At 40.4% G+C, this 288,358-nt stretch overlaps 6 protein-coding genes and 1 long non-coding RNA gene across 11 annotated transcripts; 1 reads left to right on the top strand and 6 right to left on the bottom strand.

Moving 5' to 3' along the window:
* Nucleotides 1-12,664: 12,664 nt before the first annotated feature.
* LOC113036962 (uncharacterized) lies at nt 12,665-13,298 on the bottom strand. Its single transcript, XR_003274530.1, has 3 exons — nt 13,164-13,298; nt 12,937-13,086; nt 12,665-12,855 (listed from the first exon to the last, which is right to left on the bottom strand). It is a non-coding gene; the product is annotated as an uncharacterized LOC113036962 (long non-coding RNA).
* A 98,300-nt stretch (nt 13,299-111,598) lies between these two features.
* Nucleotides 111,599-118,838, bottom strand: treh (trehalase (brush-border membrane glycoprotein)). Its single transcript, XM_026191930.1, has 15 exons — nt 118,544-118,838; nt 117,669-117,769; nt 117,435-117,582; nt 117,270-117,357; nt 116,937-117,037; nt 116,680-116,772; nt 116,378-116,494; nt 116,010-116,132; nt 115,856-115,905; nt 115,230-115,430; nt 114,922-115,139; nt 114,299-114,410; nt 112,704-112,816; nt 112,558-112,611; nt 111,599-112,228 (listed from the first exon to the last, which is right to left on the bottom strand). The coding sequence occupies exons 1-15, from the start codon at nt 118,624-118,626 to the stop codon at nt 112,142-112,144; spliced, it is 1,689 nt and encodes a 562-aa protein (XP_026047715.1). The 5' UTR covers nt 118,627-118,838; the 3' UTR covers nt 111,599-112,141.
* Nucleotides 118,839-118,890: 52 nt separating this feature from the next.
* Nucleotides 118,891-131,044, bottom strand: ddx6 (DEAD (Asp-Glu-Ala-Asp) box helicase 6). Its single transcript, XM_026191931.1, has 14 exons — nt 130,899-131,044; nt 129,614-130,180; nt 129,445-129,508; nt 129,137-129,241; nt 128,035-128,164; nt 126,968-127,114; nt 125,747-125,841; nt 125,505-125,627; nt 125,271-125,399; nt 125,046-125,162; nt 124,561-124,624; nt 124,212-124,313; nt 123,898-124,077; nt 118,891-122,007 (listed from the first exon to the last, which is right to left on the bottom strand). Exons 2-13 carry the CDS (start codon nt 129,805-129,807, stop codon nt 123,902-123,904), a joined length of 1,446 nt encoding a protein of 481 aa, XP_026047716.1. The 5' UTR covers nt 129,808-130,180; nt 130,899-131,044; the 3' UTR covers nt 118,891-122,007; nt 123,898-123,901.
* Nucleotides 131,045-139,426: 8,382 nt separating this feature from the next.
* cxcr5 (chemokine (C-X-C motif) receptor 5) lies at nt 139,427-144,430 on the top strand. 2 transcript variants are annotated; one of them, XM_026191839.1, is made up of 3 exons: nt 139,427-139,438; nt 141,753-141,929; nt 143,205-144,430. In XM_026191839.1, exons 2-3 carry the CDS (start codon nt 141,897-141,899, stop codon nt 144,312-144,314), a joined length of 1,143 nt encoding a protein of 380 aa, XP_026047624.1. In that variant the 5' UTR covers nt 139,427-139,438; nt 141,753-141,896; the 3' UTR covers nt 144,315-144,430. The 2 variants fall into 2 exon arrangements, with proteins under 2 accessions (XP_026047624.1, XP_026047623.1); XM_026191838.1 differs by lacking the exon at nt 139,427-139,438 and adding an exon at nt 141,058-141,352.
* Nucleotides 144,431-144,968: 538 nt separating this feature from the next.
* Nucleotides 144,969-173,234, bottom strand: bcl9l (bcl9 like). 3 transcript variants are annotated; one of them, XM_026191835.1, is made up of 9 exons: nt 173,124-173,234; nt 156,496-156,569; nt 155,981-156,394; nt 150,590-150,712; nt 150,004-150,178; nt 149,837-149,921; nt 146,926-149,308; nt 146,551-146,805; nt 144,969-146,269 (listed from the first exon to the last, which is right to left on the bottom strand). In XM_026191835.1, exons 3-9 carry the CDS (start codon nt 156,306-156,308, stop codon nt 145,107-145,109), a joined length of 4,512 nt encoding a protein of 1,503 aa, XP_026047620.1. In that variant the 5' UTR covers nt 156,309-156,394; nt 156,496-156,569; nt 173,124-173,234; the 3' UTR covers nt 144,969-145,106. The 3 variants fall into 3 exon arrangements, with proteins under 3 accessions (XP_026047620.1, XP_026047619.1, XP_026047622.1); XM_026191834.1 differs by lacking the exon at nt 173,124-173,234 and adding an exon at nt 171,816-172,250; XM_026191837.1 differs by lacking the exons at nt 155,981-156,394; nt 156,496-156,569; nt 173,124-173,234 and adding an exon at nt 153,068-153,149.
* Nucleotides 173,235-192,889: 19,655 nt separating this feature from the next.
* Nucleotides 192,890-224,922, bottom strand: cdon (cell adhesion associated, oncogene regulated). Of its 2 annotated transcripts, none has more exons than XM_026192176.1 (19): nt 224,415-224,922; nt 211,316-211,454; nt 210,458-210,736; nt 209,795-209,941; nt 208,940-209,083; nt 208,555-208,842; nt 208,204-208,473; nt 205,139-205,413; nt 204,632-204,806; nt 203,246-203,362; nt 202,443-202,646; nt 201,650-201,831; nt 200,303-200,408; nt 197,889-198,011; nt 197,428-197,619; nt 195,649-195,959; nt 195,452-195,531; nt 194,243-194,505; nt 192,890-193,402 (listed from the first exon to the last, which is right to left on the bottom strand). In XM_026192176.1, the coding sequence occupies exons 2-19, from the start codon at nt 211,386-211,388 to the stop codon at nt 193,248-193,250; spliced, it is 3,384 nt and encodes a 1,127-aa protein (XP_026047961.1). In that variant the 5' UTR covers nt 211,389-211,454; nt 224,415-224,922; the 3' UTR covers nt 192,890-193,247. The 2 variants fall into 2 exon arrangements, with proteins under 2 accessions (XP_026047961.1, XP_026047962.1); XM_026192177.1 differs by having other exon boundaries at nt 195,649-195,944; nt 224,415-224,921.
* Nucleotides 224,923-281,807: 56,885 nt separating this feature from the next.
* LOC113036597 (uncharacterized) lies at nt 281,808-285,256 on the bottom strand. The gene is made up of 9 exons (XM_026193010.1): nt 285,121-285,256; nt 284,332-284,584; nt 284,195-284,256; nt 283,916-284,054; nt 283,325-283,443; nt 283,060-283,240; nt 282,829-282,912; nt 282,649-282,744; nt 281,808-282,571 (listed from the first exon to the last, which is right to left on the bottom strand). The coding sequence occupies exons 1-9, from the start codon at nt 285,180-285,182 to the stop codon at nt 282,227-282,229; spliced, it is 1,341 nt and encodes a 446-aa protein (XP_026048795.1). The 5' UTR covers nt 285,183-285,256; the 3' UTR covers nt 281,808-282,226.
* Nucleotides 285,257-288,358: the final 3,102 nt, after the last annotated feature.

Below are 288,358 nucleotides of genomic sequence, written 5' to 3'. Positions count from 1 at the left end.
TTTCTTTGAACCTTCATATTATAATCATCCACATTCACATCTAGGACATTTGATTATTCTGCCTTGAAACCAACCACCTAGCATTTAGGTGGCCCTCTTTCAGATTCACATGTGCTTGTTCTGACTAATAGTAAATGAGTCGGCATGCTTACTTGTCTTGCTCAAGGGCATTTCAGCACTTTTTGCTAGTGGAATGTTGGATGCTGTGAATAGACACAAAAATGACTTGGAAAACTTTTCAGTCATAAATGCTGAGGTATACAGAAGAGGTGATTAAATTTATTTTTACGTTACATAACCATAATTACATTTTCTTATTTCTTATCCAAGCACATGCACACACTTTAAAAGTATATGCATTAATCTCGGTATCGTCACAGCAGTGGGATTCAAGTCTTATTGTAAGCATATATTTTAAGGTTGATCAGTCAGATTTTTGGTGATGTAGAGAGTTACAGAGAAATGTACTGTCATAGTCCCACATCTATTAACACTGTTCTTAGTCCATTGCATTTAATTAAGCAACATTTATTCCACGGCTGTGCTGCTGGCAATGAAATTTTGATATAGTTCTTTTCAAGGCTTTACACAAAGTGCTGGTATATACATTATATTACTGTATTTCTTTTTTTGTAAAAAGAAAAAAAAGAACACATATAGTAAAATATATTAAGAAAAAAAATCAGAAAACAAACATTCAATAATGATGTAAAGGTTTAGCCAAAAAAGAACATTAATTCCATAAATAATATTAGGTTTTTTTCTCCTCAGGAGCCAGGCACAAGCAGCAACTTAACTTGATCTATGGATTTCATTTAGCGTTATCTAATATAAGGCTTTGAAACTCATTTGCTCAGGCACAGAACACAGAGGCTTATTACTGTGAAAGACAGTGTAAATTGCTTTACAATTGAACATGGTATGAATCTTTGGTGAAAACTTCAGATCACAAATTTCTGTTTGAAACCATAAAGCCCAACGCTGAAACTGAAAAAAAAATGGAAATATGTGTCCATGTAAAAGCTTTATATTGATAGAAGTAAATTAACTCATTAAAGTTTATGCTAGCGATCTATATTGGTGTCCAAACGTTTATGATGACTTACAGATATTTGGATGGTGTGAAAAATGGTAAAGTAATAAAAAAAAAAAGGCATACGGGTTGGTGGTGGATTCGTACATCGTACAGCTTAAAAATGACCCAAGACATTAGAAAAAAAGAACTAGAGAGAACTTCAAAAGATGGAAAACCAGCACAGCTTTTAGTCTGCAACCCCATCAAATTGATGTGGGTTAAACTGGACAGAAGTTTGAAAGCAAAGCAACATGCGAGTGCAATGCATTTGTGGGAGCTCTGTTGGGTTGAACTTAATAAAATTACTTGTACTTTTGACCACTTGTGTACTTGGTGCACTTGGAGGTGGGGCCTCATTTCCAAAAGCTGTGTAAACAGTTACAGTATTGTCAGAAATGTAATTACACAGGGAACCTTTATGCCTATTGACCAAAACAAGACATGAAAAAGATCAAAAATAACTACAAAGACACCAAACTGAATACAAACAGTTGCAAAACAGATACAGTGTGTCAGAATGAGGAATTCTCTTCTATATGTTTGCGTACAGGAGCCCTTTTGTCTTATAATGCATGTTTTACTTGAGTTTTAAAAATAGGAAGTTATTTATAAAACCATGAAGTAAAAACCTTAACATGACATATTAATGTCTCTTTTGAATCTAAGGGTCCTAAGAGACACTTAGTGAGAGTGGTTGAATGCTGCTGAAGGCTTCACATGTTTGCTATTGCCATTCTGGTTTGATCAAAGTTAAACCAACAATGTCATTTACTTTTTCTGCTGTATAAAAGAGAGAGCTGTAACATGTGATTGATCAAATTATATACTATGTATATCTGGGGAATATGAACCCTTCACAAGAAGTGCTGCATATCATTCTGTTAAAGAGAAAACATAATGTAGTGACTTTGATCTGGTTCCTGAAGGCTTCCCTGCTGCATTCATCTAAGAGTCATGACATTTGTTCACATCTGTATTATGGCTGACACAATTGCACACAAACTTAAATGATGATGTCACGCTGTGCTTCACAAAGCCACTGAATGCTCAGAGCAAAACTGTTCTTTCTTTTCTCACTTGAATAGGCTTTTGCAGGCGCTTGGGTTTCGAGAATCGTGCCAAATCTTGCCAAACATTTTCTCCTTCCCATTGGCAAGAACAATGTGGAATTCTTGCCATGGAAGGAAAGCATTTTTCACACCTATACAAACCTACACATCAAGTGTGATAGATTAGAGATGAGAGGCTAAGGGCATGAAAAGCACAAATGCGATTTCTTGGAGCATTTTCATACTGTGACATGGTCTCACTTCCGAGGTTCCTTCATTGCCAGGCTCATGCATTTGCCTGCTGCGCTTTGTGTTAGTCAAAAGTATAATGCATATGCACTGCAGGATGTTCACAGAGGAAAAAAACATTAAAAACATTGGGCTTGGATAATTGAGGAGACCTATACAATTTTAACATGTTGATGTGAAGTGTTTGTGTGCAGTGAAGAATAAATGTATTATTTATGTTTAACCTACCTTTTTTTAAACCTTTTTTTAAAACATGAGCAGCATTTGGGTTTTCGGAGTTCCTCAGACTCAGCCATCCATCAGCAATCCATCTTTAACTTCATAATTTCAATAAATCAAATTTAATCAAGTTAAAGGACAACAGTGTTATAAAGGCATGCTCCCTGCAGAGCCTTCACATCCTCTAATAGACATTAAATTAATTCTAATAGGTCCTTGTGCAACCCACTGTTCAAGATAAAGGGTAATTATCAAGTCCGAGAATGCAGAAGGTGATACCTGTGTCCTTGTGGAGAACGTGCCTGTTAAGTTGTGTTAGAGAGAACAAACTTCAGGATAGTGATAGGAGCAAGCAAAAATGGATGTAAGGGGGGCAGCAAACAAGACCACCATATGCAACAGAGCAAGCATCAGTGACAAGACACAATATGGAGTTGTAATGGGATCCAAAGCAAGTCCCAGATGCGCCTTATTTAAGGTTTTTACTAATTTAGGTGCATCTTTAATACATTTTGTATACTTACAAGAAATATAGTCCTGAATCATCACGTTTGTTTTCATATTACATTATATTATTATGTATATGTCGTTATATTTTGCATCCATGGACCTCCAAGACTTTCTTGTAATGTTTTAAAGTGGTTTTGAGCAACAGTTCTCCAGGCTTTTTGAAGACATTAACTGCCTTTTACTCATTTTCAGCCCAGTCCTGTACCTGAAGATTTCCATAGGAATACTTAATGGCTGGTAAGCCACTTAAAGGCTGATCTATAAATCAATTAAACATAGAATGGCACATAACTTAAAATGCCCTCTTGTAGTTTTTTAAAGTGATCTTCAGCTATTGTTCCAGAGTCTATCTAAAGTTTTTATGTGGACATTTGCTGCTTTTTCACTTGTTTTCTTTGTTACTAGCTTTATGCCACAAAACCACGATTTGTTCCAATTTCTTTAAGTGGATCTAAGACAAATGCCAAAGTTAACACAATTTTATCAGCATAAAATAGTATTTTTGCTCCAACAATGTAATTCCCAAAGTGCTATTTGTCAAAAACTTGGCGTATCTCAGCATTATGTCCAGTATGACCTTAAAAACTCCTTGAGGTATTTATTTTGTATTTGCAGATATATAAATTCAATTGAACTGAACTGAAAAAAAATTAAGAAACTGGACAAGTAGCATGCAAATGTAGTAGTGGCAAGCCTAAAAACTTATAGCAGATGAGCAGCATTTGAAAGTTATTTCCAGCAGTGTAGCATCATCTTGACAGAGAATGTAACAAAAGCCAGCCAACATCCAAAGAGCTTTGGTATGTCCTTCAGGAAGCCTGAAGCTCTATTTCTGAAGACTCTTTAAAGCAATTACAGGAAATCTTGCCAAAGAGAGTTGAGACAGTGTTGAAGAAAAAAGGTGCTCCAGGATTTGATCAGTTCCAAATATGGCTTTTATACCCTACTTCCATAAATCTGTACATGTTTTTAAAAAAAAACCTCTTTGCACCCATTTATTCTAGCAAAATGTAAATAACTGAGGGGTGGCTCAGGACTTTTACACAGTATTGTACTTCTGTTGGTTGCATTAGAATCAAACATATGAAGTTAGACTATGTGAAAAAGTTTGCCTGATAACTCTTTCAAAATGACTTTTAAAGTGTTCGACCTAAATCTAATGAATCATGAGTATTATCTAGTGTGTATGCAGGGAGGCGAATAATAATAAATAAGTGGAGCTCAAAGGACTGACCAGGCCCATTGCTTCAGTAGGGGTGCCTTCAAAGGGTTTGTGGGTGCAGTAAATCACTACACTCAGCATCACTGATGATCAAAGGACTGAGCCGCAGGTTGTTTTCTCTCTCTGTCTCCCTCTTTCTCTCTTTTTCCCTCGCCCCCTCCTGATCTAAAAACACCACTGGACCATATTAATACATCCGCCACATCATTTGTTTTTAGAGCATAATCACAGAGCACACAGTGTAATACTTCAACTATCTTAATGATTACCCCTGTGATTTACGCAACCTGACACGAGGCAGTATATATTAGCTCAGCATGGAGTCAGTATTTTCTTCTTTTAGCTTGGCCTGCCAAAATAGTGTAAGGTCTAGTATGTGAAAATGAAAACAACTTCTTTTCCGAAAACTTTGGACTCTGGTGTAAACAAAGATTTAACTGAAGCTCTATATTTGACTGAATATTGTTTAAAAAACATTTATATATCTTTTATTAAATCACATAAATTATCATATATTAATTATTAATATGTTATTTTTATGCATTTTCAATTTGACGAATTTAAGTTTAAAAACAAATGTGTGAAACCCATTTTTTTCGTAATTATAAAATAATTTTTTTTTTTTTGCCTGTCCCGTTTGGCTCTTTTGCCATCAGAATTATTGTCTAAAGGCGAAGAAAGATGCCCAATGGATTTACTTTACCAAATGGACCATCCCAGCCTTGCCGTAATGGTCTAATTGATTCACCTTTTATTGTTTGTTTTATTTTATTTTCACTTGCTAGATACGGGACAGACGTGACTGAGGAAAAGAAAGGGGAGAAAGAAAGAGGGAAAGAAAAACAGCGGGGAAGAGGGATGGGGATAAAGGGCAAAAAAACAAAAACCAACAAAATAAGCAGACAAAAAAATACATATATCAATCACCAGATCGACAGCGCACAGTGTGCTTTGAGGTAGGAGCCAAAAAGGGTGTCGTTTGTGTGTGTGATCACCCGTGTGTACACCTGTGAGCATGAGCGCGCTTGTATTTAAAAGGTTCCTTCATGTAATGATCTGCTAGAGGGTGTGGGGGGGCCACAGCCCCGTCCTCCAGGGCATGAAGCAGGTATGGAGGAGATCAAAACTCCAGACATCCAGAGGCCCCCAGAGCACAAGAGACCAAGGAAGACCAACAGAGGGGCAGCCGCGCCATTATCCCAAGAAGAGCTGAGGAGAGTCCCAGATGAAGGGTCACTCATCAGCCACGGAGCAGAAGCCAGGGGGGGTTGCAGTGACGTGTCCGTGAGCTCCGCCGGCAGCCAGCTGCGCCAGAGTGACCGAGCCCCAGGCCGAGGGCACCCCATTATAAAATAATACTAAACATAAGTGATCATCTACAAATAAATCAGTTGTTATGTACTTTGTGTAAAATAAATTACTGAATATCACAGTGAGGCCAATCCTTCATATACATAAAAATTTGAGACTGTTTATTTCTTTTTGTGGGTTATTATTCCTTTTGGGTTTGAGGATCATTGGTGAGTTCCATACAAATTACAGGTGATATGGCCAAACTGTTAATGACCACAGCAATTGCAAGTTGGCTTTCAGGCCAGTACTGTATCCCTGTTTGCAATGTATTTCACCAAGTGACCACAAGTAACCTCAAGTGATTGAGGAATATACATTTTTCCCCAGAGACCAGTCAGTCTCTAACCCTGTGTGACAAGTGTAGTCAAGGTGTATTGCAAGCCTCCCATGTGTGCAACAACAAGCCGATTCCTGAGGGACAGTTCTGCAGAATATCTCCTCTGAATATTCATTAGACACTGTTGCTAGCACACACACATACACTATACAGAAAATTATATATAAATAATTATATATTCAATCACATACAGAAGATGCAAAAAGTCTAAAAATTAAACAGTGTAATAGTCTGAGTGTTGCATCTGCTTCCAATTATAGACCAGTTATTATAGAGGCTAGGCAATGAGTGCACTTCTCATATGTGCAGCAAAATAACAAAGAACAATGCAAACCCGGGGGATTTGAAAAAACAAAATGTATACATACATATTCCTTTGCTCTTGAATCTCTACAGCTTTATGGTTCTGTTTACAAATAATTTCCAGGAAGAATCTTGTGGGCACTGAAGGCTTAAATTAGCATCAGCCCAAGGTTAATTGTGTAGGAAATAAGGGTATAGTTTTATAATAGAGTAAGTGCCATCACTGTGCACTGCAGTTTATTGAAATTAGAATCTACATAAAATGGTGTTTGTTCAAAAGGAAATGCCAAGCTGTTAAAATGCTCTAACAGGATGAAAACAGAAGAAAAGAACATTACAATTGGTATGCAGTTTACAAGCCAGTGGCATGAAAGTAATGAGCCTTTCTATTTCAACTCAGACGTTGTTAGACATTTATGATAACAGCTGTGAATAACTGCTGAGCACATGACATTTCTGTGAGACTTGTTTGAATTTTGATTTGAAAAGTTTTCCAAGTATGTTCCTGCAATTTTAAATAAAATGTGTCTTTAGTCATTGAATCAACAACTCTGATAGGTGGCAGAGAAGCAAAAAATGGAAATGTTGATTTCATTTCTATCATATTATTCTCTTTGGGATCCAATTTAAGTTCTGTCAAGCAATAGATGAGATGAAATTGATGTTCATTTTAAAGACCCGTGATATACAGATAGCCAATCAAAAATAAATGCTTCAGGGGTTTTTTTTTTCTCCTTACCTTCTCATTTATACTGTGGCTCCTCAGAGCACTGGAAGACAAATTAAACTCCCACTCAGGTTTTTAACCTGATATGGAGGTTTGGAGGTCCTTTTTGCCCTTCACCTTAACACTTTACTTTAAATCACATCGGTGTCATAAATATTATTCTGAAACTTATCTCTTCAGATATATACAAAAAGTGGGAAATCAAAGGAAAAATGAATACAGTACCTTAGCCTTTTTTAGAAAAAATAAATAGTGCCTTAGCAAGTGTTAGGTCATCGTGTGGCATGCTGCTCTCCTTAGTTATCTTGACTGATGTTTGGATAATGTTGGTGGAGAGTTCATTCAGTCACTAACATATCAATCAAAATTCTCACATTAGATTTCAAACCTATTGACTGCAAAGGTTAAATCTTATAGTCCCCTTGTTGAATCGGTACTCCTGTTCAGAAGTGGGAAGTAATGAAGTACAGTAACAAAGTAGAATTTTCAGCTAAGTGTACTTTACTTGAGTATTTATTTTTCAGACTCCTCTTTACTTTTACTCCCTACATTTTAACCCTTTCACGCACAGTGGTCACTACAGTGGACAGCTGTTCAAAGGCTCTTTTCTTGTATTTGTGTCAGTGTTGATGGTATACTTACGGCGGCCCTGAGAAGCCAAACGGACTACAACTTAAGAAAATACCAGCAATAAGAAAAACACAGCAAAAGCACACAAAAAACTATGGAAATTTGAAAAACGAAAACAGAAATAGGAAAAAACACAAGTTAAGTTTTTCTGAGGAGACAATAACCCGACGGACCAGTTGCAGGAACCCAAAACATAGTAGGCATGTTTTATCATGATTCATATATTACTGATGATAATAGTTAGGCTAACACTCTTACCTCTCATTTTTTCTTTCCTCACAAAACCGATAGATCCTCCACTTCTTTAAAGTGTCTCCCAGCACAATTCTTAGCATATTTTGATTCCTGCAACTGGTCCGTCGGGTTATTGTCTCCCCAGAAACACTTAACTTGTGTTTTTTCCTATTTCTGTTTTCGTTTTTCCTATTCCCGTTGTCATCTTTCCTATTTCTGTTGTGTTTTGTGTGCGTTTGCAGTGTTTTGTGGGGGCGATCGTGGCTCAAGAGTTGGCAGTTCGCCTTGTAATCGGAAGGTTGCCGGTTCGAGCCCCGGCTTGGACAGTCTCGGTCGTTGTGTCCTTGGGCAAGACACTTCACCCGTTGCCTACTGGTGGTGGTCAGAGGGCCTGGTGGCGCCAGTGTTCGGCAGCCTCGCCTCTGTCAGCTACAATGTAGCTTACCATCACCTGTGTGTGAATGGGTGGATGACTGAATATGTAAAGCACTTTGGGGTCCTTAGGGACTAGTAAAGCGCTATATAAATACAGGCCATTTTTTTCTTATTGCTGGTGTTTTCTTAATTTGCAGTCCGTTTGGCCTCTCAGGGCCACCGTATACTTGCACATAAACCACCACTGATGTGTCACTCCATACCCTGCCACCCACTGTTCGTTTAATGTTAATATAGATGTATGACGTGTTTCATTAGAATTATTGTTATTTAACCTTGTCATGCATGAATTATGACAACCATAATCAGTCATTTTATTCATCTTTTCATGCCTGAAGATGAATAAAAATACTTAAGAAAAAAATCCTAATTGAGGTTGTCATAATTCATGCATGAAAGAAAAGAGTTAAAAAAATATCTGTATTTTCCGCATTGTTGTCATCAGAAAAGTAACAGGTTTGTTACTTTTGGTTTAACACATCTGAGGGGAGTTATTATTTCATTAAACTGCCAGCCTTCAAACATCAATCCAATTTGAGGCTAAACAATAACACATGAAATTCAGTCCTGTCCATGTATTAATCTCCAGGGGATGTCCGTAAGTACTTCAGCATATCTACAGAAGACAATTGAGCATAAAGGGAGTTACGTTTTTTAGGTGGCAGGTAATTTCAAATGTAGTGTTTATATCGGTTTAACAAATATCAGCAAACACAAATTGTGTGCAGTATGTTGCACGGTGTGTTTCTAGCTAAACACACTGTTAGATTTAAAGGTGAAGACTGCTCAGTGGTGTTTGATAAACTGGAAATGTAAAGCTTACATGTAAGTCGTTATGTTTCTAAATCAGATTTTGGGCCTGTAAGTTTTTTCAGATTGTGAAAAGTGCTGCAAAAGAAACTGAGTTAGACTAACTGTGTTATTTAAAGGTTGAATAAAAACAGGTTAGTGCAGGATAAACAGGTTAGTTTGCTGTACTGTGATGGGTTTAAAGTGAAGAACAGTGTGTTGGACTGCTGCTTTCACAGTCAGGGAAAGGTTACATAAAGGATAGCAAATATAAATTAGCATTTAAGCTGATGCTTAAATTCAGTCACTGAATTCCACCTTCAGACCAACTTTATTGCATCTAGAATATGAGAGCATAAACAGTGTACTGTCAGTGTAGAGGATAGAAATCAGTCAGCACAACTCATGAAATATCTGCTGACATCGTGTAGAGCAGGGGTAGGCAACCTTTCTGATGACGAGTGCCATCTAAAATTTCCTCAGAAGTCACGTTACACACTATATAGAACCACTTTATAGAATTATATTTTCTCGCAGATGTTGGCAGCTATCAGCGAAGTTATCAGCTATTTTGAAACAAAAAAAATATACTTTTTATCCATAAAAAGAACTCCATAACAGCAAATGAACTGTACAACAGAAAATGCAAATGCTATTTATGGTCTCCTCACAACAATGATAAGAAAAATAAACTGAGCCAATATGGCATGTCTGTTAATACTGTTGTGGAAGTTTTCCATTAAATAAAGCCTGCAGACGAGCGGTGAGCGGTAGCTAACTTTCTTTAATCAAAACACACAAAGAACAGACAACCAAGCTTGTGGAGAGCCTACATGACCGCGGGGCAGATGGTCAGCAGAGTCTCCTGAGCCTAACATGGCTCTCAGTTAAATACCTTCTTCAGGAACAAAAGGCAGTACACAGCTGTTTCACACCTTAAGGTTCACACTCCCTTGCTACCTCCCAGAGTCCTCACAGAGACAAAAGATCCTTCCTGTGGAGTTGTCTGCTTCCCCCAACTTCCTTACTACACCCCCATCATTTATCTTACTGTATGAGTGTCAGACATGTTAAAATCCAGTGGCACCAAGGCATTATACAACAAAATAATGTGATTAATACATAAGTAAAAGAAATTCCTATACAATACACATGTTAATCTGATTTCTGGTCTCCCACTCAGAGACACAGGTCTCCGAGTGTCCAGCATTCAGACGGCTACCTGAGGACACTCATGTGAGAGAAAATCTGCTCACACAGACATGTAGAACCGAATATGTCAATAAGGCCTCTGCAATGTTCTGAAGACAGTTAAACTTGTCAGGTAGTGATGTCCAGCAGGTGAAAATGCAAGCTCTGTGAACACGCACAGCTATGGATTCCAGCTGCTTCGATGTTGCATTAATTTGGTTATTATGTTGCATTAACTTGCATTAATTGGTCCAAACACCTGAAAGTCCCAAAAACGCATTGTGAATTCTGTCTCGATTCTACGTATGTATCCGTGTATTTCTTCCTTCCCTTATAACTTCCCTTCAACTCATCCATGTCACCTAAAAGGTAAACCTGTTTCTCCATCACCTGTCCAGCTCTGATGATTCAGTAAGGACATCTCCTGGTTTCATCTTCATGTTTCCCCTCTCACCACATATCCAAACCGATATCATAACCAGCAGCTTCTACAGCTGTGGCTCCAGCAAACATCAGCTGATACTAGAAATTAATATTAAATAAATTCTAACAACTGCTTATCAAGCTTAAACATGCTGCTGTTGTTTAACGCGACATCCGGTGGTTTCCTCTTTCTGGCGCAAAGTGAGCGATAAAAAAACAAGAGAGAACAGCTGATCATTGATCAGTTTCATGATTGAAGTAGCAACAGGGTAAGGAGGGGGAGAGAATGAGAAGAAGAAACAGCTGTGCAGCGTAACGACAGAATAACTCCAGCTTTGTGTCTTTTTCCATTCTAGCTGAATACAAAACGCGTGATATTTTCTCTGAATACGGGACGATTACATCTTTTTATGGGACAGTGGCAACTCTACTAACTAACCTTAGAAATAAATAAAGTTCACTATCAGTAACAGCATAGCACCCACCCAGCTGTATAGAAACTCCGTCATGCTAGCTAGTACGCAGTTTCGTTGTTCTGTAAAAACTCAGAACAACGAAAATAAACTGACCCAGATAGACTGCAGGTCATAACTTCTTACCTGAAGTTCAGTTCACCTGACACTTGGACCGCCCCACCTCGGGTCTCTCCTTTTGCCTCCCCTTTCTCTCATCCACCTGCTGGCCTCCACCACTTGCTAATGTTACTGAATCTGTGGAAGCTCCGCCATAGCCACCACCAAACAACTGAGTTATTTTTACACACCGGCCAGCATCTGGCCAATCCACCACCTTTCATTATTTATACTGTTACAAAAAAAAACTCATCGGCCCATAAAAACAGAAAATCACCATCGGCCCACTTTTCAAATGCCCGGTATGCCCGATGGCCAGTCCAGCTATGGTCGTGCCATCAGTTAACCCTTTGTGTGCCACGGCTGGCACGTGTGCCTAGGGTTGCCAACCCCTGGTGTAGAGTTTAGTTGTGTACATCCACAAAGAGCTGCAGAATCAGCTGATCATGAAATCTACTGCAGCTCTCACCAGAAATTATTGTGAGTTGTGATTCTTTTCCCAACACTGAGCCATTAAATTACTGGGCCAGTACCCCCACCTGCTGAATTCCACTTTGACCTCTGACTGTGCTCATTTTCCTGTTTAGAGGCAAAGTCACCCTCTACAATGTAGGCAACAGAAAATAGAGATAACTTTTTATTTTCCTGCTTTTTTATGATTCAAGCTGAGTACAATTTTAAAATTTTGAAGAAAATTTAAATGTGGCATGGTTGTTGGTGTGTAAGGACAAGAAAGACATTGTGGACAAAACAGGACACCCCCCATAATCTCTAGTTACAATATTATAGTTAGTTAAATGGTCTGATTGTTCAAATCTGTATTTTCTTTGATTGTGGTAAAATAATGTGTGCCCCAGTCTCCAAAAATGACATAGTGCAGGAAGCATAGTTATTCCTCTGTTACACCACAAGAGGGAGTATCCCCGAAAATGAGCAGCTCTAGCGGGAGTAAATAAGCCCAGCCACTACCCATAAGGCAGTGCGCCTATAAGAGTTGTGTGAGACTGCAAAAGTGTGTAACGTTGTGCTATGTCCATGTATATATTTGCAGGTAAGCAGATACAAGATGGTAAATAACTTAAAATGTAAGATGAGTCCACGGGGTTGCAGAGAATGTGGGAAAGTTGGTCGTTAATCCCCACTATGTGTCATTAGTGTATAAGTTATTGGTAGCGATGTGAATTAGCCGTGATGCTAACGATTAGCAGCTAGATCTAATTCATTAGTTTGTGCGGAAAACTTGTGGCACTTTTGTGGATTTATACCTGTACCGGGCTGTAATCACAGCAGATATAGACTGGTGGATCACACTATCTTTTGTTTGTTTATTTCATTGTTACTGTCAAGAACCGAAGTTCAACACACAAGCTGGACCCAGGAGCAGAACACACACACAGCGGTACGAGAGAAAAAATAAACTTTATTATAACTGAGAGTGTCCCGGGAGAGTAGAAGGGAGAAAACGCACGGAACCAGAGAAACCGAGGGACCGGGAGAAGAATCGCGCGGGAAACGCCGAGAGCGGGACCGTGGGAGGCTGAAACAGAAAAAGAAAAAAGGATTATTGGGGTGCGGGTAAACCGGCAGCATACGAGGGGAGGTAGTGTATGCGTCTTACGATGATAGCGGGGCCAAGGGAACCGGAGGGAGGGGTGAGGGTCCGTGGGGAGAAGCTCCAGAAAGGGCGAGGCGGCTGGGGTTGATCGTGATCCAAATTCTGGACAGGCAGGTGGACAGGCTGGTGACTCAAAACACGCCGAGCAGTGATCTGGGTATACAAGGCAGAGTTAGTACTAGTTCACACGGATAGGATTGCCTAAGGACTTTCCCGTAGGTGTGCGTTACCGCTGAAGGACGATTACGGACTGGCGTGGAGCAGCAGGCTGGGCAGGATTAAATGGTCCACCTGGTGATCGCCTGGGATGGGATGCAGGTGTGGAGTCAGCGGCCACGCCCACGGGAGTGGGCATCCCATCAGCACCTCAGATGCCGGGCCGCGGACCATGACAGTTACCCTGTAAGAAATATTAGTTATTTGAGTTTAAAGACTACCCATAAGGCAGTGCGCCTATAAGAGTTGTGTGAGACTGCAAAAGTGTGTAACGTTGTGCTATGTCCATGTATATATTTGCAGATGCAGTAAAGGCGAACTCACAAAGCCACACTGGTTTCAATTCATTTTAATCCAAGTGTGCAACAGGTGCTACAGAGGCCTGAGTGTGTGAGAAATTGAGTTCAGTTCAATTTTAATTCATAGAGCCAATTCATGATGGCTTAATTCAACCTACCTTGTATCCATGAATCAGGTAGTAGTGGCATAATAGTGTGGGGGAAGCAAGAAACACTTTGGGCCCTCTAGCACCAACTAAGTATGATTTACATGCACAGCCTACCTGATTAGTTTTGCTGACCATGCCCATCCATTGTTTACAACAGTGGACCCATCTTTTTATGGCTGCGTCCAATAGGATAGAATCTCAAACTGGTTCCTTGAACGTGACAGTTGATTTACAATACCTAAGTGGCCTCCACAGTCACCAGATCTTAATCCAAGAGTGCCTTGCCATGTGGTGAAATGGAAAACTGACAGTGTGGATGTACAACAAATCTGCAGCAGCTGTGTGCTACCATCTCAGTATGAACAAAATCTTTGACAAATGTTTCCGGCACCTCATTGAATCTATGCCACAAAGGGGCAAGGCTGTTCTGAGGCCAAGGGTGTACAAGCACAGTACTAGCAAGCAACAAGGTGGCCAGTTGGTGTATACTCATTATTTCCATCAAAGTACTGACACCTTATGTTGCATCAGAAGCAGAGATGGGCAGTAACGCATTACTGTAATCCGATTACTTTTTTCAAGTAACGAGTAAAATAAGGGATTACTATTGCTAAAACGGTAATTAGATTACCGTTACTTTCCCGTAGGAACGCTGCGTTACTTGTCACTACCCGATCCCTACCGGAAACCCGATTGGTACCACGCATGTGCGAAAGGCTTCTACTTCCGGTCGAAGCATTTTACGATAGTTACGGGTCAGAGTATCTGTTAAGATGTTAAGAATAATAAGTACTTCTTAAAATTTTTGCAATAATGAAACATTTCAATATAATGAAGACAAAAACGAAAAATAAAAAGATAGTTACGGATCAGGACTCCCCGATCCTTACTGCGCATGTACACAGTCCGCCCGTACAAATCGGGTCAACCCCATCCATACCGTGCATGTGCACATGTTTTCTTCTTCTTCTGTTTCGTTTAATGGCAATTTACTCCCCACCTGCTGACCGAGCGAATGAACCCTATTGTAAACTGAATTAGCGTCATTACTAACGTGTGTTAAATTTGATTTAGTGATAGTCGAGTGGTTTTATGCTTGTCTGTGTGGAGAGGATTGACTGGAATAGTGATGATGATGTCCATTATCACTGTCAATTGTCAGTAAACACTTCATCTGGCTGATGAATCTTCATGTGACATATTACAAAGTCTGTTGTTCAATCGGGGGACGCTCTCTGTTGAGGAGAAAAGCATGAATTTGTTTGTATACAGATTATCCATTGTTTAAATGTCCCGGTAGTCGAAAAGGAGGCAAAGCTGTTGAGAAATGCTAGGAGCTAACTGGGTGCTAACTGTATCATTTAAAAATATTGAACGTCGCAATGTTGGCAAAGAGAGGAAGTGACGTGAGATTTGCGCATGCGGGGTACGGATCGGGTTTCCGGTACGGATTGGGTAGCGACATTACTGCGTTACTAAAACCGTGATTTTTTTTTTTGCGAGAATGTCTCATGACAGTGACGTAAGCGAGTGCGATGTTCGTGACAACAGCTGTGTGTAGATCAACAGTGGATCATATATATCGAGTGCAGGAGAGAGTATGAGCGTGGAGCGTTTAAAGCCTGGAAGTACTGACCTTACTTTGAGTTTGATTTCATAAAAACTGACAAAAACATTAGTGTCCGTTGTGCGTGGGAGGAAAACATCTTTTTACGGCAAACCCCCCCCCTAAACGTCCGAGCAAACACCCAGTGCGCTACGACGTAATGGGAAATTCACAGAGAAACTTGCGGATTCTTCAACTGACCACTGCGGCACACCTGCACCAGGAAACGCCTACCCCACTCCTGCTTTACAGGTGAAAATAGAGCAACAGGACCGCTAGTCTTTGATTATATTTATTTTCTGCTGTGTTTTACTTGCATTTATTTGAAAGACTGAGTGTAAACACAAAAAATATTTTATTTTATGTGCTGGAATGTGCAGAAAATAGGTTTAAATATTAAACAAATTTCTTCCAGTCAGAAAATGTTGCATATAATTAAATTTTTGCTTGATGCATAAAGTTAAAAGATTAAAACTAATAAAACAAGTCTTAAAAAGAGACTTTTCCATTTGATTACATTTTGTATGATGGATTATGCAGAAAAAGTAGAATTGGGCTGAAAGATCTATCGCTTTATCACCTATTCAGGTTGTAAATCGTGTTTTTAAGAAGTAACTAAGTAATTAATTACTTTTGAAAATAAGTAATCAGTAAAGTAATGGGATTACCTTTTTGGGGAAGTAATCAGTAATTAGTTACTGATTACCTTTTTCAAGTAACTTGACCAACACTGATGAGAAGTGTTGATTAAATTAAGGTGAACATTGCAGTGATTTTGTTAGGATGCCTGGGTCGTTGACCCAGGGTTTTTGAGTTTATTATATTATTTATCATTTCTAGTCTTTGGTTTCTTTGTTAGAGTTCTTTCTTATGGTTTATGTCTCTGTGTAATCCTTAGTTGCTGTCTCCCCTGTCTGCTATATCCCCGTGTCCAGTCAGTGTCTGTGTCTGCCCTGGTCCAACGTCTCTGTTCCCTCTGTTGTAGTGCCTGCCTGTGAGTCTGTGTCTGTAAGTTCAGTCTGTGTTATGTTTCCTCTTTTATTTTGAAGGTCCTTGTCTTTTGTTGATGTATCGGGTTTTGCTTCCCCAGTTTCGTTAGGCCTGATTTGCCCCAGCTGTTTCCCTCCTGTTGCCCGTTCCCTGATTGCTCCCTCTATGTATTTAAGCCCTGTGTTTCAGTTTGTCGGTGTCGCGATCTACCCTTATTTTGCTGTGTGCTCTGTCTGTGTAGGTGTATTTTGTATTCTCAGTTTTGTTACCCTTTTGAGTTCAGCATTAAAGCTTTTTAAGTTCACGTTTGTCTCCAGAGTCTGCACTTTGGGTCCTTTTCCTGCCTGCAAACAGCCGTTCCATAACAGATTTAGAGTGACTTGGCCTGAACCATTATACCAAAGTCCCACCCTCAACCTCTAGATCTGGTGCACCGGTGTACGGCTCTTCATTTCAGCCCTTATATACACCATTCTCTTGGTGAATAAAAACATTCGCCACTTGTGGAGAATATGGTGAAGGGTGACTATATGACCATCTTCTTTTCCCCAAGTCCCTGCACACAAGTGCCTACAGTTTTGCATTATTGTACTCTCAAATGTGCATTCATCATTGTAATAAAATGTTTATGCACTGAAATCCTACTATAAAATTCCTCTAAATCTTTTGATGGACTGTTCCTGCATGCATATTCTTATTCTTATTGCATCCTGTTTGACATTCTCTGCCTGAAAAGGAATTGTCAAATTTCAACCCTCTTTACTTTATTTCCCATAGATCTAAATGCAGATGTCTCTTTAGTTACCAATCATATGACAGCAGTTCCAACTGTTGAGTCTTTGTGCCTGTATCGACTCTCACCCGTGCTTGAAAAGTCAGTCACATAGATCTTTTATTCGTGATTTCTTGATACAAATCAGAATCAGCTGAGCCTGTTCAGCAATTTATTTATGCCGCAGAGCATAATTGGATGTTAATTTTATTGTTAATTGTAGCATGCAGTGCATCTGTGGAAGCATCTGCATTTGTTGTGTTTCTCCAATCATTTATTCATGTCTTTAAATCCTTATTATGTGTATTTCAGACATGCAACCTCTGTAGTTCGGCACGTAGGCAAATTGAATATATTTTTGAGCCCGCAAGCTGTGTGAATTTAAATAATACAAGCCTCCATGCACAATCGAACTCAGAGCAGTTTGTTGCTGTGACTCGATTGTCCATCAGCGGGTTAACTGTCAAATCACAGCATCAGAATAAAATGCATTGATAAAATGTGCATATAGAAAGAGACCAGGTGTACAAGGCATGGGAAGATGTTAACACGAGTCAATTAAGTGTGCCTCCCACCTGTGAAGGAGAGCAAATTCATTTCTATTTAACAACAGACGAAATGAAAGTTCATTGGGAAATATTGTTGTGAAGAACGGCCAGATGGGACAGCATTCAAAAATAGTAACAGGGGAGGATAAAAAGAATCAGAGGGAGAAAATTAGTCCATCATCCTCTGACAGCCTAAGTGGACATTGTAAATGGAGTGCCGCTCTGGTGAAACAATAATAAATTTGTTAGACCTCTTTTGTTTAACCTGTACTTAACCTTTATTTATGAAAAGAACTCAATTAAAAGTAACAATCTTTTTTATTTTAGCTTTTTTGTTTTTGGATATAAAACTAGATCAGTTGATAAAATCAGTCAGTCAACACCCTAAGAATGAACAGTTTTTTGGGGGACTCAAGTAATTCTTATAATTGTCAGTATATTTAATGGTTCTGGCCCTATTCAATACAATGTAATGTCTGACTTTATTGCTGATGCTGAATTTAGGTTTGGGACGAATAGTCATGTAAAGCTGTCATTGTGGTTTGTGGGGAATTTCAGCATAAATGTCATTTTAATAGTTAGTTTGGTTAGACATTGAAATTACCCCAATCAATTAAAATGTAATATATAAGCTGAAATAAATGGGTGATAAATATTAATTTTAATATTCTCTTTGAGTAATAAAGATGTACTATAAATGTAAATTCAAAGATTTACATTTAAAATAGGTCCTCATTACAGCATTCTTTTAAACAAAGCAAACTAAGCCAATTTGAAGCTACAAAGTAAACAATAGAAGGACAGGGGCACTGTGATTGTCTTTCATATAGCAACAAATCATTGCGCAAATATACTATGGTGTCAGACACCGCACTAATAATGGCTCGGCTCATGTTTATTTCATTCTCCAAAGGAAAGTTTTGCATTGTTTTGCTTGACTGAGCTCACAGTATGGTGAATGGTGTGTTTGCTATAAATGTGATATGCAAATGTGTATTTATACAGAAAACACATAAATAAGCAGTTGGGTTGGTTAAAGGCTTAATAAAAGCACTATTGTTCTAAATGGGAAAACTATTTGTTCAGCAAGATGCAGAGCAGACAGTATAAGATGTGAGAATGAAATTAGGAAATGCAAGTCACTTGAAATAAAGCAATGAAAAAAGCTCAGAAGGTGGAGACCAGTTGTACAGTTGGTTTGTTACAGCTGACAGAAAATGAATGATTACTGTTAATTACAGCCTCAGCAGAGGTAGATTCAGCTAAAATCTAAGATGGAGAGTGGAGACCTAAAAATAATGGCATAATGTTCAGTGTCAGTTTTGTTTTGAAAATCATTAGAAATGATTTGCTTTCCCCTGCATAATGAGCCGTAGTCAATCCCTGCAGTGATCTAAAAAAGCAGTGGTGCGCTGGCTTTCACTCTTCCTCCTGCTGTGAACAAACCACAGCAATTAGGGAAGGCAAGATAAATAATGTACTAAAGTCATTTATGATGGGATATATTTAGAGCATCAAAACTTCGTATACAGAGATAAAGGTAATGATGTTCTCTTTTGCTTCCTACGGAGAAAACAAATAAGTCACGTTTGCATTTCCAGTAATGTGTAAAATTCGAAACCAGACTCCCTTGCAGTCCTTTGAAGGAAGGTTTATGTGCTTTTTGCCTAATTCAGAGGATGTTTATCAATGACAACAGAACCTTTTTACACAAATTTATTTACTCTGGCGTATCCACACAGCAGGATTAAAGTAATTTATAATTTGATTTGAGCAACTGCCTAAGAATATACAGCCAATGGAAAGTAGTTCTTTTTATAACGTAGTTTAAATGTTGGAATATTCCATTGAAATTCTAATTTATATTCAGCAGATTAAACCGTAATCAAACCTTTTAGTCCCACGGTGCCCCTTTGCTCTAGCCTCTGGGCTCAGTCATTCTGTGTCACAGTGCGCACACTAACATCTCACTGCTGAAGCATGAAGTGAACTGACAGAAAAACTCCACCCAAACATTATAATCTTTCTATTAATTACTCAATCTGCTTGTATGTTTCACAGATTCAAGGCTTGAAGACAAGGAATCGTGAAATGATGAATGAATAAAGCAGAAGGCAGCTACAAAGATAAAGGAATAAGAGTGATAAAACTGAAAAATAGAAGTTTTAGTACAAATTATTGGTAAATACTTAGGAGTCCACTGTCTAAAATCCTGCTTTTAAAGAAAAGAGAGGTGGAGCAGATCAAGTTTCCAGAGTTTTTTTGATTTCCAAAAAACTGTAAACTGCCTCCATGTCTATCATGTGCCTATTTTTACAATGTAAGGCAGCGGTCCCCAACCTTTTTGGCGCCACGGACCGGTTTATGCCCGACATTATTTTCACGGACTGGCCTTTAAGGTGTCGCGGATAAATACAACAAAATAAAACTAGTACCGGTACCGAAAAAAAGAAGATTTATTCATAACACATGTGAAAAGACCCAGGAAAACCGAGTTAACGATAAAAACGATAACAAAATAACGCTGAAAACCGATAAAAACCCTGAAAACCATACATTTCACACGTGAGCCTCAACTCTCGCAGCCCGGTACCAAACGACTCACGGACCGGTACAGGTCCGAGGCCCAGGGGTTGGGGACTGCTAATGTAAGGAGTAAAATACTATTAAGTTATTAAGAATAAACAGTAGACTTTACATATTGTTTTTGTGCATGAATATTTGGCCTTTCACCTGATGTTTCTTTGATTTATATTTATTACAGCCTATATGATACGGACCTAACTTCAAAATTACTCATCTCTGTAGAGCTTCTCCAAATACCTTTCTGTATGCTTCTGTACTAATTAAGAGCAAATTTAAAACATCAAATGGCTGTATTCCTCATGCACATTAGTGATATCCAAGTTGTGATGGCATATATTTCCACCTTTCAAAATATATATCCTAATGTGGGGCAGGGATAGCTCAGTAGGTAGAGTGGTGGCCCCATGATTGGAAGGTCGGGGGTTCGACTCCACTGAACGGCTACCCTGAGGTACCCCTGAGCAAGGTACCGTCCCTACACACTGCTCCCCGGGTGCTGCACTGGTGGCTGCCCACTGCTTCACTGGGTGAATGGGTTAAATGCAGAGGAACTATTTCCCTATGGGGACTAACACGCACACTTTACTTTTACTTTACACTTTAAATACTAAACCAAATGCTTAAAATTGAATACTTTACTAAAACCATATCTGAATAGTCTAACTAAAGCCATGAATCTTATAAACTGGTACTCCAAATTTCATATTATAATGATTATTTGTTGTTGTAAACAAAACATCTCTGCTACATTGCCAAACATACATCATGGTGAGTAAAACCTTTGTTTTTTAAATTACTTTAGGTACTGTTTGTGGCATATGAATAGAGCATCCAAGGTGACCCGAAATAGACTGACTCCTCTAATGTGCTTTTTTTTTTTGTTATTATTATTATTATCATCATTATTATTAAGCCTGTTGTCAGCGCTCTGCTAGCATTTGCCAATCCCTCTTCTCATACATATCCTTGTTTCCGCTTGAATCATTAGCCTCTGATATAATTATTGTATGATGAATTGCCAATGAAACCAGCATTGCATTTCCAATATAAGTAAACGAAATTAATTAAAGTCCTGGCAAACCTGTTTCTAATGGTAATCCATTGCTCAGTAAAATCCAGCACCTGGTTGTCTGTGTGCTCTTGCGTGAGTGCCTAAGAACCAGGAAAACATTGCCTCTCTTTCTTTTGTAACCTTCATTCAATCTTGTCTTTTCTGTCATATAACAATGTCAAACACACTTTTATGATATTTTGTGGCACATGACAGAGAATTTATTTCACATGTGAACTTGGGATTTCATGCGTGGGGTTCCATTATCACAAACACATTATTATAAAGAAATCTGAGTTGGGAGACACAAAAAGAAAAGATTATTCCCTGATGGTGCAAAACTGCTAACCTATCTCATCAGGGTTACATTGTAGAAACCCAGCAATCTTTTGCTGTTACAGAAAATGAATTGGGATGGCTTTGGAGTCAGAGTGGGAAATCAGACAGGCTGGGTATATCTGACATTTTGTAAAGAAGCGGCAGAAGAAATCACGAAGGTCTCTGAGACTCGGAGCTTGGGAGAGACAAAGCCGGGGCACGTGATTGCAATCAGGATGAACACTGTTGGGTATAAGGTCTGCAAGATACTCCAGTCACTGACAGAGCATCCACCACAGAGCTTGATTAGCAGTGTCCGGGTGATCGGCAAAGGGGGTGGGTAACCTCATTTCTCTCTAACTGCATCCTAAACTGCAATGATTCATGACTGTTTTGCTGTCCTGCATGTAAACAGTGAAACTTGCAGAGATTGATGGTTGTTGTGGAGTTGGGTGGTGGTAATAGCAGGCTATCTCAGGGCTTGTCCACATTCTATTCAAACAGATCCCTCCCTCAGGCCTCAAGATAAAAATCCCATCATGGGCGAAGGTGAAGACTGATAGAAATAAAGCTCAGGCTTGAGTCTTCAGGAGGCCTTTTGTCTCCTCAACGGGGATCTATGTAAAACAAATTCAGTTTTAAGTATTGCACATTTCCAATCATCTGCATGTAGTGCAGGGGTCCATTATGTCTGCATGGTTCAAATGATTTTGATGATAATGGCTTATATATCATTTCTCTTGCATTCATCCCAGCATAATTAATGTGTGTAATTAAGATTTTCATTACAACAGAGCAGCTGTTGTTAGCTTCATGCTGATAATGGACTTAGATCGGACTAAGATAAATTTGCTTTGTTGATTAGGTTAGGAATTGCTCAGCTGTTTAGTTTTAACTTTGAGCTTCTTGTTTTATATTATGTAAGCAAGCCAAGCAATTGACGGTTCTTGTCTTAGAAGCGTTGGGCTGCCTCAGATGTGATTGAGAAGATATAACGTGGATAAAGCATAATTCATGCTCAAGCAAAACTGATTGAATACACAGTAAGCTCTGTACGTCATGTTGTTTTGTTCGAGTGAGATTTGGCTGCTGGATTAATGGCTATTTGACTGTTGTGGAAACTGCGGGGACCGAGTTTAAAGAGGTCATGGAAGGTGACTGACACTGCCCAGACCTGTCTGGCTCCTGTAATTACTGTGAATAAAATAACAACACTGTGCTTTTTTTTTTTTTTTTTTTTAAACCACTCAAAAAGGTTGACGGTGTAACCAAATGAAACTTGTTTTATCAAAAGGAAGCAAGGACACATTCAGTACTCAGCAAATGTTTAAGGGAATAAAGGTAAAGCAAGGGAGTTTTCAAAACAATACAGTGTGCAGTAAATGGATTTAAACATATACACATAGGATCATCTCATATAGGTACACTTTTTACAGTACTCAGAAGGTATTTTTTTTTATCATGAAAGATTGCATAAAATAAATAATGTTTTTAAACAGCGAGCAGTGAGAACGTCTTGTGGTTGCAAAAGCTGTGCAGAAATCTAAGAAAAACTTTTCTGCTTCTCACTTGATTTTTGACCTTTCTTTCAGTTGATGGTCTCATTTGCAGTTTTCAAGTCTTCTTTAAATGCTGCACATGTTTGTTGGTGTATATCCCGACCTTATGTACAGTTAAACTAAATGATAAAGGTGTGCGTGATATAGAATGTGGCTGCATTGTGATTGACAAGTCACTTTTCTAAAAGTATGCATTATCACAGTTTCACATTCTGATCCAAGCTCATCGCATTCCGTTTCTGTGGCCAAAATGCTCAGCTCGAGCTCAAAATGGGAATCCAAGCACCAGTGTTGGCTTTGTCTTTTGTATACAGTCTAAGGCCCTTGCCAAAGTTCTTCTGTGGATTTAGGCCGTCTCAGTTGCTTCTGCCTCTTCATATAATCTCAAAGTGACTGAATAAAGTCGTGGTTCTTCTGCTTCTTGTTTTTTTGTTTGTTTGTTTTGAGGTTTTTTTCTGCTGGTTATTTGTTGCCATGCCTTCTGGTGGTGTTGTGTGATGTATAAAGTGCCTAACACGTTAAGTATGTGGGCTTTGATATCATTACGACGCACCAGATATTACAAGTTTATTTAAGGTTAATAATAACTGATTTTTAAGATGGGATATACACTGTGAAGTTTGGTTATAAACCTAGAAGAAACATACTTCCAGGATTCACTTCAAAATTTTTGCCCTACATGGTGAAGCTTCCCAGTAGGGCTGGGCGATATGACCCAAAATTCATATCTCGATATTCTTTAGCTGGATGGCGATATAAGATATATATCTCGATATATTTTTTTTAAAGCCATAAAGTAAGAACAAAACGAGAGTTCTTAGTCAAAGCTGTGTCCCAGATGTCACACAGACACTTTTATTAACATAGAGCAGATGTACATAAAATTTACTCAAAAATAAATTATGAGCATTTATTAAATAATAATGCTCCATAAATAAAAGAAAACAATGTTGTTTTTGTGCATAACAAAAAGCTCACAAATGTGCAGTCAAAATGTAAACTAAAAGACGAGCACTATAACAAGGACAGATTTCACAGCTGCTCTGTTCCCAACTTGTACTGCGTGACTGACAACCTGGAGTTTGAAATCCGCTTCGCAACCACGTCTCTTAACAGGTGCCATTTATGGTCCTTATACACAGTAAGGTAATATTACGTTGAAGCACAGTACGTATCACTCCGCGAGGCTCAGCCGTAATGCTCCGACAATCCATCAAGCGCTGCAGCTCCGTAGCTTACCAAAGTCGTACTAAAACATTTTTTGACAGATTGCTGAGCGCCGTGTTCCACATAAAATCGGTTCGCGGCCATCAAGCACAACCAGAATTCATACATAAGGCGCGCTGTCAACTTTTGAGAAAATGAAAGGATTTTAGTCCGTGCAGCACCTCTGGGCTGCATGGCGTTAGCGTGGTTAGCTCGTTAGCGTGGTTAGCTAGCTAACACGTTGACGCCGTCCAGCCCCACGCACGGGGCGATGCGCAGTAACTCGTTAACGGATTTGCCGTTTCCATCTTGTCGCTTCCTGCAGGTGAAGCGATGGGGGAGGAGGGGGAGTTGTGTTCAGTGAAGGAGAGGCGAGGCCGAGTAACGTTGCGTAAAGACGAAAGTGGACGAAAGAGAGGCAAACTTGCGGCTCCGCAAGTATAATTATAACGTAACATAGACTATATCGATATAAAGGATATTGTCACATCTTATATCTCGTATAAAAATATATCGATATTTTTTAAAAACTCGATATATCGCCCAGCTCTACTTCCCAGTATATCTCTGACCTGCTGAAACCTCAACCTTCTTTCCGAACTTTTAGGTCTTCAGGTCAGAGGTTGGTGCTGCCCCCACGTACTCCATTCAAAACTCGTGGGGATTTTGAGGCAGTGGCAGCTAAGTTGTGGAATTGTCTTTCACTGTCTTTACACTGTACCGACTCCACCGATACTTTTAAAATGCAGCTGAACACAATGTTACACAGAAAATCTTTAATATTTTTGTTTTATGTTTTCATTGTTTTATATTTGATTGTTTTATATTGTTATCATATGTTGTATTTCTGGTTTTGTTGTGAAGCGCTTTGTGATTTTTTTTCTGTGAAAAGTGCTAAATGAATAAATTTTACTTATTTACACTGAACCATATCAACATATTAAAGCAAAATAGAGTTAATTATATGTACTCAGAATCAGAGAGACTTTTTTCATCCCAGAGGGAAACGGAGCTGTCATAGCAGCAAATATACAACAAACATCAAGAACTCATATAAAATGAGTATAGAAACAGTGTTAAAGAAATATTAAGATAAATATATAGATATACTGTATTTTTCGGACCATATGGTGCACCAGATTCCAAAGCCGTACTGTTGATGAACGGGTCTATTTAAGTTACTTTTTTCCACTTGATAAAAGTTAAGTGTTCATGCTCCAGCTTCACTGTATTCATGTTATGCTAACATAGCTGTGTCGCTAGCGATCACATAGCAAATCATTATATACCAGCTAGCCCAACTTCAGTAACCCTGCAAATGTCACTGCTGTTTAGTTTTCTGTCTTTATTTATGTTGGAAGTGGTAGTAGAGCTGTACGTCTTAATTTTTTCAGAAATCTCTCAATCAGAACATGCTATATAATGTTAAGGTGGAAACTAGCAAGCGAACTTCCTGCTAACTTCTAACTCTGTTAAATTTGATAAATTCTGTTTTCATGGATGCCTGGATGTTAAACTTAATTGTTACACCAGGTACAGTTTTTAAATCTCAGTGATGCTGCATTGTTCGTTTGACTTTGGGACAGAGTTTTGGACCCAGATTACTCCGAGTCCTCGAGGCTCCTGACTACAGTAGCTGTAATTATCCGACAATCCATCAAGCGGTGTGGCTTCGTAGCTTACTAAAGTCGTACTAAAACATTTTTTGGCGCATCAGATTATAAGGCGCGCTGTCCATTTTTGAGAAAATTAAAGGATTTTAAGAGCACATTATAATGTGGAAAATACATACAGGTATAAATATACATATAAATATAAAAGGACAAGTATCTGTGCAAATACACTCAACAAAAATATAAATGCAACACCTTTGTTACTGCTCCCATTCCCCATGGGATGGACGTAGAGACCTAAAATTCATTCCAGATACACAATATAACCATCCCTCCCAAACAGTGGTCACAAATCAGTCCAAATGTATGGTAGTGGGCACATCTGCCATATTGAGATAATCCATCCCACCTCACAGGTGTGCCACATCAGGATGCTGATCTGACATCATGAGTAGTGCACAGGTGTACCTCAGACTGCCCACAACAAAAGGCCACCCTGGAATGTGCAGTTTTGTCTCACAGCAAAATGCCACAGATGCCACAAGCAATGAGGGAGCGTGCAATTGGCATGCTGACAGCAGGAATGTCAACCAGATCTGTCGCCCGTGCATTGAATGTTCATTTCTCAACCATAAGCCGTCTCCACAGGCGTTTCAGAGAATATGGCAGCACATCCAACCGGCCTCACAACCGCAGACCTCGTGTAACCACACCAGCCCAGGACCTCCACATCCAGCAGGTTCACCTCCAAGATCGTCTGAGACCAGCCACCCAGACAGCTGCTGGAACAATTGGTTTGCACAACCAAACAATTTCTGCAAAAACTGTCAGAAACCGTCTCAGGGACGCTCAACTGCATGCCCGTCGTCCTCATCGGGGTCTTGACCTGACTCCAGCTCGTCGCCGTAACAGACTTGTGTGGGCAAATGCTCACATTCGATGGCGTCTGGCACGTTGGAGAGGTGTGCGCTTCACGGATGAATCATGGTTCACATTGTTCAGGGCAGATGGCAGCTGAGAATGTCCCAGTTCTTGCATGGCCAGCATACTCACCGGACATGTCACCCATTGAGCATGTTCGGGATGTGCTTGACCGGCGTATATGACAGCGTGTACCAGTTCCCACGAATATCCAATAACCTCGCACAGCCATTGAAGTGGAGTGGACCAACATTCCACAGGCCACAATTGACAATCTGATAGACTCCATGCGACGATGTGTTGCACTGCATGAGGCAAATGGTGGTCACACCAGATACTGACCGGTTCTGGGTCCCCAGACCCCCAATAGCGCAAAAAAACTGCACATTCCAGGGTGGCCTTTTGTTGTGGGCAGTCTGAGGTACACCTGTGCACTACTCATGATGTCAGATCAGCATCCTGATGTGGCACACCTGTGAGGTGGGATGGATTATCTCAATATGGCAGATGTGCCCACTACCACACATTTGGACTGATTTGTGACCACTGTTTGGGAGGGATGGTTATATTGTGTATCTGGAATGAATTTTAGGTCTCTACGTCCATCCCATGGGGAATGGGAGCAGTAACAAAGGTGTTGCGTTTATATTTTTGTTGAGTGTATATGTCTTGGTTTAAATCCACCCCGGCCACTTGCTGTGTGGTCTCCCACTGCACTTTCTCCCACCTTTCCAAACCTATTCTTGCTTCACTGGCTTCCAGTGAAATTCAAAAAGCTCTGCATGGACAGGCCCCTGCTAGCAGAGCTTCTGAAACTTTATCACAGCAGCCGGCCTTTCCAATGCTCTCACCAGGGTCTCCTAAGTTCCTAACTGTCCCTCACTCTGATTTTTAAACCAGGGTTGATCGTGCTTTTGAGGTTATTGCACACAAACTGTGGAATAGCCTTCCTGAGTCAGTCGGGTCTGCTGACTCTGTTATTTGTTTTAAACGTGTACTGAAAACTAGCTTTTGTAGCTTAGCTTTCCCTTTATCTTTTTCCCTTTTTCCTCAGACATAGTTTGCAACTATTTGCGCATATGTGTGTATGTTTAAACAAATGTCTGACTGTATGGTTGATTATGTACTTTATGTAATTTGGTCCTTATAACTCAAGATAGTGTTTCACAAAAAGGTTTTTCTTTTATTCTTTCAGTCAGGGTTGATCCAAAGGTTTATCGTGTGGCCACCAGTCCAGGATAGTAAAATGATTACCATGTCCCAACATGGCCTTTGCTGGGATATCTAGTTATCTGGACTGTGTCTATGTTAACAGATTTGAGGTTGGCTGATAGGTTGCTCTTAGGCATTGTTATCCTTTGGAGTGTGGTGTTTTTCTGTATCGGGTTATTATCTACCTTCATTATCCCTGTGCCTCACAAGGGCAGCAGTAACATTAATGTTGGGGCTTCTGTTGTATTTATCAACCTTGTGAATAAGAAGGAACTTAATCGGGGCATGAAGAAAAACCAATGAAACAATTAACCTGATCTCAGAAGATTAACTATTAATTTGCAGGACTCTAATAAATAATTAAAATCATCAAAATCACCTGGAAATCAATATAAGTTATTAGTTTAATCAGTCCCATAAAACACATTAGACTATTGATTTAAAACTGGTTAATAATTAAATTAATCCAATCATTGTTACATCTCAATGGCCAGTGAGGCTGAAGGATTTGACAGTTTGGCAGCATTCACTCCTATACAACATTAATCTAACCAGTATGTATCAGAGGTAATTATTTACAAAAGGAATGAGCATAAACACAAAAATCTAAATGAAGACTAAGACCAAACAGAGTATGCATGTGTGTGGGGTAAACAGAGAGATTGTGTGCCTGTAGGAGTGTGTGTGTGTGTTTTTTTTTCTCTGTAACATGTGGTTGAACATGTGTTCACTAAGAACAAAGGACATTTGTGGCAGGATCCCTGAATTACCTCAAATTTCTTCCCATGTATGAATAACGATGCCAAGTTAATAACGATTGTTATAAGTTAGGGGTTAGCATAGCAACCAGAAGACTTTGTTCCAGACTAACACTCTGGAACAAAAGCATTACAGCTGTAAAATAAATGAAACAACTTGTTGCATATACGTTGATTTCTTCTAAATTTCTTAGTCATCTGTATTAAAAGCTATGCTGTGCCCTGGTAGCTTACTACTATGTGGTTCAAGGAAGCACTGTGATTCACTTCAGCTGCTGTCCTTTCAGATCCAGGTCCACAGGAAAGCAGGGTTGCCCTTCAGCTCTTTTTAGCCAAGTTAGCGCTCTGCACAAACATGCTCTGCTGTTGTTTATTCTGATAAATTTAGCAGCTATAGCTAACTTCAACCTTTTAACGTGGTTAGTAGTGGGTACCACCCAACCACAAAATATTTTTTGCTCTTGTCACAAGACTGTTTTGTTGTGTCTATTTGCAGATCACACGGTAGAGAGCTTGGAGGGGAGAGTTCAGAAGGGGCATCTTTTAGAGCAGTGAAGAACAGCCTTTTCGCCTCAGAGGTGAGAATGGAAAAGAGCCTGAAAAGAATGCCAGCTGTGGTTTTGTGTAGCTGGTAAAAGGTGTGGTGTTACAGATGCAGGAGATGACCTTTCACCTGAGATGGAGAAGTTGTGTTTAAAGTACATAAATGAATGGATCTATTGCCTTCCTCAAGACTCCTACATCTCTTAGATGAAAAATATTTAATTGTTCTACATTGTTCTGACCTATGCAAACTGGAAACTAAAGGTTCCTGAAAAAGTCTTGACATTCTTCTGGGTTTCCTACATATCAATGTGGGTCAGCAGCATGTCAGCTTTATTTTTATAAAAGCATTTTTGGTCTTTTAACTTAGACTCTATTAAACTATGTTGCTCTGGGTGTCTCATAAGGGAAGTCAGCAGTTTGTCATCTTGAAGTATTTAATGTCTGCCTTCTTGCATATATGTAAGATTTTTCAGGTGTAATTTTAAATTTAAATTCTGATATTTTCTAATTCAAAATTTGTTCAAATCCAAATGGGTTCTCAGTAAGCTCATTGAAAGACACACTTGCTTTTAGTTTTTCAACCACATCCAAATATATGTCTGTCACAAACTGAGCCATTCACCTTACTACATGGAAAACTTATATTTAGCTGTCACCTGCTATTGCACGGTTTTAGCTGTGTACAAACACAAAGATAAACATGAAACTGTACGTGCAGTGCAAATAATGAAGGGTTTGCAGTAACTGTCAGTCTTCTCAGATCCCAGCACGCATACAGGAGATTATTCCTGGGGAAGTGACATGCCAATGACATTCAAATCCGTACACAATTACTATTATACAGACTTCAAGGACACACTGGGAGTCATAAATCTCCAAGAATACAGTCACATTCGTGAAAGCATATTGTGCTCAATAGCATTTAATCTATTTCAAAAGACAGACAGCAATTGGTACAAGACAAAAACTTATCACTCTAATACAATAATTCAATCCCCTTTTCTATAATTCTTCATAGCAAAAATTTAAGATGCTCTGTTGCATTGAGTTGTGGAAACAGTGGCGATCATAAATTTACTGTCACGTTCAAGAAACCAGGTTCAGACGATTTGAGCTTTGAAAGCGATATAGGGGTGGACATAGTAAGCAACAACACTCTGGTCAGACTGTGTTGTTTAAATGATGTTTAGTTAATGCTAAGGGAATTAACTTATTCATTTGAAATGCGTTGTGTTAATGTCTTACCTTACCATCCAATTGTTGCATCAGAAACTAAGACTCATCAGGCCAAGAAAACATTTTCCAACCTTCTGCTGTAGCCCATCTGCTTTCAGGTTTGATGTGCTCTGTGTTCAGAGTAGTTCTTCTGCATCAGTCATTCTTCTGCATACACTGAATAAAACAAGTGGCTATTTAAGTTACTGTTACCTTCTCATTAGCTCGAGGCAGTGTGGCCATTCTCCTCTGACCTCTTGCATCAACGAGATATTTTTGCCCAAAGAACTGCAGATCACTGAGTATTTTTGTCTTTTTTGGACCGGCTTTTGTATCCTCTGATTGTGCAGAAACCATGTCCAGTGTTTACAGATCAGAAGATTAAGATATACTCAGACTACTCTGTGGGGCACAAGCAACCATATCAAAGTCAAATATGTCACCTTTCTTCACTCAGTAGACCGCTCAGTTTGAACTTTAGCATGTAATCATCTACATAACTACATGTACTGAGTTTCTGCCATCTGATATTCCCATCAAATATTTGCATTAACAAGCAGTAAATGCATGAACATAATAATGAACAGTTGTACCTAACAAAGTGGACAGTGAATGTATGTGATACAATATTACAGTCACTGTATGCTGAGTGTTAAATGACAGAAAGAGTTTACTGTAAAAATTAGATGTTCTGTTGGGATGCTTCAATGAATGTAGGATCCAAGAATGTGCATTTGGGAATCTTAGAGTTTTCAGAGCTCATTACATTTCCTGTAATAAATCATTTAAGAACCTGTCTAATTAAATGTGCATAGAGTTGAGATAAGCAGTTTATTTCAATTCATGCCTTATGTGCAGATGTTACCATGTAGGTGGAGTGAATGCAATGGATAGCACATTTCACCTTACATGGACCCAACTCTTACTTACTGCTTAAGAGGCTATATTCAGGTATAATTACAACATCCCAAACTGTATAATGATAGCCTTAACCAACCATAACCATCGCATGACAGAACTAGCTCTGATTAAACAGGGCTGGATTACATAATATGTGCTCAAGGACTATGAAATTAAATTTCACAAAATGAATCATATGTTTAAACTAACACCTAGCACTTTAACACAATGATACCACTGTTGTTCTAAACAAAACATATGTGCATCATCGCACAGAAAACGTGGTTAGCAAGTACTCACAAGTATAAATCATTTCTGTCCCATGCTGCTGTGATCAGCACAGCTGTGGCATAAGACGAACAATGCCACTGATATTGATTTGTCACAACACCCTCCAATTTACATGCATTTCCCTTCTCTCTTGCACAGTTCACTATGCATATGATTAAAACCTGCAACAGCAGGTTAGGATGCTGTCATTATCCTTACACACCTGAACATCTGCTTTGTGCAGTTGTATTTTTGTACTTTTAAAATAACAACCTCCTCTTTGTTAGCTAGGCACTCGGGGACCCTGGCTGACACAGCTGCAACTTGCTGTTTGCTTTGTTCACACATTTTTTAACCAAGTTTGAGACCAATTTGCAGTTCAAATATAAACTAGAATGCTACCAGACTTCTGACTTATTTCTGTTACTGCCGATTATTTACTTGAGTTTCAGTTGTGATACAACAAAAGAGTTCATTTAGACTTAACCTTTAAATGCACGCATACAACCAACACTTCATTATAATATATTTCCTTTTTTATAAAAAAAAGAAACTCTGTGGTACTATATGTCTTTAATAATGAAGTGGTGAAATGTCAAATATAATAAGATCGTTGTTTTTAAATGTTACCAACAAAGTATTAAAATGTGCAAGTAACCAGTAGCATTGAGCTCACTGTTAGGTTGCCTATACCCAGTCAGAATGACAGAGGGGAGTATTTGTTTGGATAGTCATCACAGTAAGAAGATGGAGCTGCAGATGATTACGGGTTTAGTTTAGAGCTGCGTTTCCCATGATGCTGGAGGGCTTTGATGACAACAGCACTGCTAGTAAAGATTTATTTATGAATCAGTTTCTTTAACATTTATAAATAAAAAGCAAAACTGGTACATGGCTGTTGTGGACATCTACAGGAGGCGATGTCTGAAAAGGGCTGGGAAAATCATCAAAGACCCCAGTCACCCATCACATGGACTCTTCACCCTCCTGTCCTCTGGGAGGCGCTACAGGAGCCTCCGGACTAAGACCACCAGGTACCGGAACAGCTGTCAGACTCCTGAACTCTGCCTCCTGACATCTGACCCACGTTAACACATGGACTGGACATACACACACCCACAACCACCTACACACACAATGGACAACTGTACCCTCATACACACAATAATAACATAGACTGAACCACCACTCACAACCACTAGCACTTTATATAGCCTCTGTAGAAATTATCCACATATGTCACTTATCTTAACTGCACTACTGTATAATTCTGTGTAAACAATCATTCTGTACAATATGATCATTTTTAATTCTACAACTGTTTATAACCTACATAGTTCAAATTTCTGTACAGCTGTATATCTCATATTTCTGTATAGTTTTTCATATATATGTCCTGTTCATAGCCTGTACATAGCTTGTACTCACTACAGCCTGTACATAGTTATAGTTATAGCATATTCATAACATACTTCATACCGTGTACATTATAACATACCATAATAGACCCATTTCTGTAATATACTTACATATCTATATTATTGCTAATATATATTGTAATATATCTATATCATGGCTAAAGCACTTCTGGATAGATGCAAACTGCATTTCATTGCCTTGTACCTGTGACATGTGCAATGACAATAAAGTTGAATTCTATTCTATTCTATTCAATATAGACTAATAAGGAAGCTGTATTTTATTAACTGACTCGACTTTTAAAGATATATAGTTTTTTCAGGCCTTATTTCTAATATGTGGACCCAGAAGATCTCAAAAGTACACTCTCTTTTACTGATCCCATCTACACTGATTTTGGTTAGCAGATTTATTCCAAGTCACAATTGCCTGTAAGCAGGAAAAGTACATCATACAAATCTACCTCTACACTTAATATTAACAAACCTTTAAAAAATTATGCAAATTTCTAACAACCACAACATATTTCAAGCAATGTGATTTTAATTTATGCTCTAATCTAGCAAATCTAATTGCAGATGTGATGAAATTCTAATAATGTCAGAAAACATCCCATGCGTTTAAGGGTTAACTGAACATTTTATGGTGCTTTCTAAATCCATTATCTTCCTACATGTGCAAGGTGAAATCTTTAATTTTCCAAGCGCACCTGCTCTTAATAATCTGGCATCTCTGCAGTTCAATTCCTGGCTAGAATTATTATTCCGGTGACATTTTTGCACTTCTTATGAAAGTAAATACTGGGGGAAATAAAGAGAGAGTAAGTGCAAAATTGAAACATGCTTGAATGAAAACTGAATGAAGCTGGAACAGTGTCCTGGTGACCTTTTCTAATTGAGTGGCATGAAACTTTTGGATGGGGGTCACGCTGTATGACAGTAGATGGCATTTAAATACACATGAGGCATTAGATTGATATTCGGATTTTAAATGAAATCCATACAGTATTAAAAGTAGCTGAAATGCAAAGTCAGCACATGGTCCCTGTGGCACTTCCACAAGGTGGAAATCAAGACCACTGTCATAAACCACTAAAAGGAAAAATAAGACACTTCATGATTTTTGTGAATTGCAACAGACCAGGAGCTTAAATTCCAAGTACCCTTAAGCTACAGTGTACCATTGTGCCAGTCCTGTCCTCTATGAATTGCATTTGTAATAAAAATAAATAGAAAAAGAAATTACTCGGAAGGAAATATAACACAGTGATTATACTTCCTATCAGCATAATGAGGAAACACGGATAATTTACACTTTTAGATCCATCCATTTTCTTACATGTACTCTGCTAACACAGAGAAACACAAAACCATTAGCACTCACATTAACACCTGTTTAGAATTTAGAATCACAGAACAACCTAAGAATCAGGTTTTTGGACTGTAGGAGGATGCTGGAGTACCTGTAACAGGAAAAACTTGCAAACACCAAACAGAAAAGCCCCAGGTGGCCGGTGGAGTCAAACAAGATTCAAGCTCTTCTTGCTCTGTGACTAACTGTTTGGCCACATTTAAGATTAGTTATTAATAACTAATCAACTGCCATACGTTTTGCCTCACGTGTATACTCGTGTATATCAGTGATATATGCTCTTCAACTCTCAAAGACTCTAACATTAATAAACTTTTCTTTTTTTCTTCCTGCTGGTGTTTATGAACTCATAGCACTTAATTAAGCTCAGAAATTATGGTGTGGTTTAATAAGAAGCTGAAGTGCCTCGAGGCTATGAGCAGTTATTTAAGATCAAAATTAAAATGTTTTACTCCAACTGCAAACCTGCCCAGCCAGTCACTCTACTCATTTTATTTACCTCGTTTATCTCTAGCGGCACCAGTTCATCTGTACCAATGAAAAAAAGTTACTTTAAGCTTGGCCTGTTCCAAATTTAACTACCTAATGTGGACTACAGTAAAATATAGGGGTTTGTGTGTCCCAGTGATCCCAGTGGCTATGCTGTCACAGGGCCTTTGCCCCCTGGCAGGGTTACCCATGACAAACTGCTCCTGGGTGAGGGACCAGACAAAGAGCGATTCAAAAGACCCCTATGAGTAGAACATTGAGGGAACAGGATAGGGTGAACTAGAGCCAGGCCCGGGGAGGGTGCCCAAAGGGTAGCATCTAGTGGCCGGGTCACTAGGCCGAGCCCAGCTCAAAAAAGGGACATGGGCCCATTCTCCAGTAGGCCCACCACAGTTATGCGGAGGCGCCGTAGGTCATGGGGTGCAATGTGAGCAGAGGCCCTGGCGGACCAATCCCTGACTACCAAAACTAGTGATTGGGACATGGAATGTCACCTGCCTGATAGGGAAGGAACCCACTGCACTGAGCTGCAGCCTCAAGGTAGTTGGTGCCTGTTATGGTGGTAACCCCCAAACCAAATGGTGGACACCAGTGGTGAAGGGAGTGACCAGGCTGAAGAAGTAGTCCTATCGGGCTTGGTTAGCCTGTGCGACTTTGGAAGCCCGCTGATAATACCGACAGGCCAAGTGGAACGCGATTTAGGCAGTCACTGAAAAACTCAGGTGTGGGAGGAGTTTGAGGAAGCAGAGTCTGGGAACGAGGGGGACAACTCGTCTATCTCTGGGGATGAGATCACTGAGGCAGTTAAACTCTGTCCCTGGTGGCAGGGCCCCTAGGGTGGATGAGTTTCTTCGGGAGTATGGAGTGTCTAGCCCTTTGCTACAGGCCATTTGATCCTTATACAACAGGAGGTTTGGTCCGCATAGCCGGCAATTAGTCAGACTGATTTGCGGAGGGTGGTGGACTCTGCCAGGCTGTCACAGTGGCGCTCTCAGAATCTCATCTCTGCTTTTCACAGATGATGTGATTCTGTTGGCTTCATTGGGTGATGGCCTCCAGTTTGCACTGGAACGGTTCGCGGCCAAGTGTGAAGCGGCGGGAATGAGAACCAGCACCTCCAAATCTTAGGCAATGGCCCTCAGCCTGAAAAGGGTTGGAGTGCCCATTCGTCAGGGACAAGTTCCTGATCAAGTCTTGTTAACGAGTGACGGAAAAAGGGAGTGGGAGATAAACAGACAGATTGATGCTGCCGCTGCAGTTATGCGGAGGCTGTACTGGTTCATCATGGTGAAGAGAAAGCTGAGTGTAAAAGCTCGTCACCTATGGTCACAAGCTGTGGTGTCATGGTTCTCAGGATCTGGAGAGGGTGTGGTGTGTTTTTGCCTTTGCCTCTCCCACCAGGGCGGAACTGAACTTTGCTTCCCCACCTCTGAACCCGCCCTAAACGCACACCTAAGGCTTGTTCACGCTGATTCTGCTCATCAGGAGTATTATTCCTGGCAGACTACATAAGACGGCAGGAGATGTTGCTTCCTCACTGGATCGTCGCACTACCTAGCGTCAGTGTAGCCTAGCCTCTTGAGTATCATTTTTGATTTCCCAGAGTTTACTCCTAACGTCGTTTTCCTTTGTATACAGGCCTCTCGGATTCCCTGCCTGTCTCTCCTGCAGCCTGCATTCCTGTGCATGTGTGTGAGTGAGCAAGAGCGCTCTGGGAGCAACCTTCCCTCACCCTCTGACCTCCCCGACGACAACACCCCCCACCCCACGGAGTACCATGTTACCTGTTCCACTGTACATATATACAGTGAGTATATGTATATCACAGACTGTGACATGTGGGTAGTGACGAAAAGAACGAGATCGCGGATACAAGTGGCAGGAATGGGCTTCCTCTGAAGGGTGGTTCGGCTTGTCCCTTGGATATAGGGTGAGGAGTTCGGCCATACAGGAGGGACTCAGAGTAGAGCCGCTGCTCCTCCACATCCAGACGAGCCATTTGAGGTGGTTCAGGCATCTGACAAGGATGCCTCCTGGGTCCCTCCTGGATGAGGTGTTCTGGGCATGTCCCACCAGGAGGAGGCCCAGACTCAAGACACACTGGAGGGATTATCTCTCAGCTGGCCTGGGAATGCCTTGGTGTTCTCCTGGACCAGCTAGAGGAGGTGGCCAGGGACCCGGCCTCTGACTGACACTTTATGCACGTACTAATAGAGCAATTGGACCCTGTTTTAAACACTGTGTATCGTAGCAATCTATGCGAATCCATGAAGACCATTTTGTTAACACACTAACTCCTAAACAAAGTTTTATACTCAAATATAAAGGGTTTTATTTTCAAATGTAAGCGTATGCATACTGAACAATGCAAACTGAAAAATTATGCATGATGCAGATTTCTTGTTATTCCATTATTTCATTCTTGGGGAGAGCACAGCTGTTTCAGCAGGCAGCCATCATCAGTGCCACCAGATTTGGGATAGGCTTTTTGTTGTTTGCAAACAATAACTGTCTGAGAGCAGCAACTTAAAATTCATTATTTGTTTTCTCCAGGATTGTTTTTGTATTTGCATGTGCTATCAACCCCTTGAGGAAAAAAAAGAGGAAATGTTTTGGTGTTGACTGAGCATCTGGTTTTGGTATTTAAGGATGTGGTTGCAATCCTAACCCCTCAGTAAAAATAGCTTTGCTTTCTTTTAATCAGGGTGCAGAGGAAGATGTCATGTTTTAATTTCCTATTTGTTTTCACTCATTTCCTCCCTCTTCCCTGCTTCAAATGCTGTTATCTGCGACACCCGCCTCCCTCTACTGTGGTCTTTTCATTTCTCCATAGACAGCCTTGTAAGTGTGCACATGCTGACATTTTGGGGACAGGATTACACAGGCAGACTGACGCTTTCAGTGATGGCCTTGAGTAATGTTGTCACAAATTGAGACAAGTGTCAACCTGTATAAATTCATCACAAAATTAACACTCTGAGAAAAACAACATTCCCGTTAGTGTGTACGTGCGTATATATTCTGTAAGTAAAAAGGATAAATGAGGCATCTCTTCACTATTGACTTCCCATGACCCTCAAGTGCAGTGTGACGCTTCAGCACTTGCAGTTGACTGAAATAAATGTCTTCTCTGGTAAGAGCTTGAGATCAGTTATGCTGCCTTCAGCGCTCGAGAGGAGAAAAGCACTCTTCGCTTTAAAGGACACTGACATGAATGATTCACTCCATCATTCATTATTTCACCGTGTCCTGATAATAAACATCCAATATGGTTCTCTACAGTGAGCAGTAAATTTTAGACAATACTCAATCAAACTCTCTTTGCATCAGCATTGACATGTGTTAGAGCTACATCACAGCAATTTACTTTGTTGTATCACAAAACAAAAGAGCAGCTGAACAAAAGCTTTTTGTTTGCCATATTAAGTGGGATCATGAACTAAAACTCAAACAACTTCCTGTTTTAAATTTGTCTATTTTCCCCTTGATGATCACATGTTTGTGCACTTTTGAACTACTTCCCGTTTCTGCTTTTACATTATTCAGTGAAAGTCCCATTCTGATCGGTTACCACGGACTCAAACAGTGAGCAAACCTCAACTTCTGTGTCAAACTAACCCAACTTTTCATGTCAAGGATCATTGCTGTTGATAAGAGCTGGGTCCCCAGTTACAATCCAGAGGCTTAGCAGCAGTCTTCAGTCTATATTGTCCAATCCCAAAGGCAACAGGAGTGTTTTCTCCTTCTTTTTTTCCAACATTTGAGGGGTTGTGAACCTTGAATTCATCCCCCAGGTTCAAACTGTCAGTTCAGAGTTCTAACTTCTGTTGTGTCTCCTCTGTGTTGTCGTAGTGCACACAGTACATGAAAATGTGTTTGGCCTCAAGAACTCAATTGTAGCTTGCTCACCAGATTTGCCTCCCTCTGAATTTGTCCTCTTTTCCAAAATGGAATCCAAATTATAAAACTGCCATTTGGAACAATCTAGAAATAACATCAATGCTCAGTCTTACATTGCTACCCAAAGAGACCACCTTGAAGTGGTTATCAGTCAAATCTAAACCCGTTTTTGTAAGGCAGAGAATTTATCGAGCCTGTTGTCTTTTCTAAAATTTGATATTTTTTTTTAACCTAAATTGCAACATGAGTTTTTTTAAACAATATTTAATATCATATTTGTTAAGTGGATGTATACACACTTGTAATTGATTGAATCCAACAACAACAAAAAAGCATAGGATCATGTAGGCATGCCATTAGTTAAAAGACGGTTTGTTGTTTCTGCTCCTGTGATTAAAAGGAAATGTAACTTTTTTTATGCATAACCTTTTTACTCTTCATGAATTTTTAAAGTTTAAAAAAAAATTTTTTTTTAATATAAACAAATCTCAAAACAGGAGACGTCTTCAGATTTCTCCTTTTTTCAAAGACCCCCAAATATTCAGTTAGCAGAACATAATGCAAACATTATAGCTGATACAACTCCACAAAGTAGAAACACACTGATATTAAAAGAACCTGCTAAATTTCATTTTTTTAACTTTGTCTTGTCTTGTAATGTAATATCTATTTGCTCTACTAGAAAGACATGTTGCTAGGAAACAAAATTCCCTTAAACCTTAATAGTAATAATAAGTCAGTGCTACAGAAAGTTCCTTTCTAGCAGGTAATGCGAAGTGATTTCTGAATTGTAAGAGTTAAACAAACTGATTATTAGGACATTTCAATAAAAAAAGACACCTTCATATATTTGGACTGAGCTAGAGACTTAAAAAGGAATAGATTTTTATAATGTATATCAAATGGAAAGGCTGATGACAGTCAAAATCACAAAAAGCACAGGGGAAACAACCAAATTGCATCATGGGTGGAGGTAAAAAAAAAAATAAAAGAAAGAAAAACATTCATCAAATGCAGGTGTTTGTTTGGATGCTGCAGTTTGGATTTGCAAAAGACAAACCTGAACCGAAAAGACAAGAGAACAAACAGTCGGAGCAACTGGAATGTGAAAAAGTACATCACGCCAGCCATTGCAAACAAGTAAACATGTTGCCCCACAAATGATGTGGAATGGTAATGGGGCAAGAAGTTGAAAATGTGTTACCTCATGTTTCTCACACACCAGGGTAAGGAGGGAGACGATGCAGTTTGGTGCAGGTAACAAAATGTGATGATTCACTTCTGTGGCCAATCAGCGCAGTTTGAATAGAGCAGAAAAGATGAATGAGACGTGTCGTTCCCCAAAAGCAGTGATAAAATCTGATTGGTGGTGTCCTGCAGATTGTGTTTCAGTGAGTGACAAAAAGATGAGCTGCCAGTGCCCTCGCCTGATTTTATCATAGAGGACAAACAAAAAAAACCTAGACTGTGTCACTGGTCTGATGTTGGTCTGATGCTGCTGTCTATCCATCACGGTCAGCTCTGAACCAAGAATCAGAGCATCCTATGTTGTTTCCTGGAAATAGATGACAAAATAGTTTGTGGACACCTGCAGTGGAAGACAGTCTGAAAAAATGACACCGGAGCGGATATATTAGTCTCCTACTGATCTCATTTACAAAGTGATTGGTTTTGTGTGATGCTTACGTGTCCTGCTGAGATTCACAGACTGTGGCACACCCAAGAGTGAATTCCTCTTTGTCACATCCTCCTCACTCAGGCATGCTTTGTGAATAGCAATCATACAATAACAAGAATCTTGTTATTGCTCAAAGACTGGGCAGAGATTCAAGCTCGGCACAAGTCAGCAAGTGCACAGAGTTTATGTGGTAAAGTCTGCAGTGAGGGGGTTCTACTTTGAAAACTTTAGACATACACCTTCTTAAAACGATGAATTAATATCTGCTGCCGGTGATGCTATTTGTTAAATAACATTCATCAACACGAGACTTTTTTAAAAGAAGCATAACCAAGATTTTTATGGTTATGCAATATGGAGACCATCCCTGCCGAGAAGGATAGGTGTTGATTTCATTTTACTAAATACTAAATATGCAGATGGATGAATACGGTACAGAAATATTTGGCTGGAAGTCTGGTCATGATTGGCTTCTGTTGCATACATTTTTCTTCAAAAGACTTCTTTAAGATACCACAAATAAAATTGTTTCCTTCCTTTAAACAATTAAAAAGTAACATGACCATTCTGAAACATGCGCTACTTATATTCAAGTTTTCACTGGACCTGCCGTCCCTGCAGCAAGGATAACAATTAAAGATGCATGAAAGATTCTCACTGTTGACACAGCAAAGACTTTGATAAGAGTAATAATGCAGCGCTTGACACCGCATAAATCGCATTGCATTTCTACCCGTTTCTTTTGTACTGTTTTTGTACTTGCAGAATTGCAGTTAGATTTAGGTAGCATCTGCCTGACCTTGTTTTACTAATGAACCGTGCAGTCACTGTGTTTTTGTTCTTTCATCCACCGTAGAAAGGCCTAATTGTGTAGAGGTGAATGTTTGCAGAGGAAGTGTCTTAAATGTGTGTTCCTGAAAAGGAAAAGACGTGTTAACCCTTTTCCCACTTACCTTGTGTCATCTTCACTTTAGCTTATCACCGTTAGACTCTGACTGTAGTTATTGTGTTGACATAGAACATCTTTGTACCCTAAATGAAGGTTCAAGGGGTGCAGCAGAGTTCTAGAGTCAATCCAAATAACTTCTTTAGCTTCATTCCCTATTGCCGAGTAGTGCTGGGCTACTGGATGTGTCATTCTTTTGATTCTTTTTCTTTCTTTAACTCTGTTCAGCATAACTGCTGAGTAGCTTAACATAGTTTGTAACTCATTGTTTTTTGTCGTGTTGGGCTAAAGCAGTCGGACGAGATTTTCCGTTATGAATGGTGAAGGCGAAAGTGCCACTGTGACCTAGCGTTGCACGGTCAGTGTTAAGTACTGCGCAGCAAAGCTTCAGAGTGGAAGTTTCCTTTCCATATCTGTCAAATTTCTGAAATAACAAGCTATCCTGGAGCCAATGGTCTGCTGCACCAACACCACCACACATTACAGGTGTACCATGATCACAGCACATATGACCAGCATGGGTTACACAAACCTGTTTGTTCACTTAGAGGCTTCCGAGCATCCTTCATCTGATGAACTCATTCACATCCTTTGGCTTGTGGGATTTGTTCAGTTTAAAACTAATTTTGGTGATTATTCTTTGGTTGTTGCTGTTGGATTCCAAACGAATCCATGCCTATAAAGCTGTTGTTTTTTCCTCACACCAAATGGTGTGTGAAAAAAAATGGTACGCTTTAAATATAAAACCGTTTACATTATTAAATCCCACATTTGGCAGTCTGGCAGAACACGAGATTCAAACACGCATTTGCTCGTGGCCAAAAACGCCACACGACACTTTAAACATTGCATAATGCTTCCAGATTTTTTTTATTCTTATCACCCTCTGCAATTACAGTACTTGATTAAAACATTTCTGCTGCACATTCTTGGTAGCTGTGTTTTTGGATGCAGATCTGAATTCACATCCAGGTTTTATGTTTCTGTGCTTTTAGTATTAATACATTTTGTGTCTTGTTCACCTTTGAATGGGGTGAATGTACCTCTTAAGTGCTTACAAGTAGCACAAAAACAAATTAAAGAGGAACCACAGTTGCTTTTTAATTTACCTGCATGCTCCCCACTGTTTGCATCGCCGTTCTGACATCAATCAACCGGCATCTTGTTTACCTTCTCTTAGTTCTTGTTGATATTTTGATTGCTTTTTATTTTTAACTTCCTCCGTTTATCATAAGTATTCATAATCTATGCCCTTCCAGACAAAAAGAAAAATGTATTTCATCTTGTCATTTTCAGATAAATCATTATAGCAGAAACAAAAAGGCAAAACTACAAGGTGTTTGTATTTATTTTCCTTTGTTTCATAGTTACTTTGTTTATCAGAGTGTATTGGCTTTTTCCCTCAAATCAATTTACAGAAAAAAAGTGTTTGAAGCAGAGGTAGCACCGCTACACTGCCACTCACCATGTGTCATCTGAGTGCCGGGTCTTATCTGTGACCTTTTCTCAAGGCCCCTGCTCTGAGATTCTATCTGCTTCATGAAAAAGGGACAAGTGGGCAGTTTAAATTTGATCTGAAATTGCTTTGATATTGTCTTAGTCTTTGAATGGTTATGCCGTCAGGGAGTGTCGTTGTTTTCTCTTTACCCATTTCTCTCTCTCTCTCTCTCTTTTTCTTTCTGTATAGGCGATTTTTCATTTTTCTATCACTAGCTCGGCAACTTTTTGTTTTTCGCTGTCCTTCACATTCTTTTGTACCTATGTGACTTTGTATTTCATTGCCCGGTTTGTAACATGTTCACAATAAACAGAGTGGTGACAAACAAGATTTTCAGGCTATGTAAATACTTGCCAATAGTATTGTATCTGCACAACTAATAATAATTTGGCACCAATTTTCTGTAGGAGAAGAGATTTTCTCATGTATTTATGAATTATGAGAGTTTTCTAATGTCTGTACTGCCGTTTGTTTTTTTTAAAGGAAACAAAAAAGAAAGCTAGAGAAGAAAGACAGCAGGCAGATGAAGGACTGTGAAGAATGAACAGGGAAATGGCAAATGAAAGCTTGAAGATGGTGAGGGATTTTCTGGAAGTGATTGGCTTGGCTGTCTTTGTGGTCTGTGGTCTCAGGTTTTTATAATCCCATCCTGTGATGCTCTAATCTCCCTTTTCTTTTGTACACAGTAAATAGCCTCATTACATGGGGCAGAGCTGACGATTTGTTATAAAAATGGAAATGAAGAGCCAAGAAAAACCCTTTATTAAATACTTGCCTTCCTATACGTACCCTGTCAGGCCACTGGCACCCACACGATTACCATAAAAGATCATCTCAGAACAGCGCGTGGGAACCGATGGGCTCACTGAGCAACTTTGAGGCACTTGTGAAACAGCGAAGCAAACAATGGTGGTTCTGGATTTTCACACCCCACCTTCCTGTCAAGATGCTTTTTGTGGGCTATAATTAAATGGGAGAATTAACAGTTATTGTACATTTGATCCTCTGGGGAATTAGGTCGCTGATTTTCTTCTTCTTTTTTTATCTGCTCCATTTTTAACTTACAGTGAACCACAATTGCTCTTATTTCTTGAAAAAAATCTTTATAATAAACCATTTCCTGGTCAAAGTGAAGTGCGAGTGTGAGCGGTTTCTGCGGGATGAAGGTCAGAGGACCTTGCTAAAGGGAAAGATAGACTCATTTGCATAATGTTTCATCTCACATCTCTCGGCTTATAATATGAATTGTGAGTGTTAAAGCTCAGCACCTGTGGCGGGAAATGCTGATGAGAGTGTGTATTAACATGATTATTGATTCTGGCTTTTTACAGTCTTGCTAGATTGAACCGCAGCACATGTGTTTGAGGTCATCTATTCATAGATACTGTATGTAGCACATATATTTGCATTAATCATAATGAAACACAGCTGAGGTAAATCAATAGAAGATTGGCACACAAGTATATGATGAAATGCGTAATCATAATATCAGTCTACACTCAGCTGCCAATTAATGAGGTCACTCTTATTATAGAATCGAAGCATCCTTGTAGCTAACCTTTATGAAGAAGTTTTAGCAGAGCGGCACTGATTCCACTTTGTCGACTGAAAAATCTCTGTATTATGGTGTTTTGTGTTTTTGAGGTTATATGGATAAATCTGAGTGTCTTGGCTGGACCTAGTGATTTCTGTGCTTCCAATATCACGATTGCCAGATAATCAGATTCGACTCACTATAAGAAAGCAGACACTAAAAAAACTTTCCTCTTCGACTAATTTAAGTTGGTGCTTATTATTGTAGAATTATCTAGATCGGGGGTTCTCAAACTTTCACAGTGAGTACCGCCTCATAAAATATATGGCTTTTTAAGTACCGCCCTTATGACTGACATTAAAGTACAGTAGTATACGCCTATTTAACACCATATACAGTTTACACGAGACAATTTTATTTCTTTGGTCCGTTTATAGCAGCGGCCCCCAACCTTTTTTTCGCCACAAACTGGTTTAATGTCAGACAATATTTTCACGGACCGGCCTTTAAGGTGTCGCAGATAAATACAATAAAATAAAATGATACAACCAAGAAAAAAACTGTTGTATTTTGTAAATATAATAATAAATGCGAATTCACTGTGTTATTGTGTAACTTTATTAGCAGCATCCTCCTGAAATGCGCCAACAATATTGAGGGTAACATCTTCCTCCTTGCCCCTTAATGCTCTCTGGTCACTATGGGCACGCATAAATATTTCTTTCAAAATAAGACACACAACTTCAACACGGGAAAAGACCCAGGGAAACCGAGTTAACAATAAAAACCCTAAAACCCCTAAATTTCAGACCCGAGCCTCAACTCTCGAGGCCTGGTACAAAACAACCCCCGAGCCAGTCTGTGGCCCGGGGGTTGGGGATCACTGGTTTATCGCATCCTGCTATGCGACTGGTCCCTAACCATCAGGAACCCTCATGTCATTTTTTATCGAATGGAAAAAAGTTAGCGTTCATCCTCCAGCTTCACTGTGTTTATGCTATGCTAACATAGCCATGTCACTAGCAATCACGTAGCGCATCATTATATACCAGCTAGCCCAACTTCAGCAACCCTACAAACGTCACTGCTGTTTAGTTTTCTGTCTTCATCTATCTCGGAAGTGATAGCAGAGCTGTACGTTTTAATTTTTCAGAAATCCCTCAATCAGAACATGGTATATTATTTAATCTTAACCTTTTTTGGGAGACTCCCCGCGTACCACAAGAGGGAGCAAACATACCAGCAGTACGTAGGCTCCCTCTTGATCTCGATCTCACCAGATATTCTTTATATAACCTACTTAACCTCTATTTAACATATACATTTTCAAGTAATTTCAGCTTGACTTTAGTATTTCTCTGTTTTCTTTAACAGTTTTAAGTGTTAATCTTTAATTGACAACTTATACATTTTTTGAAATTTCTATATTTGTTTAAATGGTGTCCAGTGTTGGGAGAAATATCACTCAGGTGGGATCATTTCTAATTCCTTTAATTCTTGGGTGGAATGGATATCACTGTTATCTCACAGAAAGATGGTGCCGGGTTTAAACCGTGGTGAGGGTTTCCTCTGGATTCCCTGGCTGCCTCCCACAGTCCTTAATTGTACTCAACCAAAGTGAACTGAGAAAAATATGGCTTTTTTGCTGAGATTACATGAATATACCTTATTAAGGAAAAAACAAACAATGTCTTGTGTTTGACCAAACACAGATAAAGATAAAAGATTTACATTTATTATTATATATCGTTGTGTAGTTGATTTAATTTCTCTAAAATGTGTTGTGATAAGGTTGATTTATGTTTTAGTTCATATATTCTATGCTCACTTGAGTGTTGTTAATCTGTCTGCTTCATCAGATTGTTGTTATTAACGTTAAGATTTTGCTAAACGGAGCTTAAACTGAATGTCAGAGAGGACAGTGTTTACATAAACAACTACTGATTAATAAATTGGATTTATCATCTCTGATATTATGCCAGCGTTGTTAGGCAATGTGATTTTGTCACCCTAAAATAGCTTGAAAATGGATACTGTCTCTTTAATTACTGGAAAGGTTTTTCATGCTAGTTGTTATTATGTCTCCCCTAATGGTAGTGGGATGGAGCCTGCCCCAGCTGTAATAGGGGAAAAGATAGGTCACCAGTCTGTCTATTGTGATAATTCAGTTTTAAAGTAAAGTCACCTCCGCTGGCTCCGTGAGGAAGTTGAAACCATACTGAGGCTGAAAAAGGAAGTGCCAAAAACTGCAATTTCTCTAGGTGCCACTTGAGGCTGGATCTCATAGGTTTCCATGTAGAAATAACTAATTTTATAGCATTAAATTCATATTTGCAGGCTTGTAAAAAAAAAAAAAAGTTTAGGGGTCTATGGATAGCTTTCCCCAACTCTGAGTGGGGTGAATTTTTTTATAACTCATTCACCTGGATACTGGAGATAGGCGCATGGCTGCCTTAATTGGCAGTTATCCCGACACAGCCAGTTAGAGCCCACTGTTGTCTACAAAGTGTCATTCACTGCTCTAAAGACCTCTCTGCTGTGTTTGTGCTGTTGGTGCCATTTGGAGCATTTTATCTGGCTTTTAATATGCCTTATTGTTTGGCATTGACCGTCCAATATGTTTGTATTTCATTTTCGGTGAGTGAAATTCTATTATTTCCTGCACTGCAGTCATTAGCCGATATCTATGTCTGATGTGTTTGTGCACATATAGAGTGTTGTTGACAGTAACCACAATAACCAACTTGGTGGCAGCCAAAATATCGAGTCCAAAACCAACGAGTGACATCTTGTCCATTTTTCATGATGTCTGTGCTTAAAATTGATTTTTAAAAACAGTATATTAACCCAAGTTGTTTTGCAATCTAAGCATAACCAAACAACAACAAACAAAACCAAAAAAGAGTGAAAGCAAAACATAAAAGAGGTCCCAGACAATATTCAAACTCCAGTCTACTGTGTTTCTGTTGCATCCATCAGATATGAGTGTATACGCTCATGAATGTTTACCTAGTCCTTATCAGGAAACGGTAATAAATAAGTGCTGTTACTATTAAGGTTTAAGGATTCAAGAGACAAAAGTAATCATAGGTTTAACCACATTTCCTTGTATGTCTAGTATCTTAATTATCCCTTAGGTAAAGTTAGATTTTGAAGTGGAAAAAATGAAATATCATTATGTTCAGAGCATTTCTTAAAGTTGGTAGTATTCTATGAATAAGTTTGTGATACAGAGGTATTTTATTCCAGTAGTAAAGTGTATATCTAGCAAGTCTCCTTATTTTAAATTGTAAAATAAAATCGCAATGTTAAAATTCAGTGTACCGAATAAAAAAATGATTTACCAACATTATCTACTTGAATACCTATGACCCACTTTATTATTATTATTTTTTGCGTGTAACTTATTCCTGTAACATACAACACATGTTCTGTGACTGTGATGGTGATTTCTTAAAGTGTATTCTTCCAAATGATTTTTTTTGCATAAAGCTGTCTTGTATTAGCTCTCTTTATTCAGGATCTGAATGGCAAATTGTATTCATGGAGATACTGCTCCCCAAGAGAGAGAGAAAAAAAACGATTTAAGGGGATGCGATAGCTGCTGCAGTCCATTACTGCAGCAGAAATGGAAGAGATGCACTGACTCCTCCAAAGGCTTTTTCATTTATGTGCAGGAGGCTTATTCATTTACACAAACTTATCAAGTGGGTTTTGTCTTACACTGTTTATGTGCACACAATCATTTATGCCCCAGTGTGGATTATGAGAAGAATTTCAGTAAGCTGTTTAAATGCATTGCAGTGGAAGTTAATATTTTCACTCAATCATCCACACTGCAGTTTTTAATTCAATAGATTTGTCGCATAATGTCTGCCTTATAGCACACAAGCCCTGTCAGTCATTTCCCCCCTCATATTCCGTTGCATCACTTCTTTCTGTGCAACTTTTTTCTCTCCCAGAATTATTTATTGCTCAGGCTCCAGACTAGAAGTGTGGATGTAAATACAGATAGTGGCTATAAAAATTAACAGCCCGGTGAATGCTGGGCAAGTGTCGCAACTTGCATGATCGGTGTGAGTCAGAGTGAAACATCAACATCTGTACAAACTGTTCAGCACTTGATGTCTTAATGCTTGAGCTAATGCTCTGAATATCGCCTTAATTGAAGCTACATAATTAGATTAACATGTTCACGTGACATAAAGCGAGTCTACCTCATCATTCTCATAATCACATTAACATCAAAGCGTTAGTGTGCGTGGAAAAAAAAAAGAAGCTCGGATTTCTTTATCGAATGCCTGCTTCTGTTGAATTTAATATCTTAAAATGCCAAGCTTTACCTCCCACCGCCAGGTTTTCCCTCAGGCAAGTTATTATGCAACAGAAAGTGGACCGGCTATGTGAGGCACAGTGCGCTTTATATATATCATGTGCACTTTAATTTGAAGCTTTAGAGACTGCAAGAGAAAGACAAGGCCACTTAAAGACCCTTTCACCCTCTTCTAACAGCATTCTGTTTTCCCTCCACTACTCTGAGCTGTGCATTCAGAGGCTGCATTGGTGACCCCACTCAAAATTGTGAGAGAGAACTGAAAACATGAAAAAAAAGCTTCTCGAAAATTCCTTCATCCACGGGGAATATTCTGCTGTTTTTTAAAGTTTTCTTTAAGCGAACGGAGTAACAACAGCCTCAAACTTTCTAGTGTTTCAGTTTCTCTTCTCTGTAAATTTCATGTATTTCTGTTTGAAACTTTTGTGTGGAAAAAAACAAGACACTGAAGTCGCCACCATCACTTTCTGCAAGCTCATGTAGGCATCCTGCTCTCCTCGAGTCTGCACCTTCACACTTCATTAAATTTTGTGCTGTTTTTTTTATTCTTTATTGGAATGTTTGAGGAAGTTGTAAAATACACTCACTGACCACTTTGCTAGGGACACCTATTCAGCTGTCTATTAATGCAAATATCTAATCAGCCAATCACATGCCAGTAGCTCAGTGCATTTATGGATGTGGACATGGATAGAAACAGGAAGAAAGGTGATAAGTGACTTTCAACTTGACATGATTGTTGTCAAGTTGAAAGTTACACACGAAATTGGACAATAGATTGGAAAAAGGATCAAACTCTGCTGCGGTGTTCAGATGTTAGGGTCAGAATTTGGCTTAAACAACATAAAAGCCTGGATGAATTCTCCCTCCTATCAACAGTTCAGGTAGTTCAGTGGGGTGGTGGATGGCTCCCTGGTCCACTTTGAGCCACTTAATACCTACTTTGCGTGTTTAAATGCCACAGCCTACCCTAGTATAATTGCTGACTATGCCCACCCCTTTATGACCACAGTAAATGGCCTGTATTTGTATAGTGCTTTACTCGTCCCTAAGGACCCCAAAGCGCTTTACACAACCAGTCATCCACCCATTCACACACACATTCACACACTGGTAATGGCAAGCTACATTGTAGCCACAGCCACCCTGGGGCGCACTGACAGTATACCCATCTTGAGGACACGTGCACAATAACATGCATGTGTACTCCTCAGTTTAATCATCTCAGAATGCTTGCTCGAACATGACAGTGTTCATGATACTCAAGTGGCCTCTAAAGTTCCCTGATCTCAATCCAACAGCACACTTTTGGGATGTGGTGGAATGGAAGATTGCAGGCAATCTGCAGAAACTGTGTTATGATACAAAGTTGTCTTATGCTTAGGAATGTTTGCAGTGTTCTTACAAACCATCGTACTTTTGTAAATTGTCCTACTGTACGTAGTTTATGCACATTTCTGCTGTCACACAATAATTCCAGCATAAATCTAAGTAGGTAGGACGGTTTGCCACTTAATTTTACCCATCAGGTTATGCTTCCAGCTCATATTCACAAAAGTAGGACAGTTTGCCACTTAATTGTGCGTTGTGCGCATGCAGGCAGAAACAATGGGTAGGGTGGTTTGTGAGGTAGGTTTGTGTGTTGTCTATATCACATACACATAAGGCACTTCTGAAGGCAACAGGAGGGTCCAACCCAATACTAGCTATGTGTGAGTGTAGTGAGTGTAAAACATCCCACAGTTTGAAAATGGTAGCATTTGGGGACTGTTCTAGCTTCTGCTAATATTCATTTAATCCAATATAACTGTATGTAACTGCTCTTTCAGTGGTTACGCACAACAATCATGACTAGAAAATGCCTCAATTTGCAGCTTGTAAAGAAAGGTTTCTTTTTTACATCTATTCTGTGCGACTCTGTGAACTTCTTCCAGAAGCAAGTGTCACTTGAGATAAGCAATTTAATTCCACTAGAACTTAGCTAGCCTGCAGTACAATCTTTGCAGATGCAGAATTCTCCCATGCATTTTAATTCAGGATTCTTTTAAAGCCATGTCCCTCTCTTATAAGTCTGTGTTTATATCTTAAGTCTTACCCAGAATGAACAGTTCCATGTTCATTCTGCATTACAACAACAAGTCCAAACATATAGCCTTGTCATAATGAGTCACAAATCGTCTTCAGAGAAATGAAAAACAAGAAACATTACAACAGGTGGTTTGCCCCACACAGAGCCTAATCTCAACATCATGCAGTTACTGTAGGATTACATGAAGAAGTAAATGAAGACTTAATTCATTACTTTTAAAACCTTTAAAGTGGATAACTGATTTCTGTACCCCCACAAAATTAGTAGGAAATCGCACTAATAATGATGAAATTCTTGCTTTTTTCTATTTACAATACTTTGTGCGGTGTTTAGATATACATTCTGTTGTGTTCTACTCTATTCTACAATCTCTCTTGTACAGATTTAATCCAGGCTCAAATATTGGCTGTGGTGCAGCACTCAGTTACCTCTGTGTAGAGTGTTTGTATGTGTGGGTGTTTGGTTAGTGGCATTAGAAGAGGATATGAGAGAAGCTGACATTGTAAACCTGGATGTTGTTTTTACCAGACATGGTGGTATTAATCATGCGTATTTTGCCAGCCTGAGCTCTGCTACGTCATATATTTTTTGCTCCTTATTTTGTGAAGCTGGTCTTGGCCTTTGCTGTAAGTGCACCGATTTCTTGAATGTCAAATCCAACTTGCTTATTTGCTCATCGCAGGATGTAGTTTCAGTTTCATCAAAGCTTGTTCTATGAGACAACAACACCTGTTGCTAATATGTATTCTTATCATTCTATCTAATAACTTATAAGTGCTTTTATTGATGAGGCTGTTGGGTTTCAGCTTACACTCAAAGAAATCTTAGTTTTTTAATTAGCAATTCTCACTCATAAAATAATCCTTTGAAAAAAAAAGTTTACAGCCTACAGCAGATTCTTTTTTGATATCTACACTGAAAAGTCAGCTTTATCTTCAAAACAATTCCTCAAATATACTACCTAAACAAAAATAATAATAATAAAATTATAATCATAATGTATTAGATAAAATATATAGCATTTTCTAATACGTATGTGTCTTCCTTAAGCTCAGGTCCCTTACCACAGCTGTTCCTATGACTGCAATCTTCTGAATAGGTCTGGAATATGCCGGAGCACCAGCAGACCTAGTTTTAGTGATACAGCTCCTCTTTCCTATTTTCTCATGCTCTTTCTTTCTGGTGTTGCTGGGGAATTGAAACATCTATCACAACTGCAGTCTTCTGCTCCTTGTCAACCATCACTATGTCTGGTTGATTGGCCAGCAGTTGCTTGTCTGTCTAGAGCTTGAAGTCTCATGGGACCTTAGCCCTCATCTTTTTCAACCACCTTGATGTTTCCCATTGGGAGCTGGGACTTCTAATCCATATGCAGCACAGATGTTCCTGTATCTACTATCCCAGCCACTTGGTTGTGCCCCAGTGTACACTTTCACAGTTCGCATATTACATCCTGCTTCTATGCGGTGGACTGTTTCCGGAGTACTTTTGCACAGCCTGCAATTTGAGTCCTGTCAGTCCTATTTGAGTTCTACTGCCTCTTTGGATCTGGTGCTTAAGGCATGTTCTTGTGCTGCCATGAGTGCTACCAGAGCCTTTAGGCCAAACATTTCAAGCAACTGATGTCAATCACTTCCTCTATCTGTCATTGGTACTGTCAGTGGGAGTTTGAGGGTCTTGCACAGTATCTTTGATGTTCATAGGACTGCGCTCTTCAGGACAGAGATCTTAGGTGTCATTCCTGGGATTTGTTGGAGCCACTCACCCAATTCGGAGGTCACTGCCCCGGTTGCTCACATTACCACAAAGACTACTGTTGCTTCAGCCAGCAAATCTTCTCAAGCTCCTCTCTGAGCCCTTAGTATTCCTCAAGCTTCTCGTGTATCTTATTCCTGATGTTGCTATCACTTGGCATAGCTACATCTATCACTTTGGTCGTCTTCCTTTGCTTCTCCACCACTAATATGTCAGGTTGGTTAGCCATCACCAGTTTGTCTGTCTGTATCTGGAAGTCCACCAGGATCTTAGCTCATAGCCCAGGATTCTCAACCACCCAAAGAGGTGTGTCCCATTTTGACCTGTGGACTTCCAGGCCATACTCAGCACAGATGTTCCATATATATGCCACTTGGTTATATCCTGCCTGCTAGCATTCTGCACCTGGATTCTTGCCTGGTGTGATAGACCCCAGTCTCTATGGATCTTGTGCTTAGGGCTTGTTCCTGTGCTGCCATGATTAGTGCCTAGATAGATAACACCCCACTCACACAATGTACATTCTCAGATTTCAACTGTAAATTTCCAGATTGTTTTATTTTATTTTATTTATATAATGTATATAACTCACTTACTGCAGACAATGTCCTCTTTGTACATATTCACTCACTGTATATAATGTTCTCTCTCTTGTTTTCTTGTTTTTTTACACAATCAAGGAGCGTATCAGGTCACATTTCACTGCGTGTTATACTTGTATAAACAATTTTGAATCTTGAATCTTGAATCTTGAATCTTGCCTCTGCACTGTCTTTCAAGCCAGCTTTGCCTAGCCACTAATAGGATTTTCCAGTATCAGCCACTTCTTCCATCTATGCCAAATGTTTGGACACACCTTCTCATTTAATGTTTTTTCTTTATTTTCATGACTATTTACATTGTAGATAAATAATAGTCGAACTTAATGCAAAATGGATGGGATGGCAAGTCGCTGCACAATGCTGTGGTATCCATGATGGTTCAGTCTACCTTCAATTTTGAATGAATCCCCAACAGTGTCACCAGCAAAGCACACCCACACCCTCACACCTCCTGCTCCATCCTTCACGGGGGAACCATGCATTTAGAGACCATCCCTTCACCTTTTCTGCGTCGCACAAAGACAGGTGGAACCAAAGATCTCAAATTTGAACTCATCAGACAAAAGCACAGATTTTTACTGGTCTAATGTCCATTCCTTGTGCTTCTTGGCCCAAACAATTGTCTTCTGCTTGTTGCTTTTCCTTAGTAGTGTTTTCTTATCAGCTATTGGATGGATAGATTGATTTCATAAGGGGAATTATTGTGTTACAATAAAACTGCTACAGGTGCACAGTTTTAAATCACATTTAAAACACTTTGCAAATTTAGTTTTATTCAAAGTTTGCATGAAAATACTTTGCAGTTTCATAATTGCACTGGTCAGTTTTCAGTACTCTGCTTTACTAAGCTTTACAGTGATGCTCTGATGTTGTACTAGACACATCTAACGTGCTATTCTTTCGCTACATCAAGGGTAAAGACATCAGTTTATATCTAGGGTACTGATGCTGATTAGAGTCAGTTATTGAGTTCTACCTTTTACATTAGCTTTATATTATCTAGTGGTTGAAAAAAAAAACTAAAGCTCATGTAACATAATGTTGAATTCAGCAGGATAAATCAGCAAAGAGCAGTGAAAATCAGAGCAGCAGCCCAGGTCAACTGATCACAGTCTATATACTAAGAAAAATCAAATGGAGCTCACAAAACAAATTATTATGTGCCTTATTTCTAAGTAGTTTGTTTCCCTATGCTGCACTGCTTTGCCCATCTGCCGAATCTCACTATCTAACCCCTGCTTGTAGAGTCATGGAATAAAAATAGGGAGCTTGAAAAGGGCATAATAGGTCCATGTTAAGTGATACTCCTGAAAAAAAAAAAAGGTGTTCGTTAAGTGTTTTTCTAAGAAAAAAAAATCTTGGCTGAATGTACTTTAATTCCCTGGGTTCACAGGTTTTAATATTTAAGATTGTTGATGGATGTTGGATTTAGACTTGAAACTGGAAGCTGTTTTTTTGCTGTTTAAAAGCAAAGAATAGAACAGACACAGGAGTCGACTTCATGAATCACTAATTTGGACTGTATCTTTTCGAACAACAAGAACACAGTGTAAAAATGTTGTGACTTTACTGAAGGTAATGTAGTCTATTTCAGCAGATGGGTCATGGCGTGCCCTCTTCAAACATGTTTCACTGTGATTTTAAAGTCGGCATCAAAATAAATTCAAGTGCCTGGATCTAGATCAAATCTCCTTGGCTGATGATCTGACCCTGCCCCAACATCTTTTTAAAATGTTAAACATTTCTGTTAGATATGATAAAAGACAGGAAAAAAAGATCCAGAACAACTCCTTCCAAGAGCTTTATTTTCTCAGTGGTAGATGTAATAAATTAAACCATCTGATGGATGGATGGACGGATGAGTCGTGACTAAAGAATGCCAGGGCCACATTTTGTGCCCAGTCTGGTGTTCCTATAGTAACTCTTTTACAGGGCTCTTATTGCCACACAGTTTCTGCTTTTTCTGTCTGGTTTCCCTCCAGTTCACTCTGTGTGAGGGGCTCTTACTCCTTATTTGGCAGTGCTGTAAATTGTTTCTGTCAGCTTAGATAAACGGACCCCTGGGTTTGTCCATCTCCCTTCAACACATACACCTTTACACACACATCCAAGCACAAACATTCACACAGCAACCCTCTCCCACACAGAGACACACACACACACGTATATAGATTATGCAGTAATCAACGAGCAAGGGTTTATTCTTTACACGCTTGTTTTCAATGCTTGTTTACTTGTTTTCCACATTATTAATATTCCACCCTTCTGCAAGGTATCTAAAGGTTCACCTTCCTGAAGCAGATAAGGATGTTATTTATTCAAGCATTGGCAATGTTGGCATTGGCAAATCTTTTAAAATACTCTCAAATGGCCATGAATTTACCTCCAAAATATGAAAGGAGGTTGTAGATAATTATCTTGAAATCTTCTTCCATCATGATCAGAAATGTCTTTATTGCAAATCGGGTGAGATCAAAAAGGAGAAAAGGCATAAGTCTTAAAGTAAGATATCATGGCAGCTTACTCTGACATTGGCAGAAAGAGAAACTGAAACAGAAAGTATTTGGGACGCAGAGTTTCCCAACTCAAAGTATCCTTCAGTTCTGTCATTTTCAACCGAAATTGATTTTCTGTGAACAAGGATATCATCTTGCTTCATGGTTTGTTGCCGTAAACCATTGTGCAAACTGATTTACCTCTTCTCTGGCGCAGTGCGATGGCAGTGATAATTTCTTTCCTCGCTTGTTTTTTTCTATTTCTTTAGGGACTTTATTATGTCATTTCTGCTGAGATGCAATTTAGGCAGACAGTTTTGTTCCCTGTTGATCTGATATAATGAGATGAGGTGGCATTTCTCTTGTTTGTTGAAGCATTCGGCTTTTATCCCAGATGTCTCCAAAAAAAGAAACATTTAAACAATAAAAGCACCGATGCAGATTAAATTTCATATGGAGAAAGTGAGACGACATAAATTAAGGTATGGCATGCCGTGTAAAATGCTTATAGATGACAAATATATTTTAAATGGTCTTATGAAGATCTCTTTTTCACGTATTGAGATTTTTCAGTTACATTTCCTTTCTGCAGAGTGTTTTCTTGAATGTAAGATAGAGATGTGGATGAATAGATAAAAACAGATGGAAGGGAGATGAATAAATGAACTAAAAGCTTTAGTAGCTGCGTTACATTATACAGTACTCAGCTGTTCTGGGAACAAGAGGAAATGACTTTTTATTTCCTTTTTCTCTCTATGATTTGGCTTTCAAAGAATGAATGCAGCATGCAGCTTATTAATTAATGCCCAATTTGAAAACATTGCTGGAAGAAGAAAAGGGTCAGCCGTAACATAATGATCGCCAGAGGCCACGAGTTTTCTTAATCATCAAGTCCCTCGTCAGCGTTGGTCATAGGAAGTAAATCCTTCATTAAGCTCGAGTTTCTCGCAGAGGTAGCATATTAGCACTTGTTTACCGCAAGCCTCAAAGCATTGTGTAGGAGAGGTCTTCTTCAAACAGGAAGTGCTCGTAGGATTGCAGGGCGCTCCGTTTCTGAGGGACTGAATTGGAAGGGATGAAAGTGCTGTTTGTTGTCTTTTGACTCAGTGCGGCTCGGTGTATGCAGTTCAGTGTCTGTCACTGTCTTTGTGTTTCTCACTTTGCTTCTCTCTCATACATACTTAGCCACATAAACACTGACACTATGATCTACTATTATATTATACACAAGCGTACAGGCTCGTGTCCTCACACGCGCAGCTGTTAGATACAGTGAAGATGAAGCAGAATGAGGGAGTGGTTTCTCCTGTAGAGCTTAGCTGGGCCAAGTGTAATTGCATAGGTGGAAAAAAGCCTAATAACGGCCTTATTGAACCAAATCGGTGCTGTTCTGCCCGCAGAGATACTTCTGAGCAGTCTTTTTCATGTAGTTGTTATGTTTTGTCTTGAGGGTGTACAAGTCACCATTTTCTACCTCTCTCTTTGCCGCGGTTTTGGCTGTGCTGTCCTCCACCCCCTCAGACAGGCACTCTGTTAGAGCTGAGATGAGGAATGAATTGAAAGAGGTGTGAATACTACAGCGTGGGATCATTACAGTGATGACTTCAAGGTTTTGTGCCACCATTCCCTTGGATCCCTTGTAATATGAACTGTCCTATTACAATAGCCCGGATTTATTTATTTTCATCGTGTGTGTGTGTGTGTGTGTGTGTGTGTGTGTGTGTGTGTGTGTGTGTGTGTGTGTGTGTGTGTGTGTGTGTGTGTGTGTGTGTGTGTGTGTGTGTGTGTGTGTGTAGGTCAGTGATTGCAAACAAATCCTCTTACATTTTTTTTTCCAGAAGCCAATGCAGCTTCTGTGCAGGGGTGTTGGTTTGACAAAAGAACCAAACTGTGGACTAGATTATGCATTCTAATGGATCATCAAGGAATCGGGATTGTCAGTATTTGAAGATATCAGCATGTCCTTGCGTGGGGAGAAAAAAAAAGGCATATATTAAAAATATATATATATTGATGATAGTTTTCAACTCTTGAATAAATGTTTCTATTAGCATAATCAGGTATTATAGTATGACAAAGTAACAGCTTCCAAAAGTTGAACATTTTCATTAGTTATAAGCACAGCACAGCACTTTATATATCTGATATTGTGCACTTCAACTGACACTAAAGATTCTTTGGTACACCCACAAACTGGTCAATAATGAACAAATCAGGACATTGTTTCTGAATTACCTCAGATATTCAATTTATGACCAGCATACACACTCACGCCAATATCTCTTCATTATTATCATCTGATATATTGAGCTGACCAATTTATCATAGCTTTATGATAACAAAGAATTAAATGAGCAGCAGGAGAACCACATGAAAGATGTGTTGTATAGCTTTGCTTATAATAATGCCAGTCTTTCAGTACAGCAGGTTATTAAATAAAGGTCTAGTCTAGTCAAGTCAAATCGTTTCAAATAGGCCAATGATAGGTTCAATAAACAGACTAAAAAGACAATATTTCATCATTAAATTTTCTTACTTGCTTCTATGATGTAAGATTCATCCGGTCTGTCCAGCAGAGACAGGCCAAAACCCGTTTTAAATGCAGCCCCATTTCAAATGGGGAAACACTAGAGGTTTTTCAGATGAGTGAATTGAGTCAGAGGTATCGACTGGTAAACGGGAGAGTGGAGGAGACCTAGGGGGCCACTTCTAATCCACGGTGACCTACTCTTATCACGCACAGCCAAGGTCAAGAGTCTAATGAGGATGGAACGCCATTAGAGCAATTAGACCAAACTACCTTGTTTCTGGGGCATGCAGAGCCATGGGAGAAGAGGGAGAGGACGAGAAGGAGGGAGAGAACTACAGGAACGACAGACTGATGATCTGCCCAGCAGCTGCCTGCTTTCTGTCTCTCTCCCCCCACCTTTCTGCAGACAAACAACGGGTAAGCACTCAGCGGCACAGCGTTGCAACAGTGACACATGGTGGCAAAGGCACTCCCTGACAGAAGTGTCAAAAGAGTGGCTGCAGGGATGTTTTACATGAACAGAGCACTTTGGAGTTTATGGAAAGATGATAGTCGAGAGTCACAATGTTACTGGTACATTTTGGTGATAACAATTCAAACTAAGGTGTCTGTATTATTGTCATTTACTGCAGGAAATCGCTGTGTAGAAGAAGGAAAGTGAGTAGTTTCAGATTTTTTAGACCATTTATTTTATACTTCATATGCAGAGTGGGAATAAACACTCTGCTGTATATCCAGCAGACATTTTCACTTCTTCCAGCTGTGTATCATCTCATTTCAAACTGAATATGCTATGATTTTGGATCCTTAGTCATGTAAAAGAAGGTTTTTGAAGAGGACATTTGTTCTGAGAGACTTCAGTTCATCCATCCGCTTCCCTAACTGGCAATTAAGGATCGCGGGTTGGCTGGAGACTACTTCGACCGTTAAAGGGCAAGAGGTGGGATACACTCCGGACAGGTTGCTAGTCCTTTGCAGGGATATAGAAAACGTACTAAGAAATATCTAAACTGTTATTGTAATACTCTAATGATATATGGACAAACAAAATCATCCTATCATTATCCCACAATTAAAAGCTAAATTATAATTATGTATTTTCTAAAAATTTACACCCACCTCTGAAAAAAAGCCCAATTTTCAGAATCTTCCCAAATATTGTCTATATGCTAATGTATGGCAAATGAATATTTGTACTATTATGCTTTATAACAAATCATTTTTTTAGAATTTCAGAGTGCATGAATTTCTTCATTAGCTACTTTTATTTTAAAAAAACATGTTTTTTTTTCTCAGTCATTTAGCCTCAAATAATTCCAGAAAAACTATGAGCGGTTTGTTTGCTGTGAAGCATAGTTGTGAAGCACCCTTTTTTGCTTCTGACCATGTAATCAAAAAAAAAAAAAAAAGCTTACAGGCACAGACAAAAGTATCCCGGGGTCATGGGAATACATTTGCAAGATTGAACTGAATAGAACACAGTAATTTTCACCTTGGGAGGTAGATCTCTGAGGGGACATGGAGACCCCAATTCCAGGCATCATGTGGAAGAAGGCCAGCACTCTGAAAACTTCAAGAGTGACTTTGATAGAAAACTGGATTACTGACAGTGCATGAAATGTTATATGTAAAAGGTTATTTAAATACTACTTAGGGTTCAACACATGCCTATTGCTTTATTTTACACAAAAACACCAGTAGGTCACAGTTTTGTGTTGGATAATATAAGTTTTAATTTGGATGACAATGCATCAGGTCATAGTGAAGGTGATTGTAGACTAACCACAAAAATAATGTGAGTAGTTTAAGCATAAAGTTCTAACTGAATAAATAAGGTAATGTATTACTTTTCTTAAAAAGACAGGTCATGTGTAATACATGACCTTTTTGAGTCAGAGAAATACTTTTAGTATAAATATTTTATTACTAAATTCTAGAAGGATCGACTAATACGCTATATTCAGCTTTAAACCTCTACCTGACCAGCTATTGTGAAAGAAGTCCATAATCTTTCTGACAGGACGGAGGGTGTTTGTTAGTGAGGTGCACTGTCACTTCAGGGGACACACACATTTCTGAACAAGTTGGTAAGAATTGAGAAAAGCCAGTGCTGCTTGAGGGATGAACCAGAATCACTCGGGGTAGTGGTGGAGAAAACGATGTTTGCGGTCTGCTATTATGGACAATGTCCTCCACCCTCTCGATGACAAAATGTCAATGCAATGGAGCACTTTCAGTCGGCAGCTTTTTCCACTGAGGCGTGCCAAGAAGCACTTCAGGAGTCCGACTGACTGCCTTCCACTACAATGCCCCCTCCCTAGCATCAGCTGCTAGCCTTTCGTTCCCCCTTATCTACTTGCCTGCAGTCTGTCATTTACTTATTTCTCAAGTGAGCTGCAATGACATTTCATCCCCTCACACGTATATGGAAGGCCAAAACTGCCAAAAAAAAGAAATGTTGAGAAAACTAAAAAAAATTCAAGGCAGCATCATCAGTAGCTTTTTTAATTTTCTCAACTTTTAACTGTTGTTGTCAACTTTACTGTGATTTACACAATTAGACAAGTTTCTCAATTACTTACTTTAATGCAAAAAAATTTAAAACTAAAGATAAAGATGAAAAAGCTGTAAGTTGGTTGAAGGATGCTAATTCTGTGAAACATCCCATGGCTCTGAATAGGTCAGGTTTACAGCCTCAAATATAATCTACCTAAATTAAAGACTGCTTCAACTGCTCCAAACTAAACATAAAGTAATTGTTGCATTTTTGCACAGTGCTGTTGACTTGTAACAGCCAGAACAGGTTTCTTTGGGTAAAAGGTAAACGGGAAATACATGCAAAAAAGTGATCAAGCTGTGATTAAAAAAATATTTTCTTCCATTTTTTTTTAAATTTGTTACTACTCAATGTCAGTGTTGGACAAAATGTAACAATTAATAGTGCTGCGAATTAGTTTTTCAAAGGCATAAAATTAAAGTGTGTCCATATATTTTTGTATGAACACTGAACATGCTAGCGCATACATCCACTTACGTTTTACTAGAAATCAGATGGGCTCCCACTGTAAACATAAAGTGCATCCTCGTACACTGACAAGAACTCGAAGGAAAATTATTCTGCAAGTTTAAAATTCTTGTTATGCAGCTTTGAAAAAACGTGTTAGGGCAACTGACAAGCTTTTATTTGTTGCCCTTGGGAAATCTTTCAGTCAGTGTCTGAATGAACTGAAGGAGCAATTTTGCCTCAAATTGCATCAAAATGGCAAAAAAGACACACTATTTCCAAACACAGAATGAGGAATAGACCAAAGTTACTGTTTTTGTCAACAGAGTCTGACACAGTAGCTTTAAAAAAGGTGACATAAAAGTTTGAGTTTGCTGATGGAAAAGGGCGAGAGATGTTTTTAGACTGCTCTGCCTGTCACAATTTATAAATCAATGAATAACAACATTTTTATGTTGTTTATTTCTTTATGCATCTTTATTTCTTTAGTCATTGATTTATATTTTGATTGTTTTTTGGCAGTTTCGGTCCTCCATACTGATGTAAGTATCCATATAAAGCTTCTCCACTTCATACAGAAGCTCAGCTTCATCTGTTGGATTTAATCCTGCTCTTGTTTTTGCCCCCTTTTTATTTGTCTTTGTTTTTTGATACAAAGCTCCATGGATCTATAAAGTAATTCGCTCACATAGTAATTTATTTATTCACTATTTCACAAAAAGAGGATTAGTTAATCTGCCCCCTAGTGCCCATTAGAAGGGATATGGTACATCTACAGAGAGCACACTGAACCATCAGTCACTCTGTGTGTCTCATCTGTGACGCTGTGTCCTTGTTTTTTATCTGTGTTTACTGTCTGTGAAGCTCTTTGTCACAGATGTTTTCCTGGAAATTGATTTAGAAATAAACTTGACTTGATCAATCCCACCATTTTTCTTAACCATCTGGAAGCAGTTGAGGACTCTTACACTGCGCACACTGCCCACCTCCTTCTGTCTGTCTTTCTCTGGAGAGAAACAGATCAGCTGATCAATAAGGATAATGCTAATGATTATTCATCAATTCTGTCAGTCCGTTCTTTCTACCTTCTATCTAATCTACAAAGTCAAACAGGACTCATTCCAGTGTTAAGAGGGATATTAATACTTATATAATAGTAATAATGCATCAATAAAAACAGAGGAAAAATCAATTTGTCAATTTGTGTGACATTTTACTCAAAACAACATATTTCTAGCTGTGCCATAGAAAGAGTCGGGGGATGTGTTGCATTCACAGCCTGGGAACCATTAACGTCTGTACAAACTTTCATCAAGAACATTTTATTTACTTGAGCTGACCGAAAGTAAACACAGAAATTGGCCACCCGGAATGACCACTTGGCTTACTGAATTAGGGATCTCCATCTGGGACTCATTGCTGTATGACTTAATCACAGGCATTAATCTGCTCAGGTTGGTTTGTTTACATGTGTAATGCGAACTTTGTTGAAACTCCATAGTTAAGTGGTCTTTTACGCCATGGTCACACGCCATTTCATTTTGATGGTCAGCCATAGTCATCGGCATTGGAGTCAATAAACCAAGAGAAGAGAAGGCACAGAGATGAAGACTGAGGCCCAGAGACAATGGGACTGTCCTGAAAAACAACATACAGGTGGCATTTCTCTGTTTACTGCACAGCTAATCTCAAAGAGGGGAAGAACCTCTGCTGACTAGTGCTGAATACCAATAATCTACAACAAGAAATGATCCGACTAGCTCAGTTAACTGGCAGTTTTGTTTTGTTTTTTTTAAGTATAAGGCTTCAACAGTGACGCCGTTACAAGTAAAAACTAACTTTATATGTTGGACAGCTCGTTTGCTTTAAGCTTTCGGCATGAACGCATAAACAAACCACCTTAAGTGAAGAAATGTGTGGACTGACCTAAAACAAGGGGTAAGTCAATAGGTTACTCCTGATGCACAAAATTGCTATTTCAACAGCTAGCTTCCATTTATCCTGCCGGTTACACTCAAAAACATCTTTAAAAAATGATCCATGTTATTTTGAAAAAGCCAGAGGAAACTCCAGCTACCTGTCACACATACACTTTTACCTGCTTTTCTGAAATGTCCCCAAGGCGGTGAGCGTGACCTATAAAGCCACACTAGTCATATTATTATATCAGAGTGAATTAAACACACATTAAAGCAGCTGGATTTATCCCCTCAAGACCATTAATATTTGTAAATCTTGACAATCCATCCAACAGTCTACAGTGGACCACAGTCGTGGGTTAAATGATCACCAAACAGAATGACTAACATTTGCCTGAAGCAAAGCCAAAGTGTAGCAAAGAAAAATGAAGACAAATGGACAAAAGCTACTTGATTATGAATGTTTGATCAATTTTGTGGAAAAAGAAAAGTCAGTCATACTTCTTTTAATTCATCAGGGGGTATTATTTTATAGTCTAATATTTCTTTATAAACAGCTTTCAATTGGTTTGCCTATCATTGTAAAAGATTGCTTTTTATGATTTTTCTGTTTCAGTCTGCTATGCACCTGATCTGCATCATCAATTCATGCTTAGTGGCAACATGTAGGGCAATCATATGAGATAGTCAGTGAGGAAGATGATGTTTTCACAGTAAAGGCTCAGGGGTCAATGCTTACATTGTCACTGATGACATTTAATATAATTAAACTGTGACTATTTTTGATAATTGTTATTTATTTATTTATTTATTTGTTTTGTCCTGTATGATTTTTAATGACTTAATTCTAGCCTAGACTTACAGCTAGATATGTTTTTGCATATGAATGTTTAAATTAACCTAGGGTTGTATTTCTTTAGCCCTTTTCAGATTTGCAAGAAAACATCTTTTAACATTTTAAACAAACTTTCCAGCTGCTTTTATAAATTTGCTGTATTTTTGAATGATACTGGTTATATTTAGTAAAAGCAAAAAACCTCCACATGACATTGTGAATGGTCAGCCATACAAACTTTCTCCTCCGTGGACCCATAATCAGTGCTCTTTTTCCCGTCCACGTGATTTTGAAATCCTCTTCCTGTAACACATTTGCAAGGGAGAAGAATCCAGATCGTGGGTGGTGCCAGATGTTCCCTGCGGCAAACAGTGCTGAAGCTAGACAGTCTCTGAACATCTGTGGAGGTGTGCTGACTGAAAAGAGAAAATGTTCCACAAAGTTCGAACGTCAGCTTCACATTAGCTATTGTTACATCTGATTTGTGAGTGAGGCTTTTTAGCCGCTGGTAAAAACAGCAAGTGTGGCTTACTTCTGTACCAAGCAGCGTGCTGTAGGTTAATTACAATACTGCTGTCCACCCAGGAAAGTGTGCGTGTTCAGAGTTGCATGCCTGGAAAATATGCAGAGAAGAAATAAGAGTTGATACCTGTCTGTCAAAGAGACTGAGAAATATCCCTCTGTGTTCAGAGTGTGTTCTGTCGTGGGCAGCTGGCCACAGGCAGTTGAACTAGCAGCAGCATATCTCTCCAGTTCATTGGTGTTGGCCTTTGCCTTCCTGGCTCTGCATATTCTGGCAGCGATTCAGCCCTTGTCCCACAACATTAGACTTCTCAAATTAACATTTCATGTGATGGCATCGTGGTGTGGGTGTGTGACAAAGCTTGCCAGCACAGAAATGAAGCAAGCTGGCACCAAATGCTCTGCTAGCTCTCTCCTTCTCTCTTTCCGTCCCACTGCAACAACCTTGAACCAGTTTGTTAGCATCCCAAATGAACAGCATTGGTGTTGAGATTTGAATAGCATAAATAAATGAATGAGCAAACAAACCAGCACAAGCCCGACGTTGCTCTAGTGGCAATCTAGGGCTTGCACTCCCTGTGTAATGATCTGCAAATAGCTGGCTGCTGAGATAAAATTCAATTGAAACTACAAACTGCCACTGTCGACCACATGGCAAATAGGCTGTTATAATTTCAACCAAGAGATTTGCCATGCACCTGTTAAAATCCAAACACTTTAAGTCAATAGGACTGCTGGGTAATATCATAACAAGGCCACATGTTGCCTTGTATTTTGCATCCCTGTAAGGGTCTCATCTCATCACCAGTGACACAAAAGCTGAAAACATTAAACGGTAAGAAGTGCAAAGTGGATGGATTCTCTAGTGGGTGCATTCAAAACTGACAGGGAGATATAATATCGTCTTTGTTAGTTAATGTCATGGAAATTGCCATAAATCTACATGGCATGTAATCTCCATTACTTTCTGTGCTTTGCAGTTTGTGTTTTTTCTGTCTTTGTAATCATTAGGCAAGATCTTGAAGGTGAATACCTTTAAAATGAAGAAAGAATAGGCCAAACCCGAGGCACAAACAGTTATGTCTGAGTAGTTCCTGTTCTGCTCAATTAGATTAAAAAAAAAAAACTTAACCTAAGGTAAACTATCAATCCTGTCTCTGGAGCTGTACTTGTTGGTTGTTGAAGTTATCTTAGACACCACTGAGATGGATTCAATGCCATACATTACACTAAAAGTCAAATTTTAAGCTTTCCACTTGGCTAAATTAATTTACCGCGTGGACATTCATCCACACTAAACACTGATAATACTCTTACATCTAATAGTAACATGTTGTTCATGGACATCTGCTACACACAGTAGGTGAAGCCAGCCTGATGCTGAAGAAGAGCTCAGTTATCTCAAAAAAAGCAAAGCTCTCTTTACTGCAAACCTTCTGCTTCACCATGACCTCAGCTCTCTGTCACAGTGCAATAACATAAACACATTTCGTGTTATATTTAATCGTGAAATGAGGTCAACCTTCCCATCGCTATTTCAAAGTAACTGAGAAAGAATGTAAACACCATTACTGTGAAGTATATACTTAAAGAAGGTTTGATGCTGATTGGCCAGTGTTTTAGGTCAAAAATCAAATGGTTAATGTTCGGTTAAGGAGGGCATGTCAACGTGAAGTGACCGAAAACAAGCAGGTTGCATTTCCTTTGAATACCAGCTATTGTATATTACATTATTACAGTGACTCTCACCGCACTGTCCGCTTAAATGGCCATTTCTACCTCTGACAGGCTCTTTAAAATACACAGTTCTGGCTGACCTTGTGACTCACTTGGAGAACGACACAGAGATCAAGAATGTGAATGAATGTTTATCCCAGGAACACTAAAGTAAAGGGTCTCTCAAAGGGTGATGCTGAATGCAGCTAGCTTTTTTTGTGTATCAGGCGGATTGAGGGTAGATGTGTGTTGGAACAAACAAAACTACTCTTTCAGCAGTGGTCAAAGCTTTTGGTTGTAGCAGTACTGCCTTTCCATTAGACACAGCATATATAAGTGCAGTCCTCTTGCATTGCTTTGGCTGCTGCTTTTGCTTTTTATTCCAAAGCAAATATTATGTCTCATCTATTTTTTCTAATCCCATTTATTTATTTATTTTTATTTGGGTAATTTTTTCTCACCCTATTTGTGTTTACACAGCTACAGAGAAAGTAAATTGGATTTCACTTCCTTCACAGTGAAAAACCAAAGACCACACAGTACAAAATGGTGATTGAATATCTGGTAATAGGAATCTCTATAAATTTGAATGTGTAAATTTCAGCCTCTCGCTCTGATGACAGATTTAGAATTTATCCTTCGAAATGGGCTCCGTCATTATCTGTTGTTTGTAACTCATCACTTTTCCCATGACAGCACTGTGAAAAGGACTTCGCTTTTACAGCTGAGCACTCAGGAGAGGACTGATACAGAAAAGTATGTAAGCTTCAATTCTAGGTTGACATGCATACAATTTCTGGAGTGCTTTAAATGGGTTTCTTTGTAGGGAATGTTTTCTAGGGTTACAATAATTATTCACAGATGGAAAAAAATAAAAAGTGGTGAAAACCTCTGACAAAAGTAGCAAAAATGATTAGGTTTTATTATAAAATGAGGACATCCTGTTAATTATTGCCTATAATGTGTGAACAGAACTTCTCGTTTATTTAAAATTAGAGGTGAGGCTACTCAGTCAACACCTTGTATTTGCACAGGGCTGCAATGTGAAGTTTAAATTAAAAAGTGTTGCTGACAAGAGATCTCTTCCTAATAAGGCGCAGGTGATTGTTTTTAACAAAACATTGGGAAATTAAAAGGCACTCAGAGAGTGCATCCACCTGGCAAAGCTAAAACCTGCCTCGCACTTTTAAAGTGATCTGCACCTAATTTAGTGAGTTCTCTTTCCTGTCAGTGCTCCAAGTTTCCAAGTCTGCTTCATTGCTTTGGCTTAATCTTTCTGATAGACATATGGCACTGAAAATGTACCTCGATCCCAACTTCAGCCTCGGTTTAAGAGAAAAAAGCTTTAGCTTTCCTAAATCAGCTAAACCGTTTGTCCGACTTTAAAGCAGTTTGAAGCAAACGTGAAGTCCCGAACTCACAATGAATACTTTTAGTCTATGTTTAATCCTCAAGAACTTCAAGAATTACCAAATCTAATTATATGTAAAAAGGGAAATGATGTGTCAGCAAAATTTGAATGTTGGCTTGCTCTTAATTAGGCGAGCATCTTGCAGGGTGGCGTGTAGTCTCCTTAATTATCTCTGCGCGCGCTAAGTGTACTGTGAGACTAAATCTTAATAAGATGGGATGAGATTAAATTTTATTGATCTCTGTGGGGAAGTTGCAGTGAAAAATAAGAGGATGGTGTGCTCATATATGTGATATGTTAAAATAAATAAGCTTAAAGGATCATTCAGATTTGTGCCAAACTGGAATTATAATAGCTCTGGTGGCTGATATTACTAATTATGTGGCATTCACTGTTTTCATTTCTGAGAGTGTCTCCGCAGGTTGGTCGAGGCTACTCCAAAGAAAAAACATTCACATGGTGGAAAATGGAAAATGTGGATGTGGTACTTTAATTATTTGATGGATTACAGGGAAATTTGCTCTGTTTTCTTCATGTATTTTGTTTTATTGTCATATTTCTCACTGTCCATTAGCTTGATTCTGCCAGAGGTTTTGTCCCGTTATATGCAAGGCTTTCTTCCCACTCCCCCAAATGCTCAGTAATCTATAATTATCTGTGGTCTTTACCCTAATACGTAAAAAGTGCTGAAATTCTGAGATAACTTATTATATCATTTTTATAACATTAGCAGCCTCAGACACCAAACAGCTAGACAACATCAGTGTCAAGAAAATGTGCCAGCTGCTATAAAACTGTCTGCCTGTAGTTTAAAAAGGTCTGAAAAGAAATATAGAATACCCAAAGACATTAGCTTTTTATGCCACATCAAACCTATATTACCTGCATTACCTTCAGTGCAACTCAACCTCTAAATGTTAAAAGTCAGAGATTTGAGTGTTTTATGCAAAGAAGCCTTAATGTAGCCTTAGCCTGCTAGCTTGCAGCTTAGGGGAGTGTGTTGCTGAGTTTTTCTTTCTCTTAACCAACAGCTTCTTTCTTCTTTTCTAACCTATGCAGCAGCGTAAGACCTGATGGCAGGTGTTTAAATCAACATACTTTCCCTTTGACATAGCTGCTGAAAGTGGCTGTAGACTTTTAATCTTGTTAAATGGATTATGTAGCTTAAGAACTAGGAATTTTCTCAACTGGTGAAGAAACTTGATATAATATATGGAAATATCTAAAGGAAATACAATTCAGGACTGTAAACATAACTGATCAGTAATGAAAAAAGCACCCAGACAGTTTAGCACATAATTTGGGCGTAGCCTTCTAATTGAAAACACCACTCATATCACTCTATGTCAGACATTGAAATCAGTTTTTTTCTGTCCTACTTAATCTTAATCAACATAAAGCTGCCTGTCATTAATCCTCTTTTTCTTCATTCACTCAGATCAATGTTTCCTTTTCCTGAGCAAAGATGGTAATTAATCCCCAGTCCAACAGAGCCTTCAGGCATGACTATTTGACAAAGACCCTAATCAATGCTTCTGCCTATTCTTCTACCTTTAGTAAATGAATAGCTTTTCTTTTTTTTATCATGTTTTACATTCCATCGAGGGAATCGATGATTCATATAACAGCCAAATAATTAATGTTTGAGCACAATCCCTGAAGAAAATCTGAACTGTTGCAGAACAGTTTTAGAACTTCGACCTGGGAGCTCATAAATGTGGTTGGAAGGGGTTTGAATTGATATGCTTCCTATTATGCTTATTAGAATTATTTCAGTAATAAATGGTCTATACGGGTGTCTTTTCACTTCATTGCCCCCCCACCCATTGACTCACCATTAATGACATTTCTGAAGAACGATGAATAATTGATGTTATTACTGAAGAAACTTATATGGGAGAAGTGGAACTCGGAGGAATCAAGCAGGCTGAAGACTGGCAAGGCTAGAGTAGCCTGGGCACAACAGATAGGGAAAGGGCTAAAGGAGTGAATGGGCTACTGCCTATTTATCAAGAGTAAGGTGCATGAAATTGGCTCTTAACCTCCCAGTTAGAAGGTTTAATTAGAAATCATGCTTTTGCTACAGGAGGGGGAAGAGCGGGGGTGAGTTGTCCAAACAGGGTGATAAATGACTTGTGGGACAGGAGGCTTTGGAGAGATGGGAGGAAACAGCTTGGTGAGAGTGAAATGTGGGTGACAGCTCTGGTCGAGGTAGGTGGTGAGACAACGGGTCGAGGCAAGCAGGAGATTGCAGCTGAAGTGCAAACGGCACCTCAAGAGCTGTAAGGGGTGTTATCGACACAAACAACCCGCAGGGCTCCCAACTAAAGAAGCTGAAATAGTGGCACACAATTTGGATGTAAGAGCAAAAATATTTATACATGAAATATGCTTTCAGTTCGTAAGAAAAGGCTTTGAAAATGAACTGAAAGGTCTGCTACCAAATATTTTGTTGACGCTGGAATTTATTTTATGGGTATGTTTTGCCTCAACTATCTGAACCACAGATATGCTTTAAAATGATAATATTCAAGAGCTGTGACAATTATTGCTTCCTATAAACCTATACCAGTGCATGAGTAAGGCTCTTATTCAGACCCAGTGATAATAATGTGTTACAAGGTTACCTAACCAGGTGTTGGTGTGAGCATGGATTGCAAAAACATATGACTCATCCCTTGTACTGTGGCATTAAAACAGGCAAGGTGGCAGACAGCAGTGTAGCTGAATGCACACGTCTGACCCAGGGACACAGATGCTCAATAAAATTAAAGCAAGGCAGACTGCAAATGTTTTATTCAGTCTTTACAGGGCCACCTCCCCATCAAGTAGCCATGTACAGTTGTGCAGTGTGTTTCTTTTTCGCTTTTTAAGCCTTAAGGGTCATAAAATTTCTGCTGGCAACACTCAACAGTTATTTCTGCTGATTGATTTGGCGTGACATTTAGACACACCCTTTAAAGGACTGGAGCTGTGTGAGCTAAAATAGGTCACAGCCTTTATGCCAGCACAGTGAGACTTTCTGCTGAGAGCGAAGAGAATGAGCGCACTGCTTAAACCAACATCCTGTTCAAAACCTGCTCTGTGTTTAAATCTTGCCTAGGGCTTAAAATCCTACTAATGGAGCAGGCTCATGTCAAATAGATGGAGAAGACAGTATGAGGGATTAGAGGGTCTGATGGGAAAAATGTGGTGCGCTTCTAGATACTTTGTCTACACGTTGGAGAAAACTTTTTTTTTCACTTCTTGGAAACACGTCCCAAATCGAGCCTCTCCAGCACTCAGCGAGAGACGCCTCTGATCTTGCCACAGTGCGCATCGTGTGAAAAGGTCGGTGACTGCAAAAGGGCAGACTGGTTTCAAAATACAGTGAGAATGGGAATGACTTTTTGTGCCTCAAGAAGTAAAGCTCCAGCATTTCTGTGTAAATCTACATTCAATACTAAAGTATTTATCAGATAATAATTCCATCTTTCTTTCTTTTGTTTTAGCCAGTTTCAAGCCATATGTACAATCTGCCTGATGATTGCATCTGCAAATCCAAGCTGATATTCTCTCATTTCGGGTAGGGATTATACTCCCTTGAGGATGTCCTTATGAACAGCTGCAGACACTGCTAACCCCTTGTTGTTTTTTGCTTTGCTACTTTCTATAGTGTGCATGGAAAGTGTAGTAGCCACAAGTCCCCTCGGACGCCTGTGCGCTCAGAAAATAAAGATTTCATTCAAAACTGGAAGCTCCTAACTGATTCTACTTGGGCTGTTTTTCTACCTCATTTGTTATCATTTGATATGCAGACGTGCCTGAAGTAATTTTTTTGTAATTATAAATGGACAAACCTGACAGTGCTTATTTTTAATGTGAGGACCACGTCATGGTTCATCAGTTAATCTCTGCAGTGTGAGCTTAAAAGTCAGAGGCTGTGCAAAAAGGCTGATAGTAAACTTGCAGTGCAAGCCTTCACAACATAGAAGGTTAATAAAAAATGCACAGGGGCTCCCGAGCTTTAATAACAGGAAGCAAATGATGTAAATTACATAAATAGCACAGCTGGTTTGGCATCCCACTAATTCTCCTCCAACCTTGTTCCGCCCGTACTTAACTCTACCTTCACCAAAAAATAAATAAATAAAAATAACTTAATGTACTTCATCATTTAACGGCAGACATATCCTTGAATCAATGCCAAACAATAATCTGTGAGTCTCATATCAAACAAAACCTCCAGCGGTTAACTCTGGGGCAGCGATGACTAGGAGGAAAGCTGATATACAGTAAATATCTAACTCCCTGAACTTCACCACTTTCTAATTATATTAGGATTAATTGGCATGGTTCTGAGGGACTCCGGTTAGTGGTGTTAGGGTATTAATGTACAGCACACCTTGTTGGATGGACCCTGGACTCTGTTGAAAAGCCTGTTAATTAGGCCTGTGGTTAGGTGTGATAAAAAACGGAGCAGTACATAAACAGGACCCAGCAGAGGAGAGATGCATAGGTCACCTGCTACTGGACCCCCGACAGCCTCTGCCTGTATCACACAGGGCCACATGCTGCTCCTCCGTCTCCAGGAAAGGCTGACAGGGAAACTTCACACAGAAGAGCTACAGCTACACCTAATCTTCTACCTGTCCGACTGATTTAGTTAAAGGCGTATTTCCCCGCCAACTTCTTCAGTATGTATCTGCACCGTGCAGAGATCTAATGTCTGTCATAAAGTTAAACATCGGCAAGCCACATGGAGATTTTTAATGAGACTTTTGTGCTCATTTCACGCACAATATCTGTCCTTTTTCCTTTTTTTCCCTGCTGGTCTCTGGTCTTTTCCTCTATCCTTCAACAGGGAGAGAAGCTCTTACCATCAATCAGCCTTTAGCTCCTGTGGACTGAGACAGTGTCACGCTGGGCTCTGTGTGTTGCCAGATAGGACCACTGTGCCCTCAGGTTACCCTTACACTTCCAGTTTGACACCCCTGATATTTACTCGCTACAGAGAAAATTGAAAAATACATGGAAGTTTGAAGTGGGCACACAGGAGTCAAACTTTTGAACCGTGTTTTCTATCAGGGTTAGGAGCCAAAGAGGCTGTTTCTGTCAATCATTAATTGCAGTCCTTTACAGCCAGAACTTTTCAGATGCAGTCAGCGAGAAACTGTTTTATCGAGAACAGTCATCTGGTCCGTAGAGGCTGTCATGATGCATCATTTAAAGTGAAAAAAAAATTGGATTTTAGTTGTTGTCACAATGAAAAGCAGTCAGTGGGATAAAGTGAAATTGCCTTATTGTGAACAAGAACATGAATGTCTCACGCTTAGAGCGCAGGGACAGAAATCTGAGGATGGAAAAATGTATGTCTATAATGTCAGTAAGATGAGTTTATTTTTGCGTATGTAACATATTTCCTTCGCATATGGCCAAGCAAATGCTGTTTAGTTGAGTTTGGATTCAGAATGATTAGCAGATTAGTGCCAGATGGTCTAAGAGGCCAAGTGAGTTTCAAAGGTAAAAGAGAGTAAAACATGCACATTATTAACCAACACTGATGCAAATGCACTTTGACACTGGACACAATCTCCTTGTGATTAGTTGCCTCAGAATGCAGTCCAAACAGTTATTGCATCTCAGTCCACTGATTATCCCGGCTAATGTCTCTGTCCCTCAACTTGTGGAGGAAACTATCCAAAACTAGACATCACCATCATCGATCTGGGAAGTACATCAAGCTGTAGTCAAGCTGTTTTGGTTTGAGTAATGCTTCTAGTACATATACAGCTGGATGCCCAGAGAAGTCAATACAGGGGGCAGTGGTATCAGAATTTACTTGCTCAGCTACTTAACTTCTCAGCCTCTGCTGAACCCTGTAATGTTCCCATCAATACATACAAAAGCTGTGCAGCCAGACCAAGAGATTCTTATTTTAACCCATGTATTTGAAATTCCATACATTCATTTTTTAAATTGCAAATATATCAGGTTGACATTTGAGGAACAGAATGCAGGTTATGAATAAAAATAGTAAAGAGGATGTAAAATCTTTCCCTGTTCAGTCTTCTGGTTCAAATCTTGCTTTGTTTGTTTTTCCTTTTTTCCACTTAGTTGGCCCACTTTACATTACAAGGTATACATGAATCTTGGATTTACTAAAAACATAAGCTTCCCCTTTTTTGCTCATTTGATTTGGTTTTTGTTTGATTAATTTGGCTTCATTTTGCAATATAACTAAGGTAAAATATCCGACCTTGGGTTTATACATGACAAATCTCACAAATGCACGATTCTGAGGATGTGCAAACACAGCTGCCAACCTTTCAAATTATTAGAATGAATTCAGTGCCAGAACTCATCCACTGTGGAACAGCTCCATGAATGCTTTCCAATGGTAAAACCTTTGCAGCATGTTTGTCCAAGGTGCAACTTGAAAAACTGATTTGGCATCAGTTTTCCAGGGCAAACCAACTGGAGGTAATCAGCCCCCCACTTGTCTTCACACAACATGCAGCCCACTGATTGCTCCTCCTGATCCGCAGTTATTTTCAGCCTGTAGAATCTCTCTGTGGCGCTGTTGATGGGCCTCCTCGAATGCACATTCCTGATTCTGGATGGACTATCTGTGGTGCTTATGTGTCATCAGAGAGGGCCGTGGATTTTCTGTCCTTCCATTTACGGATGCTGAGTTCTAATTGAAATTGTTTGTCACACTCAGGAAACTTTGGATTTTGTTTTTTCTCAGTGTTTTACACAGTGTGAGTGTGAGCTTTTATGGTTGAATAATTATATATGGGGGGGGGGGGGGGGGGGGGCTCACTGAATAGTTTCAGTAGTGCCCACCCAACACTGTGGCTGTTAAAGCCCTTTGTTTTTTCCAAAACATCCATCCGTTCTCTTCCGCTTATCCTTTTCATGGTCACGGGGGAGCTGGAGCCTATCCCAGCTGTCTTTGGGCGAGAGGCAGGGTACACCCTGGACAGGTCGCCAGTCTGTCGCAGGGCTAACACAGAGAGATAGCCTGCCCATGGGCAGTTTAGAGTTACCAATTAACCTATCCCCACTAACTGCATGTCTTTGGACTGTGGGAGGAAGCCAGAGTACCAGGAGAGAACCCACACAAACACAGGGAGAACATGGAAACTCCACACAGAAAGACCCCAGCCTGATGGTGGAATTGAACTCCGGACCTTCTTGCTATGAGGCAACTGTGCTAACCACTGTGCTGCCCCAAATTTTGTATGCATATTTTGTACTGCACAGTTTATCATAGGTCATTATTTACATTTGCAATTAACAATAACTTACCTGAAATTAGCACAAAGTACGTGTCTGTCTCTGTGCAGTTTCTTAGTTCTCTGAGACATAGTTAAGAGCTCTAAACTGCATTTGAGTGAATCTCTGGCAGTGGAGACTATTGTAAAGTGCACTGCGACAACATTCTGGCTGACAGGCTTTATTCTTGCTATAGCACCACTCCTGCGACCTGTCTTACCCACCTACACAGTGACACACATTCTTCACAGCTCAGTCTGGCTTCTGTTTTGACTGAATTCAGCAGGCTTGAGTAATTCCTCGCCCAATGTTCATTCACACACACACACACACACACACACGCACACGCACACATTTGTATGCAGGCAAGAAGTGATCATTAGCTACATCTGGTGATCCTTCCAGCTGAACAGAACGTTGTTTATGGGAATACAATATCCCAAAGCACAGACACCAAAAGATCTTGAAATGTCTTCCTTACTGTGTAATTTGAAAAAAGACACTGTTTTAAACGTATGTGTCTGCCCCAAATATAACCTCAAACTATTCAATAGTTCTTCTCCAACTGTGTTTTCTTGCTTTTTACAATCCTCTGAGCTAGAAGTCTTTTAAGGTCAACTATTTCTTTCTTCTGACCGCTCTTTTCATCCTTCTGTCAGAAAAATTTTTTTTTTCCTGCTCTCTGGATGTATTTCAGAGCAGCTGAAGAGATATTACTTTGCAGTCTCCCTATAATACAGTATATCATCACATTTTCTTGGTTGGCTTAATTGTACTTTTACTTGGTGACCACTGTGTCATTTGGATTTTTTCTATTCTATGCCTCGGCAGGTTGTGTGTAACAAACCAGCAATCTAAGTTACATGCACATTATAAATACCAAACTGAAAGTGTGAGGGCATAAAAAAAAAAAGATTTGTGTTCTACTCATGCACCTCTACTGGGCAGTCTTTACACCGACGGCTGCAGGAATCAAAATAAGCAGAGACACATCTGGTGATAAAGGTCATGGAGGAAGGAAAAGCACATGAGGGATGTTACTTACCAAAAAAAGAAAACAGCTTTCAAAAAAACTTCATACAGGGCTGTCCATAAACAGAAAATATAAGAAGTGGCTGATCAGTAGATACAAATTTTGACACTCTAGTATTTAAAGGATTAAAAAGACAATTAAAAAAAACCTAGCTGTATTCAAACAGCTCTACCTTATCCATTTCATGCAAGCAGTTTAGACTTTCTCAGGGGTACCGTGGTTTGGAAATCTAATTATAGAACAACACAGCTAGTTGCTGCAGGGAAAGGGAGCTGCAATGTCCAGCAGACATACTACACTAATATGTTCATAATCCTCACTGACTTCCCAAATGGTAATGGTACAAACAAATTCAGATACACTGAAGGTGTCTGTTTTTTTCATGTCTCATAAAACATGTTCAGCAGATCGACTGTGTTGTTCTGCTTGCTCAGTTGTTTTCAGCTTCATGTTCATGTAATGTGTTAATGGGTTTTATACGTCTTTTGTGTTCTTCCATTACTGTGAGCTTGCACAGTACCACCAGTAAGACTTGTTATTTCCAGGGTACATGCAGTTTAGTGTACATGGGGAAATATTTCATGTGAAGAAATAGCCAGTGGTTCAGACGTCGGTAGCATTCAAACTAATTTAACTCTGCTCCATTCTGCACACACTTGTTTTTTGGGAAGGAGTGGGGAAGTTCTGCACAAACGCACACTTTTTCTTTATATTTGTGAACAGTGTTTTGTGGGGCTTTGTCTTTATTGAACCATCTTTTATGTTTCTTCCAGGCAACACGTGTTGCAAAAGCAGTACTTCACGTTTGATCCTGTCACTTGATTACATTTCCTGCTTTAGTGCACATTTTAAATTTCCATTTAAAAAAAAGAAAAAAAAACAGTCAATGCTGTCGGGGAAAGTGGTGTAATTTTTCTGCCCTTGTCAATAAAGAAGCGATGCAATAAAAGCTGATGGAAGTAGTTCTTTTGAATGGACTGCTTCTTCTTGTACAATAAACTTTACCACAGAGCCATTGCAAGACTCTGCTTTACCTGAAAGACACATTCTCACACACACGTATATATATATATATATATATACACACATATAAAAAGAAAAATAACACAGACTTAATGGATGACGCAGGCCTGTAATCATCTCCCCCTGATGACCTTCTGTTCGTCAGCCTTCTCTCTTTACAAAAACCTTATAGAGTGCACAAGAATACAGAAGCCATATAAAATACTTTCAAATCCCTTAATGTCATTTTAGCCAGTACACCAGACAGTGATAGAAGGTTTTCCCAATGTATTAAATTCACCATTTAGAACTTCCGCAGCCACTCATAATTCACTCCTGTGTTGTCCATCTGTGTGCTCACTATGTTCCAAATTCTCATCATTTTGCCAAAATATGACAAAATGTTGCTGCTTACATGTCAAGCTATTGCTTTGATCAAAGCTCAAAAGCTCAGCCAGAAATGGGATATTTAGCCATATTTGAACAAATCTATGAGTATCTGCAACATACTGAGATGGAAAGCTGACAGGTTCTGCATCTGATAACAGCTTGAGCTTGGTTTTAATTTCAGAAATGGATTTCCCATCATTTTAATGCTAATGTCACAGCTATGCAGACTTTACTTGCATTGCACCGATAAAGTCTTAATAAAGGCAAATCAAGATAAACCTGCTGTGCAGACATATAAGCATGCAGTGAGAGTGAAAATGGAAAGCCTTACAGACACTATAGCAGCCAGTCCTATAGCTTTACTGAATTTTAATTCAACAGCTCAGACTCATTCTTGCTTTAAGCCATGTGGGATACCACGGGGTACCACACTGGCTTTGATCAAACAGAGCAGGAATTAGCCTGAGTTAGCACTACTTGGCCTCAAGTGAAAACACATAACAGTGATTACACTTTATTTAAACAACTGAAGGGATTGGAGATGTTACTTTACTTGGACCTGGACTGATTTCTTTATCTTCTCAACTTCAATCTCTTGCTTTGCTGTCATGTTTGGAGCCAGAAGGCTTGATCTGCCTCAGTGGTGGTGAGAAATATTCTCTTTGAACAGGTTCTACCTAGTGTCAGCAGCTACATTGCATGGATTTGCTTATGGCTTGACTTTTTATGCTTAAACTTGAGCTGTGATCACTAACTTATTAGACAAAAAACAGCATGCATATTAGTCAGACCATTTTAACCAACCTGAATAAATTTTGCGTTGGCGATAAGATTCTTGTGTGTGTGCACTGCCAAGTCGATTAAGCTGAAACTTCAGTATAATGAATGCAATGGGGAAAAAACGACTTATGACATTAACTGAGGCTAATCCAGGAGACTAAGAATAATTAATTTGTACAGAAAATCCATAACGTCAGTTGTGGAGAAGATTACTAAGACTTCCCATTTATTGGTTGTCACTCTTATTTGGTGTCTGTTTGATGACACTAGATTGGCACATCAGCTGTTTACAGATGCATGTGTTTTATGGGGTCATGTGGCTTACAGTTGCTGTTCTTATTGCAACGAGAAATCCTTAAGAATTCAGAGCTAGCCATATCAAGCTTTCCATCTTTACTCTTACAATACAAAAATAAAGTCAAACTAACAAAGACTGTAAATCATGTTTAATTCCAGGCCCACACCAATATTTGTTTATCTGTTGTGTCAAATGAATATAATGCTGGCTAAATGCTCATATTTACTGTGATGGAGTGCTGAAAAGAATGAGAGAATAATGAAAAACAATCCGAGAATTTCTTTGATTCTCTGGTACAAAGACGAACATGAATAACAAATACAATTAAATAGCAAACCAAAAAACATTAGCGTGGGTTAGAGTTAGGTAACTGTTGTTTTAAACATGAATAGTGACGCATCATTTCATCGGTACATCCCTAAGATGTTCCATTTACCCACATAGTGCCTTCACTTTTACCATTGTTCATCAGATTTTCACTGCTGCTACATTTTCACACCTCTCCTCTCAGTTGTTTGTATCATTGTATTAATTTGCATTAACTTGCATGCAATAATAATATTCTGTTTTTGCTTCTTCTTTTCTTCCTCATTAGAGGGACAAAAATTTTGTGAACATAAAGACTCCTTAGAATATCCTCACTTAAGTAAATCACGTTTGGTCTTCAAAATGCTCTGAAGCTGTGTACAGTAAGCATGTCAATGTTTTTTATAAATACAGGTTTGGCAACTGTGTACTAGTTTTCAGCTAAACACAAAAATGGATGACTTTAAATATAATAAAAAAATATGCACATAAAATCAGCACATTTTTAACTGTACATGTTGTTGTTTGGCTTATTTTTGGCTTATTCTTTTAGTTTTGATTTAGCTTGCAGTCAAGCAGATTAATTGTTTGCAGTCCCATCACAAATAGGTTGCCAGGAGGGTTTGTGTATTGACCCATCAAGAAAGCATCTCTCAAATGTAAGCAGTGAAATATCAGAGTTCACTGTGCAGATGAAAAATTGGGGGATTTCTTCCATCAGTCAACTAAAGCTAGAGAGAGGTGCTCTGGTAAATGAGAGGTAAATAAAAGAAGGATATTTGCTCAGGCTGTTATTTTTTCCTCCTTAGTAAATTACCAACTAGAGGTTTTTGGGTAAAGTCAAACCTTAGCTTGGTTATTAAAAATCGTTTTTGCTCTCTGTTTTATCTGTTTTGCTTCATAAAATTATTTTAAAACATTATTGGCTTCAGGAAAACATGGACCTGTCAGCAGCACTTTTCTTCAATATGATACGGTCCTTTCTCTTTCCTGTCTCCTGCTGCTCCTTCCTACACCTACATCACCTTTTCTTGACACTAGATAATACACTGACAGCCCATTACTGCTTATCACATTCTGTCCTCCTTAATCAGTGATGCCACAGCCACATCAGAATATCTTATAATGAAATTTCAGCCCTTTTCTGATAGAAGCTTGGTCACATCATTAAAGCACAATCAGAAGTTTTGCCTAACCCTTTGATAAAAGTGTGTCACTGACTTACCTGATTTTTGCTGAATACAAATACAAGCAGCAACTTGGATAACATAGCAGTGCAGAGAAATACATAATGGAGGCTCGGTATGGTGTTGCACATGCAATAAAGTTTATTATCCAGTGCATGGAGGTAATAAAATGGACAAGCACTGCACAGCATCCCTAAAATAAATAAAAGAGCTGCCTCACAGCTGACTAATGCCTACTGCTACAATTACATGAATAGGCCCCATAGCAGCTGCTAAACTCTACAAGTGGTCAGAACGGTTGCTAAGCAAACACCAACTAAAGTAAGGCATAGATATTATTTTTGCGCAGTAGACTAATATGAGCAAGTCAATTTGCAAAGTGTAAAAAGGAAAAAGGCTGAAGAAGGCAACCCGTAGGTCTGTTTCTATCTATGAAACACAGGCTCTCTTCTTTGTGACCATCTCTGCATGTATGCTGTGACACATACTAGCAGTAATTTCCAAAGAAAGTGCCAATGAATAAAACTGTGCCAAGAATCTTAGATCTTTTCTTTTTAGGACTTGTAAAGACTAAAACATATGTTGCATTCAGGAAAGGTTTTCGTTCAGTCACGTGACCTATTGCGCCAGTCCGCCAGCCCTATCGCTACCTGGTCTTTATGCTGAGCTGTCTCCTTTATGTGTTATTTTAAGGATCCCTCACTGTGAGCATGAGACACGGCATTGCGAAGTAAAAATGTAACAATGTTTCATATAATTTGTGAAAACATATATAAAAGGAAAAGTACAGTGAGAAAATGAATAATCTTGTGGTGGTTTTCTAAATGGTGTTGACAGAGGTGGGACCAAGTCATTGTTTTGCAAGTCTCAAGTAAGTCTCAAGTCTTTATCCTCAAGTCTCAAGTCAAGTCTCAAGTAATGTCAGGCAAGTCAGAGTCGAGTCTCAAGTCACTGGTGTAAAAGTCCGAGTCAAGTCACAAGTCTGAAACTTTGAATTTCAAGTCCTTTCGAGTCTTTAAAAAAAAAAAAAAGAAAAAAGTATGTTGCAGTTATGCTAAATGTAAATATTAGACCATGTAATTTTTAAATCTGTGTTTTTCTCAACACATGACAAAATAGTGAACTTAGAAAATATACACAAATTGTGAAATTGCACCTCTTTAAAATGCAGCTCAATTAAACCTAGCTCCAAGAATAATTTTCACCGACAGTTCTGAGATAAGCTGCATGTTATTCACCGGCTTTAAAATCGCATGACAAAAATATCATATACATTAAAAAAACTGCATCACCAACGTAGCCTGGACAACATTTGCTAGTTAGATGAAGTCAGCTATCTCATTGTAGCATATTTATATGCATATTTATAATTATACGGTTCTTGTGAGTGCATACACTCGTGAAGTTTAGTAACTTCCGGTCACTGCAACAAGCCCAGGTACAGTTTACCGACGGATGGGTACAGGACCTTGAAATGCACCGTGTAGAAAGTAAAGACCATCGTACGTATCATAAGTTTACCAGTCTCACAAATCGTCGTCATAAATACACAATCGTTAACCGTTTATTAATATAACCTTTGAGCTTAACGGTAATTAATTAGTAGTGGAAATAATTTCTGGTACCCATCACAGAAATGTAGCAGTGACAATAATACTGTATGCTGTAATCGTACTGGGCAATTAGTGATACAAAACAACTGTTTTATTCTGTGAATAAAAGTATATGTTTTTGTCAATGTACCATAATAACAGAAGCGAAACGCAATATTGTGTCAGGACAATTCACTATTTATGCACAATAAATAAAGGAGCATAGCGCGACAATTTCTGTTCAGCGCCAGACTTGCTTGTAACCTATATCACCAATTATGTTATGAAAATGACTCATTAACTACAACAGCAGACTGACCTTTGTGTAAATGCTTGGAGCAGACTAACCTGTGAGCTGGAGTGTTCTGGGACGTTATATTTGATCTTTGAATGGCTGCAATCCAGTCGCCTCTTTGTTACTTCGGAAACATGGCTCGAACAATTTCTCTTCAACGACGTAATCCGATAACAACCGATCTCTTTACCCGTCGGCTTCCCGTGGCTGTCATGCGACCGGCTATTGTAGTTAATAATACAACAGCTTCTTGACATTTTTGTGTTTCTTTTTATCGCTGTGTGACTGATTTCAATTGAAAGCCTGCGTGCGCTAGTACCGCTTGCCACGAGTTCCCAGAATCCTTTGCGGTTCTACCCGTGAATGACGTCACATTTTCAATCTCTATTGTGTTGATATTGAAAGAGTCAGTGAAAATAAATTTCTGGGGGTAATAATAGATGAAAAACTTAACTGGAGAGCTCACGTAAGATATATTCATTCCAAAGTATCACGAAGCATTGCAGTACTAAACAAGGCAAAACAGGTATTCGACAGAACATCACTTCATATTCTCTACTGTTCACTGGTTTCACCATACTTAAGCTATTGTGCAGAGGTCTGGGGCAATAACTATAAAACCACATTACATTCACTTTTTACTCTTCAAAAGAAAGCAATTCGAATCATCCACAATGCAGGTTATAGGGAACATACAAACTCACTATTTTTGCAGTCTGAAATATTGAAAATTGACGATATAGTGAAATTCCAAACAGCACAAATTCTATTCAAAGCAAAAAATAAAGAACTGCCAGGTAATATTCAGAGTATGTTTTTTTTGAAAGAAGGAAGTTATAATTTAAGGGGTTTTTGTAACTTCAAAACAATGAAGGTACGTACTACAAGAAAAGGCTTTTGTGTTTCTGTTCAAGGAGTGAAACTATGGAACAAACTGAATATGGAATTAAAGCAATGTCCAAACATAAAACTGTTCAAAAAGAGTTATAAAAATATGATCTTCTCGATCTATAAAGAAAAGGAAAATATTTAAATTAAGTGAATGTCTCTATTTAAAAACAAACAAACAAAAAATTCATGATGTGATATTATAGTATATCAGAAATCTGTTCACTATTTTTATTACAAATTATATCAGTAAGGAAGCTGACTAAATATTCACTGATAATTTATGGGACAGGGGTGGGATTAAATAAGTGTATACTTCTTCCCACTCCCTTTCAACATGTAAATTAATCAGAATGTTTTTTGTATGTAATTTGTATAGTATATTTTTTTTCTCTCATTTCTTTTCTAAATGTACTTGTATATTGTTCACATGTTGAAATAAATTACCAATCAATCAATCAATAATTTATTAGCACTTGTCTGATATCAGTCATTAGGCTGCCAACTGCTGTCATTTAGAGTCACAGTAGTTTCTCCTTTTTCTCCCTTACACACAGGTGTGACGCTGACAGGAGACAGCTGAAGTGACAATAGTAGTGAAATAGTATTTAGCTGTGTTGACAACAGCAGCTTACGTTACATTACTGTGTGAAATGAAAGCTTAACAACAACTGTTACACCGAGCCCGCATCTACCTCGCTTCTCAGTTGAGGTCTCTGACCAAAAATGGGGAGACTGCAAGTAAACGAGCGAGCGACCTAGTGAGACAGAGAAAGCATGTTGCTGTTGGACCCTTTCAGTTGTGTCAGCTCTCTTTGTCCACAGTTTGCACCTAAGTAAAAGCTTTTGTAAACATACAAACAGAAGCTGCTAGTGTGAAAAGCCTCTAAAATGTTGTCATTCTACCACTGGCTTCCTCCATGATACGTTAGCTCTACTGCTAGCTGCTGCTGTTGAATGGAGCTATAATTACAGATCTGAATGGATCACCTCATTGTCCCTTGAGTCAATGTCCATCCATCCACCCATCCTTCCATCTATCCATCCACCCATCCATCCTAACTCCTCCTAGAGGGACTATGTGAAAGAAAGGGAGCTGCAAGAAAAGTTTTCAGTTCAGTTCAAACAGTTGATTCAAGTTGATTTAAGATCCTACAGTAACAGAGGAAAAAACTCAAATAATCAGACGACCTCCTTTGAACAAACACTTGATGACAGAAGAAAAGGAAAATCTCCCTTTTAGCAGGAAGAGATCTCTTATGTATCCACTACCCTGTCAATCACAGTATATCCTGCACTCACATTGGTAATCACTCAACTCAAAGCTACGGAACATTTATCCCAAGACCTGTCCGATATAAACACTAGTAGTTCTAATACTACTTTTAATTAGTATTAAAAATTGGTTTCTCACCAGTAGTCAATTAAAGTAGTCTCTAGTCACTATGTCACAGATCTATAGCCATACTTCCTGTGTGGAAGTAGGTTAAGCTAACTGGCAACTCTCCTTGCTCCTCTTCTCCCTATTGTCCATTTGAGGCATTGAGAGATAGATTGTAATGACAAAGGAGGGCTGTTTTCTGGGTCATAGTAGAAGAGAAGAGGTGAGGAAGCAAGGCAAGATAGTCAAATGAATTACACAACAAGCTTTTTTTGTCCACCAGGAGGCAGACAAACAGCAAAAACATAATTGTTAGTGACTTGTTATGTTCTTGTCTCATCATAGATCGAAGAAAAGGTTTGGAGTACTGCCATGATGTAACCAAGTATGCAAATTTGTGCTGTGGAAAGTAAAGTGCTAAAAGAGCTGAATGCAGATTTTGTAGTAGTATGACTAGTAACTCTCCATTCAATACCAAGATTGTTAAGAGAATTATTAAGTATTTTACAAGCACAGACATTTCAAATAAAAGTAAATCGCTAATGTCATTTTTTTACCTCGACTTCTTTGTCACAGCTGTTCTTGTTATGCTTTTTAGAGCAGTATGAATTGCACTGCATTTTCTAACCCTTTCTAAACCCAGCATTGATCATTTTACAAAGAAAATGAATAAATGTAATGAAATTACTGTATTTTGTGGTGTATTGAAGGCACCGCAGTTACACAGGCATAAAGGAAGAAAACAAGGAGCTGACCTCAAGGCAATTTCTACTGGGGCAGAATTGGCAAATCAGTGAATGCGGAGAGAGTAGGTTGTCCTTTTTTTGAAGGCTTGCAGAGAGTAAAGTGAACAATTTCAATCTAAATCCTCAGTTTTGCTGTTGGTCCACTTTCTTTGTCTATCTCACGCTTTGTATCTTCCATTATATGAGATTTTGGATGTGACTCACTGCATGTGTGTAGCCTGTAATCATGTATGAAGGGTGTTTTAACATCAATCAATCTGCTATGAAATTGTCCGTTGTGATATCGGCAATAGCTTGTAATCTACAATAGCTTCAGAATTTGGGTTATTTATTGTTATATTTAAAAGCAAAGATAGTAAGTAATTCTTTTTTGCAATGTGTCTGTTCATTTATAAACCATGTAATTTTTTTTTGTTTTGTTTTACAAAATTACAATTACAATTACAAATTACAACAACAGTTATTTACCTATACATTGTATAAGTAAAGACCTATACAATGTATAGGTCTTTAACTATACATTGTAAGGTAAAGACTAAACAATAATACCAAGAAAACCACAACAATCAAACAACGCCTTTTTAGCAAGCATGTGGTTACAGTGGGAAGGAAAAACTCCCTTTTAACAGGAAGAAAAAACAGGCTCAATGAGAGAAGCCATCAGCTGCAACCAGTTGGGAGTGAGGGGAGGAAGACGGGACAAAAGAGATGCTGTGGAAGAGAGCCAGAGATTAATAATAATAACTAATGATTAAATGCAGAGTGGTAAATAAACAAAGTGAGTGGTGAAGAAACATTCAGTGCATCATCTTCCCTGCAGCCAACGCCTATTGCAGCGTAACTACAGGAAAAACACCAAAATGTAAAAACAAGTCATGGCTAACACATTTAAAGAATGTATACATACATTTCCCATTTGGAAGTGTATTTTTAATGAGGAAAAAAATGTGACAAAACTGGCCCAACAAAGAGCAAAGAGTGCTTGAAAGAGCAGGTCTAAAGAAATGTGGCTCTTTTTAGCTTCAAAGTCACAGTCTTAAGCCTGTGGGTCTTAAGTCACACCTTTGTCAGCCAGAAAGCAGCAGTTCGTGTCTCATTTGGGAACTTTACGTTTCCACTTTACTTTTTACTTTCTCTTGTTGGTTAGGTTTATGCATTTAAAACCCCTTGGTGAGGTTTTGGCACTTAGATGTATTTGGCAAGGATTTGGCACTAAAATCCTGCCAAGATTTTTAGCACTGAGGTTTATGCAACAACAACTTCTTAAGGTTCAGGAAAAGATTGTGGTTTGGGTTAAAATATGCCCCTTCACAACTTTAACCCACATCAGTTGCATGTTGAAAAATGAGACGCATTTCACTGCTGTCTAAACAGTACAGTGCTACAGTACAGTCACCAAAGGACAAGTCCCCCTTATCAGCGAGGTGCCAAATGTTTTGACAAAGCAGCTGTACATGATGCCCTGGGAATGAGAATGGGCTGGAATATGGGATGTTCCACTGGGTTTTCCCTTCAAACTGTCTGCTGTTGTTTTGCATGAGCGCCTTTGTTGACCTGGTGTTGCTATCAATAATGGAAATGAATTCAGTCATACAGATGTAATTTAAATGAATGACCAAAACACAGAGGACATGGGGGAGAACAATAGAGAGAGAAAGAGTACGTGTGATTTATTCCTGAACCGCAAATGAGTGATTTATATGCCTAACTGTAATGAGCTCACAACCATGGAGGCAGGCAGACAAAACTTATTCTTGAAGCATTAATTTGAGTGTTTGGGAAAGCAATGACACTTTAATGAAAAGTACTTGCAGAGCAAAGTTTGGCAAGCTCCTGTGTTAATAAGCAACGTTTAGTGGGTGCAGTTGCAAATTTGCTTAGGTTAAGTATATTTTTGGAATATGGGAAACAAAGACTGTTCAACTTAGAAGTCATTGTACTTGAAGCAATTATAACTACTGAATAGATCAAGTGATATTGCATCTTCATTTGAAAGGCCCTCATGCCTGGATGAATAAGTGGCCTTCATACTGAATACAGAGGACGGTATATCATTTTCAAAGGAAGACTTTTTCAGTAAATCCTCCACTTTCTTCCCCGATAGGCGGTCCATCTGTAGAACCTGGGTGTCTATCAGCACTGCCTCCTCCAGGACTCAGATGGGTCTGAAACTCTCCGTGAACCCTCATGAATTATTCATCATCACATATAATGTTGGCAAATTATTTTATGTAGTGGGGAAAGATTCATCTTAGGAGCAGGAATTGGGTAGGGAGAAGCTAATGTGTTTATTATGCCAAGATAATGGCATGAAATAGAGGCCAGGGGTGGAGAATTTGGAGGAGTGTTTATACTTTATATTCATTGGAGGGTAGCATCTGAATGCCTCATGGTCACATGATGGCAGATGTCTTTTGAATGCAGCGGGCGAGAGTGTATTTGCGTGCATGTGCGCACGTATTCACTCATAGTCAAACCTTTGCAGACGCTTTAGATGTTCGGATGTGTGTGTGCAAGTTTTTGTGTGCGCGCACGTGCAGTGTATGTTTATGTAACGTATAGATTTGCCTAATCGAGGTTTCATTCCACAGCCAGCGCTGTCTGCTTTTATGGCTGTTGTTGAGAAAAGAGTTCAATAAGCATTACCCAGGCTCTGCTCTCCAAGTGGCAGAGAGCACCATTACAGGGAGAAAGAAGGTTGCTCTGTAACTGGTGTTTGCCTTGCTTAGCTGAAAGGAGCTGAGATCTATCCATACAGAGCTAATATCTGTGCCATAATGACATTGCACTATCAAGAAGATAGGCTGCTTTTGAACTCAAGGCTGCCTGCTGTGTTGAAAGAGAGAGACAGAAACCCCATACAGATGTCAGGAGTGTCAGGAAGGAGATGGTATCTTGCCGTTTCGTTGTCTGGAAATAAAAGCTTAATGAATTTATCTTTAGATGCACATTTTGTCCTGTCTTTTTGATCCAGGCTACAGTACAGTTTCTCTGACCAGGTGCACAGACAACTGTTTGTCCACCGTTTTGCATCCATATAGACTACTTTTGTCTTATTTAAGTGAAGGCTGTTTGGATTTCCGACACATCCTTCAAATATAATTCTCAAATCCCGAACACAGGGCAATGTGGGATGATAATATATTCATATTGTGCTGCAGGAATGTGTCTCTTCTGTGCCTTTCATAAATTGGGGTCAGGTGATATCTGTCACAGCAGAGAATGTGCTTAGTGCTGACAAAGTCATGTTGACATTTTTTGGAGAGGAAAGCGCATATATATATATATATATATATATATATATATATATATATATATATATATATATATATATATATATATATATAGTGTCTCCCAGGAGGCAGGAAGAAGAAGAAATTAAATTGCCTCTCCACAGCCCTTGTTAAAAATGAAAACCAATCAGCCAGCCCTCAATTCACACTCACAGCTCCACAAAGATTATGGGGAATATTGATATTAATATTAACAAATGCACTGTCCTTTTCGAGTCTGGCGCTATGGGTCCAGTTGCAACTTCACTGATAAGAATTTTTTTCCCCTCATTGAAAAAGCTGTTTAAACTTGATGGATTCATGGCTTTTCTACAAATATGACCATTAACTATGCCTGAATAGGCTGATATGTATTGTGAGGCAGAAGAGAAATGGCTGTACCGATGCAAAAAAGGTTCGTCAGTGTTATTTAAATTTGCGGATGTCATGTTGAAAGGATCCAGATCGTCTGTAAACCAAGAAATACCCTAATTGCAAAGCTTTGTTTGGGCATTTTTGTTTGAAACCACTATGATGAGTCTCATTTAAGAAAGAAGGAAACTGTCAGCACTTTTAACTGTATCCCCAGCAGAGAGCTTTGTGCTTTTGTTTGGCCTAATTTGGGGGGTTCTCGGGCTTATTTCCCCATGAAATCCCTTCTAGTAACATGAGCACACATTCAAAGCAGTGGGAATGGGGAATAATGAAGTGTACGGACAGAAAGACAGTCACGTGGCCTTCGGAAAGGAGCATTAGCAGGAGTTATCACAGTTAATTTCACAGTGATCAGTTCAGAAAGAATTCTGTACGACTGAAACTGTATGACCGTCAATAGAGAGTATGGCGCTATATGGCATGTTGATAGAGGCCCTGGAGTTTGTTTACAGTCAGGACCACTGAGGAACACTAAGCTAACCAGTGATAGTTAGGAAAGCATAGCAATGAGAGGATCTGTCATTTAAGTTTAAAAATAGTCACAACATGCCAAAGCCTTGAGCTTCTGACCAGTAACCATGTTGGTATTTAAAAATAATACACAAAGAGTGGATTTGACTGAGAAACCCAGACTGCACATGCTCATACAGTGGCAAATTGTCAATCAAGTTAGATAATTTCCCTTTAAGTCTTGCCATGCCTTTTTTTTTGGTTTTTGCAATCAAGTGTGAACAGGCACATAGTGTTTGCATGCTGTGTGCTGTTTTATTTGCTAACAACTGAAAATCTTAAACTTTATTTAAAGCACTGTAGTTGTCACTATCACTTTTTAACCAGTAAGGACAAAGAATAGTAGACTGACTGTGACATGTATGAGTGTTGAATGAGTGTCTTCATATACAACCAGATTAATATGAGAAAATAATCCATTTGTCTTTGGTCGACCATTCAAGCAGCAGTCAGCTAGAGTCAGATAATTGCAGACTGCATTACCTCTCAGATATTCTGTATCATAGCAACCAAAGCATATTAGCAAAAAAATAAAAATAATAATAATAATATGCACCTTCAAGCACCGCAGCTCTCTAAGGCCCTCTCAGCTGTGCATTTCCAGAAGATCGCCTGCTATTTTTACTGTCAAAAAAGGTTCCTGTTTTCGTCGTAGCCTGCTTTCTCCTACTTTTTGGCTCTAATGGAGAATAAACCTCATGCTGTATTCAGTAATATATGACACTGAGACCAAGAACCAATCAGAAAAGAGTATGAGGTGAAGGGAGCTGAAAAGCATTTTTTCCATAGACAACTGGACTTTTTTATTTTATTTATTTTTTTACCCCCTGCTTGCTACTATAAAGAATAGAGGTGTACAGCACTTCCACGGGGGCTTCACTTTTCAGCTGTAGCTGAAGGCTGTGTCCATCTTTCACATCTTTGGTGAAGATACAAACATCTTGCTTTTAATTTTTAGTCTTAACATGTAAATTAGATAAAAATGTAATTATCAGCACGAAGCACAAAACACAGTTATCACCAATGGATAATTCGTTTGTGTGGGTTGCTTGTCAGAAATTGAACTGTTGCAAAAGTTCTCAAGAAACTATAGCAAATTTCATGACAAACCACTGAATAGCTGTCAAAACATGTTCCTGAAAAACAAAGTTCTTTTGCTGAAGTATATCACATAAGTTGATTACTTCAAATATGCAATTACTTACTCCTCAGTCTTTCTCTCAGAAAAGTTAAACTGGAAATTAAACACATGCATTATACTAATATCTTGATGAAACTTCAAAGAAAAGAATCATTTGAAAGAAAATTGTCTTATACATGCAAGACTAAAATGCTTGCTTTGTTTAAAACTGATGCCATGAAAACACAAGCTATCATATTAAGATGCTTGTTACTAGTCATAATATGTTTATTTTTATATTAATGTTAATATAAGTTAATTAAATCTTAGACTTTCAACAAACAGATAACCTGTCTTCAGTATGAAGTATTATAAACATGCCTCGCTTATAAATTCATACACATTTATATAAGCACTTTTTTCTATGCCTACATGCTTTCTATCAAAAATTCACACTCCAGTGGATGTATCAGAGAGCAACTTGGGTTCAGCATCTTGCCCAAGGATATTTGGGCATGCAGACTGGAGCAGCCAACCAGATCAAACCACTAAACCTTCCGATTAGTACATGATGTGTTCTTCCTCCTGGGCTACAGCGACACCATTGTGGCTGTAGCCACAGGATCCATTGTCTTAAAAATGTTTTTCTGAATGCAGTTACTTCAGTTAGTTAAGAGGTTAAGAAAACGTACTATATACCAGCTAAGTAATGTATTTGTATATATTAATAAGATGATAACCCCAACCTTTTTTTTTTCTTTAAATGCATTCATTTCTTTATTCACACTGTGTTTGTGCTTTAGTATACCATCCATAATACCCCGGGGAATCCTCAGGAGTGGGCAGGATGTGGGAGGAAGGCCAGGTCACTATTTCCATCTTCTCAGCTGTACAGATCATTAATGTCAGTAGCATGCTAGCCCACTAATAAACAGGTTACCTCCTCAGAGTACAGATGCGATCATGTTCTTGAGATCAGGTCTAACGCTGATCTCAACAAGCAAAATAAATTCCAGTCAAGCACATTAAAATTAACCAAACCTGAGAAAATGTCTTAATTTAAAATGTATCCAAACTAGGCAGGGAAAGTTTTTAGCTCTGGGTTAGCAGCATTTAGCAAGCATGGTTTACTTTAAGGCAAGAGAAACCCAAACCTCATGGAGACTATCGATACAAACTCCACACAGCAGGACCCTCTTGTTGTGAGGCAACAATGCCAGCTACTTCACATCATGTGAATTACCTATTTTGGGGGGGGAGCAAATCTTAAACTCACATGACATTTTCTCTCGTGATACTAGTCTTTATTCTCTGAGGAGCATGAATGACTCTATAAAATGATTAGTCTGGACCAACATGATAAAAACATCAGTTGTCAATAAGAATGACCCCATGCCTGGATAAGGACCACGGCCATACATGTTACAGAGCTGAGCAGGCTTCTCAAATGTTGTCCTCAGCGAGAGTCGATGCCTCTGCTGCTGATCTTGATTTAATGTTTTATTTCAAATTAAGCTATTTAATTTGGTGCCGATTTCTGAGTCTCAGGAGAACCAGCTGCCTGTGATTCGATGAAAATCCAGCTTAGTTGTTGTGTTAGACCTGATGGTGTGCACATTACTTTGTACACAGATCTCATCATCGTGCTCATTTGGGATAGCTTAGGCAAATTCCAAGCACAGACGGCTGTTTGAGGCTGAATAATAACTGCGATGTTGTGTTGTGTTATCTGCTACAGCAACTAAAAAGAGATGGCAGGGATAATCCATTTTCTGGTATGTTTCTGAAAACAACAAATGGATACGCCTGAAGAAGTTCTTTAAGATTACATTTATCAGTTTACAGCTCTGCATCAAGTACCTTGGAGAACAAGATTGCATTGTGAAAAATGTCTTTGTTTTTTTTCCTCACCTGGAGCAAAAATAGCACCCTCACTTGAACTGGGTAACAAAAGCACAAGTCACTGAAAGTCCTCTTGATATTAGACTACAAAATATGCAGCAAGGACTCGAGTGAAAGCACCCACCCTTCAGGTACTCTACATGGTACCAGACTGGGCTAACAATGGGATATAGGAATAATAAGGAAGATGGGAGGTGAGGTTTATTACGGAGGGTGGTTGAGAGGTGAGTGTGCTGATATCTACATCAAGCAATTTAAACAAGTTCTGAACCAGAGCACTTGTCAATCATAATTGATCTCGAGTTGTGGGGGTGGTGAGAGATGAGGATGAAGACACGCAGAGAGCGAGAGAAAAAAGGGAGGGAGAGAGCAAGCATCTTCCCTGGAGGCTACAAGCACCTTTTTAAGAAGGAGAGGCCCTGAGGGCCCCTACACCCTTTCCCCACTTCAAGATCAAACCCATTCGTTCCCCATCTTGCTCGCCTCTCCTCATCTTCCTGATCAAAATTCGTCTTCATTAGAATCAGTGAAAAAGAGCCTCTTAACAGCTGGATATAAGAGCCCTGCATTAGGAAGCATACATACGGACAAACATCTATTCAGAATTTATTCTGAAGTCGCGGGGGGGGGGGGGGGGGGGGGAGGAGGAGCATGGTGGAATACACACTGGCCGGCAGTGATTCACTTTTATCTGCACATTGAAATTCTTCTTATTTTCCACCAAGAGAATTTCTTGTACAAAATGCATTAGCAACTGCTTTTGTTAAGCTTTACTTTGGTAAAAGGGCTTATTATCCGAGATCTTACACTGCCACTGTAATTATCTTTAAGAGAAACTCTGTCAAAAGCTTTTACCCCCTGTGTAGTCACATCTGAATATGAATCCAGCAGGGCAAGAATGCACTAAAACATCATTTTAATGCATTTAGTTACTGTGCAATTCTAGAACATTTCTTTTGTCGGAGACCTCATAGTGTTATAGTCTCATCATATGCAGAGTAAAAGTGACACTATATGGCCCAAAGAATGTTGGTGTGTGTGTGTGTGTGTGTGTGTGTGTGTGTGTGTGTGTCTGTGTGTGTGTGTGTGTGTGTGTTTCCTAACCTTTAATTATTTTATCCCTTGCAGAATTTGTAAGTTTGCTCACTTAGAAAGAAATGAACAGTCTAATTGTTATGGTAGTTTCTTTTTAATGAAGAGAAAGAATATCGCCCACAAATCGTGAAAAAACACATTACATATAATTTATAAACTGATATCCATGTCATTAAGTGAAAGCAGTATTTGATTCCCTACAACTCAGTAAGAATTTTGGCTCACACAGACTGGCTGGCTGCCCATGTGGGACATAGCTAACAATCAGCATTGCTCCTGATTTCATCTCATTAAAGCACACAGAAGCAATTTCTTCTTTTCTGACCTCTCTACCGCCATGGGCAAGACCGAGAAGCTGCCAAAGGACATCACTGATAAAATTGTAGACCTGCTCAATCCACACTGGCTTAAATGGGGGTAGAAGATCCTCAATAAGAAGCTTAGTGAGAAGACAACTGCTGGAGCAATAGAAGAAAATGCAAGAAATATAAGATGACCATCCTCAATCCCCACAGTCAAGCACAGAGGTGTAAATATTATGCTTTGGGGCTGTTTTCCTGCTAAGAGTATGTGATTTCACCACACTGAGGGGTCATGTACTGTGAAACCTTGGATGAGAAACTCCTTCCCTCAGCCAGAACACCAAGCATGGGTCATGAAAGGGTCTTCCAGTGTGGCAGTGACGCAAAACATACCACCAAGGAAAACATAACACCAAGAATGGGGTAAAGAAGAAACACATTAAGGGTCACGAAGTGGCTTAGTCCTATATTCCTGAACTCAGTCCTATAGAGAATCTGTGCAGAGAGCTGAAGCTTCAAGTTGCAGCTATGAAGCTAGAAGAGTGGGACAAAATCCCTCCTCAGATGTGAGATATGTGCAAACCTGGTGACTAACCACCAAGTACTAAACCATGTTTTTCAAATACTTAATTCACTCAATGACATGCAAATCAATTTAATTTATTTCCTGGATTTTTGGTTGATATTCAGTTTCTCTTCAATAAAAAAAAAAAAGAAACTGCCATAACAAATAGACTGTTCATTTCTTTGTAAGTGAGCAAACTTACAAATTAAACACTGGGTCAAATGATTATTTCTCCCACTGTATCTTAACAGCTAGTTTCTCATGCCATTAGATATTCATTCTCCCAACAAGACTGATTGTAGCTGATTGTTGACATTGATATTAACAGTTGTGTTCAGTTCTGGCATCAAGTGAAACATTTCGACTGCAAACGGATGTCTCACCATCTACATTTGCTGCAGAGACCATTGTTGACTCCTGGGGTTTAATTGCAATTTAATTAGTTTAACGTTAGACATTCAATGTATCCAGTACACTGGTTTATTATCAAATATATTATAAAGGCATAGCTGCTAACAAGCAACAGCTCATATGAAATTAAAGCACATTATCATGCTAAATGGCTAAACTAAAATCCAGAAACTACAAACATTATGACTATTGCTTATTTGTAGGCTGCACTATAGTATCGCCTTCTTTGGGATTTCTTAGCAGTTCTCTGAAAAGCCTTCAGTGGAGTGTACTAACAGCAACTTCAAAGATTATATACATCTCATATTTTCATCATTCGCTCCCTTTAAAGTCCTCCTTAAAGTCCTCAGTGATCACTCTCTATCATGTCTTATAGACCTTTATAGTACATTATTATCCTGAAGGAGCACTTTGCTGTAAGAGTGTAGGCTTACTTGTGGTGAAGTATAATGGGAGACCGAGCCCTTAGCAGGTAATCTCCTGACCTGTGGAACTAGCTCACAGTTTGTGACAGACAGTTTTGCTGCTGTTTTGATAGTTTTATAGAAAGTGTATCATGAACCTGCAGCAGCAAAATTAGGGACAGGTCAAGGTCACTGTAACCCTGAGACTACAGCTGTTTCTCTGTTCATGTATTTCTATGCCATTTTTACATGCCATTAACTTTATGTCAATCATCGTCCTTAGTTTTTTCATCGGTTGTTTTTTTCCTCTCATTTTATTCCTCCTTTTTCCACCTCGCGTTCCACTAATTGTTACAGATGGCCACTCGCCCCAAGCCTATTATATGTGATGTTTGTGCTCTTAAAATAGTTTTTTCCCCTTCACATAGTGGTTAAAGGGGGAATTGTCGATTTCCATGTACAATGCAATGTTGTGGTCTTACAATATAAAGTGCTTTGAGATGTCAACTTAATCTGATTTATGGCTAAAAATTGCACTAAACAACCATTTAGTCCCAAATAACAGCTATACCTAAAAAATAAATAAATAAAAGCAAGAACACAGAATACAGTGCATCAGTGCCAGATATCCAGAAGCATAGGCAAGAGGTGAAAAGCATCATCGCTATTTTCAGACGCAATCCTGAAGGTTTGATGAATCAGTGCAGCGCCTTGTGTCTTTTACTGAACATGCACACAAAAACAAGGATCCTTGTGAACAATCGAATGCTGCAACAATAAACTAGCTCTTTGTCTGTGCCATAGTTTGGGCTGTAAAACGTCCAGACCTTCATATGGATAGAATCTGTTGTAATGGACAGCATTACTGTTTAGCTAATAAACTGACATTTTACTGTAAAGTCATTTATAAGCTGAGAAACTGCTTACAGACAGAAAATGTCTAAAAATAACTATCTGATGTTATTAGCGCATATAATTTGATTTTGCCAAATGTTCTTTCACTGCCACGTTGCCTCTACTGACCTATGAAAAATTTAAAAAGCACAACCACATACCATGAGCTGTTTGTTTTTGACACTCAGGAGAAAGAGGGTGCTTGTTTTTAGCCACAGTTTGTATTCTTCTGAGCAGGTATGCTATGAGTCATAGTTTGTAGCTTTTACAATGCTGCTGTCTTTGGAAGTGATGCTGTGCACTTTTTTTTTGCATTTGCTTTATTTTAGAATTTTTTCTTAAATAACAGCCGTGTCACAACTCCTCTGTGGCTGCACTGAGTCAACATTTGCAATTCAGCAGCACATTAAAACAAAGTATGTGAGCCAAATTTGAAAACTGTATTTTCTTTCATCTTTACGAGATTTGTTTAAAGTCACAGACGGCAGGTTGCTTTCTTTAATCAGAGTGTGCGATAAACTCAAAGGAACTGCTAGTGAAGTTGCTGGCTGAATTTTATTTACCTCTCAGCCACTTTGGCTGGTATCCAGCACGGGTTTGGAGGTTATTTTTAATCCAAAAGGTCAAACTTTGCTCTTCAATTTGTGATTCTGAAAGCTGTTTCGGCCTGTGAGCAAAAAAAAACAAAAAACAAGGTAATTCTTTTTCTTGCCTGTTGTGAATGTTCATGTAAGGTTCAAGTCCAGTTACTCTGAGAAAACTACACCAGGAAAAAGACTAAGAAGTAAAGAGAGCCACAGAGAGACCTAAATTTCACTCCTCAGCTACCCTTCACATTCCCCACATAAAATGACCACAAGCAAAGATCACAGAGTAAGTCTTTTACCAACAGGAATACTGTTAGAGCACAAAGAGTATCGCCCCTCCCCAGTCTCTTCTCCTGGTTAATTTCCTTGGAGCCTGCAGGGCCAGCCGGTAGGGGGATTTGACAGAGGACTTCTGACAATCCTGAGGAGAGCTGACACTGAGAGCACCAGTCTCTCCAACACTTGAGGCCAGATTGGAAGATGCTCAGCATGTAGAGAGCAGATGAGACAACCAGAGGAGCCAGGAGGGCTATCCATGCAGAGCTGGCTAAACTTGAAATGCCCGAGTGTGATACAATGAGCAAACAGTGCCACACAGAGGCTGGAACTAATACTTCAGCCACAGTCTGCAACTATGTGGCCAAAACGGTTTTTAGCTCTGTGTTATTCAGAAATTAGATAGTGATGGTGAATGGATCACCACATATCCAGAATGTGCAGCAGATCTGATTTTTTTCCCCTGCATCCGTTTATTAAAATGGAGCTCTGCAGAAGTGTCTTTATCACCCTAATCCAACATCCACGGCGATATATGAGCTCAGTAAGTGTGTTACTTTGCCTAGAAAGGAAGCCCATTTGAAATGCAATAACCAAATGTCAGCCTTGAGCTTACATATTTCAGTCACTTATTGTGACCTTTCTAAGAAAAAATTACATTTAAATTTATATAAAAAGCAACTTCAAACATCCGAAGTGAAATTCAAAGGCAAAAAGGCTCTTTACCCCTGTCGTAATTCTCCTCATTGCAATATAAATGGAACGAAGGAATATGCATCCAGCCATTTGCTGCTATCAAATCACAGATTCATGGGAATACAAGCCACTGTTTGGTACAGATAAATGTGTAGCACTCAAAGAACAGAGCGAGGCAACCTCAAACAACAGCGCCAGGAGATGCTGAGGGTCTCTGGGCAGAAAGAGGAAAATATGTCACTCAAGTTGTTGAGTGTGATGAATTTTTAGTGCGTTATTGAAGGCTGCCAGATCAGAATCTACATGTAACAGAAAGAGCTGTTTTGATACTTGTGAAGGAAGAATGGAGAAAAATCCTGGAACGTTTTTATTATGTGTGTCGCTAAGCTGTGTTCAGGATAAAAATTTATCCAAATAAACAAAGTGAGACCTTCATCAGTCCACCAGCTGTGACACTTCAATTATTACAATTATTGCCAAGACAAGGCCAACTCTATTAAAAATCACCCCAGTATCTAAAAGCACTCAGAATGAGAGACATGTGAATGAGCTTTCTATGAGCACAGCAAACAACAGTCGCCTTTCAGGACAGCACTGTCTGTTATAAGCAAAAAAAGAAAAAGATTTCAATGATATTTTATTTTTGCCGCAGTGGTCAAAGACACCGTAGGGTCACTGGGAGGCCTGTAGGTGTAATTAAGTGGGATCATGCATGTTTAAGCTTAATCACTAGATAAATACTTTATAATAGAACAAACCACTTTGCAGGTCAGGGTTCAGATATAATTGTCTTTTTATAATATTTCATTGTTTCTCATTTCCATAGGACTCAAAACCCGCTTTAGCTGTATTATCCATCAAGTCTGCATTTCTTTCTCATATTGTCATACACTCCTTATATTCAACTGCTCATTAATGAAAATATCAGCCAATCACATGGCAACATCCCAAAACAATTAGGCATGCAGACATGCTCAACACAACCTGCTGAATTTCAAACTGTGCATCCAAACTACTACTACTGGGATCTTTCCACACACCCATTTATTGGTTTAACAGAGGGAATAATATGAATTTAGCAGAGATTCCTTGGTGTTCATACCTTGAGTTTGATGTCAGAGATCTGAGGAGAATAGCCAGATGTTTTGAGTTGATAGGAAGGGAACAGTAACTCAGATAGCCACTCATTACAATCATGGTATGCAGGACAGCATCTATGAACACTCAACATGTTGAACCTTGTAGCAGATGGGCTACAGTAGTAAACGATCACATGACACCACTCCTGTCAGCTAAAGCCAGGAAGCCGAGGCTGTGATTCGAATGGGCTCACCAAAACTGGACAATAGACGATGGGAACAGGTTGGCTGCTGTGAAGAACAACATGAAAGCCTTGCATGGATCTTGCCTCAGATCAACAGTTCAGTAACACTTTGGGCTCCCTAGTATAAACTGAGCATAATTTAGTATCCAAAGCCTACTCAAGTGCTGATGACCACACCACACCCTTTATAACCACAGTGTCTTCTGATGGCTGCTTCAAACAGGATAATGCACCATGTCACGAGCCTCAGATCATGTTAAACTAGTTTTGTTTGTTTTTGGTTTTTTTTTTAAACATGACAATGAGTTCACTGCGCTGTACCGGCCTCCGCAGTTACCAGAACTTATTCCAACATAGCATGTTTGGGATGTAGATGGGAGAGACCCGTCATGGATGTGCAGCCAACAAATCTGCAACTTTCTGATGCTCAATTATCTCAATAAGGACAAAAGTGTTGAAGGCAGAAGTCAGATCAAGTATTAACAAAACATTAAAATGAAGCCAAAGGATAAATGCACTGTTTCTGCCCAAAGTAGCAGCCAGGGATCCAACCACCAACCTTCTAATTAGCAGATGACTTGCTCTGCCTCCTGAGCTACAGCCACTTTACTATTTGAAGTATTCTTTCAAGTCATTTTCTGCACATACATGTAGAATTCATGATAAAAACAAACTCCACACATAGGGATTACAAAGCCGAGACGCCAAAAGTTTCAAAATGGGTATAGTTTTTAAAATTGCTCTAACATTTCTGAACTTTTTGGCAGAAATCTTTTCTAATAATAGAGAAAATTTGCAATAGATTAAAAGCAATGGTTTGTAATTGTCTATTATAAAACTTCTTTTGTCCTGACCTACAGGAGAATTGCGCAGCTTTGTGCTGAAATGAGCAGCTGATTAAATGATCAGTCACCCAACTGAAGTCGGCTAAATTGGTACTGATGCCAGCTTCTCTGTTTAGATTGAAAGTCTTGAGTGCTGGTTGGACAAAACTAGCCAAGCTTTGTAAGCTAGCTTTTGCATTAAATTAAAGTTTACTGACATCTTTAAGACTGAAACGGTTAAAACAACTGATATGTAAGAAAAGGGGGGAAAAAACAAACTGGGGAAAAAAAAACAAAAAAAACCAAAAAAAAAAAAAACCATACCTTGGACCTATTTGGATTATGAACAATGAAAATAATGAACAATGATGCAGTAAAGTAACTGTTGTGCTGAAAGAAAACCTGCATTGGGAAACTGCATTAAACACGTGTTTGCTCACTTTTGGCTACTTATCTGTAAATGTGTTGTTACTTTACCGCTAAATTACTGTCATCACCATTAATGGGGAAATAACAGGCGTGATAATGAAACCGCATTAGAATAGTCTAATACATTTTGCTCTAATTGTGATGATTTCCAGTGAATCGAATTTAATTCCTAATTTAGCCAGAAACCTCCTGGATTCCCCTCCAGGATCCCTCATGGGGCTCTCTGGATCCCACTCAGGGAGCAGCTGCTCTACCTGTGTAGCAACGCTTTCTCTGCACCCCCTCCTCCCTGCTAATCTGTGACACTCACTTATTCATATTCTAACCTGATTAAAAGCTGAGCTTGTTTCACATTCGGGTAGCAGTTAGTCTTGCTATAAACCCCCTTGAGGTTGTGTCCCTCCTCCTCTTTCCTTCTCTCTTCGGATTCTGTACATTCACACCTGGCTTGAAGGTGAAGTAGCTGAAAAGATAGCCAAATAACGATGTGTGGGAGTGAGAATGTGTCCAGGGCAGCCCTGGCTGCTGTTCCTTCGACTAATGGTGGCCATGTCCAGCCACTGATTAATTAAACATCCCTTGGGGTCATGGAGTCATGGAAGGCGATGTAATTTATCATCTGGCCCATGTGTAATGGAGTGTGGCCTACTGCAGAGTCTCTCATTAAGAGTGATAAACTCAGTAGCTGCATCCAAGGCCTCTTCGCAATTCAGCGAGGCCAGAAAGGAACAATACGGGGACGTGTCTTCTCTAAGAGCTGCCTCTATTTTGTCCTGGAAACCAAACGGGTGCGATTGTAATCGCCTGACTTTCACCTTGAACTGAGTGCTCTGCCCACTTGAGGAGGATTTAGAATATGCTGCAGATGGTTTGGGGAAATGTTTTGCCTTCAGTCTCCATTGTCAGTCAATGTAAGAGATCATTTGAGCCCTAAATCCCCCATTAGAAACAATCCTACCATGGGAGCAATATCTGTAAATCCCAACTTGTCAGTACCCATGTTCTTTGATGCAATTTGAGTTTGGCTTTCATGATGCGTGGATAGACAGTGTACCGCCCGCAGATTTTGAGTAGCCCAGAGGTGTCATATATATTTAAGAGGGGGGAAATATTTGTGTAAAGCCATTTGTCCTGCAACACAATAAAACTCCAAGTAATTTGTTAATTATCAGTAGTCTATAGTCTGTGTTCACAAAAATAACATTTGCATGTAGTCATTGCTGCTGTTTTTAGTAAACGACACATGATGCATCTAAATACTGTGTACAAATAATATATACCTATTTTAGTTATTTATATTAATCACTGTGTATTTTATACCCGAGTGCTTTGGCAGTGCATTTATAGTGCAATGCTAGTTATGGCAACTTTATTTAAACAGTAACAAGGTCACAGCAGATGATAGTTTGCATGCATGATTCATGTGAACTATAATGATACAGTAATCATTACACATATACAGACTAATCTTTTCTAATAGTGAAATAAACATTGTTCTATCTGCTGTTTACTAATATTTTAGTTTTTAAACTTAGTTTTAGTTGATTTTGGATTTCTGTTCCTGACTGATCCTCTTTGTATCAAAGTTGTGAATCATACATGGATCCTATGAAGTTGCAGTGTAATAAACTGAAACAGCTAGAAGCAGGAAACAACAACTTCAGCTCCTGTTATCATTTTGATAGATCAGGATTAGGAAACATTCATTGTCTCTTACTGACAGGTGTGTGTGCGCCTCTGGAAACTCGCACACCTAAACTTTAGTTTTTGCTCTTCACTGTTCATAGACCAGTGTTGGTGCTGACACATGGACAGAGGGCTCATGCTCAGAATTTGCCCTGCTTGGGAAAAATAAAGCATGCTCTTTTTCTGGCCACTCTTTGAGACAGGCCTGATTACAGACTTGTTTTGGGGTTTTTTTACTTTGAATTCATCAAAACTGAAGCACAGACTTCTTGGACCAGTTATCGGCGTGGAGTTTAATTCAATAAATGCTCTAAAAAGTAAATTTTAATGACTCAAATTAGCCGAGGTGAAGCCAAGCAGACAGTCAGCAGCTACATATATCAGCACAGCTGTTACATCCCTTAATTTTTCAACACTGGAGATTTCTGCTTCATACACAGCAGACAATATGAACAAATCCTGAATCCACATGTGTCCCATCTGCACAAATATGCACCAGTTTAATGCCTCCCAAGACCAACCTGCTTCTAATACCAAAAAAAGCTAAACACTGCCAAGAATCAACAAGTTGTAATGCAGTCCTTCCAATATGCATAAAAAAAATAAATTTAAAAAAAAAAAAAAACTGTCCTGACTGCCCCTGTCACACTTTTTCTGTAGCTAATACATTTTGCTAATTGGCGTTCAACCTAACCTTGGTGCCCATTTCTAAGGCGCTCACATTATTCTGTTGACAACCTGTATTTAGGTGCTGTCTCAAAAAAAAAAAAAAGGTCTCTCTCACTGCAGCTCGTCTTCTGCCTAAGCGGCCGCGTGCATTTCCATAACCACAATCGGTCCGTTTTTCCCCGAGACTGAGATTTACGGGCCCCGAGAAGCTGTCTAACTCGATTAGCGACAGCTGATTCTGAAAATCCGTCAGCTGATTAAACTTGCGCGCACTGATCTGATGCTAGTCATAGACATTTTTCCTTCACTTTTCAAATCCTGGCTCATTTATTGTAACATAATGAAAATTAAACTTGATACTTCAAAAGAGATGAACTGGGACCAATATTGTGAAACTATTACAAGAAACGAGACTTTGAACTCTGTATAATTATGTGATGTGAGGGAAAAGCTCACTCTGGATGGGCGGTTTTCCCAGGTTGGACTTGTGTGGTTTAGTAAAATATGAACTACTGAGAATATCTATTCCACTGAGAATTTTACTTTGTTAAGCAATTAAGAGATTCACAGTGTCAGCAGTGGTAAACTAATTAATAAGCTTGAGTTTCCACTCCGCCTCTTCATGTCTCCTCAGATCTAACTGGCCTCTAATGAAACTAATTACTTTGTTGTCGTTTTGAAGGGTCAAAAGCCAAAAACCATTTGCGTTTATTGTACATTTGAAAGTACTGAGCAACACACACATCCTCCCTAACATTGTCTGAATTATGTAGTACAGGCTGTGATCAGTTCTTCCCGTTTTGCTCTCATTGGTAAATTCAGCAACGTGACCCGAGAGGCATGCCACTGCTCACCGCCTGCCATTTTCCCCGGCTTCTCCCGCTGAGCAGCGTAGGCGTGACTCAAACGATCTTCCCCCTGCTAGGCAGAGAACAACCATGAGGCCCCGCAGCTACACTCCTGCTGGAATATCAGAGCATCTGTCCCCCCTGCGGCTTGCCTTTCAAACAGCATAAGGCCATCTTCTCCCAGCACCAGCATTTTTCAAAGCCAGAGCCAACGCTTGGGGAATATATTATCATTGCATCCTAAGCCCATCTGGTAGAACAACACCTGGGACAACGTTTGCACCGATTCTCGAGCCCACACCCACCGAGAAATGCTTGCCTCAAACACTAACACAGAATCTTTGCCATCGCATGCTATTAATTATTAAAAGTCATTTTTGCTCACCTCCTTTCTGCTGACTTTTTAAATTGACAAGATGACATCTGATAAGAATATAGCTTTTTTTTCTAAATCTGCATCAGCATATCAGATATTAAAGTAGATGAAATGAACCGAGGGCTATTTCCTTGTGGACAAGACAAAAAGAGAAAAAAAAAAAATCACCAAGATGCAGCAGTGAATGGCACGCTGGGGTATAATATATCATAAGACCCAGCAAATTTTCCATTTAGAATAGATGACAGTCAAACACAATAAAAGCTGTGAAGCTCCAATATTTCCTTAAAATGAAATCCTCTTTTCTTTCCCTCCTGAAGGCTGTTCTGGAAGGATTTGCTGATTACATGGTTCACACGGCTTTGACAAAAGAGGAAATTGGTTTCTTTTTATTATTCCTTTCCAATGGGACGTAACAGGTCTCCAGTGGACAAATATGGTCTTGACCTGACCTTCGTGAATATTCAGATGGTGCGCATTCCTAATAAGGGGATAGGAAAGGGAGAGAGTGGCAAAAAGAGCCTCCTTTGTTTTGTTTATGCAGAGAGAATGAATTGGCTTCATCATCAAATACAGAATTTGCCAATGTGTGCATGTTAATCACAGGATGACACAGCTTGCACTCGACTACAGATATCTAGTTTGTTCATAAACAGGTACAATAGAAAGAGAGAAGCAACTGCATACTGATTAACACGACTGGAACGGGTATTACAATGTGCAGCCTAAGACAAAAATAAGGGGATGTGTACACCGGTATGCTGTATGCTCATGTGTTGGAATCATAAATCAGATGGTAGCAATCCAGACTAAATCAGAAGGACCACTTTTGATTTGCATGTTTAGACATAAAAATCTGTGCAAATAATTGGTCCTGTTTGCTCTCCCCGTTCCTGCTATTTACTCTCAACCAATGAGATTTTGTCAAACCTGCTGCCAACCAGCTCCGATTTTTCTCTGACAGATCTACGCTGCAGTTCTGTGACTCACATCCACCACCTCCTGTGCTCATAATGAGCCAAAGTGGAATTGAGCTCCAGGAGCTGCTCAGCATGCCTCTCAGGAGGTTTTGCTCTGGGTCCATCCGACCCTCGTGAAAAGAACACCACCACTACGAGGATCGTCTTAGGTCACCAAAGGGTCATTTCAGTTATCCCACACCACACTCGCACATGAGTTTTAATTTAATAGGAAATTCTACACACACGATTGTTTTTAGTATTTTTCTGCATGTTTTAAAATGAATATTCCTTCAGTGCATGTGACTGCAAACTTAAAGCTTTCTTAATAATCCGTATTCAACTTTGGCACAAGTTTCATACTTTCAAAATGGTTCCATTTGACTTCCAAAAAAAACAACAACAACATAGTAACCTAAAACTGACATTTGCATATTTGACTTATCAGCGACAAAATACTTGCTGCTGCACAGGAAGACATGCTGAGTTTCTGAATTTGTTCTGACACTTATTTTTTCTTCCTTTTCCACTCTTCCTGCTGTTTTTATCCACTGTTGTCTCATTAAAGGTGTACTTTTTCAGTTCAACAGACTATAAAAACTTTAGTTCTTGGTTCCGTAGTGTGTTGATGGTGCATCTCACCCTACTCCAGCTTTTGGGAAATTTTCAGTTTTTTGGTAAGTGATGAAAATGACAAGGAGGCTCCTTCCTACAACATAAATTCAATGGAAGGCCAATTAATGGTATACTATTGTTATTATCAATGATGAAGTTCCAGATTAGAGAACTTCCAAGTGAAAAAGTCAGTCATCAATTAGGTGAATAGTAATGACCATGTTTGGGAGAACCTGGCAGAACCTCTGATCCCATTATCTCACTTTCACAATCTCCAAGAAACTGTTTTTATGTAACGTAGAAATAATGTGCGTGTCATGTATCAGTAAATAAAAATGAATCACTTAGTTGTGAGTCAGGACCTGTAGAAACTAGATTTGAACATATGCTGTGTCAGAATGTGAAGATTACTATTATTCATGGTGTAAATTGACGTGTTTAATCAACATTGTCAGCATGATTTCAGATGAATTAATTTCAACAGAATGTTATTTTCAGGTTGTAGCTTGAAAGTGTAAACATCAGTCAGTCAGTCAAAACTGTCTCTCTTCAAAGTTCAGCTGCAAATTTGAAGTATTTGCTGTTCTATCAACTTTATTTACTGAATCTAAACATCTCAGTTCAAACGTTTTAAAAGGATCCAGACTATTACTGCAGACTGCTAAAAATGGAATAACAATGCATTAAGTATAATCTATCCCTGACTATCATCAAGCCCTAAATCTTATGTTTGAAAATGATTCTAGTTAACAGAGCCTTCGCCCATGTGTGCTGCTGTATGTTTAATGCTTATTTATTTGAGAGTATAATCAAATGGTCAGGGGCAGAGTGCAGACTCAGACTCCTGCTGTGACCTGTAGGTCACGTGCTCAACCAGGTGAGCTACAGCAGCGTCTCACAGATGCTTATGCTTTTAAAAGAAATGCATTAATGTCATTCCCTAAAAGAAACAGTGATTCCTTTTGTTTTCCCATTTAAGAGCATCAATTCCACATACAGAACTTGACACAAAATGGTCAAAAAAAAAAAATTGCCTGGGGCACTGAGTGGGAATATCTCATCTAATAACCCATATGTTATATAGTTTAATAATAAACCTCTTCATTTGGTAACTTTATGAAGTGTGCATTAGTGTTCAAATGATTTCCCAGGATGTGCAAGTCTTATGAAGGTGCATCTTACTTTAATTAATCCATTTTGGTGGTAATTAGTTATAAACTGTACAGTGGTTTCACTTTTATTAGCAAGGGCTTTGATAATAACTCAACTGCATGTGATAATTAATAACAGGCAATTGAAGAAAAACCACTGCTTAAACCCTGACGATAATGTCTAACTGGTAGCTCAGGTGCAGTGGGCTTTGTAAATTTTGTTGATATTTTTTAAGTAGGACCAGTTCACCTCAATAATCATAACATACTTTGTGCTTAAAATATACATGTAGTATTCTAATTTTGCCACACAGATTCATTTGGAAGTGTCATGTTTGTAGTTTAATTACTGGAGTGTCTACTGTGAATTTATGCATGCTTGCAAGTGCTATATACCAGATATACGTTCAGTAATACTCCAGTGAGCATATGTATGCTGAAGGAACACTTGGTGCTAAGAAAAAACATAAGGGAATCGGAAGTAACACAGTAGGTGCCAGAAGCTCAGTTTTTCCTCCACTTCCACTGAGCTGAGATCATGAATTGTGAGCATTCTCTGATTACTGAAACGCATACTGTATATGCTTTAAAAGAAGCACAATCACTTATCATTATTCATTGCTGATTGACATATAATTTAGAATCAAATCTTCTTTAATAACACTTATCCAGACTGTGCTCGGTCTAAATTTCAATGTATAAAATCAATCAAAAACGGGAAAGTAGAGTAGTGTGAAGCTTTATTGCTGGTTTAATACGTCTTTTTAAATACACGTGTGAAATGTCTTTTTGCTCTTATTACTTTGGCATTTATCTCTGGGAGACAGACAGGGTGAATATTGACTGCGTGTGGAATAATAGCTTGCAAAGCACAAAATCTGGGCTATTCAAATATGTCTCCCCTGCAGTTGCAGACTCATGGGCTTCACTAAATCCTCCTCCCAATAATTTAATTTCCTTCCTTCTCTTCCTCCACTGCCCATGTGTCCGCACTACTTCGACCCTTCCTCGTCTGTGGAGTTTGAACCCTGGCATCCCCCTCCCCCTCAGGATGTTACACCGTATGCCACTCTATACCTTCTACCTTTAGTGCTGCAATGAAATTAATATTTCACCGGCGTTTCCTCAGCCATTTTTCTTGCTGACGAATTGGAGGTAGAAAGAAAGTTTCCAACTGGCCACAGCACAATAAATATTTAAGTATTTCCCTTGGAAGTCTTCCAATTGGGAGCTCCTTATGTACACTGTCAAGCACGAGCTTTGCTGCCATTTCTCCCTTTCCCTGTCTTACTTTCATTCCTCATCTATCCCTCCCATCTCATCTGCTGCACCATCTGTGCAGCTGTAATAAGCAGAGCTCCTCATGTGCTCTCTTTCACTCCCTTGATTTCCATTCCCTCCTGATTCTGGCTCACCCCCCTCTCCAGGCATGGCTCCCCTGCTTGGCTGTTTGACTGACTTGTTTGCATCCCGCGATGGCGCTACCATGCAGTCAAACCCACTGTGTACAAAAAAAAGACTCAGCTTGTGTTGTCACACAGTACCTTCTGCAGTCACGCAGCCCCAGTTAGCGCAACACTGCTTTCATCTCCGGGTGAAAGTATTCTGAAAGCAGAAATGTGATGACCTTACACCCTTACCACGTACAAAATGCACGATCACTCTCAACTCCATCAAAACAAAAGCGTCTCCCTCTCAGAGTGAAGAGCATGCAGTCCAAATCGAACAATTCAAGTCCTCAACGACAGCAGACTATTGATCTGAGCCAGTAATCACACTGACACCTCACTCAGCTGGGTGATGGAAAAATGAGCATGATGGAAAAAGATTCTATATGCTTATGGAGTGTGGGATTAGATATTTTTTTCCTACTATAAGTTCCGGATAAAAATGGTCAGTTAGGAGGTAAGGACTCTGTGCCACTCTACAAATACTGAGAAGCTATTGTGGGGTCCATATTGATTGTATGGCTACCAGAATCAAAGGGCATAGCTGAGTAAACAAGGCATCCACTACAGCAAAGAGCTCTACTACCTCACAGTGGCACATTGGGACAAAGGTCCTAAGTGTTTTGGATAGGAGAGAAGGAGGGAGGGAGGGAGGGAGGGAGGGAGGGGGTATCCAACAGAAAAGAAATTCATTTATCCTTCTGAGATGTCTAGAAAGTTACTGGAAAAAGGAAGCATTTAAAGCACAAACACAAGCTGTGCTTTAAGAGTTCACCAAGTCCTTCCACGAATTTATCAAAAATCTGTTTGTGTACAGTTCTATTTTATAACCAAATTTTCCAAATTCATAAGATTTTTTTTACTGACTTCGCTTTAAATTCAAGCAGGATTTTCTTACCCATTTTAAATATGCGAAACTCAGTTACGTGCTTCTGTACGCCCATCTCTTTAGCTACATCTGGATCAACATGCAGTGACAGATGTGGAGCTGTTTGCTTGTGTTGCCAGCTTTGCTGATTAAATCCATTCTAACCACACCCACACAACACTGGAGACATCGCTGAATATTTTTTTTATACCAGTAAGTTATTTGGGCATATTTAGTTTAGATATTAATTCGACACTTTAAAATAACGTTTTTAAACAGCCTATAAAATGTTGGCCAGTTGGCTGTAGTTAGATGTGGCTGTAAACGTAACCGGTTGTAAGTAAACCAGAATATATCTGCAGCTGCACTAACAACAAATGTGTGTGAGAGCCAACAAGAAGCCTTTTATTAAAAATTTATGGAATTCACAAGGAAGGTCAAATTATTTTGAGCTCTCACTTGTTGAAAGATTTCTCACTAGATTGAACGCTGCAGATGAGCCAAGACGTTAAAGTCTCCCACTAGAAGCTCTTCGACTGTTAGACTGAATTTTAAAATCTCATGTAGGAGAAATTCTATAGAAACGATTCTTCAAGAGTTATTGATTATAAAGAGTCAGATAGCCGGACAGTACAGAATCAATATTACTAAGCTGTCCCTTCTCTATCTGTATAATGCCTCCAATTTAGCCAATCTTTCCAGTTTAGAGGTCAAGGAGTTGCTTTCTTCTATAAACAGTTTAGCTACCAAGCTGGAGACAACATTTCTTGTGGAGGCCGCAGTCATAATTAAGGTAATATTACACAGAAAGACAGGCGTGATCCCTCAAATTAGTGATTGATTAGAGCATGTTGAATAGGAGTCAGTGGTGGCCAAGGAACCACGTCTGGCTCTTTGATTCACCATCAGAGGACAGACAGCCTCCCTCCCAGCACATCTCCACTGTGGGTCTTCACAGATTGCAGGGATGTAAGTAGGTAGGGTGGGGATTATCCTGGCAGAGCAAAGCAGGGTTCTGCAGCACAGAGTGGCACCATGAGGACTCTGTGGATAACGTGCAGTCTGTGATGTGTGCTGTAGAGGCTAGTGAAAGCTGAGCCAGGAGGCAGCACTGAAGCATGGGCTTCCATTCAAAGCCACGCAGACACATCTACCTCTATTGTCTGCCATGCCTACCTATTTTATCCCCCCCACCTTCGCTGCCATTTGATAAGATTTCACACATTTTTGCATATCACCCTGCATCTTATTCTCATTATGGAAATCGGGGGCTGCTTCTGTGCCACTAGTACTATTAACATATCCAAGGCCAGAGGTGCACACAGTAGAGAAGATTAATGGGATTACATGTGGAATTTAAAATAAAATAAAAAAAATAATCCCCAAATCCATCACATGGCTTTAAGTGCACCTTTTCTGCATCAGGTAAAAACATCACAAAAATGTATCAGATTGATAAAAAAATAATAGAAAAATGTGAACTTTAAGCAAAGTTAGTATGCTGCTTTTGTACACAGGGGTTGTTACTGGATGACTGCTGACAAGAAGACACTCTGACCTTTGCTTCCAAAACAACATGTAATCCAGTTGTCACCAGTACTTTACAATTCATGCACCACCCAACGAGTGGGCTTCTTAAAATAATGTCCTCAGGTACTTGTAATTAAATGCACATGCTTGTGTGCACACAAACGCACCGCCTTGTCACCTCATTGCCGCTTAACTGCCGGACGACTTTTTTCACACTTTAGAGCTCGATCTCATTAACTGAGCACAACCCATTTCTGCTAAAACAGCATGATAATGTGGGAGTTGTCAAATAGAGCAGGTTCTACTTGAGTTACTGCTGTCAGCAAGGGCTGAAAACACAATGACTGCTGCCTGCTGCTTAAACATCTCTAAACACAGCACACAAGGCTGCCACTGTATGAGTTATATGTATATAAAAAATAAAATAAAAAAAGAAGCTGCCAGCTATATGCCTTGTAGATTGAGACTCACAATAGGACATTACTACAGTGTGATCTTTGGGGTTGCACGGACTACTGCACCTATTGGCCTTTTGCCTATTTAAATTGCAGTCAATCTGTTGTGTTCACTCATGCTAAAGAGAGGGATGCAGTGAAATCCCTGCTTAGGGCTCACATCTTCACACCAAAGGAGGATGCAATTTCTTCTTTAAAAAGGCAAATTTCTCATTACTTTTTTGACAACCATTTGAATATCTATATAGACTTAATTTCATGCTTGACCAGGATATCACCATAGATGTAGGCATAAATGGCAAAAACAGAAAGAGTTCCTTTGTACAATCAGACCTAGGAAAAAAGGGTTGATTTGTCTTTGTTTCATCTTCAATTATTGACAGTTTTTGTTTGAAGTTATATTCAGCAGAGTACAATGCCTCTGCAGGGTTTAAGATTTTTTTATTGTCTAAACGAGGCCAAATTTAAAGCCTCATAACCCATGATGACTAAATGATTTTAATGTAAAATATTTAACAGTACTGTGGTTCTTCTGGCAAAATACAGCAAAACAGTTCCGAAAACAAAGGAAAAGTGCATTCTTTTAGATTGTCATATTAAAGAAACAATTAACAGACCATTGGGTTTTTTCCCCACTGCAAGAGACATTTAATTAGTTCTCTAAATAGTAGCTCGCATTGTTAGCGATGCATTCTCGTGTTCCCATGGTGGATTTAAATAGCCTTTTAAATGCACCAGGGATACACTGAATACAATGCATGTATGTAATTCCACTGCTTTCTGTTTTGTTGTCTTGCTTTGTTGGCATATTCACTTTTACTGTGCATATTCAAAAAGGAGCAAAGGTCATTCTAACATTCAGTTATTTTTCTAATGCACAGCTGGTAGATGTGTAGGAAAATGTATTCCCCCACACTTTAATAACACATCTATTAAAACAAAAAAAACCCAACATTTAGCCCCCCAATCATGCATTTATAATTTCATATATTAAAACTGTCATCTAACATTTATCGGGTGCCTTGTATATAAAAAAAAAAAAAAAATGAATTAAAGCATTGTGATGGTAAAAATATTTAGTGCAAGCAGACCACATTTTATTTCTCACATGGACTCATTTCCATTCCAACTTCAGTTTACATGCAAATAAAGGGGCTCTGTGGGAGTTGAGCTACAGTACAGCAATAAACTCTATAACTGAATTAGGTGAAAAAGCCGTTTGTAATGTCAGTTCAATATCTAGGACAAGTTAATGTTGTAATCTAAGCAGCAGCGAGCAACAGCCTGCATCGCTGGAGAGAGGCCAGAAATGCCAAAATGTTCTGCGGCTTCTGATAACACCATGCATCACTTAGCTCTGAGGTTACATACTAAAATATTCAGCAACGTAATCCTTAGTTACAATAAATCATAGCTGGTTCCTTGCAAGTTATCAGGATTGTAAAATGTCTAGAAGGCGTGCAATATGCGCTTAAGTCTCATTGTCAATTTGCGTTTAAAGTCTGTCAGTAGCAGGAGTGAAACCAGGAATAATAAAAATCCAACGGGTCCTTCTGACACCTCCGACTCACTCAAGCATGATCCTAGCTAAGATGACCAGGGGCAGCAGGAGGCCAGATCAGACACGTCTCCCTCCTGAGGTGAGAGTCGCCCCATATTGGTCTAGGAGCTGCAGCGCCACGCCATTGGTCCAACCAAACCCCAGCTGCAGAACAGGGCAACACAGCACAGCATGAGGGGTATTTATATATTCACTAAACCAGCAAACTACAACAGAATAAATACAGGAAATGCAGCCATTGGTTTTCTTAGTATTCCCATCTCATAAACTAAAGTAAAACTGGATGACAACGATTTTCTATCAAAACAATGTTACAAAGAAGAGGAGGAGTGAGAGTGTGTGCATGAGCATGTAAATGTGTTCAAGTTAAACAGGAGAGAAGAGGAATTTTCTGGGCTTTGCATGGAATTAGAAAGACTTGCGTGACTATAAGCACATTAGTTTTACACTGTCAACACATGAAAGGGAAATACCTGAACTTCATATTCTCCTCCACCACCAGGTTTTCCATCTCCGTTCACATCGTACTGTCAGGAGGAAGAAAATTGCACATTCTGAGCCAGCTGTGTTATCACACTGCAACACGAGCTCCAAAGTGCTGAAGCCTTCAAAAACTCACCTTTTCAAACATGGCTTCATACTTAATGTATGCCAGCCAGTTTGTCTTGATCCAGCGCTGGGCCAAATCGAATGCGAGTTTTTTAGCATCCTCTGACGGTAGCTTGGAAAAACCTGGGTTTTTAAAACATTTAAAAACTATTTAAGCTGCTCAAAGCAGAAATCTGTTAAATGTTTGTAATGTTTCATCTTTATGTTGCCAGCTAATGTCGAATTAAACGATAGCTACATTTACATGCACACTAATATTCTGGAGGTAAACAGCATATTCAGATTCGATACTATGAATCAGGCCTCACTTCTAAATGAGCCTTTTTATGATTAAGCCACATGGGATGTGTTGACTTTAGTACCATCTTTTGGACATTGTTTGCATCTCAGGTGGGATTTTTACTAGAATTAGCAGGGGAAAGTAAAATACAGTGTCACTTTTATACCATTATCCCCCTTGATGATTGGTTATACATGGCTTTGTTTTTGTTTAATTAATGCACTGAGGTAATTCAACAGTAATGCCAACAATTAAAGGGAGTAGACAAACCAAGGAAAGGTTTATAACCCAGTAGTGCAGCTGTCTTTACCGGTCCCATCAGACACCTGATTTCAATGCTGCCGAGAAAGCATTTCAGGTGATGAAGACGTATATATACACATATAAATACATATATGAATGACAGAGAGAGACCCAAAGGAAGGACATTTTGCACACCGTGTCTGATGTGCATAAAAACACTCAATTATAACCAAACGTTTATTGCACTGAATTTAGTCAACAGGCTACAAGCAGCCATTATTATTTCTATTACCAACACCGTTTGTTCTCAAGGAGGCTCGATCACTAAAGCCACTGCACAATAAGTCATAAAAAAAACAAACACCTCAATTTTTTTCCTCCTTGTCTAAGAAATACTAGTACATTATGAAACTGGTCTTAAGAAAAATAGGTGTAATTTTAACAACAGATCTCAGTTTTTCCAAATTCAGTCTTCACAAAGAAACGCCGCTATCATAAATCAGACACGGGTCAGGCTTCTCAGTTCAGCCATCTCGCTTCAGTGTGGTATGGAAGGCAAGAAGACGGTAAAACTAAGGATGACTCAGACCTCTAGCTTGGATGATTTTAACAGCACAGACACCTCTAATGACATGAATCATTTTTAACCACTTTTAGCACAATGTGTCTTCCTCCCCATCCCCTCCAAAAAACAGGGAAAAAAAAAAAAAAACCCAAGCCACCCTATACTGCAGTTTGCACACTTTCCAAGGTCATCCTCCAGGTCTAATTGGACCATTTGGATGGCACACCTTTGCCATGTGTTCAACTGTTTACTGAAAATTGCCTAAATCAGCTGAGGACACTTATAATCCAAAGCTACAGATGAGCTGCTGAGCAGACCTGATGAGAATGTTTTATCGGTTACAGATAATCAATAGTCCTAGAAACTGTATTGTAGAAATCCACTGTGCAGAGCTGAGCCTATGTTTAGAATTTGCTGTTCATTTTAAGAAAGAATTACCCACTGACAATAGAACAGGATGTTCTGTTAAGTGCTGAATCATCACTGTGGGTTGGCAGGTGAAGTTCATGGTACCTACCATCGATAAGCATGTGCTGCAGAGGTGGCCACGCATTAGGATAGTCCCACTGCTGCCCAGACTCTTTCAGTGATGTTGGAACTCCATTGGGAAACTGGAGAGCTCCACTCCCCTGCACAGACATTACAAAGCAAGAGTGTGCATAGATGAAAGCTCTGTAGTGCGTTTGTGCCATCTGCTGGTGTGGCTGAGCATGATTTATAAAAGCACGTTGCATCCTGCTGGGAGTTGGCTTCTGAAAAAGAGTTCATGGCTAAAAATCTAAATGTCTCTGCTCCCTCAGCGACTGTCAAGAAGCTCATGAGCCGAGTATTTAAATGCTCAGTTTGCCATCAGAGGAGGGGACTAGTCATGTTGGACATCTGCTTGACATTTTTACAAATGTAATGGGATAAATATATTTTAAAGGGGTCTTTCACACAAATGGCATGATGGGGTCATATAAAAACAATTCTTTCTGGTTTTATATGTCAGTTCTTTGATAACAGCAACAACAAAATTATTCAAGGGCTAATAGTTTCAGTTTCTTGTGGAAACTAATTTGAGGTAAATGTGTATCTTTTCTAGTTTTGATGAACAAAACAGGCAAAATGATCTATTCTTCCAGGAAAATATCAACCAACCTTCAGATACTGTACCGCCTTCTCTCCCATCTCAGGCTGAGAATAGCACTGTGCCCAAATTGGTCCCAGGTTGGAGGGATAAAACTCAAAGTTTTTGGAGCGCGTCATCAGGTTGTAGTCAAACCAGGCTCCCCTCTCAGCATCCCAAAGCACAGACTCTATCGCCTCCAGCCTCCTCGCTGCAGCCTGGTCGTATACTGCAGCTGAGTCACTATCACCTGTCAGGAAGTAACACATCACCGTTATGTAACACCAGTTAGGAATTAAAAAGCCACGCACAAGTTAGTTTCAAGGTTAAAAAGGCTCACCGAGCAGCCGATGAAACGACGCAAGAGTTTTCTCATTGCGGCACAGCAAAGCGTTGAGGTCAGCGGGCAGGATCTGACTGGTGCGCGTGTCTCTCAGGGTGCCACTGTTGTCGCTGCCATCAGCTATATACCAGCGGGAAGTAAAGTCCCAACCAGACTCTGCACCCGTTTTCAGATCCATCCACAGCTGCTCTTTCTTGCCTGAGGGAAAGAAAAAGAAAACACTAGTAGAGCCACAACAAATCAGCATCTAAACTGTGGTACTTAGTCGTTAAATATGCAGCCTCATGTTGAGCCATGTTTGTTTTCTAGCACTTTTGTCAGAAGCTTTGGTGATTAAAAAAAAAAAAAAAAACTTGTCAAAGGAGGAGAAAGCAACTTAAATATACAGCTCCAGTATTTTCCCTTCAAACAGGTTCTCTTTTAAGTGTGGTAAAGTTGTTCAGTGAATGAATGGGTTTTAACATTAAATATTCATTACTCGGGTACTTTCAGAGCAAATTTGTTTTGCACAGATGATCCTCGAGTCTCTGAGAATATAATATTATCCCTTTTCCCACTTTCTCAACTGGAATAAAATGACCATCAGAGTGCAATACATCCCATGAACACTAATAGGCCATTACCATCAGTGAGTCCCTCAGCTAATTCCAGATCGTCCAGATAAGATTCAGGCCTAGAAAGACAGACATGGTTGTTGTAGGTGAGGACATGGAGTATAGTCCCACAACCTAAATATCCATTTGTTATTTATACCAGGTAAACTTCCTTTAAACATACCTGGGCAAGCCCACCTCTACATAATACCGGTTCAGTACATGCTGCTTCCCATTTAATTCTAGATCCACAGAACGGTTCTCCATCCAGAATTGGTACTCCACCTCCAGAACTGGTAAAGCCGCTCTAAACCGATTGTAAAGACAGCAGGAGGTGCTTTTTAATTCACAGTACTTTCACATTGCTTAATATCCTTAAACACAAAACTTAAAGTGTCACATTCTAATTAAGTATGGTAGGAACAACAAAACACCGGAGGCACAGAGAGGCACGAGCACGGAGGTGCTGATGTTTAATATGCTGAAAGAGGCAGAAGGCAGCTAAAGAATGATAATGTGTCTGGCAGGACGTCAGCTGGGGCTAAATATCACCTGAGGAACTCTTTATCCTTGGTTGCTTGATAGTAGCTCTCCACCATTAGAGTGAGGAATGGAGGCTGACTGCGCCTTTCATAGTAAATCCGCCCACCATTTGGAACAAAGCCATATCTGTAGGAGGGAAAAAAATCTTTTATTCCACAAATCTTGAATATCCCCTGAGAGCTCCATTTCCAAAGTGCACAACTTGGGTTACTAAATGACTTATTATTGAAAATTTGCACGGTACACTACCTGCAGCGAGGTGGACATGTTTTTAAGTGCTCTGAATGATGAAAGACGTTTTAAAGGCTTACCTGTTGACAAGGTAGAGGAAGTTTTGGATCATTCCATGGGCTGTATCTGTCATCTCTGACAGCAGGAGCCCGTTGATGACCCAGTAGGAGTCCCTGTTGAACACAGAGACTCGCATCACTTTCTGGGTATGGCACGTAGGTGGGCTATCAGCATAGACCCCTGTCTGGGACTTCCTGTGATCTCTTTTCTCTCTGACCTTGTGATACTCTACCACAGCTGTCAGACAGCTTGGTGAAAGGCTTCATTGTTCACTCACCAATAGTAGAGCTCCCTGAAGCGCCCCCCTGGCACAACAACGGGATGTGGGGTGTAAATCTGAGAGTAGAGCTCTGGGTGATCTTTAACATCAGAATGGATCTGGATGGGAAATCATATTTAATTTAAAATGTTTGGACTGAAGCGTAGGTTAGTGGTGGATCCAACAGCAAAACAAAACTAGAGGAAATAGTGCATCAATATTTCCTAAAACTCAAGAAGAAACTGAAAAGAAAAAAAACAAAAAAAAACAAAACACGGATAAAACAAAAGCATAAAATTTGTGAGGAAGGTTGGTTGGATATTAAAGTTGTGTTAGTTTGCTACTCATCACCTTTCTGCCAAGAGATTTCCACAGACCATGGATCTTTTCTGCCCACTCGCGTAGTTTATCATCTGCTATCCCACTCAGGAAGTTTGGCCTGCAAATCAGTCATGTCATGTGGGTACAGTTAAAAACACAGTATAATCTCAGCAGCAAACAAACACTGGATCTCACTTCTCATGCCAGTCCGGCGGAGCCCATGACTCAAACTCTGTCCCTGGTTGATCAAAGCTTGTATTGAGAAACTCCTCCAGTTTCACAGGCGGGATGGTTGTATTTGGAAACTTGCTTGAAAGATTGCGAAAGGCCGACAAAACATCATCTGCAGGGAGAGAGAAGCAACGCAGGAAAGCACATGATTCAGAGCCTTGAATTTCTTTTATTTATTTTAAAACCAGACCGACTTACCAGGAGCCGACCTCAGCTTCATGTCAACAAAATGCTTATCATCGTCAAACAGTTTTGCTTCTTGGACCTGGTGCAAGATGGGCCCGGTGCAGTATATTTCACTGAAATAAAAGGGGTATAAATTATTAACTGTATCATGAAGGTCATGTCTGTATTAGAGCAATACACTCAGTTGCTATCAAAGTCCTGCGGGGAAGCAGTAAATCAATAAAATATAAATATATCATGGAGAGGGGAAAGGTAAGCCTACAGCTTAGTGTGGTTGCACCCCCCCCCCCCCCTTCCAAAAAACAAACACAAAAAAAAAACCCAACACTTTAAACCTGTCAAACAGCCATCTGTAGCAAGTTAAAAAGTTGGCAACCTATCAAATAAGCGACGTTCTGGCGGAAGGACAATGCACAACCGACTGGGCATAGCGTAAAGATGCACCGTATGCAACATTGCAGGTAATAGTCAATATATGTAACGCTTAAGGTAGAGTAACGGGCCAAACCAATTTTTTTTTTTTTTTTTTTTTTTTTTTTTAATTACAGAGGACACGTCGGCTAAAACGGGACAGTTTGCAACCCTAGTCTGTAGTCGTGTCATCACTGCCCAGATGAAATGCAGCAAGCCATTAAGCAGAGACCTTTCAGTAGTTTAGATTTCAATCACTGCAGTAATTTGGCATCATTTTAAATCAAATTTGTCGATTTAGGATTGACCCAAGGTTCCTCTAGTTCTTTTCCTAGACCAGGAAATGACAAATCTCTTGTATCATGGAGACTTTCATGTCCCCTTACACACAAGACCCCCCACCCCCCCACCCCAAAAAACAAACAAACACCACCACAGAAGTTGTATTTAAAAGTATATATTAATATAATCCATACCTGTCACATGGTGGAGGAACATCTCCCTTTACGCTAGCAAAGAGAGCCAAAGACAAGAAGCACAACGCTTTCAAGTTGCTCATGTTCAGCTGTAAAGTCAAGTGACGCCAAAGTACAAGCAAGAGTGCTATAAGAGAACTGTCATAAGAGAAATGCCTCCAGGTCAAAGTTTATATAAAGACACAAGATCTGAAGAGGACAGCTGCCTGCTACATTAGTGGCGCCAAGCTTTGAAAGACTCATTAGTCAGGCGAGCAGCAGTGTCCAAGTTCAATTTGCAATATATTTGGAGGAAAAAAAACAAAGAATATATATTTAAAAAAAAAAAAAAAAAACACTTCAGACAATAAATTTCAGTGAGCTTTATTGAACACAACTTTTAATCCAATCCAGTAATATTTATGACATCTTGCATCACTGAAAAATCTGCCAATTAAGCAACCAAATTCAAAATAAAGAAAATTTCACTTAAATTTGGAGCCTTTTTCATGAAACGTGTACTCCATTGAACATTTCATTTTGAAAAGAAAAAAGCGGGGTAACTCAAACCTTTTCGTACCCATTACCTAAACTTTGGATCTTTAGATATCCTGTTTCTGAAGTACCCACAGGCCCCACCCCACATATTTTACTGATGCATAAATTCAGAAAGAAATCCTAAAAAGGACTCCTATCGTCTCTTGACAGTTGAGAGATGGGACAGCCAAATTGTACACAAAAGTTGTGTTATTAATGTGTCACAACAATCAAGAGGACGAACTTATGCATCAGGGCAGCAGGCGCACCAATTCAACCTCCTCCCAAATTTAAAAAAGAAAAAAAAAAAAGACCTTAACAAAAGAGACAATTTTATTAACCAATTAGATGCCCAATCTGGGGAAAGATGCTCTTGTCTCAGTCGTTAAGGTTCTCCATGACAGCCACTAGCAGTAAAACTAGCTCCCACATGAAGGCAGCCATACGCTGAACCTCGAAGGGTCGTCAATTTTAGCCTCAAAGCATTTTGCTGCGTCAATTACTGCCAGTGGGCTGATAAGAAACAGACAGCTGCCAAGTGCCTGCACAAACAGATCCCTGTCGACTCCACTAATGCTCAAATTTAATTTTGACTTTAAACGAGAAAAATTCCCCCCACCCCCCCAAAAAACAAACAGCCTAATTATCAGTTTAGATGTGCAAGTATTTCTGGGACAACAGCAGAAGTGTGAGAACAGGGATCAGAGTCTAACCAATGAGAAATACACGGGTAACTAATCATCTCTGCTACACTTGTCTTTTGAAATGAGCTTAAATTAAATGAGCAATACTTCCCATTGGTTAAAACAGTTAAGAGAGCATCTCGCCATATTAAAGGGAACACCTCAGTTACAAAAAGGTTTCAGCTGAACAAAGTGATCAGAGGACCTCAATGCAAATGTAAGGTTGTCACATTGCATATAAAATGCAGAGGTAAAGCCCCAAAACCCAAAACATAAAGCAATAAAGGGCAGAGAAATTAGCCATGAACTCAGCAGGCTGGGATGCCCAAGTTATGTCTTAAACAAGCAGTCTGACATAAAGTAATTTTCTAACCCATCTTGTTCATTCCCCCTCCCTGCACTAGCATGCACTTTACTCCCAAGTGGGTATCTAGTGTGTAAAAAGTAGTGCAGTAAGTGTAGCTGCATGAACCATCTGTGTTTTAAGTGCTGATCAACTTGCTCATGTTTGTTTTTAAAGTATCTTTTGTTAGCTGGTTTCACAAAAGCCAGCCAACTTGCAAAGCACAGAATTTGTTCCTGCTACATTTTAGATGGATTTCAGATGGTTCGTTTTGATGCAGTCGGCCAACATTCTGCAGAAGGAGGGGGACTTCCTGCCCCTCCCTCAATATTAGGAAGTAATGTAGCTGTGCTTAAACAGGGCATAAATCAACGTAACAGCTAATACCGTCGCCACAAAACAAATTATCTGCCAATTCAGCTGCACTGCAGCGAGTAGTAAGTAATAGAATATTTTCTTTTCCAACACCAGCACTCAGTATAAGAGATCTTAAGAGTGTTTCAAGAGTTTCACAAGTCAAGGCTGGTGACAAAGACTTCATTACTCAAATGCACAAGCTTCAGAAAGCCATCTGTCAAGACTCGCACTTGTTAACACTGGAAGCAAAAGAACAAGGGCAACAATTTAAACAGTTAAGTGCATCTTTGAAGAAACATTCCAACAAATATGCATGGGCTAAAAAGATTTTCAGCAATAACTGTCTCTAAAAACATTTCATGAACTACGCCATTTAAATGTTTTAGATTCCGGTAAATTCTGCAATTTCTAAAATTATAAATAAATTCACAGGCCAATATTGCAGATCAAACAAACTGGCAGTTCGGGAAACCATCTCCAGTGCTAACAAGAGGGAAGGGGCGGATGGCTTTTCAGTTTGTCAGGCAGCCTTTTTAACTTGTTTAAAACAATCTTAAAATGAAGGTATATACACAAAGTGTAAGGTGCACCCCAAACGCTGGCTGCACGTCTCACAGAATTAAGTATGGCCACCCACAGGAAGGTGAAACACAGGACGACAAAAGACAGACCGAAGAAGAAATGAGGGAGAAAAAATAAAAATACGCGTCAGGCATTCGCTCCAAATAAACTCCACCAAAATAGGAATCCTCATGACTCATGGCGTTGCAAGGCTGCTTAATTATTTTTAGTGTTCTGATGCTGAAGACAGAGGAAAGAGTTTGGGTCTCTCAGAAGCACAAGTTTTTTTTCACCAATGACTGACAGTCTGGCTGCATCTTGGAGAAAGGGAAAAAACAAAAACAAAAAAAATCCAGCATCTCTGTCCATGGAAATCCAAGTTTGTCCTCATTTATCAGCCAGACTCAAGTTCAGCTTAGCCAGCAAGAAGATAATTCAGACCAGTCTGCCTCCAATCATCTCCAGTTGCTGTGAATGGATGACCCAACCAAAGACGGGTATGAATTCACCTATTTTGTCAGACATTAAATTAGTGTAACAAATTTTCAATTAGGTGAACAGAAATATGTAGCGTGGAGTGGAGAGAGATGACCGATAATGAGGGGTTATTACTTTAGAACAAGCTGAACTGTTTAAGGCACTTGATATTAATTGGATAAAACTTCCGAACTTAAAAGTGGAGAATGGAGGGTGTCCTATCGCTCTCTGTTGGTGCTGGCTTTGTGTCAGTGGTGGATATGAATCATCACAATGTGCACTGATAACTTTTCTGACTTGGTCCCATTCTTTCCTCGTGGTGCCCATGTCTTCAGGGTGTGGTGGTGCAGCAAAGAGCCTTGAAAAGGCAGATGAGTTCTTCCAATAACACATCCATCAAAGCACGCATTCCTAATGGTGGCATCCAAAAAAGGAAGACATACAGCAACTGTACATTTAAAAAAAAAAAATCCAAAGATGTGGGGGATGAAGTAGAATACAGAGGGGAGTGGAGGATGGACTGGTCTCTAGAAAAAGGAGAAGGGAAAAAAAAAAAAATCACATTAGACCAGACTGTTCAACAAAACCCCCACTAACAACACTCAGATAAAAACTATTCTACACATTACCGAAGTTCTTGATTTACATTGGAGTTACAGTGTAGTGGTCTTTTTTTCTTTTATCTTTGTTAACAAACCGGCTGATTTTTCATAGATCAGATGACCATTTGGGTTATAATGTTTCAGAGTGAAACTAGGGTACGATTTCTCTGTACATGCACGAGGACATTCCTGACACCATGATTGAAATGCCTAAATAATTCTTATCATCAAAATCAAGACAGATTTGCTGGAAGCAACCTGTATAAATGTATCAACTCAGGGGTCATTAGCAGATATCCAACTTCTACAAGGATATATTAAGGATGGTAAAGACATTTCATCTTCTGTTACCTGGAAACACTGTACCAAAAAAAAAATAAAAAATAAAAAAAAAAAATAAAAAATAAATGGCCACGAGCTGTGGGTAGTGACCGAAAGAACGAGATCGCGGATACAAGCAGCAGAAATGAGCTTCCTCCGAAGGGTGGCTGGCCTCTCCCTTAGCGATAGGGTGAGAAGTTCGGCCATCCGGGAGGGGCTCAGAGTAGAGCAGCTGCTGCTCCACATCGAAAGGAGCCAGCTGAGGTAGTTCGGGCATCTGACAAGGATGCCCCCTGGGCGCCTCCTGGGTGAGGTGTTCCAGGCATGTCCCACCGGGAGGAGGTCCCGGGGAAGACCCAGGACACGCTGGAGAGATTATATCTCTCGGCTGGCCTGGGAACGCCTTGGTGTTCCCCCGGATAAGCTGGAGGAGGTGGCTGGGGAGAGGGAGGTCTGGGCCTCTTTGCTTAGGCTGCTGCCCCCGCGACCCGGCCTCGGATAAAGCGGATGAAGATGGATGGATGGGGGGAGGGGAAAAAAAAAAAGCCTCCTTGTCCTTTTTCCTAGCTATTTTTCCTTGATCTCAGAAACTTTGTAAGATCATAGCAAGGTTTGAAGCAGAATTTATAAGGAATTAAGACAACAGCACATAAACTTGGGACTAAGACGTGCATCTCATTCCTAACCAATATATTCCTATCTGAATGTTCAATGTAACTTGTCCCAGCTGACCAAGGGGGAAAAAAACCCTAAAATGTTGGCAATGAAACAACGGCTACAGCTCATGATTTATAGAACTTATGTAATTCTTTGGTGCATTTAAAAAAAAAAACAAAAAAAAAATCATGGCATCAGCTCGATAGGCTTTTATTACAGCAATATTAATGTTCATAGTTCACATGTGGCTTTAACCGCCTGTTGAAGCAGCAGCAAACAGAAAACACTTCTGAACACTCACATGATCTGCTCTGCTGTTTCAGTGATCGTTTCAATGTGTCCTCTGCTGAAGGAGGTGATAAAGGAAGCACTGAAGTATCTTTTTAGTATTTAGAGAATTCGACTGCGATTATGGCCAACACGCTGATACTCTGCATAACAGCAGTGACGTAGCAAAATTGACCATTTGAATACACACCATTTTTCACACTGCAAATATACACACTATATTACATTGAAAAACCTTTGTAGATTTCTTTTGCCATCTTTAAAAATAAAACAGACTTGCCTCACTGGATATATGTTCACTAAGAGCAGCAAGAAAAGCACAGTCCAGGTAATGACAGTAATCATGGCTAAATTGTATTTAGTTGTGTCAGCAAGGTGCCGAAGTATCCAGCATACCAAGCAGCAAAGCACTAGCTCTGCAACAGCTCATATCCATCAGCTCGTTTGTAAAACTTATTCGAACCGGCAGGATGAAAAAGATTAAATCACAGGAGATAAATTATCTTCCGACCATCTATAAACCAGCTGGTCGCATATCTGTGTACTCACTGGCTCATGGCTTGACTTCTTCGCCACTCTCACTGTGGTACTCTGCCACGTATAGGCTCTTGTCAATGATGCCAGGGATGGGCTTTATTTCTGTTCCAAGCTGTTCCTCAATCCCTTTCAGGTTGAAGCGATCGTCATATGTGATGAGGTTGATAGCTAGACCCAGGTGTCCGAAGCGGCCTGGAAATTATGGTAGTCAAGAGCTTAAATAATTGCTTTAGCATTTTTTGCTACATAAAATGCATTTATATTGCAGACAAGAGTGAAACAGTTAAAGCAAAAAGGATGAAAACAGTCCGAGTCACGGCCCTTACCAGATCTACCGATGCGATGAAGGTACGTTTCTCCCAGCTTAGGAAAATCAAAATTGATCACAACATTCACAGCTTGAATGTCGATTCCTCTTGTGAAGAGGTCTAGAGGGGGAAAGTAATAAAGATCAAACCACGCAGGATAGAACATTAAAGAAAATAGGCTTGCGCAAATCAGTCACTACAAAAAAACAAAAGCAAAAACAAACTAGAGATGTACACAATAGAACAGCTCAGTTTCACCATCAAAAACTACTACTACTAATAATAGCAGTAATAAAAATCCTCTCTCAGTTTCTTTCAACTCCTACTGGTAAAATGCGGCAGTTGTACACACGTTTCTTTCACTTACCAGTGCAGACTAGATTCCGGCACAGGCCATTTCTGAAGTCGTGGAATACACGGTTACGATGTTCCTGGAAAACGATTTTTTTAAAAATGCATTTAGAAGCAGATTTATTCACTTCAGAGCATCATTTAATTACATAAGGATAAATTACATAGAGATAATGCATGCCTTTTTACTCTCATAACACTTGTCCACAACTGATGTAAACCATGTTAGGTGAGGTATAAGCACATATGCTGAGTCAGTAACTAAGCTGTCATCTCAGGTATTCATAACATGCAAAAACAAATGACAAGTAAAGCAGTGGAAAATCTGTTTGTGCAGCAACCCAAGTGTTAACAGTTCTATTTTTTTTATCATGTAGTCAGTCTGGGGACTGGCAGTGCCAACTCTCCATAAACAGGATGTTGGAGTGAACAGCAGTTCTTGCAAAAATCAATTGTGCATTTTGGTGAACAAGCTTTTCTGGGGCAGTACTTTAAGCTGACCTGTCTCATCTTTGCATGAATGTAGAAACATGAATATCCAAGCTGGGAGATCTTCTTGGCAAGGAGCTCCACTCTCTGAGACGAGTTGCAGAAGATTATGGATTGGTTGATCTGGAGCTAAAAATAAATGATGCAAATAAATATGTAAACAATTGCATGTTCATCAGACTCTTCCTATTTATACATTTTTTTTATTATTTACACGTGCAGAGAGGCAAAACTCACCCTGGAAAACAAGGTGTTGAGGCAATGGACTTTTTGCCTTTCAGTTACATAAGCATAATACTGAGTCACACCCTTCAGTGTAAGCTCCTCCATTAGGTTGATTTCATAGGGTTTCTGCAAGTGTGAATTCTACAAAAATACATAGAAATGATTATATACAGGTTGAAATGCAAGTTGTAGCATTGTAAAGCTTAGTTGAAATCACAAGTTCATGAATAAGGAACCAAAATGTACCATGAACTTCTGCACGCTGAGAGGGAAGGTTGCAGAATAAAGCAAAATCTGCCTCTGCTTGGGCAAAAAGCCCAGGATCTCCTCCATCATGACCACAAAGTCCTGAGACAGGAGCTTGTCAGCCTTTTGAACAGGAGGGGGAGGGGGGGGGGACATTTAGCTCCATTACCTGACTGACCCAAATTATCTAAATGCACTTATTTAGAAAAAAAGGTCTAATAAAAGTAAACAGCTTCACTCACTTCATCTAGAACGATCATCTGCACTTGACCAACTTTGGCCACTCCTTTCTTGATGAGGTCTAAAATCCTTCCAGGTGTGGCAATGACCACATGTACTGAAAAATAAAAAGCAAAAAGGTAACAATAATTAAGGTCTACCACATTTTCTGAGAATGGCAGCGTTATCAAAATTTACGTGTCCACATTTCAGTGGAGGAATGATGGTAAATGATCACGATTATCATATTGCTGATATTCAGCCGCTGAGGAATGTTCAACAAAAGCTATATTGACAACTTTAACAAAAAAATCAATATGCATTTGACAGTAATCAGATCAATACATGTGTTTTCATTAGTTAACATTTCAGACATCAGCATTGACTGCCTGCGAAATGTGTGTGTGTGTGTTTACGGAGGTCTATTTTTTGTACTGGCTACAGATAAGATCAGGCAAAAACTTGAAAATTAAGCCAGACTGTGCTTATCATCTTTTCTCCTTTGCAGATCTCAGTGCAGCTTATAATGCCTTCCTTTGATGCACTCATGTTTGTTTGTTTAAGTATAGATGAAGATTTTCATTCACTCCAATCAAATGAGCTTTGGTAGCAATCATATAGTATACAATAGCAACATTTAGGATTCAACTAGAGATGTACCAAAGATCCAGGAATATTTCAATTTACATCTTCTTAAAAAAAAAAAAATCGTCACTGAGACAGACAGTAAAGCAGACGATTCAGATCGCCCCTGATTTCAGACTGTATGAGGAAATCCATGCAGGAGATTGCACAGACTTGCACAGACTTCAGCGTGAAATAATCATGTTGACTCCCACCAAGAGTATTTAGCATTAACTAAAGCTAAACTTACAAGAAGAGTAGCTGAGGGAGGAGGGGAAAAAAACCTTAGTTAAACGGAAAAAATAAGCTAAACTGTAAATTTGCAAATCAAAATTTTGTTAATACAGATTGAGTTTCAGTTTTAGTTGGTTTGTTAAAATTTGCCAGTACAACTCAAAGATTTGTTGTTTACTGGGAGGGGGACGCATTACATTAATGCAAGTCAACTGTCTTCACTAACTGTTGTATTGTTAGATTAATTTCCAGTTTTCCTAAATCTTACTCCTGGAAAATACCTTCCATATAATAACACTGAAACCAATAAAAATAAATAAAAGATAAGATAGGCAGTGTTATAAAATATAAGACTGTAATAAGTGATGTTACGTGTGAAAGGTTACCCGTTTCATCGAGTCTCATGATGTCATCACGGAGATTGGTTCCACCTGTGGTTGCCATGACCTTCACACCACCCATGTGTTTGCTGACCTGGATACATATTTGGCTTACTTGCAGAGCCAGTTCTCTGGTGGGCACTATGACCAAAGCTGGAAAAAGAGAAGACTTATTTATTATCATTTTATTAAACATTTGCAACTAATTAAGAATAGGATCAAATGCAATGGTACTACTACATTTTCAAGCATCAAAAACAAATTAAAATAAAACATGCTCCGATCAGTAACATGTCTCAGACCTTGTCCCACCACTTTCATTTTTATGAGGACACAATGAATCAACAAAAAAAGATGTTTACATGTCTTTATCAGACACTGTTGTATTCATAACATAGTCAAAAACAGTCTTCAGAAAAGAGAATAAAAATGTAGTTGCATGTTAAAAGGAGCAAAACAAACTAGACCATCAATAACAGGAAACCGAGCCTCGAGCAAAATAATGCATTTGGATGAGGATCTGATTTTGTGCTCTTGAAGCAGAAAACTCTAGAAGAGAAGCTGACATTTAGGGATCGCATGTGTAGCACGATTGTGTAACACGTGATTTGCAATTTATAATGTTTTTGGTTAAATGTGAGTATGTTGTAAACCATTTCAGCAGCACCGTTGTGCAGAATTTACAGTGTGTATATATAGTTGCCATTTTATTTTGGAAACACTGAACAGCAAATGTCAAAATATATCAACTGTTTATACAACTACAGTTTGTTTCTCCTGTTATCCTAAGTAAGTAATATTAAAATTGGCATTAGAAAAAAAAAATGTAAATGTTGATGACTTTTGCATTTCTAGTTAAATTTCAATACTAAAGCAGTTGTTTTTTGGTATCATTGATTTGACCAAATCATCAGTAAAGGCTCATTATGTGTCGAGGTTTATCAAAGGCATACTGATTTCATTTTCACCCCCCTCTTTTTTTAACAACTCACTTAATGACTTTCAAATGAGGCAAGCTAAAATTCAACATTTATAATAAAAAAATAAATCTTATTGAAAATGAGCTCTCTCACCTTGTATGCAATCCTTCTTCAGGTCAATGCGTTCAAGTAAGGGAATGAGGTAGGCTCCACTCTTTCCCGTGCCATTCTTGGCTCTGGCCAAAATATCTCTTCCTGACAGTGCAATGGGGATGCTCTCCTCCTGCAGACAAAGAGAAATACAAAGAATACTTTTTGCTTCAGTCACATCACACATCTACTTAATTTATTCTAGTGCAAACATGTAATACAATTGTTCTGAGTGGAAGGTAAAACGTTAATTTTTCAAGTTCCATTTACTTTGTCTACTAACAGCCCATACACACATCCACCCACCCTGCAGTTTGCCTTTCTGAAATAGGCCACCACTCATTAGCATACTTTGTTTACATCGTTCCTTCCGATGGATAAGTGCTGAGAAACTGAAACTTATTCTGTGCAGCCGAGAGTGATTCTAAAGCTTATAAATGAAGTGTAATAAACCAAATTTGCCAAACAAGCTACTAAAGATGTTAAACTCATGAAAGTGCAGAAAGACAACTGAGGAGATGGGCGCCACATGTCACATAGCCAAGTGAAAGTCCCTGGGTTCAAGTCTCTCCCCACTTTCCTTTCCTTACCATTGTCATTGTTTCACTTTCCAATAAAGGCAAAAATGCCACAGAAAAAACAAAAAACAAACAAGGCAATCTTTTTTTTTTTTTTTTTTAAAGATAACTGATGAAATCAAAGCTGAAATGCATAACCTGGGTACAACAAATGTACAAACATTGTGTGTCAGTCCACCCACTAAGTAATAAGAAATATCACGGTATGTCCAAGAGGTTTCACCAGAGTTTTTAGGACACATGCTAACAGGCACTACCTAAACAACCTAATAGGTACTACAATGCTCCTGAGCCATACTGCAGGAATAGCAATTTTCACAGGTTTGAAGAATTAACTGTTACATTTAACCTTTAATAGTCAACTAAAAACTGTTGACTACATTTAACACTGATCACGTGTCAATGTCAAAGAACTCGTCTGTCCTTTTATGCACTACAATCTATTCTGTAAGTGCCAAAGTATGCACTTCCTTATGCACAAACATGCCTTCTTGTTCAGCCGTCAAATCAAAGCAGTCTTAACATACCTGGATTGGAGATGGCTTTTCCCAGCCCATCTCAAAGATTCCCATAAGCAGCTCCCTCTTTAGGCAATAATCTTCAAACTCATTGCCTTTAGTTGCAGTCACATCCTGTAATTGTCACAGAATGATTGTATATGAAGAAGAGTACTGACAGCTTGTGTGGAACACATTAATATAACAGTGATTGTAGGCTTGTATAAAAATGACTTATTAAACACAGCACTGAATATTTTTATTCACAGCCCCAAAAAAAAAACCAAATGAGTAATAGGATATATAAGCTTCCAGGTCAAAAGAAACGTGTTACCAACCGAAGTTTTCATCCTCATGTCCTTTGGGGGCAATTTCAAATTTTTCTTCCAGTCATCTCCAGGCCTGTGGAGGCCAGAATTATTATTAACAAGCAGTATCACATTTAACTGACAGCAGTAGTTGTAATGAGAAGTCAAAATAGTTTAATTTTAGTATTAAATAACTTACTTGATGACAGCATTTGTTGTAGGGGCTGGCTGGGAGTTTCCATTGTTGATTGTGCCTTTCATCTGGTTAAGCTGCTGCTGCGGCCCTCCTCCACCTCCACCTGGTGCTCCAGCAGGCTTCACTGAGCCTCTGAGCTGTCCATTCTGGTTGGGCAAGCCCAGAATCACTGGGTTCTCCGTTCTGGCGGTGCTCATGTTGACTTGGCTCAACTTTATTCCAACAGCAATGAAACCTTTAACAGTTTCCAGGTGAAGTGAGTCCACTCAAACATAAAAATTGCCCTTGCCTTTTTAAATCTTAATCAACTAAAGGTAAATACTAAATCATTTACTCTTCAACAATGTCTTTTGTGATATCAAGTGTCCAGAAACAAATTCCTCTTCTCGTTTTTTATAAGACTTCTATGCATGGAAATTAAATTAGGGCTTAGCATAGATAAATTTTGTCAACATTATCTGGAATACTCCAAGAGAGCTTCGCAAGCGTTCAAGCATTGGCCGACAGTTCAGCTAGCCATCTTGATTAGCTAAACTGGGCCGCTGTGTCCTTCCTCGGGGCTGTCCAAACCTAAAACACACAAGACAGCGTTAGAAATGGCAAAATAGAAACATCGGTGGAATAACAGCTCCCCAGCATGCAGTCCTCGGGTTTGGTGAGACTTAAAGTCACCATTTTGCCAACGGACAGCAGAAACACTTGACGGCTGGCCTAATGTCAAAAGTTAGCCGACACAGCGCTGACAGCGAATGTTATTTAGCTTCGCAAACAATGAATAAGCGGCCTTGATAAATTAAGAGCATTGGCAAATTACGTGTACAGTTGGATAAGAATGTGCTGCATGTGATTTCTACTGGATGCATACTTTAATGGTTCAACGGTGATTAGTGTACTCGTTTAATAAAAAAAAAAAATCTACCCTCGAAGGAAGAGTAGGTAGGCTAGTTACAGACATGACTTTCTGGTACATTAATTTCAAGCTTTTCACGTTAATCAACACGACAATACCGAATTCATATACATTTATTCCAGCCAATATTACACGATTAAGTCATCTGACCATTTTAAATGTCAGCCCAATAACAAGACTGACTGGCTATCCGCCATCAACCAGCATTAACTTTAGCTGCAATGAGATTGCCGTGCTAGGTCTGCTAGCAACCTAGCAAGGCTAGCGACGGTAAAATAATAAACACTAAAGCCTAGTGTTATCTACAAGAAATATCAGCTGAACCTAAAGCAATGATCTATTCGTGAATTGAAGCAGATTCATTATAAGGACGTTTACCTTGAGCTATTGAAATAGCCGGTGCCGTAAGCGGTATTTGTGAGCAATCTTTAGCTAACTACCAACGAGTCTCGTCAGAGTCAAGCAAACGTCCAAGATGGCTTCCACCCGTATTTGAACCCGCCCCCATCCAACGAATCAGCTGATTTCATTTCAAATCAAGGAGCTGTGAGGTCTCCTCCTAAAATAATCCTCTCTAACATTTAAATATTTTATCTATCTGCGATGGTACCAACGCGGCCGGTGCAGCCACATCGTCTCTGTTGATAGTGTTTACCATCCGTGCTCTCTGCGCCTCATGTTCATGCACATGCAAACACTGCAGCTGTGTTGTGAGTTGGGTTGTGAATGTTATTGCTCTTCAAAAATTGTATAAAACGAAGCTGCTCTCCTGGGTGTCATGTGGAGAGCAAGGTTCCAATACACTCTCAGTGATTCCTGTGTGGTTGTTGATTCTCGCTTAATTAATGCGGCATCAGCAGCTGTGTATTGTTGTTGTTGTTGTTGCTCAGTTTATTTTGTGAGTTCTTTTTGTTTGTTTGTTTTAAATTATTTTTAATGTGAATTTTAATGTGATTTGAACAGAATGTCTCATCATTTCTCAGAGTGCTCTAAAACCCATCTATTTGTAACTTTTAGGCTGCACTGTTGTGATTCAGTGTCACCAGGCTGGCCTAAAAGCTTTCTGAAAAGCCTTCAGTTGATCTAAAATGTTACAGAGAGAGTACAAACAAAGATTAAAAAGAGAGATCATAGTTTCACATATTAGCATCTCCTCTTTGGATCCCTTTTTTATATATAACTGAATGTAAAATGCTTCTCACAAACATCATCGCAGATCTTCAGGCACCATTCTATCACAAACAACATAGATGGAGTTACTTTTAACTGCTCCCCTAGTCACAAGTTGCCACAGCCCCAGATATTTGATTTGACAGATTTTTATGCTAGATGCCATTCTTAACACAATCCCAGCATACCAATATGATCTCAATACACTATCAGAGTACTCTGATCTCAGAGTGTAGACATTTTTTTGTTCATAGTGAAAAAGCAGAATGGGATGCAGAGCATTTAGTTATCAGGCCCCTCTCAAGATAAACACACATCCTTTCTACCTTAAAGTTGGGCCTTAAATCGCCCACCTGTTACAGACAGACAGTGTTGTGGTTGTTATGGTCAGGGAGAAAAGATCATACAGAAATCAAATAAATATTTTTTTAATGATAGATATTTGTCTGTACAGTAAGGGATAGGTGTGGATGTAGCGTCATCCATGTGTTTTGGTGCATCACTGCCACCTGTTGTACAGACACTGAAGGTATCCTGTAATAATGTGTTGGTTGGGGAGAACATTAAAGTTTACCAACCAGAGGTCTCTGTTCTACACTCTTTGTCTTTCTTTTCTTGTGTGCCACACATAAAACTAATGCCGCATTAGATGATGTAAACTTTTTTGATGCTCAGTTTATTTTGTGTGCGGAGAACACTGTGACTCATAACGAGTGTAAATTAATATTTGTGACATCATTTTGCTGTGGGACAATATTTTAGGTATATGCCAAAGGGTGGCAGTGTGGGGTTTTGGAGAACATGCTTTTGACTAGCAAGCTGTAACAGTTACATCTTATATACTGCCTTCTAAGACTTCTAAGACAGACTCCAAAAGGCTGATTTTCATGTGTTGTGTTATTACTTCATATAAGTTTTTTTGTTTTGTTTTACATGGTGTTAGTCCTGTTAAGATGCGGCTCTTTAAAAGAGTTGGAAACTGTTAAAGGATAAAGCAGTGCAGACCTTATAAAGTTAACAGTGCTTTACTTAATTACCCAAATGGTTATTCTGATACCTGCACAGTCTTGCAGCATGTAATCATATTTGGTGCAAAGCAAACAAACTCAGTGTGTTGTTGTCGGCTAAATTCTTTACAATTATAGTTATTATTCTTCCTCAAACCGACAGGTGTAAGAGTGAGATGAGTGGTCTTACATTTTTTCACACATATTATTGTTCTTAAATTATTTGAATTTTACTGCAACAAAATCCAACTCTATTCAAGAGACTGTGATGGCTAGATGGGATTAATTAACCATCAGAATGGGAAATTCTTCTTCTTTCAAGCAAAGGCTACCTGAAAGCCAACAGACTGCTACTTTTTGATCTGCAGAGATCTGGATGTGAAGATGTAAATGTCCCAAACTTTTGTTGAGGACTTTGGGAGAAATACCGAAACAATATCTTTTTCATCTTTCTTATGTGATCACAAAAAGACCACAGATTTATAGAACAACGTCTTGGGAATGCCACACGTATTAAAGCATTAAAGTGCCTCCTGACCTCAAACACAGCTTATAGGTATGTCTTTGTCCATGAAGGTTACAATCACACACTGTACTAACCGTGGATAGAAGATACATAATTTGAACACTTTTCAACAAATTTACAACTACAATTCCACTTTTTTCATTATATTTAATCACTTCTAACATTATATCTGTATATAAAACACAATAATAATAAAAACAACTTTCAAAAATAGTAGTGCTTGCATTCCGGTAGGTTTCAGTCAAGACAGTGTGAAACAGAAAGTGAGGCAGCCTTAGCTGATGAGTCCGACACCCTCGTGATTTAAAATTTTACAAGTATTTCAGTTTTGTTTTGTTTTTCACAATACTTTAATTTTTTTTACATTATTTTTTCACAATTGTGGTAGGAAAGTATCCAGCTCATTCATGAAATGTTATTATTCAGTTGTTCACACAGTTTTAAGAGAGCCAGTGCTACCAACACTCCTGCTATGATTTCCATTTTTCAAAAACTCTAGCAAATGCTCAGTCATAGAACTTTCTCTTTAAATTGATCAGCTTTTCAAATGTAGTCATTTCTTTTGTAAAAGAACCAGCTGCAGTATTGTTAGGAATGAATGTACATGTGCAACGCCAAAAATTCCACACACGTTTCTAGCAAATAGCCTGCTCTTCAGGATCACCTTGAATGACTGAAAAACAAACATTTCTTATGTTTGGGACGTTGGTGAGTCATCTGGATGTTTACCGTGTGTAGCATGGATGAGAAATGTCACACCAACAGCTTCTATATTAATTAAAAAAAAAAAAAAACATGCTGAACTTTTCAGCACATTTAACAACCTGGTTGTTCAAACAGGTGCTGCATGCATGCCATCGTTGATTCCTCGTGGGTGAAACAGAGTATCGATATGCATGGTAGCCTGTAAATTCGTGTTAAGAGATGGAGTTTGTGTGGTTTTGATGTTAATGCTGTGGTCTGGTTTCACAGTCTGTTTAGCTGCTGTCTTCGCTGCCACATCTGCCCTAGAGCTGGCTGGGGATAGGGAGTCTTTTGAGTAAGTGTGAGTTTCACATGTACAAACAACTATAATCTTGGGGAACAATAGGGCATCCAGCAATGCAGCTACAAGCTCAGTATGTGCAATCCACTCCCCAGAGACTGTTATACGCTGTCACTGTTTCCATAAAGTGCTGAAATCATGCACCACCCCAAATGCATGGCTTTAATTGATAGAAATGGTGACTCCTTGACCCTTAGCGATTTCACACGCTCATGTTAGTCCCACGAGTTCAGCAGCTTGATCTGAAGAGTGAGACGGTCCTGTGCCTGATGCTAAGATGTCATGTTCTGTGACCACTGTTTGTCAGGTTAGTTTTAGAAACAACTTCTCTGTAATTGTGTGGTTCGCCATCTGCATCTGTGGTGAGAAGTGAAGCTGAGTTTAATACAGGGCCACTTTTAACCCTGACATTTGGGATTTCCAGTAATATAGTGTGTACATTGCTGTTGGTTACCTTCTTGTTAAAGGTCTTAGCATTTTTGTTGTAATTTACAACAGAATTCTTTTTTTTTTTTTACTTACCTTGACCAACAAGCAGCTGATAAATGTGTATTTTGTTTTTCTCAGTGACACAGTTAGTACTAAAAGCATTTATTCTGAGTAACCCGCATGGTCATGTCAAGTCAGTACTACCTTTTTGAGCTGTTCCATATATAGAAGAAGATCTGCTGCTAGTAATTCCAGCGAGAATGAAAAAAATGCTATTGGTCTTTGTCTTTCTCTATGCGGCTTTAGCAAAACAGAGGTCATGCATCCACCCTTTTTGTCTGCAGTTTGTCGGGATTTCATAATCGTAAAGTAATGGAGGTCTGCAGTATTAAGTCAGTGAAAGCTATTCGTTCCTGTTCAAGGTGGCAAAGATCACAGTCTGTTTTTAAGTATTGCAGATCGGATTTATTTCCCCTCGCAACTGCTTAATCTGTGTAACCGTTAAAGGGTGGTAAGTTGGATCCTCATGGGTAATTTGGCTTATAGCAGGGTGGAGCCTGGATGACTGTGTTCTTTCTTGTGTTACAGGCCTACGCACTGCTGCTGCTGTGTTGTTGCAGCCTTGTTGTTGCTTTGCTGTAGTTTACTGACTGGCATTGACTGGTTATTTGGAGTTGTCTTTTTTGGTTTTGTGCGTGTTGGTTCCTGTTTCTTTTCTATCTCATTTACTGAGTTTTGTTCTTTATCTCTTAATTTATAGTTTGTTTGTTTGCCACCACTTATTGTGGGGGCTAGGCATGTGTGGTGGAATTCCCTCTGATGCATGCTAGTGTACACACTGGAGAAGAGGTATAATGCATCATTTAAGTGGCATTGAGAATTGCAGAGAGTCCACGGGTGAGTAATTGGTGGCACCCTTGGGCACTTCTCCCTGTAGGTTGCCTCCCCAAGTGGCCGGTCTCCACCATTTTGTTTAATTATTTTACTGATGTGCTATTTTAACTAGGGCAGCATCGTTGCAGCGAACCTTGTTCGTTTGTTAATAAAGTGTCTTGATTGACAGTTCTGTATTGCCAGCCCTGCTACCTTAGAAGTTTCCTTTCTGCAGGACTGTATTTGCAGTTATGATCTGAAACCTTGTTTTATGAAATTGACCTGCTTCACCTCTGCTTGTTAATAACAAGCCTGTGTGCCTTTTGTAACTGTTAAAATGTTTGCACTGGCTATTGTAATCTCTCCTGGGGTGTAACTTTCCTCCCCAGGAGAGGAATGGGCTCTTCCTCCTTCGCGCCGCCACATTTGCTTGTGGTTTTTTGGGAGAGAGGGACGTGCCTCCGCATAGGTGACTTTCTCTGAAGCCCATCACCTTGTGACCGTTCTCAGTGAGGAATTTCAACAGTCGGTCTCGCAGCCCTGCTTAGAAGGAAAACACATCATTAAATCATCAGCATATTGTCACAGTGTCAGCCCCTCTGGAGAGATTAAATAGAGAGATTTTAATTTTATTTTTTTTCCACTGCACTGTTGAGCATCATCTTGAATATCTTGTTCAGCTTTTGTAAGAGAAGGATGTGTACTGGTATCATGGATACTGTAAAAACCTTGACATTTATTAGTGAAAATCACTCTGACTGCACATTTGGGTTTTTTTGTTTTTGGTCAGCTCTCTCAGACACATGTGCTGTCACTTGTATTGTGTGTGTGTGTACGCTGTTGTGGAAACTTCACCTGTTTATCATGAAATGCAAGCACAGCAGTCTGTAGGAGTTTCCACTCCAATGTGAAAGCAAATTCAAGTTGTATTTAACAATCGCTACATTTTACTCACTCATGTCATAATCAAGCTATTTTTCCCTGACACAATGACAGTCAACAAGTTTACATGTTGTTGGGATTAAATAATTTGCAGTGCCTCAATAATGATATGCTTTTTTATTAATAAGTGTTATAAAGTTATATAGTGTAGTATTAAGTGGACACAGCCCTGCAAGTTGACAGGACAACATGGTGACGGCAGAAATGCATGTTTGAAAGATTCGTTCATTGTCTTCGGAAATCTCTTTTGCGTTGTTCAGTCATTGGAAAGTCTCCTGGTCCTGCAGATTTTATGGCTCTACCACTTAGTCTGTTCACGGGTTTACTAAAATGTTAACATGTTGTCCTGCAACCCAGATAATTCATTGTAGCGAGGGTTTGTAAACACCAGATGAATTCAGTCTTTGGCCGTAATATGCCCCTCAGCTTTTTCCATTTTAGCAGCAATGTGAGAGATGGCTGTGTTGACACGCCTGCATTCATTGCACGTGCATGTGTCATTTTCACATCCCCCTCCTTCCCCTTCTCATCACCCACCCAAAGTCATATACCCCCAGTTTCCTGTTTTTCAAGATAATCCTTAACCCAACTTAACTTTCTCTCGCTGATTTTTGCTTCATACAGCAACATTTTAGGCATTTTCAGCCACATACAGAAAACAGCCATTGTTATTGCTGCCTTCACATCCTTTCCTCTTCCATGTCCACAGTAGTGCATGCTTGTGTCTTGTGCATTATCAGCTGTTGTATCCGGACTTTTTGCTTCAGTTTTGTTTTCTTGTTAATTTTCTCAGTCTTTTCTTTTTGCCATTTCTCTCCATGTATGGCAAATTTCTCAACGTTTGACCACCTTCCCAAATCCCTTTGCACAGAGTGTTTGTTTTTGGACTTCAGGGCCTTTCACAAAGCGATCTCACAGGTGAACTTCCCAGTTTGTGATTTTGGGGGGCATCTCTCCAACTAGCTGTTGGGTGGTCTAAGCAACTGTGCTTTGGACATATTTCCATTAGGTTTGACTTATTTTTCTGTTGAACAAAAGTGTATATCTCAGAAAGGTTTTATCTCCCTGGGCATTTAGTGAAGTTGTTGCATAGTGTGCATAGGTTGGTCTCACCTGCTCTCCATCCCAAGGTCTTCATCAATTGAAATTTCAGCAGTGATTCTGTCTGCTTTAGATTGGTAGGTACCTGTCTCCTAAATAATCAGTGTTCTGATCGATAGGATTCTTTTGGGAAAATAAATTCAGTGTTGAAACCAGACTTATTTTTTCCAAGATCATTCACTTCATGTCCATATCCACACTATTAACCTCCAACAGCCATAGATTAAGTCTGGCATTTTTAAAGCAGTCTTGAGCAACAGTTCTCCAGGCTTTCTGAAGTCCTGTTTTCAGAGGAATTTCATTTGTTCACTTAACACTGATCTATGAATCATTCAAGCAACAAATAACTCGAGGGATGAACCAGGGTTGTGTCTACACATCACAGAGAACTTTAAAAAAGAACCAGTTTGAAATTGTATCTTCTGGCACTTCATTATTAGCAGCCCTTTAAAAAAACAACAATGAATAAACGCATTAACATTTGTTGCAGTTTCTTTAGTTGAATACAATGACTGTATAAAATGTTTTCTACAGTCATTGGCTGAATATATGAAAAATGCCAAACATAACACATTTCTGCACATAATTTTGCCCCAATAATGTGATTCCCACAGAGCTAATAGATGGCATGGTGTGCAGTATGTTCTAAAAAATTGATAAAAGTGGAGGACAAAAGAAGAGGCAGCAGGCCTAAAACAAAAAACAACAACTAAGGTGGATGAACAGCATCTGAAAAAAGATAAAGTCCCGTCATAGAACTTGAGAGATGCATCTGTCCCTCCTGCTGATCCATCTACTGTTCACTGGGGCATTATCAAAAATGGTCTCAGTATAGGAGCGGCTGTGAAGTGACCATTTTAAGGAAAGGAAACATGGAGAAAAAACTGAGGTTTGCCAAATTACACAAGAACTGGACTGAAACTTTTGGATAGCAGACTTCACTGTGGACACCATGCTATTTATTATTTCATATTTTAATTATTTATTTAATTATTTATTTGGTCTAGTTCAATTTAATCAGTCCAAGTGGGGACATTGGCAGTATATTATAACTGATTGGACCAAAACACTTACTGTTTATATGGTTTACAAAGAATATAAAACTTATGCAAGAGAACCCCAGAAAAACTGAATGGCTCCTTAGTTTGGTGGAGAGCTAAAAGGGATGTTTGTTGTGTAAAGAGAGCTAAAATGCAAGGCTGGTTCAGAGCACAAACTGTAAAGGGCACAGATTTGCAGTGTTGCTGCTGGCTACAGCCCACACTAGTTGTTTTTGTCATGCAGAGTCTCGTCGTTCTTGTTTTTGCAGCAAGAATGTACTTTCCTGTTTTGGAGAAATTCTGCATCTGTAGCTAAGCAGACATGAACGGAAATCACAAATAAGTCATTTTAATCATCCTGACTTTGATCACTTGTGTGGAGAAGCATCCTGTCAGCTGTTAGGCATGTATGCACTGTACTTCCACATTCGGATTTACCACAGAAACCATGTCCGTGGCCCCCACCCCCACTTCCTTTCTATCAAAAGAGAGGATAAAATTTGAATAATAATGTTGTGTAGAGTCTAAACTAAAAGATGACTGAAGTAGATTAAACAGGGTTTGTTATCTTTCTAAGAACAATATGTGTCTCTATCAAAGATATATGGTTTACTATTTGTTTTCTTTTATAGTATTTTATGTTTACATCGTTAAATACCCTTAATGAAATAGCCTTATTTGATTAACCCACGTTTTATATATTTTTTTTTAATTTAAATTTGATTTAAAAAATGAAACCAATCACATTTCCTGTTGATATTTGTGGTTAAGGTGATGCTGAAGCTGTAAGTAGCTTTTATGGCAAGGTCTTTCAACCTGTGCAGTCACCATCCTGCTTGTTATGGCTCCTGGGGCCCGTTCTTCGTACGTCGCTTACTACATCCAAGATCAAATGACACATCCAAGATCAAATCATCGCGCTAACCGTGAGCTCGCTAATCCGGTTCCCCGAACACACCTGCTGTTGACGATTACTACAGCTGGACGCAGGAATGTGACATCACTGGGCGTCGTAAAAGGGGCTACGCATCGATAGTAGAAACATTGATCGGCAACCCGCTGATTGGTCGGCGAAAATGTCGAAGGGGCGTGCTCGGTATTTTCCGGCAGCAGAGCAAGAACTCTTGAGTGAGGGATTTCAGGAGTTTCAGAGTTTAATTAAAACGCAAGAGAACACTGCAAAGGCTGCAAAAGCAAGGAGAGAGGGCTGGCAGAAAGTTGCTGACAAATCAAACTCGTAGGTAATTTAATAATAATAATAATAATGGATTGGATTTATATAGCGCTTTCCAAGGCACCCAAAGCGCTTTACGATACCACTATTCATTCACTCCCACATTCACACACTGGTGGAGGCAGCTACGGTTGTAGCCAGGCTGCCATATCGCGCCATCGGCCCCTCTGGCCAACACCAGTAGGCGGTAGGGTAGATCTATCATATGACACTATATTGTCCAATATCATATGGCATTATATTATATTATAATATGTTATATTATATCCCCTTTCACATTAGAGCCACAACAGGACCCACAAGAACATGGGAACAAGTAAAAGTGGAATACAGGAGTATTCTACAGAATGGTAATATTTATCTCTTAGATTGCTTTGCGTCTCTTGGCAAGGTAATACTGGCCTGTAATACTCTGTTAGTTTGTTCATAACAGCAACCAAGAAAAGGGCAGAGGAAAAAAAGACAGGTGGTGGTCCTGCACCCCCTCGTCAACAAGTTGGTTAAGTAAATAATACCCTCACGGGAAAATCGATATCTCTCTATGAGCACACTGTCGCGCTGAGCTAAAGGATCCTGTCTATCCCGCAATATACGCTGAATTCTGAGGACTCTCCTTATCAATCTTGCACCTTCCGCAATGGGCTGCTCGCGTATACGGACAGGACATGGCTGCGACAGACTTCCCAAATCCACCTTCGCTTTTATAGCTGTGGTCTCTCATCTTGATTACACGAAGTAATTTACAATTACTACTCTGAAATATGAATTACATCTGTAATAATCACATACATGTAATAGAATGTTAATAGTACATTTCCCTTTTTTAGGGAATGACCTGTATGTATCTGTGTGAAATCAATAAATGGATCAGGTGCTGCATTGTCTTTAGTTACATTGATGTTATTTATTTATGGTGAAACAGTGGTGGAATATCGCTGTTGCTTTCGTATGAATGACGCGGACATACCTGCGTGGCCGCGATCTAATCCTGTTTACATAAAGTGAACCTGCTCCCGAGCAGGTTTACGCTTACGGCTCTGTTGCTATGACAGCAAGTCCCGGATGAGCTTCGGGGAACCGACTGATCCAGGATCACGCGAAATCGTCAACAATCTAATCCGGCTAACCTACTTAGCGAGGTACGAAGAACGGGCCCCTGGCCTTGGAAGAAGTGAGCCAGCCTTCCTTCAAGCAGACCTCCAGGGAAAATCTATAGGACCAGCCGAGGGATCCCAGACCAATCAGCAACTGATTGGGCACACCTGTGTCTTTAAAAGGCTGAAGCACATTCATTCAGGGGCTGCTGCTTTGAACTGAGTGTGCAGTCTGCCTCGTATGCTTCTGTCAGTGAGCCTTGCTTGTAAAACCCTGTCTCAAGTGTGAGATTGTGGCTACTTTAAATTTAAAAAAAAAAAACCCAATCACATTTCCTGTTGATATTTGTGGTTAAGGTGATGCTGAAGCTGTAAGTAGCTTTTATGGCAAGGTGTTTCAACCTTTGCGGTCACCATCCTGCTTGTTAATATTAACCTTAAACTGGACCGTGAACATAAAAATGTTCAATTCAATTAAATTTTATTTATATAGCACCAAATCACAATTCAAGGGGCTTTATATTGTGTTGTCAGTTGTCAGTAAAAACATAAATCTGGTACTAATGACCGAGCTGGATGATCTTTCCAAACGGTCATTAAAAAATTTAGAGGAAGGATGTATATAAATGTGCTGAAATAATTCTGTTCAGTTTAGTGCAGTTGCAACGTGCTGGTCAAAAGCTAGAATACAGGAGTGCAGTTACTTGGAATTGCATTACTGCTCTTGTGTGATTAATATAGATAACATTGTTTTTGTGTCTTTCCTTCCAGAGACGCCCATGAACCCAAAAAAAAAGAAAAAAAAAAGAAAGACATTAGCATAGCGAATAGAGCCAGCCAGCACTGGGAGGAAGTGCAAGCATATTTCAGTACTGCAGTGTGACACATGCATTCAAGGGGCCAAGATTTATCTGCATGGCTTCAACAATGACTCTTATAGCATTTGAGGTAAGACTTAAAATAAGAAATGGTGAGATGAATGGAAAGTTAGTGCAAATATTCTGTATGACAGCACTCTTCAGCAGAGTTTTGTTGTAGTAGCACGTATAATGGGAAATTCTGTCTAAATATTTTAATTTAGAACTTTTTATTTGTTTTATTGTTTTTTTGTTTTGTTTTTTTATACACAACCATAAAGGAATACGTAAGCTCTATTGTTATTTCCTATCCGGTCACATATTCTGTAACTCCTCGTTAATCGTTATGAAGCTGAAAGTCTCATATAAGACATTAACATAATTCTGTACCTTCATTTTCCAAACCTCAGCCTCAGTTTTAAACTGAGGTTTTAGTTTAAAACAAGAGATTTTAAATGGAATGAGCAACATGTAGCTGCTGCCTGTGACTACGGCTCAGCTGGGAGTTTTACATTCTTCCTATATGAAAAGAGAATGAATGATGTAATTTTTTCTATTAATACACATTTGATGACACACAGATTTGGAGGGAAAAGGAAATTGAAGTTAAAATAAAACCTGTATGGTTGTTATGTTATTTCTTATTATAATCATAATCCTTTTATCAGTCTACATTACTCGCAATAGAAAATAGATGTGTAATCAAATACCATAGAGAAGATTTCTTTATGAAAATATGACATTTCATCAAAAGGGAGAATCACATCTGTAATATATCATAAAAATATTTGTACGTGACTTTTTTTTCCACAGAAGTCCAGCAGTACAGTTAACATTACATTTGAATAGGTTGCTGCTTTTGGTGTAACGGTGTTATGATTATTACACATATTTTGCATTTCTAATGATTTTTCTGCAGATATTTTTCCCGCAGACTTCTTTCCATATTTAGTAACATTTGATTAAACACCGAGAAACGGCACACTCTACAAGGGTTTCAGCTAGTTATTTAAGTTGTGTTTGTACCAGCTACTATTTTTTTTTTTTTTTTAAATATGATTAGCCACGGTTGAATCACATTTGTCAAATTTAGCTTGAAATGCCTTCTGAGTCATCATGAGAGGGAAGTGAAAACAATCTGGTCTATTCAGTGTTTCCTGCCTAAACATTAGACTGAGAAAACTGCAGTGGAAAAAAAGAAGTATTTGATCATTACATAAATGAGTCTGTTCACACTCCTGTAATGAATCTTCATCATGAAACAAAACTATTAGTCTGATCACTATCACATATACTGCATACAACAGGGAATCTTCATTTGAGATTTCATGATTAAAAGTAATGCTCTCTTGTATGTGTTTTCAAGTTGACACCTGAAGAACTTAATAACTTGACCTATGACTCCTGCAACTTCACCGATGACTACTGCAACTGCACCGATGACTACTGCAACTTCCCCAGTGTCTACCCGTGTGATGATGTGGTCCTGCAGAGTTTTTATGGCCAGTTCCTGCCTGTGCTGTACACTGTGATTTTTCTCCTGGGTGTGGCAGGGAATGGCCTGATGATAACAGTCCTGGTGACACGATGGCGCCAGCTCCGCATCACAGAGATCTACCTACTGCATCTTGCCCTGGCTGATCTCATGCTTTTGTTTACAATTCCCTTCGATGTAGCCGACAGCGCCACCGGCTGGATTTTTGGAGATTTTATGTGCAAACTGAATGAGTTCTTGAAGAATCTGAACCTCCTTTGTGGCAGCGTCCTTTTAGCTTGCATTGGATTTGATCGGTATTTGGCAATTGTTCATGCAATTCCCAGTATGCAAAGTCGCCTTCCAAGAACAGTGCACCTAACTTGTATGATAATGTGGCTCATCTGTTTGTTTTTGGCATTACCGAACGCCGTATTTGCCTCAGTGACACAGAAAAATTCAACGTCAGGCATACCTTTCCTGGCCTGTTACCACTACAGTTATGGTGCACACGCAAGCAACTGGGTTTTGACCAACAGTGTCTTTCATCATTTGTGTTTTTTCTTATCTCTGGTTATCATGAGCTACTGCTACGCAGCACTAGTAATTACTCTGTGCAACAGCCAGAAAAGTGAAGCAAAAAAAGGAGCCATTCGAATATCACTGCTTGTCACACTTGTGTTTTGCTTCTGTTGGCTGCCACATAATGTCAGTTTGATCATATATACCCTGCGACAACAGAATGTGATCATGGATGACGACTGTAAATCAAGAGAAATAATGCTGCAAGTGCTTGAAGTGACAAAGAGCCTGGGTATCTTGCACTGTTGCCTGAACCCTTTCTTGTATGCATTTGTTGGAGTGCGCTTTCGCAATGAGATGATACATCTGCTTTGTAAACTGGGCTGCAGACGAATCTGCCTGCCTTTCCTCAGAGTCCATGGCCACAGTCGGGTATCAATTTCTGATGGAGCAACCACCAACAGCACAGTGCTCATGTAATAAAGTCCTCTAGTCCATGTGTACATGCCCTGAAAATACCCCTCCTCTGTACAGTGATCTTATAATACAATACTCATTTCTACTTTTACTGTATTTTTTTTTTTTTTTTTTAAATTGTCCAGTCCAAAAAAAAAAAAAAAAAAAAGTTGTAAAGCTGGCCAAATATCAGCCTTGTGTTGTTTTGTAGCTACTGCTAATCCAATAAAGATTTTATTTTATATATTATACGACACCCGTGTTCCCTTGTGAGTGTTATCAGATTACATGAATTGACAACACAAGAACCAAAACAAAACCATGTTAGAGATCCTTATTATTCTTTTTTAAACTCCTATTAAAACACAGTTATACAGAACAACTGCAAACAATCACAAATTGCATCTTATATACAGCAAGTATATATATTATAATATATATATATATAATTCCTTTGCACAACAGTTTGGTAGTTGGAGAAAATAAATCAATGATATTAAAACAAATAGAAATTTGAGGCACTCCTCTCCTGACTGCTGCGCTGTTCCCACAACAAATACACACATTTCTGAAATATACACATTTTACAGTTTATATAAAATGGCTTCAAACTTGTTATTGAACAGTGTTATAGTGATTTCATTTTTAATCAGTTGTAATCCTTTTTTGCTCTCTCTCTTTTTTTTTTTTCTTTTTTTTTTTTTAATTCCTCCTTTTCAAAACCACTACAAGAATAACAATGAAAAATTCTGGACACAATGGGAGGGTAACCCAGTGAACGCATTTTTTTATTAAAGAACTGTTTATTGAGCTGGATCAGAATGGCATATTGGTCATACCTCCAGGACCATAGCCAATGGAACTGTCCAGAGACATTCCCCGCTGTCTGAGAGACTGTGGGCCCATCATACCAGACTGTGGATGAGGTGGGGCCATCATGGGACCCTGAGGGGACATTAGTGGGCCCTGGGGTCCAAAGGGTTCCCCTGCAATTGACATGCTTCGCTGCTTAGCCTGCATCATCATAATATTCTGCTGTGCCATCAGATTCTGTTGGTGCTGCTGAGAAGGCATCATGCCAGGTCCATATGCATTGGAGGGATGGTGGAGAAGGCTGTTGGCCATCATGGCTTGTTGTTGCTGGAGTTGCTGTTGGGGCATCAGCCCTGTCCTTCCCATCATATGACCAGGGGGACAACACATGGGGCCCATGCCCCCAGTAGAAACCATACCCCTGGAGACCCCCTGAGGAATGACCATGCTCTGGCGTATTCCACCATGTGAGGGGTGAGGTGGCAGCTGCTGTTCAGCCATCATATTCTGTAGGCTTGCCAAGTGGGGGTTAGACGAAGGGCCACTGCTATGCGGAGGCCCAGAAGAAGACAGCTGTTTAAGGAGCTGCTGTGGCTGCTGGGATGGCATCCCTTGATGTGGATTCTGATGTGGCTCACTCTTAGGGAAATACTGAAGAGTGCTACTCGGCTTATCGGAAGGAATGATGCGGGAGAGATCAAACTCAGGAATCCCTGTGTGAGTGGGGCGTATGACTTCACTTAGATCAGGTCCTTCACCTATGGGAAGTGAGGGAAAAGAGTCTGGTGGGTGAGGGGGGCGTTGGTGAGGATGACCTTTGTTAAGAAGATGTAACTGCTGATGTGGCAGAATATCTTCATTAGACTGAGCGAAATTCTGTGACATGCCTCCAATAGGTGAGTGCATGGGCCCATGTGGTGGTGGCTGCATGCGGGGAAACCCTGCCGTCTGGGGTATAGGGGACACATTGCAGGGCCCCATTCCCTCAGGTGCTCCTCCCATCATGGCAGAATTCATGGCAGGCATGCCCATTTGGTTTGGGGAAGAAAGGACAGGTGCTGAGGAATCGTGGGACAGGTGCTGCTGACCTTGGTTTACAATACCCATCGGGCTTTGGGGATCACTGTGAGGACCAATCTGTGACGTCTGGGGATTACCCATATTTCCTGGTGATAAAACAAGATGAATACATGAAAAACCCATATTATAACAGTTAATAAACACAAATGTTTTCTTAACTCGTTAAAATTACAAAGTATTAACTGGAGCATTATTTTTATTCAAAAAACTCACTACTTTAATATAAATACTTAAACTTTCTTTTTGTCATGTTTTTTCCTGTAATGGCATAGACAAATTGCCTTACATCAGCACAATTTAAGCAAATCCTCCGTTTAACCACTGTAAAAGGTATTTTCTGTCTGTAATGATATCCCTATTTTCATACCTCCGATGCTGACACCAGATAGAAGAGGACGATCTGGTAGCATCTCATCATCAGAAGTAGCAATTGTTTTGATTGCATCATGGTAGAGAGGAGTTGAACTGGGAATTGCGTACTTGGACATTTGAGACATGATAAGAGATAATGGATTCTGAGATGTTGGGACATCGGGAGAGGACGTAAATGGCATACTAGGATTCATTGAGCCTGGCTGGGAAATAGGGGTAGAGCTTGAACTCCTAGGGGGAAGTGATTGGCCTGCAAAAAGAACAATGAAAAAAAATTAGTAATCTCACAGCAAGACAAGGAATATCATAAACCTCAGAGAAGCCAATACGGCATCTCTGATGTTTGTTTTGAGCTTGGATTGGAGTCTACCTGTTTCAGTAGAACCACATCCTCCATTGCCCACCATCTTTCCACTGGCTGGACCACCCGGACTTGGAAGTGGTGGTTTAGGAGACGTCCACCCTGGAGAGTTTGAAGCCAGGGCGGGGGACTTCAGTCGTGCAGGGGAGGCAGACGGAGAGTGCATCCCAAGGCTGGAAGATCCCATTACTTGGGGAGACTTCATGGAAGAAGACGAAGGAGTCCCAGCACCAGATGCAGGTGGAAGAGGGGGATGATGCCCAGCAGAAGAAACCTGTGATGGTGACTTCAGCCCTGGAGCAGAGGGGGAAGGTATAAGAGGAGATGGCTCTTGATTGAGGGATGGAGACTTTAGTTGATGAGGAGGAGGCACTGAAGGAGATGTCAGAGGGTTAACATTTACTGACAGGTCAGAGGTTTGCCTAGAACCAAGGTCTGCACCCCTAAGGCCTCCGCCCATCGGCATATGACTAAGACGTGATGTACTTCCCATTTGATTAGGTCCTTGATGATCAGGCCCAAACATCTCTGGGCCACTTTGTTGAAGATACGGTACTTCCATCTGACCTCCAGAAAAATGACCTTGGTTTGGAAACTGATAAGGGCCTTCAGGTCCAGGGATCATTCCTTTATTTCCTCCTCTTCCATTTTGAGAAGCCCTGATTCGTGAAATCTCTCCAGTGCCAAACATCTCCACTAGAGGTCCTCCTCCATGGCCTCCTCTGAGCTTCTGAGACATCATCTGCTGTTGCTGCTGAACATGAATTTGTGGGTTCATGTTCATTGCCATGTGGCTCCCCAGAGGAGAGTCTACTAAGTCTCTCATTGGAGGACCCCCTCCAGGAGAGCCCATAATATCACGTGAACCAGGAAAGTCCATGGGATCACCTCGACCGGAGGGTTGACCACGGCCCATTCCTAAATTGGGAAGATCTGGGCCCCCAAGATTATCCATAATTCTTGAGCCCATGTTGCCATGCTGTTGCTGTTTAGCCAATCTATCAAGTTCAAACCTGGAAGCACCCTGCATGTGCCGTTTGTCCATGATGCGAAACAGTTCCTCGCGTGTTAGCAGATGCTCTGAGTCACCTTGCAAGTGTTGTGGCGGCCCACCAGGGTAGCATCCATGGAAGGGACTTCCACCACTTATATTGTTAGGCATATCATCTAGCCAAATCATGCCTGGGCGTGAGGGCCTGTGGGGTCCTAGACCTTCCATTGATAAAACTCCTCCTGGACTACCAGGGAAGCCCCCTCCAGGCGGCCCTCTCGGTCCAAGAAACCTTGGGCCACGGGGTCCCTCTTGCATTTCTATCATTCGTCCATTTCCACCCATTCCACCTCCCATCATATTGGCAGGACCCCATTGCTGATCTCCAGGCTTGCTGTGGTATGGAGGAGGGGGTCCTCTCATCATCATAGGCATGCCCATGTCACTCATGATTCTAAAGTTTTGGGGATGCGGAGAAGGGTGCATCTCCTGTTGTCGCCTCTTCTCCTGGTAGAATTCTTCTTGAAGTTTCCTCCAGGCCACTTGCTCTTGGGTCAGTCCTTCTTGTCCAAGTAAAGGACCCATGTCATCCCCAGGTGACAGATGGTGATGTGGAGGTTGTGGCAGGTTATGATGAGAGTCCATTTGAGGGCTGTCAAGGGCAGGTCCACCAATGGATTGTGTATGAGAAATTATTGACTGCAAGGGTTCTTCATATTTCTTCATATCGCCCATTGGAGCCAAGGCTGATGATAACATATTACCACTACCACAATTTCCAGAGTTATTAGTACCACTGTTACCTTCCTCCAGAATGCCACCCCTATCAGTATTATTATTATTTGGATTGGATGAGTTATTAAGAGCATTGTTGTTAGAGCTTGCAGGGTCTCCAGAGCCTCCACCTGATCCACTGCGCAGAAGCAGCCTCTCTATGTCTCTCAACGTCTGCAGAGAGCGCTCCCTGTGTTCCAGTTGCTCTTTGGAAAGACCATCTGTGTTTCCTTGGCCACCCCTCTGTACTGTATCACTCTGTAGGTGTGTAGCTAGGATGGAGGGACTTCCCGAGGGAGAGACACTAGAAACAGGAAGAGGCATACCCCCTGTGCCTTTCCCATTTCCAGTTCCTGGGTCTGCGCCAGCAAGTGCTACCACGCTTCCTCCCTCTGACCTATGAGTGACAATACTGTTATTGCTGGAAGCTCCGCCAGGTCTGGTCTGAGGGGATTCGTTATCAGAGTGCCCTGCTGATGACGGTGTCCCTGCAGTATGCATCGGACCCCCAACACCTGCAGAGGCTGGCCGTGGAGTTCCACTTTGGGATTTCGGGGTGCCTGTAGGTGGTGAGCTACTGGTATTTAGCTTCTCAGATAAATTAGAAAGCTTCCCTGATGGGTGGCCCTGTGGCAGAAAAAAGGACAAAGAACACAAGGCTGAACTTTTAAAATGTTATTCCTGCAGTCGCAATTGCTTTTCATATATTTTCATTAGTAGTGTGATCATTTATCAGGCTAAATTATTTTCTATATGTGAACTTTGTCACTTTGATGTGATTGTCTTCTGCTCGTGTAGCCTACATTATCTAGCCTTCATGTATTAAATGGGTAACTACTACTAGTGTGTCTGTCTTCTAGAGATAGACACATCACTAGTATTCATCGCTGCACCTGCAGTTTTGCTGTTTGTTGGTACCAGACAATTAATAGCACTACATACCCTTCTAAGTGTTTTTTTTTTTTTTTACAGCAGTCCAAAGAAGTGACAGACAGACAGAAACAGGAACAGAGAGGCATCCGAGATTAAAATAACTAAACAAATACAAAAACCCTTCACACATAGTTTGCACCTGTGGTCTTTAATGTGGAAAACACTTTTACTCCCATGTGGTTTAATCAGTTTAGGAGAAAAAAAGAAAAAGAGATGACTGACCTGCTCCAACTTTGAATGTGGAACGTTTTGCTGGTGAAACAGAAGGATGGAATCAGCCTGCCCTTTTATTACTGCCTCTGCAGCACTGTCAAAAAATAAAATGGCCACTTTTAGAAGCTGATACTCTTAATCTCCATATGAATCATTGACCTGCAAATATTTTTCACCTGTTGGCAAGGTTGGTTGTGAAAACATAGACCACTTGCTGTGAAGCCTGAGGGGGATCTGCTTTTAGCCCTGGTCCCACCCCACATCCCATTGCTGGACCTCCAGATTCGGGCATGGATCCCGAAGTCAAGCGATCAGAGCGTCCCTGGATAGGACCAGCCAGCCCTCGCTCCCCTTAGAAACAACAACAATAAAACAAAAAATACATAAATAATTAAAAAGCCCCACAGTGGTTTCATTTCTCTAAAATAGCTTGGATTTTTATTTAAATACCAGCAAATTCATGTGGCTACAAGAAATCAACACCAGAGTGCGCTAAAAAAAAACATAGTCCCATCAGTGGAGGGGATAGTAAGGCATTCTAAGCAGACATCTCTATTTCTTAGTGTTTTGTGTGTGCAGGAACTCCAACAGCAAAAGATAATTTATCAACTGAACCTCAGAGAAAATAAAACAGACGTGCTGGATGGAGCGCGCGGGGGGGGGGGGGGGTCGACTGTTGTGGTCACAGTAACACTATTTCCATATTTAGACAAAAGCAAATGACAGTGTGTTTCACCACTGTGTTGAGGTATTCACACTCACGGTGGGCTGTAGTGTGTGGCTTGTCTTCATCTTCCTCTGTGTCAGGTCCAGAGCACCATTCATCTCCACTGTACGGCTGTTTCTTTTCCAGAACACACCGCCGCTTGCTGCGCATAACACCCTCTAGAGGACAGACAGACAGACACATCCACATTCATGCATCTGTTAAACAATTTCCTCTTTACTGTTACAACTAACGTACAACTGTATTTTCCAGAATCACAAGTTAATTAACTAACTTTGTCTGTTCACATGCAATGTGCTTTACTTGCTGAAAGTTCACAGGGCTCCAACTTACAGCTCAGAACAGCATCTCTAATGGCAGACTCACTTTAAAATCATAATATGGTCATAAAAATGGTAAATTGGCTGCACAATGAAGTTGTGAGTAAAATGTAGGACATGTCAATTAGGGATTATTTTTAACTAGAGCTATGGTATGCATCTGCAAGGTACGTTTTAGTAAAAACTGGTGAATCATGAATTAATTTGACCATGTTTAATCCTGTGAGGTTAAAGTAACCATATGTGCCAACCCTAAATCCAATCCTTTGGGAGAGCAGCACCAACCATTGCTAGTAAATGTTGCTTTGCAATATTAAACAAAGACAAATACCCGAATCCCAAATATATACTTTGAGATTTAAAATATAGCACTAAATGTGATGTAGATTATTTTTGCTTTCGTATCCAGCATTTTACATATTTTAAGATGTGACAATGATGCTGTTAAACCATCTCAAACTCTTGTATATTATTTACATTAAAATGTATCCACAACATGAACATAAGCACGATTATTTTGGTGGCTTTAATTCATTTTTGTGGTGTAGGCCTTATATACATCAAACTGTCAATAAAATCCACATAAATGGATTGCTAGGATTGAAAAAAAAAAAAAAATGTATAAAGGTTGAAGTCTGAGCTTTCCACGCAAGTTGAAATGGCTGCGTATTGCTGCTATGTCATCTTAAAACAGTCATGTGATTTGCGCCGGCACAATTGTCGACCCCAGAAGGTTAAATCATTTCTGCAGAAATGCTTCAGCTGCTCTTGCCAGAAGGTGCACATACCTGTTCACTCCCATTCATTTTCTAAGATGAAAAAAATATCATAAGCAGCATATGAAGTCTTTCTGCTTGTGCAAAATTTAAAATGTTGTAAATACTGAACTATGTGGTGGTTCTGGGATCTGATAGGAACAGCACCCGAACACCTCACAAGGTATTCCAGGCATGTCCATCTGGAACAAGAACACAAGATACTGAAAATACACTGGATTATATTCCCTGCTTTCCTTTGACTGATACTTTCACAATCCACATCTGAATTAGTGGCACCGGATTCTGCGCCAATGACTCGATATAAAAAAAATAAATCAATAAAAAAATATTACAGAGTTGGCTTATCAAAATAACTTGCAGGTAAACATTTCACTGGCATTTTAGCTGTATGTACGTCATTTTTTATGTAACTGTGTGCCAACTTTATTCATCTCATCTACAGTGGTTTGAAAAAGTGTTTGCCCCCCCTCCTGATTTCCTAGCACTTTGCATATGTGTCACACTTATGTTTCAGATCATCAAACACATTTTAATATTAGACGAAGATAACCGGAGTAAATATAGAATGTGGTTTTTAAGTGATGATTTCATTGATTAAGGGAGAAAACTCATCCAAACCTACCTGGTTCTCTTTGAAAAAGTAAATCCTGAATTAACTGTGATTAACTGAAGAAGCTTCTCGGATGAGAGGTGAAACATCTTCAAGCAACCTAAAGAAGTCCAAACGCTTTTCTTTCCAAGCTCCTTAGACTACGATGGCCTGGATGACTGAGAACCTTCACAGACAAACTGTGATTATCTACATTTTTTGGAAAGTTGAGTTCAGTTTCACTAAACACATTCAGGCCTGATTACAGGCACACCTGTTGAATCAGGAAATCACATAAATAGAACCTGTCTGACAAAATAAAGTACACTAAAAGATCTCAAAACGCTGCACATCATGTCACTAAAGAAACACCTGATAAACAAAGTAACTGACATCTATCCATCAGGAAAGGGTTACAAAGCCATTTCTAAGGCTTTGGGACTCCAGCCATTATACACAAAGGGAGAAAACTTGGAACAGTGGTGAACCTTCCCAGGAGTGTCTGGCCTACCAACATTATTACAAGAGCACATCAACAACTCAACCAAGAGGTCACAAAAGAACCCAGAACATGTCTCTGTTAATATCAGCGTTCATGGTTCAACAGTAAGAAAGAGACTAGGCAGAAATGGCATCCATGGGAGAGTTCAAGGAGAAAACCTCTACAGACCAAAAAAAACCCCCACAAGGCTCATCTCACATCTGCATGAAAGCATCTGCATGATCCCCGTGACTTCTGAAAATATTCTGTGGACTGATGAAGGTTTGAGTCCCACTACATCTGGTGTAAAATTAACACAGCATTTCAGAAAAGGAACATCATACCAACAAAACATCTCGAAGGATAATGTCCAGCATCTGTTTATGACCTCAAGCTGAAGCACACTTGGGTTCTACAGCAGGACAATGATCCAAAACACACCAGCATGTCCACCTGTTAATGCAGGGGTGGGGAACTCCAGGCCTCAAGGGCCAGTGTCCTGGTTTTAGATCTCACCCTGGGTCAACACACCTGATTCAGATGATTAGTTCATTACCAGGCCTCTGGAGAACTTCAAGACATGTCGAGGAGGTAATTTATCCATTTAAGTCAGCTGTGTTGGATCAAGAACACATCTAAAACCTCCAGGACACCGGCCCTTGAGGCCTGGAGTTCCCCCACGTCTGTCTCAACAGCTTAAGAAAAACAAAATATACAGTTTTGAGTAGTTTAGTCCTGGCTAGAATCTGATTGAGATGCTGTGGCATGACATTAAAAAGGTGGTTCATGCAGAAACCCACCGATGTGGCTGAATTACAACAATTCTGCAAAAATAAGTGAGCAAAAATTCCTCCACAACACTGTAAAAGACTCCCTGCCAGTTATCACAAACATTTCAGTGCAGCTGTTGCTGCTAAAGGTGGCCCAATCAGTTATATGGTTAAGGGGCAATCACTTTTTCACACAGGACCATGAAGGTTCTAAATTTTCATTTAGAAACCACATTTTGTGTTTACTTGTGCCATCTCTGTGTAATATTTAAATTTGTTTGATGATCTGAAACATTTAAGTGTGATAAACATACAAACCAAAAATAGGAAATCAGGAAGGGGTCAAACACTTTTCACACTACTGTAAGTGTTGCTTATGAAAACATTGAGCCAAAAAACACAGTTACGATTTTGTGAGAACACGAGCTACTGTGGTTCAGTCGGTCCAAACTGCTGTGGCTGGCCTAAGATTTCCACAAAGAACAGAGAACCAAAAATGGACAGCAAATTCAAAAGATGAATAAATCTCTAGGGGTTAAAGAAAAGATCAGCACACTCTGATCTCTCTGATTACTGACTGCACATGCTTCCAGATAAGCTTTATGACAATTCATTGATCATCTTTTTGTCTTCAGCGTAAAACTACTTCCAAATAAGCATGAGTTTGGGTAACCACACTCCCAACCTATAAAGTTAAAGTGAAAAAGGAAATTGAAATGACAGTACAGACAACCCAACAGCAGAGGGAGGACTGGTACCTTTTTTCAAAGTAGTAGTTACAGATTTATCTAAGAAAAACAGTTACTGAGGCAGTTTTTCACTGCATATTTCAAGGTCTGGCTAATATAACACATGTAGGATAACCAAATGGATCTGAACATTTGTGTTTGTGTGAATGGATAAATGATGACAAATTAAAGGGAAACTTAAATGTTAGTGTTAGTTCTGTTCACCACCATAGCACTGTTTTACTCCTATAGCAGAATCGCAAAGAATCAATGCCAAAGCTGAATTAAGCCGCTCTAGTGGCACACATTGGCACAATACCTTACTAAAGTCCCTGTGCAGACATGGACTCCTCTCTGATAACCTGATAGCGCACAAGAGTCAGTTTCATCACCATTAGGTCGGCCACTTTTCTTTAAGAATCACAACTGCAATTTTCCACAATCTTCATGTACCACTTTCAGAATGGTGCAAGTCTAAACCCATGCCGCTAAATTAACTGGAAGACTCGCACAAGATTATGATCATGTGTGTGTTATGCATCTTAAGTTGCTCAACAATAAACATCACAGTTTAAGAGAATGCTTTAAAAGTATCAACATGAGTGTATAGTTCGGCTTGAGGCTCACGCTTCTAACTTCACAGTCTAACACCAGCCGAGCTAATCTCTAGAAAGATTAAGTTTATTCCATACCTGCTACGTCAGAAAGCAGCAGAAATTAGTTAAAGTTATACCCAAAACTGAAACAAGATATAGCATCTAATTACACCGTGCTCACCTCACATAGATGCATCTTAATAATTCTCAAGGCATGGCATATCCCATGTGAAGTAGCTATCAAAGTAATCAAAATACAGCTACTATGGTTAGGAAACTCTTCTCTTATAAAAAACATCACTTGATAAACTGTCAAATTGTCAAAGAATAATATTGCAGTAGTGCTATGGATCAATACTGTGGGTCTGAATCAATCCACCCAATCTTTCATTCTTTCCTCTTAGCCTCTGCTGCTCTATGTGCTGGGACCACACCTCATCCCTGAGTGTTTTTATGTGTGTTTGTGTTAATTATTAATGTATTGATACATTACTGTGTTTGCATATTCATACTGTGGGGACTCTCCACCCTTTTTGGGGTCAAAAAGCAAGTTCCCATAATGCAAATCATTAACTTTGATAAGACAATTTCTGTTCTGTGCATGTGTGTGTGGTGTTTGTGTATGTGTGCGTGTGCAAGGTTCGAGTAATGCACAGGAAGCTCAGATGAGTTTCACAAAACACATGATGAACTCTTAAAATAGCACTAGCAAACAAATGCAAATCAAGCACTTTGTACTGAACCACATGAACAAAAATATTTACACTCATCACCTCCTGTTTTAATAGTATCCTCTCTAGCATTACTAAGTTGTCACAACCACATTAGCTTTCTTGCTCTCAGAGCACTACAGAAACCCCAGATGTTTTTTCATCTGAGACACGTCACTGCTGTGAAGGCATGGCGAAAACAATCAAAAGCCAGGGGGAAATTCTGATGCTTCAGTGAAAGGTCAGGGCATTTCAGCATGAGAGAAAACAAGTTCTTCTGTCCTCGCAGTCCTTGTATTCACTTCCTGCTGTGGAGGAGGTGAATGCACGTAATCTGGTATTTCGGGTAAAGATCTGGCTGATAGGGAGGTAAAGGAAATGAACTTATGCATAATTAGAAGAAAAAAAAGAACTCACTACAGAGCACCCTCTATATATCGATACATGTCTTACCCCCTTTGGCATCTGTCTCCAGGACTGGAGGAACAGCATTTCTTAATTCACCAGAGTCAATGGAGACGCTCCGATCCCGCTTGGTTTTGGTTTTCAGCATCCCTCCAGTGCCACTCACTGATTGGCTGCCAACTTTGAGCCCAGGGTTGCTCAGAGACAACTGGCTGGTTTTGACTCCATGGTTGCCAGAACCAATGCCCTTTGAACCCAGGTGGGTAGCAGATCCTGGCTGCTGCTGCTGCGCCTGCTGATTTACGCTGGGTATTTGGGATCGGCTGTCACCGGTGACCTGCTTGCCATGACTGGCCAGTTTATTGTCTGGGTGCATTTGAAAGGCTGGTGATTGAGGTGAAGGTCTGGTAAGGAGAACTGCTGGGCTGTTAGTCAGTGGAGTCACATTGCTTACAGGCGACACTGATGGAGAAAAGAAAAAAAATAAATAAATCAGTGATCAGTATTTTAAAGGCTGGTTCTAGGTTAGGTGTTTAAACCAAACTTAAGCCGTGTTCACTCACCTCATCTCACCTAGACACTCAGCTGACACATCGCCATGCTGGTTTCCAGGATGCTTCACTGACCACACATAGACCTAGGGGACAGTAACAGAGGAATATCATTAGCAGAGGCAGACGGCGACCTTTACAGCTAACACTGTTAGTTATGTGTCCTCAACCTGTGGGTCAAAGTCAACGTCATGAGACAGAAGAGAGAGAAAAAGCCAAAGACTGATAACAGAGTAAGGCCAAAAACACACCGAGGTAACTGTCTCTTTAAGGCAAAGAGTGCAAAACTGAGTTTGAGCTGGGGGAGGGACCCGAAACTCAGAAGTAGCTCAGTAGCAGTGTTTAAGGTACCGCCCTCTTCTAAACACTTTGCAAACCGCAAAAACTCCACCACATACAATGCTGTTTAGCAAAAATCCTGTTTCCCTCACTTAGACACACTCATTCCTGTTTCACACTTGTAGCACAAAACAGATAAACTAACTACTCGATACTAACAGATTTTATTTTTGGACTATTTAGACACGCAACCAAATCTCAAGACATCATCAGAACTATCTACCTTTGCTTTAATGTAATTTAGAGTGACCAAAGATCCCAGGTAATGAGGCCCTAATCATAGACTTTCAATTATTTTCTTTACAGAAAAGGTTAAGGTATAACAACAGACTTTTCCCAAGCAAGAATGAAGCTAAATATTAGTAATGGAGGACTTCAAATCAAATCTGCTGCTGCAAGCTGGCACTCTTTTGACACCACCACCTGCCTATGTCCATAACCTCAAGTTTATGTTTTTAATATCTGCTACTGCAGTGAGCTGTTTTTGGTGAAAAATATTTTATGCATTCTAACAACTAGCTCTAAACAAGCAGACTGAGTTCATCCCATAAAAGATACCTGTGCAGAAAACATTAGTTCTTCAATATTTGCAGGTTTCAAGATTAGCTGGTCAAAAAAAAAAAAAAAAAAAAACCCTGTTTAAAATAAATATCTAGGCCAGATCTTTGGCTGACATCAGGCAGATCGCGTGTAAACACTTCTGACTGATGACACAATCCTAGTCAATCAGGTCAGCTGTTCCGCTCCAAAAGAACCATCTGTAGCACTCACTCACCTTCACAGGTAATGGTAAACACAATGCTCCCATTAGTCATTAACCAACACTGGCTCAAGTCAGCACAGGAGGGTGCCTTGTTCACTGGCTGAGGATTTCATCATTCATTAACTCAAACAGGGACAGTCAGACGTTGCAACTGTTGACAAAGTATGACTCACTGCTTTGTGCAACACAAAGGGGAGGCAGACTAATCATATGGTGACAGGCTGACCTTCAAGTGGACACTTATGAGAAGAAAGAGCCGGCTAAAATGAATACCTGTCTAATGGTTATCAAGCCAACTCTGTCATTTATGCTACTGTTGGCATGTTGAGGGGAATCAAGGCAATAAGGGTGCAGCTTAAATTGGAAAAAGTGGAAGAATTGAAGAGTCACCGAAGTAAATCTTGTGTTTCACTTGAACACTATAAACAGTTCAGCCTCATGCTGCCATTATCCACCACTTCTTGCAACATGTATGGATGTCTACTGTAATGTTCTTTGTGAGTGGCTGCTTGAAAATGAAGCCTGTCTCAGAGTGAATGGAGAGAACTGAGTTTATATTACATTTGCATGTTTAATATACATCACATTTGTTTTTGGTTTTTTGCAACAAAGATAGCGATGGTGGAAACGCTCAACTCGAATCTTCAAAATGGGACTTTACAAACCAAGGATTTACATCACAGTGGCAGTACACACTCTGTACTGCTATTTGTGTCTCTCGTTTGTTCTCCGTTTTATGCAGGAGATTGGCATGCATCTCCTCTCCAAAACACACAAAAAAGCAAAGCAACATAGGTGAAGTAAAAATCAATGTTATTAATGTGGTCTTATATTACTGCAAGAGCAATTAAAGCTTCCTACTATGGTGGTAACCCTTGTGGCTGCTGTGTTTTTTTGTTTGTTTGTTTTTTTTGACCTGCCAGGACCCACCTTTTTTCTTTTTTTCAATATACACAAGGTGCATGTTTTAGCAAATCTCAGAAAGCTATTTGGACTGAAGCAAAAAAAAAAAAAAAAAAAAAAAGCCTTGCAATTTTATATATTGTTAAGGATTCAGTGTATACATGTGTGGCTTTACATTCCTGTGCATAGAATTATATAGAATCAGACAGTATAGAATTATACTGACTGTAGTTAACTGCAGTGAGTTTTGGTTGGCCTGATTGTTTTGGAAAATGCTCATCTACTGGGATTTAAACACACACCTGTCTTCAGAGTTCATAAAGAAGGGTCAGAAGAAGAGGAAACTATTCAGAGGGCGACAGTTCTCTGAAATTAAATGCCTTGTTGATACCAGAGGTCAGAGGGGAAGGGCCAGATTGCTTCTAGTCAACAGGAAGGCAACAGTAACTCAAATAACCACTCGTTACAACCAAGGTATGCAGAACTGCATCTCTGAACATGCCTCAGATCTGGAAGGACTACACCAGTTGCCACTCCTGTCAGCTATGAATAGGAAATGAGACTGCAATGTGAGCTTGGGCTCACCAAAACTGGTCAATAGAAGACTGGAAAAACATTGTGTAATAAAACAAGTGTTGAATTCTGCTGTAACATTCAAAAGGTGGGATTAGAATTTCTAGATGGAATGAAAGCAAGGATCCTTTCTGCCATGTATAACTTGTTCAGACTGGTAGTGGTGGTGTAATGGTGTGGGGGATATCTTCTTGGAACACCAACTGAGCATTGTGTAAATTCTATAGCCTACCTGAGTATTGTTGCTGACAATGTCCATCCCTTTATGACCACAGTGTACCAATCTTCCTGCTTCCACCAGGATACAAACCATTTGCCAAGGCTTAAATAATCTCAAACTTGCTTCTTGACTTCATGAAATGACATGGCAACAAGTTAACTGTATTCAAATGGACTCTATAGTCATCACATGCTAATACAATAGGGCATCTTCAGGATGTGGAGGTACAAGAGATTCACATCATGGATGTGCAGCCAAACAATTAAAATAGACCAAAAGAACCAAAACATTCTCAAGAGAAATATTTCCAGCAACTTGTTTATTCTAGAAAGCAACAGGGGTCAAATACTGACTTTATTTGGTGTCATCTGCATTGATTACATGGTGACCTCACCACACAAGCATAATATTTTTAAAAGTCAAGCTTGAGATATGATAAAGTACTTAATTATGGTGACATTTGAAAAGTACAATAAATCAGATCAACCTGACATCTGTGCAATTAATGAAATAAAGTAAAAATCAAATCCCTATTCATTTAATTTCTGTCAGGTTTGAAAATTCTATCTAGCCGTCTAGCTTTTCTGTTCATGTTGACAAGATTATAGCTCTCCATCTGGTCACACAGACTGTGGCTTTCCTGATCAAATACGGTCTCCTACAGTTATTTCTGGTGTTTTCAAATATGGTGTTGTCATATGCATCTCAAATTCTAAAATATTGGCCCTTTAATGAAAGATGTTGATAAATTTTACACCCAAGTTGAAATTGGATAAGACTCAGCCTCCCATAATGGGTAAGAGCAGAGATGATGGAGTTTCATTATACATTCAATTAAGATTCAAGTCTTAAGTGTGCTAAAGAACATGCTGACACACTCTGGAAATGTATATAGACCAATATACTCTAGCCTCTAGCTCGTTATGTAACTGGGGAGTGCTTCTTTATAAATTGCACATTACCAAACTAATAAATCAGCCGTACTGACCAATTACATAGCCCCCCAAAAATAAGAAACTAATGCAGAAGTAACTTCAAAAGCTGCACAAATTGATACACTCTATGTAGCAATTCAGATACATGTGCCTCAGTAAATGACAACACACTACACTGCTAGCACACAGCACAAATGCAAGCATAAGGTGCATAGTGGTGGTGGTTGGAGGTGGGGAGGGGGGTTACAGGCCTGAGTACTTCATTGGATGACTGCAAAAAGTATGCTCAGCCTTTTGAAAAGTCAACTGACACACACACACACACAGTTTTATAGTACGCACTGTTTGCATACAGTAAAACAGGACACGTCATCATGATGTAGTTTGTTTTTGTGATGCAACAGTCAAGCTGTCAAAGAAAGAATTAATACAGAGAACTAAATGTATATTTCTTGGTTCAAAATGGGGATTTTGGGTGGTGACACAAAATTAAGCATAAGCAGGCATCAGCTCAGAGATTCCCTGATTATATTGAGAGAGATGCTGCAACATATGTTAAAAATGACTCTGTCGCATGGCGGTATAAATAGTTACAGGGCCCTGCCAACTTCATAGTTAGCACATGCAAAAGCTAATGCGGTGACCGTGCACTGGGTTTCAGCTTGGTAGTTGCTCCTCAACGACTCAAGATTACACACAAGTACATGCACTTTCCTTTCTAATGTTGTGGGGGGAAAAAAATTTAAAAACCCAAAACTAAAAAGGCATAATAGTACTCATTTTACACTTTCCATAAAATACAACAGTAATTAAAGAGAAAAGAACACTTTGGTACACAATCAAATAAATTCTTTCAGCATCTAAATATCCAAATCATTCACCCAACTTTGAAATTCTGCTATTCATAAACAATTCTGCTCAGTCATCCAAGAATGTCAACAACTAAGTCTGTCTAGGCAGCTATTTAAATGAAATGCTCACTCAGTGGACTGATGGAGACTGACAGGAAGTGTGTCTATATTTGAACTGCCTCTTTTCAAATATGCCAGTGTTCCAAGACTCTGAAGATCCCAGCTTAGTTTCAACTAATGCACTCTGTTATACTGCAATACTGCCAACCAGCCTACCTTCATAAAAGCTATAAATTTCAGCTTTTGTTTAACCTGTCCTCGTACTGTAGCTAATAGAGGAAGTCATTTATAGTGTTGATTTGCATCAAAGTAATGTGTTCATAATATTTAGCAAATGCTTGTGTGCAAATGCTTGTGTATGCAAATAGATTGAGTAAAATATTATAAACAGCTCTTATGTTATCCCCAGCATAGGAAATGTACATGCCAGCAGCCAGGGGGGTAGTACTTGGTCGCCCCATGATCGGAAGGTCGGCGGTTCGAATCCACTTAACGGCTACCCTGAGGTACCCCTGAGCAAGGTACCGTCCCTACACACTGCTCCCCGGGCGCCTGCTTAGTGGGCTGCCCACTGCTTCACTGAGTGAATGGGTCAAATGCAGAGAAAAACAAGTAATTTCCCCATGGGGATCAATAAAGTATCCATTATTATTATTATTATTACTACTTCATAAATGGCATCTCTTGTTTAAAGTTACAGATATCCATGAAGTCATGCGATGCATACTGCAGCCTATGACATTGCATGCCACTGTTTCCGAGCAAGACAGATGAGATGATAACTTTACTGTAAAGACTGTTGCCTTTGGTTGCGAGAACAAAAGTTATTGTCTTGCGCCAAGCAGAGCAGGGTGTGTACAATTAAAGGATTTATACTCATGTGCGCAATATTTACTGAGTTAACTTGAAGTATCTACTTAAGACAAACAAGTTCAATTGGTAACTGTTGATTAAATGGAGACGATTCAATTTTCCAAATACGAAATGTAAAATAACATCCAATGATGTACAGTATCAACCTCAGTCATACACTGTAAATCTCTCGGCGTAGTTTTGTATTATGAGCACATTCACTACCAGTTACTAAGTTAGAGCAGCTGCTCATTCTAGCCCACATTAAAACTTAATCCTCAGGAGCCAGTTCATAAAAGTTTGTCTTGTGCACAAACCAACATTTTTCCATTGCTTTTAAAGGCAAGTGTCAGCTGGACACGTGCTTATGCAAAAGCGAGGTCTAATGTGGTAAGGAAAATGTTCCCCATTTGACATTTGCACAACTTGTTTGAGAAGCAAATTCAGTTTGAAAATTGGATCTTGTCCAGCTGCGTCCAATTTGTGCTCCAAACAAGCAAGGGGAATAATTCAATGAGTTTTAAAATCCACAACACATGATGTTTACATGTAAAGCCAATATATGCAAGATAAATGCACATAACGCAGGCCATCACACTCACACATATGCTCTTACATTCTTTCAGAAATTGAGGGAAACAAACATCATTTCTCTCAGTTAAGGCTCGAGGTTTGCTGAGTGTTTTGAATATATTTGCCAAAAGGAATTTGACTGTGAGTGTAGAAGATGCTTGCTATATTCTATTTTTCAGCATTTTTTTTTTATTTATTCTTTTTTCAGATGCTCTTTGCTGTACTTCCACGCTAAATTTCACCATAACACGAGTTTTTCTGAGTATACAGCAATCAGAGGTAATGTATTGTGTATATAACTAAAGCTAGTGTGGGTCACAAGTCTTTCTAGCTGCTAACTACTTTTGATCACTGTACAATCAATTAGCTCTGCAATGTCTAAAATGTCTAAAAATATAAATAAAATAAAAAAAAGCTTAAACTTGGCTTTACTCTATGAGCTCAGCATAGTTTAACATTTTAGCATCAGTGAAATATTTTACAGTCAAACTGCTGTGTCTTGCTTCATGTTTGGTTGTTAGCTGTCAGCTTAGTACTTTTTGCTCCTAAGACAAGTCATCTCATTGCATCAGAGGTTTAGCTGCGTGTCAAAAGGTTTATGTTATCAGTTCAGTAAAACAGATGGCAACACTAGTTTCTGTTACACCGAGTTGCCCATTTATTGCAGACAGTATAAATTCTGGTTTTTATTTAGATCCTTGTGTTTGCTGTATCAGCAGTTGAGCCGCTGTATTACTACTTTTCACCTGTTGTGTTCACGTGCCCAGAAGATTTAACACACCACTGCAAACGGCCACAAAAGACACTGTTGCCACGGTTCTGCAAATTCTACAAACTTCTGCTCCAGCTGATTTTCAGTTTCAGTTTATTCCAGATTAGGCAATAAAAACACAAGGTTGGGCTTGGGAAAAGATGACTGGGTTAAAATACAACCCTTTCAATAACGTTAGCCATTTCTTGGAGAGTCTGGCAGAAAGCCTCAATGCAATCTTTACCCATGTGCAGCCCTGCAAGGTCACGGAGAGAACTAAATACGAATACACAGTGCTGCTCTGTTGATCACCAGTAGTAAACAGAGGCCAAACTGTTTAACAGTACTAATGAATGAATAATGTGTGTGAGGCAAGAGCACATACAGTTAAACTGACTTTTTAGACATTAGCTGTTTAACAAACTGCATTTGCACTTGGCGCCAGTCAAAATGTAGTCTAAGAGAAGGAAACCAAGTTTAATGTGATTTGCCGCTCTGTGCTCCACCTTACAGCAAGGTCACGGCTAACACAACCTGTGTGACTTCACATAACATCGCTTCTGTGAAGGACTAATTCAACTTAAAACCTTGCAAAGGTCTAGAAAAAGGGGAGGTTAGAAAGTATAAATGCAAGTTGTAAGGATCATGTCAGTAACTCTTTTGGAAGTGGAAATGATTACTGTGGCTTCTCCTAATGATAGATTCTCTCTTCAAATAAATTCCCACCAAAATACATAGACTAAATCTAATCATCTGTCCATATTCCTTTACAATAACTGGATTTAAAGTATTTTCTAATATGGTTTTTTTGTATGTTGTTAAGTTAAATGTGTGTCACAAATGTGGGTTAATGTGGCTCCAACATGCACAACTCCATACACAAAGGTTGTAAACAAGCCCCAAATTGTCACCCTTATCACCACTAACCGCTTTCCCCAGAGTTAGACACGGTGTCTCTTTCAGAAGATTTCTATTGGTGAATCTACCGGTGAGCTCTATAACGGGCCGTGAAAATTTTTATTAAAAGTGACATAACCCAGACAGCCTTGAAGGCATTTAATTGAGAATGTGTAAATAACTATGACACCCAATCATTACAGTGAAGGAGGGGGGTGCAGGAACAGTTTGACTGGGACATACTGTGATGATGTTTGAAATAGTGAAATTGATATAAAAAGAGGAAAAAAATATTGCAGATACAGATAATATATAAAGTGTTACTGTGGATAGCAAAGTATAGGATTTCCAAAATGCAGAAGATTAAGTTACTAGAATAGCTTTGCATTATTCACACATCAAAAGTACTATTTATTTATCCTGCTCTGCAGGTCCTCAATTCGTCTAAGCTCTCAACCAAGCTGCAATTTTAATTCTCATTAAACGTTTGATTGGCTACCTCTCAAAAATGGAAGGTTTGAACAGCAGATGGGTGGGACTATCGCGTTCAGCATTAGGTGACCTTTTCATGATATTTACTCTCTTTGATATCATACACTTCCAATAGTAGAAGAAAAACCAATGAAGAAGCAATATATGGAGTATTTGGAGAAGCCTGAAATCCAAGCTTTTGGCTCATAGAATTACTTCTACATATGATGACTTCATTATATTAAACTTTGGTTATAATAAATAGTTTAATATGGGCACTCGCCATTGTAACAGTGTGCCAAATGGCCTGTTAACATCCCCTTTGGCAGCAAGAATCCATTCTGGACGACACAAAGAATCCACCAAGCTATCTTTATCCTGTCTTCCTTCTCTCACCCCAACCGGTCGCAGCAGATGACCCCGCCCCTCCCTGAGCCTGGTTCTGCCGGAGGTTTCTTCCTGTTAAAAGGGAGTTTTTCCCTTCCCACTGTTGCCAAAGTGCTTGCTCATAGGGGGTCGTGATTGTTGGGTTTTTCTCTGTACCTATGAAGCACCTTGAGGTGACTTTTGTTGTGATTTGGCGCTACATAAATAAAATTGAATTGAAATCTTCTTACTGCTTTCTCCTGGTTTGTGGAGAGTTTTTTTCTTCTTCAGTGTTTGGACAACTACTTAAGGGAGCCTAAGGTGCTGATTCCTGGAATAATTTGAGAAGTCATTATATTTATAACATTGGCCTTCACTAATGGCAACTGTGAAAAAGCCATAGCTTTAACAAAGCATGTAAGAATGGAAATCTTTGTAAACACTGTCACAGAGTGACAGTGAAAGGGGTACCCATTCAAGACCGTGCACAATAAAAAAAAAAATTAAAAGAAAGGCTTCTCTAAAATTTTGCAAAGTATAACTCCTTTTTTACTTGATGCCTTTTGGAGTCATGTTCCACCTATCACAACTGATACTCCAATTAAATGTTGGACAATTAAATGCAAAAAGAAAGAAAAAAAAAAAAAACAATCAAAGGGACGACACAAAGCTGAAAGGCAAATACAACATTGCTTTGTCAGCCTCCAGCAACCAAATTGATCTGCAAGCCATGCAACTTTAGAAAATTAACAGGGATGATGATAAGTGCTCTCTTAGGCTTAAATATGTTGAATCAGCCATCAAGTTCCTGCCAATTTTCACTAAAGAAAAAACCAAATGTGACCAGTAATGTCAAACTACTTTTGAGTGACAGCGATCAGTACATGTTAAATCTCAGCCTTTAAACTTTCTCTAGTGAATGACATTTCCAATTTTGCAAGCTTCTGCTGCAATACAAACCAATTTAAAAATGTGTTCATATACATATTACCCACTTGGGTCTCAAACATTAAAAGGTTATTTAATTGGAAATCACTATCCATATCTGATGATGAAAAAAAAATGGCAGCATATCATCAAAGAAACTACTGATAATGTTCAAAAAGTTTAAAAAAAAAAAAAATGTAGTGGTGATGTCGCTGATTTGTGTGTGTTCTGCACAGAGAAAGTCAGATTTCCCATTTTTGAAGGACAACATATTTTTGCCATATGGCAATGCATGCAAAAAAGGAACAAACAGAACTTATTCAGAAGTTTGCCTGGAGGAAACAGGGATAAATGAACACTGCATTTTTGGAATTTCTGTTTAGAGCTCTCCCCAATAATTCATAAACTCCCCATTTATGAATTACTGACCATATTCAATGATATTGGTATGTGTTTCTTTCGGTTTATAGTCTTTGCTGCAAAAGTCTTTCCATTCCTCCTCCTGCCCTTATCTCCTGTTAAAAAAAAAAAAAAAATGAGGATACTGCTTGTCTAACCTTTGATTAAAAGGGGAAAAAAAATAGACGTGTTTACATGTGGAAAAAGTTTATCCACAGATTTTAACTCTGTGCTATTCAGTGCTGCATTCTCAACTGTCACTCTGCTTATAGTACTTCTAGCAGTAAACTGCAGTGCATTGTGGGACAGCGCACAGGTGACAGGCACTGTTGTGGCAGATTGCCATGGAAACAAAACATGTCACAGCACAGTATAAATATAGACTAACCATGTGCAGAGCAAAGGTCCTGCAATAGTGCAAAGGCTACAAAAAAAACAACAACTGTTCACTTCAACGGAAGTTGTCTGAAGACAAACACTTCCTCTTTTGTATTCTAACTTACCGTGATGTAACAAGTAACGAATTATATGGGGCAAAAATCATATGGATTTTAAATAAGATGTTTAGCCACCACATGCTGCAAAAAGAGCTCCGGTGCATATTGACGTTGATTCTTAAAGTCTCTGGAACTCTACTGCAGTGATGCAAGACAATTCTTCCAAAAGATACGTCTTCCCTCTTGATGATAGCAGTGGTAATACAAAGATCTTCCATAAGCATTCAATTGGACTGAGGTCTGCTGAATGCAAAGGCCAAATGATATGATTCACATAATTTTCAATGCTAAACCCATGAACATGATGCTCTCTGAAGGAGGGTAATGTCATCCAGGAAAAAGCCACTCCCATCAGGATAGGAATGTTTCATCATAGGGTAAAGGTGAATACTCTGAACATGTTGTATTGCTTTGCAGAACCACTTTCTACAAGGACAATTATTCTACAGAATAATAGAGCAACCATCCCTATCAATAAAAGGAATGCAAGAGTTCAAGTCTTTCCTTTAACTTGTCTCCCTTATGTGTACAGATACACATGTGCAAATGTATAAGAATCCAGTTATTATACACACACCGAAGGATTTCTGCAGCACTAAAATTGAAAAACCCCAAAACAAAGCTTTAGAGTTTGAATAGTTTAGCAGTTAATGGATTAGACCATCTAAAGAACATTAACAGGCATCATCTGAGTAGTCAATGGAAAACCAAGTTACTGGATGATAGATGCGTTCAAATAACAGCCTACTGTGTACAAGTAACTATGCTTTGAAGAAAGCTAAATTCATGTAGAGATAAGAGAAGGTAGTCTCTGCTATTTTAAGCTTTTGGTTAGTTTGTAAAATAAAGATCAAGTTTCATTTTCTCAATCTGTGAACTCAGAACTGTTTTGTGTATTGCAGTTGTAGAAAGATTAATTTCATGGATTGGCTGGTGATAATTTTGAGGTAGGTGGAGTATTTGTTAGCAATCCCCTGCTATGCTGCATTGCTGCCTTTTGATATAACAGGCCTAACTGAACAGTGACAACAGGAAGGATGACCTGAGTTCATGTGCCAGAGACAGGGTGGATATTTCACATGCTTGATTCACGTGTAGTCTGAGCTGCTAATGCCTGGAAATGTAAACATTTCACACGTAGATCAGACAAAGACCTTCACAGTTTGGAAATCTTTTCATGGTTTTCAATTTGCAGTTTTTCCTCAGCTCACGGATAAGGAAATTCTGGGCTCATTTTGTACAGAGGGTCAAGGGTTGTATCCTTTCCAGCACATTCTGGGAAGAAAGCCAACTGGAGCAAAGAAAAAGGCTGAACTGCAGCCTCAGTATAGACAGAAGGCAGGCATTACAGCACAGAAGCAGCTGGAAATGGAAGACTGAGGGACAGAAGCCATTCAGTGTCTAGCTGAACACACATTTCCCAGTCTGCACAGGAGAGGATGGCCACTCTGTGCAACCAGACACAATGTTTGTCCATGCAGGTCAAAGACGATCTAAATGAAAATAAGTTTTATGCAACAAATATCATGCAGTATACAATAACATCTAACTTTTTAGATCTGTTGAATTCCTTTTAAGGGTGTCTGAAGGATTGCACTCTGTGGCAGACAAAGACACAGACTGATGGAGTCAGTCATGTCATTCCTGATATACTTCTTTGACCTCCGCCACCTGGTAAGCAGGTGGTGCATCGTAAGATAAAGTCTCGGTGGATAAGTCAGAGCAGTCGCGTGGAGGTCCACACAACTCTTAAACTCACCATCTTGATGATAAGATTTACCCAAAGAAGAGTTCAGTCATTCAGAAGAAAGGCAGGCAGGTAGTAGACTGGTACTCATCTACACTGAAAGGAGACGGTTGAGGTGTTTTGGAAATCTGAGTAGAATGGCCCCTGGTCACCTATTAGAAGAGAAGGAGAAGACTCGGGACAAACCCAGGACACCCTGGATTGATTGAGTCTCTCTGCTGCAACAGTCTTGATGTCCTCCCAGAAAAGCAGAAAGAGAGGTGGCCTAGGAGAGGGAGGCCTGGGCATCTTTGTTTAGACTACTGCCCCCAAAAAGCCAAACTTAGATAAACAACAGAAAATGGATGGTAACAGAACGCAAAGCCAACTGGTGTCCCTCTGGAGACCATTAGAAGATTTATTCCCCAAAAAAGCAGTGAACCAAAAGTATACACTAAACAAAACAAGACCTTAACAATTTACCCTTTAACTAAATTAGTACACAGAAGTTCTAGAATGAGAAACTTTAAAAAAATCTTATCACTACAACCTTTAGCTGGTCAGAGGTAGAAGCAGAAAGGTGACTGTCCAGAGAAGAAAGAAAACCCAGAGGAAAGTCCACCTGGATTAAACAAGCTGATGTGTAAATACTGGACTCAAGGTGGGAAATTACCTCCAGATCATCTAAGCTTTTGCACATGTCTGGCTTTTGCTGTCTAAATTATAGTAAATGTTAGATCTGGCTAAAGTTCAAGAGTGATTGGAAAAGGAAGCATGTAAGCTCAGCAATGATGAAGCGTGGGAGCACTTCTGCAATTGGTTTTGTATCACAAATATTTAGTTTGATTAAAAAAATATCTTCCTCTTTAAATCATCCAGAATATTACTGGCCTTATAAACTATGTTTCTGCATCAATGCAACGATACAGTTTAAATCATCTAACCTGTAGTTGCTTCAAATTCCCCTGTCACGTCTAAGCGGCATCCCAGGAAAGGACTAACACCTTCACACTCACTGTTGTTATGCTGTGCAGAGTTCAAATGGCATTGTTTTCACCTGACCGGACAAACTAAAGTTAAAGAGCCTGAATGCACAGCTCTGAATGTGCCTGGTGTGAGCAAGGGGTATTGATGTCATTTGAGAGCTTTGAGAACCAGCGCACACTGGTCAGTATGATCCACTGACAGGACTGTATGCAAAACATGCAAAAGATAAGCACAGAGAAAAGGCACAGAAACAACAGCTCTGTGACATTAACGTGAACTACACACCTGAGTCGTAGTGCACTTTCATTTAGACTGAGGATTTGCCCAGTTTTTCCCCTACTAGTCTATAGATTCTGGTACTAAAGTGTCTTAGTATATTCAGTGGTGTGGAAATGTTCTCAATGTCACATTATTCTTTCATAGCTCACCTTCGCAGCGCTCCCTGTAACTCACCCCAAAGTTCTCAGATCACCTAACCAGATAAGAAACACTTTGTCAGCAGCTCACCAAATCTGTGTCTGCTTGAACGCATTCATTCAAATCAACTCTGGACTAAAAGGGAGACAGGAAATAGACTTTTCATTCATGCCTAGAATATAATCAATGAATGCATACATGCTTACTTATGCTTTCTTTCCTTTCTACTGTTACAGAAAGACTGCCAAATCATCACTGGCGCTGTCACTTGTTTTATGCGTGTGCTTCTAAGTGTGCCCGAGTACCAAAACGTCCATGTATTTTGTCAAGCGCTGCGCATGTAGTGAAAAACAACACCAATAATATTTCGTTCATTATGCCCTTACATAGTGGATTAATTGCCTTGCACAAGATTTCCATCATTATCCACTACAGCCTCATTTAGACAGCCCCAAAGGACAAAACACATTTAAAAACAAAAAAAACAGGCTTCAGTCAATGAAGGTCTACAGGTAGGCTGTGGACTAATCTTCAGGTAAAGACATATATAGCATTTTTTTTAAAAAGGAAAAGAAAAGATGCTGAGAGATGTTTCACTTCCAATGGAAAGAAACACAGAGGGTACTGAAGCCCTGAAAGACAATTCGGATCAAGTTGCAAACTCTGTTAGGTGCTATATATAGCTCACCAGGATATTGTAGATACACACACAGCATGAAGTGCCAGTGCACACATGAGCAGAGGCTATGTACCAAAAAGAGAAAAGCCTTAGTATGAAGTAACCGCTTTACTGTCACCCCATATTCAACAGGCTGAACTGGCAGGACCATGGGATGCTATAAGTTTTATACTTGAGATCAAGCACACATGCATACAGAAATATATATGACATATGCGGACATACAGAGAGAAAGAGAGAGAGTGGTGAAGATAAACAGGTGAGGGGCAAAGAGTGTGTCCCTAAACAATTATGCAAACACTTGGCACCCTCGTCAACGCAATTAGCTATAAAACTAGAATTGCCGTTGTGTTTTTACCATGTCACGCCTGTTGTAATTGTATTAATATACAAATCTTGTTATAACACGCTTCTGTAGCCGTTGTGTAACTGAATCACAGCGCAGCAAGCGTGCCTATTAAAGTAAAAACATTTTAAAACAATGGTCATTTTCCTAAATTAAAATAACGCTGAATGGGGTAACAGTAAAGTGACAGACAGTAATAGTTGAGCAGCGGGGATATTAGCGGCATGTCGTGCTCTACATGCCCCCGCTGAGCCTGTGTTTAAGTGACAGGTATCGTTACGCAGCCTGTCACCCACTGAACACGGTTTAGCTGTTTAGCACAAAAACCATTCAAATGCAGCTTTGGCTTAGACTCTCAGATTAGCTAGCGGTCAAATTTACACATCTGCATTAAAGTGTCCCCATCGGCACACGGGGACCAGTGAAACATAAAGTTGGCCAAGCACCGCATTCTTGTTAGGAGAATTTAAGGACACATGCCCTGATGTGAACCCCAGCCAGAGCTCCTGAGTGGAGACTTGGTGCGCCAGCCAGGTCCACGGGCTAACTTAGCATGCTAATTCATGTCTTCGCTAGGCTACTTGCTCGTAAGCTGACGTTGCCGTAGCACACATCTGCAAGCGAACCAGTGCTAGCTAATGGGATTTGAACTTTGTTATTGGCTTGCTAGCGACCCGAAGACTTCCTAAAAGGAAGGGAAAGTTATGCGGGTCCACACGTTACGAAGACAGCTCCGAAATATGTGCGAACAGCTAGCATGTCTCGGCAGTGGCAGTGTTTTGAAATGCTGTGTACTCTACCCCATTTGGCTGCTGTCTGAGATCAGAAGAGGCCGATGTCAGGACTGACGGCCAATCGACATTCCCCGGAGTGGCCGCCACCGCTTGCTCCGTCCGCCGTAACACTGCGCAAGATGGTCCCGATCCTGCTGTTTGATAGGAAAAGGAGCTGGTGCAGTTTGACGGCGTTTCGGGTGATGATTAATAACACGCCGTGTCTAGGTTGAAGTTTCGGTGGAAATCAGAGGACGCGTCACCTTGCAGCGGTTCATGACTCCCACTATTCAAGATGTAGAAGGGCAGGACGTTGCATTTCTCTTCGAGTCCATATCACTCCCAGTCGCTGACAATAATTAGTGTGGCCACACGGGCATCCGTATGTCACTATGCTGATATGTCATGCTGGACTTCTGTGCTGTCCGAGGGTGGATTGCTTCCCTTTCTCTTCAGATTATCTGAATATTTATATTAATTCGAGATGATACTGATGTAAGATCCCTGAAATAAAATTTTGATTTACAGATTTCAAGTGCACCAAGCGATGAAATCCAAGAATCACTCAATCAGTTAAGTGTTTTATTTCCATTTGATAAGACCTATGCCGTCTTGGAAATCACCATTTCCATCTCAGCTCCCACACCACTTTCCTAATGGACACCATCGTGCAGTAGAAAACTCTGATTTCATCCACCCACTGCATAAACAGTTAGAAAGAGATGTTTAGTAACTGAATGTTTGGGAGAACCATTATAAAGTTGCTCAGAGTGAGGATCCAGTTGTTGCACTGTTAAACCCTTCATCTTTTTTCAGTTGAATGCTCCCTCTAGTGGTTTGGGTAGCAGAAGTAGGCTTGGTAAAACTGCCTCAGGTGAACTTCGAGGCATTTCTTCCCGAAAGCGTTCTAAACTGAGATTGGACTTCGGGTACTTTCATCAAGAAAATAGGGGGTTATATCCAGGAGTAGCAAAGGCATCCACAATTTCCCCGTGATGGTTGCTCCAAACCTCACCCGAACTAAGTGGCACAATCAAGAGACATTGTTCAGGAGCAGAGCACATCACACAATTTCCTTGTCCAGATGTACTGCATTCACTGAAACTGCATCATTGACAGTTGCCTCTTTTTTGAGCAACTAGCAATGCAAGAATTTTCTGAGGGTGAGTAAGAAATCCTACCTTGGTTTTAAAAGACAACTAGTTGAATGTTAAGAAAGGGGACACTAAAAAAATCCCAGAGGAAGGACTAAGTGGACTAAAACAGATTGGCAGTGGAGTGGAATCAGAATTGAGATGAAGAAAATAATCACAAATTTAAAAAAGAGAAATTGACCTGTTGTGACTCCCGCACCGGCAGACGAGGAGTGAAAGGTGGCACACTGGTGTGCTAGAGGCTCACCATCTTCTGCTTGACCTTCTCTTTCCAGACAAGACAGAAAGGTCTGGCATTAATCAGACGAAGAAGTACCGTCACACCTGTTGTCAGCACTGAGAAATCAAATAGTTGGAGGTTTTTGATTATGCCACTTGGTAAATTCCACATTTTTTTTCATTCTATTACAAATAAAAAAAGTAGATTTGTAATGAAATGAAGTAATTTAGAGTCATTTGATAGTGGCATCATTCTTTCCTTCCTATTCTCTTTGAGTCAAGCAGGTGTAATTTATTAATCAGCGAAAAAAGAAAAACCTCGGCTGCACATTGTTTTTAATTCAGTTCATTTTAATCTCCAGGCACCACCAGCCCAAAGATGTTTAATAGCCTTCAGGCAGAGCTTGCTGCGTTTGTATATTATGATGAAAATGTAAAAAAGATGCTCTGAATTCATCCCCCTCCCCCCATGAGACATGTTTTATCTGAGTCCATTATTCTCTGCTTGTATATGGCAAGCAGAGGAATGAGCTCAATTAGGTGAGCAAGCGAGAGGAGAGGAGGAATTTGGGTGCTGGTATTTAGAGAGAAAGAAAAAAAAACATTGGAGGAAGGTCAAGAGAACATAAGAAAGGAGCAGTGGGAAATGAGAGAGAGAAAGAGAGAGACTGAGGGAGTAAGACAGAGAGGATGAAAAAGTGAAACTATGTTGTCATGGAAACTGGCATGGATCTGAAGAGCAAAACAAGAATGTAAATTGGTTTACCCTTAGGGAATGTGATGGCGCTACAGAGAAAAATAAGCAGGGAGATGTATTTAAGGGGGAACCTTCCATAACATTATATTACAAATAAAGGATCTTGAAACAAAAATAACAGTGATAATGATGACAAAACGAGGATCTTTACATAGAGCTGCTTAAAGCATATAGCAGTCGAGAAGATCCCTCTGCATTTCCTTAGGCTGAGCAGTTGCTTAATAATGACTAATTAAAAATGGCATCAGTTTGGGAGGTGCAGAGGTCAGTCTGAGTGGGTGAATTACTAATATGGGTAAACAACTAGTGGCTCGACTGCTGCTGCACGCCAGGAATGTTGCTTTACTTTAATAGGTTGACATTTATGATGGTGATGATGCATGCTATCCTTTTAACGCTTATCATCCGAGACCATTACAGATGACAGGTCTCGAGCCTAAAGGTCTAGTTGCGAAACACAAATGAGCAGCTGCTAGAAAGCGCTGCATTTCTTTTTCTTTTCCATTATTATTATTTGAGACCTAAAAAGCCAAAGTTTTCTGTGCAATATCATTTTTCCCCTTCACACATACAGTATATCTTTTTATATGCTGCCAAAGCCATTACCAGCACTTTGCTCGCCAACATTCTTATTTCACTCAAGTGCTGAAATGCCGTCATCAGATTTGATTTTAAACTCAGCTAGAGAGGATCGAAATGTTGCCAAGAAACTAATGGTTTCTGTGGTGACAAAACGCTGCCACTGCCATTGTGTGTAGCAATGTAAGGAGTCGTGTCCCTCACCTACGGTCTGTGCTGATGCTTTCAGAGGTAAAACAGAGCACATCTGTGAACACCAGGTATTCAACAGAATGAACTTCTATTTGATCCGTGGGCTCTTCGCCAAAAATATCATACAGGTTGTCTTTTGTAACAAATTCACATAAATGGAACTATTGTTTATGCAATAAATGTTCTTGCACAAAGTACGTATGTTGAAATGTATACACACATCTTAATGAATTTTGCTGTTTCCTGTGTTGTGCATGCATAACTCATCACTTTTAATAAACCTGCCAGAAAAAAAGCACACTACCCTTCTCAAAACAAATTTCTCAAAAACATGGCTGAAAGTGAAACTGTGGTGCTGTGGTTAGTGCTGAGACCTCACAGTGAAAGATTTGGGGTTTGATGCTTTTCTCCCTGTGTTCGCATGGATTTCCTCCAGGTGTTCCTGTTTCCTCCAAGATCCCAAAGACATGCATGATAGGTCAAACAATGATTCAAATGAGCCCTTATTAGTGTATCTGAGGGAGAGGGGTAACCCTCACCACGGGGAACAACAAGCCAGTGCACTCCTAGTTCCAGTCCTAAACCTGGATAAATGGGGACAGTTGTGTCAGGAGGGTTGTGTAGCATAAAATTTTGGGATGCATGGATGAAAAAACTGCAGCTGTTTTGGCATTTGCCTCCTGCCATACATTGATCTTCATTTTAAATATTTCTAACAGATAAGGTTCTATTTGAAAATGCAGTGAAGCCCACAGCGGAGTTTTGCATCAGTGGCTGACACTGGGAAACAGCTTGAATAATAGTCAGCAGCCATACACAGATTTGTTTTTGTGTTCACTCTCTCTAACAGTCTGACAGTGGTGTGTGTGTATTTTGGCTGGAGTGTAAATGTAATTGGGGCTGTAAGTGGTTGCCATGGCGGCTGGCGCAGCAACTGATGCACAGCACTGGTATCTCAAACAGGTGGATTCCCAGATGGGCAAAGTCAGCAACAATCATGTTTTCATCTCTCTTTTACTTTAAATTTATATTTACATGTTCAAAATAAATAAACTCTATTCTGTTCTAAAAAAAATCCTGCAGTTTTTTGGTGGAGGGCAGCCAGAAGACAGAAATGACAGGAAAAGGAGAAACGATATATATAGAGAGAGCTAAATTAAGCAGTTATAGGTCCTATGCTGGAAACTGGGACGTGTTGAGCTTTCTGTTTTGGAAATGTTTTTATTCATCTATTCTCTAGGGATCGGATGTATATAATTGACTCCCTTGTGAGTGCAAGGGATTGTGGTTTATTACCAGGGGGAAATGGGCATTTGAGTTTTTGTCAAAGACCTCTAATCTCCAAAATCTTGTTTGTATTATGATCAAGGTTGTTGGTACACCTAAATACTCATGTGGGTACTTTTCTGCAGCTTTTGGATTAAGCCCAGGAAGGACCAAGGTGATGTTTAGTAAGTAATGTTTGTTAAGCATACTGACGGACAAATGTCTCCTTCTTGGGACTAGATTGAATAAGGGGGTTTTAAACAAACACAGGTACTATAAATGAGAAAGTATAAGCAAAACTAAATTGCAAACACATAACCTTTTGGTTATTTGATATCTTACTCTCAAAAAAAGACAAGACTTTCTAATGTTCAGCTGTGAACAGCTCATACCTAGATTGTTTAGAGTCACCTAAAAAACTGAAGGAGAATATGTTTCTGAAGGGGCTCCTGAAGCTCATTGAACAACTTAAGAGTGCCATATACCCATGTTTCTTTGCATATAGGCTGAGCTGGAAATGATGAGCTGGAAATGCTCAGTGGCAGCAGTGCCAGAATGGGAAACAGGTGCAGTGATTTACTGAAATAAGTGCAAACACAAATGGGAAAAAAGTATATAAGATTTTTTTTTAAAAAAGAGTTTATACAATTCTAACAATCTTGAGCATCAATGTTTGGTTTGACCACCTTTATTCGTCAACTGAACTCTCTTTATACCAGCTTTATTCTCATTTCTTTGAGTAATCTTCCGATATCATTCCCCTTGAAGGACATTCCAAAGCTCTTCTTTCATTTTTTTATTTATTCCACACACTTGGTACAACAGTTTCCACAGTTAGTTCTTTCAGACAAACCAACCACACTTTCTATCAGTAAAGCACTGCAACCATGTGTGAAAAGGAGCAGGAAGAAGAAAATATTCTTATTAAACCCTGCCCCCTATCTACAATCCAACTTATATTGCAAGTGGGCACCAAAACTCAAGGAACAAACTAATATTAACACTCTCAACTCAAACCAAACAACAAATTTACAATCAGAATATACCACTCCACATAGTAACAAGGAGAAAAGATGAATAAATAAAATAAATGAGGCAAAAAAAATAATGGATCCTTTTTCAATTAACTCCAATTTCATTCACATTCTTCATATTGAGTTATCGTTTTAGACATGTAACACTTTTTAAAACAATGTAAATTTATACAATTCTTTAGATTATAATGAAGAGAGTCCCACAGTCGTATACCTCTAACCGTTGGACCCATTAATCTTTGTGTAGTCCTAGCTAGCTGATGCTTCAAATAAAATTTCCTTCTGCTGTCTTCTCCCCCCGAACACATTAAAAATACTCTTTGTAACTTAAAAGGCAAAATATTATTTTTAGCCTTAAACATAATTAATAATGTCCGTAGTTTCACTAAATCTCCCAATTTTAATAATTTTGATTTTATAAATAATTTATTTGTATGTTCTCTATATTTAACATTATGAATCATTCGTATCACTTTCTTCTGTAATAAGTTTAGAGGTTTTATAGTATTCTCATATGTATTCCCTCAAACTTCACCACAGTAACTAAAGTATGAGAAAAACAATGAAAAATATAAAATGCACATTGTTTTGTAGTCTAATAAATCTCTTACATTTCCCAAAATATAAATGTTTTTAACCATCTTCTTTCTAATATACTCAATATGTGATTTTCACGTCAAATTTTCATCTACTATTACACCCAAAAAGCGAAATTCAGTAACTCTTTCAATCAATTCTCAAATTCAAATTTTATTTGTCACACACACACAACCATACACACACCTTCTTCCTCCTGTACACGATTGCCAAATATCATGAATTTCGTTTTTGTCAGATTCAAAGATAATTTTTTTTACATCAAACCATTTTTTTAATCTTAACATCTCAGAAATCATAATATCAACCAAATCTTTCAAATTCTCTCCAGAGCAATAAAAATTTGTGTCATCTGCAAATAAAATGAAATGTAACCTTTTTGATATGTCACAGATATCATTAATATATAAATTCTTTGGATGTTGGCTGACTTTTGTCCTGTTCTCTGTAAAGAAGATCCCACAAAGCTTCACTAATGTTGAGGTCTGAGCTCTGGGGAGGCCAGTCCATGACTGCGTGTTTGTCATTGTTAAAAACCGCTGTCAGTTATATGCTTTCCAGATGTTATCAGATGGTGAATTAAAATTGAACAGTAATTTTCTGCATCCACATTTCTGCATCATTTCAAGTTTTGACAAGATCCCCAACACCACTGACTGAAATGCAGCCCTAAACCATTACAGAGGCTCCAGCTTGTTTCACAGGTGGCTGTAGATATTGAGTGTTATACTTTTCTCCTGATGTTCTCTGAACACACTGACTAATAAACTGAAAATTTAAAAGTTGCTTCCATCCCTCTTTATGACCCATTGCCACTGATTTTCTTCTGTAATTTGTCTTACCTCAGCCTTTTCTCTCTGTTTCCTTTCCTTAAAAATGGTTGACTCTCACCCTTGTACTGTACTGAAATGATTTCTAATGAGGCTTTAGTGAACAGTAGTTGAATCAGCTGAAGTGCCAGATGCACCTCTCAGGACCTGTGTCAGATCTTTTCTCCCCCCGTAGTTCTTAAGGGCATAACTTTCATATACTGTTTATGTGCTGTAAATGGTTTTTAGTCCTACCATTTCTATTCTCTTTCTCTTATTTTGACCAAGATATGTCCATTTTTGAGCTAAAAACCACCTTGTTGGTTCAAAATTACTATTTTTTGCCTGGCATTTTTCAGAGCTTGAGCTAAAGAAATTGGGGGCAAAATATGTGTTTTTGCAACAAGCTGCGAGTAACAAAATTTCTAACAGATTGTAAAAATAGGCCCTTTTCTAAGTTTTCACACTGGTGACCAGAGCGATGCTTCACGGCTCAGGTTTCAACATGAAAGCAGACAAAATTTGCAGACTAACTTTCACTGTGGGGGACAAAGATCCAACAGTAGATGGCAGTAAAGTTACTCTGATGAATTTTAATCACCATTTCATTCACCATTCTCTTCCTGCAGTGACACCATTCAGCCTACACAAGTATTGTATGGTTCATTGAAAAGATAAAGTAAAGAAAGAAAACATAATAAGAAGTTAGGTTCCAGGCATTTTTTTAAAAGGCTATTTAAATATGTATATTTTTGTTTTTCACTGCATGTGGAATTACATCTGTAATGCAAAGTGCACAAAATGATCTGATCTTCAGTTAGAGCATTATTTATGTATTTAATTGTAAGCATTCATTCCCAAACATTAATTACCTCTTTATTTATGAATAATCTATGTAGAATAGGTAGAATTAAAAGTATTAAAGAAACAAATACTTGTTATTAAAACTTGGAATACAATTATAGAAGGATCCATCCTTTCAGTGTGATGGGACAGGAAAAAAAATCATTGCGGGAAATAATTAGGAATTGTCTTTTTATATGTTTAAAGTAATAAATACAATATATTGAATCAATTCCAAACAATCTGAATGAAGATTGTATCCAGAAGAGACCTACAAATCCATCACTGTACAATAATGTGTAAAAATTGACTGTAGTTGCAGTTGAGTGTATTTAAATTTGTGAGGGTAAATTTGTGAGGGTCTCGATTGGGAGTTCGCCTTGTAATCGGAAGGTTGCCGGTTCGAGCCCCGGCTTGGACAGTCTCGGTCGTTGTGTCCTTGGGCAACTTCACCTACCGGTAGGTGAAGTTGCCTACTGGTGGTGGTCAGAGGGCCCGGTGGCGCCAGTGTCCGGCAGCCTCGCCTCTGTCAGTGCGCCCTAGGGTGGCTGTGGCTACAATGTAGCTTGCCATCACCAGTGTGTGGATGGGTGGATGACAGGTTGTGTAAAGCGCTATACAAATACAGGCCATTTACCATTTATTGGGAGACACAGAGCAGGCTGTGCCTATGAAGTTTAAAGGGGCCACATGAGGTGAGGCCCTTCACTCTGTGTGAATTGAAGCTTGACCCTAAAAAGGGTTATGGGGACTGGACGTGTTGCCGTGACCTTCTGTAAAGCTGTGAACGCCTGGTCCTGTCTGCTCAGGCTTTAAAGAATCACGGCATGTGTATATGTACACATGGCAGCGTGTTCCTTTGAAACAGTGCAAACTCAAACCAGTCTGGATCCTATTAAATCCTTTTGTCTTTCTCCCATTCTCCCCTCCTGGTTGGCCTGTTTTTACTTTGTGCTGTTCATATTCATTCCATTACAACCCTCCTCCCTTCCACTGTGTTAAAAATCCCACAATGCATTTCGCTGAGACTGCTGGGCAGATGTGTTTGTGGTGCTGAATTTTGGATACATGTTAGAGAAATCTGGGCAGTGAACATAAAGTTGGAAAATAATGCTTAAAATTGAATAATTTGTTGCTTGTTTGAGTTTGATCCACAGTATGAAACTACACAGGGCAGTGAAAGAGACAAGTTTATTCTATTGATCCTTGAAGAAATCTTTGCCCCGGCCCACATGACAGAGCAGCTGGCCTAGAGTGGCCTCATCTGGAACTGCAAGTCGCTTGTTAAATGCAGTGTGCGAGTGGGGCGGGAATGTGGCAGCATGCGGTCTCAGCCAATCCATAACCAGGCACAGGGAACTGTGCGCACAAGCTGCGGGTCACACAGCAGTTTTTTTAAGCATGTGTGTGTTTGCATGTGGGTGTATGTGGGTTACATGCCTATGCTGGGCCCAGCCATGATATAGAATCTGTGCTCCCTCGTTTTTCCCTGGATCCTGTCTATGTAATTGATCCCAGACTGGACATTTGAGTTGCCAGCAGCAATTCATATCATTTTTATCTTTAAGACAAGCACTCTAATGCTTCCAGATGGCAAAGGCACTCCAGGGTTCAAGTTTGTTTTTGAAAAAAAGCGTAATGCTTTAATGTCTTTACCTTACAAAAAGCATGCAGTTAGTGGAGAAACCTACATGAGCGAGACACAACTTTTAGGAGATATGCATCACTCTCTCAAACTGGAAAAGGCTGCTCTGTGGATTTTTTAAACCTTTGTTGATGTTTGTTTTTGTTGCCAATCTGTGCATGAATGAAAGCTTTGTACACTGGTGACACTGTCTGTGGTTTAAAGCTGTGGAAAAACAGCTTGTGGAAAAACAGAGCACGGCTTCATATCAGACGTTTGCTCTGACTTCCTTCTGTTCTTCTAGGACATACTTGACAAACAAACAAGATGTGGTTATGTCTGAAAGCTGTTCTGTACTTGGTCTGTCCTTCAGTGTGGATGTCAAACTTGGACACCTCATACTTAAAATTACTGATCCAAATAAGGAGAGAGAGACAGGGGTAAAAGGTACAGGCAAATCCCGCATGGCCACTGCCCACCTAAAAGCCTTTAGCGACTGCTTCCATATAAACGGCAGGCCCCACTTAAAAATGAGCAAATATCCATTTATGAAGTTTGTAAAACAACTGAAGGTACAAGAATAGGACAAGAAGCCTTTTTGTTGGTGGACTTTAACATGTCCATGTAAAAAAAAATAAAAATTGTGTGCTGAGCTTGAGTAAAACTACCAGTGAAATTTAGGAAAACAATACATTTTCTACTTTTAAGTGTGATGAACAAAGTTAGTTTTAGGTGCATGCGTGGATACATTTACATCTCAAATAAGTAGAAGAAAATAATTCAGTGTGAATACTAATTGACCTCATATGGGAGCCTGACCAACACGGAGGAACTATCAGACTTCCTTTCCAGCTGTGAGTTCTGCCAGTGTTGAATAAGCTAGCATCGTGCCAACCACCATCATGCACGTTCACACCCCTATTTGCCCAAATTAGTGGCGTGCTCGTAAATTACACAGGGTATATTTTTGCTGAAAAACCATGGAGTTAAACAACTTTTGACAACTTCATTACCCCACTGCAAACAAAATAGCAATTTCACTGTTATGTTCAAAGCAGTTTTAAGTTAATTTTTGGCTCAGTGGACACATTAACATGCCATATTGCTGTTTCACATTCTGCTGAAAGAAACTGATAATTTACTGTTGTGCATCTGTTGAAAAATTGGATAATGATACAAACAGATCCCCAAATGCTGCAGTATAATCAGTTTGAACAAGGGAATAACAGTGATGTATGTCATCTGTCTCTGAAGAAAAAGGAAGTTCTGCCCAAAGCCACGGAACATCTCATTGCATCTTATAATTACTGCAAATTATTTTGGAAAGCATGCGACAGTTTGTGGGTTTAGAACCGTGTTCTTACCAACTTTCAGATTGATTCAGCTTCTTTATAAACAGTGAAAATGTCCAAATGGTTTATACTTCTAGTTAAACCATCACTGGGTAAAATATATGTGATAGTTATTATAAATAGGACTTTAGCAGATAGTGAAGCCTTTAACATTATTGCTGGAGATGGGATAAGTATCCTCTGCACTACCCTGTACTATAAGATGCTATGTGCTGGCTTATTTCTTGACTTTATGCAGAAATTAATGGTTTCCTGGTATTGGTAATTCAGAGGTTTCACGCTCCTTACTGAACTCTTTATGATAAGGCAAATAAGCACATTTTTTAAAATGTCATCTTCCAACAAATCTCAGTATTTTTCATCAAATGTGCATTAAATCATTAGAGTTTACAAATAATCATTTGTAGTCATGCCAGTTCCAGTTTAGCACAAATATGTTAAATATGGGAAAAGGTAAAGAAAATAAAAAAAAGGGGAAGGTAATCATTTAAATCACTAAGTCATCTGATAGTTTAGCATCTTGTGAAAATTATTTTGTTTCTCTTATTTTGATCCTTTTTTTAAAAATCGACCTTCCAAATGTCTTAAATTTCATCTCTGGCAGGTTATTCTTGAAGACTGTGTTTAAAAATATTAGTAACATATAACATTATCCGTGATTAAATAATTTTGTTGTCTATTTTACAATAAATGCATTTAATATTTGTTGTGGCAGCATTTAAACTGACCTTGCTGCTTCACTACTGCCTCCAGTATTACTCTATAGGCATTACAAAATAAAGTAGCTTTGTCAAACCACAAAAAAAGAATACTCACTGAGCAAAGCACTGTGTCGGCCTCACTCATCTCATCTATGATGACATTCAAACTAAATCAATTAAACCAAACATTTTTTTAAATCCCATAGATCTAGATTATTGCACGTGTCTTCTATTCTATGGCCTCAGCTGCCATGGGAGACTCTGGAAAACAAAGAGGCCTATGGCAGACCACCTGCTCAGAGAGGACTGTGGGTTTGAGCTACTGTACAATAAACAGCTGAACCAGGAGCAGCATGAGTGTCCCGTGGGGAGAAAGGCAGGAGAAGGGGTGGTGGAGGGAAGCTGGTCTGGATGAGGGGGTCTTGTGGAAATGGTTGCTGAGGTCACGGATGAATGTGGCATATCTGCTCCTTGTATCCTGATGGACAGTGGTCAAGTCTTTGCTCAGTACATAAATACTCCACGCTACATTAGCCACCAAAGCCTTTCCACATGTTGTTTGCAGAAGGCCTCTATGGTCCCTAAATCCCAATCCCCATCTGGTTCTTTCCAGGTCAACTAGTCGAGGACTTTGCACGTTCCCTGACATGGACCAAAGACATGGATCTCTGTAGTTCTGCGATTTTCATACCCAACTTAGCACCTTTCAAGCACCACTCAGACCAGCACACTGTAAAAAAATGGCCTCAGCCAGACAGTTTTTAGCATTTGGCTGAGTCTGGTTTCTTCTGTCAGTGGAATGAAACTACTTGTGTTCGATCCAGAGTTGGTCCTCATGTTACAGGACTCAGTGTGTGTGTAAACATTTTGAAATGAGGCAGAATAAGCAGATCTTTCCACTAGTCTCAAGAGAACAACACTTGTTTCAAGTCAATCGTTTACACAAGTTATGTTGTTTTGCAATCTTAATACTTCAGTCTACTTGAAGGCCACCCAAATAACATTTGTTTAAAAGAATTAATCGCAGGCTACAAAATCAATAGATGGCAGTTGATCTGAATGCCAGCCCACATCAGTGATGTTCAGCTATTTAGTGCATCATATTTGTTGTTTTAGCCTGCCTGCAGTTTCCGCTTACTCTACAACTTCTACATTTAGGAGCACCCCTCAATGTCATATCTGTTATCATTGATGCTTACTTTGTTCTATACTTGGGAGGCATTACTGATAGTCTTACAAAGTTACTGGCACACATTAACAAAATGGGCAAATGTGGCTCTACCACAAGGTAAAGTATTGCTCTAGTGTTAGTTGACATCATTTCTGGAATTGTGTGTGTGCAAATGTAGAAGTGTACAGTGAGTAATGCTTGACAACACAATCCCAGAACTGAGAAAAAGGATTATGCATTATGCCTGAGTGCCGTGCATTAGTTTGTGGCTTCAGATTGTTCAAATTCATTTTCCAGACTACATGGAGCCAGTCTCTTCTGCTCCAGCAAGTGTTAGGGCCATCCAGGTATGCTTCGGAAGAGTCCACCATAAAATACAGGCCTTAACATAAAAATGACTGAAAATTTTCTTTTGAATTTGTTAGTCTTGGCTAAAGTCAGATTTAGTGTCTTTGTTTTCATCAGTTAACATTTGTGTTATTTACAGCTAACCTTCAATCTGTCTAACAATGTCTCGCCATGACATCAGTCTTTGCATGTTTCAAAAATAAAAAGAAGTTTCTGGGTTACTCATTCAGCTTTATCTATCCACCCAGCAGTTATGGGACTGATTAAAAGATGAATCATTTCAGACACGCAAAATATCTCACTTGGTTCAAAGTCAAATGTACTTACGCACCTCTGAGCCTTGTTATTTTAATTTGTGCAGCTTTAAAATGCTGGTTAAACATTTACATGCATTTTTGTGTTTGGAAGACTATTGACTTGGGTCGAGAGCTACAGACTGGTAACTTAACATAAAGCCACGGTGCTGTCAAGGAGAAATGTATTAGCGAGCTTGTGACATTCAATATTTTATGCATCCCACAAGGAAAGTGTACATCTGTAGACATCCTCATTCACTTGAAACTGTAATCAAAACAAGACCATTCTTCTTCGGTTTCAACTGTTCTGCTCCAGTATTCAAAACAAACTTCTCTAATGGTGACAAATAACGCTGGGGTCTAGAAATAAGCTCTTACTAAGACTTCAAAAAAGTATGAAAGTGAAAGCAAGCTCCTAAAAGACACATTGCAAAGACTCACTAGAACAGTTTTGTTTGTTTGTTTGTTTTTGTGCAGCCCTTAATTATATGGTAGCTCCCTAAATTTGCACTTCAAGACTTGGTGATTAACTAATCAGCTCCTGGAAACAGCTGTACACAGAGGTATCAATCTTCTCATCGACCTCTCAGCAAGGAAGCAATTAAGCTTTTTTTTTAACTACAGTGAACAGCTGTTTTATGGATGTGGTTTATTCTCTACCTTGTACTCATTTTAATTGGTTGTAATATTTGATCATTTCCGTATTCTTGTGTATTTGAATCTTAGTGATCTGTTTTGCTACTTACCAAGTTTAACTTGGATAGCAGCATGGAAACAAATGGATAACTGCAGAACTGCAGATTTAAGATGACATTTTGTGTTTGTGCACTCTTGGGGCTCAGTTGTGGAGAGGACCCTTCCTGCTGCCCTTGTTCCAAGGCCAGTCAGCTGTGCTGTGCTCTGCTCAGTGATTCAGGTGAAGGCCCAACAGGGAGCCCTCTGCAGAGAAATGGTGAAGTCTAAGACTAGACAAATGAGAAGCCAGCCAGGAGGGAAATAGAGGTCATGAGGGATGGGCTTCTGTGTTTTACGAGCGCAAACCTCTGCAAAACTTGGCTTACCTCTTCACTCTGCTTGCCTGGCAGATAGATGATGATAGAGAAGACATATATGGTAGGGTGGCTAATATATGTTAGCCTGTCTACTAGAGTAATACAACAGTCTCGCTCCACCTCCTCAATGTGTGGTCCATGACCCAACCGTCAAGAGAAGAAAAAGCGGGGAAGAGGAAACCTGCCAGCTGCAGCCAGCGTGAGACTCAAGTCTGAGGACAATGAGGAAAGGAAGACACAACGGAAGACACAAATAGGAGGAAGTTCACATTAATAAAAACTGGGTAACGCTCTGAAAAAATAAACACAGTGGTTGCACTGCAGTTTTTTATCAAATGGGAAAATAAAGGAATCATTAAATAAGTGAAAACACACACTCCTTACTGTAAGCCAGGCCAGACCTTTTTTCTCATCCAGCGACTGAATCATCTTCTGTTTAGCTTTAGTAACACATTCCAATACAGGTGGTCCTCTACAATGAGAGGTTATCTTTGATTTCAACAATGCCAGTGGTAATGACTGATCTAATCATAGGGCACACTCAAGGAACCCACCTGTTTTGCTAGCTCTGCTGTCTCATAAAGTGCATTATTGCCAAGATCTCACAGTCTGGGAGGGTGGGACATGTTAGGGTGGCAGTAAAGTGTTACACAGACCCCTCTATAGTCTCAGTTATCTGAGTCTGATTTTCTTCTCTCATCTTCTGCCAAGAACAAAAAAAAAAAGCTGCAAGAGCTCGGCCTGGCCGGATCTGCTCAATGGGGCACTGCACCTGAAAGCTTTTACAGGGCTAAGAGGGTCCAGATAAGAAGCCTTCATCACTAACTCCCCACCAAGGCCACCCCCCACAACAACCACCTTCCAAAAAACATTTTGCTTTTAAAATGACTCACATTTTCCAGTCGCCTGGTCTTTTTCTTATCCATTTTTCAAAAAATTTGCAAGCAGCCAGGCAGCAAATCAGGCAGGCAGCCAGCAGATGTGGCAGCTCCTTGTATGCAGGACTACAGTGCTTCAAAAGGATGTGCTTCACCAGTAAAGAATTTGGTCAGCTCTTTCGCCAGCGAAACAGGACTTTCTAGTCTCATTAATGACAACTCACGCTTCTTCTGTCTTTTGTCATAACTTGGACATACAGCTCATAGCAGCTGCAGGGTAGTGGTGTGACCGGAGCTGCACTGGCACAGGCCAGTGCAGCTGGTTCATTTCTTATCTGAAGTCTATTTTATGATGATCAGATACAATATAAATTACCCCCATTTTTTAGAAGTTTGACTTACTAAGTTGTTCCCAGAGCTTTCAGCCCTATCACCCTTTCCTCTTCAGTGACTGGAAATTGCTCTTTTATCCTGTGATTTTGGGCCAGTTATAAGAGGTTAATATGATATAATAATATTTAAATAGAAGTGGTATGTAAGAAAATATGCTAACACCTCCTTCTAAAAGGTAGCTCCATGTTAAAAGGTTTCCAAGACAGTGAACTCATTACAAACTTTTGTGATGGAGATATCTCAAAAAACTGCATGTATCAAATAAGATACACATGGAATTAAGGGGTTAAAGTCCTCACAAAATGTGTTTGTTTTATATGTGTTTGTTTTCCAGACACTTTCTAAATTTAGTCCCCCTTTCCCCTCTAAAAAAAGAGTTAAAGATGAAGCCCTTAGTAATTAGAGCTTGCTCCACAGCCTAGTCTGGAGCTGTGCACAGTTAGAGCAGTTTTATGGAGTGCAGCTTCAGCCTCTACTGCTGCAGCTTGCAGGCCCAAACATTAGCCAGATGCTCTGAGAAACACAGTTTGCTTTTACTGGAAGCTGCTGGGTGGCTCTGCTAATGATATTCACGTTTGTCTCCCCCCAAATCTAGTCCAAACACAGACTATTTTTGTAACAACAAAGATAAGTGAATGAATGTCCAACTTGAACAAGCAGTCTAAGGATTTTTGGACTAATATCCATACATGAATAATGCAAAGACATGCATTTTTAAGGGTATACTGCTTCCATGAGTCAAAGACTGGATGACACAATGCATTAGGAAGATTGTGTGAATGTGTAGGGATTTATTCAGGTTGCGTGCTTCTCATAGGGTAAATAATAACTCGTTGTGATAGGAGCTAGCGATTTTCTGACCTTGCTAGACCCTCGTTTCCATTTCACGCTGGAAGTGATGGAATTTCTGAAAAGGCTATCTGCACCGGTTTATTTAATAATATATGAAGAGATGGCATCACCGTGACATCCTACACCTTTTACTCTCAGGTCCAGCCATTAGCCCAGTCATGAGTGGAGAGCTGGAGAGACAGGCAAAATGGAGCAACACTGGGGAGGTGGAAGCATTGATGAATAATTTAAAGGGAATCCAGTGTAGTTTGAAAGAAATCTCCCTGTCAGTCCCCCTGCCTCGCTCAGTCACTCTCAGTGTGTACAGCAGTGTAGAGTGGAGAGGGACACACTATCAGCACTGTGATAGGCTTTAAATAGCCCCCTGGCTTGAGATTTCCAGATGAAACTTTGTGGCACCGCAGAGAGACTGAGGATGATTCCTTATCTCTGCATTCTCCTCTGCTGGATGGCTCTTCCGCTACACGGTAAAGGCTCATTGTACTTTAACCTTAAAATGTTCAGGTGGAGGCGAGTTGAGGCAAGGAGAATTTCTCTTTATCACACACCGGTATCATTATTTTGTCAAATTGCTAAGCTCAGGCGGAGATATCATAAAATGTGATCTATCAAGTGGCCAGAGGCGTTAAGCTGTAAGTGTTTAATTATGTGTTGTTTATGCTGACACGATTCCTTTGCAACAAACTGTGAGGTCTTAAAAAAGTTTTCCAAGGACACCAATTAATGCATAAATCTGTCAATAATGTTGCTTTGGTCTACTTGAGAAAAAAGGAGCTTTTCTTTGCACACAGTCACAGGCAGGTAACTGACTCTGCCTGTCTTGTGTTGCAGGTCTGGAGATATTTGACCCCGAGGAGGTGGAATACATCCGTTCCCATACCAACGCAACTGTGGGAGGCTCGGTCACCTTGGACTGTGGCTCCATTATGCCGACCATCTTCATCTGGGGCTTCACCAAACCAGGAAGCGATAATAATATAGCTTTGGCTTATAACTACGGGCAAGGCCCGAAGGTTCAGTCTCAGTCCAGCGACTTGGGTCGCATGCACGTGCCCGTGAACACCTCCGCTTTAGTCATAGAGGAGCTTCAGAGTGAAGCAGCCGGGACGTACACCTGCCAGGCTTTGTACGATACAGAGGAAGGGGCCAGGATAACGTTTTACTTCACTGGACTGGATGTAGAGGACAGCTGATTTTGTTGTGTATGTCTTCACATATATCTGCTCTAAAGAAGCGGTTCATGCAAATCCCCCCCTCAAATAAGTTCCCTAACATTTAATAACGCAAATAGTTTTGATGTAATTTGTCTCAGAGTTTACGTTGTTAGAGAGGAGTTTTGCTCTTAAATACAGGTGAAGACAATTTCACAGTTAAAGGGAGCCTACAGCAATTCTACACAACTACAACAATTTCCAAATATATACTTTTACTTTGTCATATATGAGAAAACCTGAGAAAGCTTGGCCTTAAAGATTGCAAGTGCTTTTCCAGAAATCTACGTTGAAGGTGTGAAGTTTGAAACTTGTTATGGTTTGTAGAAGTTTGATTCATATTTTGAACAAAATGTACCTCAAAATGCGTTCCCTTTATAAACATCATCTTTATTATTCCTGTTTATAAATGACGTCCTGGTGAATCGAGATAAATATCTTTGTGTATTTTTAATAAAGAAACTTTGCTGTGTATATAATCCAGACTAACCGACTTACTCCATCTTCCAATACAGGGAAAACACCAGTTTGGGCTGAAGGACACTCAAACACTTTGATCAGTGAAAGACCGCACTGTTGCCTCCTGCAATCTTTGTAGCCATATAAACTTACAACGCGTGACACCATGTAGACCTGAGGTTGTGGTTTTCATTTCAGTGTTTCTCCACTCTTGCATTTTCTTGATTATTAAAGCCATCTGGATTTTTTTGTGCACTGGACATGACTCATTTTACTTGTTCTTTTCTTCAGTGACATATACTGTTCGTGAAATCTTCAGTTGAACTCCAATAACCACCATCCTGCGTTGTTATTCCTTCCTTAAGTACAGAACGATCGTTAGATAACCTCTGTGTGTTGTTGCTATCAACAGACTGAGAGACGGCGGCAGAGCAGACTGACACACTTCATCATTTTAAAGCACATCGCTCCAGGCTGCAAACTGAATAAACGTTTTAGCCTTTTAGCAATGACAGAAACGCTTGCACATAAAACAAGTTTTCTCCTAAATAATTAATTTGTAAAATAAACATATCGCTACTTATCTTCCTGCGCTGGTACCCTCATTTATTTTTCATCTAGGGTGAATTTTTTCTTACTTGTTAATACTGTTGACTCTGAAGATTAGCTCATGTCAACACAAGGTATCATCAGTATATTCATTATGGATCCTGATCAGTCCGATCAAAGAAATTGCAAATTTACCAGGAAAAACGGGGCAGTTAAGGGAATGGAGGTTAAATAAAGATTAAGAGTATTTTTCCCCCTAATTATATCCAACAGGTGCAGTCAGCTCATAATCAGCCAGCTGCTCCAACAGCATGAAAGTACAAAAATGAAAACGTTGCAGCATTTTTGTGTGCTACAAAGGCTGACTGCAAATAAAGACCAGATATCCTCGAGGGAGACTTTGATTATTAGTCTTAAAGCATTCTGCACATGAGCTCATCCTTTGCAGGGGCCCGTTGGAACACCGCTGGACTTCATCCAACAACACGCTTCACTTGTGGTTTGTGACATCTCAAGGATAAAACCGCCCGTGGCTGAATCAACCGAGTTAACAGCACACTGCCCGATTCATAAGAATTGCATTCATTCAGGGTGTGCTGAAGAGGGGAGAGAGGAAGAATGGTGGGCGGAGGGAAGAGAGACTGGCGTTAACAGGTCCGCTCTGCAGCAAGGGGCAAAAATTCCAGGGCGGACAATAAGCTTTCTTGTTCCCATGGGCTCCTTAATGAAGGGGTGTAGCTGTGTGGGTAGAGGGTGCAGGGCAGGGCTGGGAGAGAGTGCCGACTGACAGACGTGGGAGATGGAGAAGCAGCTCATTTAGAGACAACCCTGTCCTTATCTTTTCCTCATCATCCCAGGCTGCTTCTGTCAGCATCCCCTCTCCCTCCCCGGATAATTTCTCCTTCATTTCCAGCTTCATTTCCTATCCATTGTTTTGTTCTCTTTTTTCTTTCCAAACAGCAACAATAGACACTGTATGGACATAAAATAAATGCTAAGAGGAAACTTGAGTCTGCTTCTGTAATGCCGAGTTTGGAGCCAATAGGTACTTTTTTCTCTTTCTCACAATCAAATCAGTGTAAATTTAAATAACTAGAGTTTCAGGGCTGCCAACACTTCTACAGACTCTTCTTGGGAAACAATTCAAGTCAGCTTAATGGACTCTGGCTGCCTTAATGGCACAACAACCTCCATCAAAAATAAAAATAACAGCCGGAAGATGCTGCGCCACGCCTCAGCAGTAGGCGAGCAAACCCAGGAGCCAGGAATATCCCGTATACCATCAGTGGGAGGAGAAATGCCATGCGAGCCAGGGCCTGAGGACTGGCAGCCAACTCTGGCAAAAATCACAGGCAGACAGGCACCAAGCATGGAAAGCCTGCACCGCAGTCATCCTCAGTGAAGCACAGCCAGCCCCGTCATCCGCCTGCTGCAACCCTATCAACTTCAATCAGCCAACACACCATGAAGATTATTTTTAAAACCAATAGAGGTTTTAAGCCTTTAGAAAATGGGCAACACAGGCTGAAACTTGAGAAGAATATTGTACAAGTGTTTTATGAATGAGTTATCTGCACAGCAGGAACATCACACAGCAACTTTTCACAACTGATTTGCTGGTTTCCTCTATTTGGTGCTTTTCTCACTGCCCGTCACGTTTTTCTCACTCTGGTTTTTTCCTCACAGAAATTGTAAAACTGCAGCAGTAGATTCTGGTACTCGACAAAAGCCACTAAAAGCTTCAGTTCACTGGTGACACAAAATGCACTTTCAAGCATGAGAAGCATTAGAATCTTTGCTACTTCTAGCAAATAACTACACCGAACTTTTAATCTGATGTCACATGGACCAGCTGTTGACTGTGTCTCACAGGTAACTCTGTCAGGTGATGTCTTGAGAGTTTCGGTTTAAAGAAAACTGGCTACATTCTCCTAATTAACCCTTTATGATACCTGGCCACGCAGTGAGTTTCATTTCATTCTTTCATCTTTGAGACATTTCTGCAGACTAACACAATAGTGTTACAGACTTAATAACACTGTGTTGTTATGGCCATTTTCCCTGCAAAATAAGACATTAAAAACTGTTTTCTTTGTAAAGTGGTTGACGTTTCGTTTTTAGAACTAGTGATGCCACACTGACGAGAGGATTTAAGATTTCTTTGCACATAGTATTTCCTGCTGTTCGTAGAAACATTCTGCTTGTGGCCGAGCATTTGCACTGATGCATTGCAAAGTTATCTAGGCTGCTCACACTTAACATCTCTGTCTTAATGTAACTACTCAATTTCTCTAATAGATTGCGGTCAGCAGGTCATCAGAGCTCTCAAAGTTAACTGGATTTTGTGTAAAGTGATGACTTATCAAACAGTCAGTGAAGCAAAGCGCATCAGCCTTAATCTGAACAGTGCAGGGAGCGTTCACCCCATTCAGGGGTCACTGCAGTGGAACAGCCCATCACACAGCCACATCAAAGGCCTGCCAGAAATATCGATGGGTTTGGATCGAGGCGGGGAAATTCACTACGGCAATCATTCATCGGGTGCTGCACATGAAGGAGGTCAGGAAAGACATTGAAAAAGGTTGTTGTTGACTCTCCCACATCTTTTTTTTTTATATTATTACAAAACTTTACACAGACAACTGCTAATCTCCACACTTGAGTGGAACACATAGAGACACAACACAACAAAAAATAAAAAGTATTTCTCATTCAAAAGGCATAAATAATATAAAAGACAAACTTTTTTCTTTAAAACAGATACATTCATATGAAATAATATTTTACTACTACAAAAAAATAAATAAGTCATCTAAAGAGTTTTTGATCTTTTATGAGACGCTTCCCGCCAGTGGGATATAGTGTCTTTTCGCTTCTCTCCGTCTGACTGCGCTCTCAGTCTCTTGTAGTCCCTCTTTTTCCCCCACGTTGCTCATCTCAGCTCAGTCCAATCAACACTTTAGTGTCCTCGTCACCATAACATGCAGTGTCTCTGACTATCCCACCGCTCGCTGGTCTTCCTTTTTTCCACTCTTGATACTTCCACAGCTCTCGTTCAGCCTCTCTGTCTGTTTTCTCTAAACTTCCAAACTGTGGGAGAGTGTGCTTGTGTGTGGGCTATGTTCAGGCCTCCTGCGGGCCAGGCTGGATAAGCTCTCCTGCCAGGCTGCTGCTGGAGATCCACCCAGGCTTTTCGTCACAGTCCAAGTCTGGCAGGCCAAGACTCTCCCAGCCCACCACAGGCCCCTCCGTGTCCACACACTCCGGCTCCTCCCCAGCTGCACACAGAGCGAGAGAGAGAGTGAGAGAGAGCGAGAGGCCTTGGTTTACTATTTGTATTAAAAAAGACAAGCAGAGATTCTGGAGAGGCCCACAGTGTAATTTGTGGTGACGCCGCATAGTTTGTCTGCATACAACATCAGGATTGGCAGTGATATAAAAATCTACTAGCAATGCAACAGTGCTGAACCGTGAGCATCTAGAAGTAAATGTTTTAAATTAATGCGCTAATTTCTTAAAGCAACTTGTTAAAAGCTACATATGGGATCTTTTTCCCACTAGGAAATGTGTAGAAAACATCAGCCTACCAGCACTGTAAGTACTGGGTCACCTTCACATTGCACCCACTTGGCCATGAAAATCAATGCCACGAACTTTCTGCTGCACAGTTTTTGCACTGATGGGCAGAGAAGCTTTGGAGCTCTGCAGTTATTGAGTCAGCAGATTGCTGGTGACTTTTACACTCTAAGTGCCTCAGCACTCAGCGACCCCACTCTGCAGCGGCTCTTACATGGTCTAAAACTTTGTGGTCGAGTTGACGTGGTTCCTTCAACTCTTCCACTTTGCAATAGTGACTCACTCTTTCACCCACTTCTTGAGTTATGATCAAGGGCAATAATGAGACCGGGATATCATAACAGCTACATAATGTTAAGGCGACAAGGTTGTCCCCGCCTACGTCTTGTTCTATAGCCAATTTAATTAAATGATCTGTAATCATGTGAGAAGCTTGGATATAACTTGGGAATTTAATTGCATAATAGGTGCAGTGAGAAGATGCAGAAATGGAAGACAAAATACATGGAAAGAACTTTTTTTTCTGGAAAAACGTGTCTCACCAGTGTTGTCTGCTAGATAGGTTTCATTGTTGCTGATCAGACAGCAGGAATGCTGTGAGGGCGAGGACTCTTTGTGCTCATCTGATCGGTATCCTGCGTTGGCCTCCTGGTCCACAGAATGCGTGTGGCTGTCGTGGCCGCGGCACTGTGATGAAACCTGGCCCAGAGGCACCATCTCCAGCCCGTCCTGCTGGCACGGCGCCACGCGATGCATTAGAGGGAGCGTGCCACTGGAGAAAGTGCCATTGGTCTTGTTGTAACATCTGGTCAGAGACAAACAGAGATGGAAGGGAAACATTCATTAATGCCCGTGCGTTGCTGAGTGTTCACTCTCTGACAGCTCTTAGCAGTGCTTTACATGCTCATTCTTTCTCTCTGAAGGTTTGCCACCAGACACAGAAAAACTCTGAATTAATATTACTAGTCCACAAAACAATGACAGCTCTAACACAACTGGAGCGCTCTCATCGTGCTTCAAAAACTGTTTTCATCAGAGATTACAGGCCACACAGCCTCTAAGTAACTGTGACACATTGTGGTTTTGCTCTTCAGTGAAGTTCCAAAAAGCAGAGAGTTGCACGCAGCAAAGTTGTCCCTGTTTTTCCGAACTCAGCTTCCCTCAATCAGGACACGATTGGATTGTGACCTCACCCCCCTCTTTTCCCAGCAGCCGGAGGTAAATAAACACAGGACTCATTAGGTCTGCTGGCTGGGTGCACACAGGGTAAACTGTGATGCTGGGGACCCTTAAATACATAAACAGGACTAAAAGGAAGGCAAATGTGTCCGTGTGTGTGTTTGGATCTCAAAAGGGGCTCTTGAGCACTTCTCAGCGATATCTTAGTAGAAATATGACCGATCTGTATTTTTAGGCCCAATTTGAAGTAAACAACGTTAATTTGAAATCCCAATAATTTCCATTTCCAGATTTTTTTCACTTGTTTGCTTGTTATTTCATTTGATTTTCCACACTGATCACTGCAATTGAAAGTAAATAATCTTAAAAAGGGGATGTCATATTTTCATTGGAGAAAAAAAGAGAAGATGTAAGAAAACTGTACAGGGACATAACTATATAAGAAAAAGGATATACAACTGGTATTACAAAGCCCATTAAGAAAAGTCCCGTTTCAGTTCACCTGCCAAGTGTAAAATAGATCAAAAACCCATACAAACACCTTGCTTAAGAGTTAGATTATGCTATCTCACCTGTTGTTGTTGCAGAGGTTTTGACAGCTCATACAATCAGAAGACTCTGTTTGGGGAAGAGCTGTGTACATGCCTCCACCCTGACAGGGAGACACAAACACCAGATTAAGCCACACTGAATGGAATTTGTACCTGTGCATGTAAAATACCACAATTTAAAACATCATGGACATGGACACCACGACCTCAGCACTCACGTTATGATGGTGGTGAGGGTGTGAGTGCTCGCAGTCCCGCGTGCTGTGCGGCAAGGTGCCGTTGTGGCCATGCGGGGGACCTGGTGTGTACAGATTCCCAGAGCCGTTGAGCAGTGCCAAGCCATTCGGGAGTTTGTGGTGGAGGTGATGGCATCCTTGGGGTAACATCTGGCCACTGTGTCCATAGCCACTGTGGATACCCCCATTAATGCGACTGTTGCCAGGCAGCGTGGTGTAGTCGAGCACATGGCCGTTCAACTCTGGTGACTGGTACAGGTAGCCGGGAGCATCAAACTCTGCAGCAAGAGAGGCTACAATCAAGATAGGAACAAGACCAGTTTCAGCTCTGGAGTAACTTTAGCTTGAAAAATTATTTAGGGCATCAGCTGGAATAGTTTTGGATATTGCTTAAATAGACAAAAAAAACTGTAAAACTACAATTCCAAGAAAGCTGTAAATAACAGCAAAATAAAATGATTTAAAAATCTTTGATTGCTCTGACCGCAGTAGAGTTTTCCACTTGGTGATGGTGGCATTTTTGGTGGATGGCAAAGACAATGATTTCTGGAAGCGTTCCTGAGCCCACGTAGTGATTTCTAGTTTTCAATACAGCTCCATCTGTGAGCTTGAAAGTCACAGGCATCAAGAGTCTTTTGATTATATTATTTAGTATAGGTTATTTAACGTAGTCTTCATAATTTTATATTATTCTGACAATGTTAAAAATTGTAGACGCAACTTGGTGAATCTCTGCCTATCTGCCTCTTCTAATTTTATTTAATTTAATAACTGTACAGTACTCTGTTTATAGTAACCATTGTCCTTGATGTAAATATGTAAGAAAAAAAATTGTGTATGTTTCTGTTCTGTGTCCTGTGTACTGTTTGTTGTGTCTTTCTGGCTGCTGTTACAACCAAATTTCCCCTTGTGGGACAATTAAAGGATTATTCTATTCTATTTTATTCTAAGATGCTCTTTTTATACCCAATCACATTACTGACCTGTTGCTAAGTAACAATTAGTTTCAAAATGTTCTCCCTTTTGTTGCCCATGTCCCAACATTTTCGAGATGTGTTGCTGCCGTCAAATTCTCGATGAGCTCATATTTTTCATGACATACTAATATGTCTCAGTTTAAACATGTTTTCTGTGTTCTATTGTGAATTAAATATAGGTTTGCAAGACCCGAAAATCACTGCTTTTATTTACATTTTACTGAGTATCCCAGCTTTCTTGGAATTGGGGTTGTATGCGTGGCTTTGCCAGTTTTGATGATGTTTACAGCCCCCCAGACAAGCAACCAAACAAGCATTTCAGCACTGGTGACATAATTCAAATATCATATTGTAACAGGTATCATGTGCCCAACTGTTTGATCAACTAAGATGTTGATGAACTGCGATGAATCATATGCGACCCTCATACTTACATAAAAGGTGGAAACCAGTGACCCAGTCTACGAAATCTTTAAGCTACAAAATTTCAGCTATTTACAGATCCAGCGGGTCTGATAAAGAGCTCATCTAACAATGGCCAACTCTTTTGCAGGCACTGTGGGATCTGTATATGCACTTGGAATGAACACTTGGAATATGTTTCACAAGCTGTCTTGGGGCCAGCTATTCTCAAAAATGAGTTAACTCTTGCATGCTTGCTGTTCATCTTGCAGTGAACAGCAGTGTAAGATAGAGCATGCTACGAGAAAAAGTTTGCTTTTCATACCCTGAGCAATGTTCGGGTATTGATTTTTAGTCTAGTCTACTTTGATATTAAACTCACTGTGCATGTTGTTCTGTTGACGATTCCTCCACAGACAGATGATAATAAAGGACACCAGGATGAACACCATCACCGTTAAAACAGAGCCCACAATCACGTAGAGCAGTCCTCCAGGAGGGCTTGGGGTATCCACAGGATGGGGGTCAGATGGGGTAATAGGGTGCTGGCTGGGTGATCCTGGAGACTGGCGTGCTGCAGAAGAGAGGAAGAAGGGGACATGAGGAACAACTTTTTACCCATTTGCGTTAAGGAAAATAACAAGGTACAGCACCAAACCATAAAATGCAAGCCATTGTTGTTGAGCTCATAAAACCCAGTACATTTATGTTGTGTAATTTTGGTGATCATACCCGTCATTAAAGTTACAGCCTTTGCAGAAACATGCCTGGACTTCTGATAAACTAGAGGTTTGGTTAAAGTGTGAGTCATTTCTTCTGCATTACAGCGTTGTGTTTCCTTACCTCTGGTCTCACAGATCATGACGTTACTGTATTCACTCTCTCCCCCGTCATTAAAGCACTGCATTTTGATATCGTAGGAGGTCTCAGGTTGGAGATGTCCAATCATGTGCCAGTTTTTTATACCTGGGAAGGCAGGAAAAAAGGGGGACAAAGGTGAGAAATCACTTCCTCTACAAGTAAGTGTTGACACAACTTGTTTAAACTCACAGCCAGTTTTTCGCTTCCTATTGTCCTTCGCTTCAGGCTTCTCACTCAGGTCATGTTCTTTCCCTCTCTCTCTGCTTCACACCCAAACCTTGTCTCCTTCTCTGACAGTCTCACCAGGACCCAGACAGTTGCCTTATTCGAGACAAGCTCCATATATGGCAGCTTCATGTTTGTCCTGGCTCGCCTCCAGTATTCCCACTCCACACTCACGCCACTGCTGCACTACTACACACTATCACACTACTACGTGCTTTGAAATCACAGATGAGACAGCTACAGTCTCCAACATGGAAATGCCACATTTCCTACAAATGAGGCTGAAATAAGCTGCTGTACTTGTCATGTTTCATTTCATAACAAGTATAATAAATCGCTGCACATGTACTACCTATGTCCCGAGGTAATTTTAGTGGGAACACGTTTTTAGAGAGGAAGCATACACTGAATCTCAGTATTTAATGTCAGTATCACCGTAACAAAAATGCCTCTAGGCAAGTGAGCGACTTAGAAACTGTTGCAAGAAAAGGTCTCTTCTAGAAAATAAGGATAAGGCTGGGTATGCTATGGGACAGGTCTCCTTTCTGATCGGCAAGCAGCGATGGCATGAGTGTATTCTAAATCTGACCCATCCTTCCCTCGTCAAGTGTAGTTTCAAAAGAAATAAAAGGCCAAAACCTTTAGCTTAAGACTAAAAAATGGGACTTAACACGTCAATAGGTGATGTTATGGTCACTACGTCCAATTTTATCAGCTTTTTATTTTTCCAACTGTGGCCTCAGTCACACAGGACAAGAGATCAGTCAGAAACCTGTCGGCAATTTCCCGTTACCAGGATAATATTACAGTCACACTAAGGAAAACAATGAATGGAGACAGTGGCACAACCAACATTATTGCACCATGTGCAATAAACAGACTACGTAATTGCCTTTGATATCATTGCTTCAAAGATGGAGGCAGTCAGTTGCCGTCCTCAAAGCAACTTCAGTGCATCAAGACAGCAATAAAAGGGCATTTAGATGGCTATCAGTCTGCTAACGGTTTGCAATTGAATGGCGTTAAGCTGGCAGTTGCACGCAATCTGTTTGTGACTAACACGATTACTAACTGTGATAAAACAGCAAAAATTCCAAATCTGTTATTGTCTGCTGCAAATCTGTTCCCATCTAAATACACAGAAAATCACATTGAACAGAAATCCAAAATGTTCAACTCAGCACAGTCTAAATAAGATTGGTTGTTAATTGTCGGCAGTTATCTTCAAACCTTTGCCAGCCTGTCTGAGACTGACTGCAGCGACTGTGCCTTGGGTTCAAAATTGGTCAGTTTTTTGGGTACTGCAAGTTAAACCTCATGGTCACCAGTTGGTTGGCCTCAGCTACATGCAAATGTGAAAAAAATCAATTTAATCACCAGACAATTGATTCAAGTGCCATTCTCTCTTCTGCCACTCTTCTGAAACTGGCAACATTTTAGTGCAAAAAATAAGACAAATTCTTCTTTAGTCCAAATCTTGTGCTCAGTCTGATTTGATACTTTATTTGCCAAACTGTAATTTTATGAGCATACCATAACACTATAACACTGGGCTTTGATGGGTATTACCATTTTTTCAGCTCTTAAAATCTGACATTAAGTGTAAGCTGGTCAGAGGTTCCTGTTTAAATCTACTAATTTTTAAATGTTATAGCAACGCAGCTATCCACATCTTAAAATTTCTCTCTTTAATGACTGAATTTTTGGAATTTGTAACTTCGGTGTAATAACAAGCTGCTCGCTGGGGACAAAGACCAAACAGACATTTGTCCCTGGCGGTGTGGAAAGTCACATACTCAGATGCTGGAGAGATGGGCAAAGTGAATGGATGCCCCTCCCTCCCTTCCTGCACCCAGCTCAACTGTTAGCATTCCACCCAGCAACCTGAGCTGCTCTCGTCTGGTCGGGCTCATATTACATCTCCGGCCTATTAGCTGGCAACCATTTATTAAAAACAGATTTCAGAAAGCAGTGCACTCTCTATAAATCAACGCGCCAAAATGCACACCACTCTCGACACAGTATCCATTACACTTCCAAGTTTATCTGTAAAGCACGAGCTTACGTCTACAACAGGACTGGGGGAAGCTGTTGACAAACACTCTACACCGTTACTCACTCGGTATGCAGTGGAAAAACATACACGCGGTAAAACATGTAGCTCCACTTACCTTCAACCACGTCCCTTTTGTAGTCGCTGTCATTGTCACTGTCCGTGGGCCGGTAGTAAATGTAGAAGCCTTGGATCGGAGTGTTGTTGTTAGTCGAGGGACTATACTGGATGGGGATGGAAAAAAGATTATGTTGGACTACAGCAATCTGGTAAGCAATTATCATACAAAGAGAGGAAATTTTCCAGCACCTAATAGCGGGCCCTGTTATCAGCAGATGTACAAGACTGCAAGCTAGATTGTGATTGCACTGTCTGTCTGAAGTTGAGGAAATAATGAGGCTGTCTGAGGTTAAGTAAATGTGGGGAACTATCTACATCCATCTGCAACCAAAACTGTTGTAAGGCAGAAACAGCTTTGAAGACAGAAGAATCAAAACCCAGAGGGACAGGGCCTCCCTTTCTTGCTGTTGGAGCAGAGCTCCTATCAGTACAGTCTGATTGGCTGCAAAAGAACCACGATCAGTTCAAACACAGGTGAGCCACCTGGAAAAGTCACTTCATCAGCCAAACTTTTCCACTGTTATGCAGGGACAGGAAGTTGTTCAGATCATTTTGATGAATGCGCACTTAACTTTGGAGACAATTACAAGCGATGCAGCTCTTATAGGAGCCTGAACAGGAATCATCAGTAAAAGCGGAAAACATTATCAACCATGTTGCGGCTGGCATAATTCTCCACTCATTATCGTAGAACACATGTAGGTAAGGGCACGCGCTGTTTTTCTTGGCTAACATAACATGAATTTCCACAGCAACTGTTCAGCGCTCCAGTGGGTTGAACCGGAGATGCTGATCATGTCGGCACCCTGTATTTAGGCGTAAATAAATCCACAATGGCATGGCATTTTGCACAAGTCAACAGACTTTTTAAGCACGGTTTAATCAGATCTGACTTAAGTTCCGGTGACCACTGAAAGAAACGTTTTGGCTCTCTACTCATTCACTTTAAAATTCCAGCCCAAGCAACCGAACAGAGCCACTGCCATAAAGGTGCTGAGTCCTAACAGTTGCCACTAGAATGTAAACGCGTTAGTATTTCATTTTTATACTTTCTTGCTTCCATTTCAACAGTATTTCATATCTGTAGCTGTGACATCACTGTTTCACAGTATCCACAGAAAGGAAATCCACAAGGAAACAAAAGTAGCCAGATAATCAAACACGACTGAAAAACCTTTTAAATGCTAATTTTGGTCAATGCACTAGAATACTGCGTGGACACAATTACTGTAAATACAGCAGTTTTGTGTAAAACTCACTGTTAATTTTTGACAGTTTATCTTTGTTTTCACTACTAAATGCGCTTGTTTGAATGCCACTACTACTTCCATGATGTACTACTCACAGTCCAGCGCAGCATGATCTGTGTGTCGCTGATAGCATCCGTGGATGAAATATGAGGCCCAACCACTGGACGGTCTGTCTTAGGAGGGCTTGTTTGCGGCACTTGGTACGGCTTCGAGGGAATGCTGTGGGGGCTCTCACCGTACATGTTCATGGCTGCCACCCGAAACTTATAGGTGGATCCTGAGTGAGAAATACAACAGGAGCAGCAGTGTTACAGTACAGTGTTGCTAAGCAAAAGCTAATGTTGGATTTCTTAAGCAGGCAACACTCATATGATGCTGTTAGTTGGTGTATTGGAACTGAAAGGGGAAAAACAGCTGATGGCACAGCATCTGAAATCTTGTTAATAGTTGAAACTTTATATTATTTATAATATATATACTATTTGCTGATGTATGATATGATCTGTTTTATCTGGTTTATAAAGTTTGAGAAGCCCTCAATGCTTTGACCATAAAACTTTTATTTTCCCTTATTAATAATTGTCCCTGGGTATTTTATTTTATTCTCACTATTACTTTTTCTCTTATTTTCACATCAGCATTTTTGCAGACCAGTGACAACTACAAATCAACATAGACCAAGAAATAATAACAACAACTAATTGCTGTTTATCAATTGTTGATTTCATTGTCAGTGATGGGGTAAAGTTTTTGCGAGCATAAAGTTATTTATAAGAATTGTGCTATTTTTCAAATCTCCTTAAAAAAGGAAATTCTCCTCTGGGCAGATCAATCATTTTCTGCATCACTGGACTGTAGAGGGAAGTTGTGAACGATGTGTAAACTCACCAGGCTCCAGATTGCGAACCTCCACAGACAGCTTCAGAGGTGAGATGTTATCTGCAGCCACAACCCACTCGGCACTGCGGCCGCGTCTGTACTCCACGCGGAAAGCTGTGATCGGAGAGCCGCCATTGGCTCTCGGGATCCAGGTGACGTATGCTGAACTTTCAGTCGCCATGGAGATGGTCGGGCGATCGGGAGCCTCTGGAACTGGTGAAAAAAAGCAAATAGGAATTAAACTCGTACCTGTCATTACTGCATCTGAATTCATGCAAACGTGATTACGGAAAAAGAAAAAAAAGTAAAGCACGCACATCACAGGGAAGCCACAGAGGGATGTATACTTACTGCCTGGCCCCTTAGTCACAGAGTTAGAGAAGGCAGGAGCGAGTAAGACAGAAAGAAAAGAGGGTTAGTGAAAAGATTAATGTGAGTCTCAGCAAAGTAGGGCCTGCTTGTGACGCGAGTAAGTCAAATGCACACACACAGATACACACACTCATTTCTGACCCTAAAGCTGTGTGTAATCTCACAGCATCTCTCTCCCAAAGAGTCATTACGGGGTGTCAACTATCATCTGACTGTTTGTACTCTGAGGCACAAAGAAACAAAGCAGACCACATCTAAACATTAAGCCCTGCGATCTGTTTAACACAGTCTGGTCATGAACTCCACAGTAACTAGCTACATGACAGAAAGCCCCATAATTTTCCCCAGAAACATCCCACAATCATTGTCTGCACAGAGTCCAGCAGCTGCAGCAACAACGCAGGGCCTTTCAGACAGTCTGCGATTGTGTCGGCACCAACCTCTGTCATGTATGACAACTCCAAAGTGCGTGTTGGGGGTTTTGTCCTCTGGAGCTTTGGGTGGCACGGAGATGACGGGAGGCTTGGAGGGATTCTTGTTGGGGGAGGTGCTCTTCTCTGAGAGAGGAAGAAGAAAAGCTGGAGGTAAGAAAAACATCAGCACTGCCACCAGAGGACACACTTCAAACATCAGTTTTGTAAAAATCTGCTTACGGCTGCATAAAGATCTGTGTTTTAAATTGCACACTAGGACGTGTTTTAAACAAAATGGGCGTATAAAACCTGCAAATTTCTTAGTTTACGGCAGGCCTTTGAAATTGTTTGAGGGTATTTGAGTTCTTTGTATCTATTTGGTGACTTGTAATGGTTGTAAAGGACTGTATATTTTTATAGACTTCGTGGAAGCATAAAAGTTTATGGATTTAGTATTTCTCTACCAGAATTGGATTCCTAAAAGCAGGAAGAGGTAAACAGAAGACACATAAAAATGCACGTTACTCTTCTTCTTGTTCTGGTAGAGTTTGGTTGGACGCAGGAGCCCAGAGGTTGGCATTTTGATGGTCCTGGACTATTTTGTAAATGAACCACCCCGAAGATATAATCATATCTGTGGTTTTTGGCAGTATCCCTGGCTTTGCATATTTCTGACCAGGGAATATTTTGTAACCCTGCTGTGGTAAAGCACAATTGTTATTGTGTTGGAATACTTGCGGTCATTCTTCTTTTATTTGTCTCTAAACAGACAAAAAGCATGTTCACGCTTGTCTACGATGACTGACACCGGTCATTATGATTGTGTTCACAATGGTGACTGGACGACCTGCTGGAATACCTGAACAGGTAAGGTAATAATCTACGATTACACTGAGTAAATGGCTGCATATAATAATAAAATTTCAATAACTGTCTTCATTGATCTGCATAAGATTTTATCATTTTTTCTTCATTCTGTGCCAAAAGCCAAAAGTTGAAGGCACTTTGTTTGGCCTTACACAAATCACAAATATCAAGCTAAATCCCTCAAATTAATATAATTGCGCAAAAACTACACTAAATCTTCTTGCAACCCTAAACGAAAAATTCATTGTGCTTTGCTCATTTTTCTGTCCTCCGGAGACTGCTATCAGCGGAGAACATGCTTCTGTTTCTTCTCCGACAAATGTATTCTCTAGCGTCTGCTCAATGTTAGTGCAAAATGTCCAAAAACAACCAGACCCTCCTTAACTCAGCATGGCCCTTAATTTATTGTTCAATCTTTGTAGCTTTGGTGGAAATGAGAGTAAAGTTTTTTTCTTACAGCATTTAGCAATTCCCAGGAATATTAGCAGATACTGATTAAATAGTGTTTGAGAGTTTTCTTCATTATAAGCCAGTGACTGGGCTGACCTTTGCCCGTGCGGAAGGTGAGCATGGCCGGCTGACCCTCGCCTGCTGAATTTCGAGCCACCATCAGCACCTCATAGAGACTTAAGGACTCCAGCTCTGACAGCCGCAGGGTCTTCTCACTGCCAGGCACACGGACCGTGTGCCAGCTTCCCACCACCGTTCCCATTTCATCAACCTGACACACAGACACATACAACAGCATGACTAAAAATGACAGTGATAGTTAATAATCCTTCGTATTTAGTCTCAGTTTAGTTTAGAAGCCTGAGCAGCATCACTAACAAAGGCTGTGATTTACACAGGTGCTCCACAGTCACATTTTCCAACTCCAGCAAAACCGATTCCTGCCAACAAAGTTTAACTAGCAGTTTTATAGTCAGAGTGAGACGATTTCTGAAGCAAATATTTTAGAAGGAAAGTGAACAGCCTTTTATTCATATTCATATTTTCAGGGTAAAATATGAGCAAAATATTTCAGAAAAACTAAAGAAAAAGATTTTTCCCTACCTTACGGTATTTAACAAAATAGGCGTTGATGGGATTGCCTCCATCGCGCCCCGCCTTCCACTCCAGATCATACACATCAGGCTTGTGAGTCTGAGGTGGGCTGATGATGATGGGTGCCTCTGGGGTAGGACGGTTGCCGCTCCTATCAGCCGGCAGGTTAATCGGATCTCCTTCGTTTTCTGTGAGGAGACGCTCGTGGCCCTCGTCGCCCTGTATCGGGTGGAGTGACGGTGAAGCTTCAGGCAGCGCACCAACAGTGGAACCCGACTGTGAATCTGTCAGTGAGGAAGATCAGAGATGATTAAAGTGAGATGTGATACAGTCGCATCAAAGATCAGTCAGATTCACAACAGACTTTGTTAACTTATGATCACCAGGCCACATCAGCTCAAGTCTCAGCTGATACCCTTTTACACATGCAATCTGCAAGCTGCTTTTCAACCCACCTCCACAGGTGACTCATCTTTTCAGTGCAGACTTAATCAACATCAAGTCTACCGTCAGTGATGCCTGCTTTGTTCTGTGTAGGGGGTCTTAGTGCAACTTTCCTGAGTCATACCATTAAATACAAATGACTGTAGATGGAAACGCCTATCTTTGCTCATACTTTAGGCAGAAAATAAGATTTTGGAAAGTCATGCTTTTCATGGCATTAGGCAAACAAATGCCATAAATAACCGTTAACAGTACTATATTTGTTGATCTCATTTTTGTGTTGTGTATGTTCACTTTTTCCAATACAATTGTGGATCTTTGTTCAGTTTTGTACAGCATGGAGGAGGAGAAAGCACCAAGAAAAGCTGACTAACACAGTGGCCCCGCCTGTGCACAAAGGGCAACTTGCTGGAAAGTTTTACATTTGGAACAAATATGTGTACAGTGCTACATCAAATCACACTTTGCTTTTTTTATTAAATCCTTGTCAGAGCCAGAGTGGTCCACCTGGGCAAATCATGCGAGCTGGGAGTCTTATTATGGCTGACATTAGCTTGGCAAAGTTCAGGTGAACTGTTGGGTTTTTTTCACAGACATTTAGAAGCCACAAAACCTGGGACTGCTCAACTTTGAGCCACATCTCAGAGGTCAAACAGAGTCACAGCTGAATATTAAAAAACAAAACAAGTGAGTAAGGAGGTAAACACCGCAGAGGCACACACACACACTGCAGGGTCCTGGGTCCAGTTTCAGGCTGTTTTTGGTGTATGTGGGACCGGTTCACTTTGTAAAACAAACAGGCCTAGAGCTGGTAACACTAGACCTGATCCTGGGACTGTAGCCAGCTGCCACACATTCCACACACCAACCATTAAAATACCGGAGAGAATCAGACCTCAGCGCTACATCCAGCCCTCCACACGTTCCTGTTCGTTCAGCCCTGCAACACTCTCACCTCTCCACAGCTCTGACTCATAGCTCAACCACAGCCAGGGCTCCTACTCTGACACAATGAGAGAGGAGGAGGCGATTAAGGACACAGCGACCTCACTATTCTGATGGGAAGGAGTGGTACATTACAAGTGCTAGTAAACCAAGAAAAAGATACATTGCCAGGTTCTTCCCAGAAAAAGGTCATGGCATTAGAGGAGAGCACCTGGGAGTGAATGTGGTGGTAAATCATGAAGGATTAAGGACAGAGACAGGAGCCTGGAAAGAGCCTGCTGGAGGACCTGTGGATACCTCCTTCCTGTGAAGACGGATCCAGTAAAGAGTAAAGTGTTTTGACTCCTCTTGTTTCACAAGTTTCAGGCAGTAAAAAGGCCAAGTCTTGCACTTAATGATCTTCTGTCACTGATAACCAACAAATAATGACTTTAGTGGATAACTTTGTGATTAGTTTGCATGTTAATTCATAAAAGGTCAAAGAAACCCAGACCACAGCATGATAGAATAATGCACATCAGCAGGTAAATACAGGGTGCTGTCAAACCAAATTTCTTTCTTTGATGAATTACTATCACAGGCTACATAAATCAATAATACTGTTTAATTTGAATGTAATAGCATTTGATAAGCTCCGGTGCCTGGTACCTGATAACAAACTGAATTATCAGCTTGTTTTGTGTATAAAAGTGGTCTGCAGCAAAAAATATTCATTTCTGCAGTTTGTGGAGGGAAGCAAACGTTTTGCAGTGAACCCACCTGATGGTGACTTGTACTCCCTATGTTCTGCATGTAGCCGCATTAATCATTCTGAAGATAGCAAGGAGAGCTCAGGAATGGGGCCTTGGAGTAGAAGGAAAGCTTGGGGGAGACTGCAGGAGGAGGAGGAGGAGGAGGAGGGGGATGGTTGTGATGTATTAATAAATAAAAGGCAGTTGTGTATGATGTTGACAGCTGGGTGGTCTGGTCCTCGTCATAACCCTCCACGGCTACTCCTTACATTCCAGCGTCCGGGGGCTTATCCCCGACGGTGCGCACAAAGCTCACTCTCACGCTCAAGCTCAGTTCAAGGCTCAGGAGGAGGGCGGCCTTGGCCAAGCCTCCCCTGCCAGTCCTTAGAGAAACACGTACATTCACACTCACAAAGCGAGGGCTCCCTGCAGATACTGTATGCACAGGCCCCACAGAGATCCCATCTGGTAAGATGCCTTAACCCTTTCTAACAATACCCTAAATTTTTTGTAACATTTGCAATGCAGTGTATTTCTTGGAACTTCTAACTTTCGGTGTGTGGAACATCTTCAATCTAAGACTCCTCCATTTGTGATGCAAATGCAGGGAAAAGTCTAAGTAAGTTTTGGATATACTGGCTGTCAGATCTCTGCACTCTCTTGAACATAATGGGACCAGATGGCACTTGTCTTGTGGTGCGCAAAGTGATAAAAGAAAAAAATATCAGCAGTGAAATCATAACCCAGTTACTGAAGAAATCTCCAAAACCAGACACCGAAACAATCTAGCGGCACGAATGTCACTAAAGGCTGAATGAAAAATAAATATGTTTGGTTTTGGGATGAATTAAACCTAAGAGAAGAAAACAACCTTTAGTTGTTCCCAACCTAGGAATCAACAAGGCAATCCGGTACAGCTTTTGTTGTTTGATAGAGATAACTGATCATACATACCTCCTTGAGTTGTGAGCATTCCAAAGGACTGCGCTGAGCTAAAGCCATTGTCCAGCAGACACTGATAAACTCCCTCATCCTGTCGTGTCACATCTGAAACAACAAGTGAGGATCCAGAGATCTGAAAGCGATGTGAAGGGGTGATGGGCTCTGCGTTGAACAGCCAGGTGATGTTTGGAGATGGATTTCCTTGGGCTACACAGATAAAACGAGCAGAGGAGCCGAGAGAGGCGAGCTGGTTCCCCGGTCCCTCGATGATGGAAACAGGCTCTGTGAAGGTGAGCGTGAAATGTTAAACATCTGCATCAAACAGTCACCACTCACACTCCTCTCTCATTGTGTTTTTCTTACCGAGAACCTTCACAGTATAGTTAGCGCTGACGAGAGTCCCCTGCTCCGTCTCAACAGCGCAGGTGTAACTGCCTTCATCGCTTCTCATCGCCCCAACAAAGGCCAGATTGTTGTGCTGTCGTTGGTGAGAAGGCCCCGGTATGACCTTGCCATTCTTAAACCACTTAGCTGCAGGTGCAGGACTACCAGACACAACACACTCCAAGGTCAGCGGCTGTGACTTCTCAATCGAAACAGTCTTTGGGGTTTTGGGATAAACGATCTGCACTGAGGAGGAGGGGTCTGAATCTAAACAAACCAAAAAAAAGACAAAGACGTTCGTTGGTCTGACATAACAGAGCAGACATATAAACGCTTCTCCTTGATTTAACATCATCTAACTTACATTTGACGGACAGCTTAGTGCCATGAGACTGTATGACGGTCTCCTTGGTAACAGGGTTCACTGCACCACATTTATACATGCCCTGGTGCTGGGCTGAAACAGAGATAATCTGGAGGTTGCCAGATGGAAGTATTAAATAGTCATCTGAAAAGAGAAGGAAAGGATTAAAGTAATAGGAAGGCCTCCACAGTATACAGCCAGCATGCATCACACCACAAGCAGATGAACAAAAGGGGACAAATGCATGGATTCCTTCATAAATTTTCAAAATGAATGACCAAATGGAAGTGTCTGTTTTGAGGAAATCATATTCACAGATGGCTTCACCAAACTTTACTTAACTCCCTCAAAGTAGTCTTCACTTCTTATCAGAGTCTCTACACTGGAACAAATTATTTTTAAAATCAATAAAAACAAAGCAATAAAAATGAAATATAGAAAATCAAATGTTTATTTATTAAAACAAGAATACTATAGAAGGAATATGTACCAATCAAGGAAAATTCATTTGACCAGATTCCATTAAATCTAAAACTCTGCCTTGCACTTATATCACAAAATCACATGGAAAATTTACATGTAATGAAAAATTTTCATAAAGCTCAAAAATACTCAAAAGGCCTCATAAATGAGAGCCACCTTTATCTCCCTTTGATAAGTGATAGTATATATAAATAATATTTAGCGTAGTGCAGTGTTGCACTTTTTAAATATTCTACAGTCTATTTAGAGCTCATGAATAAATAAAGAAAACTGACATAAGTGGTATTTTTACAATTGAACACTTTTTGACTTTTTCAGAGAACAGCATATACAGTTAGAAAAACTACACATTTATCTGAGTTTCAAACATACCTTTTGAAGCTTCCACCCAGCCCCCCTGTATCCTCAGTCTAGGAATAGCTGGAGGAATGCTACGTGGTAGAGGACACTCTATAAGAGCAGTGCTCCCTTCCTGCACTGATAATGACCGCCGTTGGCCATCTTCGTATTTTGATATTTCTGCATGGATAGAAATAAACACAATTGCCTTAGTTCAACTTTCCTTGAGTCCAGAATATCAGACATTTAATATCTTCTGAGCATCTGCACAGTCAGTGACAAAGATGATCAGCACTACTTGAGCTGAGCTGTTTGTGTTGGACCACTTGGCTTGTTTATTGTTGCAGTGAGTGATTCGACTCATGCCTGATACAGTTCCAAAGCAAGGTCAGCCTCTTAGCATACTGTCCAAGAGCAAGAAGCATCCCAGCAGGAACATGCTGCACACAGGAAAGCCCAAAGCTCATTAAGGATACCGGTCAAGAGGCATCTGGAACGATGCCCGAGTAAAAGCTCCTACTGCTTCCTTCCCCTCCGCCACTCAGCAGCAGGCAGCTGAGGATAGGCATTCTTTCTAAGTGTTCAGCAATCACGAAATAGCCTTCCTTTTCTCAAGGCCATTTCCTCTCTTTCTTCATCACTGCGCTTTGAAGTGAGCGGGAGCATGCACAGGACTCTAATTCTCTGCATCCGTACCTGCTATGGCAACACGCGCGTAGCGGCTGGCGATGGCGGGCCCGTGGTCTAAGCGTGCCACACACTGATAGACACCAGCATGACTGGGCATAAGGGAGGAGATTGTGAGGGAGCCACTGCCAAGCTCCACACCAGGCAGAGTGTCCCGGTCCAGGGGAAGGCCTCGGAAGCGCCAGGAGACCACCGCTGATGGAGGACTTACAGAGCACTGCAGATGGACAACAGAGCCTTGACTCTGAACCAAGGAGGCGGGCTCAGAGTGGAAAGATGGATATTGAGCTGATGAGAAGACGAGAGCAGAGAAAAACAGGTTCAGACATGTGAATTAATAAACGGCAGGCTTGCTCAAATTATAAATCAAATTATAACTGTCGCATTGTTGTTAAAGCTGTTTTAATAAACTTACACAATAGAGACTGACCGACAAATTACTGTGCAGTATTTGCCAATACATTTCTTAAAGTAAAAGGCAGAAAGATGCTTGCGATAATTTAGAAAGAGTATAATCCAACAGCCTGTCAACAATTTCCCTTTTTTCAATAGAACTGCTTTTACACCAATAATTTCCAGTATTAATTTGTTTTTTGCTAGGGAAGACCAAAATGTGTAATTAAAAGGTCCAAAATATTTACTTTGAGTTGCACAAGTTAATTTATGGCCAATCAGGAGCTGAATCAGGAACACGCCTCTAAATCATCCACCTGACACTGAAAATATTTGCCTTTATTATTAACTATCTGTGTGTCCTCATTTGTGGACAGCATCCACTGTGTTTGTCAGCTTTGAAGCTGATCTTCTTCCATTTAAAAAAAATTATTCTTTGCTAATAAAAGTAAATAGAGCTGTACAACAACTTACATGAGCAGGTGATCAGCAAAGACTGGCTGAGACACAGCACAGTGGACAGGAGGACCCTTAGGCCACTGTCCATGGTGCACTTTGACCCCTGCCAGAGGCCGTGTTGTCCAGTAAGTACGTCCACGTCTGTTCAGCAAACCTGCAACACACAGATGAGTAGAAAAACATATCAGGCCGCAGCTCTGCAGAGAAACATGGCGTCATGTACGCGAGCGCAAGAGACGACATGTAAACAAACAGCAAAGCAAGGAAGAGGAAACCAGAGGTGGGGGGAAAAAATCAATTAAGTTCCCGTTGAATCCTGAACGACAATCCCTCTAATCTTCACGACACATCCTCTTTACACACTCCTTGATCTACACCTCCCACCCTCTCTTCTGACCCCTCTTCTCACCCACTTCAGTGTCTGTGTGGAGGCTGGAATGTCCAGCCTCTCTGCTTCCTTCTCTTCCCACAAGACCGCTGAGATCTCCTGATAATGGAGTATCTGTGGAGAGACCGTCGCCTCACTCTTAATATCACTCTCTTGTCACACTGTGTTGCTTCCTCATAGGTTCAATGTAGCCTGAAGTGCAGGCCAGACACACACGGTAAGACAAGAGAAGAGCCAAAGAGAGAGACAGAAAAGAAGTGGAGGGCACGTAATTAGGAGCATTCCTCTATCCTTTTCAACCAGACCCCCCTCCGAATGCAACGCCTCCTCCTTTTTCTAAGAGTAATCCGGGCAAGCTTTGATCCCAGGTTCCTGGTTGCTAACCAGGGTTTGAGCCTGAGGCTGGCGGGACAATGGTTGTCCAGCTGTGATATTCACACTGGTGCTTCGTGGCTCGCAGACATTAGCGGAAGGGCCAACCGAGGCTGAAGGGTGGGTCAAATTAAAAGCATGATGCCTGGGTGGGAGCGGCGAGGCTCAACAGGTTTCTAACCCTCATTCTCTAACTAAAACATTGTTTCGTCCGCCCGACAATCAAGCAGGTCAATTTGGTTAGCCTCCTCTCGAGGGTGCAGTAGGGCTTGAAAAAGACCTGTTGGCGTGGGGCTACAATGAATATTTATTTCTGTCGTCAATTAATCTGCTAATTACTTTGCCAAAAAATAAACACAGGGATGTGAAGTGCTTACATGTAATTACAGTAATGCTGTGTGTATTAGGAGCACAATTAGTAATGTGCAAACTGTAATTAATGTCTCAAGCTTATACTGTAAAGGTTCAGAGCCTCCCACAATGAGACAGGCCTATTGTACCAAACTAAAACCAATGAAGCTTTCTTTGTAAGAAGATTAACTAATACAATTTTACCTTGTCATGTTAAACACCCAATAGCAACTCTGAAAGTTATTGCCATGAAGAGCAGTGTAGTTGGGATGAAAGTGAAGGTCAAGTCTGATGATAGGTGTGGTCTAACCCACGAGTAAATAGCGCTGGAGTCCATCCCACTCTCACTTCACGCCCTCCTCAGACCTTCTTTAAATTTTCATCTACTGTATTTGGTGTATAGTATATAAATATGATTAACTGGGGTAAAAACATTTTCTATGAAGGGTTCAGTCGAAACAGCAGTCTCTGAATTTGGTTACTGTCATGGATAGTGTGGCCTTTCGAGACAACTACACAAGGGGGTGTGAATGTTTTGCTTTTTTACATATAATTTGCTCATTTAAAGACATCAAGAGAGTGGCTACTTTAATGGACAGAACAACACAAGGTACTCTAGCAGCCAGGCCAAACTTCCACTAAATCGACCCACTGAACTGGACCTCTCCATCAAGTTTGTGACATCGACAAGTTGTATTATACAACCAAGCAGGTAAAGTGGTCCTTTTGAAGCTTCAAAATGCAGCATTTAAGACCAATAGGTGACACCCCTGCACCTCTGTCTATATTTTATATGCAATCTAGTGGGGCTCGATATAATCAGAAGATGCTTTCTAGCTTTATGGTGGTGAAAGGTTCATAAATTCTTATAAAAGCCACAAATGGCAAGTCAAATGATTTATTGTGCCAACGCTATGTATATGCATTGCTAATTAGTTAACACTGTGCATTTTTTAAGGTCATTCTGAATGCTGGGGCTTTTGCTGCCTTCACTTGATGTATTCATACCCACTCTCTTCATCTTGCTCTCTCTCATTCTCTCAGAGGGCATACTGAGAGGAGAAGGATAGAAGAGGCAGGAAATAATAAACTCTTCCAGCTCTAGGCTCACGCCCCTGATCACCCAGAGGTCAAAGGTTATGGAGGAGTAGCAAAAGAGCGAGAGGATGAACCAGCGGGTGTCTGGTGGCTCTGGGACAGCTCCCAGAGGTTACCTCCAGCTGTCTCCGTTTCAATTACACACACTGACACACACACAACTAAATATTTAAAGCAAAACAAGAATAAAGTGCTTAAGAATTAATATTTAAAAATGAATTCTTTGTGAACCCTCTAGCCTGTAAGCTAGTTTACAACTGCCGAGTTTCAGGAACATGCCATGATGCATATGGTGTATTCTTTGCATTTTAGGCTCCATATTAACTGTGTCCATGCTACTTCACACAGATCAAACTTACATCTTTGCAGGCTGGCGTTTCTCCAGCCCACAAGTTGCAACAGGCCCTGCACACTACCCCCATGTCATCAGTGGAAACTATCTTTCTCTCTCTGCCGGAATAATGATATATAATTACAATAATAACAACAGTGCTAAAACAATGAACAACCAAGCATGGGCACACTGGCACACAGTACGGTGAGAAACCGGAGCTTTTTTCCCTCTGGCTACCTTTCCTTCGCTCTCTTATTTTAACCTGTTCAGTCCTCCCATCAGGAGGGCCAGTTGGGCACTAAAGTTCTGAATGGATGCCCTTGTGTAAACACACACACAGCTGCCTATCTGCCCTATTGATCTGGCACAACGAGGAAACACAAGGGCATCATTCCTGTTTCTTATCTTTTTGGCTTTCCCCTGACATCCGCCACCATGAAGCCTCCTCAGTGGAGACAGACACTGTGAGGATATCTCTTATCTTTCATCAGAGACTAGTCCTAATGCTGGCAACACTGGCTGCATGGAAAGGCAAGTCCAATTTCCTATTTCCAGACACCCAGACAAAAGTTGGAGTGGTCCTTTTACAAAGGGGAAGTCCCTGTCAACTGGAGCCGGATCAGCCTGAGACTCTTTTTTTCTTTTCCTGTGTTAATGGTGGAGTGTTGATCTCACTCCTCCACATTTTACCACCTAAAAGGAAAATATGTGGTATTCCCGTTTTCTTTCTCTCCTTCCCGAAAATCTGATCTTATGATACTGTCTGTTTTTGTACTCACGGTGTGGATGCATGGCCCTTCTCAAGGCAGGATCGAGCAGCTATAAATCGAAGTGACATCCTGCATAAAAATCAACTGTGCACCGTTGAAAGATGATACACCGAAAAAGAGTTTATTAAAATAAAAAATTAGGTGGATGTGTCAGCGAGTTCAAGTGGAAACGTTCCTATTTTTTTGGGTGTGGGGGGTTGACCCATGTGTGTTTGGCAAATCTTTGACTGACACTTGGCTTAACGGTGCAACTGCAAGAAAAACATCAATCTCCTGAGACTTTGTAACTCTGTTTTCTGTGTTGTTTTTTTACTTCATCTGTCATACTCCCTTCCGGACAACTCCACAGTACAGATATATGATTGAGAGGCACCACCTTTATTTTTCTATCAAGGGAGACATTCAAACAGAGGAATAAAACCATCTACCCCCTCACAGGACAAGCAGGATCCCTGGTGATGACACAGGAGAAAATAAACACACTGACAGGCTGCCCTCAGGGAAAAGAAAGGGATTTGAGTTCTAGGGCGATTAGCACCTGCACCTCTTTTTTGGCCCCCTCTCTGCAGGAACTACTTAAAGCCCCATCTGCCCCCATGTGGGACTGGCCCATATCCCTGTCATATTGGGTAAACAGGGACAAAAGCAATGCAGCGAAGCATCAAAGACCTGGAGGGCAGAGGAAGAACAGGTCACAACTGGTGCTGCTGACTGAGACAGGGGCCTGGCTTCTCTGCTTCACAGAGAAACACAGACACCATGATGCAGCCCTCCAACATTAATGCACTAATTTTATATCATGTTTTTATCATAAATGACTAATAATGAATAGTAGAAGAGCACAAATTCATTAAATCAAAAGGTTTAGTTTAAGAAAGAGCAAACTGTTACAGGTGACCAGAACCAATTGAAGCTTAGAGATAAAGATGTCAAGGGTAAATGATCAGTGGGGTGTAAGAGAAAGGGCAAGTCTTTTCTGGTATGATGGTCTAATCTGACCTGTGTGCCGAAGCGGATTCACATGCTATACCCCAAACCTGTCTGCACTCGCCCCACATCTCACTGACAGAGGATCTGCAGCACACACATTCCTCAGTTCCACAAAGAGAGAGCATGACAGACACACAGAAAAAGACAGAGAAAGACACACACACACACACACACACACACACACACACACACACACATACACACAAGAGATGGGAGATAAATTCTGAATGATGAGAGGCAATGGGGTAAAAAAGCTATAACAGAAAAATAAAAAGAAAGGCTCTCTGGAAGAGAAGTAAAAGGAGATGTGTAGGATTTAAAAAGGTGAAACATTCAATAGGAGGTGAAAAGTGGCCAAGCCCAAACTTCTTTCTCCTCCTTTATTTGGCTCGGAGATAGAAGCGTACAGATAAAGACATCCAAAACTGCCAAAACTGACTGATGATTCAGCCGAGCTACATTCAGCTCAGCCCAGAAACTTTGGAAGACCCGACTCATAGAACAGACTCTAAGGGACCATTATGGGCTTCTTGTATTGGTCTGGGTGAGTCCACCGAGGCAGCCCGGGGCCACCGAGAAAAACTAATGAGTGGAAACACTGGGCCTCTGGTATGGCCTTACTCTGTCTGATTGAAGACTGAGATCTTATTAAAAGTGGGACTGTCTTAGACAGAAGGGGGTGAGCTAAAGTAAGGGAGAAAAAGACAGACATGATTTGGAATGAACTGAGGGAATTAGGGAAAGAAAGGGAGGGTCCTTTTTGTTTTACAATGAGAAGGAGGTTTTAGTCTATCCATGAGACAAATCGACTGCACTTGTCTGAGCCTGAGAAAGTTAATGAAGGTGTCTCAATAAAAGATTTAAACAGAGTTTTCTACAGCAGACATCTTCAAGGACAGGCTACTTTTGAGACACTTGTTTCTCTCATGTCTGTGTGCAGCTGACAGACAACCATCAGTCCGGGAGGCGCAGGGTGATGACGAGGCCAAGCGGGTCCCAGAGCATCTTGACGCCAAGGTCCTGACTACAGTGCTGTTGTACGGGACAGAAGAGCAATGAAAGGAGAGGCCCCTGGGGATCAGACAGTCACATCCCACAAAGCCCTGTTTACCAAGGACACACACCCCGTTCCCCCACCTCCTCCCAACAACGCCTCCGTTCACCAGAGTCCGACCCTCCCAAAGTGCCAGGGCCGGGACCTGGGAGACAGTGCTAATTCTACCCTCAGGCTTGTTGGCCAAGGAAACAAACAGAGAGCTGAGAGTGGATAGAAAGAGGGAGGGGGTAAAAAGATTGAGACAGAAGGGATAGAGACTGAATGGTACAGTATGTAAGACCCATCTTAATTGGCGATTGTTCTGCAATGTCTTGTTTTTCCTGGGAATCTGTGCGGGGGAGGGACAGGAAAGTAGGGAGGTATGGTTGTTTCCCAAGGTCCTGAACAGCAGGATTAACCACAGGGGCGAAACTCAATAGCAGCCTCGGACATTGGAAACAGATCCCTGGGTATTGCCACCATACAAGGCCACCTCGAGACCTTTTGCAAAGCGCATGTAACTAACAACCCTACCCCATTGTCTAAGCTCTCTGGGCCCTTCCAACTGATTTCACAGGCCTTTCAGCCCACAGGGGAACGTCTGCTCAGACGAAAAGGTAATTCTGATGGAAAGAAGGCATGCAGAAGAAGGCCTTCTTGCCCGCAGGGTGCGTTATAACACTGATCTCCAGCATGTGCCAAGACGTTGATTCATCATGGCAAGTGCGAGGGGAGCTGGGAGCTTGTGCAGCCGTGGCACCGGGGGCAGGAGGCCACAGATTTACATTCCCCACTATCAGTCCTGATTAGAGAGATGATGGGAAAACATGCTGATGCAGGGGAGGAGAAAAATGATCAAGTTTGCCAAAAGACTTGAAAATGTCCAGCTCTGCTGTGGGAGTCAAGATGCTATCTGTGTTTTAAATGCTGTTGTGTGGGCTATAAACCATGGGCATACAGCGATCCAGCTGCCCCCACCCTTTCTCCACTAAGCGCAGTCTCCCGTCCCTCCCCAGCTCTCCTGGATTCCATCACTGCCCGTGTCTCTACAGCAACAAGCAGCAAAGACGCAGACAAACAATTCCTGTTCAGTCTCCTCCTGATAGGTCCCTGGCTGCCAACCAAAAGCACTTTCAGACTGAAACATACATTAAATAATGTAATTTCAAACATGTGCAGCGAAAACAAAATGACAAGGTGTCCAAATAGATACTAACAAGAAACTCAGTTTCACAAAGTCAGGATTTAAAACCGGCCAGAAATAAAACTGAACTGGGCTGCCTCAGCAGCTCTTCTTCATTTGTCACTCGAGAGGCGTGAGAAAGAAAGTGCACACAGACATTTTCATTTTTTCATAATGATAAATGCACTTTGTAAGTATAACAGAGTAATGGCAACATATTCATGCTGGAGAGGAGTGTGTGTGTGTGTGTGTGTGTGTGTGTGGACGGGGTGAGGAAAGCCTCATCTGCTAAAAACTCCCCAGCCACCGGCACAACAAAAACAAAGACATGCAAAAAGGTTAAAATATAATTAGTCTTCTTCACAGATTCCACAAATCTCTTGCAAAAACCCAAACAAACCAACCCAACCCCCCCTTACACGTACAAGCTCGAAGACCCAAAGATAAATATACAGTCCCAAACAGAGTGTGTAAATGCTTTATTTAGTTTGTCTAAATGTTTATCCGTCTCTCCTTGTAACGCTCCTCTTTTGCTGCGCAGCCATCAAATGATCGCAAAACAAACTCGGTGGCGATACATCAACACTCACATCATCCGAGTTTCCACTTCTGGCTCCTGGTCAAACTGTAAAAAGCTCTCCGAAATGTTTAGGGTCCCCGCTGCTTACTGCTGCAGCACTGGAGGTGAGAAAAGCTTTTGGGAGATGATGTAGTGCTGCAGCGGCGCCAACAGAAACGCAACCTCAATGACAACACCAAAACACAGCGGAAATAGAAAAACTGTGGCTTACGGCAACTCTGTTTTTTCTTGTCTGGGTTCGTGTGTTTGCTACTGTGTGAAAGCGCCGCGAAACGGTGACAGTGATTTACTTTACTTTGTTAAAGTCAGTCAAAACAGAGTTTTATCTATCCATCTCAAGGCAGAACTATACTCCGCAGGATGCAGAATGTCTGCTCCCATCTTAAAATATTCTCCGAACAATGTAAAAGGCTGGACCAACCCTATGTTTTATCCCTCTGACTTACATTCCTCCACTCACTTTGAATATCTTTTATAAATAGGGGGTTCCAATGTTCCCTAAAGGCTCACATCTCAGAGTAGGGAAGGCCCAAAATGGCACCCACAACCACAAGCCCAGAGGCAGGCAGCAGCAGTACCCACACTGCCTCACACTCTGATCTGGGAGGAAAACAGCCCTTCAAACAAGAAGCCTGTTTGTCAGCTGCAGGGGAGTGCCAGCCGCTAGTTTTGCCTTAATATAGTCTTGCTGATCTTTGTGCTGGCTTTTCAGCAGCACACACATTCTGGTTTGCAGAAAACCCATGTCAGATGTGACTTATTGGTTCAACATTTGAAATAGAAAGCTGCGGTCGCTCCGCAGATTCAAGCAGAAAAGGCTAACTCTTGGAGCCTGCGACGAGGTGACGGACTAATGCAGGCGTATTTAGTGGGGTCGCTAACAGGAAGGGGAAAAGAAATTAATCTTGCAAACAGGAAGACGCTGAGGATGCAGAAAGAAAAGGGGAAAAAAAATATTCTGAAATACTCTGCAGGAGGAGTCCAGTTCATAAGTTCACTCCCTGAAATCTTCTCTGGGGCTGATTAACAACACAGGACGATGGCTTTCATCGGGTATCTGCACGCGCAAATGCCACGTTAGGCCTTCCCGGGGAAAATTTTGTTCTCTGTCGTGCATGTGGTGCTCTGCATCATGCTAAAGACACATGTACTGTAGCTGCACAAGCCAAGAGGCACTCCCTCAGATGATTATGAGCCCATAAATAAAGGCATCTAGAGAAAGCGACGTACTTCAAACCATGGCTCGAGATCATTAAAGTATTCTAGTCCATTTTCATCTTTTGTTCTATCCATATAACCCCCACATCCCCAAGCTATGGATCAAAGTTAACCCAACTATATTTTCCTGTGGTAAAAAGTGCATCCCACTGTGTCGCACAACCTGCCCTTGGGGTATTCTCAGAATCTACGCGGCCGCCTGGACGCTGCGTTTGTGCTTTAAAGCACTACGTGTGTGGTATTGGCTTACATTCCCTTATCATATTGAAAGCATGGACACATATATATTTAGCTAAGGCCTGTATTTCCATTACATTAACAGTATGCAAACATTTTTCAGAGAACAAGCAGACCTCTTCACCCTGCCTATCTCCTCATTCCGCTGCATTTCAGTGGCTGGCTGGAACATCTGTTTCTGCTGCTCCAAAAACTGTTTGTTTGTCTTAACAATTATGCCCTGATGTTTCTCATTTTATTTCTCAAATCTCCTGAAAGTCGTTATCCAGTTTCAGGTCCTTCAAGGTTCTGAATTTTTAGAAACTCAATATGGTGATCTGTTGAGAGCTGGTGTATACGTTGAGTTACAGTCAGCTGACCTTTGACATTTCGGAAGAGTCGTACCAGAGGAAGCACGCAGCTCATCTGTAACCTACAGGAGAAACAAGTTTGCGTAGTACGGCGAGTCTGTGCTGCTGTGTTTGGATCATCTGTCAGAGTCGGGGGAATAGAAGAAATAGGGAGGGGTGGGGGAGGTGGGGGTCCCGCAGAGAGAAATGTGTGTAGCATAGTTAAAATAATGACAGTGTGAGCTCATAGGAGATAAGAAGCGCTACTTATGTCTGCTTCACATAAACACAAGCGACACCTTACAGCTACCTCAATTCCAACCCAGTTCCGCTCACAGCCAGCCCACAGAATATATTTACAGAGGGAAACTGAAGTTGGAAAGTAAAGCCTTTTTTGTTAGCACCGCAGCTGCAGGGCGCTCTCACCAACCCAGCAGTCACAAGAGCTCAAACTCTTACTCTGACCTGCCCATCTTTCCCAGCGACCCCCTGCCCATGGCTGCTGGGTGTTGTCAATCAGCACCCCCCATGGCTCCTTGAACATGGGGGCTCTTTGGCATGCTGCCCACAACTCCCCTCTGTCCATCTAATGGGGCCTGAGGTCTGACTCTACCCTTGACGAATGGGAGCTGAAGCTCTCAGAGTAAAGGGCAGCAATAGAAAATGGTAAAAATGCTGCAGTATGACTCAATCCCTGAGCAATGAGAGTAAAAGGAGGGCTATATGTCAAGAGTTTAAAACAAGCCAGGTTTTGGTTTGGGAATAGTTACTTGTACGTTTTAACGTCAACCATAAAACAGTTTCATAAATTCTACATTATTATTACTAAGAAGCTGAAATGGATTAGTAATCAGAGATTTAGAAAATGAATGAGTCTTAATTCCAGCAGTCAAAATATTGTGAAGGAGATGAAAACTAACGTCACCGCTCCAAAAACTAAATTTTCTCCTGCTTTATGACTCTCATAACATTCTTCTCAGCCAAAGGTTGAATCCAATGGTGCAATAATACGACAGATCAGAGCGCGAAACCAAATAAACAAGCAAGCCACATTGTGATTTAGGTTTTAAACTCACTTCCATTCACTTTAGAGCCAGAACTGAGGTTTACTGACAGGCCTCAAATCTGTTCGGCTTAGAAAAGGGGAGAATGTGGGAGATGGCCAAAATATACTCGAGTCTCCCTCTTCCTCCACACTCACCTCAGACAAACCTTCATCTACAAATCTACAACTAAACTGCTTATTCACAATTAGTTTTAACAGCAGAATTACTTTAAAAATGGTGAGAAAATGATGAGAAGGGCCACTGGACTTTCCCAGAGTCTGAAGTAAGAGGGAAAAAAAGCATCTCAGGATATTAGATTTTTTTTTTTTACATTTTCTTTAATGACTTTAATTGTCAGTCAACTTATTAATTAATCATATGAGTATTAAAAAATGTTTTATAATCTCAGGAACTGCAAGATTTCACTGTATATATGACTTTACTTTTTGGTTTAATCATTAACAAAACCACATTCAGCAGTCATTTGTCATTGCTGGTGTGCAAGTGGTTGTGAGAATATAGTACTGCATCAGAAAAATCAAGAGAGCCATTATAAGTGCCGGAGCTGGTATCATTACACGTGCTTATGTCCAAATTGCCCACTTAACATAGTTCTCCTACAGCAACATGTGTTTATCATTAACGAGCACCCTAATGGCTCAAACATTATTCCAACTCGCTTAATGGCATCGTTGTGCTTTGTTCAGGTCTGTCTGATAAGCGCCGAGCCACTAATGGTTTATTAATTTCCCTAAATACATGCAGGGAAAACAAACACACACACACACACACACAAAAAAGGGTCTGAGGCTCTGTCCTCCAATTCAGTCACATTCCCAATACAAAGCTACTATAGATAAACACAGTCAATTGTACTAAATACATTAAAGTCATTCTGGAAAGTTTAAAATCAGGAACTTGTACTATACCATACAGCAATATAGTTTGGACACAAAAGAGAGCCTCATATAGACGGTATTTAAAAAAAAAAATAACAGAGCAAATAAAGACTGTAAACACATATTTCTGCTGCCATAAAACAAAGATACGTTTGGCAATTGAGCTTTCTGAATAAAGGAGTAGTCGGTCCAAGAGGACTGACTGAGTAGAAAGCAATGCAAGGATCATAGAGCCAATTAGGTTACAATGAGGGAAAGCGGCTGCAGAAAAAGTTACACCTTAGTTTTTTGTTTATTTATAAAAAGAAAAATTTCTTGGAACAGACTCAAACCTGAGGAAGGATTTCTCCTTCAAAATCAACGCCCTGAACACAAAGAGCAAATCTCGCTCTGCCCTTGTCAAAAGCTCACCCAATATTGGGAAGCACTGAAAGGATTTGAAAGCCATCGGAAGTGTCTTCTTGTCCCCCACCAACGTAACAATGCGTGAGCAACTGTTTGAACTTGAAAGTGTTTTATCTGAGTGCAGCCATGTGTGTCCCACTGACTCGATGTCATGCATTCGAGAGGGATTCAAGACTTTGTTCTTGATAACTTTTAAGTGTTCAGCTTTCTGAGAGTCACCCCTATGTAACAATAGTCACTGTGAAGCTCTGATGATAAGGATGAACAGCAGACAGAGGAAGTTGAGGAATCTGGCATCAGCAGCCACCACGTTACCGTCACTTTTACTCTGCCGCTTTCCACGTTTCCACCCAGAGCAACAGTCTTAATCTCATATTATCACTTACAATATTTATGGTGCATACTACATTTTCATATGCACATTTAGCTGAAAGTTTTATAAATACAATGATTTAGAAAACTGGGTTACATCAGCATAGGACTGTGAAAACATAAATCTTTAAGTTCCTGAAGTGCATAGCCTGAATAAAATTAGTTCATGCCCACACTTGTACAACTAGTCTTGAGCTCAAAGCAGCGCCGTCTTTATTTCTACTTTTTTGTTTTGTTTTTTTTTATTTGTAAGATTAGAAGAGTGAGAAGGAACATGAAACCAAGGAGAATTGAGCAACGTGAAGGCTGTTTCATGACCATATATTTGCACACCTGCATATTTTTTCTTCAGTATACTCAAAGATTTCTCTTTGTCTCTAATGTTTTTACTCTTTGTCAAAAGCATGCCCCTGGTTGAGTAAATAATGACACCTTCTGTCTGCCAGGCAGGTAAAGTCGCTTTTGCATGCTTTGCACAGTGATTTGTGCACTTGCCAAGTGTCTGAGCAATGGTAACATGGATTTACCAAACCAACGTTTATGACACCCTCTGGGGATTCATCTGAAACAATAAAGGCTCTCTGTTTTTGTAGGAAAAAAACACACTACTTCAAATATTAGTCCAAGCCACCATGTTTCTGCACAGTGGTAAATGTGGCAGCTCGAGCAGTTTTTCTGTGGATCTTCTCTATAATAAAAGTATGACTTGTTGACAGTCCATTTTCAGCTTTTACCAAGGTGAATCCAATGTGTCAGAGGAGTGACATGTTTGCCTTTTTTCTAAAAATGTTCTTTCATCTTTCAAAGAAGAAATGGAGCCTGCAGGCCATCTGATTTCAACTGTGGGATGTTAACTCGAGCGTAGCTGCCTTCAAGGAGCTGCCAGAACTGTTTACCAAACAAATATTTTGGATTTTCTTTTGCTTCAAATCAGGGGATACATAAAGGATAAAGAGAACTGCTGAATAGCAACGTTAATCTGAGTGCTTCTGTGCGTGTTCAAGCAAAATACAAACCATGGCTGTAGGCAAAAGAATTGCTTAAAGGAGTCTTATGAATTGATTTCAGCATTAGAATTTAAAAGAGATTATTTCAAGCTCTTTTAGGACCATAACATCATATTCTTATACTTCACGCAAAGCAATGCAGACTCAATACTCAGTGCCGCCAGTACAATTATGGGCAATAATTATTTAAAGTCATAGCAGACTTGGTTTATAGTGCGGGCCCTTAATTCATGGAAACGTACACACGCTCCGCTCGCCACAGTGCCACTCCGCGCCGCTGGTCTCTCCGCCACAATTCAAAGTTAAGAAAACAAGACAACATGGATCAAATCGGCACCGTGGAGCTCTCTGCCTATTTTATCCTAGCATCTCTTTTGTTTTTCCCTGAAAACTCGAGCTTTCCACATTGAATCCTACCCCAGGTCTTCTCCCAGCCAGCCAGCCGGTCAGGCAGCCAGCCCGGGACTCCCCTCTCTGCCTCCCCTCCGTGCCGTCTTACCTCTGTTGCAGGAGAGCAAAAGCTGCGAGACGTCCGGTGAATTAGCAGCAAAACGCATTCTTCTGTTGGCAAATCCGTACCGGGCCCTCCATTAGAAACGGGCTCAAAGTGCGAGACGGCTTGAGGAACATGAAAGCAGTCGGAGAGGTTGAAAAGGGGAGAGAGAGAGTTCAAACCCGTAAAAGCAGCGCAGGCGTCGGGGCCAAGGTGCGCCAAGTCCCCCCTGGTCGAAACTCGCGTTACGTCGGTGGTGGAGAGTTTTCTCTGGAGTCCGTTTCTCTCAGTAAAAGTCCCGACTTGGCGCTCTCTCTCTGTCTCTGTATGTCTGTCTTATTGTAACTTTCTGCAGTGCTCGGTCTCCGTCTCTACCGCTGCCTCTTCCACACACGCATCTTTGAAGTCAGTGTCGAATTGCTCCGCAAATCATGGCAGCGGCGAAGCTGGTCGTCAAACCAGGAATGTCCCAGCCCCGACGCTCAATACGACTCCTGGAAAAGGGGAGGGAGAGAAATAGCAGAGGGCTTGGGGGGTGTTGCCCTGTATAGACTGTGCATTAACAAGTTTTACAGTCTAACGAGAAAATAACTTCCTCCTTCCTCGTCTGCGCACACGCGTGGACAGCGTTATCAGGACGTTACCACAACATTCTCCCACTATTTAATACCACCTTAATGATGCACACTGATATCACCTTTTTACTGTAAACAATCAATGCTTCTCAAAAAAACTGATGGATTTTATGTCACTTGTGAATCTCGAAAATTACAAAATGACAGCACAGATATTTTGAAATACTGGCCTGGTCTAAGTTGGCTAAAAGTTGGGCCCTTTTTTAATAAAGTGAAAAGCAGGGAGAGGATTCAATAGTCCACAATAAACTCTGATCTCCTGCAGCTTGGTAATTACTACAAGAAAACCTACTACACATGTAATGCTACTTACAATTCCAGAAACTCCAATATTCAGTTTGAATTATGCACAAAGAGGAGTCTGCGTCTGTGTTAGATGGTGAGGAGACACATTTATAGGTAAGAAGTATTTGTTTGGTATGTCAAAGTAAAATGAACAGCTACAGTGTAAAGCTATAACCACACATATTTAACATGCTTCTGCTTAATGCTCATTTAATTTCTGTCTGTCTGTCTTAATCTTGTGTTTCAGTCTCAGGGACTACTTTCATCAGATTTCTCTGCTCCTTGTAGACTAAACCAGCTCTCACTGGAACTATTGACTTGAGTCAAAGTTATTAGGGAGGGAGGGTGTTTGAACAGCTAATAGCTGTGGGTCATTCTTTGGCATCAGGCCTGTTGGTTGGATGGTCTGAATGTTGGTTGGCTGCTACAATTTCCTCATCACTAGGTGAGACGCCTTCTCAGCGAGGCAGGGGAGAGCGAGCTGTGAGTGTGAAACAGTCATCTGCTGTGCGTATGGGCATGAGTAAACAGCATAATCATCTTTGAGGTAGTAATTATGTGTTCCAGCGTTGGCTGGGCGGTGGAGGCAGCGACGGCGGGCCCACCCTGCTTTAGACAGCAGGTGCAGCTCACCATCTGACAGCTGACTCTAATGGAAGGTGTGAGCCAGTCCACCCAAGGCTGGGTCAACCCAGTCAGGGCTTTAGATGGCCACGGCCAAAGCCAACAAACCAGCAAATCTCTGACACAGCGAGCGAGGGAAAACAACATGGAGGAGGTGGTGAAGCTGTCTGATGAAGGACAGAGGCCACACCTCTGTTTTCGCTCAGAAGAGTTGGACAGTCCTAACCTTTATTTAAAAAACATTCCAACAGACTTTAAATTGCTTATTTTGGCATTACAAGGTCCTTATTTTGGTTAAGGAATTATTTTTGCCCAGCATAAGTCATTTTCACAAATTACCTTTAAAATCATGACAAATTTCTCCAGAAATTGCCTAAATCTGCCCTTTCACAGACGTAGCATACAACAAGACATTATCTGTGTCTGATACATTCTCACTTATTGGAAATGCTGGTAGATAGGCAAGGTGTTTTGCCCACATAGAGCATTCAGGATGTAGGATATGATGCACATCAGCACACATGTGCTCGCTGTAAAGTCTCAGCACAATTATCTGCTCCGTTCACAAGTCTGTGTAATATCTGGTCCAAGTGATCTCATGTGCAACTCCTTCAGGCAATGTCTAGAAGATTTCAGGGGTGCAGTACATGTATGAAAGTGGCTTAAACGTAACCAGATCCTGATGACTACAGACTGCTACTCCTCTCCTCAGACCATCAGAACCTTTTTTAGCTGGATCACTTTTAAACGTTAAATAAATGCAATTGGCAGAAGACGGGTTTATCACAAAAGCACATTAGGGTTTATTACAGCCAAAAGCTTGTTTCTTTATTTGCTTATATAGCGATTTGAAGTAGTTATACACAATTTATTAACCAATAATAACCATAATCTGTTGAACCTTATAAACCTTTATGAAGTCAATGTTATTAGCTAGAGCTATCCGCTTTTCTTTTCTTTTTTCCTCATCTTTTTTCCACAAATGATTAATTTTCCTTCAGGCAGGTATTCAGCTCACTAATGACAGCCTCTCTCTCTCAGGGTCAGCCACTGGTTGGAGATGGAGACAGAGACTCCTGATGTTGAGGGGGGGGGAACGGGGTGATTGGACACAGTCGCATGTGAAAGGCCAGAGAGCGGCTAGTCCACAGGGAGCACGGTCCACACACAAAGGGCCATGGAGGGCCTCGATGGGGGCGGGTGGGGCAACCAAGGAGGAGAGGCCACGCTGGGAACCAAAGCTGACAGCACAGACACTTCTCATGCACTGAGGGTTCGGCTGTCTCTGGCCCCCTGGGGGATACACTCACTTGTCTGTACGGAGCTGCCAGCTCCACGCTGTTGAGCCACAGCAGCTCCAGATAGCTGCTCACTGAGCGCAGAAGCAGCAGAAACATTAAGCACACAAAGCAGCTCTGACCTCTGGCCCACATTTAACTGATATGCGGCTTGTTTCCTGGCTCACATCAGCGTTTATTCCAAATACCAATAGATTACAACACATTTAGCCAATTTCCGATTACTTTTTAATGAGCATACAGCCACTGTAGTTTACACTTTATGCAATCAAGTTTCCCGAGCCTGACCGAGGTTGAAAAGGTAGGGAAATGGCACGTGACTGTCTTACAAAGGCTTTGAGCTCTAAAGTCCAGGCTGGGACTGTTTGGAGTTGGTACATTCAGCATGTTGTCCTTTGCTGTGAGGATAATAAGCTTCCAAGCACTGTCAACAGAGTGTTTATGACCTGCAAAGCAGCAGTGTGTTGTGTTGACTCTATCAGCAGGGGCCTGAGGGACGCCTGTCGCCCAGTGCTATTAAAAGGCACTTTCAGATAACAGAAGAAACATCCCCTGTTTGAGCCAGTCAGGGTTTATTGGTTGGTCAGTGGGACAAAATACCAAAGCCTAATTGCTAGGCCTCAGATCTGACACCACAATTTACATAATTTACTTGAAAACAGATGTTGTGAATTTAGAGTGCAACCCTATGAAAAGTCCTGTGTTGCTCTAAGTAGAAGACAGACATGTTTGTCCTAAGCAGCGAGCACAAGGACATTTATTTTAGACTTTTTATGAGACAGGGAAAACTGTCCGGGTGAAGAAATATATACGAGAGTGAGAAAAATCACAATATTTTACAAGATAGACTCAATGGATTTCCCCTCAGAGAGCCATATATCTCATGTCTTTGACAGGTGTGTGCGATGAGCGTATATATGTGTACACTGCGTCTCTCAGAAGGTTTGGGTATGAGCTACAGTTGTGTGTGTGTGTTCGTGGATGTGTAAAAGACAAGGGTGAAAGAGAAATTTGAAGGCAGCCCTCTCCATCTGTTTTCTGCATCACTGTGGTGGGATCACATTATCCATCGTGGGCTCTCTGGGAATTTCATCAGTCTGTAACATCTCACTTATTCACACATCTCTCTGGGCTTTACCAAGTAGAGAAACCCAGAGTCCCCCCTGACACTGCGCTGACCCTGCACATCCTTTACGGCTTTCTCCCGTCTGATATCATGGCTCTGTGAGAAGCACACGGGACGTAAAAATGTCTGACTCCAGGTTGTAACGCTGTCCCTGTTTTGTCTAAGTTGTCCACAATCCATCAAATATATTCATCCACATAAATACGACTACTGCCAAACACAAATGGCAGAAACACAAAGGTTATTTTTATACTTAAATATGATATGACAGTAACAGAACATTTTGAATGAGCTGTCTACAAAGTGTTTACAAAGTCCCCATTTTCAGAGGCTCAAAAGTAATTGAGTAATTGTTGTTAAGGCTTCAAAGTAAACCCTTTGCAGTTAATAACTGCCTGAAGTCTGGAACCCATGAACATCACCAAATGCTGTGTTTCGTCCCTGAGATGCTCTGCCGGGCCTTTGCTGCAGTTTCCTTTGGTTGCTGCATGTTTGCGAGTCTTTTTGCTTCAGTTTTATCTTCAGCAAATAAAGAAGATATAGGGTTGACATCAAGTGACAGACTTGGTCTTTTGGTCTTTTTGCCTCGAGAAGTTCGGGAGTTGCTTTTGCGGTATGCTTTGGATCATTAGGCCATTTGCACTGTGAAGTGCAGTCCAATCAGTTTTGTAGAATCTGTTTTTTATATCTTAGTGTAATGTGATTGCTGATAGTAGCGATTACATCATTAATTATTACAACAACAAAAAAAGAATACATTTACATGGCGTAGCTCACATTTTGAAAATTGCTATTAGGTATATGAAATACGCTTGGTGTCTAAGTTCAGTCAGTTTTCTTATGTAAAAACAAAAGGTCAGATTTCCACACATTTTTACAAACAGTGTGTCTGTAAAGTTGTCACTAGTGTTTCTTGGTTATCCGTAGAAAAAAAAAGAGTTTTTGAGACTAAATAGTTCCACTCGCACTTATTTATTTACATTGTTTTATGAGCGTCTCACACTGTGAAATGATTAGCATCTGCAAAAGATATCCAGTGTCTACCCATGTAAAGTCATTAAAGCATCCCTCCTTCCATCCATGCCTACGCTCACGTCTACTGAGCTCTGTCAGCCAAAGACGGATGTTCCAGTCTCATCCGCAGCTTTCAAATCAGCACTGATGTGCCGTTGTCATGATAAAGCATTCTTGACTTGGTAGTGGGCATTTGGGGAATAGTGCAGCAGGAAGAGGCTGAAGTGAAATATCATCCCAGTTTAACGTTAAAGTTTCCTCCAGTCCCACAGGCTCATGGTGACCTTGTGATTTATGATGCAGTTCTGGAGGAGCGGATCAGAATACGACTGATCCAGATCCAGACACATTTAACTCTCATACGTAGTCACTGGTTATCTTGATCTGCACTGAGATCAGAGAAGCTGAGATCAGAGCAAAAAAAAAAAAGAGAGAGAGAGAGGGTAACCGCATTTTCTTCTCTTGCTTCTGTCCGTGTAAAAATGCAATGCTTGTTGCGGGTAACTGGCTTTTCCAGCTCATTCCAAATGCCATGAAGTGATGTAGAAAATGAGCTAGATGAAGAGGATTAGGACCTGAGCCTGCAAGTGCTTATCATCTCCCATAGCGCTCTAGTGTAGCCATGGAAACAGGAAGTGAGAGGCAAGCTTCCAAGATGGCCACCAGCTTGTGAATGGGTGCATTCCTCAACGGCAGGGTGTCTACAGCAAGGAGGAGGGGCAGCAAGTGTGTTTACTTCAAAAAGGGACTACATAAATAGTAACTGCTGCTGTTTAAAGGACTTCCTGTCACTAGTTATTGCATATAAGAGCAGTTAAATAAACGATCAGTTTCCCATTGGGGCTGCCTCGTCTTTACTGTAGTGGGGTCTGCAGTGGGTTCAATCCGGGATCCTGGCGTGTGGATTTTAAAGCCCCAGACTGGAGTCATGGAGCTGTTACAGGTCACCACACTCTCTTTCACTCACACCCCGCCTGGTCATATAACCATCAGGCACACACTCTCAGCCTGAATTCCACATTCAGCATGCTTTTTCTCTGCCAAGTGACTTCTTTGCTGACTTTTCTATGAGAACTCTATTGCTTTGTTATGTGAGGAGTGCATCTGGTGCAAGGGTTCAATAAACTGTTATGATCTGAGGTTATTTCTTTGGAGAAATAACCAAGAATCAAACAATTTAGACAAAAATTGTTAATTAGATAAAAAGAAATGTTGTTTTTGTTCTTTAGGACAACAGTGACAATGAGGTCTTTTTGTTCTTATACAAGTTTTTATTTTGTTCCACATACCTGTCAGTTATATAATGTGAGGCTTTTCTGTCACTCACAATCCTAGATTACAAGACTGTTGTCTTAAGTAATACCTCAGCAGAGGGCCTGCCACCTTGGTGCAGGTAACCTTGTATTTTATTGGTTCCTCTGTCTTGTTGTCTCTCTGCAAATGCTACTAGGCTTATTTTCATGATTTTCTTGATATGGAGCATAGACAAAGGGACAAGTTTATGTGTGTGTAATATAAAACTATTATAGAAGAATGGACTTGGACTTGTTTTTAATATAGTTTTATGTGTTCACCTGACAATGTGTGATGTTAAATTACTGCCATCCTTGCCAGGACACCTTTTGAAAGGAGGTGACCTGGCCAGGATAATTATCTAGTATAGCAGTTGCTTAATTTTAAATCTAATATTACATAAAATATTTGATAAGATATTTTGAATTCAAGTGTTCAGAAAGTTTCCTTTGTGTGTTCTTAAAGATTAATAACTGACAACATGCCTTCTTAAGGATTACTGGGTGCCAGTGTGCAGAAAGGCTTTACAAGGACCTCAGTTCATTTTTACCACAGGCCATTTCCTGCATGTCTGCTCTACTCTATTGTCCAAAATAAAGGCTAAATGCCCCCAAATAAATGTTTAGTAGTTCAAGGCTTTCCATTAGAGGCTTGATCATCATCAAAAAAATAAAAAGAAATCTGCACCTTTGTCCCACATACTACATACATAAACAGGTGGAAATGAATATTTCTATATCATATAATGAATAAAGCAAATTTTCATATTTTCATGGACCTATCCACATGACCTGAGTGGTCACTGAATTGTCTGATAAGCATGAAATGTGTGAATTGTTTGCTATGATGTGCTTTGCAGCCTCCACATTTCAAACCACTTGCCCTGCTAAGGGAGATTTTGTTACATCTCATTAAAACAATAATACCTTTTGGAACAATTTTGCTTCATCCCTTCAGTGTACTACTTGAAGACTTGAAGAATCAATGCCAAACTACATTTAAGCCGCTCTGAAGGAACATGTTGGTCTTTTTTTTCTCTTTAACTTGTCACCTGTCTGTAAGCTGCATATTGTAGATGTCACTGTGCAAATATGCAAGTATCTACCAAGTGGCATTGTTAAGAAGGAAACCATCCATCAAGCTGTCAACATGAATTCCTGAGTGTGGAGCACATTTGTCAACTTTAAGTGGAGCACATGCCCAAAATATTTGGATATTTAAACTTACCTCATCGTGGCCTTTGGAGTGGACCGGCATTCCCACCGGTGCTAAAATAAACCACAAACAGAGCACTTGGGTATCACTGGAAGCCTTGAGTGGTATTCTCTAGAGGATATTTTACTATGCCTTCATGCTTGTTTGTTTTCAGGATATGAGCAGAGATAAAGAGCCTGGCGTTTTACAAACAGAATGGAGGCTGAGAACAGGATGTCAGGGTGTGATAGAGCGTCCGCTGCCCTCATTGTTTTTTTTTTTTTTCTTTGCTTGCCTCTTCTGATAAAAACAGCGCCCTCATCTAAGGAGAAGTATTAAAAAAATTTTGTGCATCACACTGGTCAAACATCACCAGCCAGGAAGATACCATCTGCCATGTGTTTGCATTCGCAGAAGTGGAGCTTCACAGCCCACAGCAGGGGCCAGGCGCACAATCACTGCAGAATATCACCAGATAATCACTGTGGAGCCTCAGGAAAACGTACCGAGCGTAAACAAAGAAAGTATGTGTACATAGCTGCCCGTTTTCAGATTTACTGTAGATCTGTTTAGTGTGTTTGTGTATATATGTAACTGTATAGATGCATGTTCTGTCTCTCCAACCACATTGCAGTGATGACCCCTATCTAATCAGCGACACAGGAGTTTTTGTGACGTTTAAACAAAACAGAATGGGCTGTGGGGAAATCTCAGGCAGATGTGGAGTAAAGACACTGATGTCTTCATAATGATATCTGTATTTTTTTACAACGCTTGCCCACCTCCTTCTTTCTCTCTCCCTCATGCCAGTTAAACAAGCTAGATCCGTGAACAATGTGCTCCATGCTGCAGGCTTCTCTTCCCTCTTCCCTGCTCCATAAATTGCAGTTCCCGGGGGACCGCTGGAAAGACAGTACAACTGGGAGCCAGATAGAGCTGTCTGAAAAGGCTCCAGCTTCGAGTTAGGCATGCTGAACAAAAGTCCATCAACCATAAAGTTAAATGAATTTATATTTTCTCCACCACATTTGGTTTGTCTGCACTCTAGATGGTGACAGTCATTGTGTTATGGCCGAGCAAGTTTGCAGCTGTGCATGTGGTCTCTTGATCAGGGCAATGAAAGGCAGTTTACAGCCTTTTAAAAGGTATTAAAAACCTCTCTCTAAAGTGGCATATACTTCATGGCGTGTGTGTTCCCACGATTAATGTCTGAGCGCAGCATGAGACCGCTGGACATCCTTCCTCATTTTGCCTCCTTGCCTTAAAGGACTGAAGCCACTGCTGAGTTGCAAGCTGATGATGTAAATGACACACTGAATAATGCCATTGGGGGGTGGTGTGAAACTGCGTGCACCTCCATCTTCCAGCACCATGAGCGTGCTTCTTTTTCTAGGTCTTTGCTATGTGATTGCAATCAAGAAGCAATCGCATAGTCACCCGAAGAAAAGGTGTATGCGGATGTTTAAACAGATCAAATATTATGACAAAGAAGACAAGATGAGGCATTTTGTTTTGTTTTGAATATCAAGGAAAGCTGAGCATCCGGGACAAATTGGTTAAAAGAGAGAAAGGGCAGGTTGAAGCTCTCAGGGACACGATTAGGAACAGTCAGGCAGCTCAAGTTTACTTCACAATTAGTGCTAGGCAGTTTGGGATCAGGAGGAGAAGAACTCAGCAGACCACCAACTGCTGCTACAGGTGCAGTATCACACCAACTTTTTCAAATGGTTTTATAATGACTAACTCATCCCAGGTGCTTGTGATTGGATACACTTGCAGGGTCAGGGCAACAGAGTAGCACAGCCAAGATGACCCTGACCTCTCAGAGAATCATATTCTCCAGCAAGGCTGTGACAATAAGCTTCAGCTGACGTTACTGCGTGTAGTTAAATCAACAACCTTGAGCTCCTCCACCCAGCTGACTATTGTTCTGATTTAACATTATCGAATGAAGAGAACATGTCTCCACGGTGCTTGCCTCGCTTCATTGGCTCCCTGTACATTTTAGAATCAATTATAAAATTTTATTGGTGACCTATAAAGCGCTGAATGGACAGGCCCCAGGGTATCTGTCAGGCCTACTGCAGCCTTATATGCCCCCTAGAGCTCTTAGATCGGTGATCTTTTGCTCTTGGCCGCACCAAGGTCGAGGCTGGTTCTTAGAGGTGTGTTTGCAGTTGTGGTGCAGAAATTGTGGAATTATTTGCCTCTCCACATTAGACAGGCTCCTACCCTCAATCTTTTTAAATCTTATCTTAAAACACATCTCTACTCACTGGCTTTTAATACTGCATGAGAGTTATTTGCTTATTTGTTATTTGCTATTTGGCATTGATGTTAATTAATATTGCTATTTTATTGTGTGTTATTTCATTGTGTAATTTGTATGTTTGTACAGCACTTTAGTTAACACCACTGTTGTAAATAAAAGTTGCTATATAAATAAATAAACTAAAATAAACGAAATGTATTCTGACTTAAAAAAAACAAACAAAACAAAACTCTCCTGTGGATTGAAGTCAGGTTTTGTAAGGTCTCAGATGAAAAGACTTTGACTATGTCTAAGATTAACAATGTTTAAAAAAAAAACTATATAAATGCTACAACCAAGCTCATAGAGGACTCATTTTTACGTTATTCTTTGATTCTTTTCTTTTGTTTATTTCATGATGATGATGATGAATATATGTGAAAAGTAGATAAAACAATGAGGAGCTTTTGTAAGTAATTTAAATGCCATGGTGCAGCCAGGGGAGTTGCTGGCTGTTACTTTTCTCTGAAAAATATGCTACTTGTAGCTCGAAAGCGTTATATGGCTTTAATGATGCTTTAATGAAGTTACTCTTGTGCACTAGTGCACCACCACACCATCACAGATGCTCTCTTTTTAACCTTCTTGGATTATTGAATTGAGTAGTCTTTTAGAGTGATGAATGCTGGATGTTTTGTTTTGTTCGGTGTTGTGTTCAGCCACATTACCCTCGTTATTTCTTGTTTTGCTCATGCCAATTTTTTTTGTTTTATTATATAGCAATGTTAACTACATTTTAAAGGGTATTGCGGTGTATTTAAAAATGGGTTAAAAAAATCTTACCTATGTGAAACTATGTCTTAATGCTCTTAGCAGCTCATACTTGTAAATAGGTGTGACTGGTTAAATGAAAAAAACACACCTAAGCAACTATTTTTCGTCTAATTTTGCCCTTTTCGAACTGTATCTGAAGGAATTGTTTTTTATATTTAATAGTTTTTAAAACTTGGTGCCTTACACAAACTCCTCGTCGTGTTTATTTTCTTTACTGCTCATGGTGAGCTTGCACACACATATTTGCTTTAATAAAGGACTTGCTTGCCACTGAATGGCCTGTTTATCAGCATGTGGCTGTCAGGGAAATTTATGAGATAATGAGATTTTAGATTTTTTTCTTAATGAAATTCTTTGGCTGCAGAGGATATTAGCTGTGGTGGATCAACCTTTAAAGACTTTTTTTCCTTTCTTTTTTTTTTTTTACCTCTTTCAACAAGAGGCAAAGGCAGGCCAGTTTTCATTTTGAGGGTAAACTAAATCCACTGCATGTCTACTGCACTGTAGTGAATGCACACAGATTAGTTTCCAGCTTGATTCAGAATTGCCATTTTGATTGTGAGGAATGGTGGAATCACATATTGATGGAGTTTATCTCTTCTGTGCATATAAGGGCCAACCTCCGAGGCCCCCGTCCAGCCATCAGCTCATTAAGCCCGGGGAGTTCACACCTCTTGCCATGTTGGGCCCAGCTGTGTCCCCTCAGTGTCCAAGCTGGCTCAGTGTTCAGGAAAGGCTGCCAGCTTCACAGGCACAAAACAGGCCAGGCCCTCTGATCTCTGCTAGAAATGCTATGAATCACAGCGTGGAGGTGATGGTCCAAAGTGCTCATTAAAATGGGCCATAATAAATATGGAGGGAATGAAAGGGTCTCTCTACCTGTCAGCCTGGGACAGTTAATGAGGGGAGGCTGTTAGACGTCACTAATGACTGATGATTAGGAAAACAGTGGAAGGTGTGTTAACAAACATTTAACTACAGATTGGCAGTCGTAAATGTTTCACGGCTAAAATGGGCACCACAGAAGGGCCTTGTCTGAAGTGTTTAATCCAATTCAGCTTGACTCAAACAGATTTTAGCATCACATAGTGTCACTATGCTTTTAAATGTCAGTGAAAGTTAATGTTTTAACGCTATTTTAGCTCGTCTTTTTATCAGCAAGAGTCCAACTAACACATGAAAGTTGGTGTAAAGGTGGAAGGGGCTGTTGGAAGTCATTGCCTTCTTTTAGAAAAGTGAAATAGCATACCTGGGGGGGCACTCACTTTATGAGTGCTTTTGTAGTTTTGATAGGACTTTTTTTAGATGACAATTCATTCTCTCTAGTCATTGATCAGGTAATCACTGCATTTAAAATAAGAGTCCTCGTTGAAAATCATGGAAGAAGCTCACTTAATATCTTTGGAGAGTTTTGCAACTTTGCAACTTGAGTCAGTGATAACTTCACTAAGAAAGTGTCATCATTCATCATTTTAATAAAGTAAGAGTAAAGTAAAAGTGCCAAAATTGTGGATTTTCCAGCTTCTCTCAATGGTGTGGTTTTCTAAATTACATCAGTATGAACTTTATACCTGTAGGTTTGGGATTAATCGTCAAAAGAATAAGTGTAAAGTCTTGGGCTCTCAAAACTATAGTGACTCATATTTATGACTTTTTCCTATTTAAAATAATAAAAAAATGTTTAACTAATCAACTTTCATGAGTCATGGTACAAAGCAGATAACACAACTTTGTATATATAAATATATCCAATATATTTATATGTATAAAGTATAATTTTTTAAAATCTCAGCACTGCATCAGAACGTGATCCATAGCCACATTCCTTCCGGAGCTCAGGAACAAGACACACACAATCAGACAAACATGCTCATATTCATTACCAGCACTGGCCAGCTGCAGAAAAGCTAATATTGGGCTTGGTGGTTGGGTTTGTGCAGGGTGGATTAGAAAGCACCATCCTGTGAAAGAGCTCTCTTATCGCCTTGCAGACTGAACCCCCTGCTGCAGGTCACCATTCAGCATCAATCCAAAGACGGCTTTCACTGTGCAGCCAGGTGGATGCAACATAACTCAGGAGTCAGCCAGTGTAGTCTGATGTGTTTACCTTCCAGATAGCCAAGATTTAATATTTCAAAGCACAGCTGACATCTTTCTGGATGATGTGTGCTCATGTTGATGAAAAATAAAGGGGAAGATGATCATAGTGTTGCTCTTTATGTTTGGAAAAACAATGAATCAAGTTTAGTTGATGCTGACATAAAAATGTATAACCTCAGCGAGTTACAAATTAGCTCATTTCAGCTGAAGCTGTCGCCTTCTTCTTCTTCTAGGACATTCTCTTGCTTTGCAAAAATAAAGACATGAGCACCGTTTTCTATGTTGAAAATAAAATAGAAGGAAAATAAGGAATCTAATGAAGAAAAAGAGACGTGCAGGCCTGACTGGATTAGAGAGCGCCTGTTTTTCCTCTCCAAGTCAATGCACTCCTTGACCAGGACAGATAGATAGTGACGGCCTGCCAGTTGGTTTTCATTACATCTTCTGCATTTCAGACCTACTCAAAAAAAGAGAAAAAGAAAAACGGTATCCATCCCTTCTTCCCGCCCCCTCTCATGTGAACACACTTTTCCCTCTGAGGGAAAGGTACAAATTGTTCCTGAAAGTGAAAAAAAAATTGCCAGAGGGGACTTTTTTCAATGTATTTTTCTAATATCCTCTTCAGACTTGAAGTCTCCCCCTGCCTGCCTTTTTTCTTTTAAGTAAAACCCCGTCATGTACCCCATGGGGGCTCCAGTGGAATGCTGCTTCAATATAAGATCTGTAACTTTGCATTCACCCCAATGCATGGCTACGTGTGTCCAAATGGGTTTCCATATGGGGGGAGGAGGAAGGCGACTGGAGGGAGGGGGAAAATTTCAGTCAGTGATATGGGAACAAGGTGAAACTGTGCTTTGTTTGTTGCCCTCTGCGCATACCATGACAAAATTGGAACAGCAATAAAATAAGGCACAGATGTGCATTACTGGCTCAGACTTCAATTGTCCACAAGCTGGATGGAGGCCTGGTCAAATAGTATTAAAAGTTGGATGGTCTGACTCCCTTTCTCCCCCCACTCTCCCCCCTAAAGGCTTGTTATCTCTCCAACATGCTGTGCTGCCTGGATGCCAGCATAGCACACCGATAACCACAACCAGAACATCTCCCCTCATAGGTCTCCTCACCCTCTTCTTCTTGAGTCACGCCATGCTACACCTACGGGAGCGGTGCACTTCAAAGAGAATAAACTCGCACACACATCAGAGCCACAGCAGGCTGATTTTCAGCGGATAAGACAACTCCTGTCTGTTCTTCGGGAAGCATTGCCCTTTGACCTTCTGGCTTTAACTCTGACAAACTGAACTGTTCATTATTCCAATCAATCAGAAATTCCTTCCTGAGTTTGCCTTCCTGTTTTAGATCACTGAGAATTAGCTGCATCATTTGAAGCTGCAGGAAAATCAAAAACATGCAAAGCAACATGGAGGAAACACACAGACATTTGAGCAGCAAATATGCCATGTAGAGAAAAATAACAATGGATGAATCTTAAATCAGCTTTAAACACATCAGCAAAAAGCACCAGAGGCCTTGAAGATGTTTTTGTATATATATTATAGTTATAAAACTCCTCCTGTAGCTGTGAAAGATGTTCTGCCAAACTTCACTTCTGCTCTTCATACTGAATACAATGCCAGCTGTCAAGGCTTGGGCTGAAAGGTTTTCCATTTGCTGGGCCATATTGTCAATAAAAACCATTGTGATAGCCTTCCATCTGCTTTGTTTCTACGTAAGAAAAAGCAACACAGTCCATGGACCCATAAATCTTGGATGATTATCACCAAACACCCCGGCTTTCCAAATGTTCTGATTTGTTGGATGTATAAACTAGGCGCACATTTAGATGCAGACTTTTATGAACCCCAGCTAACCCTCTAACTGCACATTTAAACAGCATAAAGCCAGAAACTAAATCTATATATACTTTTATTATAAAATAAAAATTAGAAATAAAAGATATCATGCAGAGACTTAGCCTGACTTAACCTACAGATGTTTATTTTTTATTCTAAACTAGTTCCAGGTCACTTATCCCTTTTTTGATTTGCCAGTATTTTCATCTTTGTTTTTACCTCATGATGATTCTTTGTTTGTGTGTTTTTGTGTGAAAAAAAATTGTCAGGAAGAGAAAGGGGAAAGCAAAAGACAAAGTAAGTGGGCAATTATTCTGCATCTTTAGCCAAGCAGAAGAGGGACAAGTATGGGAACTGTATAAAGCGAGCAGCCTGCTGATTTTTCCAGATAGCATATCTGCTTCTTTAACTCTGCCATGAAGGGTTTGTAGGGGACCCAAAGCCTTCAGCAAGCATCAGTCTGTTGATGCAAAGCAGACCAATTACTATCCCCCCCCCCCTCCAAATTGCAGAAGATATTGCCTGCTCAGCCTTACGCTGAGTTTGACTCTGCATCACCACTATGTACATGCTGGACTCTTATCTGCTGTAGCAGAAAAGCCAAAGATAGGGATAAAGAGCTGCAGAACTGCTAGGATGGGAAACAGGATCGCTTAAATGACACACAGACAAGTAATCTCTACACTAATCACTCTAATTAGTTCACTCAAAGCCAGGCTCGGTCAGAGTTTTAGCCTTAAGGCATCCTTTTCGTTTAATCTTTAGCAGTTAGCTCTATTAGCGAGGGGAAAAAAGAAGAAGAAAAGAAAATCAAGTAGTATGTGAACACAGCTGATAATGATTATTAAAACATGAATTACCATTAAAAAATAATCCCCCTCTCTTTCTTCCTGTTAAAAGGGTTTTTTTCCTTCTCACTGTTGTCAAAGCGCTTGCTCATAGGAGGTCATATGATTAGTGCTAAAACTACATTTTGAAATAGACAAAAACTTCAAGAGTTTTAAAGCAGAATGAACAATTTATATGGCAACCAATTAGCTTCTATAATTGTGGCAGCTCACAAAGCTTCATGTATCTTTAACATTGAGATTTATAATGAATATTCAAGGCCCAGCCCACTTCATTGGCCAAACAGTGAAGAAGCAGCAAGTAGATCGTGGAACATATAACAGGACTTCAAAGCTCAATCACTGCATGATTCACAAATGGTATGCCTATCCAGTCGTAGTGGTGTTGGTATATTTTAGACTCCACCCTCAGCTTAAAAAAAACAAGTTCTGCCACCCGCCATGATGCAGATGGCAAAACCCTTCTTTCTGTGTAAAGGTAAGTTTAAAATAAGGGGGTGGAAAATCAGGCAGATGACAACCCACTAACTGGTCAACAGCTGAATCAAAGGTGTATCAGAGTAAACTGGCATGTAATCATGCCAGTGGACCGATGCATAACATCTATGTGGACATTAACATCCAGTGAAAGAAGACTGCTGGTGCTAACATTGCTAATAAGTGCTACTGATTTCAGCAGGATCTGATGAATCATTATCATAGAGTTAAATTAACTTCTGCTTGGCATCACTGTCCTACGGCATGACCCTGTTTCTGCAAATCTTTAGCTGTTAGGTAACCTAACCAAAAATTTGCTGCTGTGCATTAACAAAAAAATATCTACGCTTTGGTCTCATCTCTCCAAAGGTCATTGTTCCAGAAGTCTTGTGATTTGCTCATTGCTCGTCTCTGCAAACACGTTGTGCTGCCATGTTCTTTTTAGAGAGAAGAGGCTTTCTCAAGACTTGTCCAGTCTTTTTTATATCGTCACTGTCTGAGATTGTTTAGACATCTGCAGAGGACGGATAGTCAATACATTAGACAAAGGATGTTGACTGTGGAGCTGCCAGGCGGGAGGAAAATAGGAAAACCACAAAGATTATTCATGGATGTAATAAAAAAAGAACACATAGAGGGATGATGGGACAGGAGAGGATGTTATGGATAGGGTATGGACAGGATCTGCTGTGGCAACCCCTAAAAGGAGCAGATGAAAGAAGAAGAAGAGGAAGAATGTTATCATGAACTTTAATACTTAACATGCTAACTGAGCCCTGTAGAGTATGAGAATCAGACCTTGAGTAATTTGTAATTTCTCAGAGCACTGCACAGTCTGATCTTGGGGAGAATTTGATAGGACATCCACTCCTGGGAAGGATGTACTTGAAAATAAAAATTTTGGATTCTATGTGACTATAAATGCAAAACTAAATGTTTAATAATGTAACAAAAACTCAAAGTTTACTTCAGCTGTAGCAGCAGAAGCTGATTTGTGTGATGTGCCTTTCAGCTGTTATTATGACCACATGGAGGAGCTTTTAGCATGAAACAGATAGTGCAGTAACTGCTGCTTCATGTTGTAGCCTGCAATTCTGTAGGAACAGTAAGATGCATCCAGTTCAATCTAGCTGTATAGCTTTAGTGCGGACTGTTAAATTTCATAGTGTGATGGTTCCTTAACAGTTCTGAAAATTAACTAAGAGACTTCAGAAGCTCCACATGCAGTTGTAATCTACTCTCAAAGAGCAGTTAAGCTATGACCCCATGACAACATATTTAGTTTGTCAGAGCACCTTGAAGTGGATTCATACACGGTCAGTTAACGCCCATAATAAATTTCAGAAGCAAACATAGTTCAGGGTGAAGCATTAATGTTCATCTTTGATGCATGGAAGAAGAAGTGAACAGTGGTAGGTGTGTGTCTGTCTTTGAGAGTCACCCAAGCGAGTGGTGTGTAGGGAGCCTGTGGGCCCCTGCTTCAGCAGGTTGCGTTTGAGAGCTGCTGGTGCTGTATGACTGTCCTGCGGTGTGAGAGTGAGGAGCTTGAATCATCCGGACCCCCTGCCGCAGCTCCAACATCTGCTTGCCCACCATAACCAATCAGAGGGGAGAGCTCAGAGCCGAGACAAATCGGCCTGTTCGGTGATCTTTTCAAGGGATCCTGGTGGAGGGGTCAGAACAAAAGACAACCCCCGCCACCTCAAAACCCTCCTGCTGTATCCACCCTCTTCATCCTCCCCACGGCCTTCTGGCTTTGATATTTTAGACTCCTGCATGGAGGAAAAGCCTTCCCTGTTCATACTCTCTCACACACCCCATGTCCACACAAATACTTCACTGGGTCATGACAGAAAAATGACGTTAGTTGAAGTATCCTAAGCATGAGTGACATACAGTGCATTTGTGCGAGTCCTTTCTTTTCTTCGCTTTCATAGGACAAATTGAGGTATTGACATGCTGGAGTTTGTTGCCCTCATCTTTTCAAACTATCTATCTCATTGCTCATCTCTTATCTAGACATTCTGGCTCTGAGCTGAGATAAACTCTGACAGCCTGAGGATACGCAGGCGTCAAGCAAGCCAATAGGCAAAGCAACTGCAGTTTTCCAAAATGAGATAAACAGATATGCAAGTCACATAATAAATCACAGTCCTTAAGATCCTGAGCTGGTTTTAAGGCCAGTGTTACATTTTATTTGTGAAAACAGACACAAAGACTGAACCAGACGGCCTGGATCCAGACAGTCTATCCTCTGGCCAGCCCATCTAAGCAGACTAAAGACGTGACTCCCTTTGAACATCTGAGGAATTGGCAGAAGTGCACGAGGTAATTATGTGATACTGTAACAGAGAGAGAGAGAATGAAGAGACAGAGGGCATGTGTGTATGTAACAAAGAGCCTGTTGGTACAGTGGATGCCCGCACAGGGATGACATTCACTCCATCTCGGTGATAGCCCGTGACCAGCTAGAATTACCTTGTGCTGAAATCTGGCCATATATTCCATTTGATGCTGCTGCTTCTCAGAATGACTTCAAACAGTAAGAAGTTGAGCTGTTTCTGCCAAAAGTTGCTGAATTGAAACATATAAATCATGCTGAACAGATATACAATACCTCCATTTCTCTGTTCCTGAATGGCTCTTCCTGATGCTCACAGAATACATGTGAAGCAGCGATTTTAGAGAGTGAGGCGGGGATTGTTGCTCTTTTGTGATGACTCTTCAGTGAACCAAAAACCAGATAGATAACAGGATCTTTTATCAATCAAGTACATAAAGCAAACAGTAACCAGCAGTGCACAATGGCTGTGGTTTACTTTACTCGGTTTGATCTCTAAAAGCATCTCAACAGTGATCGGGCTCATTAAGAGGAAGGCCGCCAGAGCCTGCTGGGTTCTGGTTTCAGAGCAGATGTGCCTGGGTATAGGGGTCCACCTGATGAAGCCTCAGCCAGCTGCCCTCCTGAAACAGGTGTCTAATGGCTATAAAAATCAGGTTCGCTCAGTTCACTTGTGCTTTTTGAATTTGCACATTAGTCAGTCCTCTCCCCTTTATCCTCTGCTGTCAGTTCTTATTTATCTAATTGGTGTTACTGGTGAAGAGGCACTGACCCGCCGCCCTTCACCTCTTCCAGCAACCTTTCTCCCTCCTCCACACGGCCCTGCCTTGGCCCTCTCCCCAGCCCTTAGACCTCATGTCTCCGACTCCGTACGTGCAGGCTCGCTGCTAATTTTATGCGCTTCTGCACATTGAACTCTGGTTAACCCCTGGTAGTGATGCGCTTCGCTCCTAACAGATCAGAACTGGCTGTCTCATCGCTGAGAGACTGAAGGGTGCTGTAGATTCATAATACTGACCGAGAGAAACAAAGAAGTCGAGTTTGAAAACTTGTTCAAACCAAGCATCAGAATGGGGAAGAAAGGTGATTTAAGTGGATTTGAAAGGCATCAATTCACTGGATGAAAATACCTTGATGATCCCATAGGTCTGAAGAGAATTCTCAGACTGTTTCAAGCTGTTAGAAGGTCAACTATACCTAGAATAAGAGCATCTCCGAACACACAAAACACTGAACTTTAAAACAGATGGGTGACAGCAGAAGAAGACTGTATCGGCTGCTTCTCCTGTCAGCTAACAACAGGAAATTGAGGGTGCAATTTCCAAAAGCTCACCAAAAGTGCACGCAAGAAGATTGGACAAATCTTGTCTGATAAGTCTCAAGCTCTGTTGCAACATTCAGATTGTAATGTTTTGGTGTGGACAACATGAAAGCATGGATTCATCCCATTTTTATATCAACGGTCTATGTTGGTGGTGATATCCTCTTGGCACACTTTGAGCCCATTAGTACCCTTAGCATTGTTTAAATGCCACGGTCTGGCGGAGGATCAAAGCTGACCATGTCCCCCTTTATGAGCACAGAGTACCCATCTTCTAATGGCTGCTTCAGGTAGGACAATACAGCGTCACAAAGCTCAGATCAGCTCAGACTTGTTGCTAAAAACATGACATCGAAATCTCAAATCTTATACTCAAATGGCTTGCACAGTGACCAGATCTAAACCAATAGAGCACCTTGAGATTTACATTATGTATTTGCAGCCTACAAATCAATCAAGTGTTGGCATCATATTAATACTTGTTAGAGCTAAAATCTCTGGCGAGTGTCTCCAGCACTTTGTTGAATCCATGCCATGAACAATTACAAATTAAGTGCCTAATAAAGTGATTAGTGACTCTCAGTACTTGCAAGGGAGAATTCAGAGAACATTTCACGGTATCAGCTATAAGCTATTCTGGCTGTTATGTGCCTTTGATTTGTCAGTCGTGCTGAAAAAGCTGAGATAGGATTATCTCGGTCAGTGAACTCAGGACTGTGCATTATGACATTTAGTTGACAATGCAAACCATGGCAAAGAAAAAGAAATCACGAATTCCTACAATTCAGGGACATTACATCCTCAAATTTAGTTCTTAAATCACAGTGACGTCCCCAAGATTGATAAAATGCTACCAAAGGCAAATCCCACATTAAAATTCAATATTTACGCTCTCTTCTTTGTGGCAGGTTTTCTGGATGCAGAAATACAAACATGGGTTCGCTTCCATATATGTGACACTGTCTTAAAAACGGGCATAAGCACATTTGTTTTCAGGTCTGGTCTTTCCAGGAAGATATTATTGGTGTTTACTGGATTTCAAACATTTAAAGTGACAGAAATAGTTAAGAAAAAAAAAAGGGGGGGGGGGGGGGGGGGCTTGGAGTGGTTTTGAATATCGCACTGTCAGTTTTGAAAAGTTAATATGCAGGTGTGGTCAGATGTTTGGGGAGGTTGGTTTCCATTGCCTTAAGAGCATCTCTAACCATAAATAACACTTAAAAATATCACCATAAGCCAAGTGGTTATACACAGTACTCTGTTTCCTCAAATAAAGCTTACTTACAGACCTCATAAGCTACAGAAAGAATCAGAATACGGTGCTGATTCCTAGATTTATGTTTAAAGACCGAGCCATCAACATGCTGAACAAACATGCATTTGAGAAAAAAATGTAATCACCTAGCTTAGACAAAACGTGAAATGTCTCTGGCTAGGAATCTTTAAACTAAAATGGTTCACAATTTACACCTTTGGACGCTGTAATCTATATGCAGTGCTCCAACCTGTCATACGCAAGAAGAGGAGAAAGAACCATGTGGTTTTTCAGCACAATTAAAGGACTGGGTTGGGATAGCTCACAAGGTCACAGAGAGAGCAAAACACTGCCCTGCTGGATAGAAATATCTAAATACCTGACATCAACAATGATATAAAGACCAGGACAGTGTGGAAGTGTGGAAGGCTGACAGGAAGAAAGGCCTGATTTTACTGTTAAGAGGGAGTTTTGAAATGGAGAAAGCAGAGAAGACTACAGCAAGAAGGAGGAGGGGGAGGAGTCGAGCGGACTGCCTGAGAAACGCAAACTGGCCCACTGAAGGAGTTTCAGTCAGGAAGGCACAGTGGCTGGTGGGTAATTTATAGCACAGAAAGGCTTGTAGGGTGAAAAACATTATTTTAGCGGCCCCCACATCCTAATAGAAGCCAGATGTGGAAGGATTAACAAAGACCATTCCCCCCTTCTCTTTCTCCCTCACTCTGCCTCTCCCTCTCTCACCCACCTCTCTTTCGTCTTCTCCCTTTCTAGCTCAAGTCCCTACTGTCTCATTTTCTTCCACTCTTCCTTTCATACTCAGTGTCAGGCTCGCCTCCACTACGCATGCATATTTTTCCTTCTGAGTGCGAGATGCACTGGGAATATGAGAGCAGTCAACACTCTGGTTTTTGAGGTGAGACTTAGGAAAGCATCAGTGAACCTCTTCAAACAGATCCTCTGTTTATTCCCGCTCCCTGCTCGTGTGCAAATGGGTGCTTTGTGGTTGCTGATGTCACTTTACTCTAGGGGTTGGTCGGGGTTGCCAGGCCACATGTCAGGCAGCAACAAAACAGGCTGGCATCACTTTACCCACTGCTATCAGGATGTAATTTGTTTCTCTTCTCAGTGAGCTCCCCGGGCCACTTTAAAGGTCTGATTATACAGTGGAGATACTGTTGTAATGCGGCGCCACAACCTTCAAAAGCTCTTTATAGCTGTGAGATGGTGGCAGCATCACAAAAGCCATTACCTGGCCGGCTTTGAAGAAAAACCAACCAAGCCACGACACAGCAGACGTGCTGAAACCCATATCGAGCGGGCAAGCCAAATGCAGGAGCTAAAGACAGTTAGATGAGAAAGTGGGACAGATGTTTCAAGTCTGTTTGAGTGCATTAATCACTAAAATGTGCTGAGTGAGAGTGCTGCCAATGAAAAGGTTCTGTGTTCCTTCCAGCAGAAAGGTATCGGTTCCAAAGTCAACACATTATGCAAATTGAATACGATTATTTTCGCTCTTCCCTCAGCGCTTACATCATCACCTGGGAATAAAAGCTTGATGTTGCAACTTGTGCCGCAGCCTGAGAAGATCTCTGGCTGCGGGATGAAGGGTGTCGAGTCAGGGCAGGTGCTCCTGGGAAAGTTTGCTATGTGTGAGCTTTCAACAAACAACTGTCTTTGCTCACATTTTTTGATGCTGCATATTTGCTATGGAGTGCATAGGTATGCACCTTGTTTGTTTGTTTTTTTTACAATTCTCAACGTACTATTTCTGCATTTGCATGTGTTTAAATGCGAGTGTTTTGGTAACTTTTTCGCCTGTGGTTGCTTGTGCATGTGTCACATGCGTGTGTGTGTCTGAAAGCAGCAGGGGCAGGAGCTCAAAGAATGACAGCGTGTCTGTGGCGGTCAGAAACTCAAACCCTCTGATCTCGTCTCAGAGTCTCCTGCCTCCCAGCTGTCACTGTGCCTCTGGCATCCCGCTCGGCCTCTCACCCCCTCCCGTTCCCTTTGAAGGCAGCTACCCAGGAAATTGAAAGCTGTTTTCAAACAAAGACAAGAGAAGAGAGAAGAGCACAGACACTGCAAAAATGGGTAGTTTGAAAGGGATGTGATGGAGAGGTTTATGGTTCAAAAAGTTCTTCATAGAAGTGAACTGAATTTTACTGTGAGTGCTGTTGTTATAGAGTCGAATCACTCTGAGAGTCTTAAAGTTATTTTGTCCGATTAGCGTTATTAGAAAGACTTGGTCCTCTTGTAATACTTGATCATCTTCACTAATAAATTGTTCATTAACCTTCACATATTTACCAGTAATAAACAACAAAGCAGTAATTAAGGATTGCAATAATCATCTGATGTTTGTCTTAAAGCATGTGTAAGTAGGCAGATGGAGTGGTTGTGGTTTTTCACAAGACTGGTAATGTGTACTTTTTTCTCTCACTGGTTAGTTTAATTTTTTACATGTTTTCTTTCACTTTCAGTAGCTGTTTGTTTAGGTTAAAGTACCAAAAATCATTTTTTTAAGATTTAGAAAAATAACAGTGATTAAGGTTAAAATGTGACTCAGTTCAGGTCAATTCAGTTTTATTTATGTAGTGCTGAATCACAACAACGGTTGCCTCAAGGCGCTTAATACAACAGCTCACTGCTGACCCTGAAAACACACTGGATGCACCTTGTCGTCATCAAGTATGGATTAAGACAGACTCAGCACACTAACAGCAATTTTACAGTGTTTATTGAACAGAGAGCTTTGGAGCTTCGGGGAAAGATTTAGCAACAAGAACGCAACCAGTATCACTGTTAAAGAGAAGAGACAAAGACAGAAGTAGTCGAGGTAAATTCAGACTCATTTTGCGATTAGAGTTATGTGACTGAACAGTCTTACTTGTCAGTTCCCACAACTGAACCACAGGAAGTGTTACAAATGGGAAGGCTGTTATCCAAGGTGACTGGTGGTGGGCAGGCAGGTGAGTAGCTGGCTGGCGGTGAGAGCTGAAGTCCTCTTTAGGAGTGCAAATAAACAAGAGCAGGCTTAGAATGGGCAACTAGGAGGCAAGCAGAGAAACGGGGTTAGTGAAGGCAAAACACTAGAACTAAAGGTTATCAAGGAGGGGCCTGATTATCACCATACAGGCGTTAACAGTCTGGCGGATTTCTACAACACCATCCAGCCTTTGAATACCAGAAGCTTGACAAGATGATTCAGAACACATGTGGAAGGACACCCAGTGTGGGGAAGCTCTGCCCGAAGGTGAACTAGCAGGAACCAGCCCACAGCTACACCTGAGAGAGAGAAAGATTTTACCGATTATATTTACTGATTACTTTTATTTTTTAGACAACTTGCCACAAATAATTAATATTTTTCAAATATTTTCTTCAGCATAAGAATGGTTAGTTGTATTTCAATATTTAGTGGCTAATAAAATGTCCAAAGAAATACATGCACTGAGTCGTGGATATTCCATTTGCTCCTATATGATTAAAAATTGCATAAAAATTGATCTTTTGGGGATTATATAGATTTATTCCCTTTTCGGGTAAGATTTAAGGGTTGAATTGAGTTTACAGGTATAAACTGAGTTAAGTTAGCATTTCTGTGAAACAAGAAATCACTTCAAGGAAGGATCGATGCCTGACTCTTGATAATTTCAGAAGAGTATTTCGGTCAGTTTTAGAGATAAGTCAGAATAATGTAATCAAATTTTCTTTCGCTATATACCCAGTTTCCTGGAAAAATCTTTGATGGCATTCTGCCAGATCTGAAATCTTTGGAATATATCTGTCTTGCATTCTACAAAATATTTCATGATATTCATATTCAGATAAGACCCATATAAATATCTGCGACAGATCAGATCTCCCCATATTTTCTCCATAAATGTTATGGATACATGACAGGTTTATAAATTTGTAGGAATACTGCTGGATCATCATTTTTCATCCAGTGATACATGTACACTGTACAGCCTGAAAATTCCAATCACTTGTGCAGAATCTATATATGAGCTAAAACAACTTAAACAGCAGAGACTTTCCAACTGAACGCATGGATGTGTATCAGCTGAGCCATCAGCTGATGTGGGCATTGAGATCAACTGATCTGATTGATCTGATTGTGGCTGTGCTTGATTTCATGGCCTGCTTGAATTAAGAGCATGCTGGTTATCATAAATATGAAAAAGCACAGGAACTTCTACATTGACAATGTGGTAATAAGCAAAAAAAAATTGCATTTGCATTTATAAAGGCAAACAAGACTGATATTAACTGAGGATTTTATGCAGTCTATAAATACTTAGATAAAAAAGAGGAATAGAAATCAAACATGCGGGTGAAGAAATAGAAAGACTGTGCTACTGTAGTAAGGAGTAAAACAAGTACACATGGACAAAGAAACAGGAGGTGTTGGTGTCTGACCATGTGTTCTCAGCGTTTCTGTAACAGATGAATTGGTGGCCTTTGACCTGACGTCCTGCTCGCCCTGAAGGCTTCAGGATCCTGGGGAGGCAAGCTCTGTTACAGTAAAGTTCCCTTCATACTTTCTCTCCACACTTCTCTGAGACAATACAGGAGTGTGCCAGAGCATCGGGGTTCCAGTAGCTCTACTGAGGTTACACTGGAATAACATTTTCATGATCCGTGTCTCAGAGGACGGGAGCCAGGGAGAGGGCAGATGGTTGTGTGGTTTAGCCCAAGAGTGGACAGCCCAGAAGACAGGAAAACAAACAGTGATGGACAGGTGGGCGTCACAGGGGTGTTCAGCAGCCAGACTGGCAGTCGAATGGAAAGCAGCAGCAGAGGATTCAGAATGGCATCTTGGCACAAAGGTTTAGACTGACGCTCGAGTCTCCCAGCCAACAATAATGTCTGCCTCATTAGATCTAGACCACGAGACCACGAGACTGACCGGTTGTTCCAGAGGGAAAAGAGCTTGTAAAACACTCCTGGTCAGGACTGTAAAGTTTATAAACGTAACAGATGGGTTAACACGCAGTTAAAGGACAAGGAAGAGAGCTTTGGTTCCTCTTTATGGCAACATGAAACTCATTGTTATATTATGTCAAGTTTTTTGTGTCTACTCGTTTTTACTAGATTATCAGTCAGCATGCTTTGCCTTTACTTTGCATTAGTGCAGATTTTCAGTATTAAATTCATGTATGGTGATGTCATCTTGTCTTGTTTTGTATATTTCATTTTATTTACGTCATCATACGTAGCCTAATAGAGACAATATCACCATAAACAAAGCTGACGACATCAAAAGTAATCAGAGTTTAACAGCCGATAAACTGATAAAAATTTCACTGACAAAAGCGCCAAAAAAGCAGAATTCAGTGGTGCTTTTAAGGGTGTGACTCTCACTTGTAAAACTTGGTTTTGCAAAGTTACTATCTCAGATTGTTCTCCCACATATAAAGTAAAGACCTGAATCTCTTTAAGACGTCAGAAAGCTTTGTGGGGGGATTAAGAGATAGATAACTGTGGAAAGCTTTTTAAAGGTGGGTGAAGTGAAATGTGAAAAAAAAAAAGCTTAAAAGTAAATCTGACAGTGGATTTTATAACAAGTTGTTCAAAAAGTCAACACCCAAGTAAGTTTAATATCACCCTTCCTTTCCTGTCTGTGACATATTATTCTCTCAGATCATTTCTCTAAACGACTTATGCATGTCTCCCAGGATTTTTCTCAGATTACATCCCATTCACAAGTAGCCCCTTCACTGCATATAGCGGACTAGAATATTTGCAGAAGTAAACCATTACATGGGTAAGTATGAGTTGGGGAAAACGTGAAACCACGTAATTATGTACTAATGCAGCCTGAAAGGCTGGAGGGTTAATTCAACCGGCTTTAAATGTTAGCACACGAGCGCAGGTCTCTTCTCTTTTTCACGGTGCCTGAGAGTGGACTGGGCTTGTTTTACAAGTAGTCAGACGTATTAAATATTTTTAGAAACTACAGAAATCGGATCATGAAAAGAGAATGAATCCCTGCTGCTGTGTGATTTTCCACTGGTAACTGGAAGTTGTTAAATTATGTCCTCACATTTTATTATTTTGCTAAGAGATTAAATTCAGTTTCAGTCTGTAAATCTGTAACTTTGCCCTTGAAAGGAGGTCAAGAGTTCGCAAGAGTCTCTTATCACCTTCTTATGTGTCTACTTCTGCAGGTTGTCTCTATAACCTAAAGCCTGAAAGCTTGTAAAAACACCTACATACCTAAAACAGATTGAAAAAAAGAGATTGTTACCAGTTTGTTATACCACACAGTCAACAACATTTAAGAAAACTTCTTTATATTCAAAGGAGTCACTTGACTTCAGGAAGGATTCTTAATTTACTTTTACTGAGAGTTTGAAAAATTGTCAGACAAAGGATTTATATCTGTCTGTTTTTCTGTCTCCTCCTGCATCTCCTCCTCCTCCCTCTAATCAGCAGCAATAAGTTTTGTGACCTGCATCCCCAGGTGTGGAGGTGAGGGGTCAGAGCTTTATGGTGGAGTGGTTGGAGGTCAAGACATGCAGTTCATGGAATTTGGGTGTCACCATGGCTATCACAATGAGGCAGTGAGAATGACAGGTATCCCCTGCGGGCTGTAAATAGCAGATATGCTCTCATGCTTACGGGAGGGGGAGCAGAAGGGGCTAAAAGTCTGGTGGAGCTCAAAACAGGAAATGAGTATAAAAGGGAAGCACAAGGAAAACAAAAACAGACAAATGGGAAAAGATAATTGCATTTGAGGAGGAAAGGAATGCCACCAGCTGAGGAGCAGAATCTCATATCCCACTTATAAAACTTCGCAAACCCAAGTTCAACAGTTTATGACGACTCAAAAGCTCCTCCGGTCATGTCTGTTTCTGTAGAAATATCTGGATTAGTCTTCAGCTTTATTTATCTGTGCATAAAGTGGAGAAAAATGATAAGTGGATCTGACAAAAATATGCTTTCGAGGGCAATGATGAAAATTACAGAAGACACAAAAATGATAAATCGGTGCAGTTTGAGCAAACACGGTGGAAAAATGCAAAGAAAAAATAATAAATGGAGAAAAAATGTAAAACTGGGACATTTAAGATCACATTCGCATTTTAACCAGAAAAACATGCTTCCAGCACGTACGCAGAAACACACTAGTACTTGAACACTGATCATCCAGACGGTGCAAGGACGCAAGCTTGGGTCGGGGCCAGCTTTATTCCAGAAATATTGCTCGTCTGGTTTGTCAAAAAAGAGGAGCTAGGAGTGTAGCCGGGGCATGTTTTTTAAAAGTGTTTGAAAAGCAGAAAGAGCTCCAGCAACACTTTACTTTGGACCAAGTGCATAGGGGACAGATGGAGTGTAGTGGAACATATTTCTCCTGCAGGTCTAAGCTAACACAAATGTAGACGCAGTGTCAAAGAGATGTAGGGGGTACCAGAGGAGGGAGAGTGGTCAATATTGAAACAGTCATACCATGTTACTGTTGAGATCTCAACTACACTGTCATAAGAGGTTATTGTGGCATCATCTTTCTTAAGAACAATCTTGTGTATGTATATTCTTTTCATTTTAGTGTTAAAAAAAGTACACACACCTTTGACTTATGAACTGACTGGTTCTGAATCATCTTCTGTCTTTTTCTGTATACACAATAAATCAACACAACTTGCCAAAAAGAAAAAAAGAAAGAAAAAAAATCTAAAGTCTGGCTGGAAACTGGATACAGCGGCTTTTTCTGCACTGTCAGTTGATCCAAGAGAGCATAAGGGACTCAGGTGTATACAAAATAAAGAGATGGGGAGACACAGCGTATCTCTAAAGGAAAAGGGAGGGGGAGGACCCTTGCCCACCCCCAGGGTAGGTCACAGTCCTTGGCCTGTGACCTCTCTCTGAAAGGAGGGAATTTAGGGGAGGGAGAAAGAAACATGTCTGAGCAAAGCGAGAAGCAGAGAAGCAGAAGGAACAAAGGCTCAACAGAAGCCAAAAGTCTATTTGCCTTTACTTAGAACTAAATCTGCACTGATTTTACCACTCATCATGAATATCTTCATATATTGTAATTTCATATGACCGATTTTTCTCTTTCTTTCTTTCAGTCGGCTGTAGCATTTTCAGAGCCACACCTGAGTGATGCTGTTCAGAGTCTGTCCAGCCCTGGAGCCACTACAGACGTTTGTTCATCTCTGCTGTTCATCACTTTTCTTCTTTAATCTGCATTAAAGGGCCCGGGTGACCCCCTCACCCCTCATACATCTGCTTTAGAAGCCATGTGCCTTCCAGATGTGGAAATACCTGACCCCGAGACTGCAAAACTCCAAGCACTTCATGAATCCGTCAGTAGATGGCAGCGCACAAGGTTGACTTTTAAAAAGCCAACCAGTGGATTTTGGTTTGGCTTATTTCGTGACATATTTGGGCTTTCATTTCATTTCCATTGGTATAAAACCAACTTGGCTTAATAAAAAAGATAGTAAGTGGTTTCTAAATATGACAGACCGGAAAATGTTAATATAAGGACAAAGTCATTCAACTTTTCTTTTGCTGAGAGTGAAAAGACTCACTGACTGAAAATATTAAAAACTCATAAATGACGATCATGATATAGGCCAAAGTAATTACCTCATTCCTTAAAAATAATGCCAGTGACAGTGTTTGTCTTGTTGCTTGTTAAGCTTCGTCTTGTCCACACCATCTCCTTTTCTGCTCCAGATGTTCAGTGTCAACAAAAAGCTAATTGAGAGAAAGTTGTAAGCTATCTTTGCGTGTGTGTGTCTCCTCTTGGAACATCTGGCAGAGCCGCAGCAAGCAGCTGCTCAAGAAGATATTGCAATTATTTTTTCCTCCTTTAATATGAAAAAATAGATCCGTTCCCTCGAGGGAGATGAGGAAGACTATTTAACGACAATAATTATGTCACTAAACGGTAATAAAAGTGGTGTCAGTAGGCTCAGTTCAGTTTGAAAGCATTGAGGTGGTGGTTGTGAGCTGAAGACACGATCCAAGAGTCAAACTTGGATCATGAAAGTTAAGCTTTGAGACCAAGCTGCCCTGAAGGTGCCTTAAGGCAATGAATTTGAAAAGCTCTTTGATTGCTTACAAAGTAGCTAGGAAACAGATACAAAGATGAACAACAAGTAAAACCTCAAGCGATCATCTAATATATATATATATATATATATATATGTGTGTGTGTATTTTGCAGCTACTGTCTGTATACTTAATACATTACGATGTTTTAGAGCATAAAACTACACGGTCCCACTGACATGAAGTGAACTGTGTGAAGATAGTGTGGGATTTTACTCACAGTTTCCTAAACACTCAAAGAGACATGGAAGTAAACTGTGGCATGGCAGATCCCGACAGCTTTAATATTTAAATATTAGACTCATATCATAAATTGAAAAAAATTTGACAGACTGGATTTGCCTTTAAGGACTCTCAGCTGTCTCCAGACACACCATGGACCTCTCCCAAAAAACTTCCCTCGTCTCCACTGACCAATCATCTGGGCTCAATTTTGCCTCCTAAAAAATAAGGGGCCCAAATAAGGGCTCTGAACTTTTTTCCTCGCCTGCTCCTCAGTTCTCTGTCAGTCTTTACGTACCGCTCTATCTTTCACAGATGCGGAATTTCAACCCATGCTGATCCGCAAATTCAACATATATGTATGGCTTTCTCTGTCAACGACCTCCACACCCCATCTCTTGTCGTCACTCTTTATTAAGGAAGCGGACGCACATTTTCTCAGTCGCCAAAGCTTTCAGCACTACAACAAACTCCTTCCCTGTCCGATTAAGCACACTAACAAGCTTAGCCAGTCTGTGAAAGACAGATTTACCGCAGTTCCTCTGTGCTGGTAATTACTGGCAGAGTGCACTGTTACAATTCTGGTTATAAAACAGCTTACTGCCCTGTCACGGTCCACATCCCCACTGACCCTCCAACCTCCATCCTTTCTTCACACCCTCTCTCTCTCTCTCTCTCTCTCTTTCTGGCCTTCTCACTTGATCTCCTGCTCCCTCTCCTCCGGTTTAGCTCTGGCACCAGGATCTTCAGCAGAGCCAAAGAGCTAAGAAAGCCAGAGAGAGAGTCCTCTCTTCATGGAGGGGGGAAAATGCTGAGAACAAGTCAGAGTGAGAAAGGAGGCCATTGTAGGGGGCTGGCCTGGGGACAAGTCACCCTTTCAGATGCGGCCAGCCGTGTACAATGGCTAAACTAACATCACTGACATTTGGAGTTGCCCAAGCTTTAGAGTGAGAGGAATGAGGAGGGGTGGGGTTTACTATTAAGGGTGAGGAGGCTGGAAAGAGCAGCAGTGTTGGAAAAGGCCCTTCAGAGGCACCAGCCATTGATCAAAAAATCATGTCAGTGGCTGGGATCAGAGCAGCATGCCCTCTGTTAGCTTTCATGTGCTGGAGAAGCTGCAGGGTGGGTTGGGGGGGACACAGAAGAATGGCATGGAGGAGGGGAGGACATACGAGATAGCCACCTTTTTCAAACTCAGTCCCAACTGACCTAGCTGGGCCCATAACATTAGCCCACCCGAGGCCACTTGGGGGGCCAAAAGGGTGATAGAAAACATGCAGATGCTTCATCAAAGCAATCAGATAGCACTGCTTGTTACACTCTATTGGTTGCCAGTAAGGGACATGGTGAATTTGATTAATGATAAAGTGGGCAGCCAAGTGGCCTTCATGGCAAGTACTAATGAGTCCCCCTACTGCTCTTGACTGATATGGATGTGGCCTGTATCAATGACAGCAGTGGGCCATTAGGAGATGGTCTGTAGGTAAAATTCCACAGTAAATGGCTTCAGCTTGACTTGAGAGTACAGTTCTCTGTCCAGGAAGGCCATGCCAGACTCTAGAAACTCCGCACATCAGCCCAGTGAATTATCTGGGGCGATCGTGGCTCAAGAGTTGGGAGTTCGCCTTGTAATCGGAAGGTTGCCGGTTTGAGCCCCAGCTTGGACAGTCTCGGTCGTTGTGTCCTTGGGCAAGACACTTCTCCCGTTGCCTACTGGTGGTGGTCAGAGGGCCCGGTAGCGCCAGTGTCCGGCAGCCTCGCCTCTGTCAGTGCGCCCCAGGGTGGCTGTGGCTACAATGTAGCTTGCCATCACCAGTGTGTGAATGTGTGTGTGGATGGGTGGATGACTGGATATGTAAAGCGCTTTGGGGTCCTTAGGGACTAGTAAAGCGCTATATAAATACAGGCCATTTACCATCTTTTATTCAATAGTCTTTTTTTTTATTCAGATTGACACCATCTGTTCATAATCCAGAGTACATATAAAATTGTATGTGTGGCATTATGATATGTTATGCGGCACTGCTGATCAGACGATTTCCCTGCTGATACAACAGTATGAGAAAGATGGACAACGTACAGTTCGGTCTAAAGGTTTTTGCACATTTCTCAAACTTTTGCCTCTGTACACTTCCCTAATGGATTTTAAATCAAGACTGAGTGAAGTGCAGACTTTTAGCTTTAATTCAAATGGCTTAACAAAAGTATTGTTTTGACTATTTGGGAATTACAGCCGACCGTTTTCAGGCAATTGACCAGGTGAGGTATGTTGCCCTGATATTCCATTACAAAATTAAGTAGATCTGAAATTGATTCAAAGTGTTGAACTTGAACTATTTGATAACTAAAGCTATCAATATGAGATCGAAAGAGATGCTGATACAAATGAAGGAAGACATAATTTGAACAAAAAAGCAAAATTAATCAGAGATAGCAAAAACTTTAGGAGTGGCCGTATAAACAGTCTGGTACATTCTTTAAAAGGAGGAATGATCTGGACAAAGAAAGTAGACGATTGTGGAATTCTTTCCTTTGTTAGGAAAAACCCCTTCAAAAATCCAGCCAAGTCAAGAACGCTCTCAAGGAGATATACGTGTATGATTGTCAAGGTCTGCAGTCCAGAGAGGCCTTCATGAATGGAAATACAGAGGCTTTACAACTGGTTACACTTAAGAACAACTAGACCAGATTAGACTTTGCCAGAAAACATCTAAAAGAGCCTGCAAAGTTCTGAAAAAAAGAAGCAAAATCTGCAGACAGGTTAAATGAAGATCCGCTTCTACCAGAATGATTAAAAGAGACAAGCAGGGAGAAGGTGAGAAGCTTGTGGTCTGGAATATACCACACTATCTGTTAAACATGGTGAAGGCACTTTTATGGCATGGAACCAGACCACTAGTGCTTATACATGCAATAAAGAATATATAAAAAATCCAGAATGTTTGTTAAACACCCTGAATTAAAGTTGAAAACGTTGCCATGCGGTGAAGCAGGACTCCTTGAATACAGGGAATTTATTTACAGTGAAAATGTGCAACAGCAGCAATCCCAAAACTCGATTCTACATTCGTCTTTAGATCCCAATCTCACTGATCCTTCTCCAGAAGGATGCTCTCCACTGCACCTCATTCCATATTTACAATTTGCTCTCCACACCTCTGCACCACAGGTTTTGTAGTCATTCAACAATCCAGCACAGACCACTCCTTAGTATTGGCTCTTCACAAGGTCATCACAGACAGGTGCGTGATTACCTGCAAGTGTGCGGCACCAGAAGGCGGGAAATCTCCACTGAGACCTGCTACTGCACAAAAACCATCACTACCAGACACACACACACATGAACACACATACTGGCACAACAGACGAATGAGGCAGAGAGCTTCAGCAAGGACAGACAAACTATGACAGAAATTGTGCCACTGTCCGAAACATGGACTTTAAAAAAAAAATCACTGAAAATTAAAAAAATGTTTGGGCAATTTTACCTTTTTGCAAAACCGCAAAAGTTTTTTTCATTGAATTAAAACTCAGGTATTCTCATTTCCTAATGAGACTAACTTTTTTTTATTAGAAATTGTCAGTTGAAAACAATTCTGAACTCTCTGAATGCATTAAACTTCACAGTAACAACACACAATCACTAGCTTCTCTAACCAAATGAAAGTGAAGCTACTAGATGCCCATTAATCAAGAGATGGTAACTAAAAAAATATCAGAGAAGCTCCATCCAAAATTTCACTGTCTGGAAAGTTGCTGTGAAATGAAAAATCACAATTTCTGTGGAGGTCAGGATAAGAGCTGGAATATTTGGAGCAAGATATTTTCCCAATAAAACTGCACATCTGCTGGGCAGGCAGGAAAAGAGGAACTCACTTATTGCACTGGTCCATAGTCCACAATTTATGAACAAACAACAGTCAATGTATGAAGTCTGTAGAGTAATATTTGGATAATACAGAGTTGTGTTGAAGCACTGCAGAAACGAGGTTCAAGCTGTGCTCCTTGGCTACAATTACAGAATGTATGTGTTTAGAATGAAGGAGACGTGCTTAATGAAAAGAACGCGTTGCTTTCTATTATCCATGGAGGGGACTTTGAGGTTGTACAGAATCTAAACAAAGAGAGTCAAGACACAGGAGACACACAAGGATAGGAAACAACCAAATTAAAACAGCAGGTGAAAGAAGACGAGGAAGACACTAAAAGCATCAACACAATAGGGGATGAGGACAAGATGAGGAAATGCAGGAAACAATAAGGAACAAAAGAAACAAACTGCAATTAAGTAAAGAGAGGGAGCGAAACTTAGGGACGTGAAAAAGAAACAGTTTATTAATGAATGTATGGGGTGAAATGCCTTAATTCCTGTATTATGTCTGTTTTTAAAGTTAATAAAAATCTTTTGTGTCTGTGGCTCTATTTACTTTTTCAACTTACCAAATCCATTAAACATACAAGTGTGCCTTTGAGAGGCTTTATCAAAGAACATTCCTTTTAATCAACATAATTAAGGATTTCTTTTATTTTAGTTAAACATTTTGTCCAGACAGTCAAAAATATATAGGCAAGAAATTTAGTTTTCAAACCTACTGAAACATAGAAAACATAATCATAACTTCATTGTTTTTTAAACATGCATCACTTTCAGCATTTTCACAACTTTCATGTCCATTGTCAAATCACAAATATACAAATGCAAACAGTCAGAGGATGTGAAAACGGTACCGCTGCTGAACGAGTACAAAGCTATACAAATAGGGAAGAACTGTATGACTGTACCTGTTATAAACATACTTTGGTTTAGTTTAGTTTTTTTAAATTTCCCACAGCCTGTGTGAATATAATCAAAAGTCTTCATGATCTCCCTTTTTGTAAGCTATTTCTCACATTAACTGTTCTTTCTAGTACTGTGTTCACCTGCATGGAGTAGGCAGCAGGTGATGGAGTGAGTCTAAAGTGATCACAGAAGGAGCTGGCAGCACTGTGGAGTGGAAGAATGTTGAATTGTTGGCAAGAGAGTTTGACTTCAGGATCCAAATGCTAATCAGAGCTGCCAGAGAGCCAAGATTTTGATGCAGTTTCACCATCTTTTTTGGCATCCAGTTATCTGGTCAAACAACTGGGACAAGGGCTGCTGTGGTCTAGCTTTTGCAGCTGGCAACATCTCCTCTCTCTCTCCGGAGTACACAGTCCAGGGTGCTCCAGGGAAAGGCCACACCAACACTCCCTGGTCTGATGACGTCCACAAGCCGAGCAAAGGCACCCACTTTGTTTAAACAAGCTTGTGCGTGCAGCTAAAAGGGGTAAATAAGGGTGGACCACCTAGCCTGTGGTGCACTGACTGCCAGCCTAGAAACAGCTTGGCATGGGCTCGTGTTAACGTATCTCTGCCTGGGCCGGGCTGTAGTATGTTAGCGTCACTGTGACAATCCAGTCTCCTGTTCGTCTCCACGCTGGGGCCCATGAGGGCAAAGTCCCCCTCCTCTGTTTATTCCTGTGATTCAGTGGAGGGAGCTCAGTCTTCTAAATGCAATAACAGCTGCTAAAAGCAACAAACCGAGAACCTGATATATACTCTGAAGGACTGACCCCTGCCCATGAATCAGACCCTAGACAGAAGGTATTGAGCATGGGTTATGAGCAGAGTTCCCTGCAGTGCCCTATAGATCTCCTTGTCTCAGTACCTGGCTATTTTTGGGCCACCCTTTACCCATCAAACAGCCTTCAAATGCCTTTTCAGGGAAGAGGGAATGTTTCTGGGCTGATTTAAAGCTGACAATGTTTTGTGGTATGCCCTTTTTTTTTCTTTTCTTTTTTTTGGTTGTTAAATTATATCGTTGTTTGACATTGTTGTTTATTTTTGAATCCAGTCATTTTCTGTGGTTCAGAATTCGTTCAAAGGAGGAATGCCTTGACAGAGTGTCCCAGTTAGATCTCAAAAGGCATTTAAATTACACAGGGTGAAGCTGTTGATGTGCTGCCATAGCTGTTGGTGTGTTTGGACAAGAAATGAGGCGTCCGCCCATTTTACCCTTGTTGAAATGAATTGACATATGCATGCTGTGTGTGTACAGAGATTAACACATACTGCAACCCACGCATCGAGGGCCAGCGGTTCCTTCGTCATGCATTCCCAGGGTGCATTGCTTTCTGACAGCTGTGGAGGCCTGTTAACACCCTGATCGCCAATGTGATTACGACTCTCTTAAGATACTGAACCACACGCAGCTCCTGTTGGACAAAGACAGGCCTGTCCCCACCGCCCAGGCGATCCTGACACAACCCCAGCTGGATCAGCCGTTGGGTTTATCTAGGCTCATGTCCAGCTCACCTTCTGTGTCCCAGGAGGTGAGGTGCACGGGGAGCTATGTTCCCCTTTGGCGAACAGGGCAGGGGGTGTTACAATTGCTACTCACACTGTATACAATCAACACTCATAGCATGCCAGGATGGGCCACCCCCTGAGCAAAGGCCACCCAGCGGACTTAACTTGTAGTTACACAGCTTAGTGCTGTTCAACGTTTTTTCCATTTGTTTATGTTTTTAGATTTTTGCAGTCTGAGTGTTTCCCAGGATTTCAATGTGTATTTTCAATTTAATATCAGTGAGTCCAAACAGGTGATGGGAAATGAGTAAAACATCCCTTCAAAAACCGGGATGTCCTGCCAACACCTCAGTTCATCTGGCATAGACATTTCTGCAGGAGTGATTAAAAGTGATCTAATAGAAAGCACAAACCTGCAATTTTCTTTTTTTTTATTGAGTGTCTCTTTTATTTTATATCACTTGCAGGTGATCGTCTCATTGAACAACTGTCTAAACTCTCACTAAGGTTAAAGAATGTCTACTGCTGTACAGTTGGAAGTTCAGCAGTGACAGCATGATGTCACTGAGGGGAAGGAAGCTGAACATCCAAGAAACAATTTTACTGCTGGGTGTGTGACCAGTGTTTTGACTTTTCAGACCTGACCGCATCCTTGCTTCATTACAGCAGCAACAACTGTATATGTTGGACATTTGTCAAATATGACATGATCTCCTTTAAACAAGAAGCTTGTGTGCACACAGTCTTTGGAAATGAAGAAGCTGCCAGGTCTAAACACTCCTCTCTAATAGCTACAGTGCCACATGTAGCGGAAAAAATAAATAAACGCTTGAGAAAAAACAAAGTATGCAATGTTATTTCTGAAATAAAACAAAAGCATATTTATTTGGTAATTCAGAGCCCACTTAGCCAATCCCAAATCTCCAGCTTTTAGTCTACAGTTAAGGTCAGAGTCTGTCTGGAAACAATATAATTAAATACTCAAAAATGATCAGTTGGTGCTCAGTTGGTCTAACAGGTCGTGTAATAACAGAATACTGTTTGTTTATATTCATTAACAATAATACTCTCCTGGTAGTTTCTTTAGGCTTTGCACCCCAATTCCACTGTTTTTAGCAAAAGTCAGCAATTTTCAGTATTCTAAACATTTAGTCAGTGAGTGGGCAGATTAATGCATGTTACTGAGTGAATTAGCTAATTTCTCACATTCTGCAGATGACAGCATAGAGATACTTGTAATAAGAAAATAATTACATTCACAGCTCACACTTTTTTCCCCATCCCTTTGAGGTATTCCTAGTGCAGATGTACAAATTTCAGTCACGGTAGTTAGCATTTAGCTAGTGATACAGACGAGGAGTGAACATAAATGGAGTTAAAAAAATGGTGACAGGTCATTTCAAATTTTCAAACTGCTCAACAAATATGACAAATATGTACATATGTAGAATTTTTTACATTAAGCTAGCAGACAAATTGTTTCTGTGCAGTTTGTCTGCTAGTTAAACGTAAAACAGTGAGATGGAGAAAGATGTTTAAAAAAAGACAGGAAAGGAGAGGAAGATGGGAAATTGTTTTCAAAGGTAAGTACTGTTCAGCAGATGACATTTGCTAAACATAAATCTTATAATAATAAATAATCATATAATGTCCCAATTCATTTTACAATTTTTAAATAAATGATGTTTTGCTGAATTATGGTTTTGTAAAACATGGAAGATTACTGGATTTGTGTTATTCAGATGTTGCACGAAATTAGCAGACAGTGCAGTGCTGGCTAAACAAGCTACTTTACAGTACTGTGACAAAGTTTACAGTGATGCTCTTTGCTGAAATGATGATGCTCAGCATGCTGTGGTGTTCATGGTCAATGTTAAAACATGCATCAATGGAAGCAAGCATCAGTTGTTGTTAGTGATGGTGCTAATTGGATTAGATTAGATTCAGATGCTAAATTCCATCTTTCATACCAGCTCTAGTGTCAAGTCTCCTCTGTACTGAAAGGAGCCAGTTATGGTGGTTCTGGTACCTGAGTAGGATGCCTCCTAGATGCCTTCTAGCTTCTAGGCCTCGCTATTCTGACAGAAAAGCTGCAAAATAATGTAAAGCCTTTCAGGTTTTGAGCTTTTGTGTACCAAATGAACAACAAATATTCAATAAATTTATTTTATCGTTAATTTTATAGACAGCAAATGTCTGGGTTTTTTGGGGGGTTTTGGGTTTTTTGCTTGAACTTGAAACACCTGAGCACGATTATGTTGTCTAAGTTCAGATCTGATCACTGACCTTGAGCTTTCTGTTGACATCTCTGGGAGTATTAGCAGCCTTGACTGAAAACAGCACTTCCTGATCAGAGAAACAGGAAGTCGCCTGGAGCAATCAGACAAATCAGACGTCTCTTTCTATCTGCCTGCTCTCTTGTCATTTGATCTCAGTTCACAGAGATCGTATGCTGTGAACTGTTCTGGCCTAGTCTTTCTGTTCCAACAGCATAATTCAATTGTCTTTTTATCCACAGGCGATGAATAACCTCTGAATAGTAAATCAGCACCACGGCGTCTCATCTCTGGACTGGAGCGCAGCTCTAATGGATCCGCAGGGGCTTGGATGGAGCGAGACCAAGCAGGCTCCATTCCATCCCCTGCTGGTGCAAATCAAAATAAAAGCCCCTCTGAAAGCCCCAGCATGTGCGCAAGTCATCTGAGGCCCCGTCGCGAATAACCCGAGAGAAAACACATCCCCAAATTTCATTCACGTATTGGCAGGCAGACAAATCAAAAGTGTCTTCCTGTCTCAAGCACATCCACTCAATCTTTACATTTTGACTGGCTGCATAGGGTGTGATAAAAGACTACATATTTACCAGAAATGGTAAATGAAATGTATGAAGATGATGATCCTGTGACCGCTGAGCAAAGGACAATTCCCCGCACTTCATTTCGAAGTGATCTTTGAATATATTTGCAACGCCTAACATAAGGTGACTTTAACAGGTGAGTGGCCATGCAATAGTTTTTTGAAAGAGGTTTGATCCAAGAACTCACTGGCTTCACGACTGATCACATCACCAAGTGGTGTCTGGTTTTGTGCATCTCTCTATCCATGCAAGATTTATTTATTCAGTCCCCCTACAAAAATGGAAGCAAACAAAAAAAAAACCAAGAAAATTTAACAAAACATTAACGAGGTTCAGTGACTGAACATCGCAAAACTATGATTTCTAGTATTGCCAGGGTTTTTCTCAAAGATGCTATTATCATCATCATTATTATCATTATTATTATTATTATTTTACAAAAATGTTTTGTAAAAATGTTTTGTGTTGTTCAGTCAATGATTCATAATAAATCTGAGTAAATTATCAATGATGTTGCCGTGTAGGTGCAATTGGTTAAAGGTTTCTTCAGTTAAATTCTTCAATTTTTTGCTGTCTTTGATGTCATTTATTCATTCTGCAGTTAATAATTAGTAGGGATGGAGCAATCCGATATACATTATCGATATCAGTCTGATCCTCACCTAAATTACTGGATCGGATATCGAGGAGGGAAAAAAAAGTAATCCGATCCATTAAATATCCAAAAATACCTCACAAAACCTACGACATGGCGTAACCCAGGTAGTGGCCTTAGCATGTCGGAGCAGTGTGCCTCACCTGATAGAGCGGCTGTTGTGTGTGGTCTGGAGTTCACACTGAAAGTGTCTGGAGCCTCGCTACGTGCTGCCAAACCAGGTTTTGTGCCAAGGTAGGTATCCCCGACAAAATTTGTTCCCCCTGCGTCATGAGCATTTCCTGGTCACGGAGTGCGGATCCAGTTACTCCGCCTCCATTACAAACAATTAGACATGGAAGTAGTGATATTTCAGTTTTGTAAAAAAGTGAAAAATTGGTATGAACTTGTACAAAATGAAGCAAGACATTAAAAAAAACAGTTTCATTGATTATAAAGTAGACTATATCGGATTCATAACAGTATCGGCAGATATCCAAATTTATGTCAGTATCGGCATCGAATATAAAAAAGTGGTATCGTGCCATCTAAAATAATTAGTATGGGCGAAAGTTGCAAATTACTTTGTGCACCATATCATAAAGTGTGCAGACCAAATGCAGACACAGCTTCCAGGGTACATTACAAACAGATGAATGGGATTCAGTGAAGTGAGGTGGGCAAACAATGTTTGTTTGCTTCACTTGATAGATATTACTGGAGAAATGTTACACCTGAAATTAGACTTGTCTGGTACACGCATAGAATCTATTGTTAAATATGTCTGTGTTTGCTTTTGTTAACTCTCACAAAGTTCATTTATATTTTATACAGTATATGCTGTCAAAGCAGATTTGTGTCCCTGCAGTGTACTGATGGTGCTTGTGACTACCATACACCAAGACTTGACTTTCTGTATGTAAATGACTGTGTTTGCATGTGTATTTAATGAAGGGGTGTCTCTCAGCAGCAGATGTTGGTGTTTTGTTAGAATAATTTGGTGGGAATTTTCATGAGCTCCACAGAGCCACAGCTGGGTTACAGGTGGGAACAAGGGGAGATGGATGGATGGAGGTGGGGAGGGCTAAGTAAGAGCGGAACCCCGGACCCCTTGGGGACAAAACTGTGTTTGAGGCCAAAAACTGTCAGCGAGGCAGAAATAGACATATAGGGAGGCGGGATTTGGCAGTTTTTGTCCGACTTATTATACCCACATACACAATGTTCTGTATAAAAAAACGTACTCAACATTTGCTAACTTTTTGTTTCAATATCAAGCATGGATGCACCTTCTGACTGCATTTAAAACATGCTTAGATAAATGCTGTTGTGTTTTTATGGATCCCACTGAGCTCTGTTTTAAAGTATATGAACCAACAAAAAAAAGAAAAGAAATTTTAAAAAGGAGGCAAGATATACAGAGTGGCAATTACCTCAGCTCTTGGCAGGGATTCTAATTAAAACCAAACTTGTTTCCTTCAGTGAACAAACATGACAGGCGCTGAGCAGAAGAGCTTTTTTTTTCCACTCCTGCCAAAATATTAAGTGAGTGCAGGTGCTCCAGGAATGTCTACAAGGGTGGGGGCAAGGCTGAGCTGACCTTTTTCTCTCTCCATTGTGTATGTGAGTCTCCATATGTGTGTTTATTTATGTATTTGAGCATGTGTTTCCTCCCAACCCTGACTGTTTTCACGCATGCTTTGGTAGCACAGCACAGAAGTACACCCAGCAGTTTGCCTTTGCTCCCTTCTGTAGCTTTGACGTGTTAGAAAGCTGAGCAAAAGCAAGCGACTGTTACGTTATTGTGGAGAGGCTGGGGACTGCCCTAAGCAGGACCATATGCAAGGGTCCTGGCAATTCCTAGGCCTGATTGAAGCAGGCTCAGTAGCCCCACTGGAGCCACAGACCTGACAATTTCCTCTCTGCACCCCATCAACACAATGAATATCGTACACTACATCACTATTCGATACAAACTAGTCTCTGCCATAATTCCCAGGTCACATACAAACAATGAATAACAACCATTTTAATTCAGATTTTTTTGTGCCTCTCACTCATTAAGGAGCCATCATAGCACCAAATCAGTAACAGAACAGCACCCCAAGGGGTCTAGCTGTCAGCCATGATTGAATTCAAGCTTTCTGCTTGAGAGACAGGCTTTCTAATCACTGCTCTACCCTGCTGACTCGATAATTGTTCATTATTCATTATTAATGTCCATCCATGGCAATAACTCATGCTCATTAGTGAAAATGAACATTTATTCAGTTCCGTTCCTGGAAGTTCACGATTACCAGATTGTACCTTCTACCAATCAGCAGGTTTAGAGGCTGGAGGAGTTGAAGGCCTCCAGTGCAGGTGGGGCAGGATATTTTGACAACTTCCTTGAGGTCAGAAATGCCTCACCAAAGAGGTGATGGGTACAAGCGGACACCTGGCCCAGACTGACACCTTGAGCCAGACAGCCAGGTGAAGAGCCTGAGGACAGCTCCCTAAAATTAGGCTGCACTGAAAGAGAAGTAGAAGCGATTGGTGGATTTGAGTTGTTTTAATGAGTAGGCAAAAGGAGTTTCCATAGAAGAGATGACCAGAAACAAAGGTTGCAGGAAACCAAATCTGGTGAGTGGTGTGGGTGGGGAGTGAAGATTGCAGGCTCCTGCACATGCACTTGCAGGTTAGGAGATGACTCTTCAACTGAAAACTTGATCATACCTGGAGACCTAGCACTCATCACCACGATGTGGAATTCAGGTCAGTTTGAAAGGAAATGTTGTCTCTTAGCATAGCTGTGGTCTGTGGTCAGATTGGGGAGTATACAGTGTGAGTGATCAGAATAGGACTTACTCAGAGGAATATAAAAATAGCAGCTGCTGGAAACTGGTCATGATGCCCTTAAATGTGACTTTGGTCAAATTTAAATCAATTTTGGTTTTAAGGACCTGTGCCCAGATCCTTTTGATCACATCTAGTAGGCTTTCACTTACGTATCACCTTTCAAAAGTACTTTACCATGTTTCTCATTCACACCATTCACACACCAATAGTAACTGAGCCGGCAAGGATGGCGCAGGCTTACCTTCAAGCAGAGGGCCAGAGATCAAAGCACCAACCCTGTGAAAAGTGAACACGTGCAACTACTATTTAGATATGTACACGAGAGCTGACTCACTGTGCTGTTTTTTTAAATGGACGGTCATCCAAATTATACTTGTTTGTGAGTCATTTGGGAATCATGAGTGTTTTTAAAGATGTGAAAATGAAATGCACATGGGGCAGCCCAGCCCAGGTTTAGAGTATCATTCTTGTATTCTGTCTTGCTTCTACTAACTTTCAGACATCTTCTCAATAGAGGATACCTCCACCTCTCCAGACTGTGTTCCACCTGCACTTTGCTCTCACTGCAGATTACAGTGTTGTCGGTAAACATCATAGTCCATGGAGACTCCTGTCTGAGCTCATCTCTCAGCCCTCACGCCTACCACACACCTGACCAATGCCTCTGTGTCCGCATACATTAAAAAAATCTTTAATTCCTCTCTTGAATAGTAAATTATTGTCAGGCCTTTATGACTAGATATAGTTTTTGTTTTGTTCTTTCTATTCCTTTTTATTTTATAGAGCGCAAAATATATTATATTTTCATCCCCACAGGTCATACCTGTGCATTGTGTTCCACATTATACTGTACTGTATATTCCAGGAGGGTAGACTTGCAGTACTTTTCCAGAAACATGCAAGAACACCAAACATGTTACTGGTGAGCTGCACTGCATTTGGTTGCTAAGCCAAAATGACATGTGTTCATGGAGTTTACGTTTTGTATATTTAGATGTAAATCAGCAGCTCTCTGTTTGAGTAACATTTACATTTTTTCTTATCAGAGATGGATGAATGTCACAAAATAAAGTCTGTAACTTTCTTTTAAATTATAAAGAGAAATTAGTTTACTTAATTTAAACCACCACTTTAGGGTAACCCTGTTCTACCCTCCCTGGCTGTGGTTAAGTGCTGGCTCTCCTGGTCATGTCTGCCTCTCACATTCCTCTGGAGTCCCGCCTCGCAGAGCCAGGCGTCTTGGCACAGCACTGACAGGGAATTTTCCACAGGTCCTCGGTGGACAGGCTACACAGGCCTACCTTTGTCTGTGCCTGTGCTCTGCCTACTTCTCTTCAGACCTTGCTCTTTCAGAAGTAAATACACACTCACTGTATCTGCTATATCACACCCACAGAGACTCACAAATATACACATACACACACACAGCAAACACTGACATTAAGCCAGGTCCAGATGTTGGCATTTAAAGTCTATATTTTCTCATTCCATTCTCAGCCATTTGGCCCAAAGTTGCATTTCGAGTCTCTTAGCAGTATCACATAAAATAATACATAGAGTGAAATGTGTAAAATCCGTTTACAGCTGTAGTCTCATGGTACTGACGTCATTGTTGGCTTTATTGATTGTTCATAGGAAGTCTGTGGGCCATTGGCAGGTGCAGCAGGTCTGATATGGACGCCACAGACACATGAAAAAAAATCTCAACGTTCACAAAGAAAGGCTCCTTTTTCAAACAGGGAGCAGTGCCCTCATCTTGTTACTTAGAAAACAATAAACCGCTGCTGTGTATATACATACAAGTCTACACATGTCTTCAATCTATACACCGATTGATATATTTTCATTGATTCTCAAATACAAAAACACTTGAATGCTATCTGGCCCACATAAATTGATTGCAGTGTTAGTGAGATAGCTTTTTAGATCAAATTGAATGACCTGTGCACAGTGTCTCACTCTGTTACAGATATGATAGGCTCTAACAATCAACAATCAAACAAAGTTGGATGGATGGATGGATGGATGGATGGATGGATGGATGGATGGATGGATGGATGGATGGATGGATGGATGGATTAATTATTATTATTAAATCTGCTTTGCTGTGGTTCAGTGATGCAAAGCAAACTTAAGTTTATGACATTTAGAGTGATTTTAAGTAGTTTTGAAATTTTAAAGGTGGACAATACTAAACAAACACAAATGCTTTTAGGTGTTTTTAAAGTGTAGTGCATTCAGAAGCCTAGAAGTCAAGGTTAAAAATGGCTGTTAGTGTTTAGAAAAAAGTGACCTGATCAGAGGCTCTTGGGGATTATTCCCATGTAAAGACAGAAGCTTTTCCTGTAGGCCCTGCTTGATACCCGCTGGGCTGCTCTGAGGCCCCCTGGTGGCAGGGTAATTAAAGTACCATAGCCCAGCCAAGCTGCAGTAACCCTCCCAAAATCCACAGAGAATGACCAGAGCCATGGGTGCTCCTAATCCAGTTTGCGGCCATCGGGAACTACTCCAGTCCCAGCCGGAAGACAAGGAGGTTGGGGACCATGAACAATAGCCCAGTCGAGGCAAAGGGAACAAGGGAGGGTGGGAATGAGTGAGAGTGAGGGCGAACCTGTATTCATCCTCGCTCCATGTCTCCCTCTGTTTTACTGCTTTAGTTGGAGAAAAACAATCTGCAGATCCTCCCTCTTCTTTTTTACCATTGTCATGGCATGTCTCACAGGCTCAGCCTCCATTTTTTTAATTCAGTCAGTTCACTGAACAGGAAGAGTACAAGGCAGTAAAGAGTTCAGCAAATGAACAGCCAGCTATGGTTGATTTTCATCTGTAATGGACTCAAGTCACACAAGTGTTTCATAAGTTTGTTATCATAAAAGTGTGATTTGGCGTGCACAGAACTTGCAGAATAACTTGGTGCAAGTTCACGAACTCTGTGGATATAATTTGAATAGCACTAGCTGACCTATGCAAGATTATACCTTTAGCATTCACATTCAGAGCACAATTTGTGTAGCCTCACATGATCTGCCCTTTTTCTTAACAAGCTAAACTCATGAAATGCTCCCTCGCCAGCCTTTCTGCTCATACAGACCATAATCCCCTACCTTGGGAAGACAGAGCAAGGGAGAAAAGGGCACAGTGGTAATCCAACCTACAGGTTTGTCTCCCTCATCTATTCACTCTTCAGGGGGTTCAGACCGGCACCGCCCTCTACTGAACGCCACGGCACCGACCCAAAAAATCCAATTACATTCCTTCATTAACAAACCCAGCAGGACACGTACAAACAGAGCCCTATGCACAGCTGCACGCTCAAACAAACACACATGTACACACGTGAAATCTGCACCTGTGTATTCTCCCACACCGTGGGACTGTAGACAGGACCGATGGCGCTGCAAATGCTTTTGGGAGTTTCCTGAGTCATTTCCGACAAGGCTGCTGAAAACCTGCCTGTCCAGCTCTGCACAGGCTGAGCTCTGTGCTCAGTTTTCCATGATGCGATGGCCCCAGCGGACAGACACAACACTTTTTCTCGCTGTGACACCCTGTTACAGTAAGTGTACTACCTCATTCCTCAGGAACCCACTGCTCAGGCTCACTACCCCCAGGCTGACTCTACCACCAATAACCAGAAGTCAACATTTTAACATTTCAAAATTCTTCTTCTCACATTTATAAACAGCTGCAGCAAATTCAGATGAAACCCCAAATATGATAGTATATTAACATTTCAAAAAGCAAACTTTATACTATAAACTGAAACTGAAAGCCCACCTTAAGGCTTATAGTTCAGCTTTTATTTCATCATGATAGCTTCTAATTATCAGGGCTGTAAAACCCTTTCTGTTAGGGAGCACATTGCTCAGTGAAAAATAGGCTGAGACAAGGAAAATCATGTCAGTAACAAAGTACTCTCACCCTTCACTCTTAATTCCCACCTCTACGCTCTGGTTCCTCTGGTCAAGACAAATAATTACAAGCGTCATTTATTCCAACACTAGTGAGCTGTAGCGGGAAATCCAGTATAATTAGGAATAACTGTAAATGTCTTAATTGCTCTCACTGAACCATGATGAACCCCATCTCCCATTTTACTATTTATGATGTTTTGTGCTCTTCTAAGCTGAATAACAACCATTTCTCACTTCTAGGGCAAACAAATCTCAACCATGATGTTTTTATTATAATAAATTTCACTGGCCAACATCTCTGTGAGTTGTCTAGCCCCAGAAATCCTGAAATGTAAAAGACGTCAAACCCTGGCCTGGGAGAGGTAGCAAGGTCGGGGAATTACGCGGGTTGGGAAGCTTATTGAGAAATGGCAGGTTGGCAGCTGGCTAAAGGCTGGTATCCAGACTGGTGCTGGCCAGAGTAAATTATGCCTGGCAGCCTATTCCCATACATCCACCCTGCTATCCCTTCGTTTCACACATACTGACCCTCCAAATAGAAATGGGAACAGTGTGCTCACATTAGAAGTCAAAACAGAAAGAAGTTTGCCACATTTTCTTCAGCTTCTCACCTTTGATCCAACACATCCCTGCAAAAACACAAGGGAGTAATTATCTGTGGCATCCTGATTAACTGTCACTTAACTGGTCAGGCTTGTAGTGTAACCTCTCCTCCCGTGATTGCCTTTCCCTTGACTGATGGATCAAACTGTGTCAGCTTCTTCAGGTAATCATCGCTCTGCACTAAAATGAAAGCAAAGCATAAAAGCTGTATACAGAAGTGCATTTGGATGCACAACACTACTAATAATTGGATTTCATAATAACTGAGAATGCTGATAATTCAAAGGTGCTTTAAGACAATTAGTATATACGTAAAGATTTCTGACGCCCATTTTGGCATCATAATAAAAAAAAATTCATTTTACACCACTTCTAACAGATGATATTTAAAAGGGAGATCAAAGCACAACTTCAACATCATTAGTTGCTGTGCACATCCGTTTCCTCTCTCATTTTCCATGCCTCTGTCTTGTTGTGTCAGAACATGAAGAGTGTTAGTCCTCTGTCTGAGAAGCTCTCCCTCTCAGCAGCAAACCCCCACATTCCAGGAGAAATCGCAGAATCAACAGCCATGAAATTCATTTCTCACATGGCCGCATCTGTGCCTCCTAATCATAACCTGGACTGACAATTCAATCCCGTACTCCAACGCCCGCTTCCTTCTCCCCACCCCGGCTTCCCCAATCACTCCCCATCTCTCACAAAACTCCCTCACCTCCTCCCCCCTCCTTCAGTTTCCCTAATTGCATTGCGACATCCGCACCCCCCTTGCCACCCCAAACTCATTAGGACCAGCAAAAAACAATTAACAATGCCAACTTTAATTACAGTAATGGTCGTAAGGGAGTTAGTGACCTGGTTCCTCAGCACAGCTCCATCCAGCCAGCCTCCTAGCAGCACATCCACCTTCTGCATGTGGGATTAAAAAAACAAGATGGGGTGGAGTTTGGATGGCAGACATGGTGTCAGGGTCAGTCTGAACTGGCTGACTAATGGCTGGTCATATATGGTGATTAGGCTGTAAGAGGCTAAAGGGGGTGTCCAGTTTGGTCCCCTAGTGAGACTAAAATGTTTTCTGGGCCCTGTTCTGGGGGCTGGGCCTCATCATCCATGTGCCTAGTATTTTATGAAAATGATGGATGTGTAAAGTCAGGTAAATTACTAAATTAGAGTAATGGATGATTACAGCAATTTGCTCTTAGCATTGCCAGCAGTGTACATTCCAGGCTGCAGCACACAATGTTGGCAGATCCCACATCTCTGGGTCTGCAGGTGAGTGAGGAGGATGGTTGAGAGTTTTGGTCAACATGAAGCTTTCATGGATTTAGACATGTGCAGCCAATATTAAATTTTTGGCCTGATGCAAACTAGACCTGTGGAAACATAAAAAAGATGACCCTTAAGAAGGAAGACATTTAAACACACACGCTGCAAAACTATAGCAATTATTGTAGCTCGTATAGAAGAACAAATACATCTTTAAGGGGCTTTCTGAACGCCATGTGCCTGAGTGAGCGCACCGTTGTCGGCTCAGCTCGGAACTAAATAGTTTAATAAGCAGCTAATAATGCATTAATTCTGAGCAGAGCACAGGAACAGCCAAGCAACCATATAGGTTAGAAATAAGTGAACATACTACTCTGTTTATGAAATTTCTTCCCTACAGTTTGAGCCCTAAAAGGAATTAAATTTTACTATAAAAGTAGCTCATGTTGAACTCACCACCTAGATCCAAGATGGGGAAATCTGTATAACCAATATATACAACCACACATATAACCAAAACCACAGTAAGAGAAAACGAAAATAAATTATTCTTTAAAAAAACAGCTCTGCCAAAGTGCTAATTTGTAACTTTTTATTAAATAAATCTCGCATGTTTTGCAGTTTGTGATGTTGCTCTGGGATTGTATTTATGCTAAGAAAGCCCACTCTACCATTTTAATGCAACTTACTACTGTAGCATGTCTGATCAAAGGCTGCATGAGTCTATCAGTGTGTGTGTGTCTTGGTGTTCGAAGAGGTGTAGTGTAGCATGTGTCAGTACAGGCCAGGGTGAGTGCGCTCCGGCAGTCTGGCAGCACTGTGCTCCCGGCTCCTCATACTCTGGATTAATGCCGATTGTTTGGGAATGACTTGGAACTGTGGACCACACAAGGAGAGCGAGGGGGAATGCCGACCTGCACCGTTCTGCAGGAGAGAGAAGCAGACGGGAGTCCACAGAGAGTTTTTAGCAGGCATTATCTTTCTACTTCTCAGTGTTTCCTTTCGTTCTCCGTCTTCCTCCACTATGCACGCACACACACACACACACACACACACACACACACACACACACACACACACACACACACACACACACACACACTTTCTCCCTTTGTCTCCCTTCACTCTCAGTCTTCCTGCTCCCTTTTTCATTTTTCATTCACCCTTTGAAAACCACTCAGCTGTACCCAGGCCTTTGCTTTCCTGAGGTCAAGATGAAACAACATTTCTGTAACTACAGCTCTTACCTGCCCTGCTGAGTATGTGCGTACGCGCGTGTGTGCGTCCACAAATACATCTGAATGTATGTTTGTAGTGTTCTGTGGGAGGTCTAAAGCACAGTGTGGGTGGACGCTTAGGGAGGGATATGAAGAGGACAACAATTCATCAAAAAAACACAGGCACTGGCTTCAATTAGCTGAACTCACTCTGTGCGAGGCTGCTTTTTAGCGTGAGCCATTAAAGATGGCCAGTGTTTTGCTGTAGTGTACATTCCTGGTGAATCCTGCTCTGTAAACACAGGGGTGCATCTCTAATATATTTCTTTGCTGCTTAATCGGTTCAGTCAGCAAGTAAGCAAAACTCTCCCACATCCAGCAACAACAGTGAAGGATGCTGACTGGGACCTCTCGGCCTGCTCAGCTGTGCAGCTCAAATTATGTGAAAGAGGAGAGAATAAAACACAGGAGCTGGCAATGACAGGAGACACAAGACTGACAGCTGTGTTTATAGAGCAGGGTGTGGGAGGCTGTAGCCCTGCGGATTCACTCCATCCAGAAAATGACTCCCATGACCTGCCCAGATGCTTGCTGTGACTTGATAGCATTCATGTGGAGGCTCTTTATAAATCAAATAGGAGCTTGATATCAAATGCATTTTATTCGGTGTCTAGAATGGGTGAAGTCACAGTCTGGGATGGTCGGTTTTTTGTTTCCTAAAGGACAAAGTACAGTAACGTGTGCTAAAAGAGCAGGGTGTGAGTAATGGCAGTGGTGAAAAGTAATCCGACTGCCAATTTATTACAATTAAAGATGAGAAGTGTCAAATACATTTTAAAAAACTGCACACTATTTCTATGCTATACACCCACAGTGGGAAAATACATGTGTTTTGGTGTCACTGTAAGCTGCCTGCAAGACAAAGCAAGCATTTAACACAAGTCTGAAACTGAAGTACCATAGTGGGATTTAGGCATCATTAATGGTTTTATTCGGATGTGATTTTAAAGGCTCCTCAGTGGGAACAGACTAGCTATCAGCCATTTAAACCTCATGGCAACAAAATCAGGTGTGCTTAATAATAACAGTGATTGGGGATTTCACCAAGAAAAGGGTCAAGTGCCAAAAAATAAGCAAAGTGGGATGAGAAGCACTAACAGTAGCTGTGGTGGACAGTTTCTTTTAACACTTTGTTTGCTTCACTTCATTAAAAAGAAGTTATTTTCTTCTCTGTTATGACTTCGGTCTTCTCTGTGGCATGGGCTAAACTAAAGGATTAAGAAGAGCACAAACACAAGCAAGTCCAGCCCACAGTCCAGCTGTTCCACATATTTTTTACCCTGCTATAACATGGAGACGACGCTCTCTTAAGATCTGCATACAGACTTTGCACAGGGCCGACGCACAGCCATGCCCACCTCTTTTTTAGCTTCCTGTAGTTTCTGTGCACTGTCATCATCATTTATGCCTGCGCTTTACTGTGTTGGGCTCTTAAAGAACAGCAGATTTTTCTTTTAAAATGTATTTTGAAAAATAATGGGAATGGGAGGAAAGGCCTCTGGATGATATTGTTGTCTATTTATGTTCTGACACATGCCATCAACTCAGACACATCACACATGAGCACCGGATTAAATATAGGCCTGCAGTGTTTCTGGCATGTTTGATCATGTTTGACCTGCTGACACTGAAACACCACCTTACATTCACACTTTAAATTTGAGCTGCCAGTGACGGCGCAACTCACAGTTCTCGTCTTGCCGCTGTTGTGATTTTCATCCCCACAGCTGCACAGAAACAAACACCAGCCTCCAGTTTTCTTTTACCCACATCCCTCTTTCTTCACTCCCTCCAACTTTTTCTTCCATTCACCTCCCCCTTGTACACTAAGCCAAATACTCCGCATCCACCCACCCCATAGGCTGCCTCTCTCCACTGCAGCTGCCAAGAATAAGACAGGCTGATGTGGGGGCCCCATGGGGGAGGCCCAGCGCTGGTGAAATAGTGCTTCTCCAGCCTGAGCTGAATTCAGCCACTTGGCTCTGTTTATTTAATATCCAGTCAGCTGTGGGGAGTGGGGTTAGCCACAGCTTATAAAACTCAGTCAGCATGACCAAGATATAACCCCCTCCCCATCATTATTCAACAACTACACATGCACGCATGCACATACTTACACATAACACACGCATGAGCACACACCCTGTACCGTTACACTTTCTCCTACAGGTTATATCATCCAAGGTATGACTACACCAATGAAGTCTCTCTTAGTTTTATGCATGAAGCAGCTTTAATGCAATAATAATACAAATGATACCTTTTAATTTTATAGTGCTCTTTAAAATAAAGTTGAGAGGCAAATTTAATCAGAGAAACAGCTCAAGATTTTGTGAGTCATCACAGCAATCACCTTTAGTTTAAATTTCATCTAAAAGTTCTCCGTGTCCAATGTGATGAGTAGAAACAAGGAGGGCAAAAGTTACATGCAAGCTTTTCATTTTGTCCTTATGTAAACTATAATAACTTTCCTTCCTACACATCAAAGGTGAACTCAAGCATGTAATGAGCTTAACTTTTTGAGTGGTATTAAGACGATTTAAACAAAGCAGGAAACAAGAGAGAACGGCTCATGCACTCCAAAAAGTGAGTTCAGACGATCGTGAAGCGATCGAATGTGGATTTGAGCATGAGAGAGGCGGGGGGTGGGACCTTCATAATTCTCACAGCAGTCAATATTCACCCTACCCTGCTGGGGGCAATACCAGCATGCTTCATCTATGCATCGACTGGAAGGCTCCATGGCAACTCCCGGGGTCAGGGGTCACACAGAAAGGTTGCTTTTATCCGCTAATGAGGTCGGTACCTGGGGCTCCACGTCTCCCCGCTTCTGTCTCTCTGCCTCTCCTCTGTGTAGTGAAAGGCGGGGGGTTCGGCAGTTATGAATGCCTACCAAGTGACACCAATGCCATCTTCACTCATCTTCGTCCTGACCTCTGAGGCGTGCACTTTGAGCCTGGTATGGGGCAGGAGGGGCTACTTGTATTAGGTACTGCCCCATAGGGAAGATAACAAACGGCTCCAAAATTGCTGTCCCCCAGTCTGGCTCCTCATTGTGAAATAAGTGTTCACATGCAAATTGACAATCGCCCCACAAGCCCTGTGGACGGTCCTGCCCCGTACCTTCACTTTAGTTTGATTGATTGCCTTTACACCAACATGGTTTGTGTAGGTAGGTGCTTAGTGTTAAAGTGCCCCGTGATTGATGTTATGTTGTTTTGTGTCTTACACACTAATCGGCTGTGGCGAAAGAGTAGTACCGAAAAGTCAAACAAACCATACGATTAACATTTGTCTTTTTAATGATTTACTGAAAGCACCGAGTCGACATGTTGTCTGACTTATAAACTGCTTAAAACAAAGAAGTGTTGAATGAGACACGAAGCTTCCTATTGGACAAGCTGCTAATGCCCCAGGAAAACACACTTCCACTACCTTCACTATATCACACAAGGCTCATTGGCCCATGTGCCCCTTCAATGGGCAAACAGGCACCCTCACAGCCTCTGTCCCTCTTCCACACCCCCTTACTCTCACACACACGCCCCCTGTCATGTTCACAGGACTGAGAAAGGAGTCCATTAACTCTGATTTAGTGGCAGTGTCATGCGGTCCCCTTTTGTAAGGTGGTGACATTCGGTGAATAGGAATCAGAATTTCCCCACCACCACCACCACCCCTCCCTTCCTCCAACTTTTCTCCTCCTGGCTCCATGCGCAGGGTATGCGGAGGAGTTTGTGTGGCTCTGGTGGGAGTGTGAGGGGTTCAGCGTTGCAACTTTCGGGGGGTGGGGACATGGATTGAGAGGGTTTTGCTGCCACATGTCTCTGAGTGGCGGCCTCTTTGTGCCTGGGCCAGCCTGTTTGTTTAGCCTTTCCTCGGAGAGCTGCCTCACACATTGGTGCCTCGTACGGATGAAAAAAGAGACAGGTTCAAACTTTGAGAGGAAAGGAGTTGTTGTGTTGCGTTTGTTTTAAATAAACCCAGCTTCTAATATTCCTGTCAGTTATGGCACACCATGGACGTCTTTTAGCTGTACCACCTAAAAGACGCCCATCAAATAAGACACTGAGAAAGGAAGTCTTATAAAAAAAAGAAAATCCAGAAAATCCAGAAAATAGGACTTAACTTATCTTGTAAAAATCAAAGTTAAAGAACAAAATACTGTCTACATTATAATATAGAGTTATTCGTTAAACATAGGAGCTCGTGATAACTGACAAAAAAGCAAAAGAAAAGAAAATCTGGACATCAGAACTGCATCATCTGGCCTCATAACCTTTCCAAAGATATGTTATTTCTTGGGGAGGATTGTTGAGAAATCAAACCATCAGTTTCTTTGGCAACAGAGATAAAACAAAATGATTAAAGACAGGTGATGTAGTGCATGCTGGAAGTTTTTTCAGTGTCATTAAAAAAAATAAAAAGATTTATTATGTAATATTTAATGCTGCAGACAGCAACATCTGGAATAATCCTATAACTTTGTGAGATTTTTACCTCACAAATAACCCTTGGTCAGATCTTTTCTTTCAAATGCAGAAAACCTTTTTTGTTTTAAATTTTTTACGCAACTAAAACCTTACAGTCATACTTATTCAGATGATGCTCAAGTGGTATAAGTACATGCAATTTAATGTGAAATAATGAAAACGTTATTGAAAGGCCTCACATCTGTTACTAACTGGTATCAAAAGCTGGTGGTGTGCACTGCCCCCGTAAAGTCCCTTCCCTTTCTGACTCTCCGCTCCCTGCAGCCAGTGGTGTCATCCGTGTCAGCACTGCAGGTGAGCTACATTTAAAAAAAAACAAGAGGCCAGAGAGGTCAGCCTTCATTATTCTACCCTGCTCGCTTGGGAAAACAAAATAAGAAAATATTTACACAAACAGGAAGCTGTGCATTTCCTAATGATTGGAAACATGTTGAGCGTGACGTTTGTTCCCTCCCTCCCGGCTATTGGTGCCGCCCTCTCACTCAGCACGCACATATACACCCCTTCATGCACATATATAGGCTACAAGTCCACTGAACTGGATGGTATGTAGTATGAGAACAGGCTGGCATTATACTGGCACGAAAGATTTGAGAAAGATTTTAGGAGTTAAGCTTTCTTTGACATTAAACTCCGGATGGTGGAATGTTTCAACCCAAACTAAGAGCCCATTAATGCTGTTGAGTTTAGGCTTCCCTCCAGCCATGTTAGATCAGCCATAATAAGTTGTGAGTTTATGGACCTTTGCTCCCCAAATGTCTACCATGTTGCTAATTGCGTACATCTGTGGCTCTTGTTTTGATGTTTTGTCACAATGTGCAGCTGTCCATTCTATTTCCAACAAACTCTGATTAAAAGTGGCACGGCCCTCCTGTTATCTGTGTTCAGCCCTAATAAGAGCCATGCAACAGCTTTTGTGTTTTAGAACAAACTCTGAAATTCAATTTAGAAGCTCATTTTTTAGTCAAAATAAGAAAGAAAAATACGCCTCAAACCACCAATGATTCATTTTATTGACTGTAACATACCTAAGAGTTATTTGCCAAGATTATTGTTTGTTCATAGTTGCCATAACTAAACAGTACTTGAAAAGGAAACACATCTTTTTGAAATTGCCTAGTATCTTGTATATATAAAATATTTAATTTGCTGATGTCACAGATGTGTCAAATTAGAGAAATCAAAATACACAGAATATATGGACTATAATTCTGATTTCCAGCTTCATATTTTTATTCTTGGACATTATTAAAGTAGCTTTGATAGAGTCACAGTTAAAATAATCCTTATTTCTTATTTATACTCTGCCATGGTGCAGCTCCACAGCCTGTACACTCTCTAAAACAAGGCCACGATCACTTCAGGCCTACTTCTTATGGCCGTATCAGGGATACTTTTATTCATTATTGAGTCCTAAAACCTGAAAGCAACTGTTTCTGTCCAGTTTCTAACATAGAACCTATCTAAAAAGAATGAAATGATATACCGGATTTAAAAATGTTTATGATGTCAAGTCAGATTAAAAATTAAAATTTAATCTAATCACATACTAAGATGATTGATGCATTCATGTGTTCAAAAAAAAATGACTTAAGAACTGCTTGTTTGCACACACGTTATGTATGATATGTTACAGAGTGATGTCACGGCTGCACTCTTCAGATGTAGGTCTACATAAATTACCAAGGATGTCACTGCCGTTATTATAAAAGCTTAACAAGACCCCAACCAGACACACCCGCACACACACAACCATTTTAAATCTTAATGGAAACTTAATGTGGATTTTAAACAGTTTAATTAACTGTGATCTTAAGAAAGTTTCTTGACAAGGTCTTGAGTTTGTTGATATCAGATAGCAGTTGCTTATACTACGGCATGGTGTCATCAGCGGGGGGATCAGCACAAATGCGTGCTATGTGTACGCCAGTGAAACCTGATCTTGAGTAATTGTCAGGATAAGGCGAGGGATTGACCTCTGCCATGAACCATATTTTCTGAAACAACACATACTTGAGCTGGCTTTGAAATAGCCTCTGCTACAGGACCAGAGTAGCCTCTGAGGAAGCCAGCCATCAACTTTTTAGTGTAACTAAACAAAGCCTGTGGTAATTTCATTCGCTCACTATTGCATTTTCAGCAAGCAGATATCTGATGCCATCTGCTCTCCCAGATGCCATCCCTCTGATGGCCTTGGCATCACACGGCAGCAATGTGAGGTATGAGTTTATCTGGACACAGCCAGGATGTGCCCCACTATTTTGTATTGAAGCTCTTATTCTCACCCTTTTAATTTATTTATTAAATCACCTAATAAAACATCTTTTGACTGTTGGACCTCAAAGCAGATGTGGTCATTGTTATTGTAACCAAGCATCCAAGACAGTTATGTTCTGTGTTTCCATTACTGATTAGTGGAAAATGTTACATACAAACTCATGAGGCATGTCATAAAGATTTATTTTTTAAATTCAAACTCTTGTGTCTTTGAAGTCCAAACAACCAGACACGCATCTCTCCTTCCACAGGCTTTACATCTCTCTACAACGAAGTTCACACACACACTGTGTTTGTATCTTGGTGTTGTGACAGCTCAAATCCTGCAGTGTTCAGTTCACATTCCTTTCATCCCAAATCCCCCAGGGGTCGGCCCCACCACTCCCAATCACAGTGTGAGAAAATCAGACAGATGCATGATCTGGCAGATGGTAGGAAAGTCCATGGTCAAAATGACATCTATGTCACACATGCTGTACAGAGTCCATGCAACAGGCGCTTAACTGCGGCCATGAATGAACAGGTTTCTATCACAAGGCCTGCACGTTTCAGCCTGAAACGTTAGGAATCTGGCTGAGAAAACCATCGCCTTTGGTGTAGCGTTGCAGAGTGACTGAATTTGGATCAAAGATCTTTTAAAAATGGTCTAGAGGGCCGCTCAGTTTTTAGTAACAAAAATACTTGCCATATTGGCCTCCTCTCCCATAGGTTTTTTTTTTTTAACCGGAAACCTTCAATAAAAATATACTTCTTAAATTCAAAGAGATGTACAGGATAAGACTTCAATACAACTTTCAAAATCACATTTCAAGCACAAAGAGAACAGCTGGTGACCTTATCCAGTGAATTAAAATAACAGAAAACACCTGAAATATTGGCCCAAATTCAAATTTTCAAAACTATTTTTGACTGACTTAAGTTTGTTTGAACAAATGCACCCAATACTTTTATTTTGTTGACAGCAGGGAAATGGTTCACACTGGGCTCAGTCAACCTGAGATCAGTGTACATGTCCACATCGTACCTGTTTATTCTCGAAGTAACTGATGAAAGTGTGCCCCCTAGTGTTTGAAATGTGCTTTACAGTGAAAATCTGTTCTTGCCTGCTCTTAAATCCAAGAGGTAGAAAAGATAAAGCAGCTAAGTTAAAGTACACATACAAGTCAAAGCAATGCAATGACAAAGAGCAATAAATAATAAAATTTTAGGCAACCAGCAAATGATCAACATTTGAATATTCCTTCCCTAGCTCACTACCACATCATCTGCGTTTAAATACGTTTTTAACAAATCATTTCTTCCTTCCAGATATGCGCAGACGTCGTCCGATTGTGGAAGAGAAATGTAGCGCCGACCTCTTGCGCAGTGAGAAAGTATTGTCTGTTTTTGTGGCTGTACCTGTATCCACCGAGGAAGCAGACGTGGAGGAAGAGGTGGAGTTACGGTGCTCCACAGACACTTTACTGTGGGCATGATAAGAAGTCTGTGGCGGTACCGAGTATAAATGTGGCCCGCCAGCATGAGGGAGGGGCCCGGCATGTTTTTCCTGATTTTGTTTTCCGAGTCCCTCCAGGTGGGCCTGGAAGGTAGAGATCTGTTGTTCCAGAGAGGTGAAATTCTCCTGCACCTTGTCAAACTGAACGAAGAGACATGTTTTTATTCCTGGTGCGTTTTTAAACCTTGTTAAAGCTGTTTGTCTCAAGTTTAGTGTACCTGCTCAATATTAGACTGAAGCAAGAGCTCTGGCCAAACTGACTCACTGCTGCTGTTCACGCTGTTGCTCATGTGGGTGTGACTCCAGGTTAACTCCTGTGGAACAGGGCATTAGATTTCTGAGTGAATACAACAATAACAGAAATAACATATTCTTTTTGTCTTTCTTGAGGAGTTTACCTGCAGTAGTTGTGTGCTGCCCTTCAAATGAACCTGACAAGACTGAAGTTTGTTCCTGTAGTCACCCAAGACCGACAACAAATTCTACGGCAAACACACAATATCATGAACAACACTCAAAGGCAAGGGAAACAGCAATGTTAACAACAGCTGTTAAAATAAAAACTTCAAAGTGAAAATAAAAAAGTAAACTATACTACAGTTTGCTAACTGGTTTCCACATGTCTTTACCTGTGTGTCTCTCTGAGCAGAGGCCAGATCTCTGTGGCCTTGGGTCTCCTGTTTGAAGAGTGTGACCCCAGTATGCAGCTCCTCCAGCTGAGCCCAGAGGTCGTCTAAGCCCTGCAGCATGTTCTTCACACTGGCCTCAAAGTCCCCCTGCACCTGGACAAGAGTGCGCAGGGACACTCTCCTGTCAGACAGAAAAAGAGTGTCTCATAAATGCAACTAAACTATGGCTCCATGGAAGCAGATGGTTGGTACACTAGCAGCTCACCTCTGCTGCAGGTAGGTGTGGAGGAGTTTCAGTTTCTCTGTCACTACAGAGCTTTGGTCCACCTCATCCAGTCCCACCTCTGATCCCACATCAGTCACCTCCAGTGTGTGAGACACTGACTAACATGAAACAGAGAGGATTCACAGGCTGATTTTTAGTATTATGGGTTTGTTTTGTCAAGAACGATAGACAGGGGAGGCAGAAAGAGACAGAACATTAAATTCTTTTCTCATTCCACTCTACTTAATTCAGAGCAGGACTGACAGGAGCTCAGTGATGGCATGTGTTGCCTGCGGTTAGAATATCTATGTATTCCTGAGTAGAGGGTCTGATCTATATTACGAACAAAGACTTTACACTGCTCTAAATGCATAACGCAACTGAAAACACAGGAGATGAAAAGTATGGCTCGAGGCAAGTGTGTGTGTGTGTGTGTGTGTGTGTGTGTGTGTGTGTGTGTGTGTGTGTGTGTGTGTGTGTGTGTGTGTGTGTGTGTGTGTGTGTGTGAGAGAGAGAGAGAGAGAGAGAGAGAGTCATCAGGGTGGGGTGGGGTGAGGTGCATTTTTTTTCCTTAAGTTGGTTTTGTTTTACCTCCAGTCTGGAGAGAAGAGCCTGAATGTGGGGCACATTGGGGTCTGGCAGAGGTTCCTGCAGCACACACAGCAGCAGGCTGTCAGCCAGGGCAAGAATCAGATTAATATTCACACCTGGGTTTCTTGCCTGGTACATCCTGAAGAAAAGAGCAAAAAATTGTACACTACATGCAACACAATTTTTGGGTAATTTATTAGAAAACTGTTGCCAAAAAAAAAAAAAAAAACATTCATACCAACTGAAGACGATATAAGTGTGACAATAATAAAGCCTCACCGTAAACACTGGTCATTCCTGATTTCAGTCACAATCTCCTGTTCAGTCCCTGGAGGCTCTCCCTGGAATTGAGAAAAAGTCAGTGAATAAATATCACAAAAATAAAAACACAAACAAGTCCATGAGGCTGTGCTCACCTGGCTCTGTCCTGGCTGCAGGCAGCACTTCAGGGCATGGATGCAACCTCCCAGAGAAATCAACAGAAGGCACACAAAGAGTAGCCTCCAGCACACATCCACTATCAGTACAGAAGGGTGCGGCAGTGCCTCCACTTGGCAGACTGACCAAACTACAAAAACTGGAGTAAAGCCATACCAGGCTCCCAACGTGCCCACAATCTGGGACCACGGTGTGTGCTGGGACTGAGCAACAACTTGTGTTTGAGCTGAACTGTAGGTAAAGCAAACAAAACCAAGACAGTGTGAGATCAAGGTTACCTAATAATTAAAAACACTATTAAATGGTTGCTAAATGGGAAGGACAAGGGAAAGTTCTTTCAGGCCAGCACAAATTTTACGCAGACAAAAATTCCCTTTAATAAACATTAAAGTTTGATCATCGCTTGCCGCATAATGACTGGAATTTACAAAATCTTGTTTTTAAAACAGCACAAATAGTGATGGAACATTACAAATAATGGTATCCTTGAAATCCTCCAAATTCACAATAACAGACCAGCTGTATTTCCAGTTGTGTCAAAGAGGCTAACGCTTAAAATAGCAGTATACTAATTTATAATTACTTCAGATGTTTTGCCTTGTGTGTAATGATAAGTTCTAAGACATGACCACCACAGAAGACTTTGGCTTTAAAACTTGCTGTAAAGCAATTACTACACTGACATATCCTTCCTTTAGCACCACACAATCAGTGTACTGAAGAACTCAAATCAAAGGCTAGTAGCTGAAAGATAGTGATCTTCCTACCTCTGCAGGTTTCGGCTCCTTTCTTCACGTTCTCCCTTCCCGACTTCCTTTACCCGCTCCATCCATTTACAGGCCCACACCCAGCTTACCCCGTCTGCCTTTCCTGAAACCCCTTGCTTTTTGAGGTAGCTGACTGTTAAACAAGGCATAGGAGCAACACAGACACAGTCATTCTGGCTAAAAATAACAGCAGGTTGTGTAGATGTACTTGTGTTGAGAAAGTGATTAACACGTGAACAAGCATGATAAACTGGTTTAACTGGAAGAATTGTTTTAGTTGGGTAGTGGCATTTTCCTTTCCTTGCATTCCATCCATCTGGAATGTGCTTAACATACCGATCACCATTGTACAAAGGACAAGCCCAGTTCCACCTATTTACTCCAGGAGCAGGCAACAAGCCCTCCAAATGTTACGACTTTCTGTATGAATCACAAACTCAATGACCAGTTCCAATCTGTGCAACAAACAATCCAAGTTATTTTTGCAAGATTGAGCTTTACAAATGAAACAGAGCACATTTTCAATAAGTAATCCCCATGTATAAATCAGATTAGTAAGCACTGTCTGTTTAAGTTGTAATAATCAATGAATATGAGTTTAAGTGTGTTTCTGCTCTCTTAGGTCATGCTGCCATCTAGCAGCTGTGACAGGAATAAACTTCAAACAAGATCAATTCAACCTGAAGAGGCACCAAAATAAGGCACCAATGGTTTCACGATTAGAGATTTTTAAGAAAAAATGAAAAAGATCAAACAAAATCAACTAACAAGTAATGATAGTATGGCAAGGGCCTGAGCCTTAAAAAATAGAAAGAACACTGACAGTTTTTGCTTTTTTCTGTCACAGATTATCTCAAATAATAATTAAAATTAGCAACCAAGCAATCACCAGTCTCCTGAAATTAGCTGTCAACTGATGTCGATCGTTTTAAGTTGATTTTAAGTGCCTGTACATGCATGTATACAAATCCTTTCAAAGTAATAGAATGAGATTATCACATTTGTTATGATTAAGATGAAGGGTTAGGATATTATTATTATTTTAGTATATTATGGTGTTATTTTCTTAATGAATCTCTTATTTTAACACCTAAAAACCTAATAGTCAGTTTGCAGAATTTAAAACAAAAGCAAAACCATCCCATCTCATCAATAGCATTAAATAATTCATTTGACAAGGCTGCTTTTATGGAGCATTCTGTATCTGTCTAAAAATGAGTCTAAATGAATCATTTTAATTATTAGTATTCTATAATACATGTCAGTTAAAAAATATAAAGTGAACAGATTTTTATTCTTAAAAAAAAACAAAATAAAACTTTTTAAAATAATCTTTCTATTCATCTTTATTAGTAACCAGGAAAACAGAGAGGGAGGAAAAAGTAAAAAATACTGAATCTACTGACTCGTGTCACAGCTCCCAGTAGTTTAAAAAGATTAAGGTCTTCCCAAAATGGATGTTTTTTTTCAACTTATTTCCTTGTACATATCTAACCATTGCTATCAAAAATAATTCTGATATTAATACAAAATTAATTTTGTATTAATATATGATATTAATATGATGTCTGATTTTTGATGTCTTAAAGTAAGTATGTTGCTGCCGTCATAGGCAACTCTCGCATTTCAGTTCATTTTATTAGATATTTAAGGTTGAAACAATTAGTAGTTGAAATATTAAGAAATAAGAAATAAATAGTAATTCATGTTTTGTTGATTAATTTATATGTTTAGATGTGTTATTTGTGCTAATTGTGCAATTAGGAACCTTTTCTATAGTTTCGTCTGTTGTTGCTAAGAGGGCTTTTTTTTGGCTGTCACACAGAAAGATAAATAAAAGAGTGCCTTCTTTGGACCTCCCCATGACGTAAAGATGAAAGTTTTATTCCCTTTGAGTGACTGAGTTACTTGTAACGCCGTTATTCCCATCACTGATAGCCACAAGGAGCAGTACCCTCCATGGAGAAGGAGACTAGAGGCCAAGATCAAGGTAGCACGGAGGGAAGTTAGACAACTATCACAGTTGCAGAAAGGTGCAATGAAAAAGGTGCCTAAGAAGTACGGCAAGTTGGCCACACCTGAGGCCTTGGATACCACCAGGAAATAATTTAAGCCTTGGCCCAGCCCATAACCGTAATACTGAGTGGCAAGTGGATCTAAGTGTAGAGTGTATAAGATGTCTACTGAAGACATTACTTTTAGACCATGCATTTGATTAATGCCTTTTTATAACATCAAAAAATCTGTTTTGATTATATCACCTTTTTCAGCAGAGAGTCTTGTTCATACATCAGTTTGATCTCCTCCTCCAGCTGCAGCTCTTCCTCCAGCTCATTCAGCCCTGCTCCTTCACTCACTCCACTTGTTTTATGGTTTCAGTTAAAGAACACAGAGTGGGAGATGTCTCCTATTCTCTGTCCTAGCTGTTTAACTTCAAGTAGAGGAAAAGGTTTGACATATTTCATGAGCACTAAATGTTAGAGAAGCCTCTGAAAACAAACACGGTTACTTCCCAAGCAAAAACCTCTGCTTATGCGCACAGTCCCTAAATCGCAACAAATAAGACATAATAAGACAAGTGGCTGCAAAGTGACACCAGAGGCTAGGAGAAGAGCAAGCATAAAGTGACATGTTGTGTGTGCACACTTTCTCTTGGTACCACTCTTCATATGCCCGTGTGATAAAGTCCTGAATGCAGCCTGCATCTGTCCATCAAGTTCCATCTGAGCTTTAAATAAAATACACGCAGCTTTTCCTTGGATTTTCAGAGTTGTTCAGTTCATACAGGAACTTCAGCAGTCGGGGTTAACATGTTGCCGTTTTGCTCCTCCATCTCAACCATTGAGACTAGTCAGAATTTATTCTGAGGGAAAAAAAGAGAAACAAAAGGACATTTTAAAGTTGTTGTTTTTTGTTGCTATTGTTTACATTTAAGCTAAAAAAATAAAAATAAAAAAGAATACAAATACAAAGGATTATAATACATGTAGAGTTGCATACACATAACAGCATTCTGTTGCAACATAAGCAGTTTATAATTAAAGTAACACACACACCTTGAAAAACTAAACAACCACAACATAAACTCACTTTGTTTTTGTAGAGAAGGTGATCAGGCTTTTTCTTCTGTTTTTACAGATTTTTTATTTTATTTTTATTTTTTTGACAGTGTGCGGGAAGGAAAATTGGATTTGGTAGGGGGGAGGGGGTTTGGCTCGTTTGAGGGCCAGGATGTGTG

Source organism: Astatotilapia calliptera, chromosome 14, assembly GCF_900246225.1.
Source record: "Astatotilapia calliptera chromosome 14, fAstCal1.2, whole genome shotgun sequence".
Lineage (NCBI taxonomy): Eukaryota > Metazoa > Chordata > Actinopteri > Cichliformes > Cichlidae > Astatotilapia > Astatotilapia calliptera.
The sequence above is the reverse complement of the archived record's forward strand: the minus strand, read 5'-3'. Positions and strand labels throughout refer to the sequence as shown.

What these genes read in the sequence shown, in the direction of transcription:
- treh (XM_026191930.1), bottom strand. Translation starts at nt 118,626, where the DNA reads ATGAGCAACTTGAAAGCGTTGTGCTTCTTGTCTTTGGCTCTCTTTGCT. An exon ending in GTAGAGGTGGGCTTGCCCAG is followed by an intron (nt 115,906 to 116,009) that starts GTATGTTTAAAG and finishes CTGTCTTTCTAG; the next exon opens with GCCTGAATCTTATCTGGACG. An exon ending in AGGCGGTACAGTATCTGAAG is followed by an intron (nt 114,411 to 114,921) that starts GTTGGTTGATAT and finishes ATGTCTGTGCAG; the next exon opens with GGGAGTGGAGCTCTCCAGTT.
- ddx6 (XM_026191931.1), bottom strand. Translation starts at nt 129,807, where the DNA reads ATGAGCACCGCCAGAACGGAGAACCCAGTGATTCTGGGCTTGCCCAAC. An exon ending in ACAACAAATGCTGTCATCAA is followed by an intron (nt 129,509 to 129,613) that starts GTAAGTTATTTA and finishes TGGCCTCCACAG; the next exon opens with GCCTGGAGATGACTGGAAGA. An exon ending in CCGGAATCTAGTCTGCACTG is followed by an intron (nt 124,314 to 124,560) that starts GTAAGTGAAAGA and finishes TTCCCCCTCTAG; the next exon opens with ACCTCTTCACAAGAGGAATC.
- cxcr5 (XM_026191839.1), top strand. Translation starts at nt 141,897, where the DNA reads ATGGCTTCAACAATGACTCTTATAGCATTTGAG. An exon ending in TGACTCTTATAGCATTTGAG is followed by an intron (nt 141,930 to 143,204) that starts GTAAGACTTAAA and finishes TGTGTTTTCAAG; the next exon opens with TTGACACCTGAAGAACTTAA.
- bcl9l (XM_026191835.1), bottom strand. Translation starts at nt 156,308, where the DNA reads ATGCACCCAGACAATAAACTGGCCAGTCATGGCAAGCAGGTCACCGGT. An exon ending in CACATTCAAAGTTGGAGCAG is followed by an intron (nt 149,309 to 149,836) that starts GTCAGTCATCTC and finishes TTTCTGCCACAG; the next exon opens with GGCCACCCATCAGGGAAGCT. An exon ending in ATGTGGTTCTACTGAAACAG is followed by an intron (nt 146,806 to 146,925) that starts GTAGACTCCAAT and finishes TTCTTTTTGCAG; the next exon opens with GCCAATCACTTCCCCCTAGG.
- cdon (XM_026192176.1), bottom strand. Translation starts at nt 211,388, where the DNA reads ATGGACAGTGGCCTAAGGGTCCTCCTGTCCACTGTGCTGTGTCTCAGC. An exon ending in TTTGCTGATCACCTGCTCAT is followed by an intron (nt 210,737 to 211,315) that starts GTAAGTTGTTGT and finishes TCTTCTCATCAG; the next exon opens with CTCAATATCCATCTTTCCAC. An exon ending in CACTAAGCTGTCCGTCAAAT is followed by an intron (nt 208,843 to 208,939) that starts GTAAGTTAGATG and finishes TGGTTTGTTTAG; the next exon opens with ATTCAGACCCCTCCTCCTCA.
- LOC113036597 (XM_026193010.1), bottom strand. Translation starts at nt 285,182, where the DNA reads ATGGAGCGGGTAAAGGAAGTCGGGAAGGGAGAACGTGAAGAAAGGAGC. An exon ending in AGGAATGACCAGTGTTTACG is followed by an intron (nt 284,055 to 284,194) that starts GTGAGGCTTTAT and finishes TCTTTTCTTCAG; the next exon opens with GATGTACCAGGCAAGAAACC. An exon ending in CTGCTCAGAGAGACACACAG is followed by an intron (nt 282,913 to 283,059) that starts GTAAAGACATGT and finishes TGTTTGCCGTAG; the next exon opens with AATTTGTTGTCGGTCTTGGG.